Genomic DNA, 243793 nt, shown 5'->3' with positions numbered 1-243793 from the left:
CAGCATCCTATTTACCCTGCTCCCTGATGTGTTTTTTTTTTAAATCAAAACATGTGATTTTTCGAGTTTAGCTTTTTCCTTGGTAGTGAATCATCCTGTCAGTAAGTACAAGGAGAACTCGGGCTATGGGAGCACTGGGAAATTGACAACCTCTGTTGAAGAAGTAGTCTCCCACTGAGTTTCTCAGAGCCCCATGCCACCAACAACACCTCGTCCTGGGGTAGAGCATCAGGCGATCAGTCGGAAGAGAGACAGCTATTAATAATTCTCTGGCCCGGGATCTTCTTTCCCACAGAGACCTTAGAGACTACTCAAAGTTGGAGGTGGGGTGATGCTGGATAGAGGGTGACAGGCTTTGAATTATTGAGCAGTTATATAAAACTTCTACCCATCCTCCTTCCCTCCACCTGGCTAAAACTCCCCACCAACGCGACTCAACGGAACTCAGGCCATTTGCCTCCAAAGTTATCTTCCCTGGAGGTTCTTATCCGGCGGAAACAGAAAGGCCTAAAAATGCAGCCCTCCCTGGTTCCGGTGAGAACAAGGCTGAATCTGTCAGCACGAGATCCATGTGGCTCTTGCCCAGGTGTCCAAGTCCTTGGGTTCTGAACCTGGCCTTGCCACCAGCGGCTGTGTGACCTTGGGCAAGTCACTCAAGCTCTCTGAGCTACTTTCATCCTCAGTGAAGGGACAGGAGAGGGCAGTGGATGAGATGATGTCTAAATCATTTCCAGCTTCATTGTCCAGTGCCTGCACTGAGTAGAGTCTTCTCTCGGGGGTGAAAAGGATCTGACGTGAAAGCCTGGGCTCCCTCTCCACTCCCCAGCCCCCACCTCAGCACCCGGCTCAGAGCAGCCCAGCCATCTCAACCTGGATGAACCACCAGCCTTTGACGAGAGGATGGATTGGCCTTTATTGTGCGCCCGGGAAGGTCCGCGAGCAGAGTGCGCATGCGGAGCAGGGATCGTGGCGCCTAGCGGGAAGCAGCAGGCGTCCGTGGCGGGCAGGCAGCACGTCACGGGCGGCACTTCCTGGAGGAGCACTTGCACTGCAGGGCGTTGAGGATCACATGGTGAATGATGGAGCCGTTGGTGCAGCGCAGGGGCACTGACATGGGCTCCGTGCGCGTGGGCGAGCAGCAGGAACACTGGTCTTGCACGTCCTCCGTGTCGATGGAGTACAGGGCTTTGCTGGTGCATCTTCCCTGCAGTGGGAAAGAGAGAGGCAGCGACGCGCGTGATAGAGAGTCCCAGGGTGGGGAGGGCTCTGGGGCAGCCCGCTTCCTGCACCTGCCCTCCTCCAGGCCTGGCCTCAGCCAGAGGAACCCAGGACAGCCAGGCAGTGTGTCTGAAAGGCCTCCCCTCATTGGAACTCTCACACCCAGCCCTGTAGCTGCAATTTCTATGCATGTTTGATGGGTCTCTGGGGAATACAGCTCCTGTGTTCCATAAGTAACCCTCCATTCTCTTCAAAGGAAGCTTTGAATCATTGCTTTTTTTTTTTTTTTGTCTTCTCAAGTCAAAAGTTCTCAGTTAACTTCAATAAAACATTTGCTTTCAAAAGGAAAAAAAAGGTTCCTAGTTTCTTTCACATCTCCTCCCCATGAACTTCCCAGATCTTTTCACAATGTATCTAAAGAGAGGTGTTCAAATGAAGAGACCTGTCCTCTGAACCGAGGGCCCCTTACCTGGCAGTAGTTAATGTCCACTTCCTCTTCAGATTTGCAGTCTCCCACCTTGATGTACTGCACCCTGGCTGTGATGTCCTTGCACTCGGGCTCCTCACCTACAGGGCAAGTGAGAGATGGGACCTGTCCTCCCGTTCCACTCCAGTTCCCTTATTCACTAGGCATAGGTCAGTTTCACGGTAACCAGGTCACCACAGCCAGCTACGGAGAGGGCAAGTCAGTGATCCTGGTTCCCCTCAGCTTCTCCTGCTAAGTCGCTTCAGTCGTGTCCTACTCTTTGCAACCCCACAGACTGCAGCTCACCCGGCCCCTCTGTCCATGTGATTTCCCAGGCAAGAATACTAGAGTGGGTTGTCATTCCCTTCTCCAGGGGATCTTCCCGACCCAGGGATCGAACTTGCATCTCCTGCATTGGCAGGTAGGTTCTTAACCACTGGCACCACCTAGGAAGCCCAGCTTCTCTTGACCCTTCACAATCAGAAATGAAGATATCACTGGGTTGAACTCACTTAATGGCACAATTCTAACTGCAAGAGGAGCCTAGATTCACCGTGCTTTGGTGTAGACGGATAAGACTTACTTTTATACAATTGTCGACTCTAAAAGCCACAGTGATCAGAGCAATCCTGTTGTGCTTATAACTCTGCATGTGTGCTGAGATGCTCAGCTGTGTCCAACTCTGTGACCCCATGGACTATAGCCTGCCAGGCTCCTCTGTTCATGGAGTTTTCCAGGCAAGAATACTGGAGAGGGTTGCCAGCTTCTTCTCCAGAGGATCTTCCCCACCCAGGGATCGAACCTGCATCTCCTCCATCCCCAGCATTGGCAGGCGGATTCTTTACCACTGTGCCACCTGGGAAGCCTGCTTATACTATACCCAGAAGTGAACAGGCAATGAGTATCCAATAAATACAATTAATATCTATCCATCTCTGCAAACGTCATTGTTTCCCTGGGGACTGAGAATATCCTTGTGGCCCTTATGGAATCTTTTGCTTTGAGTATAGCCATCTCCTGGTTGCAGGCATGGGTTTCCTTACCACTCAGGGGTTAACAGCATTCAGCTTTGAATCTCTCCTTGCCCCATGGATAATTCTAGGATTCAATGTCAGCTCACCGTTGCCTGTCCAAACTGGGAGTTTTCCATTCCTGGATGACTCCAAATCTAATTCAACCTTAACTACATATTAGCCAGCCTCCCAATTTCCAAATAATTTCATTTGAAAGCAAAAGCCTGCCAACCACATTAAGAGGGTGAATGAGGAAAACATATTGAAGCCAACACACAGTAGATTTAAATCCTCGAGCCTGGCTTATTTTCCTTATGGAGGGTCCCCGTCTCCTGAAAGCACTAAAGCCCCCATTAGGCCTCTTTGCTAGTTTTGCAGATAACAGCCATGGCCAGATTGCCCTGCAGCACACCTAGAGAAAAATGTGTCTCTTCCTGGATGGTTTCCTGATCTTAGCCATGAAGACAGGAATCACAGAGAGAGATGCTCTCAGAGTGTGTCCCCTCAGTCTGCCGCTTGGCTACAGCAACTCCAGGCACTGTCAGAGTGAGCCATCAGGAGAAGAACAAATGACTGACCACTGAAGGTATTCGTGTTTTTCACTCTTTCTTTCTTTTTCCCAGGGGCTTCCCTGGTGGCTCAGATGGTAAAGAATCCGCCTGCAATGCAGGAGACCAGGTTCGATCCCTGGGTCAGAAGGATCCCCTAGAGAAGGGAATGGCTACCCACTCCAGTATTCTTACCTAGAGAATTACATGGACAGTGGAGCCTGGTGGGCTATAGTCCATGGGGTTGCAAACAGTCAGACACAACTGAGCAACTCTTCGCTTTCTCTACCTCCAAATAAACATGGGAACGTGGACCCAGGAATCCAAAAACAAGCAGACAAACCAAAAAAGCTAAGTAACTAAACTAAAGAATATTAGTCCAGACAAGTAATTCTATACCCAGAGTATACAGCACCAACTTTGGGATTCTGAGAGGTACATGTGCTCACGGAAACAAGAACATGTGGTGAGATGCTTTCTGATGAGCAGACTGGAGCTCCGTCTCCAAAGCTGCTGCAGTAACTACTGGGGGACCAACCCGTGCAACACAGTGCAAGGTCAGGAAAAGCCAAGGACTTCCCTGGTGGCCCAGTGGCAAAGAATCTGCCTGCCAACACAGGGGATACAGGCTCAATCCCTAGTCCAGGAAGATCCCACGTGCCTCGGGGCATCTAAGCCCATGCACCATGACTACGGAGCAAGTACGCTCTAGAGCCCATGCTCAGCAACCAGAGAAGCCACCCCAATGAGAAGCTTGCACACCGCAGCTAAAGGTAGCCCCGGCTCCCCACAACTAGAGAAAGCCTGGGCACTGCAATGGAGACACAGTGCAGCCAAAGAAAAAGTAATTAATTTAAAAAAAGAACAGGCGAGAGTGAAGGAAAGGAGATTAATAACACTGGTTAATGAGACCAGCCCTATCAATCCTTGAGAAGACTGTGTTTCTCTGCAGCCCCACAGCCAGCTTCTCGCTTCCCCTTCTCTCTGGGATACTCAGAGAATAGAGGGGTAGTGAGTGTCTCATCTGTTGAGATCATAAATCAAGCCACCTTGTCTTCAAGGAGCTTCAGTGGCAGAGAGAAGACACTCTCTTGTGATACGACTGTGACCAACCCAAGACCCGGCGAGGAGAAAGGCAAGTAAGAGGCTAGTGATTGCCAGGAGTCTGGAAGAAGGAAAAGAGACCGGTTTACAGGCATCTGAAAGGGGGCTTGAGTAGGGGGCAGTCCAAGGACATGCGAGGCAGGGTGGCAGTCCCCTGCAGAATGGAATGCAATGACTGCGCTATCTTTCTAGAATGAAGTTCACTTCAACGAATATCCCCTGGACTTAATCTGATGGGTTTCAAGGGACAGTCCATTGGTAACGTACTTACATGTGTCACAGCACGTGCCAGGAATTTTCATGATTTTCCCCTAAGGAAACAGCAAGGTCCCGAGTTAGGCACAAATAGTACATAGTGGACACTTTCTGTCATTCCAAGCCAAGTCCTGCCTCTGGACTCACAGCCCTGAGCCCAAGTCCCCAGAAGTGAACAGACTATCCCATCACAAAGGTGAGCAGACTGACCACCCCACCCGGGCAGGCTGAAACGGTCCTGATTATTCTGAATTCTCTTCCAGTTGAGAGTCTCCGGGACTGTCATTCCCAGGCGAGACCATCAATCAGTTTGGTCTCTCACCTCCCCATTCAAGGATCACAGATCCAATCTCCCCCAAGGGGAGGTATTTTCTTAGAGCATCATAGAGAGAGTTTCATCTCTCTATCAGGCTTTGATTTTATAATTTTGTTGATTTTTAAACTAGGCTGAGGTTCTCCTTGAACACTGGGAATCATGGCAGAGCTGGACTGCCATTCAGAAGAACCTTCTTTTTTCAGTCAAAGATGGAGCCAGTTGAGAGGAAGGAGAAAGGGCCCGGGCTCTGACGGCTCACCCCCTCAGCCAGACATTTGTGTTCGTTGAAGGGCGGGCAGCCCATGACCCTCTTCTCCCAAATGAACTCTCCTCTCTTGTTGACTTTGCAGAAGTGACTGTCACAGCCATCCTGGAGTGTCTCATCACGCTAAAAGGAAAGAGAGGATGTGCGCTGAACAAATCTGAAGGCAGCCCTTGGGTTTCAAAGCCACTTCAAATAGTGACCTTGACTCCCTGGAGTTGCTGAGACAACGTGGGGGACCATAGGACAAGAATGAGGCCAGGTGCAGTCCGGTTTTGCAACCTGTTTACTGGGAATCGGGCTGTATGAAGGTAGGGAATCCCTTAACTTTTCTGACCACATAACAGCATTAGGAATCAAGACACAGTGGAGGTAAATTGGCCAATCAATAGCTGAACTACAGATGAGTGCCTCTGACGGAGAGATGAGCGAACTAGGTGCCTGTCTCACCAGCCCATCCCAACTTTCACAGATCGGCATCTCTGTCACCTGACTGCCTACCCAGTCTCAGAGATAATCGAGGCTGGAGAAAATCTTAGAGGTCGACCAACTCTCAATCATGGGGGCCCACACCAACTATCCCCTTATCGAGGAAAGTGAAAGAATAACTAAATCAAAGAGAAAATCCTATACCTTCTAAAGGTTATCCATCTTTTCTTTATAAAAAATCAGAAATGGGTATGAAAAGAAGTCAATATCGACCCAAACTTGGCCCCCTCTTTCTCGATGGAAAGATCCCCAAGTAGGGAAGCAGACGGTGATCTGAGGGGACTGTCCTGACTTCCACTTGCCCCCACCTTCAGCATCAGGATCTGTCCCCCTCGTAGCTGAATGGTGCACGCCGTGGGCAGGCATCTCCCACAGCATTCGCCCTGGAGCTTCTCTTCCACGTAACCCTGGAACCAGGAGAAAATGCAGCCTCTGTGAACCTCCCCCAAAGACCCCGTTCATAAGTAAGCCAAACTGTAAATGATTTCATCATACCCAGCCACTCCAACCAGAAATCTGTGGGTCATCCTCGTCCCTGCTCCCTTTTGCTCATCCCCTGCCTCACCCCTCACCCACACATCACCAGATCTTGCCAAAAAATGCATCTTGAACTCATCCACTGCTTGTCATTCCAAGGTCCCCTGTCATCACCCAATCCACGCAATCATCATCCACCACTGGACTTTGTCACAGTGGAAATTGTCTTCCTGCCTCCATCCCTTACCTTTACGGTAGGGGAAAGGCTGTAGCTTCCAGACCACAGGATTTCACAGTTTTACAAAAACGCCCCCAAATCTGGGAGACCACACAGGGTAACCAACTTTTTATTTTTGCAAAGAATTTTCAAACATGTTAACCAAATAAGAACCAAAAAGTGATCACCAGTTGTCTCATCATTGCATTAAAATTAAAGCTCTTTTACCTTTCCCCACCATGCCAAAAGGGGCTGGCTTCCCTGGTGGCTCAGACAGCAAAGAGTCTGCCTGCCATGCGGGAGAACCACATCCCTGGATCGGGAAGATCCCCTGGAGAAGGGAATGGCAACCCACTCCAATATTCTCGCCTGGAAAAATCCATGGACAGAGGAGCCTGGTGGGCTACATTCCATGGGGTCGCAAAGAGTCAGACATGACTGAACAACTAACACTTTCACATCATGCCAAAAGAAAAAAAAACACACACACACACACAGGAAGAACAAAACTTAGTAAAATTTTAAAAGAATACATTTAGCTATGTGAAAGCCAGCTACGGGGTCACTTTTTTCACTTTGCTGCATTTAGTAATGACCACTTTAGAGATTCATTCCTTGGGGGCCTGAGGTTTTTCTGCTGTGACTCTCTAGCAGGTCAGTGTGGAGTCCCGGGCAGAAGGCCTGGCTGTCTCACAGGGCTCCCGTGTTGATTGCACAGACACTGAAGGCTCCTAACCAGCAGGGAGGTGAGGAGCCTGTGCGTGTGCACTGAACCCATCAGGGAGGCCGTAGAGAAAGCCAGTGAGGACTGAGCTTCCAGCAGAACAGGGTGACTGGATGGGCCCCGGCTACACAGGCATGCTTGGAAGGACGCTGCTGATGTTTGAGGCTGTGGGGTGAGCTTTAGCCGTGTTTTCAAAATCACACGATTCCTGAAGGTGTGGACCGTGATGAATGGGAGAGGAAGAGAGAGATGGGGAAAACAGCATGAATGCATGCAACCGGTTATTATCAGAATGAGGAAATAAAATGCAGTTGACGTCAGACAGGATTTCATAGGAGCCTGGATTGGGGCATTTTCTAGTGAGTGCTAGAAGAGACTAGGAAATACCTTCTACTCAGCCCAAAATTTTTACAGGAGACATGAGGCTGCTGGGTGGGGGACAAATGGAGGAGGGGGTTGCAAAGTGAAGACATAAGGCTGTGGAGGCTCTATCCACACCCCAGAGGGGCCAAGGGAATGGTGAAGGCAAGGACGAGGAAAGATGGGGGGCGTCGTGGGAGGGAAAGGGACAGGAGGAGGTGGAGGATGGGGTGGGAGGTGAGAGGAGAGGGCAGTGATTTCAGAGGAGCAGTGGACTGGGGAAGGAGGGAGGAGAGGGGAGGGAGCAGGCTGACCTCACTCGCAGGAGAGAGAAGAGACCCTGAGAGGCGAGAACACAGGTGCACGGGTGACAGGCGTGTCTGAGCGCTGCTGGGCTTCCGGCCACTGCTGACCAGACACCCAATGCACCGCCCGCAGGGGGACCAGGAGGAGGGCAGAGCTGACCGGGCTTTCGCTGCAGCATCCAATCAGGAAGGGCCAGGCGTCCCACCAACCACAGAACTCACAGGTCAGAGCAGCCAATGAGCCCTGCTCCCCTGTCCAGGGATGCCCCCAGGCTCTTCTCACAGGTGTCTCCCAGCCCTTTTCACAAACTGTGTTGGCCACTCAAGGACCCCAGTCCTATCTCCCCACTGCCCTTACTCTATTTTCCTTTTCTCACCCTCTTTTTAAACTTTCTTCTCTTGTGAATATATTTATTAACATTGGTCCTATGCGCAGTTTACAACTCATAATGAATAGTGAATATGGGCTTCCCGGGTGGCGCTAGCTGTAAAGAAAACCTGCCTGCCAATGCAGGAGACATAAGAGACACAGGTTCGATCCCTGGGTCAGGGAGATCCCCTGGAGGAGGGCATGGCAACCCACTCCAGTATTCTTGCCTGGAGAATCCCATACACAGAGGAGCCTGGAGACTCACGGTCCATGGGGTCGCAAAGAGTCAAACACAACTGAAGCGGCTTAGCACATTCGCACAGTGATAATAAAATATTTTAAACCTTGCTCTTGAAACTATGTGGGTTATTTCCAAACCTCCTTTGATATTGATTTCTAACATCAATCCACAGTGTTAAGAGAACAGAGTCTGTATGATTTCAGTACCTTTAGACCATGAAGTTTTTGCACCTTGTTTTATGTCCCTGGATATGTTCCAGTGTCTCCCGGTTTATAGTCCGTGGGAACTTGAGCAGAATTTTGTGTCCTACTGTTGTGTGAAAATTGTATAAAACTTAACTATGTTGAATTGGTCCATAGCGCTTTTCAGCTCTAGTGTACCCTTCTACTTCTCTGTCTATTCATTGTAGTAATGTTTGAGAATTTGATGTTGGAACTCCAACTAAAAACCTTAATTTATCTACTTTAAAAAATAATTGCAATATCTAGTAGAACTATTTTTAAAAGCCTTTAAAAAAGAGAAACTACTTTTAAAAAAAAAGCCACTGCCCTTTCTCTTGCTAATCTGCCAGTCTGTCCCCATTGCCCCTCCCAGGTGGTCACTGCTGAAGGTCAATCCAAGGTCATGCTCCTCCAGGAGGCTTTCTCAGTGCTCCCAGTCAGGGTCATGTCTCTTCCCCTTGCATTCCTTTATCTCTACCAGCACAGACCGCCAGCAGAGACCACCGGCTGCTGGGCCCCTTGAGGTAGAAGCATTGTCTCCCCTGGAGGAGACAGAGGGCCCATGTTTCTGGTGATGCTAACAGTTCCATCTGACATTTGCAGTTCAAACAGACTGACCTAAACTTGACCCAGCATAGCTTCCCATGTGCAGGAGGCCTCCTGGAGGTCCAGGGAAGGATGCTGAGTGAGAAGGGGCATATGAGGCAGAGACAACCGCAGAGCTAATCTCCGGGATCTCAAGGGGGAGGAAGTGAGTTCACTGCCCTGTGTGTGTGTGTGTGTGTGTGTGTGTGTGTGATGTGCTTGGTTGCTCAGTTGTGTCTGACTCTTTGTGACCCTATGGACTGTGGCCTTCCAGGCTCCTCTGTTCATGGGATTCTCCATGCAAGAACACAGGAGTGGGTTGCCATTGCCTTCTCCAGGGGATCTTCCCCATCCAGGGATTGAAACCGCGATCTCCTGCACTGGGAGGCTGATTCTTTACCATCTGAGCCACCAGGGAAGCCCACACTGCCCTGGGGAGAGGCAATTTTTTTGGAGAAGTGGAGGAGCACACAGACCAAAGTGGGCTGTGGATTTAAAAATATTTAGAAACCTATGTCTAGACTGGATTCTAAAACTGGGTATCCTGGTGGCTCAGACGGTAAAGCGTCTGTCTACAATGCGGGAGACCCAGGTTTGATCCCTGGGTTGGGAAGATCCCCTGGAGAAGGAAATGAAAATCCACTCCAGGACTATTGCCTGGAAAATCCCATGGACAGAGGAGCCTGGTAGGCTACAGTCCATGGGTTCGCAAAGATTCAGACACGACTGAGCGACTTCACTTTCACTATGGATGCAGAGGAGGTGACTGTTCTGCCCTCTGACCACCAGAGGGCGCCAGTAAAGAGCATGCTCATCCCCCTGACGGCTTCCTGCAGGACAGTGGGTGTGGACCTCCCTCTCCTGGCATGGACTGTAATTCCATCGACCAGGTGAAGGGGTGCCACAGACTTCAGACAGCGTCATTCCTTCCCATATTCAAGCTCAGATGTATCAAGGGAGTTGTCTCACAGACCCACACTTGCACTGGAAACCCTAAAACTGGGATTTTAAATTTTAAAAAAACAAAAACACATATTTCGCTCCCTTCTTCCTGAGGCAGGGATGTTCTCCTTGGGCCATTCTATCAGAAACAATGTGCATCCTATAGACCCCTTCATTCCCCATGTTATTACGCCCCTCCTTGGAGCCTCACACAGCGCCCAGGTGCAGAACACACCTGTCCTCAAGAGTGCTGACCGCACCGGCTCCAGTGTTCCTCATCCCTGCCCCCACCGCCCCTCCCCTCTGGCCACTGCATTGCTCCTCTGATAAGAGATTCCTCTCCAGGAACCGTCCAGCCCCCACCCACTGCTCCACCACCTAAAAGAGTGGTTACATCATGTATTCTGTGCATCCAGCTCGCAAGAAGCTCATCCGACCAACTGTACTTTCTAAGACAGCAGGAGCCCCAAATGCAACGGGCAGCCTGCGGGAGAAGCCAAGGCATCCTCCTCAGCACTGGGTGCAGCTCTGTGTGGGGGAGGAGGGGTTTGCTAAGAGTTGTGATTAGACCAGTGAAGTGCATGCTCTCCTCTACTCCACTAGAAATGAGGATTCCACGTCCCAGATCCCACCTGTGGAGGTGTTCGAAGCAAACAGCATCATCGTGACCTGGCAGAATCGGGGTGAACTATTTTAGACCACCGCAGTGTCCAGTAGGGGTGCCCTGGTGGCTCAGTGGTAAACACTCTGCCTGCAATGCCAGAGATCTGGATTCAACCCCTGGGTCAGGAAGATCCCCTGGAGAAGGAAATGGCAGCCCACTCCAGTACTCTTGCCTGGGAAACCCCAAGCACAGAGGAGCCTGGCGGGGTGCAGTCCATGGGGTCACAAAGAGTCGGACAACAATGTGCAATAATAAAAGGATACTTTGAGGCAGGTCCACTCCAGAGAACGCGACAAGTGTCTGATAAATAACTGTGGGCTAACTGGTAACTGTCGGATAAATATTTGACTGATTTTTAATGCTTTCAAAGATCAGTAGTGATGTTACTTAAAGTTGCCTAAAGAAGAATACAGAATTGTGAATATGGTCGCAGCCTTGCAAATACATGAAAAAAATGTTTTAAATGTACAAAACTAAATTATAATTATTTCTGAGAAATGCAATCTGGGTAGGTGACTTTTAGTCCCTTCCTGGACATAATCAGAAAATCATGAAAGTTTTTATTTAAAGATCCTGGTGAGGTCCCATTGCCTGGGTCCTAAAAGTACCCATTTGACCCCCCCACCGCCCCGATCCCCGCCAACTGCAGCCTCTCTTACCACAGGGCAGGCCTGGCAGGTGGTCTGCCTGCACTCCAGCTTGAATCCGGAGATGACCCCTGCCTGGACGGTGCAGCGGCAGGTCATGCATGCGTCAACCATCACAGTCTTCCCGGGCTGGAACCAGAGGGGACCAGGGTCAGGCCTCCTGGCACCCCGGTCCCCCAACCCCCGACTGCCCTCAGCCCCATGAGCCATCTGTCTTAGGTGTGGGGCCCGGCTGCTCAAAGCTGCTAGGAGCCATCATCACCCCAATTCTCCTCTGGTCCCCAGAGGCCACTCCTTCCCCGACCCTCCCCCCTCAAGGATGGCAGTGGTGAGAGTGAGGGCTTTCCCTGGGGCAGAGGGAGAGGGGACAGACTGGCATCTCCTGTGCCTGGGGGCTGAGGGGCCGGGAGGTGAGCGCTAGAAGGCAAGGGTGGGACCCAGGCCCTGGAGAGTTGGGGCTTCCCCTCCAGGATGCCTGGGAAGCCCTAGGGGCAAGGGAAGTGTGGGTGGAGCAGATCACTCTGGGTCCTGTCATTTGCACTTTCAGATGCTGCCCACCCTCCACACAGCCCCCGTCCCTGCCCCCCTGGGGAGAAGGCATCAGCTCACCCCGATGATGGTGCCGTTGAGCACGCAAGCCTGCACAGGCTCTGGGGAGAGACAGGCGCAGGGCATGAGTGATCGGAACACACCTGGTGGAGACCTGCAACCCGGCTGCTCTGCTGGGCTGGGCCTCTCCCCTCCACCTGCCAGTCCTTCCCGCCACCCCCACCAGGCACTGTGGGCCCTCCTGCCCACGTGGCCACACTGACCCCAGGCCCCCCAAGGATGGGCAGCTGCCTGCTCCCCACCCTCCAGCCCCCTGGAGCCCTGGAGGGGAGGGTGCTTGTTTAAGTGATTCACATTGACGGGGCAAGAAAGAGGGTGCTGCGCTTGTGAAGGAATAAAAATCTGCTTTGGAAACCAAGTCCCACAATAAAATCACACAAAGAATTCAGGGCAGGAGGTGGTGAGAGTTGTTTGCTGTTGCTGCTGTTATTGGTTGTTTGGCTGATTGTTTATTTGGTTGGTTGGTTGGTTGGTTGCTTGGTTGATGGTGGGTTGGTTGATTGGTTGTTTGGTTGGTTGGTTGATGGTTAGTTGGTTGCTTGGTTGATGGTGGGTTGGTTGATTGGCTGTTTGGTTGATTGGTTGATGGTTAGTTGGTTGCTTGGTTGATGGTTAGTTGGTTGCTTAGTTGATGGTTGGTTGGTTGATTGGTTGATGGTTAGTTGGTTGCTTGGTTGATCATTGGTTGGTTGATTGGTTGTTTGGTTGATTGGTTGGTTGGTGGGGTTAGGAGATGGATAGCTGGAATACCTTCTCCAGAAGAACGATGGAGAAGGCATTTCTAGAATCAGAGAAGCCTGGATCCAGTCCCAGTTCTGCCACTCAGGTGAGCAAGTGGAGGTATCACAGTGCTCACTGAGATCGTCATGGGATGGCGTGAGACACAGTACAAAGCCAGCACTAAGCTCAGGGATGACCTTCAGGAATAGTCCTACTTCTCTCCTCTCATTTGCCTTCTCCCCAAAACATTAGGAAAGGACAGGAAGATTTGATCCTGCCCATTTCCCTAAGCTGCTTCAGAGGCAAGGATTCAGGAGCACTTCTGAGCCTTTCTGAGCCTTTCTGGAGGGTTGGGAGGCCTGGAGGCTGGCCTGGTGGCATGTCTTACCGCAGCGACAGGCGGGGCAACATCCCAAGGTCTGACAGCGCAGCTGGAAGCCCAAGGGGCAGATGGGGACGTCCAGCTGTGGGCAGGAGACGTTCCTCTGCTGCACGAAGACCTCCTCCTTGACTCGGACGCACTCATAGACGAGGCAGGGGTTCTCGGGGGAGGCCCAGTGAGAGCCAACCTGTGGGCAGAGCACCCGAGTGGGTCGTGGGGCCCGAGGTCCCACTGGGAGTGGGTGGTCCCCTCAGGAGCTGGGGTGGGCCCTGGAGGTGAGCCTGGCCCCACAGCTAAGCCCTGCCCACGGGGGGAGGCCCCTGGAGGGCATGACAGCTCATCCAGGTCCTTCGGTGAGTCTGGGTCAGAGTCCCCCCGACCAAGAGCCCAGCTCAAAGCCACGTGTGCTCCCAAGACAGTCTTGAGCCACCAGAGGAAGCAGCTGAGGACAGAGGGTGCTCCCTCCACCCTCAGCCCGCCTGGGAGCTGAGCAACCAGGAACAGCGGCGTGGGGAGACAGCGGAGGGGAGGCGCAGGGGTCGGGGGAACCCAGCCCATTGCCCAGCCTCACACGGCCTCCCTCTGAGGATGGGATGCTGGCATCTGGCCCTCAGCCCTGCAATTTGTCCCCAGGCCTCCAGGCTGCAATGGGTGGCCTGTCCCCACGGGCTGGCTCCACCATCCAGGAGCACCAAGTGTCCAGAACATGGTTCAGAAAGTCCCCCAGAGTTTCTGACCAGTCTGTGTGAGTGTCTCCCAGACTCACGAGCAGCGGTGCCCAGTCTGCATGCCCCAGGCCCGGCAGCTTCTTTCAGGCCTGGTTCCCTTTCTCCTCTTTTCAGAGGAGGAGCTGAGAGTGCCCAGATTGCAGCCTCTGTCTTGACCCCCTTCTGACTCACCCTGAACACACCTTCCTGCTGCAGGCCACACTCGACTCTGATCAATAACCCACTGAGCCCTGGACACCATATGCATTAAGAAGCCCCGTCCCCACCAACTCCTGCTGGTCCCTCGTGTTCCAGAGCCACTTCTGATCCCAAGTCTTACAGGTCAGAGGGAGACTTGAACTGGGGGAGGGAGACTCTTCTGTAAACACTGCTGTCAGAGCTGAGTGAGCCCTGGAGGCAGATGAGTGGCTGGGAGGGAAGGGTGCTGAGCCTCAAAGGTACCAGTTGTCAGCTCCCCCCACCCCCAGGACACAGCAGCCTCTGACCCTGGGGAGGATTCGCAAAACCAGCCTGATTCTGGGGTGATGGGGAGCAGGCAGCCTGACAGGCCGGGAGGAGGGATGGAGCAGAGACATCCCCAGGGACCAGGACTAGAAGAGCGAGGTGGGATCCCTCGTGGGGAACTCAGCAAGTCCCTCTGTCACCACCGAGGAGGAAGAGGCAGGTGGGCCAGGGCAGGAGATGCGCGTGGCCAGGGCAGGGCAGTTACCCTTTGTGCTCCTTCTAAACAGAGTGTGTTTTGGTCTTCCTGGAGGACTGAGAAGGGGAAGGCCCCCAGGTGCACCTCACACCCACCCCAGCACCTGCCTCCTGAGGATCCCAGGGCTCAGCACCTCCACTTTATCCATATCAGCCCGAGTGAAAGGTCTGTTCATACCCCAGCATCTGGGCTAAGACTCCCAAGGAAGGATCCTCTGTGTTTCAGAAAACGGCTCCAGAGCCAGTGTGAGGGCCTCTGGCCACAAAGGAAAAGCTAGGCTGCTCTGGTTCATGGAGGGGGATCTGGGGATGGGAGGCCAGACAGGAGACGATAGGGATGGGGGAGGGGGGCCACTGGCATGGTCAAGGGCCACAGCCAGAGCTGCAGAAGTAGCTTGCGGAGTCTGGGGACAGAAACACTGTTTGCTTCTCTGGACTGTAAATTTCTCCAATGGAAATCAGTGACAAGGTCAGAGAACCCTGCCTGGGCCATCACACAGACCTCCACCAACCATCAGGGTCCTCAGGTTCACAGATGAGCAGAGAACATAACCCCCACCCCCAGGAGCTCACAGAACTCACAGAGAGAGCACCGGGCTCCTCTCCAGAACTGAGGCAACCTTAACTAGTTCCCCAGCTGACATCTGGATAAACCAACAGCTACATTATACTCGCCATAGGGAGAGCAAATGGTAGGAGTGAGCATTTGCCTTTTCAAAACCAAGGCCAGCCCTGGACCCCGGATGAGGCTGGCCCGGCCCCCGGCCTCCTGCCCACCCACCCTGGCCCAGACCTACACTCTTCCACTGGGACTGGGAGTCCCCCCGCGGGGAGCCGGTCACCACCTCGCAGGCCGACGGCAGGCACCTTCCACAGCACTCGCCCTCGTGGAGGACATAGGTGAATCCCTGAAAACACACAAAGGATGGAGTGTCAGGACAGCTGGCAGCAAAGATGCAGGTGCTCTGGTCCCCGCAGCAGGTGTTCGGAGCTCTGGGGCTTGCAGAGTACAGCTGGACCTCCTCATCTCTCCGCTCCTCTGGCCCCACGATCATGCTAAGTGGTCAGGAAGCATCACCCACTGAATCACTACGGGTCTCACACCATCCATCCAGATCCAACCCTGCCCTCCACAAGTGTCCACTCTGAACCAGGAGCCAGTCCTTGTTGTTGTTCAGTTGCTCAGTCATGTTTGACTATTTGAGAGGCCATGGACGTAGCCCACCAGACTCCTTGGTCCATGGAATTCTCCAGGCAAGAATACTGGAGTGGGTAGCCATTTCCTTCTCCAGGGGATCTTCCTGGACCAGAGATCGAACCTGCATCTCCTGCGCTGGCAGGGGGATTCTTTACTATGGAGCTACCAGGGAAGCCCCAAGAGTCAGTCTACAGGGGTTTTAAAGACGTTCAGAGTTCATGCAGCAGCTGCCAGCTGACCCAACATTTATCATGGCCCAAGTCTAGACCAGGGGAGAACATTCAGGATGCCTGGAGTCTGGGCTCTGCCCTAACAGGGCGAGTTACCTGAATGAGATGAGCGCCTTGACCCCAAGACCTCATAGTAACCTGCAGAGCTGGGCTTCCCCAGGTCACCACTTGGCACTGACCTAGTAGTTTATAGGACACCATGAGATGAGACCAACCGTCCCCTGAAAGCTGGCCAGGGAGACCAGCATCCTCCAAGGTGGAAGTCTGCCAACCCATCCTCCTCTTGGAGGTCCTCCATCTGGCCAAAGCATGGGGGTCTTGGATTGAAACCCTCCACCGAGAACACGGAAGCAATGTACAAAGAACAGACAAAACAGTGATGTGCGAGGCTGTCCCGGGGGAGGAGGGGCCGGCACCCAGGACTAAGCGGCATCTCGGAGAGGAGGGTGTTCAGGACGGGCGTGGGTACCACCCCCGCTCTGCTCCCCCGTGCACTCACAAGCAGCACCGAGTCACAGGACGTGCCTGACACTCAGCAACACCCCAGTTACTGCCTCTCCCGGGAACCTGGGAGGCTGAGGACCATCTCCATGGGACCTGACGACACCCAACCCGCGTCACAGCGGTGCTTGGCAAGCTGTTCTCAGTCTTAACAGCTGAGATCTCATTAGTTATCCTGCAGCTGGAGGCCAAACCAGTCAGTCCTAAAGGAAATCAACCCTGTTGCCAGCTATGCCAGCCTACCGCACAGCCCCAGGCTAGGAGTCAGGACTCGCCCCATCTGCTGGCTTCGGATGATCCATAGCACGACATCCCTCTGCTTTCAGCCAACTTCAACCCCTCTGCTTTCTAACAAGTGGGAAGAACAGCCCTGCCTCTTCTTCCTTCTGGAGGAGAATCATGAGGGTGAATAAGAGCTAATGGCTTAGATTTCTCTGGTGGTCCAGTGGTTGGGAATCCACCTGCCAATGCAGGGGACCCGGGTTTGATCCCTGGTCTGCCAAAATTCTGCCTGCCAAGGGACACTGAAGCCCATGAGCCACAACTACTGAGCCCGCCTACTGCAACTACTGAAGCCCGTACGCCCTAGAGCGCGTGCTCCACAGCAAGAGAAACCACTACAGTGAGAAGCCCGCACACCACAGCTGGAGAGCAGCCCCCACCTGCTGAGAAATGCCACGCACCGCGACAAAGACCCATCACAGTGAGAACAAACAAACAAACCTCCCCACCAAAACACAAAGCATACTGGGGACCAGTTTTATAAAAACGACCTCTAGCAGCATTCTCTTCACCCGATAGCACATTACTCCCGCAGCTTCCTGTGGCCTGTGGGAGGAGATGGAGACGGATGGGCGCTCCTCAGAGGCAGCGTCATCCCACAGCGTCATCCTCTCCCAGGGGCCTGGCAGGCCTGCTCCTCCATAGCACCAGCCAAGCAGGGAGAGCCGTGGGGCAACTGAATGGACGTCCCCACTTCTGGATTCACTCTCAGGCCCTTCCCCTCCATCAGCAAACCACACACAGGTCTGAAAAAGCATCAAGAGCTGTTAATCCACCTCTCTGCTTAAACCGACTCCCCAGCCCTCTGGCCTCAAGATCACATGCTAGAGATGACCATCAGCTGAGAACTGGTCATGGAAGGATGACAGAGAGATGCTCGCCTCACGCCTCTTTCCGTTCCCCGGCCCCACTCCCCTCCTGGCCCCTCCCCTCTGGCCTTGAACCAGAGGTTCCTAAAGGGACTGTCTTGCCCGTTCCTGGGATCCCCGTCCCTACCGCCCCCGCGTTGCTCCCCCTTACCGGCCGGCAGCTGTCCGCGCAGGGTTTCTGGGAGCACTGGGCCACACGCAGGCCCATCACAGCATCCTCCAGATCCGTGCACGTGCAAGTATCACAGCCCTCCTCCCAGAACTGGCCCACGGGGTAGATGGTGCCTCGGTGGACGCACACCTGTAGACGCAAGGTTTCCGTGAGTGAATTCACTCGGTTCATCTAAATAAGAGGTGAGTGGGCATCTGCTGGGGTCTTCCCTGGTGGCTCAGACGGTAAAGCATCTGCTTATAATGCCGGTAGACTCAGGTTCAATCCCTGGGTCAGGAAGATCCCCTGGAGAAGGAAATGGCAACCCACTCCAGTACTCTTGCCTGGAAAATCCCATGGATGGAGGATCTACGTGTTGGAAGCTACCCTAGGTGCTGAGACAACAGCAGTAAGTGAAACAGCATGGTCTCTGCCCACACTAGAGTCTGGCCTCTTCCCACCCCTGCCCATCTAACTTAGGAAAGCCCACCCCTGGACTGACCCCCTGTGTCCTTCATGGCCCCGGGTGGGGATATAATACACGGGCTGACCTGACTCACTATCACCGCTACCTTCGCTGCATTAAACTCCTTCCTGTGTCCCTCGGAAAGCTGTACCCTACTTCTCAGACCTAGTGAAGTCCTTGGACTCGGAACCCACCCATGAATAGCCCTCTGTCTCATGAGGAGTGGCTGAAAGTGAGGGACGGGTGGGCAGGGGCTATGAATGAGTGCTCCCTTGAGGCCCGCAAAGGACAAGAAATGGATCAAACGAAGGCTCGGGCACAGAGTGCGATCCTATTTGGAAGAACTGTAGACTATGGAAGGAGCGTGGGACATGAGATCCCAGCGGCTGGTTAGGAGTAGAACAGTTAAGCCTGGGGTGCATGTGATACACACGCTCAGACTTTATTTTCTCGGTGTGAGATGCTCAAGGAAACTCTTTGATCATGAAGCTTAAAGGCAGGTTTTAAATGATCCCAAGCGTGTCCTCCAAAGCTCCAAACAGGGCCTGTGTTCACTCACATCATAACAGTACAAAGAGGTTAAAACCATTTTCCTAAACTTGCTCTAAAGAATCTGCCTGCAACAGAGGAGACCCGGGTTTGATCCCTGGGTCGGGAAAGATCCCCTGGAGAAGGGAATGGCAGCCCACTCCAGTATCCTTGCCTGGAGAATCCCATGGACAGAGGAGCCTGGCGGGCTACAGTCGTTCATGGGGTCACAAAGAGTCAGACGTGACTGAGCAACTAACACTTTCACTATACCCACTCAGTCTTCCAGCTTCTGTACAAGGAGCTCTTTAAAGGCAGGACTGTATCTTACACCACGTTTGTAACCTCAGCACGCAGCCATGCTGAGACACGGTAGTCTCTGAGTACCCCCTGAGCTAACGAGAATCAGGCTAAGAGAGAATGCTGATGCTGCCCACCCCCCAACCAGGCCACACAGCACTCATCAGGGCAGGAAGGCATGTCTCCATGAGAAGCATGTGTCTGGCCATCATCCCAACCAGAGCCAAGCAGCCTTACCTTGTCGGGGAGGCAGGTGGTGGTGGTGCAGCCGCAGTCGTTGGTGATGGTGGAGGCCAGGTACCCCAGCGGGCAGCTCACCGTGGAGTTGGCACAGTTGCAAGCGCACTCGTACTCATCACAGCACTGGGTCTTCCGAAGGGCGGGCATCCGGTGTGGGGGGCAGGAGGGCGGGGACTCCCTCGGGCATTCTTCCTTTCTGCAGGCTGAGGGGCAGCACAAAGTGGTGCCCTGGTCCTGCCACGCTGAGCCCTGAACTCAGCCCGAGCTCCTCAGCATTCAGCTAGGATGCAAGGTCCCTGGGAACTCTAGCCCCACTGAAGTCAGAAACACATGTGAACCCCACTCAGGAGCCCTGGGACAGTCAATCACACCCCAAAGCAGATAGTTAGTCTGCAGGAGAGTAAAGACACTAATCCAAAGGGGAAATGTGATGTTATTTTAACAGAGAGGAAGAGAAGGCTGCTGGGTGTCCAGTCCATCACCCTCCTAGCCACCTCTGGAAGGGGTGGGGTTCTTTCAACTGCAGATACTCAGATGCAGAAAGTCTAAGACCCAGGTACCCCAGGCACACAGGCACCGGTTAGCATTTTTACAAGCTGGTAGCTTTTGAGATCTTATTTCCATCTCAGTACCTGGAATAATAAATACCCTACAGTTTTAGGTCCTTCAACAACAATGAATGAAAAATGACAGCAAAGCCACAGTGTCGTTTCATCAAGGCCAAACCCTACCCCATGTCTTTGCCTGTCCCCAGCTTCTTCCAGATATAAAGTGTTTTCTCACCCTCAAGGGTTACCATCTATGAACTGAAGTGAGATTCCAAATCAACAGGACAGTAAGTAGGTATTGACTTTAGGTGGGTATACTCAGTAGCTTAACACAGAATGTGGTTTCTTAACATGTCCAGGACTTTCTTTAGTCCAATCCTAGGCTTAAATTGGTAATATTTAGAATTTAAATAGATAAACATACAGGAAGTGAAAAATCTATAAATTTGTTTGGGAATAAGCTCCAATACTTTGGCCACCTGATGTGAAGAGCCATTGAAAAAGACCCTGACGCTGGGAAAGACTGAAGGCAGGAGGAGAAGGGGACAACAGAGGATGAGATGGTTTGATAGGATCACCAACTCAATGGATATGAATTTGAGCAAACTCTGGGAGACAGAGGACAGAGGAGCCTGGCGTGCTGCAGTCCATGGAGTCACAAAGAGCCAGACATGACAGCAACTGAACAACAAAGACCCAGTGACAAGGACAAGCCAAGGGTACATTCCTTCCCCTCCATGGTTTATGGGAGGATGGGAGTAAATAAAGATGAGATAGGGAGGCTTCTGCATCTCAGGTCCAACTGCCTCCTAATAAACCCAAGAGTGGGATGCCTGCAGCTGTGCCCACGCCTGCTCCCCCATCACAGCCTGTGGCTGGGAGGAGTCTTAGAGGATTCAGTCCAGGTGTGACCCTGACCCTTCTGTTCCAGACACACCCCAAGCCCAGACTCAGCTCACTAGAATACAGGACACCGTCCCAGGCCAGGGAACAGTGACTGCATGGCCCCCTTCTCAACCCCAGACGGAGGACTCACCACAGGTGAAGCTGGGTCTGCACTCGCCGGGATTGGACAGCACCGGCTGGAGGCCGTCTTCGCAGTGAGGCACCGGGGGCACGTCGCAGCTCACCAGGTCACACACTGAGGGCCAGAGGAGGGATGCACCCTCAGGGTCCAGTGAGGCCACTCTTGTGCTAGTGCGTGGTTCCCTACATTTCTACCCATGAGACCTCCACTGTTTACACACATGATGGCAATGAGATAAAGGGAGAGCTGGAGATGGAGACAGAGGGAGAGCTGGAGATGAAGATAGAGATGGAGGTGCAGGCGGAGACGGAGGCGCCGGCAGAGAGTGGAGGTGCAGGCAGAGATGGAGATGCAGGTAGAGACAGAGATAAGGGTAAAGATGGAGATAGAGGGACAAGGAGGGGGCGGGGGAAGTGATGATAAATAAATATATACATAACAGACAGATGATCGTTAGATAACAGATAGATAGATCCAAGCTATAGTTAATTACTCTCATCATCTGCAGGGACTCCAGATCTAGGCCGAGTCTCCTGAACCCTCTGTATCACCTGAATCACCTTCTGTAAGGTGGGAAGTCCACCACACAGGGCCGGTCTAAGGCTGACTTGAAATAATGGCGGCATAGTGCCCGGGACATTGAAGAAGCCTTGTACCGTCCATAAATGAAAGCCTTGAACTAAATGACCGCCTGTTCCTCTACTGCTAACAACCCAAGATCGTCGGGATGAGGTCCCAGCAGTTTACTAAACTGTTCTCCAGTCAGGTCTCCTGACGGGGCTTCTGTCTGTCCTTGATAAATTTCATCAGCATAAAGCAAAGTCTCACGATTTCTTTTCAAGGTCCTCCCGCTGCCTTGATCTGCCTGCTCTCCCTCAAAGATTTTGTTGCTGCAAACTTCACAAGCCTGTGTTTTATGTCTTTGCCTGTACAGCTAAAAAAAACCTCGGACAGGACGAGGACCGTGCACTAGAGATTTCCCGTCATATTAACCAGAATTCCATCTGCTCTGGATTCATTTAATTACACTGTCATTCCACCCATTATTCACAATGTAGTTTGCAATCCTATAACAAAACCCTCTGACAAATAACGTGCTGAAATCAAGGTGCCCGTCCACGTGTGGCCTTCTCTACAGTCACTCTGGCATAACTACGCCAGTTACTCTGGCATACTCACAATTTTTAAAGGTTATAGTTATCATAAAATATGGGCTGTATTCCCTGCGCTGCATAACACGTCCTTGTAGCTTATCTACTGTGCACACAGGAGTTTGTATCTCTTAATCCCCCCATTTTACCCCTCCGTCTCCCCTCTCCCCACTGGTGGCCACTAGCTTGCTCTCTATATATCTGTGAGTCTGTGTCTTTTTTGCTATATTCACTAGTTGGTTGCAGTTTTTAGATTCCACATATAAGTGGTATTATACAGTATTTGTCTTTCTTTGTCTGACCCGCTTCACTTAGCATCATGCCCTCCAGGTCTATCTGTGTTGCTGCAAGTATCAAATTTTATTCTTTTTATGGCTGAGTAGTATTCCATTGCATGTATGTACCACATCTTTGTGCATTCATTTGTTTGCTTGGGGTTTTTTTTTTTCTGTTTTTTTTTGGCCACACGGCACATGGGATTTTAGTTCCCCAACCAAGGATTGAACCCGTGGCCCCTGCAGTGGAAGGACGGAGCCTTAACCTCTGGACCGCCAAGGAGGTCCCTATCCACTCATCTGTTGATGGGCACGTAGGTGGCTTGCATATCTTGGCTGCTGCAAAAAAGGCCTCTGTGAACACTGCACCCTATTCTTCCTTAATACTCTCAAACCTTACATTTGGTAAGTCACCGCAGAATCTTTCCAGGAAGCAAATCCTCTTTTCCAGAGGCTACTCTTTCCAGGTTTTAGAAAATCCACCCCTGGCCCCTCCCACTGTCCCCTTCAGCACCACCACCTTGCCCTCTAGGGCTGGGCTGCGGTTGGACCTGGAGAAAGGCGTGGGGTGACACGTACCACACTCGTACTCGGGACAGCACTGCTGCGTGCTCTGCCGGAGCCGGGCCACCTCACATGGGCCGCACGCGGGCACTGGGGGACAAGAGGCCACAGAGGTCAGAGGAAGAGATAACGGTACCCCCCAGCACCCCCGCCCCCCACAGACTCTGCGCCATGGCAACCAGCTGGCCAATCGACAAAAGAGTCTCCCTGGCATGCCCTGCCACCCTGCTCAGATGCGCCCTCGGGACACCATGCTGAGAGTCAAGGTGGGGACAGCAGGAGAGGCCTCCCCGGCCCTCTAACCCGAGAGCTCTACCCACGTGCAGAGAGGGGACCCCAGCCCTAAGAGGCAAGGAGCGGGGCTGGCACAGGTAATCTGTGTATGGATCTGGCCCCCCGGCTCTGGAGACAGTGGCGGGGTGGGGAGGGGTGTGGAGGGGGCCTCACCTCCAGCCGAGGGGCAGGGCTGTGTCGTGCAATTGACTTTCCGCCCGCTGAGGCACGTGCAGATCTGGCAGGGCTGATGGTCCGGGACCCACGTTTCCAGGAGCTGAGGGAGAACGAGGTTTAGAGGGAGTCCAGGAGTTCACGGAAGTCGGGCGTCCCCACCCCTGGCTCTGTCTCCCCAGGTGGGGTCCCAGGGTTAGAGCCATGCAGATGAGCTGGGTGGACAGACAGATGCCAGGGGCTCCTGAGAAGGAGGAGCCCACAGGGCCGCCCACGTCACTTTGCACACTCGGGGGAAGGGCAAACCACAGGTGTCCGAAAACATGGAACTTTCACTGCAGCCCTTCTGATAGTGGTGCTAAGATGAAGCAAGGCAAGAAAACAGGAACTCTGGTGTCAGCCCTGGCCATGTCTCAAGCCAGAGAAGAAGCTGGGCTGCAGCCTGAGAAAGGTTCCCTTTGTTTCTGGAACAGACTTCAGACTATGCAGCAGGAAGAACGGAAGCGGGGACAGCAAAACTCAGAACAGCCACGTGGTTGGGTCTGGGAGTGACTTTGGAGACCAGGCTGCAGTTTCCAGATGAAGGGTCACCTGGGGCTAACGCAGTGACCTTAGGGCTGGAGGTACCCCTGCTGCACAAGGGCTTTGAATCAGGGGATCCTCCACTTCTATGTAGGCTTCACCCCTGGGTGCCAATGCCTGGCTTCCTCCCCTGCGAGGTGAGGACCCCCCCAGCCTGCCTCCCAGGACTATGCGAGGAGTAGAGGGCTGGGAACAGCACAGACCCAGAGCCAAGAATGGCTCCCTTCAGACTCAGCCATGTAGGGAAATTCCAGAGAAATCGCTCCTGAATAAAATGCATTCTTATCCAGCAGCTAAAAGGCCACTAAGAAATTCCCAGGTCAGGAAGGTCTCACTTATCCCATCTGCTTCCATGGCCCACAATCAGTATCAGCCACTGAGAGGGAGGACATGGGAGAGCTCCAGGTAACCCCTCCCCCAGCTGCCTTACTCCTGTGGGATTAAACCTCAGAGGCCTCCCCGGACACCGTCTGCTCACTGCACACACGTAAGAGCTCACATCTGAGGGGCCAGTGCCGCGTGGCACAGTTTAGGGCTTTATGTAAACTACTCGTTTAATCCTCGTTTAATCCTCACCGAAGCCCCACAGCCAGGGCATCCTTACTGTCATCCCCACTCGTCCAAGGAGACAGCAGAGGCACCTGCCCGGGTCACATCGTCACAGCACGGAGCTAGGATCTGGACCCAGAATCCACTTTGCAACACTGTGCTTAGCTGCCTCCCAGTAATGTGTGTGCATGCCCAGTCGCTCAGCTGTGTCCAACTCTTTGAGACCCTTTGGACTATAGCCTGCCAGACTCCTCTATCTATGGGATTTTTCAGGCAAGAATACTGAGGTGGGTTGCCATTTCCTTTTCCAGGGGATCTTCCCAACCCAGGGATCGAACCTGCATCTCTTACATTTCCCACACTGCAGGTGGATTCTTTACTGCTGAGACATTGGGGAAGCCCCCTTCCTAGGAACAGGTAGCATGAAGTATGTTCAAGATAATTCCCCAAAGGTTCCACACTGGCTCACTGAATGTGCCTTCTAATAACCATATCCAGTGAGGATGACCATCGTCTACACTGACCACTGGTGGGGATGACCATCGTCTATACTGACCAGTGGTGACACCAAGGCACAGACCAGGAGCTTGACCAGGTGGACTCAGCATCCTAGCCCTGGACATCTGCTCTCTCGCCAGACCACAGCTGTGCAGCTCAGCCAGCCCGCTGCAGGGCCGGGGGAGTGATGAGCACTAGACACTGTGTCGCAGCCCTCGAATGGCTGATGGTCAAGCCAAGGAAACAGGACTCACCCATGAAAAGTTGAAGGAGATCTCTCAGTTGGGATGCATTCACATCACAGAATCCTACTCAGCCGTAAAAACAAACAACGAAACACACAGCATGGGTGCATCTCAAGAATATTATGCTGAGCGAAAGAAGCCAGGCAAAAGGGGAGTAAATATTGCCTGAGTCCATTTATATAAAATTCCAGAAAATATAAATGAATCTACAATGACAGACAGGAGACCAGTCCAGTGGTTGCCTGGGGATGAGAGGTGGGGGTACGGTGTATTAAAAAGGAGGCTCAGGAAACTTTTGGAGGTGATGGGAATGTCATTATTTTGATTATGATGACGGCTTTACAGGTGCAGGCACTTGTCAAAACTCATCACACTGTGCGTTTTCCTTTGGTGCTGTTTACTGTCTGGGAACTCTCAATAGAGCTCAAGAGCCCCAGGAGTGCAGAAAAAAGAGTTCACTAGGATTGGGGGCTCCAGAGAGGTCTCACCTCCTGGGAGTCTGTCCACTGTGGGAGACTGTGCTGAACCTGGAGGGCAAGGTGCAACCCTGAGGTTTTGTGAGCAGGTCAACAGGGACCAGCCTGGTGCCGGCAAGCAGGCGCAGAAGGCAGGACGAGGACCAAGAGGCAGAACAGGGTGCAGCGGCCACAGGTCCCGCTCCTCCCAGCAGCTGTGGAGACCCGCGAGGGGCAGAGGACGCTGACCTCAGAGGCCCAGGACACGGGACACGGGAGGCCAGGCAGAGTGCAGGAGAGAGGGGGCGACTCACGTCTCCCAGGGCATCTCTCTGTCAGGCTCTTCCTGCTCTTTAACACTGATAGTGATGCCAAGAAAACCGTAAACCGAGGGATATTTAGACATTTACGTAACAAAGGTGATGAGATAAGAAAGGAAATTATACAGAGAGGTGATCTTATTTGCAAAACAGAGATGCAGACACAGACGCAGAGAAGAAATGTATGGACACCAAAGCGGGAAAGGGGGTGGGATGAACTGGGAGACTGGGATTGACCTACATACCCTGCTATGTATAAAATAGATATCCAATGAGAACCTACTATATAGCACAGGGAACTCAACTCATGCTCTGTGGTGACCTAAACGGGAAGGAAATCCAAAACAGAGGGCATTTTATATGTAAATCAGTATAGCTGATTCGCTTTGCTGTATAGTAGAAACTGTGCTGTGCTAAGCTTAGTTGCTCAGTCGTGGCCGACTCTTTGTGACCCCATGGACTACAGTCTGCCAGGCTCCTCTGTCCATGGGGATTCTCCAGGCAAGAATACTGGAGAGGGTTGCCATGCCCTCCTCCAAGGGATCTTCCCATTCCAGGGACTGAACACAGGTCTCCCACAATCCAGGTTGATTCTTTACCGTTTGAGCCACCAGGGAAGCCCACAGTTGAAACTAACACACAACACTCTAAAGCAACTTTTGTAGTTGAGTCGCTGAGCCGTGTCTGACTCTTTGCGACCCATGGACTGTAGCCCACCAGGTTCCTCTGTCCATGGGACTTCCCAGGCAAGAATACTGGAGTGGGTAGCCATTCCCTTCTCCAAGGGATCTTCCCAACCCAGGGATCGAACCCCGAGTCTTCTGCATTGGCAGGCAGGTTCTTTACCACTGAGCCACCAGGGAAGCCCAAAAAAGAAGCAACTATACTCCAATAAAAACTAATTAAAAATAAATAAAGGAGATATATATTTACATATTAGTTTTTTTCTCTCTTTTTAAAAATGAACTCCAGACATCTTAAATTTAAGAATGAGTAACACAACTCTCCAACTCTCCTGGGCAACATCACAATAGATGACCAAAATCAGGTGTTAACCTCCTTTTCCAGGGATTTCCATTGTCCCGGGAAGCTCTTCAGGCCAGAGAATCTATGACTCCTGAAAAGGCCCTTTTAAGCCTCCAAGGCTGAGCTTCGAAAAGGCCCTGAGGCCACACACCTGGAGGGTTATGCAGCCAACTGGCCGGCAGAGGGCACTCCTGTATCAGGACAAGCCGACTCCTGATGACTCCTGAGACGGCAGCCCTGTCTCAGTCCCCAGGTTCCAGAGCTGGTATAGTACTGTTACCCGGACAGAACAAGGTAAGCCAGATGGCTGGCGTTAAAGATTAAGTAAACATTACAGAAGAACAGCCTGCAGAGAGTACGGCAAGGGGAAACGGAAGAACCCAGGGACTCCGCAAGTCACAAGCACCACCCACCCCAGCCAGGATTTGAGGCAAGATGCAAATGAACTGACACCAGAGATCAGGGAGGGAACCGGGCTCAGGGTGGACCGACAAGGGGATGGAGGCAGCCCTCCAGGGGCTAGAGCAGTGCTTGCCCGGCACAGTGGAGTGGGGGAACCCCCAAACTGATGGGAGCACAACCCACGCACGGGGGCTCTGGATTCCTCCAGTGTGTGTGGGGGGGAACCCCCAAACTGATGGGAGCACAACCCACGCACGGGGGCTCTGGATTCCTCCAGTGTGTGTATGTATGTGTGTGTGTGTGTGTGAGCACAACCCACGCACGGGGGCTCTGGATTCCTCCAGTGTGTGCATGTATGTGTGTGTCTGTGTCTGTGTCTGTGCTTACTCATGTCCGACTCTTTGCGACCCCATGGACTATAGCTCTCCAGGCTCCTCTGTCCACGGGATTCCTCCGGAGCCCACTATAAAGGCAGACTGCATTTGTAACATAAACAAGAGCTATGGAAACTGGTAAATATTTTGCCCTTCCGACATTAGCACGAGGGATTTCTACCCTGAATTATTTCCCCAAAGAAAAGTTTTCTAGGCTTTAGTTTTCAGTTTAAAGAAAATTCATTAAATGGGAATGTTCTCCATATTAGATTTTTATTCTTTCTCTGCTATGAGACTAATAACATTGCAGGTGGCTGAATCATTATTTTTATCCATTTAAACTATATTTTCCGAAATAACTAACACTGGCTGTGTTCCCTTCATAGTGTTTTATTAACTGATTTTATGTTGCTTGGTTTTAAAATATATTTTTAAGGCCGTTTCTACATCAAAGTACCACACTGTTTGAACGCCCGCTTCATATGACTTGGATACATATTCCAGTGTGTTGGACTGAAAGGTCGGGAGCAGTGAAAAGGGGAAGTGGGGTCAGAAAGGAGTAGGGAAAGAGCCGAGGACCCTAAGATAAAATTCACAAGCCTCCTGCTTTCAGCATCCTACAGACATCTAACTCATGGAACCAGAAAGACAAACTTGGCATTCCTTCCAATCCCAGGATGCCGAGGAGGGAGTAGAGACCATTTCTGCCTCCCTCGGAGAATACCTGCCACCAACAGCAAACTGAAATCGTCCAGTCGTGTCCAACTCTGCGACCCCATGGACTGCAGCCTACCAGGCTCTTCCATCCATGGGATTTTCCAGGCAAGAGTACTGGAGTGGTTGCCATTTCCTTCTCCAGGGGATCTTCCTGACCCAGGAATTTAATCCAGGTCTCCCACATTGCAGGTAGACGCTTTACCATCTGAGCCACCAGGGCAATGGTACATGCCATCTGTGCCCAGTAGGAGCCTAGGACTGTGCAAGTCAGGGAGAGCAATGTAAGGTTTTGTCAACTCTTTGGAGGAATATCTGGGAAGATACCCTGGAGAAGAGAATGACAACCCACTCCAGTATTGCCTGGAGAACTCCATGGACAGAGGAGCTTGGTGGCTACCATCCATGGGATCACAAAGAGTCGGACACGATTGAGCAACAAACACTTTCACTTATGGTACAGACGGTCACTTCATTTAGCAAGTTGAAATATGGCAGTGGAGAGTGGCTGGGCTTCCCTCTTGGTTTATCGACTACACTGTGAAAACAAAAACGGGCTCAACTAGATAAAACCCAACAACAAAACAGAGCCACTGGAACCATCCAAGTAATAGCCTAATGGACACACACTTAATGGACACCCGGTCAGCTCAGAGTTTGGCTCACAGTTCAGTGAGACCTGTGGCAAACCTAGGACCCTAAGGGTTGACCTGGTATAGTGAATTGGGTCTTTTTAAATCACCACTTGCCATCTGAGCCACAGTTCCATCATCCATTCAATGAAATGTGTAATAATTACCCTATGGAGTTTGGGGGGAGAATCAAGTGAAATGGTCCATTTCCTGGCTAAAATGTCAGGGACAAAAGCATGTAATCGTAGATATACTATTCTCGTCATTCTCCAGTTGATTAGCTGGCTTCACAAACATTCTCCTAGTTGCGACTAAATACAGTTAAGTCATCAACCAGGTTCCCTTAGTGATGAAGGTCTTCCCTGGTTATGATGGAGATGTTAGGCCTTGAGTGTGGCCCACGGTGATAGAACACATCATCCTTCTCTAGAGGCCAAACAAGCTCCCCTCTAGCACGCTCTGTGGTATCGCTGCCAGAATGAAGGGCAGGACCATACCCATGCCCACAGACACACACTGCCCCAGGGACTATAATATACACGTGGGCAACTCTGGAGAGAAGTGACTGCCATCCGAGGCCAAGGTGTTGGTAAATAAATAGAGTTTGGTAAATAAATCGCCTTTAAAAATAATGACTCCTAAAGGGCTAAAGGAATTGATGACTTGATGACAAAATGACTTCCAAGCAACTCAGCTTAAAGGAGACCTAGCCGAAGGGTAACTTCATATATCAGAAAGAGCAAGCTCTAGGGAGTCAGGCAGAGCTTCAGATATTGACTCCAGCTCCCAACCCATCACCTACAAACTGCATCCGTGGGCAGGGGACCAAGTTCACTAAACTTTCATTTTCTCAAAGAGGTTTCGTGAGTATTTATAAGATGATGTAAGATAGCGAAGTGTGTTCTGTGGGACCCTAGTCCAAGGGGATGCTGTACACACACACACACACACACACACACACACACACACACACACTAGTCCAAGGGGATGCTACATACACACACACATACCCCAGTCCAAGGAGGTGCTACATACACACACACACACACTCCACCACACACACTGAATTAGCCAGAAAGTTCATTAGGCTTTTTTCATAACACCTTATGGAAGAACAGGAACAAACTTTTTGGCTAACCCAGTACAATTCCATGGTCTAATAAATCTGAGAAGCAAAACCTGGCAATGGACATCAGTACATCAAAAGCTCTAAAGAATCCAGCAATAAAGAAACTGTCTAACTTGCTTAGCTAGTGTATTTTCATCCCTTCTTATTGACAGTAACTGCCAGTACCCTGCCTGCAAAACACGTCTTGGAATGTTCAAACATAAACACAGAGTGCTTAGTACAATGCAAGGCACATAATATATCTTAAAAATGGTGAAAAGCGAAAAAGTGTTAAGTCACTCAGTCGTGTCCAACTTTTTGTGACCCCATGGACTGTAGCCCACCAGGCTCCTCTGGCCATGGAATTCTCCAGGCGAGAATACTGGAGTGGACAGCCATTCCCTTCTCCGGGGGATCTTACTAACCCAGGGATCGAACCTGGGTGTCCTGCATTGGAGGCAGATTCTTTACTGTCTGAGCCATCAGGGAACCCCCTAATAATGGTAGACATCACTATATAAAGTATTCTTTTCCCATCCCATTCTTTTCCCAGCATTCTACTTATGTGAATATAATCATAAAAAATAGTGCTAATAGGAACTTCCCTGGTGGTCCAATGGTAAAGACTTTGCCTTCCAATTCAAGGAGTGCAGGTTTGACTCCTGGTCAAGAAACTAAGACTCCCACATGTCTTGTGGCCAAAAACACAGAAACAGTAATGCAACAAATTCAATAAAGACATCAAAAAATGTTTTTTAAAAAACAGTACTAGTAGTAATAATCGGTTGTTACACTCTGGTGTTTAATCACACAGCTAACCCACAATAGACTGGAATTTGAACCAAGGTGCATCAGACTCCGAGTCTTTATGCCACGCTGCTTCCCCATCCCTCAGGGATGCCTGGAATAGCCGAGGTCTGCTGCCAAGGTTGGAAGGGGCCAATCACGGGTCAATGCTTCCACCACTGAGCCAGTGAGAAGCAACTCCCTTGCGGAGGGGTGGCTCCTACCTGGTGTCGGATGCCATCATCACCAACGCACTGGGTGCAGGCCTCCTCGGGGACACAGCTGCCTTCCAGCATCACATGGTGCGGAGGGCAGAAGCAGCCTTCCAAAGGATGGTCCCCGCAGGAGCTCGAGTTGCCCTCACACTGCCGGGGGCAGCCACTCTCGCAGTGGTTGTAGACCAGGGAGGGCGGGCAGGACACAGCTGCAGACAGAGAAGGGGATGATTCTCAGGGCCCACAGCAACCAGAGGGAAGCAGGTACCGCTGATTCAAGGCGGCTGGATCATCCGACAAGTTTGCTGGGATGGAAACTAGCCAGTTTCCACCAATTTTCACTCTCCATCTTCCATAGAAAAAAGACTTTCAAGAGGGGCACATGACAACCCAGAATAAGGACTACATTTCCCAGCACCCTTTGCAACCAAGTGTAGTCACGTGACTACGTTCTGCCCAGTGAACTGTTAGAGCAAGTGTAGACTCTTGTGCAGCTTCCAGGAATCTTTTTTTGAAAGACAGCTGTGCCTCTGGCCCTTCTCCTTCCTTCCCTTCATCCTGCTGCTTGGAACCTGGGTGTGATGGCCACAGCCCCATCTTAAAGCACGGGAAAAGAAGCGAACCCACGCGAGAACGGAGCAGAGAACTAGAACCCACGTTGAGATCTGGAAAGACCTGAAGCCGCCCGCCTCTGGTCTGCTGTATGACAAACAATTTTACTTCTTCCTCCCTTGCAGCCAGATTTAACCCCACCTGATGATGTGAACCCTTGATCCTTAGGAAATTCTGTGGTTCTTTTTTGAATACGGGTATATTTAACGCTTTTAAAATTCTCTTCAACTTAAAAAAAAAAAAGGAACCTACAGCTATGGAGGGATGTCCTGGGAGAGAAGCTACAAAGTGACCCACTTCTCCCACTCTGGTCCTACCCGACCCCTTCCTCACATTTTCACGGTGCCAACACAGTGGTGCAGATTTCCAACGTTTAGACCACCAAAGACTTTCCTCGTGCATGCTAAGTTGTTTCAGTCGTGCCTACTCTTTGCCACCCCACGGACTGTAGCCTGCCAGGCTCCTCTGTCCATGGGATTCTCCAGGTAAGAATCCTGGAGTGGGTTGCCATGCTCTCCTCCAGGGGATCTTCCCCACCCAGGGATCCAACTCGCATCTCTTGCCTCTCCGCCATTGGCAGGCAGGCTCTTTACCACTAGTGCCACTTGGGAAGCCCAAATGCACAACAAATTGCCAGGAGGTACAACAATTAATAAATAGAGAAGGTGCAATCAGTAACTCAGAAACTAACATTTTTCCCTTGATCAGCAGGCAGGTTGAAAGGAGGCAGTATCAGCCAGAGGGACTCATAAAACCAGAGCCCCAACACACCTAGGGGTTTGACAGGGACAGTGTAAAGGAACAAAGTAGGTGATGAAACAGTTAATCCCACTAGAGGCCTGTAAGTGGGGAAAATATCAGAGACCCCTGCAAGTTAATGATGACTCAGAAAACAGGTTTGCTTAACCACAAAACAAAGCAGGCTTGCTTGGCAACAAAACCATGAGACAGAAACATGAGACATGTCCCCAAATAATAAAACAGTGGTGGCATGAGCCCCACATCCTTCCCAGTGAGCTCAGTCAGTTTATGATCCCTAGGACATGCTCTCTGCACACATAAAAAACAATGTGTGGACCCAGCTTGACCAGGTAGGGACAAGAAAACCCTGCTCAACCTGGAGGAGAAGCTGATGATAGAAGCATGATGTCTACTCAGGAAGACAGGGAAGGTCTTCCCCCCCGCCTCCCCTCTTCTCCTTTGATTATAAAACTGGAGCCCAGTAAATTCTTTGGGGTGGAGCACCCCCTTGCCCACTTGCTTGTAAAACCTCACACGTGTCCTGCTCTAATAAATCACTTCTTATCTACCACTTTGCCTCTCGGTGAATTCCTTCTGTGCTGAGACATAGAGGACTTGGTGTAGGAGCTCTTTGGCGCCACGCCCCCCCCCCCCCCCCCCCGCAACAAATGACACCAAACCATGTCAAGTTATCTAGCCATCTAGTCCAACTATCATTTCAAGATGCAGAAGCTGAGGTCCAGAAAGACTAAGGAAATAGCTGATCACCCAGATGAGCTGTGGCTAGGATGCCCAAGTCCTCCAGCCCCAGTTAAAGCTGAGACAGCATAATAATCATAAACTCGGAGACTCCGAGATGCTTGCACACATTCATTTCCCTCAAAAAAGTAAATAAATAAACGTGCCAAGTCCAGGTAAGGAAGCTGACCATGGGGAGGTGTCTACACTAACAATCCCATGGTATCTCTAATGAAGAAGCTTCTTGGTATTCGAATGGTAAAATTCCACTCACACTTCTAAATCCTGCTGAGGCGTGGCTTGCTCTGGGAGCCTTTGCTAAAGCCTGGTGCAAGTCCAAGTTCAAGGTGACTGCTTATTCTGTACTTTGCTGGGGCCTAGATGTATCTTATTGTTGTTCAGTCGCTAAGTGGTGTCCAATTCTTTGTGATCCCATGGACTGCAGCATGCCAGGCTTCCCTGTCCTTCACTCTCTCCCGGAGTTTGCTGAAACTCATGCCCATTGAGTTGGTGATGCCATCCAACGTGTCTAATACATTAAAGTCACATGTGCCCAAACTGCAGAAATACTGATAGAAAGGACCATGTTTTCATTTACCTAGAAACACATTACATAGAAATCCTAAGTTCAAGTTACCTGTATGTCTACCATCTTACTTGACCCTGAATGGAATCCTAGAGAACAGGAAAGGCAAAGACTTCGATCTCCACGGCCCAGATTTTAAAAAATATGAGGTTTCAGAGAGGTCGAGCAGGCTTCCCGTTTGTCATTCTTCACAGCATTTGGGGGAGCCTATGGAGACTCACCACAGAAATCGGGGGTCCTCCAGTCGACACACACCCCCTTGGTCCGGCAGAGGTGGGCATAAGAGGCAATGGCTTCGCACACTTGCTCCTGGTGGCAACTGTCCTGCTGGCACACGGCGTGAAATGTGGCTGGAGCAAGGACCTTGTGGCACTCGGCAAATAGCTCAGAGAGGAGGGCCTGGCAGCGGGAGCCCTGGGAGACGGGGCACGGCTCCTCGGGGCCCAGCGGGCATGTCTGCCCCGGCTGCTGCACTGTCCACTCCCGGACCAGTGTCTTCCAGTCCGCAGTGACCGTGCCATCCTTCAGCATGAAGTCATTGGCCCCATTCTCATCACAGAACCCTAGAGAGACCAGGAGAGACATGGCTGAGAGCCCAAAGCCAGCTCCTGATGCTGGAGGCTTGGTCATTCTCCACCCCTGCCAGCACCTGAGCCCACTACTGGACCCAGAAAGGGCAGTAGCCAGGGGCCCTGAGATTAGAGCAAGGAGGGCGTACATCTCAGGGAAGAAGCAGACAACAGTCTTACCACAGAGACCGTATGTCTTTGAGGCAGAGATCTTGGGGCTCAGCTGCAGCTGGAACTCATTGTTTTGTGGGGTGAAGGAGAGGATGTGGCCCAGAAGGTTGAATCTGACCTCGAACATGATGGTACCATAGACTCTGACCTCCATGTCCCCACCCAGGTAAGGGACAGAGACCAGTCTCCCATTCACCATCACCTATCCAAAGGAGAAAAGCCCCATCAGTAGTCATGGCAATGAGGACTCCTAGGATTTCACTCGTAGTCTCTTTCCACAGTTCGTGACAGTCCCTACACATTCATCCCACTCAACTCCACTGTTATTCACAAACTTGGGCACTGGCCGGCAGCTCTTCTCAGATAAAGGGGCTCTACAGAGCTTTGCAGGAGAGTGGACTCTTACAAAGCTGAACAGCCAGCCAGGCATCTGTGACCCAAAAGCTCAGGGGTTAAATGAAACCCTGAGTCCATCTGCACTCAACAGGGAAGACTGACGCCTCAAGGCAGGCTGGGGAAGTTGCCACTTTGCCAACTCATTGGCGCCCTATCTCCAAGAGCATCTAATAGGAACACTTTAATCTTTATTTTTATTTTGGTCACCAGATCTACAGAGGCCCCACAATATAGCACATCAAACCTGTTAAAATACACTCACATCCCACGATGACTATAATTTTTGCTGTAAAAAATTTGGAAGGCTTTTTATCCTTTTGAATTTTAAACATTTGGCTATGAGCTACTCATTTAATATATGACAAGCTGTGATTATTTTTTTTCAGCAATCACTGTGCATGTTCAAGAAGTCTTGCAAGAGAAGGTCTAACCCTTTTAAGTTGCGTTCATGTAATGAAATATTTATGATTTCCAAAAGAACGCGTAAAGGAGTTGCATGATACAACCTCTTGTAAACATGTAATCAAATATTTATTTTGATCAGTTTTGCAGTTTTCTTTTTGAGTTTTGGGGCCACACATGTTGCTTGGGCCCTGAATATTTTCGAAGGCTTTCATCTAGGCCCTAAGTATTTTCCTTCAGAAGGCTGGCAGGCCCTAGCCTAGGTACAGGGCACAAAATGCCTGCTGGAGAAACTGCCTGGTGTCAACCCCAATCTTCTACTAGCGCAAAAAAACTGGCACCCCATTGACAATGTAATGCTACTGAAATCAGACCCTCTCTAGGACTTTCTTGGTGGTCCAGTGGCTAAGACTACAAGCTCTCAATGCAGGGGGCCTAGGTTCGATCCTGGTCAGGGAACTAAAATCCCCACATGCCACAACTAAAGATTCCACATGCCACAACTAAGAGTTTGGTGAAGTCAGATAAAGAAATATTTCTTTAAAAAACGGAAAGAAAAAGAAAATAGACCCTTTCTTCCAAATCTGGGCCCAGAACAAGAAATCACACCAGAAGGGAGATGCAATAAGCCCCTTCTACAAAGATGGAGCCCTGCTAATCAGGCAGAAGGTCAAGTCTCCACACAGGAGCACCAGCTAAAACCAACTGCCACCGGGTCCATGTGGCTTCTCCAAGGGCCCTGCCACAGGACCACGGAAAGCACCTCTTACCTCCATGTTGCTGCGGAGCACAACCGAGAGGCCGCTGTGCTTCACCTCCACAGATTTCATGCAGGCCTGCCTCGCCCCAGCGCTGCAGAATCCGTTATGGAGAATCACCTCCAAGTCCTGCTCCTTGTTGTGAAACAGAACGTATGAGCAGTTGCCGGTCAGCTTGAAATTCCGTCCATCAAAGGTCACGATGTGCCGAGTGGAGCTGCCTGTGCACACACCTGGGCAAGAAAGCAAAGGTTGGGTGTGACCTGAGCAGACTCCCACCTGTGCAAAGAAGCAGCCGCATGCAGGTATCGGAGCTGAGAGCTGAGTGGGCTTTTTGAAGCCACAGAGGCAAATTTCCTCCTTGTTACAGACTGGGAAACTGGTTCTGAGAGGTAGAGCACCTTAGGTAACACTTGGCCATTAAATATGCTCCTAGGGAAGATTTAGAAGGACGAGGATTCCATTAAAATGTGGCAGAGCCATACTTCCAAAAAATGTAAACGTGCAAAGTTAATGCTCTCCCCTACAAGGATGTCTTGGCCCAGGAAACAAACTGAGGTTCCAGGGGTGTTAGGTACACGTTGAAATCACAACAAGCTAAGCAAACCATGAGCTCATGACCTCACTGGAAAGGAAGTTCCCCTAAAGGCGCACATGTCTTTTCAGCTACCAAGTGACTAATGGTACACATGGCCATGTTGACATGATCCCTTAAGAGACCCTGAAAGAGAAATATTCCTGAAGCCAAAACAAACGGTGGGGTCTTGACACAATCTCGTCTGCCACTTGTTCATCCACAACATCAGCAAGCTCTCAGGGTTTCTATTAAAACACCACTTGGGAAGACTAATCATCTTGCAACTATGTCAGATGATTCCATAAAAATCCCCCCAATGGACCACAGTCCATGAATAAAGGAAATCAGTCCTGAATATTCTTTGGAAGGACTGATGCTGAAGCTGAAGCTCCAATACTTTGGTCACCTGATTCCAAGAACTGACTCACTGGAAAAGACCCCGATCCTGGGAAAGATTAAAGGCAGGAGGAGAAGGGGACGACAGAGGATGAGCTGGTTGGATGGCCTCACCAACTCGATGGACGTGAATCTGAGCAAGTTCTAGGAGTTGGTGATGGACAGGGAAGCCTGGCATGCTGCAGTCCATGGGTTGCAAAGAGTCGGACACGACTGACTGACTTAACTGAACTGATGGACCAGACTCATACATGATCTGAAAACTAATCTCGGACCTTAGTAAAGTTGGAAATGAGCCTTCCCAGACAAACCATGACCATGTCTATGGTGGTGAAGAAATGGAAACCAAGAACTGAGAGGCAGATCCAGGGGGTCAGCAAGGACTCACTAACACCACCCTTGCTCTCCACCAGGCCTGGGACACCTTCACAGCAAGAGTAACCCATATACCAAGGCAGCATAGACCCTAGCAAATGATACACCATCGGTCAGGGCTGATCGGCTTCCAGATGCTCTTCTACTCAAAGTTCCCCACGTCCTGGGCAGCCGGTCACATCCAAGCGACAGTCCTGAATCGCTACCACCCCACTGACATCCACGCTGTAAGTGTTCCCAGACACCCCAGCTGGGGTACCGTAAAGTCTTTTTTTTTTTTTTAAGAAAATATCTATCTGGTCTTAGTTGCCACATGTAGAATCTCTCAGTTGCAGCATGTGGGATCTAGTTCCCCAGTCAGGGATTGAACCCAGGGCCCCTGCATTGGGAATGTGGAGCCTAAGGCCACTGGACCACAGGGAAGTCCCTGTGGCCAAGTCTTAAGCAGTCCAGCCCCAGCTGCCACAAGAACGTAGTAAGTCCCAGGATAAAGAAATGGCGTTAAGCTGGCAGGTTAGTGGGAGTGGCTCTGCCACCTAAATGACTTAACTTCTGTGATCCTCTCCTATCTGCTCTGCTCTCTTTGAACCAACAGGGAGACTTCTGGGCATATCTTTCTATAGACTTCTGACACTGAGAACCACGTGAATGCCTCACACACAGAAGGCAAACAAATGGAATCAGCTAGAATGGCGGAGAAGAAAACTCAAGACAGAACACAAACAGGTACAAAATCAAATGAATGGTAATGAATAATGTGAGTTCACAGCAGGGAAGGGGGAAACGAACCTAAATAATTTTGGTGAAAAAATTTACTCTGTACCCAAAGTGAAAGTCGCTCAGTCATGTCTGACTCTTTGCGACCCCATGGACTGTGGAATTCTCTAGGCCAGAATACTAGATTGGGTAGCCTTTCCCTTCTCCAGGGGATCTTCCCAACCCAGGGATCGAACCCAGGTCTCCCACATTCCAAGTGGATTCTTTACCAGCTGAGCCACCAAGGAAGCCCAAGCATACTGGAGGGTGTAGCCTATCCCTTCTCCAGGGGATCTTTCCAACCCAGGAATCGACCTGGGGTCTCCTGCATTGCAGGGAGATTCTTTACCAGCTGAGCTACCCGGGAAGCCCTGCTCAAATGTATACTCTAGTTAGTATATTCGGTTTTCATAAAGATATTGGTTAGCAATTCTGTTTTTGTGGAGGTTTTTTTTTTTTTTTTTTTGGCTGCATGGCATGTGGGATTTTGATCAAACCCACATCCCCTGCATTGGAAGCATGGCATCTTAATCACCGGACCACCAGGGAACCTCCTTGGTAGCAAATCTGAAACTACTTTTTGAGTGTATTTTGTATACGGTCTGCAAAGGAATGAAGGCCCAGGGTTGCTCTAAAAGTGCTCAAACTTCTATATGGTAAGGAGGACACCTAAAGACAGACAAAGAGAGAGTCTGTGTGAGAGACTGAATGCAAAAACAAATAAATAAAAATAACAAAAGAGAGCAGACCAGAAAGATGGCAGGATGAAGCAGTGGGCAGGCAGAGAATATAGAATACACAACTGATATCAAAGGAAAACTCGGGAGAGCTGGCAAGAAAAGGCAGCTGCCTTAAACACCTGTCAGGCCAAAACACAGGGCCCTCCCACAGAAGCACCGCACCAATTGTGTAAGAACTTGAGAATCCACTTCCAGCCCCACCATCCCCAGGCTCAAAACTGGAGGGAGGCTGCCCACAACCCCTCCCCAGAGGCAAGCAGTCCAGGCTGGGATCAGGGAGGCTTTTCAGCTCCAACTCAAGCTCAAAGTCTTATTTATTACCAGGAGCAGGCATCTAACCAGTATTCTTGCCTGGACAGAGGAGCCTGGAGGGCTACGGTCCATGGGATCACAAAGAGTCAGACACGACTGAGCGACTGAGCAAGAGGCTGAGTACTGACCTCAGAAAATCAATTCTTCCCTCTGGCTATGCATTATCTGGGGACGTGCCCTCCAAACAGCACAGGAAGGAGATAGGGAGCCCTGGAATGGGACGGAAACATGTCCCAAGGACAGGAGAGTGAGGGAACATGGGTGGTAGGGGCAGGAGATGGCCTTCTGGTCTACCTCTTGGCACAGACAAGGAAAAAGCACCACCCCCTGAACACTGCCCAGGCTGAGGAAGCAAAGGACTCACAGGGACAGGCCCAGCGGCAGCCACAGGCTTCCTCCATCCTGAGCGGGATCTGGCCGTCGGGGCATGATGGCTGTGGCCCCTGATCACAGTTGACCCGGTGACTCTTCAGCAAGGTCTGGCCATCCGGCAGGCAAGTCACTGTGTGGCACTGATCCAGCAAGGTCCAGACGTCCCCAGGCTGCAGAGAAAGAACCACGTTCGGGCAGGGACTGGAGTGAGGCACTTCAACACCCACTAGGCAACTAACCCTACCCCCTCAGGAGACGCAGAAACTACGACTTGGGCCTGAATGGCAAGGAGACAGGAGACAGAACGTGAGATTTACGGGTGGGTCCACTCCCACCCCCAACCAAAATTGTTTAACTTTTTATGTATTTATTTAGGCTTTTATTATTATTTATTTCACGCTAGGTCTTTGCTGCTGCGTGGGCTTTCTCTAGCTGTGGCGAGCGAGGGCCACTGTCTGGCTGCGGTGCATGGGTCTCATTGCGGTGACTTCTCCTGTTGTGGAGAAGGCTGCGCGGGCTTCAGTAGTTGCGGCTTCTGGGCTCTAGAGCACAGGCTTAGTAGTTACAGCCCACAGGCTTGGTTGCTCTGCAGCGTATGGGATCTGCCCAGATCAGGGATCGAACCTGTGTCTCCTGTCTTGGCAGGCAGATTTTTTACCACTGAGCCCCCAAGGAAGCCTCCAATTAAAAAAAAAAAATTATTGGACCCACACCAAAGGAGAAAACGTTAACCAGGGAGTCGAGGACCCCAAATATACATTCCTGGTCTTTCCTTCAAAGCCAACAGAAAGGAACTTACCCTCCTCTCATTCCCGTCCTCATCCACGCAAACACTGACGAACCCTGAAACAGACACCAGACAGACCTCTGTCCCCACCCACCACCCAGAAATTCTGAGCCATTCACTCAGCTACCTGACTAGTCCTTGAAGCTAGATTAACTCTGAAAATAACGTGAGTGAAATGAGCAGTGAGGATTCAGGTACAGGAGATTAGAAGGCAGTCATCCCGTGGTTCTTCAGGCAAACATTGTGGGGTGCTTTTTTTTTTTTGGCTTTGCCTTATGGCTTGCAGGATCTTAGTTCCCTGATCAGGGAGCGAGTCCATGCTCCCAGAAGTGGAGCGTACAGTCCTAACCACTGGATCACCAGAGAACTCCATAAGCTTTGTGGTTGTTAGTCATTATAGTGATACAACAGTAATAACATGGCCACAACTACAATCAATATCTTCTTGTCCTCTTTTCTATGTATTGATATTAATACATCAGTGCCTAGTAAGAAGGAAATGAGACAAGATCCTAAAACCTTAAGAGATCTTCAAAATTCCTACCAAGAGAGCTATCATCTAGCAAGACAGGGCAATAACTCCTAGTAGGTTTGGACTCACACCTAATTATATTAGGAAAATACGAAAAAACAAGTTTAAAAAATATCATGTATGCAGGGGAAAAGGAGATCAATCCAGTCAATCCTAAAGGAAATCAACCTGAATATTCATTGGAAGGACTGATGTTGAAGCTGAAGCTCCAATACTTTGACCATCTGATGCAAAGAGCTGACTCATTGCAAAAGACCTTGATGCTGGAAAAGATTGAAGCAGGAGGAAAAGGAGACAACATAGGATGAGACGATTGGATGGCATCACGATTCAATGGACATGAACTTGAGCAAACTCCGGGAGATAGTGAAGGACAGGGAAGTCTGACGTGCTGCAGTCCATGGGGTCACAGACAGTCAGACACAACTTGGCGACTGAACAACAATGGTAAAAAACAAAAAGCTTCTAACCCTACATCAGTTTAAACTATGGTACTTTGATGTTAGATTCTATGTTACCGTATTTCTTTTTTTAATCTTTTTATTTTCTTTTTTATTGAAGTATAGTTGATAGACAATACTGTGTCAGTTTCAAGTATACCACAAAGGGATTGCTTTATTTTTTTTAGATTACATTCCATTATAGATTATTACAAGATCTTGAATGTAAATCTCCATGCTATACAGTAAATCTGTGTTGCTTTTCTAAAACCTTTTACACCCACACTGAGGATGAGTGCAGGGCCTGGAGAAGAGGTCCATGACCTCTGGATATTAGGGTTCCCTGCCTCTGCCTTCCACTTCTTTGTCCAGAAGCCTCATCCATAGTGAGCAAGGACAGTAAGGAGGGAAGGAAGCATATACATAGAGAACTTTCTGGCAGCCCCTTGGAGGTTTGTCTTACAATCTCCCACAAGCAGAAATTTATAGATCATGGCCTATAAAGCAGTCTTACTTCAAGGCCAAATCTCGTGTATGGGAACCTTCTAGTGTTGAGATGGGTTTCATTGCTTTTGCTTCTATTTTGAGGGGATAAGAGAGACATCACAAGACTCACCAGAGCATAGCCTCTGGAAGAAGGAGTTGCCAAGGGCAACCATGCTGGGGAGGTCTTCAATCCGCTGGAGCTCTGCCACATTGGAGCTGGCCCCCGGGCCCGCCAAGACCCTCAGCTGGGCTGCGTCATACTGGTCCCCGATCCCGATGGGGAACACGGCCACTCCTGCGGTTACAGACGAACAAGAAAGGGTCTGTGCCCACCTTTGGCCGAACGGGTTCAGAGTGGTCTGGCCTGAAGCGTCACCCAGCCACTTGTAGAGCCTCAATATTTTTAAGCAATTATCCTCCAATTAAAAATAACTTTTTTAAACTACCAAAAAAAAAAAAAAGAGGAGCTGTTCTCCAGGAAGCATAAGAAGATGCTACATCATTCCACTCTCCCAGCACTCCATGCCCCCTCCCCTGGGGCAACACTACCTGCCCCGGCTCACAGCACAAGCTCTCACGAGACATGCAGGCTGGGCACGCCTGCAACCATCACCTTCCTAAAGCAGCACCCTTGGTCTCCTGTCAATCCAGCACCCCCAAGCCCCTAGGCTGGTGCCAGACAGGAAGATCCCTGATGGTTCTCTAGGCCCCAACACAAATCACTCAAGCCTCAGACACACAGGAGTGGAGAGAGGCCCAAGAGGCCATGGTTACAGGGGTACAACTCGGCCCTGGACACAGAGGGCAGGTCAGGAGAAACTGAAGGTGATGGTCAAAGGCATGCAAATGAAGGATACATGCATGAATGCTAAGTCACTCAGTCGTGTCCAACTCCTTGCAACCCTATAGACTGTAGACCGCCAGGCTCCTCTATTCATGGGATTCTCCAGGCAAGAATACTGGAGTGGGTTGCCAGGAACACACATTTAACACTGCTTCACTTCCAAATAACACAGGGATTGGACAATTTCCCGCTGTTTGAAACCAGGCCACACGTGGGCATTAAGCATTCGAAATCAGCCAGGTCATCAGAAAGTAACCACCGCCCACTCTGTGCCCTTGAGCAGGTTGGGGGTGGGGGCAGGGGTGGCCTCAGGACTGAACCCGGGACACTCACGGTTGGATCTGGCAGCAGCGGCGGCCGCCTCCACTGAGTCCATGAAGGAGCCTGTGACCAGGATCACCACCACCTTGGAGGCCCCGGGCCTGGCACCGTGGACTTGGGACGTGATGTAGCGCACCGCGAAGGACAACGCCTCCCCTGGGAACAGACAGTGGGCCGCACAATCAGTCCTGACTCAGGGATGGGGGTCCTGAGGCCAGCTGAGCATCCCGTCTCCCGATGGAGCCTCGGATCACTGAGACGGAGTGACTCGGAGAGGCTCACATATGCGTGAGAGGAGGAAGAATGTCTCGGCCCTAAGTTTACAGGAAGGGAAATTAAGGCCAAGGAGCAAGGTGGCCAGCTGGGGTCACTCAGTCACTTGTGCCAGGAGCGGGGACTGCACGCGGCCCCTGCTCCCCAGCCCGCACCCACATTACCGACTCGGCTGGGGCCTCCCTCGCGCTGCATGGGGTCCACAAGGCTCAGCAGGTGGGCTTTGTCCACGTGCACGTTCCAGGACACGTCGACGTTGGTGATGCTCCCGTACTGCAGGACTGACACCTGGGTAAGCTGAGGGCCTGGCGGGAGATGGGGCGCAGGAGTCACGCTCTGGATCAGCGGGGAGCCCCCGAAACACCCCGCTTCAGGCGCCTCACTCACCTAGGTTGGCTTTTGAGATGAAAGCCTTGGCGAAACTCTTCATTTCGTCAAAGTAAGAGGCTGGAGAGGTGGAGGAGCCATCCAGGAGGAGGACTACATCCAGGGGCTGGCTGCAGTCTGCAGAGAGACAGCAGGGAGTGGCCAAGGGCAGCAGGGGACAGGCCCCAGGCTCCTGCAGCAGACACTCACTGGACGGTGTATGCACGGCGCTGGACTGGGAGGCGCCACATAAGTGAGGCACGTCCCCCAGTCCTGCACGGGTGTGGCAGCTGGTGCCAGGCGGCAGGCAAGGGGGCTGCGAGACCCCGGGTGTGGAGATGTTGGGGGGATGCCAACACCGCCCAAAGGCAGTTTAAACACCACAGGCAGCAGCAAGAAGCAGAGGCATCCTGTCCCTCCGTTTCGGGGGCTGCAGCTCTTCTGGAATCGAACGATAGACTGGAGCAGAAAACAGGCGGATGGCAAAGGAAACAGCAGCGCATCCCTGGAAGGTGGACTGGTGTGTCCACGGGTCTCAGGCGGCACGTGAGGAGCCAGAAGGTGATTCTATTGCAGAGGCCTAAAGCTCATGTTGATGGTTGGGACCGGGGTCATGATCACCATGAGGAAACAAACTCTGCCCCAGATGCTATTCTGAGATTGGATGAAGCCATTACTGAGAGATCATGAGAGTTTAGATAAATCGGTGGCCCAAAAAAAAACCCAAGAAACAAAGGCATAGACAACAAGCGTGAGGATCGAGAGACAGTGAAAGAAGGCTAGTGATTCTGGAATGGTTCCAAACACTCCAAATAAAGATACTCTAGAACTAGGGAGTGGGCTTCCCCAGGGACTCCATGGTAAAGAGTCCACCTGTGAATGCAGGAGACAGGGGTTCGATCTCTTGTCCAGGAAGATCCCACATGCTGTGGAGCAACGAAGTCTGTGCATCGGAACTGTTCAGCCTGCACTCTAGAGCTGGGGAACCACAACTGCTGAAGCCCAAGCGTCCTAGAGCCCGTGTTCCACAACAAGAGAAAGCACCACAATGAGACGCCCTTGCACTACAACACAGAGTAGCCCCCGCTCACCACAACTAGGGCAAAGCCTGAGTGCAGCCACAAAGACCCAGCACAGCCAGAACAAGTAATTAAATAAAGAAGAACTAGAAACTGATTAGTTGTATCAGCTAAGAAGGTAGTAATAATTGCAGGGGAGATAAACCATTTCTGAGTGCTTGCTATGTGCTAGGTACCGTTCTAAGCATTTTACAAGTAAGCACTGTTATTACCCACATCTCACAGATGCATGCATGCTGGGTCATTCAGTCGTGTCTGACTCTTTGCAACCCTGTGACTGTAGCCTGCCAGGCATCTCTGCTCAAGGGATTCTCCAGGCAAGACACGGGAGTCGGTGGCCATGCCCCTCCTCTAGGGGATCTCCCCAACCCAGTGATGAGACCTGGGTCTGCAGAATCTTTACCGTTTGAGCCACCACGGAAGCCCATAAGAAAAGATCCTTCCCCCTCAAAAGACCACAGATGCCTCTCCCTGAAGGCAGGATATGACAGAAAACACAGAGCAGGGAGACAGATTGGAGCCTGAGAACAGCATCCCCCCGAGGCAGCCCCTAGCTCCCCCAAGTCCTCGCTCCAACGCCGAGCGCCCACACACCTGGGGCAGGGGCAAGGGTGGGGAGGTGCGGGCCGTCTTCGGAGCAGCACCGCTGCAGCACCAGATCCGGAGCTTCTCGGGGGAGCCTCTCGAAGTCCTGGATGAAGATGGGGGTCTGGGGCCAGCTGACCCTCTCCAGCTCCTGCACGTCCACACGGGGGCCCACGCCGATGGGCACGAGCTGGATGTCTCCTGGCATCCGCTGGATCTTGTCTGAGGCCGGGCTGCCCGTCACCATGTAGACCAGGTTGGGCGCCTGCTCCCGGTCCCCCTGGCTGGCGGAGAAGCTGTGCTCTGACAGGTACTGCAGGGCCAGCCCCGTGTTCGTCTGGTTGCCACCCCGGTAGCGGACTTCATGGAGTCGCTGCAGGACCACCTCCTTGGACTGTGGCTCCCTGAACGAGTGCTCCACGGTCACCGTGTACGAGTACTGCAGCACCGTGACATGGATGCCGTCCCGGCCAACGTCCATGCGTCGGATCACCTCCTCCACAAACTCTGCGCTCCTGTTGAAGTTGGCCTCGCCTACCTCGTCCGAGCCTTCCAGGAGGAATGCCACATCCAGGACCACAGAGCTCCTCTTGGGTCCTGGCGGCGAAGGACCCAGGAGCTGCGGCGCCACAGTGACCTGCGCAATGAGAGGATGTCGCGTCGGGGTCGGGGCAGGCACCTCGGGGGCGAGGTCACAGAGGTAGCCGACAATCTCGTCCATCCGCTGCTCCAGCTCGTGCACGCCGCTTAGCACAAAGGCTTTGTTCTCAGACGCCTGCTTCTCGATGAGGCGGATCTGCTTGAGGCTGACGTGGGGCCCAATGCCCACCGGGACCACGGAGACCTTCTTCTTCTTCAGGCCCTGGAGGTAGCGGACCAAGTTCCGGGCCAGCCTGGGGGGCTCCTGGCTGGCCGTAAGCAGCAGGGCCACGCGAGAGGCCTCAGGCCGGTCAATCCTGCCGAAGATCTGGAAGAGCGTGTACTTCAAGACCTCGCTGGTGGAAGCCACCTCGCTGCCCGCGTACTTCACCTGCCCGGCAATGCGCCGCAGCTCGGATGGCCGCTTCCGGTCTTGCAGTGCAAGGTAGGCATGGGAGCCATCGTGGTACTCCACCACGGCCACACGGATGCGTTTCTGGGAAATGTGCAGACGCTCCATCATGCCCACCACGAACGCCTTCAGCGTCTCGAAGTCGGCCTCAGACAGCTTGGAGGAGCCGTCCAGCAGAAAGACCAGGTCCAGCAGTTTGCTGCAGAAGAAGTCGTGCAGGGGTGGCTCCGGGGTGTCCTCCACGTACGGGGTTGTGGGGCTGACCGGGCCTTCGGTGGGGGGCACGGGCAGGCCTCCTGGCTCCCTGCAGGCTTCACAAGTGAGGCTGACACCATCACAGTGACTGCAGGAGGGAGAGACCAAAATGGTTCAGAAAGAAGCTCTGGGAACTTCCCAGCCCACTGGAAAGAGACACCATGCTTAATATATGTCCCCAAGCAGCCCCCTGCACACACACACACACACACACATACATACACATGCACACATATACACACATAAATATACACATACACACATGCACACACATATACACATACACACTTCCCTTGAGTTGTGAGTCCCTTGAAAACCAAAGCTTCTACCCAACCTAGGACCTAAAAATGAATCTTTCTTCTTTCTCGGCAGTTTACACAGCCATTCAAAGTTGATTGATTTTCAACCTATGCCTCTAGCAACATAAATATTTAATTATAATCCAAGCCTTCTCCCAAATATCTCCAAAGACAAACACTGCTCTGTAATGTTGATGCTGACCAGGACTTATAAATGCTCTGCTGAAGATATATGGTTTTCAGTATTTATTAAACAGAGTCTAAGCTGCGTAATTCCGTAGCATGTTTAACATATTGGGTTTTAAGGAAGAGAGGAAAACTGGAGTAAAATCACTTTGGAGAGATGAATAAAGATTTGAAATCCCAGCTTTATCTGGCAGAACAAAGTACTGGAGGCGGTATTCTCGGGTCTCCAAGATGCCAGATGGGGAACAACGGTAACTCATTCATTCTTTCCCACAACGGACAGACGGTTTATGCCCATCACATGCCAGGATCTGGCTATGCCGCATGCCCAGCCCCAAGCCCACACACAACTTACCACCCCACCAGGCCAAGTTTCCAGTCCCCTGGTCACTTCTCTCCCTTTCACCAGGGTCCTGCAAAGTGGCAGGGTCTGCCAGACCATAGAAGAAGCTGCCTGCGGTGGAGACCCATTCAGGCTGGAACCTTGTCCTGCAGGCACTCTCAGCCATGTGGCCACTTGCTCTCAGCATTGCAATAGAGTGGGGAGACAGCAGTGCCCTGAGCCCCGGAGTATCCCTGTGGAGTGCCTCCCAGCAGTGTCCCCAGCCTGCTTCAGAACCGCTCTCCACATGGGTTTGCAGCCACAGTGTGTACCCAGATGACTGCCCTCCCCATGCGCCTGCGGCTCAGAACCCCTACTCCTCGGCACAGCCAGGGGGCAGGCAAGGTCTTAACAGAAAGTCAACTCCTACTTCCTCATACTACTCCTGTGATTTAGGGCCTCCACCCTTGGTTGATAAAGCAGAGTGACACACTCTCGAGTTTCTGTGTTTGCTAGAAAATTCACTCAGGCAGAAAGCACTCGGGGTCTGGCCCTGGCAGCTGTGGCAACGGCCCCTTTCTTCCTCAGCGAGTTCAAGTTCTCGAGTTCAGGATCCCAGAAGGAGCGGTGCTGAGCATATCAACGTCGGAACACAAATTCTCGACATAGGAGCAGGGCTTCAGGAAGCTCAGAGCTCAACCCCCCAACTCCTCCTCACCTCCCCAGGGCCAGCTGCCAGAGGCAATCGGGTAATGGGGCAGTAGGGGTCCCCTACAATCGGGAGGGGGCAGTGACCTGTGCCTCCCTCCAGTTATGAGAGCCTCATCCTGGCCACCCTGGCAGTGGCCCATGCTATGTGAGCCCCAATACAGGGTCAGGGGCTCCACCTCACTTTTCCCCCACCTGCATCCCAATGTCCAGTAAACAGGAAGTCTGCTTTCCACAGATGCCTGTCCCCAGACTAGATGCCACCTCCAGGGACAAGAAGAGGCCAGGCCCTTCCTCCAGCAACAAGGGGTAAAAACCTAAATCTCCTAAGAGGTGTTTCCTGGGGAGGAAATCTAGTCTGTCCTCAAAGACAGAGAGGCAAACTGAACAAGAATAAGACGTCCTTCCCCAAACCGACACTTCCGAGCAGACCCCCAGGTTTGACAGTAAGACCCATCATTCAGACAACCAGGGGCAGGGCAGGGGGTGCTGTGTTACCAGAGCTGGCAATGCTCAGGGTCCCCAGGGTTCAGGGTCACTTTCTTCCCGGAGGCTAAGCGCCGGCCCTCCACCTGGCACACAGGGCAGTCCTCGGGGTTGACGCAGGTCTGCAAAAGCTCGTCCAGGATTTTCCCTGCATGACAAGCCTCTCGTTAGGAGCCAAAGTTCCCACCTTGCCTGCAAGGGAGACTCTCCTGGCACCAAAGGGCCTGTCCCAGCTCTGCCTGCCTCCCCCGAGGCCACCACACTTAGGGAGCATCCTCTCACCTACAAATTGAGAGAAGGGGTTCCTTCTCCCACCTTGCCTCCTCCAAATCCCGGGACAAAGCAGGTCTTATCACCAGGGGTCTTTTTGTTCCTCCACCAAAGAAGATATCTGATAACTCTCAACCTTTGCTACCCACTGCTGTAGCCACTAACCACCAGTGGCTGGTTACATTTGAATGTAAATTAAGTAACATCAATAAAACTGAACATTCAATTCCTTAGACACAATGAGCCACGTCTGAGTTGAACTCTCCCGGCATTGCAGAAAGTTCTATCAGAAAGTGCTGCTCCAAATGATAAACCCGTCAATTGACCCCAGAAGCATCACACGAGAGCTCAGCTTGGCAAAAATCTCAGCTGGCCTGGCTCTGGTGGAAGGATGTAGAAACAGGCCGTAGGGTGACGGGGCTGGGGACAGAAGGGCCCTTGGGTGAGGCTGAGATGAAGCAGGACAGGGTGGCACTTTCCTGAGGACCAGCCCCACCCTCCATGCCATCCCCACACGGGGCCGAGGGCCTCACCAGGCGGGCAGTGTGCGTGGCAGCCCTCCACGCACTGCACGGGGCAGGCCAGGGGCTCTGGGTGCTGGCACGTGACTGGACAGGCGGGAGCACAGCTGTTGTAGCGCCACTCACATTGGTACCCACTCTCCTTCAGGTTCCGCTCCTCACAATTCTGGGCTGTGCAGACCCACAAACAGGCAGGACGGTTATTAAGGCCCCCAGGCAACCCCATGCAGCCCCGGACACATGGCGGGAGACCCGTGGGGGTGACGGCCCCGGGGGAGGAGACAATGGTGCTGGGGAAATACACAGTCACCCACGCCCGATGCATCTGGGCTTTGACAGCCCCCCAACCAGGAACCCAGTGGTTCTGAATCTGTTTTCCTTATAAACCTCATGTTCAGTCACTCAACACAGGAAGGAAGAGGTGGTGTAAGTATCTGAGCTGCTCGATCATAATGGTGTGAAGTGTGTTAGTGGCTCAGTGGTGTCTGACCCTGCAACCGCCTGGACTGTAGCTGCCAGGCTTCTTTGTCCATGGGCTTCTCCAGGCAAGAAGACTGGAGTGGGCTGTCATTCCCTTCTCCAGGGGAGCATCCCGACCCAGGGATTAAATCCGGGTATCCGGCACTGCAGGGGGACTCTTTACCGTCGAGCCACCAGGGAAGCGCTTATGAAAGTAAACGTGATCGCGTCTAATCACAGGCACACTGACCTCTTTCTTCTCTTCATCACCGCTCCCTCTTCTCCTTCTCCCAGAATTTCTCTAGAAGAGGCTCTCCCTGTTGCTCTAGTCCATCCTGACCCTCCTCACACACACCCGTGTCCTGACCTCTCCACCTCGGCCTTCACCCCTACGTGGGTCTTTCTCCCACCAAGGTGTCCACCCCCAGGGTCTCAAGGTCTAGATGTGTGAGGGAGAGGAGGCATGGCCAGGATCACGAGGGACCGCAGGACTCACGGCACAGTGTGGCTGTCCTCCAGGTCACCACTTCGCCGTGCTGGGCACACTCGTGGGCGTAGGCGGCGATGGTGTCACAGAAGCAGGCGCAGTCCCCGATGGACTCGCAGGAGCAGCTGTCGTAGATGCAAACATCCAGGTACGGCTCGGGGTTCACCTGCAAGGGAGGCACGGGCGGCCATGACCCAGGGCTGCGCTTGGGGACTCTGGCCCTCGGCCAGGCGGGAATGTGCCGTTGATTAGAGCAGGGACAGCAGCTCCAGGGCAGGAGAGATGTGAGGCCACGGTCCCCGGGAGGGGGTGGGTAAAAAGGCAGAAATCCTATGTTCTCATCTAGATTCCAGATGAGAAAGGGGAGGGAAAGGCAGGCTTGCCAGCCTCTCGATAATGAGATGTGCCTGAGAATTTTTCAGAAGAACATTCCTTTCAATCCATCTGTTCCAGGCACCTGCTGAGCCACCATCCATCCCCATAACCCACTCCCACCCTCATGGGACTCTGGGTGCTTTATATAAACACCACACACACACACATACACACTCTTTTCTGGCCTCCATTCAGCAGAGAGACCAAGAAAACCGAAAACCCATCAGGACCACCCATATACTGCCCCACTAAGATGCTATAGGCTGACATGCTTGGACCTTGGCTGGCCCAGTGCTCCTGGACTCCAACCCCAAACCTACCCTAGGGGAAGCCCACCTGTCGTCTACATTCAAGCCCAGTAACCACCTCCCGCCTTCATCTGCCGCACACCTGACCCCCATACACCAGCCTTCCTACCCGGTGGCCACCTGCTGTCCACGTTCAAGCCCAGTAACCACCTCCCGCCTTCATCTGCTGCACACCTGACCCACACACACCAGCCTTCCTACCCGATGGCCACCCGCTGTCCACGTTCAAGCCCAGTAACCACCTCCCGCCTTCATCTGCCCCATGCACCAGCCTTGCTCGGGGAAGTTACAGTTGGCATGAACCAGACATTAAGCAGCTCACTGTGCCCAGCAGCCTGGGTGTCTTTGACCCTCTCACTGCTTTCCCACTTCCTGCTTGGGTGCCTGAGGTCTCCCCCAAACCAGGGGATCCTACGTATCCTTCCGGGTCCTGAGGGACTAAAAATCACTGGCTGGACAGGAAGAGATGAAACACAGGTGTTCAGCCACTCCCACGAGAGAGACACAACGAAGCAGCAGGTCTCTGCACCTGGCTGTGACTGCCCCCAGATGTGTACATACATACACAAATACACACATACCCATAGATACACACGTGCGCATATATACATTCAGACAGAGACAGAAAACTACACTGAGCCTTTCTCGGAGAAATTCCTCATCACCACGTGAGATAAAGACATCAAAAGAAGCCATAAAATGCAGGCTCAAAATCTGGGTTTAAGGGGACTTCCCTGGTGGTCCAGTAGTTGGGATTCTGCACGCCCAATGCAGGGGGCACAGGTACAATCCCTGGTCAGGGAACTAAGATCCCACATGCCATGCAGAGCAGCCAAAAAAAATTCTTTTTAATCTGGCTGTAAGACCAGAAGAGTTTCTGTAAGACAAGACCTGGGAGCCCAGGGCAGGGGCAGGACGCCTAGGGCCAGAGACACAGCAGGGGCAGGAGAAGGGAACCTACCATTCTGAGGTTAGAGATAAGGTAACCTGTGTGGGACAAGCCCCAAGACTGAGGCCAGGAGAGCAGCTCAGGCAGGACGCACAGAGAGCCAACCATTGCACAGAAGAAAAAGGCTTTGCCAAGCACTGCTTTCCTAATAAGCCGTCAACTATTCTTTCTGTTTCTCAGACTGAAGCCACGAGAGGTGAGCAACTACAGATCATTTCTAAAGCTCCTGGAAGCATCCATGGTTAGAAGTGCCTGCCCCCCAGATCCCCCGCTGCCCTTACCAGCCTGTTGCACTCCCGGAAAACATCACTGGTGAGGACCCTGCAGGAGGAATCCACCATGGTCTGCTTCATGACGTTGTTGTGGCAGGTGGCAGGGGCCGAGTCCAGCGGCACCTGGGGAACCAAGAGGGAGAACACAGATGGACCCAGAACAGTCAACCCGGAAGCACCCAAGAGGCCCTCTCCCCAAGCCCCGCCCCTGCAGGCCACACCACTCACTTCGCACAGCACTGGGGGCCCCAACCTACCTTCTGGGTGTCAGCGCAATGCGGGCTCACTTTCCAGGAATTCCCAAAGTCCACAGGGTCTTCCTCCACTTGGAGGCTGCTGCTGGTGAGGTCATTGTTCTGGACGCCATCGAAATTCCCACACAGGCCGCATACCCGCTCCTGGGGAACAAGTAGAGGCAGCGTGAGCTTTGCAAACCTCGGAGCAAACTGGCTGAGTCAGGAGGAGGAGGGTTTCGGGCAGCACGGGAGGCAGACTCGCCTGAGGAAGAGGAGGAGGGAAGGGGATGGGAGGGCAGCCCAGAGGGAGACCGAGGTGGTCAGCAAAGCCTCAACCCTGCCAAGGCCCTTTCCCTGCTTCTGCACTGACCCCCATGCTGCAGCTGTTCAGTCACTCAGTTGTGTCCGACCCCCTGTGACCCCGTGGATTGGCCTCCCTGTCCTTCACCATCTCCCTGAATTTGCTCAAACTCATGTCCATTGAGTCAGTGATGCCACCCAACCATCTCATCCTCTGTCTCCCCCTTCTCAGTATGAGCATAAATGACCCCATGTTAAGGTTAAGGAAACCAAGGTCATTCACAGAGAGAAGCAGCGCACCCAGGTCCCTTGGAGGCCCAGTTAAGCAGCCTGGGCCTTGATCACTGCAGTATGAACCACCAGCTGCCCCAGTAAGGGTCTGAGCCAAAGAGAAGCTGGTTCAGCATTACATCAGTGAGAGTGTGAGAGGTCTGAGGAAGGAGCCCTCTAGTCCCACTTGACTGTGGACAGGTGCTTGCCTTCCCTGGACAACTGCAGCCTGTTCAGAGCAGGCTGGCCAGGACTCTCTGCGTGTTAGTCACTCAGTTGTGTCCAACTCTTTGCAACCCCGTGGGCTATAGCCCACCAGGCTCCTCTGTCCATGGAATTATCCAGGCAAGAATACTGGAGTGGGTCGCCATTCCTTCTCCAGTGAATCTTCCCGACCCAGGGATCTAACCCAGTTCTCCTGCATTACAGGCAGATTCTTTACCATCTGAGCCACCAGGGAAGGCCAGGATTCTGCTGTATACTAAATGCTACCAGGGTTGACATAATATCTTACTTCTCTCCATGTTCACCTATCAGGGGATGCAGTATACAACAAATCCTGACCAACTAATGAATGAATAGATGGAAACCATCACATAGGAACCACTGGACAAAGACTTCTCCAGCGGTCCATTGGTTAAGACTCTGCCTTTCAATACAGGGGGTGCAGGTTCGATCCCTGGTCAGGGAACTAAGATTTCATAAGCCACGAGGTGTTGCCAAAAAAAAATTTTTTAAGTGGACAAAATCAGCCTGGAAAAGAAAAGGTGATGCTTTTAGAACCTTTCTGAAGTCCTGCCTTGAGACAAAGAGAGGTGACTTATTTTGTTTTGCTAGGAAACTTGTAAGAAAAATGTTCTCCCAGGCAGGCAAAAGGACAAAGATTTTTACGTGGCCTAACGGCCCCTGTGTATGGCCCTGCCTGGTCCCTGTCCTTACTGACCACCAATCACCTCAAGCCCCTCCTCTCTAGCCACTCTGGTCTGCTTGTTCCATACAAACACCATCTACCTCAGGGACTTGGCACCTGCTGTGCCATCTGCCTAAACTCAGGATATTTACCATCTGCCTAAAGTCAGGATATTTACATGACTCCCTTCCCTCTTCCCCAAAGACTCTTCTCACACTTTCTGAGACAAGTCTCATCAGACCAACCAATCTAAAATACTTAGTGGCCCAGTGGTTTAGAATCAGCCTTGCAATGCAGAGGATGTGGGTTTGATCCCTGGTCGGGGAGCTAACAGCCCACATGCCGTGGAGCAACTAAACCCAAGCGCCACTAGAGAGTCCCTGCTCTGCAATGGAAGAAGATGCAACACAGCCAAATAAATAAAAAATAATAATAATAACATATAACAGGGACTTCCCTGGTGGTCCAGTGGCTAAGACTCCATGCTCCCAATGCAGGGGGCATGGGTTTGATCCTTGGTCAGGGAACTAGATCCCACATGCTGCAACTAAGAGTTTACATGCTGCAACTAAAGAGTTCATGCTGCAACTAAGACTCGGAGCAGCCAAATAAATAAATATATATTTTTAAAATGTATATATAATCTTTAAAAAATAAAACACACAATATCCCCACTAGAGTATGACCTCCGTCAGGCTTCCCCGATGGCTCAGAGAGGAAGGGATCTGCCTGCAGTGCAGGAGATACAGAAGATGCAGGTTCGATCCCTCGGTCAGGAAGATGCCCTGGAGGCAGGCATGGCAACTCACTTTAGTATTCTTGCCTGGAGAATCCCATGGACAGAGGAGCCTGGTGGGCTGCAGTCCATGAGGTCACAAAGAGTCAGACACAACTGAGCGATTAAGCAAGCAGGCAGGGTTGTGGTAGGCAAAACGACACCAGGCCCTGAAGATGTCCACGTCCTAATCCCCAGAACCAGGAATATGTCACCGTACATGGCTAAGGGAACCTTGCAGGTGTGTTAGGTCAAGGATCTTGAGACAGGAAGACTGTCCTGGGTCATCGGGGTGGGCTCAGGGTGATCACTGGGCCCCATACGGGGTGCAGGAGAAGTCGGAATGAGAAAGGCGATGAGACAGAGGGAAATGGAGAGGAGAAGGTGCTATGCTGCGGGCTTTGAAGGTGGAGGATGGGCCCCAGCCAGGGGTTCGGGCAGTCTCCTGAAGCTGGGAAAGGCGAGGACAGAGTCTCCCCTCACTGTATCAATAGGAAGTGATTTGCCCCCGTAACCAGAGTGCCTAGAACAGTGCTTGACACGTAACAGGAGTTTAGTAAGCATTCGTTGAATAATGAAATGAGTGCGTTGCTGATGCTCTCCAGAAATGGCATGGGGTCGCAAGGAGCAGCCTCACTCAGGTACGAGCTGAGAATGAGCCATCAGAATGCTGGGAAAGTGGGTCCTGCCGCCAGGGCAGACAGAGCATTCATCACATACATGCGTGGAGGAAACGAAGTCCCAGCAAACCATTGAGACCTGGACAGACATCACGAGCTTCCCCCCAAGCAGGTGATGAGCCGGCTCACCACAGCCCTCGGCAGGTGCTGGCCTGGGCTCCGTGGGAGGCGCACCCAGAATGTTCTGCCGTGTTATAGCCACATTGTGCGTGATGGATTTTGCTCCTTAGGTTAGGAAACCTTAAAAATACCTACTGTCAGTCAAGGGACTGTTTGCAGGGTCCAGGACCCTCCATCCTGCCCACAGGCAACTGTCTCGGGAAACAGCCGAGGTGAACTCTAATCCTTGAGTCTTATCTGTGTTGGGAGGAGGCTGACCACCCACCTTTCCCCTGAGACTGTGGGTGGGGGGATCCCAGATGCTGCTCAAGGAGCTGAAGATGCAAGGAGACAGAAGAGGGAGGAAGTGGAGAAAGGCCACCCACCTGGTACGTCCGCTTCAGGAACACAGAGATGGCCAGGTGCCCGTCCCAGACCACAGAGAGGGCCTTGCCCAGCAGCACAGTGATGTACCGGCCAGACTCCACCACCTCGAAGTGCGTCTCATCCTTCATGGGCTTCTTCACGTTCACCTGAGCGAGAGACCAGGACAGTAAGGGACAGTATATATGTGTGTATACATGTATATATATATAAAATGCATGCTTGTATATGTGTATACTGCTGCTGCTAAGTCACTTCAGTCATGTCTGGCTCTGTGCAACCCCACAGACGGCAGCCCACCAGGCTCCTCTGTCCTTGGGATTCTCCAGGCAAGAACACTGGAGTGGGTTGCCATTGCCTTCTCCAATATATGTGTATATACCTGTATATGTACGTGTATATATATAATGTATGCTTGTATACGTGTGTATATATATTCGTGTGAATAGTGCATGTATATGTGTGTATTCGCTTATATATATAACAAATGTGAGACAGTATAAATGTAAGTATAACATATTTGCAAGTATAATGTATGCATATGTATGTGTACAGACATTTGTATATATTATATATATAAATGTGGGTACATACGTATACATGTGTATGTATGTGTGTATACCTTTGTACACATTATATATGTGTGTGGGACACAATATTTATGTGTATGTACCCGTGTGTATACATTTGTATGTATATGTGTGTATACATTTGAATATATAATATATATGTACGTGTGTACATTATATTTATATGTGTTACATACATCTGTGTGTATAATACATATAACTGAGTATACAGTATATATGTATACATGCATGTAAATGTGTGTATACATTTGTACATATAATACATACAGCTATGGGTATATAATATGTATGTATATGTGTGTGTGATTATAATATATATTTGTATAATACATGTGTTTACGTGTGTATATATGTATCTAATACATATAACTATGGGTACATAATACATGTGTATGTGTGTGTAGAATATATGTGTGTATATGTGTGTGTTCACGTGTATATATATAATTCATATGACTATGGTACATAATATATATGTATATGTGTGTACACAAGTGTGTGTGTTTGTACGTGTATAATGCGTGTTTATATATACATATGTCTACGTGTATATTGTAATAACATGACTATGGGCATATAACATATGTGCGTGTACACACGTATTCCCATATGAAAGTCCTCCCCCCCTCCACTACCCCCCAAGTCAGCCCGGCTCTTCCTACACTGGCGCAAATACAGTTACACACCCTCCTCCACACGTGTCTGCACTTCCTTCTGCTAAAATCCATCACCATCTGCACCTGCCCCCCTCGCGGGACGTGGTGAGGTCTCTCCACCAGCAGCATCGGGCTCCACCTGCAATGTCCTGAATGAACGCTGGGCGCTGCTCCCCATCAGCTGAGGGGGGACTGAAGGTGGGGGACCAGCCCACACTCACCTCCCCGTCAAACAGCTCGATCTCTCCTCCCTCCACCAGGATGGTGATGCGCTTCCTGCACTTCAGGGAGGGGACGCTGCACCCCTCATTCCCCACCAGGACCCGGAAGGTCCCAGGGTTACTACCGCAGTGGTCCTGGGGAAAAGGGTGGGTGTCAGGAGAGAAACACGATCCTTCCACCCCTCCCCAGACCAGCAGACCAGTGACTCCCAGGCCTTTGAAGGGAGTGTTACAGGAGGCTGCCATGACCACATGCACGTGTGTGTGCTTGCGTGTTCATGAGCCAGACGACACTCACACGTGTGCCAGCCTCAGCCATCACCCACGAGCAAGTGCCTACAGTCAGGCAGGGAGAAGGGCTGAGGGGCAGGAGGGAGGAAGAAGGGAGACAGTGGGAGTGTGGACACCTCAGCCTGCTGATCCCCCACCCCCGGAGCCTGTTGGGCCAGCCTCAGCAGGGACCCACACTATCAGGCATGCGACACTTGGTAGATCCAAGCTCCAGCAGAGTCCGCTGGGTGGCTGGCCAGGACTGCCAAAGACCGCCAGACCAGCAACACCAGCTGAGCTGCCACCTCTAGAAGGGAACAGAGGCTGAGTGGGCACTGGTCCTCGCTGGGGTCCGCACAGAAAAGAAGCAGAAAGGGACACACTTCTGGCAAACGCCTCCCATCGTGGCTATCGTGGCTGTCGCTGCGGTGTGATGGGGAAAACCACTCAACTGAGAAAAGCTAGGTGCGGGCTTGTTTCTGCCACATCTGGGATGAGGTTGAGTGGGTCATTTACCTCTCTGACTCTCACACAAACACACACATACATGCACACACAGCACACACATACAATACACACTTGCATACATACACACACATATACATAATCAGACACACATTCATACACACACCAAGACACACATACATACAATACCCACTTTCTCGCATACACACATGCACATATACACACATGCACACACACGTACAAACACATAGGCATGCATTTGTATACACACAAAGACACACATACATAACACATACAGTACATGTTCATACAGTCACACATGCATATACACACAAGTGCACACATATACATACAAACACACATACACAGACACATTCATATACACACATACACCCACATGTGCATACATAGATAACACATGCAATACACACTCTGCACATATATGGACACATACACTCACACACACATACATACATCCCACACATAAGACGTGCCCCTCTGTAAGATGGAATTAGCCAACCTAACGGGAGTCTTGGGTTAAACGGGTTTGTCTCAGGCAAATGGGGTTGTCAGGTTAATGCGTTTGTGTTGGGTTAGTGGGATGGCTGGGTTAAACGGGTTAGTGCTGGGCTAATGGGATTGTGAAAGTTGTAAGAGGGAGCAAAGGTAGAAGGGCTGTGTCACCAGCGGAGATTTTTCTGAAGGGGAGAGTTTAGTCCTGAGAACACCTCCCAGGGGAGGAAGCGGAGACAGGGAGGGGACCCGGGAAGAGCATCAAGGGGACATCGGCACTGGCTGTGGGGCAGGACTAGTAGCCCCCCGAGGGGCACAGCTCTGTTGGGGCACGACTGCCCACCTGGGCAGCTTCACTGGGCAGGCAGAGCCAGGGCAGGGGGTCTGACCAGTTCCTCTCACTGCACTGAACTGTCATGCTTTCTGGGTGCCCAGATCTGAACCTGACTGAGGATGGAGCTCCAGAGCTGGGGTCACCCCTTCTTTTGCTACCAAGGCTGGAAGGCACACAGGTAACAAACATGGGCTTCCACATACGATCTGCGGGGAAGCCCCAGAGGGCACCTGGGTGTGCATAAAACCATTTCATGGGGTGCATGCCCGTCTGCCAGCACGCCACTCACCTCTCTGGGGCCAACCTGGGGCAAGGGACAGAGGCAGGGGGCTCCTTCCCCCCACAACAGGCAGGTGTCACACTCCATCTTGCTCGATCCCCAACTCCTTGCAGCTCTGACTCTGGGGCTGAGGCTCCTAGGGGTCTGTGGTCCTCCCTCCAGACCACACCGAGCCCCTCCTTCCCAACTCAGGAGAAGGGAGATGAACAGACCTCCATTTATTTAAGCTGCAGAGTCCAGCCTCCTCATTGTCATGAATAAAGAGCCCAGCCCTCCTTGCCCACCCACATCGGTGTCAACCAGCAAGAGAAACACCCAGGAGTCCACCCACCAGGAGACGGGGCAGAGCTGCCCTGAGTCCACAGCTAGGATCCCCTGGGGCTGCTTCCCACCCTGCAGGCAGTAGGACCTGCTCTAGCCCACACTCCCTACTCTGAGCTGCACTAGGTTGGAAATGAAAATGGTGAATAGGATAGAATAGGACAGGATATGACAGGATAGACTAGAATAGAATAGGAGCCCCCTCCATATGAAACTTCAAGTTGCGAACCTTCAAAGATGCAAACGTGCAACTTGTGTTCTAGCAAGGAACCATCACATCAGGTGTGAGTGAACGGGCAGCTTGCCCCCGTCTCCCATCGCTGCTGGCCCTTCAGCTCCACCATCTCCCCCGCTCCTCTCCCTCCTCCGGTCAGTGGCTCTTCTTGCCTGGTCACTCGATGCCAGCCCCTGTGTGCCAGCCCCTGTATGCCAGCCCCTGTGTGCCAGCTGTTGTGTGCTTTTGTACTATTGTACTTTTGTAAAGTACTATCGTACTTTTCAACGTACTGCACTGTGAGATTAAAAATGTTTTCTTTATTTTTCTATTTGTTTTTTTGTGTGAAAAGTATTATAAACCTGTTACAGTATAGTACAAAATACAGCCAGCTGTGTTAGCTGGGTACCTAGGCTAACTTAGGTGGACTTCTGAACAAACTGGACTTATGAACGTGCCCTCAGAAGAGAACTCATTCATAAGTAGGAGACACGCTGCAGAAGAGAACAGAACAGAATAGATAGAATGGAACAGAATCACAGGGAGGGAAGGAAATTCCAGGAGTCATTTCCACCATCCCCAGTGGGCTGTCCACCACACAAGGATGCTGGCAGAGAGGGTGCCGGGGCCAAAATCCAGCCCCGACTCCACTAGCCATGGTTGGTCCCCTGACCAAGCTGTGTCTGCCAGGAGGAAAGAAGCCCTTCTCTCATTCCCTTGCGCTGGAATTGGGGCAATGGGAGCCTGCTCCACACCAAGGCCAGTTGACCAATGAGTTTCCGTCCATCCCTGGAGGCGTCCAGAGAGTTGAGGCAAGTCGGCAGTCACCGGGGTCTTGAGGCGCCGCCTCTCCAGGGACTGGGAAGTCACTCCCTTAGAAACCAGCCCCCAGAGCTGTTTCCATAAGCAGCTGTAGCCTGGGACACTGCCCCCCAGGTCTCACCTGTACCAGGACGTACTGGCACTCCCCCGGGAACAGGTACTTGAGCCCATCAAAGGTGAAGTAGTGAGCCAGGCCCACGGCAGAGCAGCCAGCATCACACACGCGGTCCGTACAGTTCCACTTCCGGTCCTGACAGACGCTGGGGACAGGAGACGGGGGGTGAGGAGGAGGCCCTTGGGTACGGGGGCAGGTCCGGCATCAGGGCAGCCAGGACGCCACCCACCTCCAGAAGGCCTTGGGAACTGGTAGGTGGCTTCAAGACCTGCAGATCGGACATTGCAGGGCTCTGCAGTCATGAACGCCCATGTTTTTAGGGCACAGGGCCCAGCAGGAGAGGGAAGCCACGCTACCCACTCATCACAAGGGGGAAACGGGCAAAGCAGAGCCCCAGTTGTCCAAGGTGACCCGGGGACACTGTCACCACCTGCGCCAAAAGTGCTGAAGCCCAGTCTCCCGGGACATTACCTGGGAAGGGCGACTGGTCTCTACACAACAGACCCCAAGGCCAAGAGCCCCTCTGAGGCTAAGGGAACACACAGGACAGAAGAGCAGGCAAGTTCTGAGGCAGAGAAATGGTGACCAGCCATGAACTTTTGCCAGGAGAGGGTCTATGTGGGCAGCAATGTGTATAAACCCACAGGGACTTGCCAGCTGCCCGTGCCCCCATCTCCCACTCTGTACCAGAACCAACATCGGGAAGTCCACTCTAGGCATCAGCGGTGGGATGCTCAGACCTCCAGCCCCTTCCTGCCTGGCCCCTTGGCCCATCCCTAAAGCTCTGCACAGCTCCAAAGAAAGGCCGGGTGATGAGCAGAGTCAAGGACTGGGTGAAGGACGGTCCCTTTCCAGGCAGGCACCCTCACAATATGCCTGGGGGAGGGGGACCAGGATAAGGCCACAGAAGGACCCCAACCTGGTGCCCTGGGGTGGTTTGGTTGCATGTGCAGTGATGGACATGGCCCTTATCTTGCCCCTGCCCCTCTCCCCGCAGGGAAACACTGCTTTCCAGAGAGCATCCATCCAGGGCGAGCCCAGGGGATGAAAAAGATTCTCCCATTTGACAGATGGAGAAACAGAGGCAGAGGGGAAAGGACAGGTGCAGTCATATTCCCACGGGTGGGGAGTGGGCAAGCGACCAAACCCCTCCCCGACCTGCCCCCAGCGCCCCCGGAACCGCTTCCAGCCTCACCAGGTGTTGCAGTCGGCCTTCACCCTGTCTCCGGGGGCGTACTCTCTGCCCTGGTGGAAGCAGGGGCACCTTTCCAGGGCCACACACCTGTTCTCATGCCGGACCTGAGGGAAATCGAATGGAAAGTCTTGAGGCCGAAACGAGTGAACAGCCGCGGCCAGACGCAACCCAAGGAGCCCACGCCCAGATCGGGACTGGAGAGCCTGCTCAGCTCTCATCCACACTGGTCCTCCTGGCTCAGCTGGAGACACTCCGACCCCCTCTGCCCTCACACACTGCTGCAGGCAAGCGCCCTGGGACCCAGTGGAGACTCTGGTAACACCTGTCAAAAGCCCCTGGCACATGCATCTCCTTAGACCCAGTAATTCTTCCAGGGGATTTCTCCAAAGGTAAGAGAGTTATGGGCAAAGATTAATGTGCAATATTTATCACTCCAAAAAAAGTGGGAGCAATTAAGTGTTCAACGATAGGAAAATGACTAAGCCCACTGAGGAATCTCCAGGTGATACTGTTCAATGGAAATATTAAAATCTTAAAAGTTTTGAGAACTACTTATTCTGTTAATTTTTAAAACAAGAGAGAAAAAAACTGTATATACATATAGTCTCAATTATGAAAAAAATATATATATATACTTCAAAAACTGTCTGGAAGGGAATTTAGAAGTTGCCTCTGGAGGGCCGGGATAAGGGAGTTTGATTTTCTTTTTGTGGTTTTTAAATTTTTTTCTGATTGTTCTTCATTGAGCATTTATTATGTTCTATAACTGAAGAAACCGGACAATCGATTTAATGAAATGAAGTAGTTAACAATGTACTTAATGTCCTGGAGGTGAAAGCGGAATACCGGCCACAAGCAGGGATTGACCAGAACCAGAGGCTGGGGGTTTTCAAGTCCCACGAGTCCCCTCCTGAGGGTCCGACACACCTGCCCTCCTCCCCCACCCTCCACCCGCCGAGGAGTTACCACGTGACAAGTTATACTCCTCATGGATGCCGCCGAGGGGGCGGGGGAGAACTGAGAAGAGCCACTGGCCCCGGTGGGCTCAGGAAGAGCTGGCCAAGCCCCTCTGACCCCACACGGGGATCTGCTTCCATCCTGGCAGTCCAGGAGGCAGCCCTGGACGCCCACTCTGCATGACCTTGAGAGAAGGACCCACAGCACTCTAGTTCCAAAGCCACCCAAGGGTGAGAGGCTTCTGGTCTGGGTGCCCCAGCATCCACGTGACCCCATTGCTCCACAGATAAATCTGGGACCCAAGCCCTGGGACAGGGCGGTCTTGGGCTGAACAAAGGGCTTTCACGTCAGGGATCACAGACTGAAATTACGTGTGTGAGTATGTACATATGTGCATGCATGTATGTGTGTTTGTATGCACGTGCTTCTGTATATGCATGCATGTGTGTGCATGTGTGTATATTTGTGTGTCTTGTATATGCACATGTGTGTTTGTGTTTCTGTGTGTATGTGTGGGCACATGTGTGTATGTGGGTGTGTGCCTGTGTGTATGTGGGTGTGTGCCTGTGTGTATGTGGGTGTATATATGTGTTGATATATGTGAGTGCCCATGTGTCTATATTTGTGTTTGCCTGTATGTATATGTGTGTGTGTGTGTGCATGCCTACGTGTATGTGTGGGTAGGCATATGTGTGTGTATGACTGTGTGCCTGTGTGTGCCTATATATATGTGTGTATGCCTGTGTGTCTGTGTGCATGCCTGTGTGTATATGTGTGCATGCCTGTGTGTATATGTGGGTGCATGTATGTATATGTGTGGCTGCATGTATTTTGTTAATATACATGAGAGTACATGTGTGTCTTTATGTGTGTGCCTGTGTGTGTGTCTATATCTGTGTGCGCCTGTGTGTATGTGTGTGTGTGTGCATACCTATGTGTATGTATGGTTAGGTGCATGTATATATGTGTGTGCCTGTGTGTGTGCATATGTGTATATGTGTGCTTGTGTGTATACGTATGCTTGCCTCTGTGTGAGTATGTGTGTGTGTCTTGTGTATGTGTGTATCTCTGTGGGGGGGTTTATACATGTGAGTATAAGTGTGTCTATATGCGTGTGTACCTCTGTGTGTATGTGTGTATATATGTGTATATATGTGTGTTTGCCTATGTATATGTGAGGCAAGGTTTCCCATCAGGAGGCTCTCAACTGTAATGCCACCAGCCCAGCTGAATCACTCAGAGTCCTAAAGCATTTTAAAAAAAGATCCACAGGGATAGAAAGATAAGGACACAATGTAGCAGGTGGGCGGGATGTAGATGAGAACTGGTCCACATGGAGGGTGGGCCAGCACCGCAGCCCTCAAGTGAAGTTTGTACAAGTCAGTCTCTTGGACATGTTTAAAAAGAAGAGGCCCATCCCTGCCTAGCATCTGCCCCTTTGGGACATGAGAAGGATGATACGATAAAGGGGACAATTGTCCTTCAAGGACTTCAGAAGAGGACAGGCAGAGATAGTAGTCACGTTTGTTCATCAGCTCATGACATCTTGAGCAAGAAAGGTTTGTGCTGAGAACTTGGTCCTGGGTTTCAATCGGTCCCAAGAAAAACTATGAAGTAGAAAAAAATTGGTTTTGTCACTTTTCTCTGGAAAAAACCCCACCTTCACCCCTTCACACTGACCCATTCTCCAAAATCTTTGTTTTCCCTTCCAACTTTGCTATGTCCTCCCTGCTAGTATTTCCAGCTCAATGCATGTTTGCTACCAGGAAAGACTCTGATGAACTAACTCTCACTAAAGTGTGAATGACTTCCTATGAGGATTTATAGGAGAAGCTTTTTTAAAGTTCTTTTTTGTTAACCAAACTAACTTTATACCTATCATATTTTAGTAAATCTGATGAGGTGACAAACCATAGGAAGTATAGGAGATATCTTTGAGACAGGAGGGCTTTCTGGAACCTTTTAGGATTACATTTCATAGGATTTACAATGCCCTCCTGTGAGGCTGTCTGTGGATGGGCCCCTGAGCCCAAGCTCTAGCTTTCAAGAAGCAGCCCCAACTAAGAGGGGAAGGGAGAGAAGAAATAAATCAGGAGATTGGGATTGACATATACTCACGACTAAACATAAAGTTGATAACGAATAAGAACATACTGTACAGCACAGAGAACTCTGCTCAATACTCTGTAATGAGCTATATGGGGAAAAGAATCTAAAAAAGAGTGGATACATGAATAACTGATTCACTTTGCTGTGCAGCAGAAACTAACACCACAGTGTAAATCCAAATACACCAATAACAATTAATTTAAAACAAAATCAAATAAAAACAGCGCCAAAGTCTTTTCAGGCTTCCCAGTGGACCAGCGAGAAAATAGGGCCTCAAAGGACCAGGGAAGAGGTTCCCTGATGCCAAGAGGTTCCCTGATGCCAGCAGAGCTGGATACCAGTTTGGAAGATGTGGCCACTAGACTTCAGAGGTAAGCGAGCATCTCGCAGACAGTGGTACAACACCTGGGGCCGGGAGACAGACCAGGATTTCCACTACACAATTGTGTATCCTCGAATGGTTCTGTGTCTCTTCTCTCCTTGGTCTCCTCTCCAGTGTGGCAGGAAGTGTTGAAAGCTTGAGTCTAGGGCTCTGCCTGGAGGCTGTGTCCAGCCCTGGCTGGAGGGCAAGAGATGGGCACTGGACTGTATTTGCTGCCACCTTGTGGTGGGTGCAGGTAATAGTCTAATTTAAACGCAGGTGGTGCATTCAAGAATTTATGAACAAAAAGGCCTGGGAATTTTTCTAGAGCAATCCCCTCATTTTTGTTGATCCTTCATGGGAAAACATACAAAATCTGGGCTCTCACCATGCCCGGGGGGCAGAGGCAGCCGGACACACAGCCCGTGCTCACGCATTCCAGGTCATAGTTCTGGCAGGTCTTGGTGCATTCGAGCCCTTCGGCCCTCGGGTTGTCAGCAGGGCACACCAGCTTGACCATGGGGGGCCGGCAGGACAGGCTCCTTTTGCCTTGGAGTCAGGAAAGCCACAGGTCAGCGGAGGGGTGAACACGTCTGCTGTCTACCCTGTCCGTCCCCTGCGTGCAGTCACTCTACCGCAGAGGCTCAGGCTGTCCACGCCCTGGGACACGGCACTGCCTGACCTCCAGCCAGGCTCTGGGCAGCAGCTTCATCTACTCATCTGACCTCTGACCTTTGCCCACACTGAAGGCACTTCTGCTGAGCTCAGCACCCCTCCGATGGCCCGTGGTCCTCATCCCCCAACCCTGCTGTTGCCTACTACACTGAATCAGGACACACCGCAGAAACGTCCAGAGCCAGGATTTAGCCTGGTGCTAAAAAGGAACCTCTGCCCCAGCACAACCATTCCTAAAATTAGCTTAATCACAAGAACTTTAAAGGGGGCTTTGCTCACATGTCCTCCTCTGCCCGGTCCCCAACCGTCCCAGCCCCTCCATTTAAACCTGGAACGCTCCATCCCTGGACCCTCCTACCTACCCCCCACCCCGGCTTTGTCACTCTCCACCTGATCACCGCCTGACATCACCCTCTGATGCACCGTTTGTTTTACTTCTTTGTTGACTGCTCACACCCACCCCACCCACAGGCTAAAATAGCTGCTCCATGAAGGCGGCGGGGGGCAGGGAGAGTGCGATATCTGCTCTGTTCACTGATACATTTCCTGACAAGTAGTATCACTGCGTGATTGAATAAATGACGGCAGCAGATGACTGATACAGTGCCTGACTTTCAAAAACTCTGATGTGCTGGATTGCATTTGTATCTTACATACACAGCATTTACTACCTCGTATGGGTGAGAAAGTCAGAATTTCCAACCTCATTTTTATATGGAAACGTCTGTTAGGAAACTAAAACCCTAAGAGGTTAAACGATTTTTCCAAATCACATGAAATTCTAGGAGTTCCCTGACTTTGAAAAAAGATACCCCTCCAGTGACTAGACAAGAAGACGACTCTGGGCAAGGGAGACATGAAAGACCTGGGAAGCAGAATGTAGCCGAGAGGGGTGAGGTCGTGGGGGAAATGCCTCAGTGAGAGAGAGCGGGAGGAAGAAAGAGGCACAGGGATGCAGTGACCTTGGGGGTCCACTATGGACTGAACGGTTGTGTCCCCCAAAATCACAGGCTGAAATCCTAACCCCCAAAGGTCAGGAGGTTAGAAGGCAAGGGTTGGGGGAGGAGATTGGTTATGAGGTGGGTGACCAATCATCCCTCATGAATGGGGTTAGCACCCTAAGGAAACACGCCATGGGACTCCCTCACCCCTTCCAACACGTCAGGACACAGTGAGGACCCAGAAGCGGGTTCTCACCTGGCCATGCGGGCACCCTGCTCTCAAATCTCCACCCTCCAGGACTGTGAGAAGTATCTGCTGTTTGTAAGTCCCCAGTCTGCAGTATTTTGTTATGCAGCCTGAACGGACCAAGACAAGGTCCTAAGTTCTGATAGCTGGTAAGCTGCCTGCGTGTTTCGGATCCTGCCCCGGCTATAGGCTGAGATGCTCCACAACCAGCCAGCCATGCAGGGGCAGGGGCAAATTCCCCACCAGGGCCCTTGACAAACAAACACAGTCACAGAGCTGGGTCAGAGGGAGGGTCTCAGGTAAACTGAGAGGCGGGAAGCAGAGGCTGAAAATAGCCCATATGTCTTACAACATATTGAAAAGCAGAGACATCACTTCACCAACAAAGGTTCGTCTAGTCAAAGCCATGGTTTTTCCAGTAGTCATATATGGATGTGAGAGCTGGACCATAAAGAAGGCTGAGCACTGAAGAATTGATGCTTTTGAATTGTGGTGCTGCAGAAGACTCTTGAGAGTCCCTTGGACAACAAGGAGATCAAACTAGTCAATCCTAAGAGAAATCAGTCCTGAATATTCACTGGAGGGACTGATGCTGAAGCTGAAGCTCCAATACTTTTGGCCACCTGATGCAAACAGCCGACTCAATGGAAAATACCCTGATGCTGGGAAAGATTGAAGGCAGGAAGAGAAGGAGGTGACAGAGGAGGAGAAGGGTAGATGGCATGACTGACTCAATGGACAAGAATTTGAGCAAACTCTGGGAGATGGTGGAGGACAGAGGAGCCTGGTACGCTGCAGTCTATAGGGTAGCAAAGAGCCAAAACGACTTAGCAACCAAATAACAATTTGCCTAAAGACATCCCACCTCCTCCTCCTAGGGGGTCCTTTCTACACAAGGATGACAATCTGTCTGGAATCCCACGAGGTCCCTGCTCCATAAATGTGAATATGGTCCCACCAGCCCCAGGTCAGCCTCTTCTCTCTCCTGTGTCTCAACCCTAAACAGCACAGCATCAATTACAACCTTCACACTAAAGGCACCAGGTTCAAACTGCTCTCTCAAATCCATCTGAGAAGCTTTCTAAACAGGTGTCCTGGTCAGCATGTCCCTTGATAGAGAGGCCATCAGAGGAGGGCGGTGTTGACCACAGTCAAAGTGGCCAACACACCCACAGCTGCTCCCTGGGTTAAGGTTCCCGTGGGCAGAAGTGAGATCTCGCTGGTCCATCCTACAAGCAATTCAGTCTTTCCTCATCACAAAATTAAACTCCTCCTGCCTCAGTACTTGGGATGTCCACATGCAAAGGCCTGGAGGTCACCCATCCAAACACATGCCTGAATGCAGCCAGCCCCCTCGCCGACCCAGTCTGGGCAGAGGGAGTGGGGAGCTCATGGCGAGCAGTACTCACTGCGGTGGGACAGAGGGCTGCTGAGGACTGCTTCAGGCAGCAGGCTCCCCGGGGCTCCGCTCGTGGAGCAGTGCATGAAGCCATCTTCGCAGTAGCTGCAGAAACAAAAGTCACAGCCTCACTTAGAAGGACTCCCTGCCTCCCACAAGGCACTCTGCCCACTCCAGCCAGGCTTCCATCCCATCATCCATGTGAAACGCAGCTGCTCACCACATTACAAAGCAAGAGGGCCACCAGGACCTTCTGATCGCCAAACTCAATGGCCTCTTCTCCAGGTAACAAGAAGGGTCCAGGAGTTCCTGGGTTCCAGCCAGTTGCTGAGTGGCTTGGGAAAGCGATCATATCTCTAAGCCTCAAATTCCTACTGAAAAAGCCTGCCTGCCTAACAGTGTTGTTGCAAGGTCCCGGAGAGAAACACCTTGAATATTACAGCACAGTCGCTCAGTCGTGTCTGACCCTTTGTTACCCCATGGACTGTAGCCCACCAGGCTCCTCTGTCCATGGACTTCTCCAGGCAAGAATATTGGAGTGGGTTGCCATTTCCCCCTCCAGGGGATCTTCCCAACCCAGGGATCGAACCCTGGTCTCCTACACTACAGGCAGATTCTTTACCATCTGAGCCACCAGGGAAGCCCAGAGGGTGAGTAAAGGATTGCGGGGCTGATGAAAACATTCTGTATCTCGAGTGTGACAGTAGTTACATGATGTACACACTTGTAAGCATCTGTAGCTCTGTATACCAAAAAGGAGAAATTTTATTGTGTGTAAATTATATCTCAATAAACAAAACTTTTTCTAAATTTTTTTAAAAATCAGAACAGCAAAGGGTCATAATCAGGGAAGCTGAGGCTGGGTGCATTAGGCCTCCTGATACTATTCTCCCCACTCCAGTGTCTGAAATTTTCCATCACCAGGACACTTCGGCTGGTCTCCCTTGTAGACAGTCAGCTTCTTTGAGGCCCACTCTGTGTCCCGTTCATCTTCAGGTCACCATCTCTAGCCTAGCGCCCAGGACAGAACCGGTGCCAAGGAGGTGTTTGTAAATGTTCTGTTACAAATGTTTTCTGCGACTGTGACTGCCCTGTTGACACTGACTGCGCCCAAGGCCCTGGGTGAAGGGCAGCAAGAAGTAGGTGTGATCTGGATGGTGTGGGTTTTTTTGTTTTTTGTTTTTTGTTTTTCAAGAAAAGCATGAAGCAAGTGGGGACAGTGATGCGCTCTGGAGGCGATGCTACTATGGTCAGTGTTCTTCTGGCTCAAATGCTTTGTTCTGAGAACACTGACAGGAGGCTGAAGGGGAGGCTGGCAGGGAGCACTCTCATCTCCTGTTCTAGAAAAGGGAAACCGACACCTCATGCAGGGAGTGGGGCTCCACGAGTGACAGCTGGCTTACTGCACATGACTTACTCCCACCACCAGCCTGAAGCTCCAATGCTGGGCACAGGAAGGCAGACAGAAGGCCTGGGTGATATCCCAGCTTAGCTCCCAACTCACTGCGCAACGCTAGGCAGGCACTTCCTACCATGGGCCTCAGTGTACCCATCCATGAAATGGAGGACTCAGAGGACCATTTCCTAGCCCTGCCATTTCCAGGGTCCCCAGTCCCACTGCTCGACTCACCACATGGTGTGATGGTCCGAGAAGATGTCTTCAGGTTGGAAGATCTCGCCGTCATAGTAACAGGGGCACTGGGCCTTGGGCACACAGGACCCCGTCTCATCCAGGAAGAGCCCCGCAGGGCAGAAGCAGCCCTCCAGACAGACCTCAGTGCATTCCTCGTCCGGGTGGGAGAGTGAGCGGCAGGTGAGGTTGCAGGGGGTCCCACACTGCTGGTACACCTGGCCGTGTGGGCAGCTCAGTGCTGGAGGAGAGGGAGGGGCAAGGACAGACTCAGCAGAAATGTTAAGATGAGCAGGACTGTGGTTCTAGGACCAGCAGTCCTACCCACTGCCTCTGGGACCCCCAATTACATCTGTATGGTCACCGCCTTATCTTCCCACCGGGAGCAAAAGTGTGTGTGTGTGTTTTCCTATTTTTTGGCCACATATGGGATCTTAGTTCCCCGATCAGAGTTGAAACCCCCTTCAGTGAAAGTGCACAGTCTTAACCACTAGACCACCAAGAATCCCCACAAATGACTGTTCTAATTACGGAAGCATATGCTTTCTCCTCTGTTTAACTAGGGGGACCATGCTTTGGTCAGCTTTGAATTCTCAGAGCCTGGGACAGAATAGAAATCTTGGTAGATTTTAGGGCTGTAAATATCGACCCTGAATACTCATTGGAAGGATTGATGGTGAAGCTCCAATACTTTGGCCATCTGATGCAAAGAGCTGCCTCATTGGAAAAGACCCTGATGCTGGGAAAGATTGAGGGCAGGAGGAGAAGGGGATGACAGAGGATGAGATGGTTGGATGGCATCACCGGCTCAATGGACATGAGTTTGAGGAAGCTCCGGGAATTGGTAATGGACAGGGAAGCCTGGCGTGCTGCAGTCCATGGGATTGCAAAGAGCTGGACACAGCTGAGTGACTGAATGACAACAATTAATAAAAAAAAAAAAGACCTGGCAGGGATGGGTGAGGGCATTTCTCCCATGATGATAAAAACAATGACAGCTCCCTTAACTGAGCACCTACTGGATACCCTGCTCTTCACGGGGTTTTATGCCTTTGGTGCCTCTCAATGAGTGAGACCTCACAATCCCACCACCAGAGGTAAGAAACCTGAAACTTAAGCTTAGTGACCCACCAGGGACCTGCCTTCCAGGAAGAGGCCAAGGCAGGATTTTTTTTTTTTTTTTGGCTACATTGGGTCTTAGTTACAGCATATGGGATCTATTCCCAGATCAGGGATTGAATCCAGGCCCCCTGCATTGGGAGCGCTGAGTCTTAGCCACTGGACCACCAGGGAAGGCCTTGAGGCAGGATTTGAACCCAGCTCTCTGTGACAGCCCCAAAGCTCATGCTCTTAACCATTATGCTCTAAAAGAAAACAGTCCCCTAGGAGCTAGGCTTTGGGGATATGCCAGTCACAAAGAACTGGGGCACTCAAAGCGGGCAGCACCCACCTCCCCATAGCCCTTGCCCTTCCTGGCCTTCTCCCACATAGAAACGTAAACAACTAAGAGAGTGGGCGCTGAACACCAAGTTCCAGGGCTCAAGTCCCAGCCGTGCCTCTAGTCAGCAGTGTCCTCACTGGAATATAAAAATAGCATCCACCTGGGTGGCTGTGAAGGCTAAGGGAGTTTCGAGTCATGCCTGGCAGGTGGCGATTGTCTGCCGCTTTCCTGCCTTTGTGAGAAAGGGGAAACGCAGCCCGAGCTCTGCAGGCTCCAAACCTAAGAGGCCCCGGCACTGACGGGTCCCAGCCAAGATTCAGCCCACTGTCTGAGCTCACGGTCCTCTCACAAGCTCCCCGATGATGGAATTCTTGACTGGTGGCGGGGGAGGGAGGTTGGTGTTGAGGGGCACTTGGCTCTTTCAAGATGCTTTTCCATTGCAGATCAGCTGTCATCCAAGAAATAAGAAGCTCACCCTGAGGACACTCCTCCCAGGATCATAGAACCTGTTGCTCCCTGTTAGAAGCCATTTCTCCAGCAGAAACCTGCTAGCTGTGTCCCAGGGAAGCTGTAAAGGGAAAGCCTGGTCGTGAACCTCAGAAATGTCCACGCCAGGATGCTTCCCCGCCTACAACTGCCCTGGGTGGGTGCGGTCTTTGAGGGAAGCTGGGAGGGGAGGGGCTCTAACCATGTTAGACACAGACTTTGAATATTTAGAGCAAAGGTATCCACCTTTGGATAGGACATGCATACATGATTCACTCAGTTGTGCCCAACTCTTTGCGACCCCATGGACTACAGCCCACCAGGCTCCTCTGTCCATGGGATTTCCCAGTCAAGAATACTGGAGTGGGTTGCCATTTCCTTCTCCAAGGGGATCTTTCCAATCCAGGAATCAAACCTGCATCTCTTATGTCTCCTGCATTGGCAGGCGGATTCTTTACCGCTGTACTACCTGGGAAGCCCTACGATGGGACAGGTTGGGTTCCAAAGACGGGCGTCCCAATCAACTGAACCTATGACTGTAAGGGCACATTTCACCCAATCAGAAGGAGCTAGAGCTGAGAAGGCTTTTTCCTCTGAGAAGCCGGCTCAGCCGTGTTAAATGTCTCCTTCTTCCCCAGAAGTAACATTGTCTGTTTAACACGTGTTGACTGTGTGTCCACGGCATGGGGTGTGGGAGGGGCTGTGCTAGGCTGGAGGATGCAGAGATGGTAAGACTTGGTCCCTGCCTGCCAGGAACCTGGGGTCTTGTCTTTCCAAAGGAAACACAACCAACTTCCAAGGGGAAAAAAAAATGTTGTGCTTTTCAGGACTGTCCTGATAGCACCTTGTAAAGCACCTACACAATCGAGTCTTGCTCCATGAGAGTCCCCAGTGGGTATGGCCTATTCCTGGGGACAGAGTTAGTTGTTTAGGAATTCTGCTCATTTCTCAGGAAGGGAAAATGAGGTGCAGGATGGAGGAGGAACCCAGGCATCCTGCCCCCCCTTCCTCAGGCCTCAGAGGGACAACCCAGGGCCATCTGGCTGGTTTTTTCTGGTTCAGCTCATAGAGACAGATCCCTCTTGTCCTTAAAAGTCTTCAGGGACAGGGTCTGCCGTGGGGGTCCAGTGGTTACAAATCTCAATGGTCCACTGAGCTCATGTGCCCCAACTGGAAAATCCATGCACCACGGTGAAAGATCCTGCCTGAGACAAAGAAGATCCCAAAGCAACTAAATAAATATTTTTTAAAAGACTGACATAGCCTAGATAAATAAATTTTTTCTTTTGAAGTCTCCAGGGATGGGGTCTTCCCACCACCTGCACTTCCTGCCATATCACGAGGCCTTGGGAGCCAGGAAACTCAGGTCAGGGCCTGCTGCTGTGGAGTCGGCCCATCCCCTTTTTGTTCTGTTCTGGGTGGGGGTTAAGAACAGCTGCTCCTAAGAGTTTAAAGGCTATTTGGGTAAGCCCTTGGCATTCTGGGGGACTCTCCTAAAGGAGGAAATCCCTCGGGCGGTTCAGCACAGGGATAATGCGTAGTGTCTAACATCGGCGGACAATCGAGATGACAGGGACAGAGTGAAGGGACAAAGGAGGTGATACAGCAGTTAATGCCACTCGGGGACTGTCGGCAGAAAAACACGGGAGACCCCTGTAAGTTAAAACGATGACTCAGAAAGCAGGTTTGCTTAACCACAGAACCAAGCAGGCTTGCTTAGCAACAAAACCACGAGAGAAACAGGAGACAAGCCTCCAAACAATAAAACAATGATGGCATGCAACCCACATCCTGCCCAGTGAGCTCAGTAAGTTAATGATCCCTAGGACATGCTCTCTGCACCCACCGAAACAAGAATTTGTGGACCCAGCGTGACCATGTAGGAACAAGAAAACTCACCTGCTCAACCCGGAGCCGGAGCTGATGATGGAAGCAGAAAGCCTGCTCGAGAAAGACCGAGGTCTCCGCCCCCCTCCCCACTTTTGATTATAAAACTGTAGCCCAGGAAGCTCTCAGGATGCGGCATTTCTCACCCACCCACTTGTACAACCTCACAAGTGTCCTATTCTAATAAATCACTTCTTCTCTACCACTTGGCCTCACGCTGAATTCTTTTCTGCCCTGAGACATGAACAACCATGGTACTGGAGCTCTTTGGAGCTCACGAAAGAACACCAAACTGTTTTAAAAATATAGTCACAGACACCACTTACTCCAGATCATGTCTCCCAATTTCTAAACAGCAAACGCTGATGAGGGTTTTGGAGGGTGAAGCGAAGGGCTCGAAGCAAGTTGCCAGTGAGGTCTCAGCCTCAGTTGTCCTGGCTGCTGGGCTATGACCTCTGACACCCCAGGGATGGCGGGCTGCGGGCACAACTGCACACGTCTGAACATTTCTTCCTTTCCATCCTCACTTTGTGTCTGTTTCTCTTTTCCGTAAGGTCGCTTAAAATCAAATCACACTTAAACTCATTTTTATAAGGTCGCTTAAACTTGGCTCCTTTAATCCCAAATAATGATACTTTTGGAGCCCCTAAATCTAAACTCCTCTTCAAATAGGTATTATTAAGTCCTTTCACTGTTTTTTGTAGTTCCTATTTTCCTGTTTCTATCAGAACCACCAACATTTATGTCTCCAAATACATCTGCTGCTGCTGCTAAGTCACTTCAGTCATGTCCGACTCTGTGCAGCCCAAGACGGCAGCCCACCAGGCTCCCCCGTCCCTGGGATTCTCCAGGCAAGAACACTGGAGTGGGTTGCCATTTCCTTCTCCAACGCGTGAAAGTGAAAAGTGAAAGTGAAGTCGCTCAGTCGTGTCCGACCCTTAGCAACCCCACGGACTGCAGCCTACCAGGCTCCTCTGTCCACAGGATTTTCCAGGCAAGAGTACTGGAGTGGGTCGCCAAATACATCTACTTCACCCTATAAATCAGTGTCCACTAGACCATATCCTCCTTTAATGCCTTCACTTCTACATCCCTACTATTATTCCACCGTCAGAAGCAACTTTTCTCCATCAAGAAAGTACCTTTTTTAAAGCCTGGTCAAGGGCATGCGTGTACATGCTAAGTCACTTCAGTTGTGTCCGACTCTTTGCGACCCCATGGACTGTAGCCCACCAGGCTCTTCTGTCCGTGGGATTCTCCAGGCATGAATACTGGAGTGGGTTTTCATGCCCTCCTTCAGGGACTATTCCCCACCCAGGGACTTCCCCACCTCCAGGAAGCCTTCCTTGGTTGCCCCTGTCTTAATCTAACTATGCTCTTCCTCAGTGTGACAGGCACCTAGTAAGGGAGGCAGTGTCCATCTCTGCCTCAAACATGAAGGTCCAGGCCCTACAGCACTGTGGCTGCCTGGCCCCGCAGGGCACCGGGCAAATGTTCCCAGCGCAACAGTAACAACCAACCAGGGACCACAGTGCGGGGCACACACGAGCTCAGATGCCAGGCCTTTAACAGTGCCGGAGAGGCTCTCAGATCGTCTGGGGACAATGACTTTATTCTACTTTATACGACTTCACACAGTGCTGCAACTGTGGGCAGGACTGCTCCGAGGTTTACCTGAAGTTATAGGACGGGCTTCCTAGGTGGAGCTAGGGGTAGACTCCTCCTGCCAATGCAGGAAACATAAGAGATACAGGTTTGATCCCTGGGTCAAGAAGACCCCCTGCAGGAGGAATTGGCAACCCACTCCAGCATCCTTGCCTGGAAAATTCCATGGACAGAGGAGCCTGGCGAGCTATATAGTCCATAGGATCGCAAAGAGTTGGACGTGACTGACCACACATGAGGGGGAGGATCAAAGAAGAATATACCCGCAGTTATCTCAGAAAGTTATTAAAATACTCCTTTTCCCAGTTACACATCTCTGAGGCCAGATATTCATGCAAAGCGCTGCAAAGAGTCAGACACAACAGAAGCGACTTAAAGAAGTGAAAGTGAAAATCACTCAGTCGTGTCTGAGCGATCCCATGGACTATACAGTCCATGGAATTCTCCAGACCAGGATACTGGAGTGGTAGCCTTTCCCTTCTCCAGGGGATCTTCCCAATCCAGGGATTGAACCCAGAAGTGACTCAGCACGCACACATATAAGCAGAGGACTGGTACCTGCCTCTCCCCTATTGCTTCATCAGACCCTCCAGGTATGCAGGAACCCATGGGCATCTGGGACCCACTCACTTCTCACCCCCACCGCACGTGTATCCCACACTAGGTAGCAGCAGCCTCAGAAATCTCTGCCAAGCAGGGACCCCAGTCCCCACTGCCCTGTCCTTCCAGGAAATGGGAAGGGTGAGGGATGGGAGATGCCCTGGGCTCCTTTCCCAGTGCAGTAAAGCAGAGACAGTGCTCTGACCTGGCCCAGAGCAGAGGGCATCCCAGCAGATCCCGCTGGCTGGCCTGGAGGGGCAGCAGACGGGAAAGGACACTCACCACAGAAGCTGGGCTCCCGCCACCCGATGTGCACGCCCCTCCGGGCGCAGGCCGCCGCGTAGTTGGCCACCGCGTCGCACAGGCAGTCTCTGCCATCGGAGCAGGCGCACACGTCGAAGCGGCAGTTGCGCAGGTAGGGCAGCGGGCCCACGGCGCTGTGGCAGGCCTCGAACTTGCGGGACGTCAGGATGGCGCAGGCCTGGTCTGCGAACTTGGCTGTGGGGAAAGGAGGGGCGTGTCCAGACCGCGCACAGGCGCACGCACCCAAGACCAAACTCGCCCCGCCCCGCTAGGCTGAGCCAACAGCAAAAACAGCTTCTCTCTGATCTGGGAACCATGGCGATTTTCTTCCGCAGCCAATATTCTTTTTTGATCGGCTTCAATACACAATCAACTGCATTTCCCAGAGAGAAACTGTTCCCTGATGCAAACCTGGCATCAGTTGGGAAAGAGGGCGCAGTTGATGTAGGCCCCAGATGCTGGGGCAGACCAATCTGCGGATAGCCACCCCCTGCATCTATCTTCCGGTAATGTAATTGCTGCTGAAACAGACTGAGAAGGTCCAGGGGAAGAACTGTGGACTACTCTTTTCTTTCCCAGGGTGTGGCCCACAGAGGGTGCTCAATAAAGAGACTCTGAAGAATAAATGATCCAGATAATCAAATGCTGAAGATGAAAAGAAAGACCCACCGGCTCCAACCCCCTCACCATGGGCACAGTGTTCAGGAAACGCACTGGAACAAGGGGGATCTCAAGGGTTTGGGGGCCCCCTCCCCCACGGTGGGCACTCCATCCCTGGAATGCACTGGAACTCGGGGATCTCGGAGCTCACATACTCAGGCGCGGGTTGAGGCTGCAGGGGTCACTGGGCTGCTCCTGCAAGTCCTCACAGTCTGCACGTAGCTTCCAGGAGTTTCCAAAGTGCTCCACCAGGGGCTCGACCAGGCCCGCGGGCGTCAGGAAGTCATCCCTCTGGTTGCCGTTGTAATTCCCGCACAGCCCGCAGGTCCTCCCCGCGTAGACCGGGGACAGCTGTGGGGGACAGACCACGTGGAGCAGCCGCCCCAGCAGCCACAGCTTCCCTGCCCTCATGAGATGGTTTTCATCAAAAAAGGTCCCCCGGAGGGGAGGAATAAATATGACTTTAATACACCACAGCTAAGCCCTGGGCTGCCAAAGAAACTAAAAACCCGAAGTGTGGTATCTGTTAACCAGTTCCCAGTAGTTTCTCCTGCTCTTAAATCTTTAGAATCAAAGCCCTGTCCTCTAGGAAGCAATTCAGGGATGATCCCCTCACTTAAAGACCGGACACTGAGACCCAGAGAGGGACAGCAACTCACCTGAGGTCACTGAGTTGGGCCCAGCGATGGGCGGAGCTCTGCCACGCTGGCCATCAGAAGACATGGCCAGGGAAACACAGTGCAAAGCTGGCCCCCCCTTTCTTGCACACTTATCTCTGTCACACACGTGAGAGAAGCAGGCTGAGCGTTTATGGCCCAAGTTTTCTCAGAACATACACTGAGTGACCAAAAAAAAAAAATACTCTTTCCTAGCGTCTAGATTTTAACTCAAGTCACTGGGCGTCTTTGAGGAAAAAAGGCCATGAGTCCAAGAGGACCCCAGGGGTTGTGGTCATGATCCAAAGAGGTAGGCGGTGGGGATCAGCGAGGACCCAGGGGCGGCCTGCGAGAGGACCAGGAGGGGTGCAGGCCACTGGCATGTGCTCATTCTCAATGCTTCTGAGCCTGGGGTGTGCGTTCACGGGTGACGTGGGGGTCCATGGTACAGCTGGAGTCATCTGCCCATCTCTTTTGCTGTGAGCCCAGGGCTTAGCTGTGATGTATTAAAGTCATCTCTTAGTTCAAACTGGAGCAGAGGCCTAGACCCACTGGCGGCCCTGACCCCTGCTCTGCAATTTGTATGAATGCTAAGTCGCTTCGGTCATGTCTGACTCTTCATGACCCCATGGACTGCAGCCCGCCGGACTCCTCTGTCCATGGGATTCTTCAGGCAAGAATACTGGCGTGAGCTGCCATGCCCTCCTCCAGGGGATCTTCCCGCCCCAGGGACTGAACCCGAGTCCCTTATGTCTCCTGCAATGCCAGGAGGGTTCTTTACCACCAGAGCCACCTGGAAGCCCCAGAATTCAATTGTAGCTTCAGGACCTCCTGTGTTCTGACACCCGGACAGGCTGGCTCTACAGGGTCATCTCTTGGAGCCCCTTCCAGCTTCCAGCTCCAACTCGACAAGACTCAGGATGAACAATCTCGTGAGGGTTTCGGACACATACATATGTATAATGGACCCAAGTTAATATCGTTCAGAAAAAGGAAGATGGAGTAACGTTTCCTTGTTTGCTTGGCAAACAGCAAGCGCGTTGGCACGTCAGGCAGCCGCCCTTCCCTGACCTCCCACTGAACATGTTGGTCCTCCCCACCCCCCCTCCCTCCCCCCAAACCCCGGCCCCGGCACTCCCTGGCGCTCCTCTGCTGTATCTCTCCTCCCCCTGGATGTATCACCTCCCAACGTGAGACACAGTTTCCTTGTCGGTTCTGCTTATTGTCCATTCCCCTCCATTAGAATTTAAACTAAACGAAGCCAGGATTCGGGTCTGTTTCGTGTCACTGCTGCAACCTCGGTGGTGTGCTCAGTGAGTGAATGGCTGGACAGTGTCTGGACAGATTTGTGAGCGAGCCAGGCGCTCCTCTGGACGCCAGCCCCGGCGAAGCTGGGGAGGCGCCTGTCCCCTCGCCCACATCCCAGCACTGTCTCTCTTCCCTCCTGGTTCCCAGGCCCCCAGGCCCTCAAGCTCCCCCTGTTCACCCACTAGGCCTGCCTTCTCCACCATCCACCGCTCTCTACGACTATCTCCTTCCCTCCCTGGGGCTAGTCTCGGAGGCTGGCTCAGCAAAAGGTTAGGAGGGTGGACACGTCCGTGGAAGCCAGGCCTACACTGTCCAGGATCGGGGACTTGGGGAGAATGCACTGGCTATTTGCTGTTTGGAATAAACCTCAGAGGCACTTCTGACCAAGTGAAAACTGTCAGAACCCTTTATCCTCCGCTCTAAGGCCGAGCTGGGCCTGCCTCACAGCTGGCACGGCCCGCTGCCTGGATGGCGGGACTCACACCGCACCCAGGGAGCCACTGGCAGCTTCTCTTTCGCCCCACGTCATCCCACTGCCTTGGTAGGGAGTGGGGGTCCCCAGCCGCCGCTCCAAGGCGTCCTGACACCAGCCGGTGCCCTCCACTCGGCGGTCCCCACAAACCCAGGGTCAGCATGGGAATGCGCTCCCTCACACACACCAAAACACCTAGGATGTTCGCCAGGCTGGTCACCTGCCTGTAGTCTTGACCAGTGAAGGCCCCTTCTCTTTTGTCAAACCCACCAAGCCCGGCCCCAGAGATAACCCTGCACCCCCTCCCCACAGAAGCAAGTCCGCCTTCGCTCCTCAGAGGAGACAGAAGGCAGAGGAGCTTGCAGGGAGGAGGTCAGCCGCCCAAGACCAGGCGCCATGGGCCTGCTGAAGCGGGTTGGGGGGGCGCCTCGCAGATCAAGAGCACCCTCCCTGTGCGGAGGGAAGTGCCTGAGAAAGCGGGGGAGTTAACGGGGCTGCCTGCCTTGATGACCGGGGTGTGGGAGACCTGAGTTCTGCTCACTCTGTAACCAAATGACTGTGAGTCACTGTCCTGCTCCAGAAATGAGCGTAGCTTTATTTCCAACTGTACCTGAGGGTTTGATAAGATCTCTAAGATTTTCATGTTCTTCTTTTTTAAGTTGTTGGGTGAAAGCAACTTTTATTTTTTATCTATTTCTCTATGTGTGTGCCATCACTCAATCATACCCAACTCTTGGTGACCCCATTGACTACAGCCTGCCAGGCTCCTCTGTCCACGGGATTCTCCAGGCAAGAATGCTGGAGTGGGGTGCCATTTCCTACTCGAGGGGACCTTCCCAACCCAGGGATCAAACCAATGTCCCTTGCGTCTCCCTCATCGGCAGGCAGATTCTTTACTACTTACTTTTTACTACTGAACCACCATGGAAGCCCTTTACTGATTTATTATTTATTTGGCTGCTCCAGGTCTCATCTGTAGCATGTGGGATCTAGTTCCCTGACCAGGGATTGAACCTGGGCCTCCTGTATTGGGAGCACAGAGTTTTAGCCACGGGACCACTAGGGAAGTCTCAAGATTTTCATGCCCAATAATCTTAGTGGTCAAAGCTTTATTTTCTTATAAAGGGAAAAAAAAAAGGTGTTGATTTGGAACTCTCTCAGGGACTTGAAGAGAAAGAATATGACATCACAAGGATGGAGGGCACCAGGACGTCCTCAGGGACACCCCAGATGCCCATCACAGGATCATACAGAGGCCTGGGGAACACTGGGACCCCGGATGAAAAGGGGGACCCTCCAGGGATTTTAATATATCCAGGGCAAGGGTTCTCAAAGTGTGGTCTTGGGACCTGTGGGATGGGGTGGTCCCGGAGGCCCTTTCAAGAGGTCTATGCAGCCAAAACTATTTTCCCACGACTTTTTCCCTCTCGTTCTCTGTGAGTGTGCAGTGGAGGTTTTCAGGGCCTACGTGACACATAGCACTGCAGAGGTCAACAGGATTCCAACTGTCTTCTGTCAAGACAGCCATTAAAGAAATTTGCAGGCACATAAAACATTGGTATTCTCACTCCTTAACTTTGTTTTGGAAAACAGATTTTTTAATCTTTACATTAATATGTAGCGACTTCACTATTGGTATTTTTTAACGAATTAACAAGGGTCTCTGATTTAATTTCTAATCTGGTAAATATCACTAGATAAGCGAAGTGTTCATTGTTCAGTCGTGTCTGACTCTGTGACCCCATGGACTGCAGTTCTATCCATGGGCTCCTCTATCCATGGGATTTCCCAGGCAAGAATACTGGAGCGGGTTGTCATTTCCTTCTCCAGGGGATCTTCCCAAACCAGGGATCGAACCCAGGTCTCTCACCTGGCAGGCCAGTTCTTTACTTTGTGAGCCACGAGGGAAGCAATAGAATACATCAATAGATACAACCCCTTAGCAGATCTCAGCACCTTCGGTAAAATTTAAGAGCGCAAAGGCATCTAAGACGTCCAAGTGAGAAGCACAGGTCTAGTGGTGGAGACCCTGCCCAGGCAGCTGATAGGGGTTGCAGTCCTGGGCACGTCTCCTGGCTCCCATGAGTCTTGCTTGCTTTGTTTATGAAAAAGCAGCGACAGTGCCTTCTGGGGAAATTTTCCCAGGAAAACATGGATCTGGAAGCCAGTCCTGTGAAATATACAAATCCCTATCCAAGAGTGACTCTAAGAACACAGAGAGCAGTTGGAAGTGACCCCCAGGCTGCCAAGCCTCTGGATGGGGGTGAGGGGGTTTGGATCTGGCAGCTTCCAGAAAAATCCTTCACAGGTAGTGGGTACATGACCCAGGTCTTCGCTGTGAGTCCCACAGCAGGCACCCCAGGGAACACCCTCTGATCACAACCCTTGTTGCAGTTAGGAGCCTTAGCAGTAAACCAGCTGCCCACCACCGCCCCCAATGCAGCCCTGCAGGGAGCCCACCCAGGCTGGAAACCCTCAGAGGACCAGAGCCCAGCACCCAGGAACTCCTAGGGTGAACAAGGGGTATCCAGACAGCAATCACCAGCCTCTCATACACAAGAGAGGCCTGTTCCTCGCTCTGGGGGCTCAGGGCGGGTAGGGAGAGAAAGGAATTCCCCTCCCGCCCTCGAGCTCTCCCATCAGAGCACAACAGGGGCTTTGTGTGGTCCAGCTGCCAGGAGGGCGCCTACCTTCAGCAGCAGCCTCCCGCGACCGTCCCAGTCTATCTGCAGGTCCTCCCCGAAGATGAGGTGCAGGGAGGCCGTCACAGTGTGCTGGATCCGGAGGTCACCTGGAACCAAGCAAGGTTGGGATTCAGGCTTGGGGTACGGCCAGGGCAGAGGGCAGCAGGCAGATGGGTTGTAGAGAGAGGTGGGCTTTGTCACAGAGCACTGTGGCAATGAAAGCAGTCAATTAGGGGGCAGCTGGGGGTGGCCATGAGGCTTACAGAGGGTCTCAGAGGAAAGGTGGATCAGGGTGGGTGCAGCGCAAACTGGGCTCCACGTAGAAGAAGGTGCCTCTGCATCGCTCCAGTAGCCTGCCATTTCCCACACTGCCACGAGGGGGCAGTAGAGGCTCCTGCATCCTCAGCTTATACACATGCCCTGAGCCAGGACGGGTTTTTCACTGAACCTCTTCTAAGCTCTTTATCATTCCCTGGGCTGTGGCACATGCTTCCAGGCTGAGTAACCCAGTTCTCACCGCTGAGCAATGCTGTGAGCAAAGCTAAACCTGAGGTTTTCTCTAGAGACGACGTAGGAGGCACACCTCTTATCCTAGAGAACATAGGATCTCATGGGAGACACACAGCATTAAGCACACACAGACAAGCTGTGGACCCACTGGCCCAGGTTCACCCACTCTGTGCAACAGGGGGATGCTGAGCCATGAGGTGGCCAGTGGTCATAAGGAAGAGGGGCGGGGTACAGGAGCCCCTTTGAGAGTGAAGGTTGGAATCATGCTGTGGGTAATGGTGCATTGCCGCCTGGCAAAGTCACTGAGCAGGGAGCTTTTCCCAGAGGTCACAGGGTCACCTGGCTTTGCCCCATGATGTCTTGGGGTCTGACCCATCACCAGCCACCCCGCCATCATTCAGCTCATCCTCCTCCTCCAGGAAGCCTTCCTTTCTTGCAGCATAAATTCAGACACCAGCCTGTCCTCCAACAATAGCACTCCTTCACAGTCTCACAGAAGAGGCGGCAGTGAGGGGTGGGGGCGCTGAGGGCGAGCTGGGTGGGGGCCTCCAGGGGAGGAGGGCGCCCACCTTGCAGGAGGGGAATCTGGACGTCCTGGCCATCCAGGGCGACTCCACCCCCGTGCTTCAGCTTCAGGAGGCCGTGGTGCGGGCTGGGCAGGCGGACGGTGACGGAGCGGGTGCAGACCGCATCAGGGTCGTCGGCACACTGCCAGGAGGGGCGTGCAGAGGGGTGTCACCACCACCCCCAGCCCAGCCCCCAGCCCATGCACTCAGGGAAAGACCCCAACCAGGCAGCCTCAGCTTCGCTCACTCGGAACCACTCTCTCCTCAAGACTCTAGGCCCAAAGGGAATCAGGGACCCGGATCCTCAAGGAGCCCTGGGCGCCCTGTCTGTCCTCCTCTTTGCTGGGTGGTCCAGAAAAAAGAAGTACACATGGAGTCACCTTGGCCCTCATCCCCGTCGGCACCCTGGGGCTGCCTGGCAGGCTCACCTGAACAGTCTCTATGACGACGGAGAAAGAGTGGTCCTGGCAGTCCTGGGCCAGCAGGTACTGGCAGACCCCGCTGAAGGTGAAGTGCCTGTCGTCAAAGCTCTTGAAGTGGGATTGTCCTGTGATGAGACACTCTCCTGGGGGGACAGGGGGAGGGGAGAGTGGGTATCCCAGTGGGTTCCCTGCGGGACAGGGGGAGGGGAGAGGGGGTGTCCCAGTGGGTCCCCTGGGGCTGTCCCAGCGGGGGGCACTTCCTGGGTTTCTGCCCACCACGGTCTAGAGAGGGGCCCCACAGGAGGACTCTACTCAGGCCCCACTCCTCTGGCCATGGGAGGTCAAGGCCCAGTGGGTCAGTCCTGAGCCTCAGGGTGTGAAGTCACACCCAGGGGGCTGGGCTGCGGGGGGTGGTGACGCTGGGTGGTGACACTGGGTCAGAAGCTAGGGTGAGCTCCAGCTCTGGACTCTGGGCTCACTCTGGCTCCCAGCCCTCCCCACTGCCTCCCTGGGTTCTGCTCTGCTGGGGTCAGAAGCCCTTCTCTGCACTGTTATCATGGGGGCTCCCCGCAACCAGGAGAGTCCCTGAGGGCGAGAAGGCAGAAAGCCAGCCCAGAACAGTGATGGGGCCAGCAGTCCAGGGGCCGGGATGCTGTCCTCACCCCCTACCCAGCCGAGGGGCAGTTCTCAGGCTTCTTCATGGGCAAATCCCTGCTGGGACTTCAGCGGGGCCAGTGGGGGCCCAGGACACCATCTGCCCACTATCTCACCACCGCCCGAGCCAGCTCCCCAGCCAGGCTGACACAGCTGGGGGTGGCAGCGAGGACTCCCCAGCATCACCCTGCAGCTCCAGCCCTCGACTTGCCCCAGATCCAACCGCTATTCTGTCCTCCCCAGGCCCCAGATCAGCCCATGGTGCAGGCCCAACACACCCTGGACCACAGACCATCTGTGGGGGCAAGGGGGCTCTGCCATCATCTCCAGTGATGCCTGCTGGCCCCGCCCCACTCAGGGCATCCCCATCTTGGGGCCCACAGTGGCCCCACTGAAGCCCAAGCAGTGTCTGGAGTCCTTCCCAGCGCCCCTCTCCGCGTCCCGTCTCCACCTTCTCCTCTACAGACAAATAACCAGGGACACAAGCCATGGCTGTTCCACAAAGTGGGAGCCCTCCTTCCCGGCCCTGTGAGCCCCAGCCTGCAAACAGCAAAGACTCATCCTCCACGGCACGGATCTGCTCTGCACCCCAAGTTCCCCCTAAGTGGGCCCTACAGCCAGCTCCATCTCCAGGGGCTGATGCTGGGCCCTGTCACACAGTCAGGAGTCCCCAAAGGCCTAAGGCGGAGGGGGATGGGGGTGCCAGCTGCCCACCTGTCAAAGACCAGGCTTATCAGCCCCTGACTACCACCTCATGCCTATATCTGCACTGAAAGGCACAGCGGGCATGGGGTGGGACCCCAACTTGGGGTCTCCAGGTGTGGCCCTGCCCTTGGAAGTCAGGGGGAGGGCAAGTAGCCCCCAGACCTCCATTAAAACCCTTAATCAGAGACTTCCCTGGCGGTCCAGTGGCTAAAACTCCACTCCCAGTCAGTGCAGGGGGCCCAGGTTCCATTCCTGGTCAGGGAACTAGATCCTGCATGCCACAACTAAGACCCAGCACAGCCAAATAAATCAATATTTTTTTAAATAAAATAAACAACAGAGTTGGGAGGGCTTCCAGATTGGTGAGCTTATCTACACTCAGGAGGTGGTGACCCCCGTTCCACCGGGAAAGAAGCTCCTGGGCTCAGGACCTTTCCAGAGCTTGCCCTGTGTACCTCTTCATCTAGCATTTGTATCCTTCATTTTTTTTTTTTTGTAATAAACTGATAATAGTAAGTGTAGTGTTTGCCCAAGTTCTGTGAGCCATTCTAGCAGTTACCATGGCTGGCATCAGAAGTAGGGACGCTTGGTTGCAGACCTTCACCTCCGGGTTCTGCACTAACCCCAGGTAGTCAGGCTCAGAAACGCAGTGAAGTGTAGGGCACCCAGGTGGCATCCAGTAAGTCAGAGAATTGGCCGTTGTGGGGAAAACACGAATGCATGGTGCCAGAACTGTGAGCAGAAACAAGTCAGGACTTCCCACTGCACTGTCCCCCAAGACGGGCACGAATAAGGGGTCACTCTTTGTGGAAGTCAGAGCGTAACGAGCAATGACTAGGGGCAAGGGTGGGCAAGGGTCACCCCGGCTGATTGCAGCCAAGCTGGAATTCCAAATCCACAGGTGTCACGAGAAAGCCTTTTTTAAAAAGAGACTTGTTTATTTGGCTTCATCGAGTCTCAGCTGTGACGCGTGGCCTTAGTTGCTCCGCGGCATGTGGGATCTTACTTCCTCGACCAGGGATCAAACGCACATCCCTGCATTGCAAGGCAGATTCCTAACCTGGACTGTCAGGGGAATCCCGAAAAAGCCTTTCTGACAGGGATTTTTCAGATGCTGTCATCATTCCACAAAGTGACACAGCCCTGTGCATCACAGGTCTTGGCCCCGTCACAGGGAAATGGACGGGAATGCTTCCCCCAGCCTGTTTTCTCAAGAGCACTCTAATCTGAGTAAGAAATTGGACTTGCCTTATCTCTGACAATGGCTGACAATGCCCAGGAAAAGAATGGTCAATGAGAGAATCCGCAAACATTCAAAAGCAAAACCCTGGGGCCTGAATCTACTCCTCCGATCTGATTTCCTGCTCTGACCTTCCCTGATGGGCATCCTTAAGTTTTCCGGGAATCAGAAGTCTGAATATTGTATTTAGCTTATCTCCTTGGTACAACTGAGAGATAGGGCTGCCTCACAGGAAACCCAGGAACACAGCCGTGCTGGAGAGCCATGAGCCCAGGGGGCTGGAGGAGGAGCCAAAAGGATGGGCTGCACAGTGACACTCACCCAAGCCCTGCCCACAGGTTCCCGAGAAGACCAAGTTCTGCCAAGAGCACGCCCAAAATGTTCCCAGCCACTTGGTCAGCAAAAGGCAGCCGGACATGCCACTGGCCACCACTGGACGCAGCAGGTAGGCAATAAAGGTTTGGGTCGTCTCCTGCAACTTCCAATTAGCTTGATTTCATGGGGATCCTGGACACGTGTCTGTGTGTGTGTGTTAGGCACTCAGTCATGTCTGACTCTTTGCGACCCCATGGACTATAGTCCACCAGGCTCCTCAGTCCATGGAATTCTCCAGGCAAGAATACTGGAGTTAGGTTGCCATTCCCTTCTGCAGGGGATCTTCCCAATCCAGGGATTGAACACAGGTCTCCTGCACTGCAGGCGAATTCATACTGTCTGAGCCACTGGGGAAGTCAACCCACATGGCAAGTACGAAATAGAGGTCAGGCAGTTGTGAGTCTGAGTCTGTGAGTTGTGAGTTTGTCTCTGTCTTATAGCAGCTGTGTGACTCTGGGTGAGTTACTTGACCTCTCTGAACCTGTTTCCTCTTTTGTAAAATGAGAATAAATTGCACCTGCCTCATAAGGAACACAAAACGTCATGTAACTGACCGAAAAGGGAGACGCATCAGGAGAAGAGCCAGGGTCATGGCGGGGGGCAGCTGGAGGGGAGGAGGCAGAGGGAGATCTGAGCAGACAAAATTTGCTGTAGATGGAGTTGGGGCTAAACAGAGGAGAATGTGAAAGGCAGAGATTGTATTGAAACTTTTCCTAAATGGATTTTCCAGGGTGGAGACAGGGTAGGAGAAATCACTGGGTGGCCCGGTTTTTCTAGCTCACGTGGTGCTATGCTCAGGCACTCAAACATGTCCGACTCTGTGCAACCCCATGGACTGTAGCCCACCAGGCTCCCCCGTCCCCGGGATTCTCCAGGCAAGAATACTGGAGTGGGTTGCCATGCCCTCCTCCAGGGGATCTTCCCAACCCAGGGATCAAACCCAAGTCTCCTGTGGCTCCTGCATTGCAGGCAGATTCTTTACCTGCCTCAGATTCTTTTACTGAGACACCTGGGAAGCCCTTGGGTCCCGCCAAAGTCTTTGGCTAAGGCATTCCGGAAAATTTCTGGAAATTTCTCACGTCAAAGTGAAAGTGAAGTCGCTCAGTTGTGTCCGACTCTTAGCGACCCCATGGACTGCAGCCTACCAGGCTCTCCATCCATGGGATTTTCCAGGCAAGAGTACTGGAGTGGGGTGCCATTGCCTTCTCCTGCCAAGGTCTTTGGCTAAGGCATTCTGGAAAATTCCAGAAATTTCTCACGTCAACTTTAAAGAATTCTCAAGCCCTTCTTCCTCTTAATTTTCCAAGGAATCTGCGTCATCTTTGTTTAGTCATCCATGACCTTACAGGTTTCACAGCTCACGCAACCGTAATCCTCTGAGCAAACAGGTGACAGGAAATAGGGTAAAGCTTTGCCCAGCTGCAGTCTCTGGTTTCACTGCTGGGGGGCTCCCTTGGCTGGCCGGAAAGGAACAGTTTAGCACAGCTGGTGCTGCAGCTGTGAACAGGGGCTGCATCCAGCCTGCATGTCCAGGTGAGGAGAAGCTGCCTGGCTACATGGCCCTCCCCGTCTGGTAAGGGAGGCTGCACCTCTCCACCAGGAGGAGGGCAGTGGTGTGGGGGGAAGCTCCCTACCTGGACAGTCCTCATTGCTGCAGACCCACTGGCTGTTTCGGCAGATGCTGGTGGAGAGAGAAGCACGGGTTATGGGTGGGTCTGCAGAGGCAGGCATCCATGAATGGATTTGGAGAGGACACCGCCACCCCACAGCCCCCAAGGAGGGGTATGGGGCCAGAAAGCCACCCAAATCAGAGGGGGGCTTCAGGAGGTGACGGTGCACCTAGTGGGGCCGCAGAGGAATCATGGAGACAACGCCGAGGCAAGGGAGCAAACCCTGACAGACAGAGAGAATAGGGAGAGCAAGCGAGTCCACCCAGGCACAAAGCAGCTGAATCTCTACCCTCTCAACACACACACACACACACACGCACACGCACATACACAGACACACACATATGCAACACATACATGCACAGACACACACAAACACATGTGCACACCCATACACACACAATATACACGCGTACGCATATAAACACACATATACAAAATGCACACACATGCACACACATATTGCTGGTGGAAGACAGAAAGGGTGGACTCTGATGGGGTAACGCCCTGACCGGTGCTGGGCAGCCCTGGAGACTCCTGGAAGACGGCCCAGGAGGGAAAGGCAGCCAGGGACAAGGTCTTGAGGTGTTCCCCTCCCCTGTGTGAGGTGGGGGACACCCAGAGCGGCTTCTGGAAGAAATGGCTTGAGAGAAGCAAAGGCAACAGGAAGAGTCACTTAAAGCATGGCCGGGGGTGCGGCTAGAGACGCTGTTTGCCCGTGAAGCAGCCTTACCCCCATCCCCCCCCTCTAGGCAGATCTGTATATAACCCTTGCTCCCCATCGTCAACCTTCATGCCTTTCCCAAACCACCCCCAACCCAGGCCTGGTCCTGCTCCACCTGCCAGTACCCCGAATGCCCCTGCTGGCCCACTGGCCCCTCCCCAGCCCCTGGCAGCTCCCCAAACCTGCACTGCTCAGCCCCAGTTACCAGGTGTTGCAGTCTCGCGAGAGGGAGGCGCCAGGAGGGTATGGCTTTCCAGCATGCACACAGGGACACTCGGCACTTTCCACACAGCGGCCTTCATCCAGGAGCTGTCCCTCTGGGTCAAGGGCATCAAGACAAAGACTCAGCCTTGTCACCATCATGACTCATCTCGCAGCCACAGAAGCCCCGGGGCGGTCATCTGCTCAGGGCTTCTTGCAGAAAGCTCAAAGGACTCATTCTATGATGCTGATCTTTCAGTTTGCAAAGTGAGGGGGTGGGGGGGACTATTTATCTCCACTCTAGTGATGAAGCAACAGGGGAAAGAGTTTTGTTCAAGGCCTTCCAGAAAGGAAGCCATGAGTCTAGGCTGAAGGCTTCTCCCAGAAAGCTCAAAGAATTTCTTTTCTGTCTAGCTTGCACAGAGGTGGGGGAAGATTGTTTGTCTCCATGTTCGTCTCAAAGACACGGAGGCAAATGTTTCATTCAAAGTCTTTCAGTAGGCAAGTCACGAGCGGAAACACACAGGACTCACTCTCAGTAATTAACCAGGACTTTTCACCAAAGCTCACGAGGTCTCTCCTGGAAGAGACTCTTTTTCAGCTGAGCTCACATGGCCAACCCAGGAGAGAGTTTAGATTGTCCTTCTCCCAGACCACGCCCTGACTCTTAACAGCGAAAACACTGCAGCTCAGATAGAGCCGTGAGCCACCCTCTCCCCCAAACAAAGTCACTGTTGGAGCCCAGATCACCCTACTCCCCAGACACACATGCGCTTTCGTGGATATGGTACAACAGGAAAACATAAACCAAAAATAAATGCCAACTTAATTCTGGCCACTCTGTACAAAGACTTTTAAAAAAGTATATAAAGGGCCTCTGAATTCAGCGATGGGGAATAAACACAAGCAGCCTTCATCTGGCTTCTCCGAGCCAAGGGCACTGGCGAGGTCTCAGGTTTGTAAATAAAGTGGGACGTCTGTTACCAGGGCAGCTGCAGCCATCCACACACTGCTCCCGACACACTTCGGTGATACTCAGGCTCCGGCAGGTCCTGTGGCATGGGGACACACACTCCTTGTACTCCATGCCCGCGGGGCAGTCCGGTCCTGAAATGGAAAACCTGGGAGTCTCCTGGAGCCAGTGCCCTCCAGGCAGCATCTCACAGGCCAAGAGGTGCTCAGAGCCCTTGAGGCCCCTTTGTCTGGCCCCTCTGTCTTCAGTGCCCCACGGGCCATCTCCACTTCAGTGGCACCCCAGGGGTCAGTGTCACCTCCCAGGCGATCCGCTGACCACTTCTGCCCTGAAGGGGCATCTTCCACCTTGTGGGGCCTGGTTAAGACTCAGCAGGGTCACCTGGCACCACCATGCTCCCCCTCAGACACCTGATCCCCACAAACAACTAGCCACTCGTTTGCTTCTCTGCTTTGTCCGTTTCCCCTAAACCCCTCTCTGAGGGATGCCAAATGCCTCCAGGCTGAAAATGCAAGGCCCCCAAGGCCACACAAGTCTGAAATGGGGTCTTCCATCCCATCCCTCTTCTGAGGGCTCCTCTTCCTCAAGAACTTGGGCTTGGGATTTCCCTGGTGTCCAGTGATTAGGGCTTCGCCTTCCAATGCAGGGGGCGTAGGTTTGATCCCTGGTCAGGGAGCTAAGATCTCGCATGGCCAAAATAAAATAAAATAAAACAGAAGGAATATTGTAACAAATTCAATAAAGACTTTAAAAATGGTCCACATCAAAAAAATTTTTTGAAAAAAGAAAGAGATTGGGTTCAATCAGACACCCCACCCAGAAATGGGCACACAGCATCTTCCAGGCTAGGGGATGGTCATTCTTAACTATGTCCCCTGAGTGGCAGGACAGCCCTCGGAGCTCATCACCTAAGCCTCTGTTCCCACTGGACCCAGCCCTTCATGGATAAGGACGGCTCTCCTTTGTCTCTCTACTGGCCGCTGACTGATGCTCAGGCGGAAGAACCAGAAGGACCTAGCATCCCAAACCACCTCTCCTCCAAGATACCTTGGTCATCTGACCCTCCTACCTTCAAAGACCTGAAAAGACAGCCAGTCCCTCTTCCAGAGGCGAACCCAGCTGTCAACAACCACCCTTCTCACACCCCCATAGCAAAGATGAAAAGCTCTAACTTAGAAGCTGGAAACACACACACACACACACACACACACGGAAAGGTGTGTGCGTGTGTGTGTGCGTGTGTGGTGTAAACATTTGGGCTGCCTGCCCTGCACCATCAGCCAGTGTGATCTACGGGAAGCCTGCGGTGGGCAGGGCAGGGGAAGGAGGAGGAGGTTGCCTGCAAGTGACTGCAGCAGCTCCTAGTTCTTCACGATAATTTGGGAGTGGTGACTATCACGATGACTAGGGACCCAGTGAGATTAGACGACTGGGTGCGGGGGAGGGATGGAGAGTACCAGCCAGAGGAGAGAAGGGAGGCAATGACAGTCAGGGACTTGAGAAAAGCCTGCCAGGATGCCGACATCCCCGCCCTGCTCCTGGTCAGTTTCGGACTTGAACGGATGAGACCCCCCTGCAGAGCTGGGGAACAGCTTTCGAGTCCACGAGGAAGCGGAGGAAGCGGGGAGGCCGGGCGTGACAACAGAGGCAGGAGAAGCGATATGGGGACTTGGGCAGGGGGACCTTTCAAACCTCCTTGAAGCCGTTAGGGAGGGGACTCGCTCTGTGAGCCAGGAACAGGGGGCAGGAGCCGCGTGGGAACCGGGGCCTCGGTCAGCACCGGCTACTTGGGGTGGGACACCCAGGACGCGCCCCGCCCACCCTGGCTGGAGGCGGGGTCCCGCGCAGACTCACGGCAGGAGCCGTGGTCCGCCCAGCCGTACAGCAGCATCCCTTGCTGGGCGCAGGCGCGGGCGTACTCCAGGAGCACCGGGCAGGGGCAGCGCAGCCCCTGGGCGCATGCGCACAGCATCCGCTCACACAGGGCCACGAAAGGCTCGGGGTCCACCAGGGCGTGGCAGCGGGCGAACACGGAGGCCGTCTTCAGAAGCTGGCACTGCTCCCACAGGCCCTGCGGGAAGGAGAGGCCACCTAGGAAGGCTGCCATCCACACGGCCGGGTGTCCCCTGACCTCGAGGCTTGGAGACCCGCCACGCCCGGAAATCCAAGACCGCTCTCTCACACCCAGGAGGTGCTTGTCCACGTCTGTCAGACGAAACGGTCCAGCAGTTCGTGGAACTCTGTCGGACCCCTGTTTGGTGGGGCGCCCCCAGGCCAGGGCAGCCTTGTGAACTGAGCCCTGGAAATGCAGATGCCAGGGGCCTGGCCTGCAGGGGCAGACAGTGTCCTCTGAAGGGCAAGGGTAAAGAGGTTCTGTGAGTGAAAGGAGCAGAACTTGAAGTTCTTGTGGAAATTCACCAGAGGCTTGAGGATCCCAGTGAGGAACGCCAGGCATCTGATCCGCACCCACCTGGTCACCTCCCCTCCCTGAGCTTGGTTCCTCCATCAGAGATGAGGTTTACAAAGCAGACCCTCCAGGCTTCATCCCCAGAGACTTAAACTCCATGTGTCAGGGATGAAGCTGAGCAAACATTTCCAAGATGGTTCCTGGGATGGACCAGACTGGACCAGTTCCCATCAGCAAAAACATGCCTGGACTCTACAGAGTGACCCTGGGGTGCTGCCAGGTTAGGGATGTTCCTAGGTTTTATCACTTTGTTGACAACCTAAACCCCATAACACAAGCAGGTTTTGAACTGTTCTCACTATTGACTCCTGGACACGTTGGTATAAACACCCCTCCCTGTAAGTTGTATTTGTGAGCATCTTCACATTCTGCATTTTGGTAATTTTTCTCAGTAACATGCATGCCAAGTCTCTTCGGTCGTGTCTGAATCTGTGCGACCCTATGGACTACAGCCCGCCAGGCTCCACTGTCGTTGGGATTCTCCAGGGAAGAATACTAGAGTGGGTTGCCATTTCTTCCTCCAGGGGATCTTCCCAACCCAGGGATCGAACCCACGTCTCCGGTCCACCTGCGTTGGCAAGCAGGTTCTTTACCACTAGTGCCATATCAGAGATGTTAAATCATGAAAAAAAAAAAGCGTTGGTAATTTTTAAACTCGTGTTTTTGTTTTTCACAATTTAATGTTTCTGAAATCAGAGCACATCTTAAAATCAATATCGCACTTTGTCTTCAATTTGACATGAGGCAGTATTGTTGCTATAACTGATGCCCACAGGGTACACGGTTTCCTTCCTGTACAGGCATCTTCTCAGAGTGAAGGGAAGCCAGCTGTTGATGGAAAGACTTCAGCTAAAATGACGGAAGTACAAGAAGAACGAGCTGAGTCCTGGAGGGTCAATCAGAGCAAATCCGTATTCATAAAGGGGATGGTGAAAAAGAGCAAACAAGTGACCAATTTTCAGGAGAGAGAACTCCAATCTCCTCTAAGTGTACAAGGTCAATCAGGACAAGGCTGGTTCTGATCAAGGAGCTAGCCCCGTGGTCTCTAGAGGAATAGAAATCTGACCCAGCGCTTCTTCCCACCTGGGAGAGCCACCTAGGGGGAGCCCCAAGGTCATGTGGTGGTCCCGGGGAAATGTGTGTCCTGTCCACAGTGCCCTGTCCTTGCCTGACTTGCATAGTTTGCCATCAGAACCAGGGCCCTGATCTCCACAGGCCCCTGGGAGGACCCAGGGAGCTCTGAGGGCAGCTGGCCCAAGCAGTTGGGCGTAACTGGTTCCCTCTGCACCTGAGAAAAGCAGCAGTCACATGGACTGCTAAATTGCAAAGCTGCAGCAAGCAGGCTTGTGCAGGATTATTAGCAGCTCTGCAAACTGAGAGCTGTGGCTGAGAACAGCCTCCCTCCCTCCATGACCCTACCCTCCTGAGCTCTCCCCTGCACCCTCACATGGCAGAGAAAAAGGAGAGACTGAAGTCCAGCTTTGCCCCAGTGTGGCGGTGGGGATGGGGACAAAGCTCATTCTTCCATGGAAAAGGGCATCCTGGAGTAAAACAAGACTCCAGCTGCAGACACTGCCTCACAGGTGGACACGTGGAGCAAGTGACTGATGAACAAAGATGGCCGCCTTGGGCCTGTGTTGCCAAGGTGATGACTTGCGCCGGTCCTTTACCACCCGAGCACTTCAGGGGAAGCTGAGGTTTCTGAAGACAACGCCAGCAAGAGTCCTGCCCTGGCTCTGGTATGACATCACAGCCCCGGGCCCAGCTTCTGCCTCTTCCCTGTGCTGGCTGTGTGACCCTAGCTGCTTACCTAACCCCACCTCCTCTGTGGCTGAAGTAATAACAGCACCTATTTGAAAAGACTATGGAAAACTATGACTGCACCACACTATGACTTGGACCCTGAAAAGACGTAAGTCAGAGCTATGTGTTTTCCAGTAGTCATGCACGGATGTGAGAGTTGGACCATACAGAAGGCTGAGCGCTGAGGAACTGATGCTTTCGAATTGTGGTGTTGAAGAAGACTCTTGAGAGTCCCTTGGACAGCAAGGAGATCAAACTAGTCAATCCTAAAGGAAATCAATCCTGAATATTCATTGGAAGGACTGATGCTAAAGCTGAAGCTCCAATACTTTGGCCACCTGATAACTCATAAGAGCTGACTCATTAGAAAAGACCCTGATGCTGGGAAAGATTGAGGGCATGAGAAGGGGGTGACAGAGGATGAGATGGTTGGATGGCATCGCCAACTCAATGGACAAACTCCGGGAGATAGTGGAAGACAGGGGAGTCTGACATGCTGCAGTCCGTGGGGTCACAAAGAGTTGGCTGTGACTTAGTGACTGAACAACAATCTGAAAGGACGAAAGTGAAGACTGGATGGAATAATGCACGCCAGAGGCTTAGCCTTAGAAATGGTGACCCCGTTTCACCATCATCATTGTCACTGACATTGATATCCTGGCCACCAGAGAGAGCCCTTCCACTGTCCTTACTGCCATCAGGCATCTCTTCAGAATAGTGAACAGGTCGCCAGCAGGACAGAAGGATATCTTTGTCCCTTTTCCCATCTCCATCTGCCTGGGTTGTACAGGGGTGAATGGTTGCCAAGGCAACACTATCAATTCACTAGTATCTTGGGGGTTCCCTGGTCAACAGAGGGCTGCTGTTATTGCTCTTTGCTTTGGGACAGTCACAGTCCTCCAGAACAAGGTGGGTGTCTTTCCAGTGGGGGTGGCTGGGGGAGGACCCCACTTTTCTTTCTAGTAGACAAGTCTAAGAATCTCCATCATCGCTTGCACCTGAGACCCCGGGAAGGAGGCTGAGGCTTGTGTCTGATTCTTTCCATCCTGTCCCACTGCCTGGCCCATCAGAAATGCCACTCAGGATCTTCCCTGGTGGGCCAGGGGTTAAGGCTTCACCTTCCAAGGCAGGGGGTGCAGGTTCCATCCCTGGTTGGGGAACTAAGTTCAGCTAAGCCTCACAGCCAAAACACCAAAACATAGAACAGTCAGTTCAGTTCAGTCGCTCAGTCGTGTCTGACTCTTTGCAACCCCATGAACCACAGCACGCCAGGCCTCCCTGTCCATCACCAGCTTCCAGAGTCCACCCAAACCCATGTCCACTGAGTCAGTGATGCCATCCTACCATCTCATCCTCTGTTGTCCCCTTCTCCTCCTGCCCTCAATCTTTCCCAGCATCAGGGTCTTTTCTAATGAGTCAGCTCTTCGCATCAGGTGGCCAAAGTATTGGAGTTTCAGCTTCAACATCAGTCCTTCCAATGAACACCTGGACTGATCTCCTTTAGGATGGACTGGTTGGATCTCCTTGCAGTCCAAGGGACTCTCAAGAGTCTTCTCCAGCACCACAGTTCAAAAGCATCAATTCTTCAGTGCTCAGCTTTCTTCACAGTCCAACTTTCACATCCATACATGACCACCGGAAAAACTATAGCCTTGACTAGATGGACCTTTGTTGACAAAGTAATGTCTCTGCTTTTTAATATGCTATCTAGGTTGGTCATAACTTTCCTTCCAAGGAGTAAGCATCTTTTAATGTCAATATGGTGACAAGTTCAATAAAGACATTAAAAAAAAAATGTGCTATGCTTTAGTCGCTCAGTCGTGTCTGACTCTCTGCAACCCCAAGGACTGTAGCCTGCCAGGCTCCTCTGTCCACGGGGATACTCCAGGCAAGAACACTGGAGTGGGTTGCCACGCCCTCCTCAAGGCGATCTTCCCCACCAAGGGATCAAACCCAGGTCTCCCTCATTGCAAGTGGATCCTTCACTGTATGAGCCACAGAGAAGCTCTTTAAAAAAAAGGTTCTCATAAAAAAAAATGTGGAGGAGGTTACTGGTCTCTTACAGGGCAGTTGAGGGTACTCTTGGGGTAGGGGCACTTGGAGCTTGGGCACTTGCCTACCTCTTGCCACACACACAATTTGGAACCAGAGGGAAAAAAGAACCAAAGGCAACTCCGTGGGGTTTTCTAGTGGTGGCTCCCATCGCCTGGGCTGTAGGACAGAGGCTTCAAGCAGTCCCTGCACCACATAACCAGCTCCCAGGCGCAGGGACCAGGCCCCTCGGCGGACACAGAACCAGTCAGAGGAAGGGAGAAACCCAGGAGCCCAGGCGTCCCTTCCCCCTTTCAGAGCCCAGGGTGGGGGAGCAGGGTCCAGTGTGGCTCGTCTCCAGCTGGCCCACCTTCATCCCTGCTCGCTGGAAAAGTGGGAACAATACTCCAGCACATTTCCTGGGAGGTCCCTGGAGGTAGTAAATGGTTTTCAGAAAGCCTTAGCAAGAAGGGTAGGTTCTGATCACTTGCCTGCAGGAGGGAATGGATTTCTGCAGACATGGCCACCTCCCTTAGAACAGTTCCTGAGGCCTCGACCATCTGCATCTAAAGCCTGCCTAGCCTTTCTTTCTCAGAGAAAAGGGGAAAGCTGTCCTCTGGTCAGCCCTGGCCTGAGCTTGGTCATGAGAGTGACCACAGTGTGAAGGTCAGGGAGGATTTCCAGATGCCTGCCAGCCTTTAAAGCCCAACTGGCCTTATCCCACAATGGTAGCACAGTGGCACACCTGGCCTGCCATCTGCTCCTTCCAGGATCCCCTGATCCATCACCCGCATCCTGATTCGTCCCGGGGCACATAGCCTGATTCGTCCCGGGGCACTGCATCCACTGTAGGGTCTGGTGAGCAGGCCTGGGTTTTCATGCCTGTTACCACATGCCCTCGTGGAACCCAAGTTATCTGTGATGTAGGTGTGCTTTGCCTGTCTCCTTGTCCACGGGAGCTGGACATAGTCATGACTGGCAGTGTTGGGTGGGTCAGGAGGACGCAAGTTCCTGGGTAGCTGAGCACCCCTGCCAGGCCAGGCCCCAGGTAGGATACCTCCATGGACACAAGTCCAAGATGGAGCTACTGTGTCCTCTGAGAGCCATGGAGAGACAGGGACCAGCAGGAGGTGATCATATGGTCACTCAGCAAGCATTTAGCTGTGTGGTCAATAGAAAAGGCAAGTCTAAGTCCCATCCCCATTTGGAAGGCCAAGTCCCAGCATATGAGGGAGGCAGGGAGGCCTGGCCTTCCACGGCCTGAGCCCAGCCTCCTTCTCTGGCTCACCCCTCCGCCTCCCCACGTCCTGCATTGCTGATAGTTTCCTGAACACACCCCAATGTCTTGTTCAATTTCTTGCACATCTACTATGTCCAGGCACTGTACCAGGCAAGACCCACAATAGAAAGCTAGTTAGATGCTCCCATAGGCCCCTGGGTGCATCTGCTCTGGTCTCCATTTCTGGGGCCATTTCCCCATTTCCCTGCAGGCTTTTCAAAGACAGGAGCTGTATTCCCAAGTCACGCATGAAAGTGAAAGTGTTAGTCGATCAGTCATATCTGACTCTTGGCGACCCCATGGACTGTAGCCCACTGGGCTCCACCGTCCATGGGATTCTCCAGGCAAGAATACTGGAGTGGGTAGCCATTCCTTTCCCCAGGGGATCTTCCTGACCCAGGGATCGGACCCAAGTCTTCCACAGTGCAGACCGATTCTCTATCATCTGGGCCACCAGGGAAGCCCAAGACATGCATAGGGGCTATACGAAAGCACTAGATCAACAGTCACGACAACGGCAATGAGAGAGTCATACCCTCCAGTTCTCAGGGAGTTTTCAACAGACCTGCACCAGGTATTTCCATGGGGAAGGTTTATATCACGGCCTAAAGACCTGGTCTCAATATAAACGTGTCTCCCCAAGGGTGTGGCCAATCACAGCAAGAAGGAAGCTGCCGCTGAGACACCAGGGAAGGAGGTACAGTCTGAACCAGGCTCTGGACACTACACAGGACTTACTTAGGTTTCAGGCCACACCAGACAAGGCCAACGGCCAAATTCAGGCAGCAGGAGACAGAGTAATTACGGTCGAGCCAAACCCTGCGTTGCTAACAGACGCCCCAGGAAAGGCACAGCTGCCCCTGAGACGCTGCTCCGATAGGTCAGTGCCTGGGCTTCTCTTAGCAGCTAATTCTGATCCTTGTCATGGTCCCAACCTTGTGGACTCTCCTTGAATCAGCTTCTGTTTTCTCCCAAGCTGGTCCTCCAGACCCTCTCTTTGTTACTCCCCGAGTAAAGCACTAGGAGGTGTCTTTCTCTGGGCACTCCATCCACCATAGGAATTGGTGAGCAGGCCTGGGTTCCCAAGCCTGTTGCCACGTGTCCTCATGGAACCCAAGCCATTCGTGACACAGGTGTGTCTCCATATGTCTCCTTGTCCGAGGGAGTGGACACAGTCATGCCCGGCAGTGTTGGGTGGGCCAAGGGGACGCAAGGAGTGGGCAGCTTCCTCTGACTGCTCATCACTCACCCAAGGCCACTGACCTATAGTGCCCCCAGCTGATGGCCCTGCAGAGTCTCCACCCTTTTCCTGCTTAAAGGACAAACAGACCACACCCCTCTCCCCTCTGTGGTGGTCTGTGCTCTCTGTAACCCAATGAATAAAGTTGTTTCAGAGACCAGCAGGTCACCCACTCCCACACAGAGGCCTGAAGACCCCTTCAAAGAACACAAACTTCAGGACTTCCCTAGAGGTCCAGAGGCTAAGACTCCACTCTCCCAATGCAGGGGCCCGGTCAGGGAACTAGATCCCTCATGCCGCAACTGAGATCCAGCACAGCCAAATAAAAATGAGAAAATATTTTTTAAATAAAGTTAAAATTTTTTTAAAGAACCCAAACCTCAGAGGCTAAATACAGCCTTTCTGATTTAGAAACTGAGGCAGGAGAGAATAAAGAATTCAATAGGTCAGTAGTTCTCAAAGTGTGGTCCAGGGACCCCCAACAAACTCCCAAGATCCTTGCAGGAATCCTCAAGATCGAAACTAGTTTTATAATAACACTAAGATGTCATCTGACCTTTATGCTCTCATTCTTTTGCAAAAGCACAGTGGAATTTTCCAGAGACTACATGATGTGTGGACTCACAACAGGCTGGCTGCAGATGCAAACGTAAGAACCAGCTGCTTTCTCTCCAGCCAGACAGTGAGGAGGTCTGTAGAACTGTGAGACAACACTATCCTCCTCTCAAGTTTTTTTTTTTTTTTTGGTTTGGAATTTATACTCATTTTTATTAAAAAGATGGTATTTGTGTTAAATTGGAGAAGGAAATGGCAAGCCACTCCAGTATCCTCGCCTGGGAAATCCCATGGATGGAGGAGCCCGGCAGGCTACAGACCAGGGGGTCGCAAAGAGTCAGACATGACTTAGCAACTGAGCAAACACACATTCATGTTAAATATCATGTCTTAGTTTTAAATAAATGTGTATGTTTATGATTTTTCTTTTTGATATCTAATAGGGTAAATATTCGGAGAAGGCAATGGCAACCCACTCCAGTACTCTTGCCTGGAAAATTCCATGGACGGAGGAGCATGGAAGGCGGCAGTCCATGGGGTCGCAAAGAGTCGGACACGACTGAGCGACTTCACTTTCACTTTCATGCATTGGAGAAGAAAATGGCAACCCACTCCAGTGTCCTTGCCTGGAGAATCCCAGGGACAGGGGAGCCTGGTGGGCTGCCGTCTATGGGGTCGCAGAGAGTCAGACACGACTGAAGCATCTTAGCAGCAGCAGCAGTAGCAGCAGGGTAAATGTTGACAGGCATAAGCCATATAAGCACACACTCTGGGACTTCCTTAGTGGTGCAGTGGCTAAGACTCTGTGCTTCCAATGCAGGGGGCCTGGGTTCAATCCCTGGTTATGGAACTCGATCCCATATGCCACAACTAAGAGTTTAAATTCTGCAACTAAAGGCCACACACGCTGAAATGAAGATCAAAGATCCCACGTTCAGCAACTAAAGCGCATCTAAATAAAAAATAAATATTATTTTTAAAAAGCAGAATCTTTGGGATCCTCAATTATTTTTAAGAGTGTAAAGCAGTCCTCGGCCAATTTAGTTTGCCAACAGCTATACTGGTGAAGGAGTCACTGAGCTGAACTCAAACCCTGATTTCACCCCACAGGCCAGGCACCTGCCACTTAGCCACAGTTCACCTGGTTTTCCACAACCCCAATGCCCCCCTCCCCGCCTTGTTTCCTATCAGTCAGATTAGAAAACAGTGTAGCCCAGTGGACATAGCACAGGTTTTAGAAAGACCGACCCCATCGCTCACAAAATGTGTGACTTCAGGAAGATCATCTCCCCTCTTGGTACCTTTATTTCCTCACCCTTAAAAGAGGGAGATTGTGGAAGAGACGGAAAGTTGTCTGGATCTATTCCTCCCTTCTTTCTTAGGAAACTGCTGGGCACAGAGCCACTGAGAACAAAGATTTGATTTTCCAGCCTCCCTTGCAGCTGGGAGTGGTCGTAAGACTAAGCTTTGCTCCCCTCGCTAACCCCAACATAAGCAGGAAGGTCGTGTGTGACTCCCAAGAAGCAGCCTCCAAAGGAAGAGGTGCTTCTTTCAACCCTTCTCTTTCTATGACTGGAATGCGGTCATGATGTCTGATGCTTAAGCAGCCATTTGGGGCCATGAGGCTGAGGACAACAGGGAAACGAGACCGAAGGACCCTTCACCCAACACCATGGCATCAGTACTGGGCATCCCCCTCTGAACTCCTTCTCAGTGAGAGAGAGATGCACTGCTCTACCTTGAAAGCTGTTTCTACTTTAGCTATCCTGGCACAGCAGGACCTAGTCTTAACTGAGATGGCAATGCCTGCCTTCAACTTTCCTGCAAAATAAAACTAAATGACGTAACACAGGGAGTGCAATCGACTGCTTGTAACTATTCTCATTGCCTGCTGTCAGTACTAGCCAACAGCTCGAAGATGGCTTCTCCTCAGCTCTCTGCTAAACCATTCTGGCAGGGAGACCAAAGAGGGTCAGCTAATTCACTTCCAGCATCTCCCTGGCTCCGATGCCCAGCATTAGCTACTTCTCCCTTCCTGCATCTCTCGTCTGTGGTGCCAGAGGCTGGCGAGAGTGCGCCAGCCCCGGTCCATCAAGCCATGACCTCACCCTGCCTGGGTGGGTGTGCAGACCCAATTGGAGTCCAACTTAATCACATTTTCAGTTCATTAAAAAGCACCAGGCCTCCTCCCTGGAGATGCTAAGCCAGTTGGAGGGAGAAGGAGAGAAATGTTCATCTCCCCAAGGGCAGACGGGGTGGGGGCGGTGGGGATCGAGGAGATAAAAAACAGGAGTGAGAGATCTGGAGCTTAGCTCTTGTGTTGGTTCTGAACAGTTGACAAAGGAGCAGGGGTGGGGGGCATTCCTAGGTCTGGAGTGAACAAAGGGGAAACTAACAGATAAAGTGCAGGATTGTTCAGCCCAGCCCTGAAGTGGGTGTTCAGCGGCTGCCCCCTGGGGAGGTCTGGAGGCGCCTAGACCTGAAGTGGTCCAAAGCAGTGGGTTCAGGAATTCACCCCCAGGGAAGGGCCCAGTTTCTTATTGTTCAGCCTGCAAGGATGAGTGGGGGAGGGTTGCTGATTCTATTTATAACTTCTGCCTGGCTTGGGATTCCCTCCCACATTCCAAGACCTGGCTCAAAAGACCCCATGAAACTGGCTGATAGATTTCCACTAAACGGATGCTTTCTGTGAAGCTGGAAATTCCTCTCTATGAGATAGTCAGAGTACAGCCTTCAAGAGAAGTAAGATAACTGGATATGTCCCTGAAGTCCCCAGTGCCATGGGAGCTGGCTACAGAACCCTCCAAAGGACCCATCTCCCGCTCTGTGCTCCTGGGCAGCATCTGAGCATGGGTCAGGGCAGGACCAGCTGGCCAGGAGGACAAAGGCCTGGCATCAGCCCCGGGTTCCCAGTTTGGGGTCTGTCCAAGCTCTGGGTCTGGAACAGCTCCACCCACCCTGCTCCCAGTCAGCAAAGGTCATCAGCTCTGTGATAAGAACTGTTGCACCACATGCCCCTTAACTGACTCTGGATGGCATTCACATGGTCCTCTTTCATGGCTGTTCACTGTCTCCTCTGTGTCTTGTCCCTGAGTGAGATTGCAAATACAACCTCAATAAAAAACATCTCAGTAAATACGTGCCGTCGGGCCCCTGCAGCTTCCTATCCTTGCCAGGAGAGGAGGAAGGGAAAGAAAGCCACTTGGGGAAAGTCTCAGGAATGTGCGTGTGTGTGTGTGTGTGTCTATGTGTATATACATGTGTGTGTGCATGTGTGTGTGTGTCTTTGTATGTGCATGTGTCTAAGTGCATATGTGTATGTATAGGTGTAAATTGTGTGTGTGTGTGTGTGTGTGTGCCTATGTGTAAACTAAGCTTTAGTTTTCCGCTAAACTAAAGCATCCGTTTAGTGGAAATCTATCAGCCAGTTTCATGGGGCCTTTTGAGCCAGATCTTGGCTTATGGGGGAAATGCGCTGGGTTAGGGATGCAGCGGTGGCAGTGGCACCCCCCTCCAGTCCTCTTGCCTGGAAAACCCCATGGACAGAGGAGCCAGCCTACCAGTAGGCTGCAGTCCATGGGGTCGCTAAGAGTCAGACACGACTGAGCAACTTCACTTCCACTTTTCACTTTCATGCGTTGGAGAAGGAACTGGCAACCCACTCCAGTGTTCTTGCCTGGAGAATCCCAGGGACGGGGGAGCCTAGTGGGCTGCCGTCTATGGGGTCACACAGAGTTGGACACGACTGAAGCGGCTTAGCAGCAGCAGCAGCAGGGATGCATTTGCATCTGCTTAATTTAAGGGTAGCTTCCCGGATGTGGCTCAGGCAAAGAATCTATCTGCAATGCAGAAGAGGAGGGAGACTCAGGTTCAATCCCTGGGTGGGGAAGATCCCCTGGAGGAGGAAATGACAACCCACTCCAGTATTCTTGCCTGGGAAATTTCATGGACAGAAGAGCCTAGCGGGTTACAGTTCATGGGGTTGCAGAGAGTCAGACACGACTGAGCAACTGAACACACACACACAATTTAAGGAAAAACTTTAAACCCAGTGGCAGCCCCTGAACTCTGCCATGAGGCTAGACCTCCAAAGGCAGAATGGCCAGCGTCACTGTCCCACCACCACCACCAGCCCGCGGGCTTCCTGCCCCTCCTGCCTCCCTGCACTCAGATGAGTGAGGGGATTTGCTGGAAAGGGAAAGGGTGCTTATTTTCTCAGTGGTCAGTATCGGGCAGAGCTTCGCTGGTCTTCAGAGGGGAGACTGAGCTGCAGAACAGGGGTGCGACTACGTGAAGACACAGCAAAGCTCTAGAAACTGCGGATTTTGGCAAAGTTGGCAAAGTCTCCAAAACAAATCCTCACTCCTTAACCTCTGGATGACTTGAGAGAGCAGTTCTCATACCACAGAAAGGGGAATGTGTGTGTGTGCGTATACATGTGTCTATGTGTGTGCATATGTGTGTATGTGTATTTACAGGTGTATATCGTGTGTGTGTATGTGTGTCTTTGAGTGTGTTGCCTACGTGTATGTATATATGTGTTCGTGTGTATGTGTATATGTTTGTGTACTGTATGTGTATGCATGTGTATGTATAGGTGTGTATGTATTGTGTGTGTATATGAGTGTGTGTGTGTATACGTGTGTATAAATAGGCATGTATATGTGTGCATAAGTGAAGTGAGTGAAGTCGCTCAGTCGTGTCCAACTCTTTGTGACCCTGTGGACTGTAGCCTACCAGGCTTCTCCGTCCATGGGGTTCTCCAGGCTTGTGTTCAAAACCCAACTCAGATCTACTCATCGCTGGGACCAAGTGGGTGGGCCCCCTCTGCAGAGCCAGGTCAGGTCCCCGATAACTAACTCCTCCAGGGTTCCTGGATTACAAGGATCTCTTCTTGAGATATACTGACCTTCCCTAAACCAGACTCTCCCGGCACAATTGCTCTCTCTTAAGAATCACAACTATTCTACCAAACAAACAAACGTAACAAAATTCATCCCAATCTCCAAGAAAAGTCTATTCTAGGCCATGAATGCAGGAGGCCAGGAGAGGAAGCAAGGATGCCAGGAGTGGACGTGGTCAGTAAGCCCTCAGCTCTGCCAGGGAACTGAGTCCCTCTGCCACCAGGTCACTTCCCTCCAGGCCTGTGAGCTTCCTCCCAGGGCAGCTGTGGGCAGAAATAGGAGAAAGAGCTGGGTAGGCACTTCGCAAATAAAAGGCGTGGGCAATATTTCATGCAGGGAACTGTTATGGTCATTCAAAAGTAAACGTGAGTGTTTACAAATGTTAGCTCCAGCACAGACAGGTGACTTCTTAGGGGAAGAGGCTTTACAGGTGAACGGTGGGCTCTTCAGAGGAGGAGGCAAGGGGGAGAAGATGTGCAGACACGAACAGCAACAGAACAAAAGAAATAAGGATTGTGTTCACTCGCACACACACAAAACGCTAAAATCGGAACCAGTGGAAAACAGGCAATCTGGGACTGTTAGGCGACTGACAGGAGCACCACTGGACGCGAAGTCCTGAGTAAGATTTGGAGAAAGCAGACTGCAGGGATCTTGCTTCCCCAGTATTCAGGGCCACTGAGGGCGCTTCCCTTGTGGCTCAAGAAGGTAAAGAATCTGCCTGCAGTGCAGGAGACCCAGATTTGATCCCTGGGTCAGGAAGATCCCCTGGAGAAAAGAATGTCGACCCATTCCGGTATTCTTACCTGGAGAATTCCACAGACAGATGAGTCTGGCAGGCTACAGCCCATGGGGTCACAACAAGTCGGACACAACTAAGCGACTGCTGCTGCTGCTTCTGCTGAGTCGCTTCAGTCGTGTCCAACTCTGTGTGACCCCATAGACAGCAGCCCACCAGGTTCCTCCGTCCCTGGGATTCTCCAGGCAAGAACACTGGAGTGGGTTGCCATTTCCTTCTCCATTCATGAAAGTGAAAGTGAAGTCACTCAGTCGTGTCCAACTCTTAGCAACCCCATGGACTGTAGCCCACCAGGCTCCTCCCATCCATGGGATTTTCCAGGCAAGAGTACTGGAGTGGGGTGCCATTGCCTTCTCTGAACTAAGTGACTAACACTCCCTAAATTCCTTAAAACAGCATTTTCCCAGCAGAGGATGGTAAAGTGTCTCAAGAAAAGGGTGTCTTTTTCTAATTAGAAAGAACATCGCATAGATCAGCTGCATCCCCCACCCAACCTCCCGGAGCCCTGGGCTTCACACTGCAGACAGGACTGCGGGATGAAAACTTAAGATCCCTGTGAAAGGTTCAACCTACGCTGACATTTCCTAGGCTGTCAGATTTTTTTTTTTAAGTGACCTAAGGATCTTTCTAAAACCTTCACTGTGCAGTGGAGTTACCTGCAAATGAATACCAATTATTTGAGTATCTATAGCTTGGCACTTTTTATTACTAGGTCTGCACCCTAAGCCCCAGACGCCAGCAGCCCTGCCCTCGGAGAAGCTAAATAGAACGGCAAATCTGTGTGCAATCAAACAAGCCATTATGCATCCCAGTAGAGAGGCTCCGGTTTTGTTGGCATAACAAGGAAACATTCATTCCCCTGGGTATAAGTAATACGACCTGGCTCTCAACGAGCTGACTCCTTGCTGCTACCTCGGAAAGACAGAGAGCTCCTGGCAGCTGGGTCAGCACCATCTCCCCTACCGAACACTTGGCCACAGTGGCAGACACTTGTAAAGGGATTTACCAGCCCTGACTTCTGACTGAACCCAGTGACCCAGTGACACCCAACAGGCTGTAGACAATTCCAGAGATGGCAGTTATCACCTCCCTGGAGATGTCTTTGTGCTTCCCAGCCAATGAGGGCGCCACACTCGTGGACAAACACAGCCTGATTGGATGATGAAGCCCCGCCCCCTCTTCTCAGGTAAACAGCCTGAAACTGGAGTTCTGGAGGAGCTTGTGCCTTGGGAGGTGTGAGTGTTTGGGGGCCTTGGCCCAGCTCTGAGAACTTAGTAACCAGTTTCTTAAACTGCTCCCAGGACACTGGTTAGTAAGAACCTTAACACCCAGGAGACAAAGTGAGTAGCGAGTGTACAGCTGGAGCTCCCAAAGGCCCAGGGGAAACAAACAGGGCCTCTGTGGATTCTCTGCCCCCACCTCCCATCCCCCTCTGTCTCCAGGAGACAGAGTGCCAGGCTGCCTCCTCCACTCAGGCCTCTGTATCAGATTTCCCCGTTTGGAAATCCCGTCTTCACCCCCTACTTCTTAGGTGTAAATGAGAGTATTCCTTTATACCCTGAGGGTGGGAGCATTTATCTTGAGCTTATCCTGTGATGCCTGTGTTTTGCAAACTAAAGTGAGACAAAGCCCATGCCCTGGGTGTCAGAGGTGCCCATGAGCTGCCCACCTAACTCGCCAAGTAACCCCCCCACCCCCTACCCCTCCTATCCCCCGTCACACACCTCAACCCTACCCCTGCCTAGAGAACACTGGAAAGGGCAGAAGACAGCTAACTACAACCATAGGTGGAAGTTTAAGTTTGGAAACAAAAGGAAGAGATGATAAAATCCCTTCTTCTCTGCTCCTCGCTGCTCAGGGCTCCTGGAGCCCCCTCAGCCCCAAATTCCCCTGGGTTACAAGCAGCCCCAGAAGAAAAGCTGGCTTCTGCCTGTTCCCCACCCTCCATGTCCAGGTGCCTCTGAACCTCACTCTCCTTCTAACCCCACGCTGTGCTCAACTGCCCCAGAAATAATGGGGCTATAGCTGGAGAGGAGGAGAGAAAGAAGGAATTTTGAGCTTAGCACTTCAAGTGCTGTGTGTGTTTGGCCTGAGCCTGGTAGGCTGCAGTCCATGGGGTCGCTACTAGTCGGTCACGACTGAGCGGCTTCACTTTCACTTTTCACTTTCATGCATTGGAGAAGGAACTGGCAACCCACTCCAGTGTTCTTGCCTGGAGAATCCCAGGGACGGGGGAGCCTGGTGGGCTGCCATCTATGGGGTCGCACAGAGTCGGACACGACTGAAGCGACTTAGCAGCAACAGCAGCAGCATCCCACTCCTGCTCTCAAAGTGCGGCCACCCCAGGGGCAAATGCAAACTCAAAAGTAATAATAACAACAATAACAGCTCAGCCAATTGAGCCCCACTGGGCTAAGCACTCCACATGTATCCTTTTATCATAACGGTGGCCCGTAAGGATACGTGGAGCAGGCACTTGTCCTGTGTTTCTTTTACATATGTGGAAACTGAGGCTTAGAGAAGGCAAGTGTCCTCCCCAGAGTTACCAGTCTGCTAAATGGTCCAGGGATAGGAAAGCTGGAAGGGCTACAAGGGCAAGTGTCTGCTATTTCAAAGTTTTCCTGAAAAGAAGAAGAAACTACCCTCTTTCCCAAGACAATACCCTCTCCTCCCAGGGTTTGGAACTCAGCCTGTCTCTCAGCTGCCAGTTCTGTGCTATGTTCTAGGTGACAGAGATGTTTAGGGACTAGCTGGGAAACCCTAGCACCACTGAAACACTGGAAACCCAAGGAAAAGAGGCGTTAGGAATGGACTTGTTGATTCATTAGAGATTGTGTTTCCAGTGTAGGCAGCTGAAATGAGCATGACCCAGAGCATTTTCCTGCGCCTGACATATTCCTTGGTTCAGAAGATAACTGTTCCTTGAAAGTGGAAAGACAGTAACTAATAATGAAGCTTTCTCATGCTAAGCTAAGGGTGTGTGTGTGTGCGCTGTGGTGAGTTTTATTTAGCTTCTGGAATAGGAGTAAGCTAGAGTTTCTCCACTTATGTGCAGATTTGTTCTACAAATGAAGAATCCTCAGTTATGATTGTGGGGTGGCCCATTCCCTGGATAAATGACCCCACCTAATTTGCATCCATCCATCCATTGAATATTTACTGAGTGAAAGTGTTAGTCACTTCAGTTGTGTCCACCTCTTTGTGACCTCATGGACTGTAGCCCTCCAGGCTCCTCTGTCCATAGGGATTTCCCAGACAAGAACACTGGAGTGGATTGCCATGCCCTCCTCCAGGGGATTTTCCCAACCCAGGGATCAAACCCAGGTCTCCTGCATTGGAGGCATCTGAGCCACCAGGGAAGCTCTATTATCAACTCTCTCTTTAGCTCAACCCAGAGAAACACACAATCAAAGAGTTTTAGAGCTGAAGGCAGCAAGATTCATGGAGCCAGACTCCTGAGGGAAAACAAGTCTGGAATCATCACTTGGGTGGCCTGAGGTGGTACAGCCGGAACAGCAGAGGAGGGGGCAGGGCAGGGTGTGGACTCTGACTCTGCGGTGCTCGCTGACGACTCAGGGCAGCTCCTGAATCGCACCCCTCCACCCAGCTCTGGTTTCCTCAACACTCTGCACAACCACACAGCCCCAGAGGAGGGGCTTACTTGGCCTGTCAAGTCCCATCATGGCAGTGGTTCTGGGGATAAGCAGAGGTCACCCTCTCCCTGCATGATGGTAGGTTGGAACATCGTGCATACTCCCTGGATGGGAGGCAGGGAGTTGACGCTGTCAGGTAGCCAAGCTCTACAGGGGACATTGCGTGCAATGCAGACACCCTTCGGAGCAGGACTCACCCACCGGAAGCTGAGCGCATTGGCTGCTGAGGGCTCATATCCGAGTCTTTCTGCAGGCACCGCCCTCAGTCTAGGGGAGCTATCCTGCCTCCTCGTCCAGCGGCAGCCTCCACCCAGTGACCGACTGGTCAGTGTGGGCCGCCTCGCCCCATGGGGCCACCCAGCTTTCAGAACTCCTTGAAGGGCCAGCTGAGGCCTTGATTGGAACTGCACAGCATTCAGCTTCTCCCCCTGCACAGCCCTGCCTCTCTCACACCCTGAGAGCCACTCCCTGCTCACAAACCTCCACTTTCCGGGAACCTGACTTACAAGGATCTCAATCCCCAGACAGCGGCGGAGTCTCTGAGCGCAGCCTGTTCAGGGCACTGCATGTTGACAAGAGCCCAGCCGCACCCCAGAGCCATGCTGCTCCCTCCTCCCTCAGCCCTGGCAGCCTGACCCCTGAGAAGAAGAGGTCCTCCGTTGAGGGAGGTCTTTCCCACCTAAAGCATCATCCTCCCAACACCCCCCACACAGAAGCACAGAGACCATCTTGTCTCCACCTACAGAAGGCGGAGGCAAGGTGCGTCCAGCAGCTCACTCCCACCTGGACCCCTTCTCCCCAAGGGGGATCATAAAGGGTAACCCTGAAGGGGAAGGAGCTGCTAAGAACTGGGGGAGAGATGGGCGGAGTCACCACCGGAGCTGAGACTCGGATGGAAGCACGTGGACAAGGAAGCCACGTGACCATGGAGGGAGCGAGTGAAGGGATGGGGCCACAAGCCAAGGAGCCCCGCGCCCAAGGACCTGGAAGAGAGGGGGGTCCCTCCCCTAGACCTCCGGAGGGACCCAGCTCTGCAGACACCTTGAAACCAAATTCAGCCTTCTGACCTCCTGTACTGTAAGAATATATATCCATAGCTGTAAGTCACTGGGTTTGAGACAGTCAGCCACTCCAGCCTCAGGAAACTTTGACAACATCCAAGCTGGTGGCTGGTAGCAGGCCCTGCCCCTCCCCTCCCCGCAACGTCTCCCCTCCCCCACCCAAATGTAAATTAACCCCCTCCCTGCTGATTATTAGTGAGACTTCGGGGCCTTGCCCCCTGTTTGTGCTTTAAAACAACCACTTATCAGGCCCTTAAAAAGATATGGTTTTCTAGACTTCCTTGGTGGCACAATGAATAAGAATCCACCTGCAATGCAGGGGACGCGGGTTCGATTCCTGGCCGGAGAAGCTAAGCCTGCGAGCCACAGCTGCTGCAGGCTGCACGCCCTAGAGCCCGTGCTCTGCAACCAGAGGACCCCCACAGTGAATAGGCCAGGGACCGCGACCGGAAAAAGCCCCCGCAAAGCAATGAAGACCCAGAGCGCCCAAAGATAAATATTTTTTTAAATGGTTTTCCACAGCAGAATTTCAGACAGGTAGCAGGTGACAATGGGGGTATTTGGGGCTGAGGGGGCGTTGGAATGTAAAACAGGAAAGTATAATAACTTGCTGTACTGACTCATTGGACCAGGCCCATCTCTAGAGTTCCAGGTCCAGGACAGTATTATTAACAAGATTAGGGTCAACCCAGCTCTAACCACAGTTGGTTTTCCAGAGGAAAGGGGCGCACGGGACACAGAGCAGCCAGAGGGACCCTCCAGCGTGGACCCTGTCCTCCCTAGGATGGAGGACCTGGGATGGGACCTCATTTTGCCTCTTGACTCCTAAAGCCCCGAACCACCCAGATCACGCCCAGCCTAGATGACCCACCTTCTGCAGCTCAGAGGAGATGTTGCAGGAGCTGCTGGGAGGGGACACCCGTGGACACCGCTGCTCCTCACTGCTCAGGGCCCAGGAGTTTGCAAAGTCGTAGGGGTCTGAGGTCAGGGTTCCTGTAGAGAAAGGTTCAGGAGGATGGAGCCATGGGCACGAGACCTGGGACTGCTGGGTGAAAACTCCGGGTCTGTAGGCACCTGAATCAGCTTTGTTTACATTTGAACATAGGCCTCTGCAGCAGGGGTTTTGATGTTATTTAGTTAATCATGTCCGACTCTTTGTGACCCCATGGATTGTAGCCCACTACAGTGGGCTCCTCTGTGCTTGGGAATTTTCCAGGCAAGAATACTGGAGTGGGTTGCCATTTCCTCCTGCAGGGGATCTTTCCAATCCAGGGATCAAACCCATGTCTCTTGCATTGGCTGGCAGGTTCTTTACCACCAGGATTCTTTTCTGAGCCACCAGGGTAGCCCACATAAATGTTTATGTAATTGAAATTTCCAGAAGAAAAATGAGGATTAGCAGCGGTTTTCACATAGTCCATATCACTATACTCCCTATTTCTCATGAACATACACATGCCCGCGCACACACACGTGCACACGTACACATAAACTGGCCTTTTGGGCAGTGCAGAGGACCACCTTTTATAGATTTCATGTGCGAAGTTCCATCACAGTGGCACAGGAGGTCCTGTTCAGATCATCAAGCATTTATCAAACATCTACCATGTGGGGAATTCAAAGTTGAACCAAGTCAGGTCTGAGGATCCCCAAGATCTGATTTGAGGACGGATCTAGGCCTTGAGACAGAATGCTAAGAGATAAAGTTCATGAGATAAATTGAGATGAGGACTCAGGGAAGGTAGAGCACCAGGGAAGGAGTCCCAGTGTAGGCTGGTGAGCAGGGTAACACAACCACGCCCTCGGGGAATGCTGTCCCAGAAAATCTTACCTTCTTGAGTCCTGAAGTCATCTTCAGCGAAGATGTTAAAGTCACCGCACAGCCCACAGGTCTTGTTGAAGTGTCTGTCCGACAGCAGGATTTGGAAGTTCCCGCTGCTGTCGATCCTGGCCACAAAGCCATAAGACTCGCTGGACAGCTTGTGGTACCCAGCCTCGGTGTCCAGGTACAGCCCTCTGGTGGCATAGGGCATGGAGACACTGGGGAGACAGGAGGAGCTCAGGAAGGGGCCATTTTCTGGGAGTCCCTCCACCCATCAACCTGACCCTGTTCTGCAGGGTTCAGACTGCCATGCAGAAGCTTAAAGCCTGGTCTCGGAGTCAGGATTCCCCACTCTCACCAACCCTTCTCATCTCCTCCGGGCACATGTACTTTCTCTCTCTGGGCCCCACTCCTTTGTCTGAAAAAATGAGGGCGAGCACAAGGGGAATTCCCAGGGCCTCTTCTAATTTGAACTTTCTGGGCTCCGACTTACTGCTGGCCCCCCTGCAGCACAGTACCGTTGACAAACACATGGATGTCGAAAAATTCCCCGAGGTACACAGAGAGACCCACTCTTCTACCAGCTTGGAAGTCCCCTGAAAAAGAAAAGAATTATTTAAACAGGGTAGCAATTATCACCCAAAAAACGTGAATGCATTTATTTATAACCATCATCTCTGTAATCTTATCTCAGTGGGAAACTCCCCCCCAAAGAGTTAACAAATGGGCAACAGAAATCTCCCCCCAAATCTCATATGCTCACTCATCTTTCCATACATCTAGAAATATTTATTGAGTGCCTTCTGTATACGAGGCCCTCTAATAGTCTATTCCTTTAAAGTGAAGTCGCTCAGTCGTGTCCGACTCTTTGTGACCCCGTGGACTGTAGCCCACCAGGCTTCTCCATCCATGGGGTTCTCCAGGCAAGAATACTGGAGTGGGTTGCCATAAGGAAAATGTAAAATCCTGATTCCTTCCTTCTGGGAGCTTACAATCAATGTATAAAGATAAAATTAAGCATGAGTCAAATACATTGTAAAGCAGTGAATTCGAAGCCACCATGTGAGTTATTGGTGACATGACCTCTGGGATGTGTTATTTAAAATGGTCTCTTAGAAAGGGAACCCTCCTACACTGTTGGTGAGATTGTAAATTGGTGCAACTACTATGGAAAATAGTATGGCAATTACTCAAAAAATTCAAAATAGAGTTTCCATATGATCCAGTGATGCCACCCATAGGCATATATCCAGATAAAACTGTAGTTCAAAAAGATGCATGCATCCCTATGTTCACAACAGCACTGTTTACAATAACCAAGACATGGAAGCAACCTGAGTGTCTACCAACAGAGAGGAATGGGTAAGGAGGAGTGATAACACACACAATGGAATACTGCTTAGCCATGAAAACGAATACAATGCCATTGGCCTCAACGTGGCTGGGCCTAGAGATTATCATACTAAGTGAAATAAGTCAGGAAGAGATAGACAAATACCATATGAGCTCACTTATACGGGGAATCTGAAATATGACATAGATGAACATACCTACAAAACAGAATCAAGGACATAGAGAACAGACTGGAGATTGGCAAGGGGAGGGGGGAGAAGGCTGGACTGGAAGTCTGGGATTCCCAGGATGCATAAACAGCAAGGTCCTACTGTATAGCACAGGGAACTATATTCAATATCCTATGATAAACATAATGGAAAAGAATATGAAAAGAGTGTGTGTGTGTGTGTGTATGCATGTATAACTGAGTCACTTTGTTGTACAGCAGTAATAAACACAGCGTTGTAATTCAAAAAACGTGAAAGTATTAGTCGCTCGGTCTTGTCCAACTCATTTGCAACCCCATGAACTGTAGCCTACCAGGCTCCTCTGTCCGTGGCATTCTCCAGGCAAGAATACTGGAGTGGGTTGCCATTCCCTTCTCCAGGGCATCTTTCTTGACCCAGGGATCGAACCTGGGTCACCTGCTTTGCAGGCAGATTCTTTACTGTCTGAGAAAATAAATTTTTAAAAGTTCTTGCCCAGAAAGTGGAGTAAAAACACCAGTGACTTCATGATCCAGTGTGCGCACACACACATTTCCCACGACACCCCTACCCTTACCAGAGCCATGAGCTCTGGTAATTTCATAAGTCTTCTAATCTTTTCTGTTTAATTTTTTTTAATGCTGGAGACAACAATAATATTCATTTTATGACCCATAGTTTTTGACTCAGTTCCAAAACATTGGCCTAACTGACTCCATTTTACAGATGGAGAGACTGAGGCCCAAGTATACAACAGGTTTTCTCCACCTTGGCGCTGTTGACACTGGGGGCCAGATACTTCTTTGCTGTGGGGGCCACTCTGTGCATGTAGGTCATTAGCAGCATCCTTGGCGTCTGCCCATCAGATGCCACTAGCGTCCACCCCCAGTTGTGACAACCCCAAATGCCTCTAGGCTCCATGTCCTCTGCGGGGAAAATCACCCAGGTTGAGAACTACTAGCTTATACCACTAACCGCACCGGGCTTTCTGACTCCAAGTCCAAACCTCCCTTTGTCACACAAACTTCTTAATGGAGCATCTGAGTGCTCAGGGTTGTGAACCGCCAATGCAGGGGAGAACCCACCATCAGTCCTGTTCTTTATTTGCCTCCTACTCTCCTGGCAGAACTTGGGAAGGACCCTGATGATGGGCAGCCATTAGAAACCGCCAGCGAGCCCAGTGCTGGGGAACACTCCCATGCCCTGCAGACCAGGAGGCCTGCACTTCCTGTGCTTGCCAGAGGGAGGGCAAGGTATCCATCTCATGGGCGAGCCAGGGAAGCTCCCACTATACGCCATCTCCTTTCTGGCCTCTTGAACTCGGAGACTGAGGATCTAAGTGAGGAAGCAAGACCTCCTCTAGGTGAGTGAGGAGCACCCCAGGAAGCCGAGTTCAACCCGAGTGCTGTCTCTGCCTTCCAAGTGTGGGACTCACTGATTCGCATCTCTAACAAACACTTTGTCCTCCACCCTGCGACTCTGATGCAGGTGGACATCAGCCTAAAGCTGCACACAGTGATTGATCTGACCTGGCCACGACGCCCTGAGGTAGAGACAGGAGTCTCAGGCTGGGAGCTCACTCAGAACAGTGTAGGTTGTCCATGGCTCTTGGGGCTGCTATGGGAGCCAGATCCCAGCGTGGGGGCCACCAGGACTCCCAAGATCTCTCCCAGGTCCCCGTGCTGGCCAGCTAGGAGCTGAGTCCCTGGATGGAGCCTGCTGGCCAGGAGCCAGCACCAGGTCAAAGAGCCTCCCCTTTGCACCAGGTGGCCCTGCATGCTCAGACACAAACACTTTACCCAGGATGTGGACAAGGTCCACAGGAGAGGAACGGGAATTTGCGATTTGGAAGTGAGGAAACAGGATGTCATTGGAGAACAATGGAGCACAGGCGTGGGGGAGGGCATAGCTGTGCCTGCAGGACTGAAGGGCAGCCTCCAGGGCTCCCAGGTCCCTTCCCCTGACCTGGTGCCCCCTCTTCCCCGGAGCAATCATGCCAGCCCACGCTACCCAGCCCAGTTCCTCAGATTACCCGTGTCCTGCCAACACCCCACCCTCACCATCCAAAACAGACAAAGTAGCTGCCCATTTTCTCCAGCATTATATAATAGCAGCACAATTTGGGGTGAAAATTAAACAAATCTACATTGAAATGTTATTGATTCATAGCCTGACTTAGGCCAATTACCTTCCAGAAAACTGACAGGCAACAAGAGCAAGTTGATATAAGAAAAGAAGAAGAACACAGAGAGGGTATCTCTGAGTTAGAGAGTCCTAACTCAGCCCGTCCATTCCTCCTGGACCCTGAAACCCAAAGAAGGATGGCCAGAGAGGCCAGACTTCTGACACCACCTGCATAGACGTATGGAGGGGAGGTCAGCATTACTTTGACCTTGAGAGACAAGTCCCCAAGTGCTCACAGGGCATTTATGACAACATGGGTGGAACTGAAGGGCACTGTACTAAGTGAAATACGGCAGATAGAGAAAGACAAATGCTGTACCATCTCACACATGAACACTTTAAAATAAAACAAGTGCACCGTGACTTTCAAGGTGGAGAAATCCACTGAGATAAACACTGGGACCACTTGAGGAGGAAGGACCTGGGCCTTCAGCTTCCCAGGGAAGCTGACAGGGTGTTTTCTCTCCGCTGCTACCTCTAAAGCAAAGTAGGTGCTCAGACTTCAGCGTCCAGGATGACTTCCTCAATTCGTCATGCCCTAGGGACGTGTCCAGTCCTCACCAGCTGCCTGGTGACCACGGCCAAGGTCACCCTGCCTCCTGCCTCTCTCCCTTCCAGGACCATCTTGGCTAAGAACTGGTTTCCCCCTGGCCCTCCCTGCAGAGACTCTGCGTTAGCCCCTCATTGCCTGCTGAACTGAGAAACAAACTCCGCCATCATACAGCAAGTTTCAGCCCCATCAGCTCCCCCTACCACCCCATCTTGCACCCCCCTCTTCTCCAGGCCTGTGTTTCTCAAAGTTGGGCCCCAAACCCCCAGGAGCAGCTGGGAACTTGCTAGGGGTGAATATCTCAAGCCACACTCTGGATCCAGTGGCATAGACAGCCTGGGCCAAGGCTGGGGGACCCCAATAACGTGTTTTAACCAGCCTCCAGGTGAGCCTGATGGGGACCACAGCTCCCACCACACTGACCCCCCCCCAGGCTGCATGGCACCAAACTTACCCCTTTCAGACTGTCCCCTGTGCTCCTGCTGTCCCCACTACACGGGACACCTTCCCTGTCCTGTCTGTCCAAGCAAACCCCTCCCCAAGGCCTTGCATACCTTGCTGTTCCTGAAACCTGCTCTTGTATACAATAGAGAACCACGCTTTGTGCACCACCACCCCCCCTTTGGTGTTGACAGAGACCCCATGGAGCTACAGAAAAAAAGATGAGTGTGATCCAGTCCTTGCCCTTGAGGGATTCACGGAGCAGTGGGGAAAATGGCATTCCAGTGAAGTTCAGACCACTGAAGCCATACTGGGATAGGTTTTCCAGCAGAGGCAGGGCCCAAGGGGGCAGCCAGAGAAGCAGGAGAACCCATGGGACATCCCTGATGGTCCAGCAGCTGGCACTCTGCCCTTCCACTGCAGGGGGTGAGGGTTCAATCCCTGGCTGTTGTTTTTCAGCCGCTCAGTCATGTCCGATTCTCTGTGAGCCCATGGACTACAGCATGCCATGCTTCCCTGTCCCTCACTGTCTCCCAGAGCTTGCTCAAACTCATGTCCATTGGGTCGGTGATGCCATCCAACCATCTCATCCTTTATCAGCCTTTTCTTCTCCTTCCCTCAATCTTTCTCAGGATCAGGGTCTTTTCGAAAGAGTTGGCTCTTCGCATCAGGTGGTCAAAGTATTGGCGCTTCAGCTTCGGCATCAGTCCTTCCAATGAATATTCACGGTTAATTTCCTTTAGGATTGACTTGCTTGATCTCTTTGCAGTCCAAGGGACTCTCAAGATTCTTCTCCAGCACCAGAGTTCAAAAGCATCAGTTCTTTGGTGCTCAGCCATCTTTAGGTCCAACTCTCACACCCATACATGACTACTGGAAAAGTCATAGTTTTCACTAAATGGACCTTGGTCAGCAAAGTGATGTCTCTGCTTTGTAATATACTGTCTAGGTTTGCCATAGCTTTCCTTCCAAGGAGCATCTTTTAATTTCATGAGTGCAGTCACCCTTCTCCAGGGGATCTTCCCAACCCAGGGATCAAACCTAGTCTCTTTTACCATCTGAGCTGCCGAGGAAGCTGACATGCAGGGTAGTACAGCCAAAAATTAATTAATTTAAAAAAATGAAGCAGGAGAGCCCAGAGCTAAGGCCAGCTGTTAGTTCACTCAGCAGCCAAGCCAAGCCTTGCCCAGCGCTGCCACACAGAGGTGCTGCAGCTGTCGTCCCAGCTGATGGAGTTAACACCACGAGAGCCCTGAGCCTGCATCTCGTGTGAGGTCTGGGTGTTGACCAAGATGCTCTCCTTGACCAGGTCTCCTTGACCACACCTGAGTCAGGCTTTTCTGAGCCCTCTGCTTGGTTAGGTCTCCACCTAGACTCTATCCCTGGCCTACTTGGTCCAATTTTAGCAAGAATCCTGTAGTTAGTTTAGCAAGAATCCCCTGCCCTCAATATCCAATTATATTCCTCATAACCCACTCTGCACATTGCATCACCCTGGCCTGCCATCAGCAAGAACCCTGTCAAGCTGGTTTAGCCAGACTCCCCAAGACCCCTGATGTTTCCTCTTGGTAATTTCCTGTCCTGGGACTTCCCTTCCAGTGGTTAAAAATCCACTTTCCAATGGATGGGACATGGGTTTGACCCCTGATCAGGGAACTAAGATCCCACATGCCACGGAGCAACTAAGCCTGAGTGCCATAACTAGAGAGAAATCTGCACATCACAGTGAAGACCTCACAGGCCACAGCTAAGACCCAACGCCGCTGAATAAATAAGTAATGTAAATAAATATTTTTAAGAATTTCTGTCCAGCCACCCACACCTGGCTCCTTGGCTATAAATCCCCACTCATCCTTGTTATATTCTTTCCTCTACTGCAAAACCCCCATTGCAGTGCCCCCACCCCGCCATGTAAAGTCTTCCTCACTGTCCTTATAACAATTGCCACAGAAATTTTGCTGTGACAGTGTGGGTACGTCTACTGCCGTCTCCCTCTCCACCTGCCCCCCCCCCCCGCCACAGCTAAGGACTCTGCCTTTGCTGGGTTTCACATGATCCCTCTCACATACCACACACATCTCGTGAACTGTTAGAGTGTGAAGCTCATCAAACTGCAATATTCCATCGCTGCCTCCAGCCCCACTCCCAGCCCCAGACAGTCCCCTCTCTCCTTAATACAGGAGCAAGGTCCTTCTTCCTGACAAGCCCAGGATCAAAATCCAGCTCTCGCTATCTTACCTGTCAGCCCTTGGGAGGATCATCAACCTCCTTGGGCTTCAACTCTTCATGCATGAAACTGAGGCGACTGCCTGCTCCCCACATCTCAGAGCTGCCTCAGGGGAGCAGAGATAACATGGGCCTGGCATCAACCCTTTGCCAGGAACGCAGGTGATGTTCCACATCAGCTGATACTCTGACCTCCAGCTGGAATAGGCACCCTTCCTTCCCTTTTCTACATGCTTGGGCTGTTGCAAACCACTTTCTGGGTCATCATTTCTCTTGATGCTTCAGGGCTTCCAGAGCATTGCCTGGACCCAGAGCAATGGACTCAAACACTGGAGAAGCACGAAGACTCTCCATCCACGAGGCTTCCACAGGAAGAGAGCCAGGGAGAAGTCAAGGGAATCCCTAAGTCGTGGAGAGGCCGTTCCCCACCATGATCTTGGCTCGGCACTGTTGTAAGAATGAGAAACCTCAACGCCCAACCTGACACCCTCACCTGCCAAGGCTGAGCTAGGCTGCCCCCACTCCTGCCCACCCCCTTGCTCTGAATTCCTCCCATCAGGGCAAGGACTCACCTACGATTGAAAAGGAGTGTGTCTTGCAATCCCCTGCCAGGAGGTAACTACAGTCTCCCGCAAAGCTGTACATGCTCTCATCAAAGGTGTTGATGAAGTCAGCTCCGAAGAGGCTGCACCGGGCCATCGATGACTTGCCAGGAGCACCTTCTCCACAAAGGGCCCCTGGAGAGAAAGGCCACACATGAGTACAGCAGGTACCACCAGCTCAAACTACTGCAGCCCAGGAGAAATGAGGCTGCAGCTGTCAGAAATCAGGCTACAGGGAAGGACTTTCCATTTTAAATGACACTAGAACTGTTGCTTTCAGCCCCCAAGAATGACCCGGGACTCCCCAATAATGGAAGAACTGCTTTTCAGGAAATCGATTTGTTTTAATGACAGATGATTTGACGTGTATACCGCATGCTCCTTAGAGAAAATTTGGAAAATATTGAAGAAGAATAAAAAAGGAAGTTAAAATCATCTGCAACCAACATTTAGCAGTAACTAGAGTTGACATTTTAGTGTTTGCCTTTTATTTCTATCTTACTGTGTATAAACAATGACAGTTTTTTTGCAAATTTGTCAGCAAACTGACTGAACAAAGGACTTATAACCTGTTTATTTCTCAACATATTATGAAGAATTTATAATGTCATACTTCCAAAACATGATTTTTGGTGGGCTGTATTGTACCTTGCATTGAAATGAATTTGGTATAAGTTCTAACATTTTCCAGTTTTCCGATGTGTAAATAGATTGTAATGAGTGTCCTTTAATCTACTGGTATATTTTGAATATATTAAATTCTAAGAAGATCAATAGATCAGTGTGCATAGAACCTTTGAAATGTTAACCCCTGCAAGGTCATATGCTGACACTTGCCAACTTCACCTCACAGTGTACGTGCGTATGTGTATGTGTTAGCAGGTAGGAAATCACAGCAGTCAATCACCAAGTTTTCTGCCTCCTCTGGCCCAGGACCCTCCTACTAGGGTTAGGGTTACAGTTAACAGGAAGATGCAGAGGAGTAACAAAAATACATCTGCCCCTGTGGGCAGCGGGTTGGATGCTGCTGACCTAGTAATCTAAGTGGAGACGAGGGTGAGACCAGGATCAGAAAAGGGTCCCTTTTGCCATTCATAGACTCAGCATCTCAGTGAGGGAAGAAAGGCAGGGTCTACAGTGGAGGAGAACTGGCCTGAGACCCAGGAGAACTGACCTCTGATCTTGGTTCTATGAGACTTTAGAGCAGTTGTTTTTCCTCTCTGACCCTCGGCTTCTTCATCGCTACTATGGGATGTACGGCTGCACAAATGAATGAGCCCCACCATCCACTCAAAAACTAATAATCTACCCAAGTCTTGGGTTCCTTTTCCCCATCCTCCATCCCCATCCTAAAGGACTGTCCTGTGTAGCCCTGGTGCTTCTTAATTCCCCAATCAGAGAAGACACTTGCAGGCACCAACTCCTTGAGAAACGCACATCAGGAGCAGTGGGCTCTGCAGAAGAGAAATTAACCAGGCACCCAGTGACTCCACAGCCCCAACAGGAGCCGAACGTAGGGCTAAACACACAGGTGTGCGCTAGACACACCTGCTGACCCCTGGCAGGGGGAGGTTCCCAATGGCCTGAGGCAGAATTGAAGAGTGCCAGCACCGTGGGACCTACCTGGCAAAGTGAGGGCCACAGCAAGCAGCAGCCTCGCGAGCCTGGTGGGAAACATCTGCGGAGAAGAGGGAGAGGTGAGCGGCTGCTGGTCTGTGCTACTGGCCACACATGATGTGTGGAGAATTTTTTAAGCAAGAGAAAAGAATGACCCTCATTTCCCCCTTAAACATAGACTGTGCTCAGTTGCTACAGTCGTGTCCAACTCTTTGGGACCCTGTGGACTATAGCCTACCAGCTTCCTCTGTTCATGGAATTCTCCAGGCAAGAATATTGGACTGGATAGCCATTTCCTCCTCCAGGGGATCTTCCCCACCCAGGGATCGAACTGGCATCTCCTGCACTGCAGGTGAATTCTTTACAGCTGAGCCACTGGGCAAGACCTAAACATGGACCACTGGTCCCCCAGGTCAGGCCCAAGAGTAATAATCACTGGGTCAGAAAGCCAGGCATCCTTCCCCAAACAGGGGACCCTGAGCACACGGAGAGGAAAGCTCTGCCTTGCCCTCCCTCGCCCCCTGCCAGCCTGACCCCTATCATTCCCTGATCCTTCAGCAGCTCAGAGCAGGGAGCAGCTCATTCCCTCCTCCTCCTCATCCTTCCACACTTGGCAGGAAACTGGAGAAGAGGAACTGTCTCACACTTCCATTGCTACCACAGGTACCAGGCTTCAAGAACCTTCAGGAATCAGACTTGCTGGGCAGTCACCCACAAGGTGGGCTTCCCAGGTGGTGCTAGTAGTAATGAACCCACCAGCGCAGGAGACATAAGAGAAACGGTTCCATCCCTGGGTTGGGAAGATCCCCTAGAGGACGGCATGGCAGCCCACTCCAGTATTCTTGCCTGGAGAATCCTCACGGACAGAGGAACCTGGCAGGCTACAGTCCATGGAGCTGCAAAGAGTCAGATACGACTGAAGCCACTTAGCACACACGTAGGCATCCACAAGGTACACGAACTCCCTCTCTCATCCCTACCCCAGCGCCTAGCACAATGCCCAGCACCCAGGAGGTGTTCAGGAAAAGTCTGCTGAGTTGATCTGGTAAGTGGACAGGAGTCCAGCAGCCCTGGGCGGCGGGCAGGTTCCCTGAGGTGTGACTCCCCCTCTCCAAGAAAGGGACCACTGATCTTGGCTGGCTGAGCACACCCTGCGTCCCGCAGAGCTCCAGCCACAGCGGTCTCCTCTGGAAAAGCAGCTAAATTAAGTTCAGCGTCTCTCATTTGGCCTTCCCTAATGGCTCAGATGGTAAAGAGTCTGCCTGCAATGTGGGCAGATCCTTCCTGACCCAGGGATCCAACCCGGGTCAGGAAGATCCCCTGGAGAAGGAAATGGCAACTCTGGTATTCTTGCCTGGACAATCCCGTGGACAGAGGAGCCTGGTGGGCTACAGTTCATGAGGTCACAGAGAGTTGAACACAACTGAGCAACACTTTTCTGTCATCTGACATTCCCTGGGCAGGGAGGGGCAAGGGTGGGGGGGTCCTTTCCCACCCACTGTCCCATCTGACCAAACAAGGTAGAGGCAAACCCCATCCGCATATAATTCTTCTGGGGAAGGAACACTCTGATGTCCAATATGGCCAAGCCTTGGTCTCAGCCATACACACAGGTACATCAGGCTGCTTCCGGAAGTTACCCAGAGGTGAGGGTAGGGCTTGTCTCTTCCTTTCTGGTCAAGCACTACAAGCAGTAAAGCCCAGGCAGGAGCACAGAACCCCCAGAGGCAGGCGGAGAAGACGGCATTAGGAGGGCCCTTGGCTGTGAATCACTCCGGCACACTAGTCCTTGGAAGGAGAACCCCAGGTCCCCAGGGCAGGGGGTGGGGGGTCAGTCCTGCATCTCATTCCACAGTGAGCCAACCCTCCTCCCAAATCCCGTACCTTCCCCTGTGGAAGGGGGTGCAGGTGTCTCCAAGGAAGCTCAGCCTCCACAGTGCTGCAGCCAGCCCTAGGCCATGCTCTCCAGGAACTTCTGCGGCTTTGGACAGTCTTGCTGGTGAGTGATCCCCGGGCCACGGACACCCTGTGGCTGAGGGGAGATAAAGCCCAAATTGTGACGTCTGCGGTCAGCCCGCCCGCCCCCCTCTTTTCCCACCACAGTAGCTGTGAGCAGCCACAACAGGAGACAGGCCTCCTCCTAATGAGCCAGAGGAAACAATGGACGGAAATGGTATTAGAAACACCTTCGAGGCGATAAGGCTTTGAACAGTTTGGTGGGAGGCCTCATAGCCTCTGCCCCAATGAGCCTCCTGGCCCTCCAGGGCCCCCACACAAGCCCTGATCCTTCCATAGGCAGCACCCCACAAACCGGAGGACCAGGGAGGCTGGCTGTCCCAGACAGGCCGGCCCAGGCTGGGGAGGAACCCAGGCCAGAGCAACAGAGCTTCTGGATCCGATCTCCAGGGCCAGACTCCAGGCGAGTTTGGAGAAACACCTCCACCTGAACCAGCTGAGCAACTGTGTTTGGAGGAAGGAGAGAGCTGATGCTTCCTGCCCCGCAAAGTATGAGAGATCAGGTCCCAGCCCCCACGAGAGCCACCAGGCTGGGTCCCAGACAGAGAATGGATGCTTTACAGGTAAGGGGCCTGGTCACTGGTCCTGGCCTTTCTGAGATGATGGCTGGATGGTTGGAGGCTGTCCTCTTCCCAAAGATGCTTCCAAACCCACCTGGCGCCCTGACTCCTCCCTGACCTTACACACACACATCACATACACAACACACGCACCACACACACATAGTACATATCTACACACACACTACATATATACATACATATACAGAGTCCCTCGGACTGCAAGGAGATCCAACCAGTCCATCCTAAAGGAAAGCAGTCCTGGGTGTTCATTGGAAGGACTGATGTTGAAGCTGAAACTCCAATACTTTGGCCACCTGATGCGAAAGGCTGACTCATTTGAAAAGACCCTGACGCTGAGAAAGATTGAGGGCAGGAGGAGAAGGGGATGACAGAAGATGAGATGGTTGGATGGCATCTCCGACTGAATGAGTTTGGGTAAACTCCAGGAGTGGGTGATGGACAGGGAGGCCTGGCGTGCTGCAGTCCATGGGGTCGCAAAGAGTCGGACACGACCGAGTGACTGGACTGAACTGAACAGTACATGTATATACCCACACATATACACGCAGCACATTCACACACATATACATAACACATATACTACACATGTATCACACACATATGCACCACACATACTCCACATACATACACACGCACACCACATACACACCACATACAGACACACACCAGTTCTTCTTCCCAAACTCCAATTCCCCCGAGCCTAGTTTTCAATCACGTGCTAAATTAATTCTTGCTTGAAGAGGTAGCCAATAAAATGGAGGAGCACGGGGCCTCTCATGCTGGGACCCCAGGCTCTGCAACAGGCAGCCTCAGAGGCATCTCAGTGAGGAAGCCCACCCACCGCTTCTCAGGCCACGGCACCGACTCTAAGAGTCTGGGAAACCATCTGTCTGCAACCTCCTCCTCCCCACATGCACACCTCACACTCCACCACCCCTTTCCCGCCCACGAGAGGAAGATGAAGGCTCCCAGGGAAGAAATGGTAGAAGAGGCAGAATTAGCACAGTACAGCAGAAAAGGCTCTCAAGGACTTCCAGTTCCAACTTGTTTTCAGCTAGATGACCTGCAAATCCATTCCCTACAAAACATCTTGAAATGTTGTGTCAAATACAACAAATGTTCTTTAAATGCACAGCCAAACTGGGAGGAAGATGATGACTGCCTCCAAGGATCAAAGAGGAAGCGGGACTCGAATCCACAGGAAACAGCTCAAGTCCATAAGGCTGGTGAGCTGGGGCACCTCAAGGCCGAGCCTCACGAGAACAGGAAATGAGGCTTCGGGTCTGGCTCAGGCAGAAAGTTGGAACAAGACCCATGCACTCGGCTGAAACCCTGGAAGGGAACTATCTTCCGAAGCATACATAGGAAAAAAGAAATCCAGCCACCAACATAAAAGATAAGGAATTCGTCTGTCTCCATCTGTGTTGGTTGGTGGTGGGAAAATTAAGTCTCTTTAGAATTTGTAGCCATGGGCCCACAGTCCTGCAGATTTCAAGTTAAGACTGACATGACATGGTCCGGGAACTCCAGAACTGAGAAACTGACATATATGTGAGTCTTGGTAGAAACAAGCACAAATATATCTACAAAGATAAACCTTCTTCTCAGGTCACACATAATATTCACAGATAAAGCTCTCTAGAGGATGGATGCAAAATCACAAATTTTACACCACTTGGGAACACAGTCCATCATGGGCAAGAAGAAGCCCATGGATCAAAAGCAGGATTAGATCCCCAAGAACTTCAGATAATTAAATGATCAGAGAGAGAGGAAAAAATAAGAGTGTTTCCAATCATCATAAAGAGCAGGAACTGAAAACAGAAAAATAAGACACCATAAGAAAAAAGCAGGAAGATTTGATAAAGGACTTGTAGAAATGCAAATAGTCAATTAATTTAAAAAATTCAAATACAAACACCAGACATTTTGGAAGAAAAATTGGCGGAAAGATAAAGTTGAAGAAATTGTTCAAAGAGATAAGGAGGCAAAAAAATAATAGGAGAAGATCCAAAGAGAAGTGCTGAGGGACCTCTCTGATGGTTCCAGTGGCTAAGACTCCCTGCTCCTATTGCAGGGAGCGAAGATTCAATCCCTGGTCAGAGAACTAGATCCCACATGCTGCAACTTAAGATCCCACATACTGAACTAAGATTGGCACAGCCAAATAAATGAATAAAATGTTGAGTGCTGAGAAAATATCCTTCAGTGTAGATTCCCAAGGGCAGTGCCTTAACTTGAATGCCACCCCACCCCACCCCACCCCAAAGCAGGCCCTGAGAATTTAGTGCAGGTAATGTATTTGGGAGAGCAGAAAACTCTGGCAGGCAAGTGGGAACATGAGAAATGGAGGGAAGCCAATAACAGATGTTTACTAAGCCAGTTACCACATGGGCAACTGAGCTTAATCCCTTGAGGAAAGTCTAGGACAAAGGGTAAGACACATACTTCAGAACTATCCCTTTCTTGGGTCAAGAAAATGGAGATATTTCTAAAACACCCTACACTGGTCCTTAATTGTCGAGGGTTGCTCCTGGGCACATTACCTCCCCAATACTGCGTCTCCAGGGCATAGAGGTGCAGACCCTGGAGTCTAGAAGAAGCACATGAAGGTTAAGTTCGGAAGGATATGGGAGAAGTTTAACTAGGCTGTTAAATTATCATTTGGAAGTTGGCAGAAAGTAAAGACTTCTTTTTCCAGAAAAATGGTAGCATGTTTATTATTAACAGTCCTTTCTGAAAGAACTACTAAAAAAGGTACCTCAGGAAGAAGAAAATTAAACCCACAAAGAAAATACCAGATGAAAAGATAAAGAAGTTGAAAAATATAGGATTTCCCTGGTGGCTCAATGGGTAAGAATCCACCTGCCAATGCAGGGAACATGGGTTCGATCCCTGGTCCAGGAAGATCCCACAAGCCGCAGAGCAGCTAAGCCTGAGCCACAACTAAGCCACACCCACTGAAGCCCCTGCGCCCAGAGACCGTGCTCTATAACAAGAGAAGCCACCGCAGAGAGAGGTCCAAACACCGCAACTAGGGAATAGCCCCCACTTGCCACCACTAGAGAAAGCCTGCATGCAGCAACTAAGACCCAACACAGCCAAAAATAAATAAATAAGTAAACATTTATAAAACAAAATTGGAAAATATGGGAGTAATAGGAGCAGGCAGTGATTGCATAAAACAATAACAATAATAACGATAAACTGGAGAGTTCAAAAGTAAGACAGAATCAAAACATCAGAAGGTAATAGCACCTAAGTTGGAGAGTGGATGATGGGAGTGAAAGTGTAGAAAAGTCCTTGTATTGCTCAGAAGAAAGAGGTGATAACTGTAGACTTTGTGAAGGCTAAAATGCACAGTCAAATTTTAAGAGAGGATGCTAAAAGAGTAGAATTGAATATACATTTTCCAAACCAACATGGCAGTGGGGAACTAGAAATTAAAACAACTAGACTGAAACAGCAGGACAGATACCATAAAACAAGACAGAAAAAATCCAGACATTGCTCATCAACAGTTAAATGAAACAGATGGTCAGACTGGATGACACATATCTAGCAATGTTCAAGAGCTAAGCCTGAAACATAAAGACACAAAGACTGCAGGAAAATAAAAAGGAAAATTCAAATAGTAACCAAGAGAAAGTTGATGATACTACTATCAGACAAAACAGACCTCAAGAAAAAAGCCTGGAGAAGGAAATGGCAACCCACTCCAGTACTCTGGCCTGGAAAATCCCATGGACGGACGAGTGTGGTAGGCTACAGTCCATGGGGTCGCAAAGAGTTGGACGTGACTGAGCGGAAAAAAAAAAAAAGATAAAAGTCATTATTAGAGACAAAGAGGATACAAAGATGACACAAAGATGGATGTACCAAGAAGCTATAATTATGTGCACTTCATAATATTTGCTCAAAATGTACAAAGAAAAATTATTGAATTATAAGGCAAAGCACAAAAAGCTTTGGGTAAAAAATCAACAACATCCTCTTAGGAAAACAGGCACACAAAACATCTTTGTAACCCACAGAAAAAAGAGAATATCCTTGTCCTAAGTAATAGAGCAAACCTCACAATTACAATAAAATATGAGCCACTTTCCCTTTAAAAATCAGAACAAGCCAAAAATGCCCAATAACATCTCTGCTAGACAACATTAGATCAGGTGTCCAGGTTGCTACAGAAAAAAAAGAAAGAAAAGGAAATATAAGGCACATGGCTTCAAAAAGAAAAAACAAAATAGTTATTATTTAAAGATATGACTTTGTACATAGAAAAAATTCCAGAAAATTCTACGTAAGAGAATTTTATCAGAGTTCAAAAGTTACTATAACAAAGTACGGATGCGAAAGTTGGACCATAAAGAAGGTTGAGCGCTGAAGAACTGATGCTTTTGAACTGTGGTGTTGGGGAAGACTTTTGAAAGTCCCTTGGACTGCAAGGAGATCAAACCAGTGAGCTATCAAGGAAATCAGTCCTGAATATTCATTGGAAAACTGATGCTGAAGCTGAAGCTCTGAAACTTTGGGCACCTGATGCAAAGAGCTGACTCAGTGGGAAAGACCCTGATGCAGGGAAAGATTGAAGGTGGGAGGAAAGGGGGACAACTGAGGATTAGATGGTTGGATGGCATCACCAATTCAATGGGCATAAGTTTCAGCATGGGAGATGGTGAAGGACAGGGAAGCCTGGCATGCTGCAGTCCATGGGGTCACAAAGAGTCGGATATGACTCAGTGACCAAACAACAACAAAAAGTCTTTAAAACCTATAATGTTTCTATATAACTATAAAATGTAAAGTTTAAGTGACCCTATTAGTAAAACAGCAAATTCTGTAAGGCTTTTAAGAATAAATACAGTAAAATCTGCACAAATTATTATGTAGACAATTATAAATTTTGTTGCAAGACATAGGAGAAAATCCAACACGGGTATACACTGTGTTCGTACTTACTTTAAAGTATTGTAAAGATACCGATTATCTTCAAGTTAGTATATAAATTAAACACAAATCCAGTAAAAATGTAACAGAGTTTTTCAAGAAATTAGACAAGCTGATACAAAATCCTTATGGAGAGCAAAAGATTAAGAACAGTTGAGACTACTGGGAATTTTAGATTGTCAGAAAGAAATTAATAATGGCTATTATCAAAAAAGATAGGAAATAGTAAGTGTTGATGAGGCAGTGGAGAAAAGAGACCTTGTGCACTATTAGTAGGACTGTAATCTGGTACGGCCACCATGGGAAACAATATGGAAATTCCTCAAAAAAATTAAAATAGAACTACCGTATGAGTCAGTCATCCCAATTCCCTATATATATCTGAAAGAAATGAAGTACCTATTTCAGAGAAATATCCGCAGACTCAGGTTCATTACAGCATCATTGACAATAGCCACAATATGGAAACAACCCATGAATCCATGGATGTATGAATGGATATACAAAATGTGGTATTTATGCAATGGAATGTTCAGTTCAGTTCAGTTCAGTCGCTCAGTCGTGTCCGACTCTTTGCGACCCCATGAATCACAGCATACCAGGCCTCCCTGTCCATCACCAACTCATGTTCATTTCATCTAGACAGTGATGCCATCCAGCCATCTCATCCTCTGTCGTCCCCTTTTCCTCCTGTCCCCAATCCCTCCCAGCATCAGCGTCTTTTCCAATGAGTCAACTCTTCACATGAGGTGGCCAAAGTATTGGAGTATCAGCTTCAGCATCAGTCCTTCCAATGAACACCCAGGACGGATCTCCTTTAGGATGGACTGGTTGGATCGCCTTGCAGTCCAAGGGACTCTCAAGAGTCTTCTCCAACACCACAGTTCAAAAGCATGAATTCTTCGGCACTCAGCTTTCTTCACAGTCCAACTCTCACATCCATACATGACCACTGGAAAAACCATAGCCTGGACTAAACAGACCTTTGTTGGCAAAGTAATATCTCTGCTTCTCAATGTACTATCTAGGTTGGTCATAACTTTCCTTCCAAGGAGTAAGCGTCTTTTAATTTCATGGCTGCAGTCACCATCTGCAGAGATCCTGGAGCCCCCCAAAATAAAGTCAGCCACTGTTTCCACTGTTTCCCCATCTATTTCCTGTGAAGTGACGGGACCAGATGCCATGATCTTCGTTTTCTGAATGTTGAGTTTTAAGCCAACTTTTTCACTCTCCTCTTTCACTTTCATCAAGAGGCTCTTTAGTTCTTCTTCTCTTTCTGCCTTAAAGGTGGTGTCATCTGCATATCTGAGGTTATTGATATTTCTCCCAGCAATCTTGATTCCAGCTTGTGCTTCTTCCAGCCCAGCGGTTCTCATGATGTACTCTGCACATAAGTTAAATAAGCAGGGTGACAAGCCTTGACGTACTCCTTTTCCTATTTGGAACCAGTCTGTTGTTCCATGTCCAGTTCTAACTGTTATATTATTCAGCCATAAAAAGAAGGCAATCTTGTCATTTGCAACAACATGAATGAAACTTGTGGGCATTATGCTAAAAAATCAGAGAAAAACAGATGCCAAATGATCTCACTTATATGTGAAATCACAATGGTGTGATTACTCACCTAGAGCCAGACATCCTGGAATGTGAAGTCAAGTGGGCCTTAGAAAGTATCACTACGAACAAAGCTACCGGAGGTGATGGAATTCCAGTTGAGCTATTTTGAATCCTAAAAGATGATGTTCTGAAAGTGCTGCACTCAATATGTCAGCAAATTTGGTAAACTCAGTAGTGGCCACAGGACTGAAAAAGGTCAGTTTTCATTCCAATCCCAGAGAAAGGCAATGACAAAGAATGCTCAAACTACTGCACAATTGCACTCATCTCACACACTAGTAAAGTAATGCTTCAAATTCTCCAAGCCAGGCTTCAGCAATATGGGAACCGTGAACTCCCAGATGTTCAAGCTGGTTTTAGAAAAGGCAGAGGAACCAGAGATCAAATTGCCAACATTCACCAGATCATCAAAAAAGAGTTCCAGAAAAACATCTATTTCTGCTTTATTGACTAGGCCAAAGCCTTTGACTGTGTGGATTGCAATAAACCGTGGAAAATTCTGAAAGAGATGGGAGTACTAGACCATCTGATCTGCCTCTTGAGAAACCTGTATGCAGGTCAGGTAGCAACAGTTAGAACTGGACATGGAACAACAGACTGGTTCCAAATAGGAAAAGGAGTATGTCAAAGCTGTATATTGTCACCCTGCTTATTTAACTTCTATGCAGAGTACATCATGAGAACCGCTGGGCTGGAAGAAGCACAAGCTGGAATCAAGATTGCTGGGAGAAATATCAATAACCTCAGATATGCAGATGACACCACCTTTAAGGCAGAAAGAGAAGAAGAACTAAAGAGCCTCTTGATGAAAGTGAAAGAGGAGAGTGAAAAAGTTGGCTTAAAACTCAACATTCAGAAAACGAAGATCATGGCATCTGGTCCCGTCACTTCACAGGAAATAGATGGGGAAACAGTGGAAACAGTGGCTGACTTTATTTTGGGGGGCTCCAGGATCTCTGCAGATGGTGACTGCAGCCATGAAATTAAAAGACGCTTACTCCTTGGAAGGAAAGTTATGACCAACCTAGATAGTACATTGAGAAGCAGAGATATTACTTTGCCAACAAAGGTCTGTTTAGTCCAGGCTATGGTTTTTCCAGTGGTCATGTATGGATGTGAGAGTTGGACTGTGAAGAAAGCTGAGTGCCGAAGAATTCATGCTTTTGAACTGTGGTGTTGGAGAAGACTCTTGAGAGTCCCTTGGACTGCAAGGCGATCCAACCAGTCCATCCTAAAGGAGATCCGTCCTGGGTGTTCATTGGAAGGACTGATGTTGAAGCTGAAACTCCAATATTTTGGCTACCTGTTGCGAAGAGCTGCCTCATTTGAAAAGACCCTGATGTTGGGAAAGATTCAAGGTAGGAGGAGAAGGGGATGACAGAGGATGAGTTGGTTAGATGGCATCACCGACTCAATGGACGTGAGTTTGGGTAAACTCCAGATGTTGGTGATGGACAGGGAAGCCTGGCGTGCTGCAGTTCATGGAGTCACAAAGAGTGACTGATATGTGAAATCTAAAACACAAAGAACAAAACAAGAAACTAAGCTCATAGAAACTGAGAAGAGATTGGTGGTTGTCAGAGGCAGGGGGTAGGACATAGGCAAAATGGGTGAAGGGAGTCAAAAAGCACAAACTTCCAGCTATAAACTACGTAAATCATGAGATGTATTGTACAACACCGTGGCTATAGTTCAGTTCCGTTCAGTTGCTCAGTCGTGTCTAACTTGTTTAAGTCAATGCAACTATGAGCCACTCCATGTAGGGCCACCCAAGACGGATGGATCATAGTGGAGAGTTCTGACAAAATGTGGTCCACTGGAGAAGGGAATGGCAAACCACTTCAGTATTCTTGCCTTGAGAACCCCATGAACGGTATGAAAAGGCAAAAAAAATAGGACACTGAAAGACTATAGTTAATAATACTGTATTGCATATTTGAAAGTTGCTAAGAGACTGGATCTTAAAAGTTCTCATCACAAGATAAAAAGTTGTGGTGATAGATGTTAACATGTTAACAAGACAGAAGTGATCATTTCACAATATAGGCAAATGTCAGATCCTATATTGTACACCAGAAACCAATATAATGTTACATGGCAATTTTACCTTTTGGAGCAGGGCACACGTTGTGAAGCTTGGTGAGCTCTTAGTTCAATTATCAAGGACTGAACCCAGACTCCGGCAGTGAGAGAGCTGAGCCCTAACTACTGTATTGCCAGAGAATTCCCTTTCTTTCTACTTTTTAAATTATATTAATATCTTAATTTTTAAAAAATGTAAGGTACGGACAAAGTGTCCAGTAGCATCAGATAAGAGATATAGAAAAGTGATTCACATAAAAGGAAAAAACCCCTTTGGCCAGTACACATATGAAAAATCACTCAACCCCACTGGTCACCAGGAAAATCCAAAATAAAACCACATAGTTATCTTCCCATCAGATTGGCCAGGATGTGGGGCTATTGGAACTATTTGCTCTTGCTCAGACAAGTGGTATATCACTTTGGAGGAAAATATGGAAACAGCTATTGAAGATGTTCTTCCCGTGGCCTAGCACACGCACTCTTAGGCATATCCCCTGGAGAAACTTTCACCTACATCCACAAAGCAACTTGCACAGTGTCCACTGCAACAGTGAGTGTAGTTCACAAGTGTGTAAACAACTAAATACACTTCAACAGTATGAATAAATAAATGGTAGTACATTTATACTAAACAACAGTCAAAAATAATCAAGGCTACATCTACCAACAAGAATAAATCCCCAAAATAATGCTGAGCAGAAAATAAAAGCAAGTGTTAGAGCATTTCTGCAGCTCAATAGCATTTCTGTGAAGCGAAATAAAGACCATGGAAAATAAAACAGTAGGAGAGTGTTAATCAGTCGGTCGTATCTGACTCTTTGCAATCTCATGGACTGTAGCCCACCAGGCTTCTCTGTCCATGGGATTCTCCAGGCATGAATGCTGGAGTGTGTCATCATTCCCTTCTCCAGGGATCCTTCCCACCCAGGGATCAAACCCAGGTCTCTTGCACTGCAGGCAGATTCTTTACCGTCTGAGCCACGAGGGAAGCCCCAAAGCAATATATTATTGCCTATAAATATATATAATTGCAGGAAAAGTCAACATGCATGGTGGAACACCACTAAATTCATGGTAGTGACCACCTTTAGGGAGGAAGACAGAAGATGGGACCCAGACAGTGGCACATGATGGGCTATACCTCTCTGTGTATGTTTTATTTGCTTAATGATTTTGAAACTATGCGACAAGTATGAAAACACATTAAGATGGCTGGAACATTCTGAGATATGGATGCAACCTAAATTTCCATCAACATATGAATGGATAGGGGAGATGTGGTACATATATATAATGGGATACTACTCAGCCATAGAAAAGAGCAAAATAATGGCATTTACAGCAACATGGGTGCAACTAGAGATCATCATACTGAGTGAAATAAGTCAGAAACAGACAAATGCCGTATGATAACGTTTACATATGGTGTCTAAACTAAGACGTAAATGAACATATGTATGAAACAAACAGAATCAGGGATATAGAGAATAGAGTTGTGGTTGCCCAGGGAGTGGAAGGTGGGAGGTTGGATTGGGAATTTGGGATTAGCAGATGCAAACTGATAAACAGAATAAACAACAAGGTCCTACTGTATAGCACAATGAACTATATTCAATATCCTATGATAAACCATAATAGAAAAGAATCTATCACTTTGCTCTAAGGCAATAATTAACATAGCATTGTAATTAAACTATACTTCAATAAAACATAAATTGTAAAAACAGATGACTATAACATGGATATCTTTACATTGGCCTCTCTAGTTCTGGGGACAGTTGAAATTTTCCCTTATAAGACAAAGCCCTGAAGCCAGTGACCTTGGCATGCTGGCTTCGCTGTCGCAAACAGCAGAGGGACCAGCATTCTTACAATCCATTTTCACACACAAGTTCTATTGCCTTAAAACAGATACCTAGATGGGAAAGAAATTACTGGGTTAAAAGTAAAAAAAAAACTTGTTAAGACTTATATACATCTTGTCAAGAATTATATCGATTCACCCTTCCATGGAATTTTATTAGTTACGGACTGAATACTTGTATCATCCCAAAATTCTTTGTTGAAGCCCTAACTCCCGATGCAATGGGACAAGGAGATGAGACCTTTCAAGGTTAATTAGGGTTAGAGGAGGTTGTAAGGATGGGCCCCCGTGATGGAATTAGCACCCTTATGAAAAGGGTAAGAATCACCAGAGTTTTCTCGTCAAGTGAGGACGCAGGGAGAAGGCAGCCATCCACAAGCCAGCAAGCAGGCTCTCACCAAGAACTGAATCTGCCAGCGCTTGATCTTGGACTTCCAGCCTCCAGACCACCAAAATAAATCTCTGTTGCTTAAGCCATCCAGTCTATGATATTTTGTTACAACAGCCTGAGCTAAGACACTTATTCTTTTTTTATTATTACTTGGTAATGTAACTGGCAAAAACTGGTAAAAGATTATTTTTGAATATTCATCCTGTTAATTATTGGGGGATGTTTTCTAACATTGCCCATTTGTGTTTCTTCTTTTGTGAATTTCTGGCTAGTGTCTTTAGCTCATTTTCAACAGAGATGTTTATCTTTTCCCATTGATTTGTAAAAAGCTCTTCAGAAATTAGAATAATTTTTTCCTCACATTAATATGTGAACTTTTTTCTCAGTTCTTCATTTACCTTTGTTTATTATGGTGACTTTTTATGTTACAAGAGTTTGGGGGATTGTTTGATGTTCTGGGGACAGGGGAGTGTTAGCTATCACAGGTGCAGAGTAAAAGTACAACCACAAAGTGTTTGAGGACATCCCTGGTGGTCCGGTGGTTAAGATTCCATGCTTCCACTACAGGGGCATTGGTTCAATTCCTGGCGGGGGGGAGTTCCACATGCCTCCCAGTGCAGCAAAAAACACAGTGTTTAAACGGAAACACAGTGAAAAGTCAAATCTCCCTTCCTTCCAAGTGAGTGACCAACTGTCCCAGTTTGTCCTGAATAGAGGGACTCTGGGGACGTGGAATTTCATTACTAAAACTGGGACAGTTCTCAGCAAACTGGGACAGTTGGTCACCCTACCAGCTTCCTAGTTCTCTTCTCAGAGGCAACACTGTCTCCAGTATCTTGGGTAGCCTCCAAAAACATTTAGTTCAGTTGCTCAGTTGTGACTCTTTGTGACCCCATGGACTGGAGCATGCCAGGCCTCCCTGTCCATCACCAACTCCCAGAGTTTACCCAAACTCACATCCATTGAGTCGGTGATGCCATCCAGCCATCTCATCCTCTGTCGTCCCCTTCTCCTCCTGCCCCCAATCCCTCCCAGCATCAGAGTCTTTTCTAATGAGTCAGTTCTTCACATGAGGTGGCCAAAGTATTGGAGTTTCAGCTTCAGCATCAGTCCTTCCAATGAATACCCAGGGCTGATCTTCATAATGGACTGGTTGGATCTCCTTGCAGTCCAAGGGACTCTCAAGAGTCTTCTCCAACACCACAGTTCAAAAGCATCAATTCTTCTGTGCTCAGCTTTCTTCACAGTCCAACTCTCACATCTGTACATGACCACTGGAAAAACCATAGCCTTGACTAAACAGACCTTTGTTGGCAAAGTAATGTCTCTGCTTTTGAATATGCTGTCTAGGTTGGTCATAACTTTCCTTCCAAGGAGTAAGCGTCTTTTAATTTCATGGCTGCAGTCACCATCTGCAGTGATTTTGGAGCCCCCCAAAATAAAGTCAGCCACTATTTCCACTGTTTCCCCGTCTATTTCCCATGACGTGATGGGACCGGATGCCATGATCTTCATTTTCTGAATGTTGAGCTTTAAGCCAACCTTTTCACTCTCCTCTTTCACTTTCATCAAGAGGCTTTTTAGTTTCTCTTCACTTTCTGCCATAAGTGTGGTGTCATCTGCATATCTGAGGTTATTGATATTTCTCCCAGCAATCTTGATTCCCGCTTGTGCTTCTTCCAGCCCAGCGTTTCTCATGATGTACTCTGCATAGAAGTTAAATAAGCAAGGTGACAATATACAGCCTTGACTACTCCTTTTCCTATTTGGAACCAGTCTGTTGTTCCATGTCCAGTTCTAACTGTTGCTACCTGACCTGCATATAGGTTTCTCAAGAGGCAGATCAGGTGATTTGGTATTCCCATCTCTCTCAGAATTTTCCAGTTTATTGTGATCCATACAGTCAAAAAACATTACAAACATTTTAAACACTCATCTTCAAATCTGTCGTGTGGAATCACAACTTGCGTTGGCAAGATGCATCACATCCCTTTAATTTAAGTCAGATAAAATCTAACCTTCTTCACAATCAACGTGACCCAAGAATCCAGGAGGATTATGGAGGGCTCAGAAAACACTGACCTCAAATCTTAAGGCCACCCCTCTTGCTGCTCCTTCCTTCCCAAGCCCACATGACTCCTGTAAAGACCAATAGTCTAAGGACTTTCCCAGCAGTCCAGTGGTTAAGGCTCTGTGCTTCCAACACAGGGAATGTGGGTTCTATCCTTGGCCAGGGAACTAAGATCCCATATGTCTCACCAACTGGCCAAAAAATCAGTGAATAAAGGCAAGCAGTCCAGCAACTTCCAGGGTCTGTTGGCAGGACCTCTGGGTCTGGCAGCTACTGGCCCCCAGGCCACTGCTTTAACTCCAATAAGAACAGGAAAACAGTGTTAGCCAAGTGGAGTAAGGGAGCAGGGTGGGCCCGGGGACCCTACCACTCTTTTTTCTATGGATCTTCCTCCTTCTGAGCCTCATGACCAACACACTAAACTGCCTCCTGGGCCCCCACACACGTCACCACCCGATCCCACTGTGCACCCCACTCATGGCCCAGTGGTCTCCCTCCCCTGACACCTCCTGTGCTCACTCACAGGACTCCACCAACCAGAGGGCCCTCTCTCTCCCCCTCTCTTCCCTTCTGCTAATTACCCTTTCCCCAAAGAGCCGAATCATTGGAAAAGACGCTGATGCTGGGAAAGATTGAGGGCAAGAGAAGAGGGCGGCAAAGGATGAGATGGTTAGATAGCATCACAGACTCAGTGGATACAAGTTTAAGCAAATTCCAGGAGACAGTGAAGGACAGGGAAGTCTGGCATGCTGCAGTCCATGGGGTGAGTTGGACATGACTTAGCAACTGAACAAAAATAGCATGCTTTCCATGCATTATTTTACTCAATCCTCCTATATAGTTTCCTGGGGCTCCTATAACAAACAAACTATCACAAATGGAGTGGCTTCAAACCGCAGAAATGTAATCACTCAAAGTTCTGTAAGAGTCTGAAATCAAGATGACAACAGAGAGTTCCCTGGCAGTCCAGTGGTTAGGACACAGTGCTTCCAATACATGGAGTGAGGGTTTGAACCCTGGTTGAGGAACTAAGATCCCACATGCTGCGAAGTGGCCAGGAAAAAATTTAAAAAAAAAAAAAAAAGATGGCAACAAGGCCAAGCCCCTCCAATGGCTCTAAGACAGAGAAGGAGTTTCCTGTCTCTTTCAGCTTCCAGCGGCTCCAGACCTTTCTTGGCTTGTGGCTACATTGCCCCAGTCTCTGCCTTGTCTTCACATAGTCTCTCCTTCTCGTTCTGAGTCTCCCCTCTGTGTTTCTTAAAAGGACGCATGTCACAAGAGCCTACATAGGTAATCTAAGGCACTCTCATCTTGATTTCCTTAAGTATATCTGCAAAGACCCTTTTTCCAAATAAGATCACACCCACAGGTCCTGGGAGTGAGAATGTGGACATATGTTTGGAGGAGGGGGCACCATTCAACCCACTACACCTCCTAACAACCAATCATCCCAGAGACAAGAATGGTGAGGCTCAACCGGGCTATGTAACTTGCACAGAACCACCCCACTGTGGCCAGTTCTGAACTCATATCTCTCTGATGCAAAGTTCGTGTTTTCTCTCCTACAAATGTAACTATTCTGGAAGTCTTTTCTCCTTCCTTCACTCCCTCATGCCCCACTGACCTGTCTAGAAACCACTTTTCTGTCCTTCGACCACCCTGATATCTCTAAGGGAACCCATCTCGCCATGTATTTTCCTCTTTAAATTGCCTCTCCTCTTTGCTCTCCTACAAGAAGGACCACACCTTACCCATCCCTGTATCTTTGAAAGTGTGCGGCTCTGAGCATGGATCATAATAAGTCTTCTATAAATGCTAGTTGAACTCCCTGCAATGTTTAATTAGCATAAAATATTTAAAAAGGATCTCCAGGACTGATATCACAAGGAAACGATTGCTCAAAATCTGAGAGAGTTGTCAGCTGCTCTCCGATTTGTCAACACTGAGGTTGAAAAAAAGCACTCACCCCTAGGTCAGGAGACGGTGCAAAGGGAAAGTCGTGGGGTTGCTCTGCCAGAGGACAGTGACATCAGACCCAGTCACACACCCATTTGTCATTCGGCAGCCGTAACTGGTATGACTCTCTGGACTATTTCTAAATGACACTGCAATTTCTATTTTTTCAGGGTGTAACACTCCTGACTAGAATAGTAACACTTTTTGTTGTTGTTTAGTTGCTAAGTCGTGTCTGACTCTTTGCAACCCCATGAATGGTAGCCAGGCTTCTCAGTTCATGGGATTTCCCAGGCAAGAATACTAGAGCAGGTTGCCATTTTCTCCTCCAGGGGATCTTCCTGACCCAGGGATCAAATCAGAGCCTCCTGAATTGGCAAGTGGAATCTTTACCACTGAGACACTAATATTTCCCCTAAAAACAGTGGAACATAGATAAATACAGCTAGGACTCCCCATCTGATAAGAAGTCTCCTCCGGAGCCACGTGATCAGTCATGTCTGACTCTTTGTGACCCCAAGGACTGTAGCCCAGCAGGCTCCTCTGTCCATGTGATTTCCCAGGCAAGAATACTGGAGTGGGTTTCTATTTCCTTCTCCAGGGGATATTCCCAACCCAGGGATCGAACCCACGTCTCCTGTGTCTCTTGCATTGCAGGCAAATTCTTTACTTGCTGAGCCATCATCAATAAGAAGGGAGCTGTGTCAACCACTAACCACAGCAGAGGTGCTATGGGCAGAGGGCTCAGGGCTGCAAGGTGATCACCCTGACTCCTTCTGTCACCACAAGGGCCATTTTCTTCAGGAAACTCCCAAGTCAGAGACCAAGTCATCAAGTTTCACATTTGACAGCTTAAACCCTGTGGTTTCAATAAATATTTTATATATTAAATGCAATGGTGCAGTTAACACTTCCACTGCAGGGGGGCATAGGTTTGATTCCTGGTCAGGGAATAAGATATCCTGCAAGCCTCAAGGTAGCCTACAAAATATAATCAGATAAAATTAATAAAAGAATGCTATTTGACATGAAAGCTGTAGACGGTCGCCCATAGCAGCCCTGAGCTACCGGAGTGTTTAGGTCACATTGACAAACAGTCTGGGGCTTAACTGCATTGACATGATGGAGGCTCCACCAACTCAAAGCACATCTCTTCTGCCCCCACCCATGGCAACCTCTCCTTCCTCTGCCCTCTCACCACTCATTTGACAAGGACCCACAAGGTTCAGTTCAGTTCAGTCGCTCAGTCGTGTCCAACTCTTTGAGACACCATGAACCACAGCACGCCAGGCCTCCCTGTCCATCACCAACTCCCGGAGTCCACCCAAACCCATGTCCATCGAGTCGGTGATGCCATCTAACCATCTCATCCTCTGTCGTCCCCGTCTCCTCCTGCCCTCAATGTTTCCCAGCATCAGGGTCTTTTCCAAGGAGTCAGCTCTTCACATCAGGTGGCCAAAGTATTGGAGTTTCAGCTTCAACATCAGTCATACCAATGAACACCCAAGACTGATCTCCTTTAGGATGGACTGGTTGGATCTCCTTGCAGTCCAAGGGACTCTCAAGAGTCTTCTCCAACACCACAGTTCAAAAGCATCAATTCTTCAGCGCTTAGCTTTCTTTATAGTTCAACTCTCACATCCATACATGACCACTGGAAAAACCATAGCCTTGACTAGACGGACATTTGTTGGCAAAGTAATGTCTCTGCTTTTTAATATGCTCTCTAGGTTGGTCATAACTTTCCTTCCAAGGAGTAAGCATCTTTTAATTTCATGGCGGCAGTCACCAAAAATAATTCTGCCACTGTTTCCACTGTTTCTCCATCTATTTGCCATGAAGCGAGGGGACCAGATGCCATGATCTTCGTTTTCTGAATGTTGAGCTTTAAGCCAACTTTTTCACTCTCCTCTTTCACTTTCATCAAGAGGCTCTTTAGTTCTTCTTCACTTTCTGCCATAAGGGTGGTGTCATCTGCATATCTGAGGTTATTGATATTTCTCCCAGCAATCTTGATTCCAGCTTGTGCTTCCTCTAGCCCAGCGTTTCTCATGATGTGCTCTGCATATAAGTTAAATAAGTACGGTGACAGCCGTACTTATACAGCCTTGACTGTATACTCCTATATACTTGACAATATACTCCTTTCCCAATTTGGAACCAGTCTGTTGTTCCACGTCCAGTTATAGTTGTTGCTTCCTGACTGGCATACAGGTTTCTCAAGAGGCAGGTCAAGTGGTCTGGTACTCCCATCTTTTTCAGAATTTTCCACAGTTTATTGTGATCCACACAGTCAAAGGCTTTGGCATAGTCAATAAAGCAGAAATAGATGTTTTTCTGGAACTCTCTTGCATTTTCGATGATCCAGAGGATGTTGCCAATTTGATCTCTGGTTCCTCTGCCTTTTCCAAAACCAGCTTGAACATCTGGAAGTTCATGGTTCACTTATTGCTGAAGACTGGCTTGGAGAATTTTAAGCATTACTTTACTAGCGTGTGAGATGAGTGCAATTGTGTGGTAGTTTGAGCATTCTTTGTCATTGCCTTTCTTTGGGATTGGAATGAAAACTGACCTTTTCCAGTCCTGTGGCCTGGAAAATTACAAATTTGCTGGCATATTGAGTGCACCATTTTCACAGCATCATCTCTTAGGATTTGAAATAGCTCAACTGGAATTCCATCACCTCCACTAGCTTTGTTCGTAGTGAGACCCAGAAGGTATCAGTCGTCAATTTTTGTGTTTTCCTATAAGCATAGCAGAGACATTTCTTTGCCAACAAAGGTCCGTATAGTCAAAGCTATGGTTTTTCCAGTAATTACGCATGTGTGTGAGAGCTGAGCCATACAGAAGGCTGAATGCCGAAGAACTGATGCTTTTGAACTGTGGTGCTGGAGAAAACTCTTGAGAGTCCCTTGGACTGTAGGAGATCTAATCAGTCAATCCTAAAGGAAATCAATCCTAAATATTCATTGTAAGGACTGCTGATGAAGCTGAAGCTCCAATACTTTGGCCACCTGATGTGAAGAGCTGACTCATTAAGAAAAGACCTTGGTGCTGGAAAAGATTGAGGGCAGGAGGAGAAGTGGATGACAGAGTACAAGATGGTAGGATGACATCACCGACTCCATGGACATGAGTTAGAGCAAACTCCAGGAGACGAAGGACAGGGAAGCCTGGCATGCTGCAATCCATGGGGTTGTAAAGAGTCAGACACAACAGAGTGACTGAACAACAACAAACACATGGTGTTCTGTTGCCTTGTCGCCCTAATCAGCCCACCAGTTCAATGAAAACAGGAATGAAGCTTGGAAACAGCCTGGCTTTCCAGATGACACCCCGCTTCCAGGCATGAAGGGAGGACCCTTGGCAAAAGCGACACTTCAAATACCTGAGCCTCAGCCCCCTGCCCAGTGGTGTCTTGAGCTCGCCCCTTGCCCAGGGCAGCCTCACACTGAGGAGATGGAACCCCACTCCTAGAAGCTACTCTGTAACATCTTCTTAAATACTGACAATGGGGGGCGAGAGGGTCAAGGGACAGAGCCCTCACCTTCCTCCAGGATGGTGGCCACAGAAGGCCTCAGGAAGAGGCAGGGTTGACTTGACCTGAGCAGGGTGGGTAGAATTATTTTTTTTAATACTTCGGATTATTTTTATTAAATATTTATCTATTTATTTGGCTACATCAGATTTTAGTTGCGGCATGTGGAATATAGCTCCCTACCAGAGATTGAACCCACCCCCACCCCCAACCCCTACCCTCCCACCCCCCTCCCCCTCCAGCCCCCACCCTCCACCCCCCACCCTCCTACCCCCCCACCCCTGCCCACGTCCCTGCATTAAGAGCTGGGAATCTTAGCCACTGGACCACTAGGGAAGTCCCTACCACTTTAACATTATAAAAGCAACATGTGTTCACAGTGGGAAGGAAAGTATGGACAAATCAAAATAAGAAAATAAAAGTCGCCCATAATCCTACTACCCAGAAACAACCACCATCAACAGTTCATAGTGCTGCTTTCTTATCTTTCTAATATATATGCAATGTAATTGTTAAATAAAATTTCCTTATACGGGGGATTTTGTAGTCTGCCATTTTGGCTTTTGAATATATCAAAAGTGTTTCTCAATGCATTAATATTTTGGGGTTTTTGGCTTTTGTTCACTACATATCTCACTTTATGATATTCCACAAATTCAACCAGCTCTATTTACATATCATTGCGTGTATATTTAGGTTGGTTCTACTTTTTTCTTTTGATTCACAGTGCTGCTGCATTCAAGATCTTGTAATAACCAGTAATGAAAAAGAATCTTTAAAAGAATATATATATATATATACACACACATATATATTCTTTTATATATATATATATATATACATATACTCACACATATATAACTGAATCACTTTGCTATACACCTGAAACTAACACATCAGTGGAAGTCAACTATACTCCATTAAAAAAAATTTTTTTTAAGCAGTGCTGCAATGTTTATCTTTGAAGCTGTGTCTATGCACAGCCCTTGGGGTTATTTCCATAGTATGAAATTCCTGCCCCTGGAATTTCTGAGTCAACAGTCATCCACATTTTAAAGCTTTTGATGATGCGGCTAAATAGGACTGTGAAAGATAAAAATGAGGGCAGAGGGCCTTTCAGATGCAAAGAGAGAAGTAAAAGCATAGAAGCAGGAAAGTTGTGGGTGTGTTAAAATAAACAAAATGCCACATGGGCTGATAGTTGATGCATGTAAAGGCGACTAACAGGAGAGAAGATCAGAAAAGCAGCAAGACAGTTTGTCAAGGACCTTGAGTCAGGGTTCTAAGGGCCTGTGTGCATCCTTTAGGCTCTTGGCCAGACACTCTGGCTGTAGTAGATGAGGACTGTAGAGAGGCTGGATGGCTAAGGGAGACCGATCAGGAGGCTGACAGACTCTTCCAGAATAGGTGCAGTGAGGATCTGAAGAGGGCCATGGGCTTGAGAAAGGACAGATACAGCCCCCATATAAATACCTAAAGATGTCTTCATTCTAGTCCCCAAAACCTGTGAAGGCAAAAGGGGGACTCTGCAAATACGATTCATTAAAGATATTGAGGGACTTCCCTGGTGGCCCAGTGGCAAAGACTCCAGGATCCTAATGCAGGAGCCCTGGGTTGGATCCCTGGCCGGGCAAGTAGATCCCACATACAGCAACTAAAGATCCCGCATGCCTGCATTAAGACTCGACACAACCAAATAAATAAATACAAAATAAAATAAAGATACTGAGATGGGAGGTTATTCTGGATTGTCCATGGAACCCAATCGAATCACAAGGGTCCTTACATGAAAGGTAGGAGGATTAGAGTCAGGGAAGGTGTCTGCAGAAGTAGAGGTTTGAGGGATGAGCAGCCAAGGAAAGAGGGAGCCTGGAGAAGCCAGAAAAGGCAGGTGACATTTGCTCCTCTGGAACCTGCAGAAGCAACACAATTCTGCCCACCCTGACTTGGACTCATTTCAACCTTCTTTTTTTAAATATTTATTTATTTATTTGGTTACACTGGATCTTGGTTGAAGCATGAGGGATTTTTAGTTGAAGATTCGAACTCCTAGTTGCACCATACAGGACCTAGTTCCCTGACTAGGAATCGAACCCTGGCTCCCTGAATTGGGAGTGCAGAATCTTAGCTACTAGACCATCAGGGAAATCCCCCCTTTCAGACTTCTAACCAGAACTGTAAGATAACAAACTTCTATTGTGTTAAACCGTTGAGTTGGTGGCAATTTGTTTGAGCAATGATAGGAAACTCACACGGACAGAGCACTCTGCTCTTTTGGGAGGCAATTCCAGGCAGCACTGCTAAATTGGTGTCCAGAAAAGAGGATGTGCTATGAGCTCAAGGAAGAGGGATCCTTGAGGGCCTAGGCATAAGAGCCTGAAGAACTAAGCCGATGAACAACCAGAGAAGAAGCACATATGGGAAGGTGTGACTGTTGGAGGTACTTGGGGCAGTGCTACCCTGAGACAGGGGGATGGATGAGTTGACCTCTGCCTGCCCGGGAGTGTAAGTTCTCCAGGGTGGAGCTAGCACAAATGCAAGAGAACTTCAAGATTTCCCAGCAGGGCCCATCTTTGTCTTTTCCTTACATCATTGTAGCATCTCCTCTCCTATGTCAACTCCACAGGAAAGAGAGCTTTCTTGCAAGTTTACACCAAATAAACAGGCCAAATTTCTCAAGCCAGGCTAGCAGCTCCCAAGTACACAGCTAATGCCTCTACTAGAGGGAAGCCATCCTCCTCCACTTCCTCTTCTCCAGAGACTTGTGTGGGCGAAGCGGTATGCTCACTTCCTGCCTTCGTCACTGCCATCAGAGTAATGGAATGCCCACTATGAAAAGAACGCACAACTTCAGGCTAATCTTCTCATGTTCTCAGTGACTATGACACCACGTTATTATAGCCACAGCATAAGAGAGGGCTCAGGCCACCCTATCTTGTGGCGTTTCTAGTCCTAGTAGCTCAATAGGATGTTTGACCCACTATCCTAGGAGCAGGGGTTCTAATTTCACAGACAGAAAATTACAGATTCTAAATGTGTATGCATTCATCTTGTAAAATAGCTTCAAAACACATAAACTGATTTTAAAGTCTTTCTCCAGACTCCCCTGGTGTCCAGTGGTTAAGAATCCATCTGCCAATGCAGGCAACACAAGTTCGACCCCTGGTCCTGGAAGATTCCACGTCGTGGGCAGCTAAGCCCGTGTGCCACAACTGCTGAAGCTCGTGTGCCCTAGAGCCCGTGCTCCACAAGAGAAACCACCACAGTGAGAAGCCAGTGTACCACAACTAGAGAATGGCCCTCGCTCAGCACAACTAGAGAAAACCCATGCACACCAGTGAAGACCCAGGGCAGCCAAAAAATAAGTTAAAGAAATAGCACCTTGCAATACCATAAAGATAGCAGATTGATAATACGTGAGGTACCTGACTTCTTTAAAGTGTTCATACTCTTGGTCCAGTAAATTCCATTTCTAGGAACTAGCTTAAGGAAACCGTCTACAATGAGGACAGAGATCTGCCTCCTAGATAATCACTGCAGCATTGTTTCTGATCATCCAGCGAAAGCACAAGCACCCACAACATCCCAGTTTCGGAGATGAGTCAAAGAACTTTTGGCAAACACATGGGATGGATTATCACGTAGCCTGGAGAAACAGGGGCGAAGAACAGTTACAAAAGACACAGGGAAATACCTGTAGTATGATCTTAAATGAAACGAGACAATCTCAACTACGTGAAATAGATGTAGAAGAAAACATTGGCGAGAAAACCGCTAGCATCTTTTGCACTGTTATCTCTAGATGGCAGGAGTTTGTCACTTTCTTACGCTTCCACTTTTTTTGGCGATGTGTTTACAATAGGATGTAATGTCTTTAAAAGGGGTGTTTACGTTTTTAGGGGCTTCCCTGGTGGCTCAGATGGTACAGAATCCTCCTGAAATGCAGGAGACTAGGGTTCGATCCCTGGGTGGGGAAAAACCCTTGGAAGAGAGAATGGTAACCCACTTCAGTAGTCTTGCCTGGAGAATTCCATGGACAGAGGAGACTGCTGGTCTATAGTCCATGGGGTCACAGAGAGTCAGACACAACTGAGTGACTTTCACGTCACTTCACTTCACATTTTTAATGCTAGGAAAAACAGGGAGAGGGGAGAATAAGCACAGAAGGTTATTGAGGATTTAACTTACAGGTGACGTTGCAGATCTGAGAAGAAGGAAGAAGAATGAACTGTGAATTCCAAGGAAAAAGAGAGATGCTTTCTTAATCCAGTCAGATTCTTGCTTTCCGAAGTGGAGATAAGGTGGGAAGTGGGGGGAATAGAAAGAAAAATCCTAAAAAGGACAGTTTTACCAAAAAAGTTGGATTTACTTTGTACACCCCTTTACAGTGAACCCAACCTAGCAATGCCTCTGTTTGTAACAGTCCCAGGCTGGAAAGTACCTAAACATCCACCCACAGTTGATGGGTAAGTACACTGTGGTGTGCTCACATGGTGGTTATCGCTTAGCAGTGAGAACAGTCTATAACCTCACATGCCAGTAGAGGTGAGCCTCACAAATAGAGCGTTGAGTAAAAGAAGTCTGACTCAGAAAAGTACTTCCTGGATACCCCATTTGCACAGAATACAAAAAATGGCAGATCTGTGCTGTTAGATGTCAGGAGAGTGTTCCCTTGGTGGGAGTGATGAGGGGAATGGCTAGAAAGGTGCACGAGAGGAGCTTTCGGAGTTCTGGTGATGTTCTATTTCTTAACCTGGGTCCTGGTGATGAGAGGGAGTGCTTCATCTGTGAATAAATATTGAACTGGGTGCTTATAATCTGAGTACTTTCTCTATGAATATTATATCAATATAAAGTTTTCAAAATGAAAAATGAAAAACAATGACAGTGCCTGGAAGCATGCTTGGAATTTATCTTCCCTTAATTGGATAAAGGTCCTGAAAAGATACTGGGCTTCCTAGAATTTTTATTAATAATTCAAGTCTCTGAAGCAGTGTTCCAGACAAGGCAGCATCTAATTAATTTCAAACTCCTCGTTCTGAAACCGACTTCCTGCTCCAACTGGCTGCTTTGGACCAAATCTGCTTGCCTCTCACACAAGGGCGCCCCCATGGGATCTTCCCAACCCAAGGATCGAACCCACACCTTTTGCATCTCCTGCACTGGCCAGCGGGTTCTTTACCACTAGTATCACCTAGGAAGCCCGCACCCCCACCTACCACTGTTAATTAGATGACATAGTTTGATGTATGCCATATATACAGATGTCAGTATGACATCACATGATGGGGTATGCTGCTAAGTCGCTTCAGTCGTATCCGACTCTGTGCAACCCCATAGACGGAAGCCCACCAAGCTCCCCCGTCTGTGGGATTCTCCAGGCAAAAACACTGGAGTGGGTTGCCATTTCCTTCTCCAATGCATGAAAGTGAAAAGTGAAAGTGAAGTCGCTCAGTCGTGTCCGACTCTTTGCGACCCCATGGACTGCAGCCTACCAGGCTCCTCCACCCATGGGATTTTCCAGGCAAGAGTACTGGAGTGGGGTGCCATTGTCTTCTCCTATGGGGTATAGTGTGACTTAATGGGAGGGAAAGAAAAGGTGTGAACACAGAGCTTATTCAGAGGTGACACTGTCTGATCCTCACTCTGAGGATCCTAATCCAGGGACCAGCTTCGTTGACTACACTAAAGCCTTTGACTGTCTGGATCACAACAAACTGTGGAAAATTCTTAAACAGATGGGAATACTAGACCACCTTACCTGTCTCCTCAGAGACCCATATGCAGGTCAAGAAGCAACAGTTAGAACCAGACATGAAACAATAGACTGGTTCAAAATTGGGAAAGGAGTTCATCAAGGCTATATATTGTCACCCTGCTTATTTACTTTCTATGCAGAGTACATCCTGCAACAAACTGGGCTAGATGAATTACAAGCTGGAATGAAGACTGCAGGGAGAAATATTAACAACCTCAGATATGCAGATGATACCACTTTTATGGCAGAAAGCGAAGAGGAACCAAAGAGCTTCTTGATGAGGGTGAAAGAGGAGAGTGAAAAAAACAGCTTAAAACTGAACATTCAAAAAACTAAGATCATGGCATCCAGTCCCATCAATTCATGTCATGGAAATAGTGACAGATTTTATATTCTTGGGCTCCAAAATCATTGTGGATGGTGACTGCAGCCATGAAATTAAAAGATGTTTGCTCCTTGGAAGGAAAGCTTTGACTAACCTACACAGTATATTAAAAAGCAGAGATATTACTTTGCCAACAAAGGCCCATATAGTCAAAGCTATGGTTTTCCCAGTAGTCATATACAGATGTGAGAGTTAGACCATAAAGAATGCTGAGCACTGAAGAAATGATGCTTTCAAATTATGGTGCTGGAGAAGAATCTTGAGAGTCCCTTGGACAGCAAGGAGATCAAACCAGTGAATCCTAAAGGAAATCAACCTTGAAAGTTCTTTGGAAGGACTGAAGCTGAAGCTGAAATTCCAATACTTAGGCCATCTGATGTAAAAAGCCAACTCACTGGAAAAGACCCTGATGCTGGGAGAGATTGAGGGCAGGAGGAGAAAGGGGCATCAGAGGATGAGATGGTTGGATGGCATTACCGACTCAATGGACATGAGTTTGAGCAAACTCCAGAAGATGATGAAGGACAGGGAAGCCTGATGCACTGCAGTCCATGGGGTCGCAAAATGTCAGACATGACTGAGCGACTGAGCAAAACAACAAACCCAGGTACCTGAATCCAGAACTCCCACTGCCTGCACTCCTGGAACCACTCTGCAGTCCTAATTTGTATCAGATATCTGGGCTGGGTGTGGGGATGCAAAGATGAGCAAAACTCCGTCATCCTCTGCTCTCAAGCAGCTTACAGTCTAGTGACAAGAATGACATAGATTTCAACAAATCATATAGCTACGAATGGTGATAAGATAGTGGTATTATGGATATATACCTGCAACAGAGGATTCCAACCTAAATTGATGGGGGAAGGGGTGCCAACTGAGCTGAGTTCTAGAATAATTAGATTAAAATCAAGAAAAAGATGGGAGAAGCACTTCAGGTCTTGGAATCAACATGGGCAAAGGCCCAGTGGCAGGAGGAAGCTGCCTATGAAGAACCCAAAAGATGGTTTGCGTGGCTGGAGCACAGGACACAGGGATGCACGCAGCACGGGCTGCAGTGGTAAGAAGGTACCAGATGCGACGTGAATCCTTTCTGTCTTCAGGGCACTTTCACCACCACCAGGTGTTAGCCAGAGCCGGCAGAGTCCCAGCCTGCAGGGCAAGAAGTGCGCGCTCTGGAAAGTGACTTGAGAAGCTACACAGGGAGGATGTGGAAAAGCCGGTGCTCACCCCTTGCTGTTCTGCCGTGTTCTCTGCCCTGCATCACCTCTGCACCCCTGTATCCAGTCCAAGCTGAGCCTTCCTAGGGCCTTGCCCTCAGATCCAAGGCAGAGACTCCAGGTCACGAAGCTGGAAGACCTTCCTTCTCTGACACTCTCCCAGAGGGCGTCCTGAAAGTGCCGATGCATCCCTGCATCTCCGGCTCCATTCTCCCTGCTTTGTACCATGAAACACAGGCTGGACTCCTTTGAGCTCAGACTTCCTTGGTGGGAAAAGCCTTCGGGATGACATGGTTTGGCTGGACCGAGCAACCCGGCCTTTAATTCAGTTACTCCCCATTTCCAGATGTCGGCTTTGAAACACAGAAAATGCCCCTGGGCCAATGACATCCTCTCATGGGAAGGTTTTGCTCACTTATTTGGGAACCACGGGAACTTTCCCCTTATCTTTATGGCTTCCTGAAACACAACCATTCTCTATTTGAAATGGCCTCGCCCGCATTAAAATGTTTGTTGATTTAGGAAAAAGCACATCTCTCTTTCTTTTTCCAAAAATGCTCAAGGACAAATTCTTTTCCCCTAAATTTCCAGTCTCCCTCTTTCTAGAAAATGTGACCGAATTTACCTGCTATAATTTGCATGAAAAACGTAAACATATCCTAAATCATGGGCCTTGAGCCAGCTGCCACCACCCTCCCTGAAGTCATTCACCAAAGATGGAGCTTCTTACTGGAAGAGAAAGCCTTGGGACATTTGGGACACTGCCCTTCGCAGCCTGCAAGCAGTAGGATATAATTGTGCCTTTGACTGGAATTAATAACTGCATCTACTTCCTCACAGAGTCTCAGAAATGGAAAAAGTTTCAGACTTTGGGAGGTCAGAGTCTGCACCTACTTAATCTTCCACCTTGAGAAAGTTTCAGAACTTCTCTGGCCCTCTCTTTTCCATAAATAGTCAGATGTGTGGGTATAAGTGTATGTGTGTTTGTGTGTGTGTATGTGTGTATAACTGTGTACGTGTGTGTGTGTTTGTCTGTTTTTAAATTTTGAGCCAATATTAACATTTCAGGATCTCTTACATTAAAATGTGGACTTCTGGTTCACTTAGATCAGCAGGAAGACTGGACCACGTTCTCATGGACAATAAACAGGGGATGAGGGGCTTCCCTTTCTGGATGGGCATGTCCTCTAGAAGTTGCCAGTCCCTTCCACCTGCTTTATTGTCTCCAACAATGAGATCTGTTATCAGTTGCCATTTATCATCCCATTTACTTTATCGGGTTTTTTTTTAGAGTACCAAAACATTTCTTTATAGCTTCTTCTCTATCAAAAGTGGAGAAAATCAGACACACCAAGAGAGTTGAGTTTCAAGAAAAACAAGAGGTCATAATTCTTTGTAGAAGCTGAAAAGGATCCCTCTGCATTTGGTTAGCTTCTCTCCATGGTTCTGGTTATAATGCATGTAAATTTTGGAATATGTTCAGTTTAATGTGAAAATTGTGTTGGTTTATATGTTTAGGAGCCAGTTTTCTTATAACTGAATAAAAAGTTTTTAAAGATCTTTTTAAAAACTGAAAATGATTCATAAGTGACATTCTTTCATGTAAATAATGGCTGGTTTAATGACCAACAATTAATATTCTTTCTACTTAAGGTGTCTAGAGAAGCTGCAAGTATAGATCAAGGAGCAATGAATATATTTTTCTAATTCTACACAGATGTATAAATATAAATATGTATGAAGTCTATATACTAGATCATGTTTTTAGTTTTAATGAAACTAGTCACGATTAGAAATAAAAGCCCTCAGGGATCTATTTCTCAAAGTAGGAATCATAAATTTCAGGATTTGGATCCATAAAGAGTCAACTTACTGTGGTGCTGATGAGTAGATGCTCACCAAAATTTAATCACGTGGAGGAGTGTGAGACAGGCTGGAAAATATCATCTTTAACTGTGTGTCCAGCTAAAACCTGGAGTTCTGTTGTTAAAGAAAGAAGTCCAGAGTAAGTATTAGAGACTCAGCAGCAGACTCTTGCACAAAGAACATTATCCTTAATTGAGACTATGAATCTAATATAATCTTGATCCCAAAACCAGACGTGAACAATATAAGAAAAAAATCCCTGCCGGACTTAATTATGAACACACCTGTACATGTGTGTGCACTCGGTCGTGTCCAACTCTGCAACCCCACGGACTGTAGCTCACCAGGCTCCTCTGTCCATGGGATTTCCCAGGCAAGAATACTGGAGTGGGTTGCCATTTCCTCCTCCAGAGGATCTTCCCGACCCAGGGATCAAACCCGTGTCTCCTGCATTGGCAGGCAGATTCTTTACCACTGCACTAGCCGGGAAGCCCCTAAATTATCCTTACTGTGTTAATTATATATGTACAACCATTTTATATGTGTTAAATATATCGGTATAACCATTTTGTAAACTGGTAAAAACCCAAACACTATTAAGCAAAGCAAGCAGCTCACAATTTTGTTTCTTTTCTACTGGACATTTTAAATGAGCTATTTCTTTACATTTTCATCTGTATCATAGGCTATTAACATCTCATTTCACAATCGTATTAGTCATATCTTAATGTAGCTGTAATGAGGCAATATTTTCCAATTTAAAGGCCTCTGATTGAAGCCTAAATTCTTATAGAGTAACAAGTAAAAGTAAAAAGTCCTAACCAAATATTAGCAACTGAATACAACCATATGTTAAAAAAGATAATATATCATGACCAAGTTTTATTTTATCCTGGAAATCTGAATGGTTTAACATTAGAAAATCTACCATTATCACATGCCACATTAACAAATTAAAAGATAAAATTCTGAGCATCTCACCTGACAAATTTACTGATTCATAAAAACTCTTAGCAAACCAGGAATAGAAGAAAATACCTGAATATAACTAAGATTAAGTAATAAAAACCTATGGGTTACCATTTGCAACAAGGTGGATGGACCTAAAGGGTGTTATGCTTAGTGAAGTAAGTCAGAAAGAGACAAATACTGCCTGTTTTCACTTATATTTTGAATCTAAAAAATGAAACAAATTAACTATAACAAAACAGAAAGAGATTCACAGACACAAGAAGCTAGTGATAAGGAGTGGGGAGAAGAGTGGGAGAAAGGGCAAGATGGAGAGGGATATTAAGAGGCATGAACTACTAGGCATAAAATAAGCAAGATAAGAAGATCTAATATAGAGCGCAGGAAATATGATCAATATTCTATGATAACTTTAAGTGGAATATAATCTTTTAAAAACCAAATCACTATGCTGTACACTTGAAACTAATATAGCATTGTAGATCAACTATATTTCAATTTTTTTAAACCCTATTCTAAAGGAAATGTAAGGATGTAACATCAGTCCTCTTCAGACGAAAGACAAGACAATGATGCCCAATCCTACCACTTCTGTTTAAACCACATCGGAAATCCCAGAAAATGCAACAAGACGTTAAAAACAGGGGCTTGCCCAGTGGCCCAGTGGGTAGGACTCCACATTCCCGATGCAGGGGGACTGGGCTCAATCCCTGATTAGGGACCTAGATCCTGCACGCCTGCTGCAACCAAGATCAGTGCAGCCAAATAAATAAATAATTTTTAAAAGGGAGAAAAACAGAGTCAAAAAGATCAGAAATAAGCTATCATTAATAATATATGATATAATCGTCCCAAAAGTATCTACAAAAATACTAAAAATTAATAGAAATGTTGGCAAGGTAACCAAATATAAGATCAATATTTTGAAAATCTAGGGACTTTCCTGGCAGGCCTGTGGTTAAGACTCCACATTGTTGACACCCATAGAATGTACACCACCAAGTGAACCCTAATGTAAATTGTGGGCTCTGGGTGATACTGGTGTGTCAAAGTATATTCATTAGTTGTAACAAAAGTACCTTCTGCTGGGGATGCTGATATTGGCGGGAGGTCGTACATGTGTGGGGACAGGAGGTATACAGAAAAACTCCATACCTTCTGCTTGATTTTGCTGTGGACCTAAAACTGCTCTTATAAATAGAATCTTTTTTAAATTGTTCAAAGAGAAAACCACAAAAACATCATTTAAAAAATATATGCATCCAGGATTTCCTGTTGGCCCAGTGGTTAAGACCCCAAGCTTCCAATGCAGGGGGCGTGAGTTCAGTCCCTGGTCAGGGAACTAAGATCTCACATGACTCTTGGCACAGCCAAAAAATAAAAATAAATAAAATAGCAACAAGAATAATAAGATATTTTTAAAATATATGCATCTGTGTTGTGAAAAAGATCTAAAAGATATAAACAAAATCAGAAAACAGTGGTTACCTCTAAGGGCACCTTTCTCAAACATGTATACAAATTACCTGAGGACATTGTTGAAAGTGTTAGAAATCATATTCTAATTTAGTAGGTCTGGAGTGGGGCCTAAGATTTTGTGTCTTGCACAAACTCCCAGGCAGTGATAACTGGAACCAGCTCATCGTGGCTCGCAAGAGCCGATTGCTACACTTTTAAGAATTTTGTGAATCTGTTAGTAAGTAGTCATAATTAAATGAATGTTATTTAAAGCAGAGGTAACAAATACTGGAAACATCATTTCATAATTATTCTGCATTTTGCCATTATCTATACTCTTTTTTGGGCTTCCCAGGTGGCTCAACTGGTAAAGAATCTGCCTGCAATGTAGGAGACCCCGGTTCAATTCCTGGGTTGGGAAGATCTCCTGGAAAAGAAATAGGCTACCCACTCTAGTATTCTTGCTTCCCTGGTAGCTCAGACAGTAAAGAATTCACCTGCAATGTGGGAGACCCGAGTTCAGTCTCTGGGTTGGGAAAATCCCCTGGAGGAGGGCATGACAACCCACTCCAGTATTCTTGCCTGAGGAATCCCCACGGACAGAGGAGCCTGGCGGGCTACAGTCCATTGAGTCACAAACAGTTGGACATGACTGAGTGACTGAGCATAGCACATACTCTTTTTTTAAGTACTAGCAACATTTTATTTTATTTTTTATTGGAGTATAATTGTCTTTACAATGTTGTGTTAGTTGGAGCTGTACATTGTTGTTCAGCTGCTAAGTCCTGTCCGACTCTTTGTGACCTCATGCACTGCCACACGATAGGCTGCCCTGTCCATCACTATCTCCCCGAGTTTCCTAAAATTCATGTTCATTGAGTTAGTGATGCTATCTAACCATCTCATCCTCTGTCATCCCCTTCTCCTCCTGCCTTCAATCTTTCCCGGAATCAGGGTCTTTTCCAATGAGTCAGTTCTTCTCATCAGGTGGCCAAAGTGTCAGAGTTTCAACTTCAGCATCAGTCTTTCCAATGAATATTCAGGTTGATCTCCTTTAGGATTGACTGGTGTGATCTCCTTGCAGTCCAAGGGACTCTCAAGAGTCTTCTCCAACAGCACAGTTCAAAAGCATCAATTCTTTGGTGCTAAAGTAGTAGGTACATATCAACATATATCTGTACAGAGGGAATTCTATGCAGCGGTGAGGTGCTGCACAACTCTTTCCAATTTTGCAGCCAGTGACACTGAGACCACGGGTTAACAGAAACTGGTGACTAGCAGAAATTCTTGAGCTTGTCTTACAGAACAGCAGGTAAGGGAACAGCTTGTTAAAATCCTTCCGTTTGTAACCTGACTTTACTGATTAAGCTCGATTTAATTGTGTTTTCTTTCTTTAATTGCCTACCCTCCAAGTTTCACATAGCCTAGATAACTATATCGCTAGACTCCTTAACCACCCTTATTAGACAGTACCTCTGACGTATGGGTTGTTATAGTAACGGAAACTTAGGTTGTTTTTCAGAAACTCGGAGTCAGTTCTTGTCCAGTTCAAGACGGCTGAGACTGGTTGGGACCACTGACCCCACTGACCCTAAAACTGGACTAGCACAAATGTCCAGTGAATGACATATTGATGTCAGAAGGCTGAAAACTCCACCCTCAGATCATGCTAAAGCACCTCCCCTTTTGAACATGCATCCCATGGAGAAGCACATAACCCAGATACACCTACTTTTTTTTGTTGTTCGGTCACTAAGTCACGTCCAGTTCATTGCGACCCCATGAACTGTGTTGCCCACCAGGCTCCTCTGTTCATGGGATTCTCCAGGCAAGAACACTAAAGTAGGTTGCCATTTCCTCCTCTACGAGATCTTCCCAATCCAGGGATCAAATCCTTGCCTCCTGTGTCTCCTGCATGGGCAGGTGTCTTCTTTACCAATGAGCCACCAGGGAAGCCCATATTTGCCTATACAGAATACCAAATACCCTACCTTTTCCCTAACTTCAATCCCCTTTCCCCAACACCTAAGATCATGCTGCTTCTTTATTCCATAAATATCCCAAGCCGCTCACCTTTGGGGAGGCGGATCTGAGACTTATTCTCCTGGCTTGGCTACCTTGAGAATAAACTCCTTCTCTGCTATCAACCCCTATGTCTCGGTGCTTGGTTTGCAGAGAGTCAGGTAAACAAACCTGGTTTCAGTAACATCACATCAGTAGCAAGAAAATGCAGCCTTGGTGGACGCTGTGAAAGCCAGCTGTTAATCTTTTAACAGCTCACCATGCTCAGAGAGCAGAATCATAGAACAGGGCTGCTACGAACATTAGATCCTTAGCCTGTTAGTGGCTGCTGCTGCTGCTGCTAAGTCGCTTCAGTCGTGTCCGACTCTGTGCGACCCCATAGACGGCAGCCCACCAGGCTCCCCGGTCCCTGGGATTCTCCAGGCAAAAACACTGGAGTGGGTTGCCATTTCCTTCTCCAATGCATAAAAGTGAAAAGTGAAAGTGAAGTCACTCAGTCGTGTCTAACTCTTAGCGACCCCATGGACTGCAGCCCACAGGCTCCTCCGCCCGTGGGATTTTCCAAGCAAGAGTACTGGAGTGGGGTGCCATTGCCTTCTCTGCTGTTAGTAGCAGGTAGTGATTAACAGGGCTTCCCTGGAGGCTCAGATGGTAAAGAATCTGCCTGCAATGCAGGAAACCAGGGTTCAGTCTCTGGGTTGGGAAAATCCCCTGGAGAACAGAATGGCTTCCCACTCTAGTATTCTTGCCTGGAGAATTCCATGGACAGAGGAGCCTCTGGGGTTGCAAAGAGTAGGACACGACTGAGTGATTTTCACTTCACTTCTTCCAGGTCTATGAACGAACTAATGGGTGCTATAAAGAAAAACCAAGAAGCTTCCATTGGGAAACACAGGATGCCCCACTTCCTTTCCATGGGAGCTGGAAATAAACGCGCCAGGCAGGCGTGAATGCACTCCTGGGGGCCCCTAGCAGGGGAAGCCCAGGACTGGTCCTCGCCCTCTCCCCGACTTCATTTCCTGCATGATTTTGGTTCCCGTATCTGGAAGCCAGTATTTATTTAACTCCTGCCCCGGAGTTCAACAAGAAAAGCCCAAGGCAACCCAAAGTACTGGCCAAGTAAACAAATGACCAGGCCTGGAAGCAGACAGCGGGCGCCCAGCAGACTCCGGGACTCAGCGCCAGTCACATGGAAAAAGCAGTGCTCAAGGTCCCACCCCTCTGGCCCCGCCCACCACTACCCCTGCCTCCTGCCCCTCCCCCGCTGCCGGCACCCTCTCTCCCTCCTTCCCCTGCCTTACTCCTCTGACCACCAGGCAAAGTTCCATTAGAATTGGCTCTTCCTCCAGCCCCTGTCTGCCTGCTCCCTCCCTCCCACCTGCTCTTTCCATCCCACCCTCCAAGGCTCAGATCCACCTTGCCTTCCCTGAACCCCAGGCAGAGGCTACTCTGTTCTGCTATTATTGCTACCCATCCATCAGTACTCTCTACGCCCCATCCAGGGAGCCTCAGCTGAGTCCTACTGTGTGCTGGCATTATTGCAGGTGATGGAGACCCTAAGAGTCAGACAGACCATTCCAAGAGCTTACACTTGGTGAGGGAGGAAGCTGATGAACAAGTGTTTATATCCCCCTAACATTCATATGTGTGCGTGCTCAGTCATGTCCAACTCTTTGCGACCCCATAGACTGTAACCGTCCAGGCACCTCTGTCCGTGCAATTCTCCAGGCAAGAACACCTTGGCGTTGCCATTTCCTTCTGCAGAGGATCGTCCTAACTCAGGGATCAAACCCAAGCCTCCTGCATTGGCAGGCATGTTCTTTATCACTGTGCCACCTGGGAAACCCCAACATTCATATGGTAAACCCTTATTTTTACCTGGTAAAACCCCAGGTAATGGTGTTTGGAGGTGGAGCCTTTGAGAGGTAATTAGAACTAGAATGGGTCACAGGGTGGGGCCCTCATGATGGGATTAGTGCCCTGATAAAAAGTGGAGGAGTTGGGAGATTTCTTGGCCTGCCTGCTACCAAGAAGGCCCTGTGAGGGTCCAATGAGAATTGAGGAAGAAGGCTGAATCTCCCAGCACCTTGACCCTGGACTCCCAGCCTCCAATACTATGAGAAATAAATGTCTGTTGTTTAAGCTACCCAGTCTGTGAGCATTTGTTAGAGCAGCCCAAGCTGATGAAGACACAGGGGAACAAGCTTAACTCAAATGGTGATAGCACTAGCAAGAGGACACAGGATAAGGGAAGCAAGCGATGGGGGCGAGGGGTATTTATGGACGGTAGTCAGGAGGGCCTCTCTGAGGAGGCAACTTGAGAGCAGAGGCCTGCACAAGGCTGAGTCAAAGAATATCTGCCTGCGTGCTAAGTCGCTTCAGTCTGTCCGACTCTGTGCGACACTATGGACTGCAGCCCGCCAGGCTCCTCTGTCCATGGGGACTCTCCAGACAGGAATATACTAGGGTGGGTTGCCATTTCCTCCTCCAGGGAATCTTCCCAGCGCAGGGATTGAACCTGCATTCCTTACATCCCTGCATTGGCAGGCAGGTTCCTTACACCACTGTTGCCACCTGGGAAGCCCTTAGGTGCCCTTTAGGGAGTTTCTTTTATTATTCCTTTTTTTTTTTTTAAGTGAGGGTCATTTTAAACAACAAAATCACCAACAGAAAGCACAAACGTGAGAAAGACGTGGCACGAAGCAGACCACGAAGAGGGGAAACAAGGAGACTGAGCGTCTCCTTATTCAGCTGGGAATGTGACTTTCTGACAGCTCACACTAGTCACCGCTCGGCACACATGCTCCAAAGACCTCAAAGTACTTTGAGTACGGATTCAAGGGTTACAAGTAGGCAAGTTTGAAAATCAAGAATCCGCCAATAGTGAAGATCAGCCGTTGGATTAGAAGCGTTGGATGACTAGTTACCTCGTAAGCCTGCTGAAATGGATGTTGCTGTTTCCACTTTATAGATGAGGAAAGGGAGTGCCTGAGAGGCTGAAGATCCGGACGGGTCACAGAGTGGGTCAGCACTGGTGTCAGGACTTGAACCCACCTGCACGCCTGGCTTAACCCTTTCTTTGCCGCTCAGATCCGGGACCGCAGCTCTTCCCATACTGCATCTGCAGGGGCTCGTGCAGGCCAGCCCCACGCACACAAACAGCATCTCCTGTGTCTACACCGGAGCTTCCTTTCCCAAACCTCTTTGACTGGGCTGGCCAGAGACCCCTGAGGAACAAAGAGGTTTCCCAGCTTCCTGCCAGGCTGGGGCATTCCTCACTCTGGTGGCAGCATCCCACCATGCCCCCACACCAGGCCTTCTCTCCCCCTCTGCTCCAGCACCTCCCACCCAGCACCAGACACCAAGGCAACCTGACAAAAGGGGGCAAGTAGCTGATCGTGGGTCCTGGTGCCCACACCCCGCTGGATCTCCAGTAAACCTGGTGTCCACCAGGAACAGACAGGTCACCCTGCCTCCCTCCCAGGCCCAGAAGTCTCTGAGTGGGCCTGCGATTGGCTCTGTAAACTGAAAATGTACCATTCTGCAGCCATTTGCATCTCTGTTCACATGTTAGCAGGGGTCAGTAAACTAGGTCCTGAAGGCCCAGTCCAGCCAGTGGCCTGTCTGTGCACAGCTCACCAGCTGAGAAAGGTTTGTACATCTGTAAGGATGGAAGGAAGAGACAAGAAGGAGGAGGACAGAAGACTCTATGTCACCCACAAAGCCTAAAATAGTTACTTTTTCCAGAAAAAGGTGCCCACCTCTGACCAGGATTGACCCCACTGTGGGGGCCAATCCCCCACACACAGAAGGTCACACAGGGGTCCCTGGTGTGTGACCTTGGGTGTGTTATTTAACTTCTGGAAAGCTCTGTCTCTCCATCTGTAAAATCAAGGCAGGAACAGCACCCATGCCCCAGGACTGTAGAATGAAAACAGTTGTTCAATTCAGCTCAGTTGCTCAGTCGTGTCCGACTCTTTGCGACCCCATGAATCGCAGCACGCCAACTCCCAGAGTTCACTCAGACTCACATCCATCGAGTACGTGATGCCACCCAGCTATCTCATCCTCGGTCGTCCCCTTCTCCTCCTGCTCCCAATCCCTCCCAGCATCAGAGTCTTTTCCAATGAGTCAACTCTTCCCATGAGGTGGCCAAAGTACTGGAGCTTCAGCTTTAGCATCAGTCTTTCCAAAGAAATCCCAGGGCTGATCTCCTTCAGAATGGACCGGTTGGATCTCCTTGCAGTCCAAGGGACTCTCAAGAGTCTTCTCCCAACACTGCAGTTCAAAAGCATCAATTCTTCAGTGCACAGCCTTCTTCATAGTCCAACTCTCACATCCATACATGACCACAGGAAAAACCATAGCCTTGACTAGACGGACCTTAGTCGGCAAAGTATAGAGTACATTATGCAGAGTACATCATGCGAAATGCCAGGCTAGATGAAGCACAAGCTGGAATCAAGATTTCCAGGAGAAATATCAATAACCTCAGATATGCAGATGATACCACACTTAAGCAGAGAGCAAAGAGGAACTAAAGAGCCTCTTGGTGAAAGTGAAAAAGGAGACTGAAAAGTTGGTTTAAAACTCAACATTCAGGAAACTAAGATCATGGCATCCCATCTTATCACTTCATGGCAAATAGATGGGGAAACAATGGAAACAGTGAGAAACTGTATTTTCAGTTCAGTCATTCGCTCAGTCATGTCCTGACTCTTTGCAACCCCATGAACCACAGCACACCAGGCCTCCCTGTCCATCACCAACTCCCAAAGTTCACCCAAACCCCTGTCCATTGAGTTGGTGATGCCATCCAACCATCTCATCCTCTGTCATCCGCTTCTCCTCCTGCCCTCAATCTTTCTCAGCATCAGGATCTTTTCAAATGAGTCAGCTCTTTGCATCAGGTGGCCAAAGTATTAGAGTTTCAACTTCAACAACAGTCCTTCCAATGAACACCCAGGACTGATCTCCTTTAGGATGGACTGGTTGGATCTCCTTGCAGTCCAAGGGACTCTCAAGAGTCTTCTCCATGGGCCTTCCATCGTGGTCCAGTGGCTAAGACTCTCTGCTCCCAAAGCAGGGGCCCCGAGTTCAATCCCTGGTCAGGGAACTAGATCCCACATGCTGCAAATAAGATCTGGTGCAGCCAAATAAATGATTAATTAAAAAAAAAAAAAGAGTCTTCTCCAACACCTTCAAAAGCATCAATTCTTCAGGGCTTAGCTTTCTTTATAGTCCAGCTCTCACATCCATACATGACCACTGGAAAAACCATAGCCTTGACTAGATGGACCTTTGTTGGCAAGGTAATGTCTCTGCTTTTTCATATGCTGTTTAGGTTGGTCATAACTCTTCCTTCCAAGGAGTAAGCGTCTTTTAATTTCATGGCTGCAATCACCATCTGCAGTGATTTTGGAGCCCAGAAAAATAACGCTGGCCACTGTTTCCACTGTTTCCCCATCTATTTGCCATGAAGTGATGGGACCAGATGCCATGATCTTAGTTTTCTGAATGTTGAGCTTTAAGCCAACTTTTTCACTCTCCTCTTTCACTTTCATCAATAAGCTCTTTAGTTCTTCTTCACTTTCTGCCATAAGGATGGTGTCATCTGCATATCTGAAGTTATTGATATTTCTCCCAGCAATCTTGATTCCCGCTTGTGCTTCTTCCAGCCCAGTGCTTCTCATGATGTACTCTGCATAGAAGTTAAATAAGCAGGGTGACAATAAACAGCTTTGATGTGTTCCTTTTCCTATTGGGGGGCTTCAAAATCACTGCTAATGGTAACTGCAGCCATGAAATTAAAAGACGCTTATTCCCTGGCAGAAAAGTTATGACCAACCTAGACAGCATATTAAAAAGCAGAGACATTACTTCGCCAACATAAGTCTGTCTAGTCAAAGCTATGGTTTTTCCAGTAGTCATGTATGGATGTGAGAGTTGGACCACAAAGAAAGCTGAGCACTGAAGAATTGATGCTTTTGAACTGTGGTGTTGGGGAAGACTCTTGAGAGTCCCTTGGACTGCAAGGAGATCCAATCAGTCAATCCTAAAGGAAATCAGTCTTGAATATTCATTGGACGGACTGATACTGAAGTTGAAACTCCAATACTTTGGCCACCTGATGGGAAGAACTGACTCATCTGAAAAGACCCTGCTGCTGGTAAAGATTGAAGTCAAGAGGAGAAGGGGACAACAGAGGATGAGATGGTTGGATGGCATCACCGACTCAACAGACATGAACTTGAGCAAGCTCCGGGTGTTGGTGATATACAGGGAAGCCTGATGTGCTGTTGTTCATGCGGTCGCAAAGAGTCAGACAGGACTGAACTGACTGAACAAACTGTGAACAATGCCGGGATTCATGGCCTCCGGAGGAGAGGAATTCAATCCAGGGCCAGTGATGAGGCTTGATCTCTCAGAGTGTTTTGGGTAATAAAGGTTTATTAAATTATAAAGGAGATAGGGGAAGTTTCTGACATAGACATCAGAAAGGGACAGAAAGAGTGCCCTCTTGCTAGGTTTTAGCAAGGAGTTATATATCTATTGGTGGTTGAGTCGCTAAGTTGTGTCCAACTCTTGCAACCCCGTAGACAGAGGAGCCTGACAGGTTACATTTCATGGGATTCTCCAGGCAAGAATACTGCAGTGGGTTGCCTATTAGCAAGCTGCTAATTAGAGACAGGAAATGTCTCAAAACTGAGAATTGCATCAGGCCCCTCACCCACAACTGACACCAGGTGAGTCATCCCCAGGCCATAAAACAATTGACTTGAATCTTGAAGAAAGGCAGATTTCCTGGCTAATACATAGTTCATTAACATAGCTTAAGAAAACATATCCATAAGAAAAACACAGTGGTTAGCTGAAGATTTGAGATAAAGCTAAATTCAGGTGGAACCAGGTGTTCCATGACAACACAGGATTAGAAAAGGAAAAAAAAAAATGTCTACCACTTGCAGTTTTATTTCCTCCTGCCGCTTGGGGACCTCTGGCCTCCCTACTGAGGACATTAACATTCTCAAAGCCAAAGGAGACAGGATGACTAAATGTAATGTGGGGTCCAAGATGAGATCCTGTAACAGAAAAGGAACATTAGATTAAAAAAAAAAAAAGAGGTCTTAGGACTTCCCTGCAGTCCAGCGGTTAAAATTCCAAGCTTCCAGTTCAGGGGATGCAGGTTTGATCACTGGTCAAGGAACTAAGATGCCAAGTGCCACAAGATACGGCCAAAAATAAATAAGTAGATAAAGTTGGCTTAAAGCTCAACATTCAGAAAACTAAGATCATGGCATCTGGTCCCATCACTTCATGGGAAATAGATGGGGAAACAGTAGAAACAGTGTCAGACTTTATTTTTCTGGGCTCCAAAATCACTGCAGATGGTGACTGCAGCCATGAAATTAAAAGACGCTTACTCCTTGGAAGAAAAGTTATGACCAACCTAGATAGTATATTCAAAAGCAGAGACATTACTTTGGGGACTAAGGTCCGTCTAGTCAAGGCTATGGTATTTCCTGTGGTCATGTATGGATGTGAGAGTTGGACTGTGAAGAAGGCTGAGCGCCGAAGAATTGATGCTGTTGAACTGTGGTGTTGGAGAAGACTCTTGAGAGTCCCTTGGACTGCAAGGAGATCCAACCAGTCCATTCTGAAGGAGATCAACCCTGGGATTTCTTTGGAAGGACTGATGCTAAAGCTGAAGCTCCAGTACTTTGGCCACCTCATGGGAAGAGTTGACTCATTGGAAAAGACTCTGATGCTGGGAGGGATTGGGGGCAGGAGGAGAAGGGGACGACCCAGGATGAGATGGCTGGGTGGCATCACGGACTCGATGGATGTGAGTCTGCGTGAACTCCGGGAGTTGGTGATGGACAGGGAGGCCTGGCGTGCTGCGATTCATGGGGTCGCAAAGAGTCGGACACGACTGAGCGACTGAACTGATACTGAAACACACCAAGCGAAGGACAGTTAGGTGTCCCATAGTCTCCTCCGGGACACCACTTGAGCCCTCACACCTGCCCCTCTAGCATCTTCCCTTCCATACTAAGCTCCCACATCCTGTGTGGCCAAAAATAAAATAAAAAATTAAATTAAACTGAAAAAGTAAAATGCAGATTATTTGGTAGAAAAAAATGATCGCATGAAAAAAGTAAAGTTTAAAAAATAACAATAAAAATAAAGAACTCTGAATAAACTATCCGAGAAGGAAATGGCAACCCACTCCAATATTCTTGCCTGGGATAGAGCTGACAATGTACTTATATGGCTTCATCAATAGCAACGTGTATATCACATTAACATAAGGTGTCAATAATCAGGGAAACTGGGTGTTGATTTTATCGGAATTCTCTGTACTATCTCTGTAGTATTCGCAGTAATTCTGCGAATCCAAAACTAAAAGTTTATTATAAAAAATGACTCATGAACTCTGTTTCATCTTCACTCACCTCTGAAGCACAAACTACCAGACTTAACTAGAGGACAGGGCAATGGGCAGCTGAGAACACAGGCTCTTGCCTCAGATGCATGAACTCTGAGAACTGGCTCTGCCACTCACCGCTGCTGTGTCCTGGGGTGGGGGTGGGGGGCTGGTTACTGAACCCCTCTATGCTCTGTTTCCTTCATATTTATGAGAAGGGCTGATAAAGAAAGCTGAGTGCCGAAGAAGAATTGATGCTTTTGAACTGTGGTATTGGAGAAGGCTCTTAAGCGTCCCTTGGATTGCAAGGAGATCCAAACAATCCATCCTAAAGGACATCAGTCCTGAATATTCACTGGAAGGACTGATGCTGAAGCTGAAAGTCCAATACTTTGGCCACCTGATGCAAAGAACTGACTCATTTGGAAAGACCCGGATGCTGGGAAAAATTGAAGGCAGGAGGAGAAGGATGACAAAGGATGGGATGGTTGGATGGCATCACCAACTCAAAGGACATGAGTTTGAGTAAACTCCAGGAGTTGGTGATGAACAGGGAGGCCTGGCATGCTGCAGTTCATGAGGTCGCAAAGAGTTGGACACCACTGAGCAACTGAACTGAGCTGATAACTAGGGCATCTATTTCATGAAACTGTTGGTTAGTGTATAAAGCTCTTAAGCAGTATCTAAGTCAAAAAACATTCCCTGTGCTGTTGATCTGCTGTGTGGCCAAGATCTAAGGACTTCTGGAGCATGGCTGCCAGTCATGGGGAGAGCTGGGTGGCTGGAAGCCTCTTCCATTGAAGGAGGAAACAGACAGAACAGGCTCCATCTTGAAAGCAGGACTCCATCTTGGGCCGGACTGTGGACTTTGAGCTATATGCCCAGTATCTATGGAAACGACAGACCAACTGAAAAACCAGACCCCCCAGATGGAAGTACCCCAGGGCTCATACCTAGACTCTCCATTGCCTAAAAGAGTACCCTAATTATCTATGGAATCAAATAGTTCTATTATGCTTATTGGGGTATGACCCCAGGCCTACTGATAATTGTCCACTGTTAACTACCTAGGCTTAAGGCATATGAATCACAGGTTAACTTCGATTGTATCTTTCTCTTCCTTTGTTCAGACTAGTTTCAGGGAATTTGGGGAGGTGGGTTTGGGCACGTACACTTAGGGTATATAACGTTTTCACAAATGCTGATTGGGGTCCTTGGCTAAGAGCAGACCCTGCCTTGGGCCCGCTGATGTAATAAGCTGCACTTCACTATCTGCATTGTCCTTCTGAGTGAGTTTGTTTCCTGGAATGTGTGGCTACAACACCATGAAGAGGATGGAGTCCAGAGGAGGGGGAGGAAGGAGGGTCTGGAAGACCTCTCATAAGTGACCACACTGTGGGCCTCCTTGGAATGCGGGGAAGTACATACAGGGTGTTGCTGCGTCTACAAAAAGGCTACAAAAGCATCCTGAGCACAATGGCCGGAAGAGCCACTCAGGGCGCAGGTCCAGTAAAACACACAGCGATTGTGCCTTCCCTTCAGGTCCCCCCTCCCCTAGGACCCATCACGGTACTACCATCAAAGAAACGGCAGGGAACCTGGGCCTCCAGCGCCCCCAGCAGCCAGTCTACAGCAGCAAGGCCACCTCAGAGTGGCCAGGCCAGCAGGGCCCTGAGCTCACCCCTTGGCGTTTCTGGGCCATGTCTGTCCATGAGCAACACTGAGGGGCACTTGCTGTTCAGACCAGAGTGGAGTGGGAGGTGGGGACAGAGGTCTGCGCTGGGCCAGTTACGGTGTGCCTGCAACACTTCGCACCCTGGGAATCAAAGGTTCCAGGTACATGAAGGGGCTGGGGGAGCCCTCCAGCCCCCAAGCTTTCTGACTCCCTAAGAAGCAGCAAGGGTGCTGGGAGACTCTGTGTGCTCTTGAGCAAACTTGTACACAGAACATGCTGGTTCCTGCAGGTGAAGGTTGTGGCCCCATTTGAATGATGTGGAAACTGAGACCCAAGGGCTGAACTGACCTCAAGTCACCAGCAGGTCCGTGACAGAGCTGGTCCCAGGCCAGTACTTATTCCTCATCTTAGAGCCAAGAGGCTTCACCGCTGGCCTCAACTGAGCCCGGACACTAGACTCCTGCATCCACGTCTGCCTGGGCTGGACGCTTCATCTCTGAGCCTCTGTCTTCCTTCACCGTATGGAGAGAATAAGCACAAAGAACGGTCAGTCTCTTTGAGGGACTTTGGCAAGTCTCTGTGGTTCTACAAAGCAAACAAAACCATCTCAGCTTCTGCCCTCAAGGAGAGTAAAATATTAGGATAACTAAAGTTTGTTTTACAAACAGGGGTTTTACTCACAATGCTCTGGTTGAATACCATCATGCTTTCTACCTGAGGCGCCATCCCCCAGGAAAGCTAGAAGATGAGACAGAATTTGACGGTGACCATCACTTCATGTAGGACTTTCTCAGCTGCAAGTGACCAAAACCTAAATAAATAAAGGAGAGACCGAAACCAAATGGGAGCTCGCTTAAGTGAAATCCAGGAGTCTGGCTGGGCTGCCTTCCGGTGCAGGCTGCCCGGGGGCTTATGCTCCTCAAAGGCCTGGTTTCTCTCCATTTCTCAGCTGCCGTCCCCTCAGGCCACCTGTGATGATAACAAGGCGTGACAGTGGTCCCAGTGTTTAATGCATCCAGGTTCAAGCCCATCAGGGAAGAAACCCTGTGTCTCCCCCCTGGAAGCCTCTGCTGAAGTCTCTCTGCTCTACTTGAAGCCCAACCCCACTGCCCCAGACTCATTGCTGTGGTTTTGGTGAGCCAATGGAGCTTTGGTCAGTGGGGCTGAGTTATAGAGATGGGGCAATCTCACCCAAGGCAAAAGGGCAGGGGGTGGGGAGGGAGAATCTTGAAGGAAATTCAAGACACCATTTCATCCGAAGGAGGCTAGGGCTTACTGTTGCTGTTCAGCCACTGGGTTGCATCCGACTCTTTGTCACCCCTGGACTGCAGCGCACCAGGCTTCCCTGCCCTTCAGTCTCTCCCAGAGCTTGCTCGAACTCATGTCCATTGAAGCGGTGATGCCATTCAACCATTTCATCTTCTGTCGCCCCCTTCTCCTCCTGCTTTCAATCTCTCCCAGCATCAGGGTCTTTCCCAATGAGTCGGCTCTTTAAATCAGGTGGCCAAAGCATTGGAGCTTCTGTGCACATGTGTAAAAATGAATTAAACAGTCACTGACCTCATCTGAGTCCAGCGGTTTGTCTCTGATTCTCTGAACCTCCTCCATCAGATAACAATTTCTCCCTATCAGTATCTAAACCACAGTCTTGGAATTCCTTGGCAGTCCAGTGGCAAGGACTCTGCACTTCCAATGCAGGGGTCATGGGTTGGATCCCTGGTCAGCGAACTAAGATCCCACAAGCCTCTCAGTGCAACCAAAAATCAAAACAAACAAAAAACCATAATCTCCAAGGATACTTGAGTATTTTCAAGACAGGGGAAGCTGAGTAAAAACTTCACAATCCTAAACTAACATAACATCATAAAGCAACTATACTTCAATAAAAACATTTAATTTAAAATAAATTAAAAAATAAATACTTTTTTTTTTAACTTTACAGTCCTGAACTTGAATTGGAAATATACAGATTTTACACCTTGCTATGCAGCAATCATGGAGGCCTTTTTCTGGTGGCCCCTCCTCCATGCAGACTGGACCAGGTCCCTCACTCAGAGTATCTCCTCTCTTCGCACAGCACTACACAGAGCCCATCAGAGCCGCTGTGACCTTGTCCTAGGACTGTTTACTTGTCCATCTCCCTGTCCAGCTGTGAGCTGCCTGGGGACTGAGTTTACTCATCTCTCCATCCTTGACCCAATCGCACTATCAGGCACAAGGTCGCCACTTCAAAAGTCACTGAATCTATGAGTGATGAGGAGGAGACTTGTTTCCTTCTCATTCCCTACACTGTTTTGGGTCCACAACAGAGAAGCAGGGTGGGCAGAGGTAAGAGAAAGAGGGACACGTACTCCAGTATCCCCCCACGTTTTACTCTCCCAATCCAGTTCCAGGCTCAGACTCACAGACTAAGAGAAGACTTTCTTCTTGGCCTTTCTATTGCTGGACAAGTGCTAGGTGTGAGTTGTGTGAACCTGTTATCCATTGGGCTCCCTGCCCTGCCCCCAGGGCTCCAGGGCTATTCGGGCAGCCTCTGCAGGGCTTTCTCCAGAGTATTCCACATGACTCTCTACTGGGGGGTCTTGAGGGGGACTCTGCTGCCCCTGCTTATTATTATTTGCTGTTGTTCAGTCGTTAAGTCCTGTCTGATTCTTTGAGACCCCATGGACTGCAGCACACCAGGCTTCCCTGTCCTTCAGTCTCTCCCGCATTTGCTCAGATTCATGTCTATTCAGTTGGTGATGCTATCTAACCATCTCATCCTCTGCCGCCCACTTCTCCTTTTGCCTTTAGTCTTTCCCAGCATCAGGGTCTTTCTCAATGATTCAATTCTTCTCATCAGGTGGCCAAAGTATTGGAGCTTCAGCTTCAGCATCAGTCCTTCCAGTGAATATTCAGGACTGATTTCTTTTAGGATTGACTGCTTTGATCTCCTTGTAGTCTGAGGGACTCTCAAGAGTCTTCTTAGGCACCACAATTTGAAATTATAAGCACAGACTTTTGTCAGAGCCTCTTAATCAGCCCAAGGGGACGAAATTCATTCTTTCCTTCATATATTCACTCATTTACCAACGTGTGCTGAGCACCTCCAGGGTGCCAAGCACTGAGGACACAGAATCAAGTGAGCACAAAGGACCTACAGTCTAGTGCAGGTGATAAATACTGGAACAGGAAGCAATCCCTGTGATGAGATGGGGAGAAGGGGATGGAGAGGGGAAACAGGACAATAGATGAAGAAAGCCTGAAGCGGCAGAGTTCTCATAGGCAGCTCTCCCTCCCCTTCCAGCCTGAGCCCCAGAAATCAAGGGACCAGGAGAGGAGCATCAGCGGTCAGGAGGTCCCGCCTTTGTTTCCTGGGTTCGTCACACAGGCCCACAGGCTGGGGGCTTAGACACCAGGCATGGGTTCTCTCACTTTCTGGGGCCAGTAGTCTGAGATGGAGGTGAGGGTGGGCCGGCTCCTTCTTACCGGCAGAGGGCGAGGTGGGTGAGCAGGTTCTTATTTTGTTGACCCCTGGCCCCGTTGTACTCCTGACAGGGCCACTTCCCTAGTGTGTTTCCCAGCAGGCTGACTCATTGGACAGGAAGGGAAGGGCAGCAATGGCTGGCTGCTGACCAGGGACTCCTCACATCTGGACACGCCCAGCGCGACCTCCAGAGGAGTGCCCCAGCTCCACACACCAGCCCTCCCTACTCTATGTGTCCTGCCTGGCTAGCAGGCGGCCACCCACCCTCCAGGGGCCAGGGGGGGACCATGTGCTCCCCCCACTCTCCCTCCCTGGACAGTCTTTCATCCAAGGGCCCAGCTGTCCTGAGAGGCTTCTGATGTAGGTCACTCACTCATCCATATGCACTGAGCCTTCGTTTCCATTTCAGCAAATAAGTATTAGCACCCACATGGGCATGATCTAGGCCCTGGAAATGTAGTGGCAAACAGAAGGACCGGCCATGGTCCCCTTGAAGTTCACATTCAAGTGGATGGAGACAGAGACCAGAAAAATCAACATAACCCCACATCAGCTGCTGAGAAACGCAATGAGGGGACAACACAGGACAGCTGACAAGGATGCATGGGCTGGGCTGGACCACACGTCGAGGGGAGAAGCCGATAAAGGTCCTTTAGAGCAAGGCTCAGAGAAGGAAGTATCCTCAGGGAGGGGATCGAGGCTGAGGGAATAGCAAGACCAAGGCAGGAGGCACAGTGTGCCTGACAGTTTCAAGAAGCATCCTAGGTCGACGTCGCTTAGCAGTGCAGTCAAGATGCCTCGTGGAAGCCGAGGCCGCACTTTCTGCGTGGCCCCTCCTGCCAGCCACGCTCCACCGGCAGCCATTGGCTCCCCTGCTGCTGCTCCCCAGCAGCCAGGTCTGATGGCCCAGATGGCAACCGCTGCTGCCGGCGTGGCTGTGGGTTCTGCAGTCGGCCACGCTCTGGGACACGCCATCACTGGGGGCTTCAGCGGAGGAAGCAGTGCCGAACCCTCAAGTCCTGACATCGCTTACCAGGAGCCTCAGGGAACCCAGCTGGCGCAACTCCTACAGAATGGCCCCTGCTTCTATGAGGTGAAACACTTTTTGGAGTGTGCCCAGAGCCAGGGTGACCTTAAACTTCATGAGGGTTTCAGCGAAGTGCTGAAACAGTGCAGACTGGCCAACGGATTAGCTTAATCAAGAAGTCCCAATTGAAGACATGAAAAATCACCTCTCGTGACCATGTTGATTTAGCATTTAAAGTATAATCAGTAGCGAAGATGTGAAGTGTAAGACCACCCGTTAAACCTCTCCTTAATCATTAATAGGTTTTATGCTTCACAACTGTAGTGGAAGAGGGCATTGTCACTATATAGAAGTTCATTGAGATGGTATTGAGTTTGGGATTGGGCAGAAGAGGCGGTTGTGGCCTCTTAAGTGTGCTTTTCTCATGTTATTGTTTGTGAATTGATTAGAATAAAATGATGTTCTTTCTAAAAAAAAAAAAAAGAAGAAGCATCCTAGAGTCTGGGGCATATGTTTTGGGGAAGGGAGAGAAGGGACCAGACACACCATGTGGTATGGGCATGGCATTGTATATCGCAGGCCCTGAGGAATTGGGGTTTTACCCTGAGGGACTGGAAATGTTAAAGGCTGAGAACAAAATGTGCCATGTCTTCAAGGAGTTCCCTGTCTAGAATCAGAAGTGGGGCCAGGGCTCTGCTGACAGTGCTTAGAGGAATGGTAATAATTACATTAGACATGCTAACGACGCTTAGAGGAACTTCCCTGGTGGTCCAGTGGCTAAGACTCTGAGCTCCCAGTGCAGGGGACCTGGGTTCCTTTCATGGTCAGAGAACTAGATCCTGCCTGCCGCAACTAAGACCTGGCACAGCCAAATAAATAAATAACAATTTAGAAGAGAAAAAAAAGCTTGAAACTCAGCCTCAAGATGGAAAAGCGTCCTCTGCCAGGCTCAGGGAAACACCCACCGCCCACCTCGGTTCAGAAGCTTGCTGTTCTGCATCAATGTCAGCCCTCAACTCTTTGTCTCCAAAGGGAGTGCTTGTTTGTTCATCTTGAATTTAAATCGAGGGGAAAAGTGTTGTAGACTCTTGGTTAACTGCCTCAGAAAACCGAGCTGATCCAGCCACAGTCAACCTCATGCCATGGAAAGCAGAACATAGTATGTATGTGTGTGTGTGTGTGTGGTGTGTGTATATGTGGTGTGTGTGTGTGTGGTGTGTGTATATGTGGTGTGTGTGGTGTGTGTATATGTGGTGTGTGTGTGTGTGGTGTGTGTATATGTGGGGTGTGTGTGTGTGTGTGGTGTGTGTGTATATGTGGTGTGTGTGTGTGTGGTGTGTGTATATGTGGTGTGTGTGGTGTGTGTATATGTGGTGTGTGTGTGTGGTGTGTGTATATGTGGGGTGTGTGTGTGTGTGGTGTGTGTGTATATGTGGTGTGTGTGTGTGGTGTGTGTATATGTGGTGTGTGTGTGTGGTGTGTGTATATGTGGGGTGTGTGTGTGTGTGGTGTGTGTATATGTGGTGTGTGTGTGTGTGGTGTGTGTATATGTGGTGTATGTGTGTGTGGTGTGTGTGTGTGGTGTGTGTGGTGTGTGTATATGTGGTGTGTGTATATGTGGTGTGTGTGTGTGTGGTGTGTGTGTGGTGTGTGTATATGTGTGTATATGTGGTGTGTGTATATGTGGTGTGTGTGTGTGGTGTGTGTATATGTGGTGTGTGTATATGTGGTGTGTGTGTGTGTGGTGTGTGTATATGTGGTGTGTGTGTGTGCAGTGTGTGTATATGTGGTGTGTGTGTGGTGTGGTGGATGTGTGTGTGCATAAACTCGTTGCCCTCTTCCCTTGTCCCTTCCAGCTGTGAGGGTTTCCTAGGGCTGTTCCTCTCTTCTGGAGGGCGCGGCGGGGGAGGGGAACAGGAGAGGAGGCGGCGTTGGGAGACACTTAGCAGAGTGTGGCAGAAATAGACTGTGTGCAAGCAAATGGGGCAGAGAGAGAGAGAAGTTCGAGCAGGGCCCGTGGAAGTGCAGTGCCGGGGGAACATTCCTGCGGTTCTCAGGACTGGGGAAAAGGAGTTGCAGATCTGGACAAGCCCAGGCAGGGAGGGGTGCAGTGGGATGGACCAGGGCCAGCGCTAAAAATAAGACGGTATTTCTAGCCGAGCAGAAGAGTTAGCATCTGTGGGACAGGGTGAGCCGAGGAGAGTGTTGGCGCCACATCTGTGGGACAGTGTGAGCCGAGGAGAGTGTTGGCGCCACCGGGCGCAGTGAGGCCAGAAAAGTGGGGAGGGGTCGCCGGGTGTCAGTCTCAGCCTTGAGAGAGGATGACGCTGCCCTCAAAGAGGAGACTGCTCTCCTCTTCCCAGCCCAGAGAAGCCCAGAGTCTGGGCAGGGGAGGACCGAGGCAAAGCCTGTCCCGCAGCCGGACAAAGGCTCGGGGCAGTTGCTGCGGGCTCACCCCCCAGGCTGGCCTGACCGCCCCTCCCCCAGAGTAGCAGAGCCGAGGGCCCGCCTCCAAACCTCCCCACCGAGCCATTAAGGAACCCAAGAGTGGCCGGCCCGCAGTCCTCAGTCCAGGGAAGGGAGGCAGTATTTAGTGGTTGTTCACTGTGCAGAGATGTTTCCCATAGGGTCCCACAGTGATCCTGGAAGTGAGTATTTTGTTCCTTTTGTACAGATTATGAAAACATGGTTAAGGACTTCCCTGGTGGTCCAGTGGTTAAGACTGGGCTTCCATTGCAGGGGGTCTGGGTTCAGTCCCTGGTCGGGGAAGTAAGATCCCCACATGCCATGCAGCGCAGGAGAGAAAGGAAGGAAGGAAGGAGAGGAAGGAGGGTGAAAGGAAGACAGAAACGCAGGGGACTGGGGGGCACAGAGGATGATGGGAGGGTGGAGGTGGGTAGAGTTAGGGGGTCCAAGGTTCTGGCATTCTGGGGGGGGTTCCTGGACTGCTTGGCAGAGGTGGGTGGAAGGGTTGGGGGGACACCAGTGACAGCGTAAGCTGGAACAGCCTGAAGAAAGTCCCTGAGGCCAAGGATAATGCAGTTTTATCTAAATATGCAGCTGCTGTGAAACCACAGGAAACCCTCCACCCACCAAACCAAGCCAAGTGTTACACCAAAGCACCCCCAGACCAGACAGCGCAGGAACGTGGGGGTGGATCATCACACACGACAGAGGAACCGATGAAACTCCCAGAGGTCAGAGACCTGGGCTCTGTTTGAGCTCTGATTCCAGCCACCTGTGCGATCCTGAAAAGCTCACCTGTAGATGCAGGCTCTTGAGTAGGGGGGAGCAGGGAGTGAGCAATAAGACACACTAGCTTGGATTTGCATAAAGGTTACATCAAAACAAAGGCTTCCCTGGTAGCTCAGAGGGTAAAGCGTCTGCCTGCAATGTGGGAGACCTGGGTTCAATCCCTGGGTCAGGAAGATCCCCCGGAGAAGGAAATAGCAATCCACTCCAGTATTCTTGCCTGGAAAATCCCATGGATGGAGAAGCCCAGGGGGCTACAGTCCACAGGGTCACAAAGAGTCAGATATGACTGAGCAACTTCACTTTCTTTCCTTCTTACATCAAAACCAAAGGAGAACAGCTGGGGTAGCAGGGGAGAAGGAGAGGGTAGCAGGTATGGAGAAAGTAACATGGACGCTTACATTACCATATGTAAAACAGATAGCCAATGGGAGTTTGCTGTATGACTCAGGGAACTCAAACTGGGGCTGGATAACCGCCTAGAGGGAGGTGGGAGGGATGTTCAAGTGGAAGCAGACATGAGTAAACCTATGGCTGATTCATGTTGATGTTTGGTAGAAACAAATGCAATACTATAAAGCAATTATCCTTCAATTAAAAACAAATAAATAAAAAACCAAATGAGAGTCAAATGAGATCCTGAGTATGGAAGGCGCAGCGGAAATTCTCCCCATTTAATATTACAGCCAGATCTCCTAACCGTCTCCTACCAGCCTCCCCACAGCATCCCTGCCTGCAAGAGGGGTTGTAGCAGGATGAATAGGACTTCTGTGGGAACTGGGAACGGGAAAGTTACTGTAAACAAAGTAAATGACAGGGTCAAAGGTAGAAAGGTGGGAGGGAGCCCAGTTCACTCATAGAATTAAAAGGAATGCAAAGTGTTAAATCCCTGTGGGGTCCAAATCCCTTGGACTCTGGGAAAGAAAAAGAATGTTAGTGGAAAAATGGGTGAAATCTGAATAAAATATGCAGTTTAGTTACTAGTGCCATATCAATATTAACTTCTTAGTTTTGACAAATCATGATTTAAAAAAAAAAAAATGTGAACATTACGGCTTTCCTGGTGGTCCAGTACTTGGGAATCCACCTGCCAATGTAGAGGACACGGGTTTGATCCCTCATCCAGGAAGATCCCACATGCTGCAGAGCAACTAAGCCCAAGTGCTGTAACTACTGAGCCTGTGCTGTGCTCTAGAGCTTGCAAGCTATGGCCACTGAAGCCTACACACCCTAGAGCCCACGCTCCACAACAAGAGACGCCGCTGCGATGGGAAACCTGTGCACCGCACCTAGAGAGTGACGCCCGGTCACTGCAACAAAAGAAAGCCCAAGGGCAGCAACAAAGGCCCAGGGCAGCCACAAGTGTATAAATAAATAAATTTTTAAAAGGATGTGAACATTTGTGGGAAGGTGTACTATCTTTGCAACTTTTCTGTATAAACCTAAAATTATTCCAAAATAGAAGAGTTAAAAAAAAAATAGAAGAGTTATTAAGAAAGAGAGACCTGGGAAAGAAAATGGCTACCCATTCCAGGATTCTTGCCTGGGAAATCTCACGGACAGAGGAGCCTGGCGGGCTACGGAATATGGAGTCACAGAGAGCCAGACACAACTGGGCAGCTAATACTTTTGCTTTCACTTTTTCCTTCAATTCTAACTCATCAACATCAAGACGCTGTTATCTGTCTAGGTCAGGTGACAGCTTCCCGACTGAGGACATAGCTGTTGACGGCTGATGTGTGTTGTACAAGCCCACTTGTGCAAATATGTACTTTCTCTGAAATTTTGTATAAAAAATTTATTTACAATGCTACTTGATTTCTTATAAATGCTGTGAATCTGTATTTGTTGCTTTTGTATCTGTGTATTAAAGTAAATTTGCAAAAAAAAAAAAAGAGAGAGAGAGAGAGAAGGAAAAAAGACAAAAAAAAAGTATAATAGTACAAAAAGGTTAAAGCAGATAAGATGCCAGAAGAGGGAATGGGTGCTGGACATCGACACAGACCAGGTTACAGTGACCTCTTGGGGGACACCATGAGGTCCAGATTCCATCTTTCTTGCAAGCGACACTCCAAGGTGATGTCCCCTCTCATCTCTCTCCCACAGGCCCCAGGGGGCCACAGCTTCTTACGTTCAGGTTCATCTTAATTATGTTTCATCTGCCCACATGTGTCTAAACCCACAGACAAAGAACCCAGGAGCGGCATCAGTGAGCAGATGTGGCACCAGTCAGAGCACAGCAGTCTTGGGTTGGGGGGCAAGGACTGGAGCTGACTGGGGGGAGAACAGGGATCAGGGGAGAGGGACAAGGAGAAAGGAAGTCAGCCTCTTGTACAGGGAGGCCCTCAGAGATTACAAAGTCTGATTTTAATGTTTATTTTGAGACAAGTCTTTTTGCTTCTGTGACTAAGTACTGCAGATATACTGGCTTAAAAGAGCACATATTGGGACTTCCCTGATGGCCCACTGGCTAAGACTCCATGCTCTCAACACAGGAGGGCTCGGTTTCTAACTCTGGTCAGGGAACTAGATCCTACAAGCCACAGCTAAGAGTTTGCATGACTCAAGTAAAAAAGATCCTGCACGCCACAACAAAGATCTTGTGTACACAACTAAGACACAGCACAGCCAAACAAACAAACTTTTTTTTTTTTAATAGCACATATCACTTTAGAATTCTGCAGGTCAGAAGCCTAAAATGGGACAGTGAGGCTCTACTTGTTGCCTCTGGCAGCTCTAGGGGAGAATCTTGGTTGCTGTTTCCAATTTCCATTGTTGCCTGCATTCCTTGGCTTGTGGCCCCATGTCCCTCCCATCTCTGCTTGCCTTCTCTGATTCTGAGCCTCCTGCCTCTTCCTCTAAGGACTCCTGGGAGTCCACTGGGTCCACAAGCACACTCCAGGGTAACCTCCTCACCTCAAGATCCTAACATAATCATATGTGCAAAATCCCTTTTGATGTGAAAGGTGATGTCTTCACAGATTTGGAGGGTTAGGAGGTGGGAATATCTCAGTTCAGTTCAGTCCCCCAGTTGTGTCCAACTCTTTGTGACCCCATGGACTGCAGCACACCAGGCCCCCTGTCCATCACCAACTCCCAGAGTTTACTCAAACTCATGTCCATCTAGTCAGTGATGCCATCCAACAATCCATCTCATCTTCTGTTGTCCCCTCTTCTCCTCCTGCCTTCAATCTTTCCAGGCATTAGAGTCTTTTCAAATGAGTCAGCTCTTTGCATCAGGTGGCCAAAGTATTGGAGTTTCAGCCTCAGCATCACTCCTTCCAATGAACACCCAGAACTGATCTCCTTTATGATGGACTGTTTGGATCTCCTTGCAGTCCAAGAGACTCTCAAAAGTCTTCTCCAACACCACAGTTCAAAAGCATCAATTCTTCAGCACTCAGCCTTCTTTATAGTCCAACTTTCACATCCATACATGACTATTGGAAAAACCATAGCCTTGACTAGTAGGACCTTTGTTAGCAAAGTAACGTGTCTGCTTTTTAATATGCTGTCTAGGTTGGTCATAATTTTTCTTCCAAGGAGTAAGCTGCTTTTAATTTCATGGCTGCAATCACCATCTGCAGTGATTTTGGAGCCCCAAAAAATAAAGTCTACCACTGTTTCCACTGTTTCTCCATCTATTGCCCATGAAATGATGGGACCAGATGCCATGATCTTAGTTTTCTGAATGTTGAGCTTTAAGCCAACTTTTTTGCTCTCCTTTTTCACTTTCATCAAGAGGCTCTTTAGTTCTTCTTCACTTTCTGCTATAAGGGTGGTGTCACCTGCATATCTGAGGTTATCGATATTTCTCCTGGCAATCTTGATTCCCACTTGTGCTTCTTCCAGCCCAGTGTTTCTCATGATGTACTCTGCATAGAAGTTAAATAAGTAGGGTGACAATATACAGCCTTGACATACTCCTTTCCCTCTTTGGAACCAGTCTGTTGTTCCATGTCCAGTTCTAACTGTTGCTTCCTGACCTGCATATAGGTTTCTCAAGAGGCAGGTCAGGTGTTCTGGTATTCCCATCTCTTTCAGAATTTTCCACAGTTTATTGTGATCCACACAGTCAAGGCTTTGGCATAGTCAATAAAGCAGAAATAGATGTTTTTCTGGAACTCTCTTGCTTTTTTGATGATCCAGCGGATGTTGGCAATTTGATCTCTGGTTCCTCTGCCTTTTCTAAAACTAGCTTGGACATCTGGAGATTCACAGTTCACATATTGTTGAAGCCTGGCTTGGAGAATTTTGAGCATTACTTTACTAGTGTGTGAGATGAGGGCAATTGTGTGGTAGTTTGAGCATTCTTTGGCATTGCCTTTCTTTTCTGTTGGAATGAAAACTGACCTTTTCCAGTCCTGTGGCCACTGCTGAGTTTTCCAAATTTGCTGGCATATTGAGTGCAGCACTTTCCCAGCACCATCTTTTAGGATTTGAAATAGGGGGTATCTAGGGGGACATTAGATTAGAAATGGCCAACAGGCCCAGGAATATCATGATGAACTTCGGGAGAGGTCAACTCAAAAGAAAAATGGAGAGAGAGAAAGGGGGCGATGCGAGTCCAGGGAGAGAGTGGAGTAGAGAACACAGGCCAGGAGGAAGACTCACCCCCTTGCAGCTTTTCCACATGTTTGCAGGGGGTTCCTCCAGGCCATCGAGGAACTGGATGCTTGGAGAACACAGAAATCAACCAAATGCAAGTGTGTTTAAAGGAGTTCACCACCAAAGCATGGACACACACGTGTGTGTGTGTGTGTGGTAATCAACTGTGTTCCACTCTTTTGTGACCCATGGACTGTAACCTGACAGGCTCCTCTACCATGGGATTTTCCAGGCAAGAATACCGGAGTGGGTTGCCATTTTCTACTCCAGGGCATCTTCCCAACCCAGGGATCCAACCCAGGTCTCCAGTGTCTCCTGCACTGCAGGCAGATTCTTCACCACGGACCCACTGGTGAAGCCCAAGGAGCAGTGAAGACATTTCTAGAAGGGAAAAGAGTGAACCAAGATGGCGCAGCACCTGGGACAGTGAGGGGGAGGTGTCTAGAGGGAAGGGCTGGTCAGCAGGGTCGCAGCAAGGAGAAACGGCCACTGGTGTGACGGCTGGGAGGCCTTAATGGCCCTTGAAAACACCCCACGCAGATGGGCGTGGCCCGTCTTCGTCGCCCCAGCCCTGTGTCCATGTCTTACCAGCAGGTGGGGCACAAGAGCCAAAGTGGACCCTCAGCCCCAGGAGCAGGGTTTTTCCAGAAACAGGATTCTCTGAGGGAGGGGAGGAAGTCTTCCCACTCCTTCACCCTTCACCACAGAGCCTGGAAGACCTCGCTGCCTCCATGTGATCTCTGACTCAGGGGCTTACCCAGATTTTCCCCTTCCAGTTAAAGCAAACCATGTTTTTTCCATCACTCCATTTCCCGGTTGCCTGTAGGACAAAACACCCGTCACAAACACATGCTGGAACAGGGACTCGTGCCATCGGGAATGGAGATAAAGGCTAAAGGTGCGCGCTCAGAAACGTCGGACTCTGTTCCTCTGTTCCACACCGTGGACTGTAGCCCGCCAGGCTCCTCTGTCCATGGGATTCTCCAGGCAAAAATACTAGAGTGAGTAGCCATGCCCTCCTCCAGGGGATCTTTCCCATCCAGGAATCGAACCCGTGAATGGAGGAGACCTGCCATCTCCTAACTCGAAAAGTCACGGTACAGCTACTATGTATGAAGTGGATGGCTGGTGAGAGCCTACGTATAGCACCGCTGCTGCTGCTAAGTCGCTTCAGTCGTGTCCAACTCTGTGCGACCCCATAGACGGCAGCTCACCAGGCTCCCCCATCCCTGGGATTCTCCAGGCAAGAACACTGGAGTGGGTTGCCATTTCCTTCTCTAATGCTTGAAAGGGAAAAGTGAAAGCGAAGCCGCTCAGTCGTGTCCGACTCTTAATGACCCCATGGACTGCAGCCCACCAAGCTCCTCCATCCATGGGATTTTCCAGGCAAGAGTACTGGAGTGGGTTGCCATTGCCTTCTCCACATATAGCAGGAGGAGGAGAAAAAAGAAGATATAATCTGTTTATAGGACATATATTAACTTAATCCTAAAAATGCACTTCAATATACTTTGTTGTTGTTCTTCTTCAGTCACTAAGTTGTTCCATCTCTTTTCAATCCCATGGGCTGTAGTCCGTCAGGCTCCTCTGTCCATGGGATTTTCCAGGCAAGAATACTGGAGTGAATCCACCATGAGGATCCTAGGATCCTTATGAGGTACCTAGAACAGTCAAATGCATAGAGTCAGAAAGTACATTGGTAGATGCCAGGGGCTGGGGGTGGTGGGGATGGGGATGGGGCCTTAGCATTTCTTGCGGACAGAGTTTCAGGTTTAGGAAGCTGAAAGATTTGGGAGACGGATGACAGTAAGAGCTGCATAACTGTGTGAATGTACTTAGTGCCACTGAACTGTACAGTGAAATATGATTAAAATGCTGTGTTTTATATTATGTGACCTCTGGAAGAGGAAATGGCAACCTATTCCAGTATTCTCGCCTGGAAAGTCCCATAGACAGAGGAGCTTGGAGGGTTATTCTCCATGGGGCTGCAAAAGAGTTGAATGTAACTGAGTGACTGAGCACGTTATGTGACTTTCACCACAATTTAAAAAAAAAAAAAGACATTAAAAAGTGTTATTGTGCGGGTGAGGATCCTGAGGTGGTTCATTGGATATAATCTGAAGAGTCAGACCAAGAACAGAACTCGGATCACCTCATTCACATTCTAAGGACCCCCTTGATTTTAAGTAATTTGATGTTTCACCATGGCCCCTCCCACGGTTTCTTGAGGGCAAATGATAACAGTAATAGTACAAATAATAACAGTAATAGTAACTGTTGCCAACATTTCCTGGGCACTCCTGTGGCAGGTGAATAAAACAGTCAGGGTTCAGAATCACCCTAAGAAGGAGTTTCGGTTAGAAACTAAATGTTTCCTGAGCTCCTCCCATCTGGGCTTGTGAGCAAAGGAGGGAGAGTGGTTCAGGGAGTTGTCCTTTAGTGGTTAAGTCATGTCCGACTGTTTTGCAACCTCACGGACTGTAGCTTACCAGGCTCCTCTGCCCATGGGATTCTCCAGGCAAGAATACTGGAGTAGGTTGCCATCTCCTTCTCCAGGGGATCTTCCCAATGCAGGGATCAGACCCGAGTTTCCTGCATTGCAAGCAGATTCTTGACTGCTGGGCCACCAGGAAAGTCCAGGACAGGGTGAGGGGTATATTAAAAAGATAAAATCTTTCCTCTCCTTAGAGCTGTTCTCGAAAGACAGGTGGACTCTGGCTGAGCATGTGAGACCTTGTCTGGTTTCCTGCCTCCCTTCAAGCCTGCCCTACACGTGGACCAAACCGTCCTCAGCCCCAGTGGGTGCAGGGCAGCGACAGAGGGAAAACTCCTATGCGTGGCCACTCCTGGCAACATTAAGGAAATTCTGTTTTCTCTGCTTCTCCTTCCCCTCCTCCTTCCTTCCCTGTCTCAACCACTGTGGTGATTCCCCAGCAGCAACCTGTGGTTTCCTGCCCTGTGCCTTTGCATGTGGTTCCCTCTACCTGGAATTTCTCCCCCTCCGCCACCCCACCACCCCCCTCGTCCTCCCACCCCACCCCTTGTCTACTGGCCCGCCTTCCAAAATTGGCTGCCGTGTCCCCCCCAGAGGTTGGAAGCCTCTTCCTTCCCTGGCAGACCTGGGGACACATCCCAGCCCCTATGAGTTCCTAGGCCAAATCTCCCCTCTACTAGCACAAGTTCATGCACCTGGCACACAGGGAGGCCAAATAAACTGAAACATCAGAGTCTGGAGCAAAGAAAGATTTATTGTAGGGCCATGCAAGGAGACGGGTGCCGTGTGCCCTGAAAAACCCCAGACTCTCCAAAGGGTTTAGGTAAAGCATTTTTACAAACCAGGTGAGGGAGGTGGGAAGTGTCACAGGGTTTGTGATCAGCTTGTACACAATTCTCTGATGGGCTGATGGTGAGGCAGCAGGTAGTGTCACAGGGGTGAACGTTATCAGTCCTTAGGCTTCAGGAGGCCTGGGGCTGTGTGCTCCTGGTCATCAGATAGTTAACATCTTCCTTTCGATAAGGAGTTTTCACATCTCTGAAACAACTCGGAAAATGTGCTTCAGATACTGTCATGTAGGTACTTTAGAGGGCTTCGCAATTGGCTCAGTGGTAAAGTATCCGCTGGCCAAGCAGGAGACGTAGGTTCGATCCCTGGGTCAGGAAGATCCCCTGGAGAAGGAAATGGCAATCCACTCCAGGATGCTTGCCTGGAGAATTCCATGGACAGAGGAGCCTGGCAGGCTACACTCCATGAGGTCACAAAGATTTAGTAACTAAACAGCAACAACAGGGTACTTCAGAGAGGAGCTAAATCAGAGGATATGGAGGAGGCCTGTCCTGGGGAAGACCCCATAGGGTCCTGCTCAGTTACACCCTGAACAAAGACTCCTGGGGCTTAGTCTGGCCTGCACTGGGATTCTTCCAGGTGAGACAGAGGGCGTTGTCCTCTCAGGATCCCCTGTGTCCAGGACACACAGCAGGCTCCCCAGAAACACCCGAAGAAGAAGTGAATGAGCTGCCCTGACTCTGACCTCCCCTGGCAGCCCCCTCACACACTCATCCCCTCTCCCTGTTTGCCGCCTTCTCTCCAGCCTCCACTCTGCTGTCCCACCTCAGTTCATCCCTGGGTCTCTGACCTGAACCCACATCCTCCTGATGTACCTCTGTGGGTCCCCAGATCACCTCCATCTCTAGCTGCCTCACTCCCCAACCACAGATGTTCTCGCCTCTCAGTATTAGTCGCTCAGTTGTGTCTGACTCTTTTCGACTCTGGATGGCAGCCCGTCAGGCTCCTCTGTCCATGTGATGCTCCAGGCAAGAACACTGGAGTGGGTTGCCTTTCCCTTCTCCAGGGGATCTTCCTGACCCAGGGATCAAACCCAGGTCTCCTGCTTTGCAGGCAGATTCTTTACTGTCTGAGCCACAGTCTAAGCCTCCAGCGCTCTGAGCCAAGTTCTGGAGACACAGACAATGGTCCTTAGAGTCAAGCAGCCTTCTGCCTGCCCCTCCTGCTCCCCCACCACCCAACTACGCAAAACAGGTTCCCTTTGCTTAAATCCACCAGTGATCCCTCACCCCTGAGGGCAGAGTCCAGTGCCAGGAGGCACCTCTAGCCAGATGCCCACTTCACTTCCCCACACACCTCCCCACTACTGTGAGTTCCAGCCCAGACTCCAGACAGCCCCTACCCTAACTTTGCCCAATCCTCCCTTGATTACAACCACTTTTCAATGCAGCCTGCTTCCCTGTTTGGGTCAAAAGTTTGCTTTGAGCTCCCCTGGCCTTCAAGCCTCACTCCTTGTGGTCATGTAACAGGCTCAGTCCCCTCCTGCTCTAAGACTATACCCTCATGTGCCTGGACACTGAAACCACATTTGCCCTGAATGAACAAATTGATGAGACAAATGTAACAGTGGTAATAAACAGAGCAAAATATAATTTCAAATTGGGTAATACAAGCTGTTTCGGGTAGGTGTTATTTTGAGTTAGGTTCTTTTTGCCTATTGGTATTTTCTGATGTTTTGGTAATCAAGGAGGTTTTGCTTTTGTCATTAAAAAAAAAAGGAAACTTCATTTTGAAAAAAAAAATGGGAAAGGGTTTGGGGTTTTTAAAAGTAGAGGAAATCTCCTTATCCTTTGGTGAGAACCAGGAAAGGAATGTTTAAGGAGGCATGGAATTTTTACAAGTGAAGAGGGGATGGTTAGCCAGCCAGAGGGAACACACCACATGCCACTTGCAGGCCTGGGGTGCTGTGGAGGGCAAAATAAGGAATTTTGACTTAAGTCATTGAATGTAGGAGAGCTGCGGAAAGTATTTTTTTCTTCCTGTTTCTTTGAGATGTCAACTGCAAACTGGCACTTTCCAAGAGCATTGCCAGTGACTGAACAGCAAGGGCGTTTGCCATCTGCCTCTGCAGAGACTGAGCCCTGCACTGCTGCAGCTGCTGACCGTAAACACCTGGAGGGGGTTCAGGGTGGAGAGTGAGGCACTCTGTGCTCCAAGGAACCTGGTGGAACTGGTTTTCATACAGTTGGATATCTTCAGGAACAAATTTTATGATTCCAATCCTTGCCATCTTCTATCTAGAAAAGCACTAAATCCCTTCATGATGACATCAAATCCTCGTGACTAGCAGAAAACCTTTCATAAAATGAGTGCTTGATGGTATCAAACTCCCCATTCACCAAAATCTTGTATATTGACTGTCCTCCCACTGCCCTTTTGGAGCAGTCTCTCAGAGCTATCTGCGGTGCTGCCTCCTGGGCTGCAGTCCTCATTTTGCCCCAAATAAAACTTAACTCACAACTCTCACGTTGTGCATCTTTTTTAGTTGACAGAGATATAATTGACGGACAGCACTGTATATGTTTAAGGTGTATGACATAATGATTTGACTCATGTACATCATGAAATGATTACCACAGTAAGTTTAGTGAATATCCATGTTTCATATACATATATGAAAGAAACAGAAAAATATTTACGTGTTTTTCATTGTCCTGAGAACTCTTAGGATTTGTTTTCTTAACAGTTTTCCTCATAACTTACAGCACTATTGATTATATTTATCGTATTGTACATTAAATCCCTAGTACTTATTTATCTTACAACTGGAAGTTTGTACCTTTTGATTGCCTTCATCCAATTCCCCTTCTCCTATCTCCCCACCTCCACCTCTGGTAACCACGAATCTAATCTCTATCTCTGAGCTTGTTTGCTTGTTTTTGAAGTATAATTGACCTACAACATTGTGTCAGTTCCTGATACATACATAACATAGTGATTCGACATTTCTATACATTTTGAAATGATCACCACAGTAAGTCTAGTTATTATCTGTCGCTGTCCAAAGATATCACATAATTATTGACTATATTCCCTACATTGTACATTTCATACCCATGACTCATTTATTTTGCAACTGAAAGTTTGTACCTCCTAATCTCCCTCACCTATTTCTCTCCTCCCCCTACCCACCTCCACTTGGCAACCAACTGTTGGTATCTCTGTATCTGTTTCTGGTTAGTTATACTTTTTTTTTTTTTTGGATTCCATTTGTCTTTCTCTCTCTGATTTATTTCACTTAGCAAAATACCCTCTAGGTTCATCTATGTGGTTGCAAGTTTTCCTTCTTTTTATGGGTAATATTTCATCATATATATATTTTTTTCTTTATCTATTCATCTATTGATGGACACTTCTGTTGTTTCCATATCTTGGCTGCTAGAAATAATGTTACAATGAACATAGGGGTGCAAATATATTTCCAAATAGTGTTTTCATTTTCTTTGGACAAATACCCAGGAGTGGAATTGCTGCGTAGTTCTATTTTTAATTTTTTAAAGAACCTCCATACTGCTTTCCATAATGGTTGTATCAATTTGTATTCCCTCTCAACAGTTTTGGGGGCTTCCCCGGTGGCTCAGATGGTAAAGAATCTGCCTGCAATGCGGGACACCTGGGTTCAATCCCAGGGTTGGGAAGATCCCCTGGAGGAGAGCATGGCAACCCATGCCAGTATTCTTGCCCGGATAATCCCATGGACAGAGGCGCCTGGTGGGCTGCAGTCCATGGGGTCGCAAAGAGTTGGATACAACTGAGTGACTAAGCACAGCCCAACAATCTAGGAGGGTTCCCTTTTCTCCACATCCTAACCAACATTTGTCATTTGCTGGACATTTTGGAGCAGAGGAGAAACACCCTAAGAACTCTGGCACAGGAGCTCAAAGATGTGACAGTGGGCAGTGGCAAGGGCAAGAAGGAGGGTGATGAGGGGAAGAGGCAAGAACAGAAGCCAGGCTACAGCCTTTCTCTTCTCTGGGGCATCTAAACCACAGATCCAGGAAGCAACCCCACATTGTCCAGCTCTCAGACCTATTACTATTCATTGATGGTATTTCAGGATTACTTCCATAAGCCCCTACGAATCCTCCCATCCGGAAGGCAAGCCTCCATGTGCCGAGTGAAGAGTGTGCTTCAGAGTTAAAGTGTACAAGGAGCCACCCCAGGGAGACAGAAACAGGGCAGTTTCTCTTCAAATCGGGCCCCAAGCAAGAAGAGCCCTCATTCTGCGCTCCACCTTGGGTAAGGGGCCTCTGCCCTCACCACCCACCGCGGAAGTTCTCCCTAGGGCAGAGGGCTCGGGAGGGGCAGAATCCAGGAGAGAACCGAGAGGAGTGAGGCCTTCACATAATTCCAGGATGAAATCGGCCAAGGATGACGTCCTAGAAAGACTCCAGGACGGTTGGGAGAAAAGGGAAGGCAAGGCGGGAAGTCAGGTCCGGCCAACTAGGTGGGGAGCACTGAGACAGAGGCGGGACGAGCCGCGGGCCCCCGGACCTGGGCGGGGCGTGGCAGGTGGGCCGGGGGCGGGGCCCGCGGGGCGTGGGCGGGGCGGGGCCGGGACCCGGCACATGCGCACCGCGGCGTCGCGCGCCCGAGGAGTGGCACTTTTTAAAAGTGCAGCCCCGAGGCCAGCCAGCAGCCGCGCGCACCTCAGTCCACAGCCCGGTCCCGCCCGTCCCGGCCTCACGCGGCCCCGTTTCACATCTGTCCAACCCAGGCCACTCTAGCTCGCATCATGCCGGTCAAAGGAGGCACCAAGTGCATCAAATACCTGCTCTTCGGATTTAACTTCATCTTCTGGGTGAGTGAGTGGACGGCCGCGCGCTCCTCTCGGGGTCCACCTGTCCGCCCGGCGCACTCAGTCCGCGATCGGTCTTGCCGGGCACTCGCCCCGCCTGCGCGGGGAAGACTCCTGGCGGGGAGGAGAGGGCTCTGCGGCCGCCAGCTAACTCCTCGGCCCGAGTCGAGACGGGCGGGGCGGGCGGGTTGGTCTGGGGCGCGTCCGAAGCGAGGCGGGCGGCTGACGAGCCCTGATGAGCTGCGGTTGGAGTTGGTGTATGCTCCCACCCCGAGCCCCTCAGAGTGCAGGAGGAAGAATCAGAGCACCCCTCTGCTGGGGACTTAAGGCCCTGATCGTGGGAGGCTGTGGCGGACTGTGCGGCTCGTGACCCGGGCGGGGTCCCCCGAGTATCCGGGGCCGCGAGGAGGGGAAGGATGCGGACGCCAAAAGGGACTAATGACTCGCCGGGGACGCTCAGCCAAGAGCTGTTGGCACGTTTGCACGGGAGGGGAAGGGACGCCCCAACCGCGGATGTCGGTGTCCCGGGACCCCATTCGTGAATGAAAGTCGGGGTCCCTCCTGCATCCCCGAGCTCTCAGACTGATTCTGAGCCGGCGTGAGAAAGTCCGAGCTCCCTCGAAACTACCTGAAAGACTAGCTTGTCTTGATTTTTTTTTTTCCCCAAAGGGCGATAAGTATCTGGACTGGAGAGAACTCCGAGGCAGTTGGGGAAGAGTTGGGGCCGATGCTTATCGGCGCCCGCGTGGGATGAGTCCCGTGTTTCTCCATTTCCGGGAGGGATCAGGTGGCCACCCCACCTCCTCCCCCGCCAGCCCACCCAGAAGCCGGGTGGGGCCACCGGGAGCGGACTGTCACCTGGGGAGGACGCAGGCCTGGGAGTTCCAGGACTCCCGCTGCCGGCCACTGGCAGCTTCTCAGCCTACGGCAGCCTGAGGCGGGCAGCGGGGAAGGGGAGAGGCCCCTCGGAGCCCTCCCTAGGGGGATTAAGGGGCCCCCCAGAGACAGAGGCAAGGGGTAGGGGACTTGGTGTCCTAGTTCCAGGGTCACTTCCCCCGCTCACAGGTGGACGGTTTTTCCCCTTTGCCATTAGGAAGGCATTTGGAAAGGCAGACCCTGTGCCGCTCTCCAGAGAGAGATGGCTATAGAAGCAGGGGCATGCCACAGGAGGTTTGTAACAAAACTACTTATTCACTCGGATCTGTTTCCCCATGAGCCCCAGGGGAAAGTCTCACAAGATTTGCTCCTCTCCCTGGAGCTGACGGGGTATGAGATGGACCTGCCCTTGTTCAAGTCATCACACCAAACACCTGCCCTAGTGAAGGTGGAGCATAGACGTGCCTTGCCCAGTCCAGGGCCTGCTCTAGGGAGACCCTCTGTTCCCATCAGTCCCAGCAGCCACCCAGCTAGCTGCCAACCTGGCTTCCTCCTCACCCCAACCAAGACACCAGAAAAGAATGTGGAAGGCGGGCTAGCCCCGCCTTTCCCCACCCTAGTCCTTTAAGGAGTTTTCCTCTAGCCCCTCCCTAGCACCTTCTTTCCCCTGCTAGTCCCCTGGTGACTCCTTGGCTTCCCAGGTGGCGCTAGTGGTAAAGAACCCACCAAGAGACATGGGTTCGACCCCTGGGTCGGGAAAATCCCCTGGAGGAGGAGGGCACAGGAAGCCATTCCAGTATTATTGCCTAGAGAATGCCATGGACAGAAGAGCTTGGCAGAGCCTGGTGGGCGACTCCCAGACCTCTCCGGCAGCCTCCAGCCTGCCACCCCACCCATGTCCAGAGCTGCCCCAACCTGGGCATCAGTGCTGCTGATGGGCAGTGTCACCTGAAACAGAGATGACTCATTTTGGGTGTAGAATTAGGAATGACTTTCGAGGTCATCCTGTCCAACTTCTTCACAGTAAAGAGGTGGGAACCGGAACTGGGCTGATCCGATCAGCATCACGGGAACCAAGCCAATACCTCAGCCCCTGGATCCTTTAGGTCCTGTCCTCTTACTTCTCCATCGCAAAACCAACAAGGGGGCCTGGCAACGGGTGGTGTGGGGGGTAAGCAATAGCTGCATGAATCTGAATCAGCTATTGTTGTCGCTGTTGTTGTTTCGTCGCTAAGTTGTGTCCAGCTCTTTTATGACCCCGTGGACTGTAGCCCACCAGGCTCCTCTGTGTGTGGGATTTCCCTGACAAGAATACTAGAGTGGATTGCCATTTCCTTCTCCAGGGGATCTTCCCGACCCAGTGATCAAACCCACATCCCCTGCATTGGCAGGAAGATTCGTTACCACTGAGCCCCCAGGGAAGCCCATTGTTCAGTACTCCTGTATTAAGGTCCCTATAGAGACGAAGCCCTCATCTCCTAGGAGGTGATGGAGTAAAGGAACACTGTGATCCCTTGTGCAGCACGGTACAGCCTGCAAAGTCCTTTTCCAAGTTCCACAATACGGTCAGAGCAGAAAGCATTATCCCCGTTTTTACCAATGACCAGGAAACCAGTTCCCAGAGAGGTTCTGTAACTTAGCCAGGGTCAGATGGCTGGAGAGCAACAGAGATAAATTTGAAAACAAGTCTGATGGGCTGCAGTGTACCCAGTGCACTTTCTGTCACCTCTAGCCACCATACCCAGTTGGATGAGAATGACAAGAGGGTGGCAACAAGCCCTCAAAAAGTGATTTTTAAGGGAAGCTGTGACCTGAGGGAACTCCTTGCTTGGATCGTTATGTCGTCACTTCCCTTTCTGTCTTGAGACTCAGAATTTATAAATTTAGTGTTTGGAACCTGATGTGGCCTTAAAGAGCAGGAGTTGGGAGGGTAGGAGTCACCCATACCTCATGGCCAGGGGATGCTGAGACGGGTGGTCCTGCAGGGATCCAGAGAGGAGAGGCCCACCTTGATGGCAAGGGCAATCAAGGAGGGAGGATGTACCTCTTCCCTGGCCCCCATTCTCATTCCTGAGGGACCCTCAGTGACAGCACAGCCTGCACCACCTGCCCCTCACTCCCCAAAGTAAGACCCCTGGTGCCTGCAGCCCAATCAGCAGTCACTCTGTCCTTCCAGTGGCCCCAGAACTCTTAACTTCACAGTTCTGTTTTAATTGTTTCTGGGTTTCCTTCGACCTGCTTGCCCACCCACCCTCCAGAAAAGATTGAGAGGGGAAACCTGTTGTGATGCCAGAGTGGCAGCCTCAGCTGTTTAGTGGGGAACCAGAGCTGGGCCAGGCCAGGCTTTCCCATTCTACCCTCACCTCCCTATGCCCCTTTGCTCACTGTGTCCCCCCACCTCATCCCTGTCCCCTCCCTCACTGATGGGAAGAGCAGGGAATTTCTCTTTCCAGAGAAACAGTATCTCCTGGGCCTAAGACAGGCTTCGTGGAAACCAGAGATCAGGGACCTGGGTGTTAGTCAGCTCTGCCCTCAACCCACTTTGAGCATGTCACTTTTGTTTGTGTGTGTGTGTGTGTGTGTGTTTTATTTAGCTGTGGCATGTGGAATCTAGTTCCTCGACCAGGGCTCGAACCCATGCCCCCTGCATTGGGAGCATTGTCTTAACCACTGGACCACTAGCGAAGTCCCGAGCAGGTCACTTTTTTTTTTCTTCTTAATATATACATTTTATTGAAATATAGTTGACTTACAGTGTTTCAGGCACACAGCAAGATGATTCAGTTATACACATACACATTTATTATTTTTGAAGTTATTTTCCATTATAAGTTATTAGAAGATAGTGACTATAGTTCCCTGTGCTATACAGTAACCAAGCAGGTCACTTTTGAACTCCATAGTTCAGATTCCTCATCTGTAAGACCAGTGAGTTGGAGCAAATGGTCCCAAAAGGTCAGCCTAAGAAACCAGCCCCACCCCTGTGACCTACAGCGAAGGACATTGCCACACGACCCAGAATAGGAGTCCGGAAATGGAAGGGTATAGTGGGTACCCAGGCTTGGCTCACAGAGTGGCTTCATTTGACCTTTATTTCTGGGACCTGAGCCTTGCCTCTCTTTCCTATTAACCCTGGAGTTACCTCCAGTCCTCCTGGGTGAGGTCTCCCCCTGGGTGAGCGTTTCATGGAAGTGCTGCCCAATGGTCAGAGCACCAGCAGCTCTGGGTTCGGTTTCTGCATCATCACAAGGAGCTGGTGCCTGCCCCCCCTGCCCCGGGGTGGCTATGGGTTACACGAGCATGTGCTTGTGATGCACTTGGCCCAGGAGCTTAGTCCTGGGTGGCTCTTATCATCCCTGAGGGGAAAGGACGTAGGGAGGGTGGGAGCCACTGCCTGAGAAGTGTGGAATGAAACCAGAGAGGTCGCCAGTGCACACCCCTCGTCCACACACGTCCGGGCTTCTCCTCCTCCTGCGTCACAGTCAGCCTCGTTCCTCCACCCACCTCTGCGATCCCCACTTCAGGACACTGACTCCATGTCATGAGTGGCCCCACCTCTGGAAATCAAACTGCAGAGGCGCTGGGATGCGGGGTCTGGGTCGGGGATGGACCAACAGGGGTGGCGCTGGCTGATGCCCCTCCTACCTAACCTGCGGCTTCCCCCCAGAGGCTTCCCCCCAGAGGCTGTTTGCTCAGTGCTGGGCTCGGCAGGCTGCTGGGCTCTTGCATGAAATGGCTTCCACCCTTTGGCACCCGGACAGCCGGAGCCCGGCAAGAGCCGGCTGTGTTTGCACAGAGCCTGGCAGGTTAGGGGAGAGGGGAGGGGAGGCCAGGTGTCTGCCTCTGCTCAGGAAAATAGGACTTCTCCCTGCCTGGCTCCTGATGGCTTTTACCCCCTCCACTTTGCCCTCCAGTGCTTATCAACAACAGGTCTGACTCCTGATGGGAGCCCTGGGGGCGGGGGTGGGGCAGGATTCCTACACAGGCACACACACTCGACTCTTTTCAAAGTGGCCTACAGCACCATTCCAGACCTTCCTCTTTGTGCTCAAACGAAACCACTGCTGGTGCAGAACCATTTTGATAAACAGCCCTTCGGAGGGCTGTCCTCATCTGAATGCTTACTCTGCTAAATGAAGCCTTCTGCGGTTTTAGACCTCACCCATCAGTGTTCTCACGCTTTTCCTTTTTGTGTCCAAGGCGAATCTTCCCTCTTACACACAGAACTGCGTGTCCGTGTTTGATGTGTCTTGTTTTCCTGTTCAGTTCCATTTTGCAAGGAGGCTCGCCTTTTGGGATCCGTTGCACTGTCTGGACCTTAATACCCCTGGGACTTAACACAAGCACCTTTTCTACTGAAGAACACAAGCCTTGACTGGCTTTCTTGGGTCCCTCTGTCTGCAGTGTGGGACCTGAAGTCACAGGTCACCATGGCTTCCGTGGTCCTGTAGCCTCCTTGGCGGGTAGTTTGGGCAGAGGAGCGTGGAGAAGTTTCTCAAAGCTGCGTGTTTATATTCTGTGTTCCCGCCGCCCCCAGATTTGCAACCAAAGTCTTACAGAAACCATCATTCCCTCTAACCTACAGGAGAGCACTGATTTCATCGTTTGGGAACTTGAAAATCTGGGGAAGAGAATGTCAGACCCGGGTTCACCCAGAGATCATCCTTTGCAACGAAGGGAATTCAGGAGATCAGAAGTGCTAAACAATACATTTTTTTTTTGAATTTCTGTTTTCCAAGTCTAACTGCAGATACTTGCCTGCTTCGTTCCGTGGAAAAAGTAACACTGGTCCAGGGACATGTTCGTTTTCCGTCAGACGATGGCAGGCAGCTGTGGAAAGCAACATCCTGTGTCCAGATGAGATAATTTTATTTTAATTACATCCATCCAGTAATTCTTCCCTACCACCAAAAAAACACTGACTTCTGGATAGTTTTTAAGTACTGCATGCTGTCATCCTTGACTGGCAGGTCTGAATTTTGGGGGGCGGGGAGGAGACCTCATGAAAATCAGTAGGACCTTCCTCCAAAATCATAATGATTTGACATTTGTAAACCCTGAAAAATGAGCACCAGAGTAAGAGCACTAGGTACCATCTGTCACCAACGTCATAGCATTCTTTTTGTTTCAATATATACCACATCTTTTTATCCATTTACAGTTAGGTTGTTTCCATACCTCGGCTACTGTAAATAGTGCCGCAGTGAACATCAGGGTGCATGTGTCTTTCTTGAAACAAGAGCGACTTTCAAATTTGCAAAATAGTATCACTGACTATAGTTGCCATGCTATACATTACACATAATAAATGACTTATTTGTTTTATAACTGAAGATTTTGTACCTCTGGATCTCCTCCACCTATTTCACGCCCCATCCCCCCGCCTTCTTCCCCTCTGGCAGCCACCCATCTGTTCTCTGTGTCTGTGGGTTTGATTTGTTCATTTTGGTTGTTTTTCAGATTTCACCTAACATAATACCTTCCACTTCCATCCGTGTTGTCACAAATGGCACAATTTCTGTCTTTTCTTTATGGCTGAATAATATTCTGTTGTGTATATGTATATGTGTGTGTGTAAATATGTGTATATATATATATATAATATGCACACACCACGTCTTCTTTATCCATTTACATTTACATTGCTACCATATCTTGGCAATAGCTGTTTACAATAGTAAATAGTGCTGCAGTGAACATCAGGGTGCATGTAACTTTTCACATTAGTATTTTCATGTTCCTTGGATATGTAACTGCAAGTGAAATTGCTGGATCACTTCCATTTTTAATCTTCTGAGGAACCTCAATACTGGCTGCACCAGTTTACATGCCCACCAAGACTACACAAGGATCCCTTTCTCCACATCCTCGTCAACTGTTACCTGTTACTTGTTGACCTTTGGATAATAGCCTTTCTGACAGGTGTAATTTATCTCACTGTGGTTTTGATTTGCATTTCCCTAACAATTAGGGCGGAGAAGGCAATGGCACCCTCTCCAGTACTCTTGCCTGGAAAATCCCACGGACAGAGGAGCCTAGAGTCGGACACGACTGAGCAACTTTTCATGCATTGGAGAAGGAAAGGGCAACCCACTCCAGAGTTCTTGCCTGGCGAATCCCAGGGACGGGGAAGCCTGGTGGGCTGCCGACTATGGGGTTGCACAGAGTCGGACACTACTGAAGTGACTTAGCAGCAGCAGCAGCAACAGTTAGTGACTATGAGCATCTTCTCATGTGCCTGATGGCCATCAGGATGTCTTCTTTGGGAGGTTTGGTGTTGTTAAGAGATTGTTTGCCATAGGGACTTCTCCAGCTGTCCAGTGGTTAAGACTCCTCAGTTCCACTGCAGGGGGGCATGGGTTTGATCCCAGGTTGGGGAACAAAGATTCCACATGCCATGGGGGCACAGCCAAAGCATTTGTTTAAAAAGATAGTTTGCTATAGACTGTCTCATAGTGTTCCTATGTTAAATCCTAAAGTCTAATGCAGTGGTATTTGGAGGCATGGTCTTTGGGGTGATGAGCTCATGAGGACAGTTCCTCGATCTTGGACTTTTCCACAGGTCCATGGTACTCTGTTATAACAGCTTGAAAGGACTAAGATGTAGTTGTTTACAGGTCCCAATCGAGAACAATTCTTCCCTTCTAGATGAACAATTGCAGTGTGCCCGTTTGCTTGCACTCCTCATATCCATGTCTCCCGCTGATGGGTGGGAAGCCACCCCAGCAGAATGTGCCCTCCAGGGACAGGAAACTGTCCCCCTAAGGCTCTTCCTCCTGCTCACCCTGATGCACTATAAGCGCCTTCTTTCTTCTGATGTGGGGCTGTGGATTTCATCCTGTTTTACTATTGTGCTCAAACTTTTTAAAGCCTCCTTTTTACCAGCCTACTTTCCCCCACTTCAGTCACATTGTAACCCTGATTCCCCAAGACAGGTAACCCTTAAGAGACCAGAAAACTCATTTCAACTAGGTGTTTAGATGCTCTTCCAGTGCTGAAGAGGAACCCTTAGGATAGGGAGCTGTGACATGACCCTCATGTCACAGATGCCTCCCAGGGTCCCATGCCCAGGGCTGTAACACAGGCGTCTGCTGGCAGGATGGGCTGTGGGGAAAGGGCAGAGGCTCTGGGTCCCACCGTGGGGCCATGCCTGTAAGGGGTATAAGGACGGCGGGCAGCTGCAGCAGTGTCTGCCTGCCAGGCTTGCAACGGTGGGAAAGCTAGGACAAGAAGGAAGTGTACTAGGTCACTCTGGAGAATCTGTTTCCCAGAGCAGGGCTGGGGCCACACTCAGTTTCTAGCCAGTTCAGCAAGAGCGTGGACAGAGCTTTCCTGCCAGAGGTCAGGAAGAGGAATCAAGCCTCCACCCACAGGGCAGCCGCCCTAGAGAGAGGCCAGGCTCCCATGGCAGCTACAGGCCAGGTGGGGTGGCAGGTCCCTTCCTGTCTTGAGAAGCTAGACTCTGTGTTCATACACGGGATCTCTCTTGGGGCCTTTACGGTGAGAAGATGCCACTTTTGAAATAGAATCAGACATGACTAGGAAGGAGAAAAGACAAAAGACAAAGAGAAAAGAGAAAACTGAAAACTTCTGAACAAAACGGATCAACAAGACTTAGCAACATGAGAATTTAGGCTGTGTCGTCAGACTGTACTGGGTCCACGTTGTAACTCTGAAACCTATGTGATCCCAAAACAAGCTACTGAACTTCTGTGCCTGAAGTTTCTCATCTGAAAACTGGAAGTTAATATTACTTACCTGGGGAGTTCATTGAGAAAGTGTAATGATTCCAGTGAGGTGCTTCGGGTGGGACTAGGAACATGGCAGACAGCTTGTCTGATTGTTGGGACTAAAATGAAGGGGGCATCTTGGCAGACGAATAGGACAGGCACATCTCCCACCACTCAGGGTTGTGCAAGCAAGTGGTAACTGGTTCTACAGGTGAAATGAGAACCTGGTCCTCATGGCTAAAGTATGTCAAGAAGAATGTGTGTGTGTGTGTGTGTGTGTGTGTGTGTGTGTGTGTGTGTGTGTGTGTGATCACCAGGCATCTTAGTGAGGCGTACACAATGGAAAACACAATGGTATTTTGGAATTTAAAGCCAAACAGCCCCAAAACAATCTCCTACATCAGATGATTTTGGTTAAGATCAGAATGCCTGCTTTCAGCAAAAAATGGATTTATGGGCTGGCTGACGTCTGCTACAAGTCTGGCGAACAGGCAGTGGAAACTTGAAATGAGATTTCTTGTTTAGAAGGGAAGTTACCTTGGGCAGAGGCCTCCCTCCCATTCCCTCAGCCCTAAACCACTTAACATCAGCACCTCGTAGAACTGAAACTTTTCTCCTCTTAGACAGAATAAGGGCTCTGATTTTCTGTTGTTGCTGCTCTTTTCATTCACATGGCCGCACCAGGTTTTAACTGTGGCGTATGAGATCTTTTAGTTTGGCCTGTCAGCTCCTAGTTGCAGCATGTGGGATCTAGTTCCCTGACCAGGGATTGAACCTGGGCCCCCTGCACTGGGAACATGGAGTCTTAGCCACTGGACCACCAGGAAAGTCCCAGGGCTCTGGTTTTTTAAAAGTGCTGGCTCAGTCCTCAGAAGGGAGGATTTCTCAAGTCTCGAACTTGTTCAGACATAGTCACTGCCGAATTCCCATAAAGATGTGCTAAGAAAAACCTTTTATAGGTCCTTCATTCTCCACCACACCCCAGAGAGGGGACCAAGCTCCCTCCGTTCCACCAAGGATGAGACAGGCAGTCACATAGCTGACCTGTGCCTAGCACATGCTGTGCATACGACAGGGAGAGAGCTGTCCGCCAAGGCCCTGCGTGTCTGCTCTGCGACGGTGGGCAAGTTACTTTACCACTCTGAGCCTTCTTCCTCATCTCAAGCTGGGATGATGGGAACTACCTCGAAGGGTATAAGGCAGTCCCACCCGCATCCTCAGCTTCAAAAGGGTGTGCATGCGTGCTCAGTCCGATCCTTTGCGACTCCATGGACTGTAGCCTGCCAGGCTCCTCTGTCCATGGGCTTCTCCAGGCAAGAACACTGGAATGGATATTCATCTCCTTCTCCAGGGGATCTTCCTGGCCCAGGAGCAGCAGGACCCAACTGTAGGACTCTAGTCCTACATTGTTCCTCTTCTCCCCTAGAAATCCACTCACTGTGCCCCTCCAGGGACTGTTCTCCTGTTAGCAGTCTGAACCCAATTGCCCAGAAGACACCGAGATGGAGCAAGACTGTGGCAGCCACGGGCTGTAGCTATTAAGCCACCTCCCCTCCTCCACCTGGGAGGCCCTCAGGTGTTTTAACCTCCCAGGAAAGGGAGGCCAAGGGTCCACAGACAGGCTGAGGCTGTGCTCAGGAACCTTGGGGAAGGTTAGTTCTTTAGACTCACATTTTAATTTTGATTTTTTGTTTTTAAAGCGGAATTATCTAGGTGGTGGGATAGGTGCCATGATCTTCGGAGTGTGTGTGTTAGTCATTAAGTCGTGTCTGACTCTTTGTGACCCCATGGACTGTAGCCTGCCAGGTTCCTCTGTTCATGGGATTCTCCAGGCAAGAATACTGGAATGGGTTGCCATTCCATTCTCCAGGGGATCTTCCTGACCCAGGGATCAAACCTGAGTCTTCCGCATTGCTGGCAAATTCTTTACCGTCTGAGCCATCAGGGAAGCATGTTAAGGGCATGAAATAGCCATAAGAAGGGCTTCCCAGGTTCGATCCCTGGGTCAGGAAGATCACCTGGAGGAGAAAACGGCACCCCGCTCCAGTATGCTTGCCTGGTAAATCCCATGGACAGAGGATCCTGGTGCGCTGCAGTCCATGGGGTCACGAAGAGCCAGACATGACTGAGCGCACACAGGCGCGTACACACACACACTTGGCCACAGGAAGCAGAAGTCTGCCTGCCCAGGTCCTGGCTTGGGGGAAGCGGGGCGGGGGATAGTTGGATTTTGGTTTTGTTGCTGTTGACAGCACCTCAAGGTGCCACATTGTGTAAAAGAGCAACACAGAGCTGAGCCACAGGGGGCTTTTGTAACCCAAGAGATTACTGGGGGAAGGGAGGAAATAACTTGTTAGAAATGCAGATTCCTGGGGGGAGGGACAGCCAGTGGGTGACTCTAGGTCTCACTTCCCTTAACTGGGGAATGAAGGTAATGTGGCAACTTTCCTACAATAATTCAAGGTCATTGAGAGCAGTAACAGGATATTTAATATAAAACTCCTATTGTGACATCTTAGCCAGAGCTCAGCTTCTGCAGCCCTCTATAGTTGCTATTACCTAAGCTGCCTCTCCTTAGAAGTTTTCAGAGGTTGAGGCTGCCCTGAGCTTTCACGTTCAACAGCGTCTTATTCCTTCAGTTCTGCCAACCCGCATCCCAGGGCATCGCTCAAAGCTGAAATTTTACCATAGGCTTCATCCCTTTCAGAAGGTGAAATAGAGAAATTATCTTTCCATCTGACTACAAAATGCCCATTTCAGAGATTTCCCCAGTTTGGAAAAGGCAGGGGAGGGAGGTACCAGTTGGGGGCACATCAGGAGGCCTGGTTGGCAGGGGCCCCTCTTGTGAAATCTGTCCCGGAAGAAAATCTGAGGAAGAGTTCACTTCCATACGGGGCTTCCCTGGTGGCCCAGTGGTGAAGAATCCACCTGCCAGTGCAGGAGCCGTGGGTTCAATCCCTGGGTCAGGAATATCCCCTGGAGAAAGGAATGTCAACCCACTCCAGTATTCTTGGAGGATTCTATGGACAAAGGAGCCTGGCGGGCTACAGTCCACGGTGTCGCCGACTAAACAGCAAAGAACAACCCCTTCCATACACAGCGCAGCCTGTCCTGGGAGATCACAGGCTGCAGACATTAGGGATATTTCTGCCAAGGCTGCCCAGTTCGTTTTGGCCTCTCAGGGAGGAGGGTTCACCGGGTGAGTCTGTGGGTGGAGGCATGTGGGGAAGCCAAATGCAGGTACTGACTTGAGCGTTTACTATGACTTCCTCCCTGCTCAGTGGGTTCAAGAGAGTGTTGTCCAGCCAGTATCTATCTTTCTTACCTCTTCCTTCCTGCCTTACCTGTCCTACATCCTCCCCCTTAGCCTATCACCGTGTGGCCGCCAAGGTGATCCTCGGGCTCGGGACCCCTGGCTTTCCAGTGCCAGCCGTGTAGCCGTGCGCCCAGGGGAGGCTCAGGCCCCCATTCTGTGACTTCGTGCCTTTTGGCACTAGCATTTCGAAAGCTGTTCTCTGCGTTCAGAAGCCCCCCACCCCAGAGAGCTTAACCATGTTCTCCAGTTGTTCGATGTTTAAATAAAAGTCTCAGAGCAGTGGTTCTCAAACTCGAGAGCACAGCAGAATCATCTGGGGGTGCTTGTTAAAACATAGCTTGGTGGAACTTCGCTGGTTCCAGTGGTTAAGACTGTGCTTCCACTGCTGGGAACTAAGATCCCACATGCCACATGGTGTGGCCAAAAAAAGAGCACAGTTTGCTGGGTTTCACCTTAGTTGTTGCGCGTAGTCGCTCAGTCATGTCGACTTTTCAACTCCATGGACTGTGGACTGTGGCCCGCCAGGCTCTTCTGTCCATGGAATTCTCCAGGCAAGAATACTGGAGTAGGTTGCCGTTCCCTTCTCCAGGGGATCTTTCCAACTCAGGGACTGAACCTGCGTCTCCTGCATTGCAGGTGGACTCTCTACCACTTGAGCCATCGGGGAAGCCCACCTTACTTGGGTTTCTAATCAAATAAGTCCCGGGTGGGTACAGCAAGTTTGCACACCCAACAAGTTCCCAGGTGATGCTGTTGACACTATCGCTGATTTGGGGACCACACATTGAGAACTGCTGGCCTGGAAAGAAGTCTCCCAGTGGCCTTTGAGGGTACTGGTTTCTGTAGATCCATAGCTCAGCAGAAGCCCCAAGGGAACAAGATGGCCCCTGGGATGATCATACGCACGAGGAAGGAGAGAGGGGGATCGGTCATTCCCCAGGACTGTGGTCTCTGGTTCTTGTCCATCATCTCTAATAAAACTAAAGTTGGTAACAGGCCCTGGTTGGCCTCTTTCCATTCTGCCATAACTAACAGTTTACTTGTGAATGTTGCAGAAAGCGAGTTATGGCAGTTTTTTTTTTTTTTTAATCAGGGTGGAATTTGGTTTCTGCTCTTGTTATCTTGTCTGGCAGACCTGGAGAAGGCAGAACCCCAGGATCTCTGCTGATGCCAAAAGGCTTCGTCCTTCCAGAGATAGCAGCTCGGGGGGAAGTGGGCACCAGGAGAGGGTGAGAGAGGAGGTGGGGATCCAGCTGCTGTTTGCTCCTGTTTGCTCCTGCCGGCAGCGCCCAGCCCAGACTTCTGACCGTGAATCAGCCCATCCAGCCCATCGAGGCTTGGCAAGCCGCCCTGAGCCCGGGTTGCCGTGGAGATGGGTGAGGCCGGAGCCCACAGGCCTAGGTGGCCCGACTGGTTTTTAAAGGCATCGTGAACACCGAGCCACTTATCTGCACTCCCAGGGCTTCCATCAGGCATGGGCGGTGGGGCCGCTTGCATCCTCTTGTTAGCCTCTTGTGGCTCCCTGGGCGCCTCGGGCAGCTATGCCAAGGTCTCCCAAGCCCAGTAAGTTAACTAAAAAATTCCAGGGCTGATACAGATCTTATCCAAGGAGGAAAGTCAAGAGGTCAAATCCCCTTCCTCTCTGCCCCTTTAATAACTGCCTTCTGCAGAGTGACTTCACTCTTGACAGAAGCAGCCTGGATCCCAGGAAGGACAAAGGCCTCCACTCTCAGCCAACCCTCTCCCTAACCCTCCCCATCCCACCTCTCTCCGGCCTATTCCAGCTGGTCCCTGTGGAGTCCCCACCCACCACACTCAGACTCACAGGAGACAGACCCCGCCCCGTCCTCAGTTGCCCTGTGCCCACCCAGCCACCTTCTCAGATCAGGGAAGGACACACCACTGAGGTCATACATTTCCCCACTATTGTCTTCGTGTCATTTTCAAGGTTTATTTAAAAAAAGAAAAACTCCTTATTTTGTATTGGGGTATAGCCAATTAACAGCATTGGGATAGTTTCAGGTGAATAGCCAAAGAACTCAGCCATACATATACATGTATCCATTCTCTCCCAGACTCCCATCCCATCCAGGCTGCCACATAACTTTGGGCAGAGTTCCCTGTGCTATTCAGTAGGTCCTTGCTGGTGATCCATTTTAAATAAGCAGTGTGTACATGTCCATCCTAAACTCCCTAACTCTCCCTTCTCCCCATCCTACCCCCCCACTCCGGCAACCATAAGTTCATTATCTAAGTCTGTGAGTCTCTTTCTGTTCTGTAATCATTTGTATGCTATTTCTCCTTCTCTGTCTGACTTACTTCCCTCAGTATGACAGTCTCCAGGTCCATCCATGTTGCTGCATGTTGCAAATGGCATTTCATCCTTTTAATGACTGAGTAATGTTCCGTTCTGTATATAGGCACTACATCTTTATCCATTCTTCTGTCGATGGACATTTATTATTGTTGTCATCGTTGTTTTCCCCGCAGAGTCTAGCTAGCTCTAGAACTCAGTTTTCAGAGTGTTTGACATGCATCACTGCATTTAATCGTCACCTTCAACCTGGGTCAAAGGCAAGACGGTATCAAACTCCTTTTTTACACATGGGAGCTCTGAGGTTCAGAGACGCTAAGGAAAGTGCTGAAAGTCACACAGCTCCTTGGAGGCAGCACCAGAATCAGACCCCGAGGCCACGCCGTCACGCGTGCAGCCCTTCTCAGCAGAGGTGTGCATTGTCCTGGCAGCACCCAGACGCCCCGGGGTGGAGCTGTGGCAGGGGCTTGCTTAGAGCTCCACCAGGTGCCTCTGACATCTCCCCGTGGCTGGCAGTGGCCTGCAAGTGACAGGGACAGAGCCAGGGCCCCTGCTTCTTGCCCTTTTCTGTCCCACCACCTGTCCCCTCACTGAAAAGTCTGCCGCATCCCTTAGGGACCACAGGCTCACCAAAGTCACCAGATAGCCAGGGCTTCATAGGATGGTGGGATGAAGGAAAGAAAGCCCTGCCTTCTCCCCCACCTGCTCGTCACCACTGTCACCTCCAGCCACTCCCAGGATGGCAGGTGGGACCCCTGCCGTCTGCGGTCTTCCCAGAGATATGGCTCGTGAAGAATGATCTGCCCTGCACCCCTCGGGCTAGGACTGCTGGGTGGAGAAAGGGTCATGAGTATTTTGCCCTTTAAAAAAGAGCTCCCATGTGACCAGGGGCTTCCCTGGTGGTCCAGGAGCTAAGATCTTGCACTCCCAAGGCAGCGGGGGACCAGGTACCATCCCTGGTCAGGGAACTAGATTCCTCGGGCTGTAACTAAAGATCTTGCATGCCGCAAAGAAGATCGAAGGGCCCTCGTGCCGCAGCTTAAGACCCGGTGCAGCCAAATAAATTTTTTTTTTAATGTGTGACTGGTCAGCTAATATTATAGAAAACAGAGGGGACCATGTGGAGAGAAGGTGCTGAGACCACCCAGTGTGTTGGCCGGAGTGGGGGGTTGCCCCATGGGGAGACATGGTTCTTTCTACCTGAGGGATGGGGTGCAAGGCCGCATACACGCATTTACGCATATGCACGCACATACACACACGCATGAAATCTCCTCTTCAGTCAGCCAGCTTCTCTTCTCCTCACATCCCATCTCTCAGACTTCAGGTGTTCCTGTTGGTGGATTGGGCCCCTGATCGCCCACCCCTCCTCAGGCTCTGACTGGAAGCAAGCAGTCTTGCAGACTTGGCAGCAGGTCCAGGGCAGCCAGGAGCCTCTGAGCAACGCTGTGTTTGGATTTGTTTTCAGTTCCCTGCTTGGATCTGGAGATTTGGGGGTCTGGCACTGTCCCTTTGGGGGTGACTCACTGAGATCCCTATCGCCACGTGGGCGTCTTGGATGCCTGGTGCTTTCGACACTCGCCAAGGGCCTGGGCCTGAGGTGGGGTGTGGCTTTCATGTCCCTGAGGGGAGAGCTGGCACACACCCCCAGAGACCGGGGCACCTGTGTGCTCGGCAAGGATCGGAGTGTCTAGCTGGACCTCCCTGGATGCTGAGGACAGCGGGGCATGGCCTTTTTATAAAAACTCTCATTTTTCAAAAGACCTGATGTAGATATGCTCCTAAATCTCATTGTATACCCTTATGACTCTTTCTTGGTGTTTCTTCTGGGCAAGTAGTTGCTCTTTGTAGTTTCTGACTCTTGCTGTGAGATGAGTCCGACTGACAAGCCAGTGGGAAAGGAAGCTTGTCCAAGGGAAGAGAACCCAGGAGAGGAAATTCTGGTGGGCCTCAGAGATTCTCTCTCTTTTTAATATTTATTTGTTCATTTCTTCTATTTATTTATTTAGCCAAGCCAGGTCTTATTTGCGGCACACGAGATCTCTGATCTTAGTTGTGGTATGTGGGATCTAGTTCCCTGACCAGGGATTGAACCCCAGGCCCCTGCATTGGGAGCTCAGAGTCCTAGCCACTGGACCACCAGGGAAGTCCCAGAGATTCTCTTTCACTGACGTCGTCCTTCACTTGTCGTTCAGTCACTAAGTCATGTCCAACTCTTTGGGACCCCGTGAACTGCAGCACACCAGGCTTCCCTGTCCTTCACTATCTCCCAAAGTTTGCTCAAACTCATGTCCATTGAGTCAGTGATGCCATCCAACCATCTCATCCTCTGTCACCCCCTTCTCCTCCTGCCTTCAAGCTTTTCCAGCATCAAGGTCTTTTCCAGTGAGTAGGCTCTTGGCGTCAAGCAGCCAAGGTATTGGACCTTCAGCTTCAGCATCAGTCCTTCCAATGAGTACTCAAGGTTAATTTGCTTTATGACTGACTGGTTTGATCTCTTTGCTGTCCAAGGGACTCTCGAGTCTTCTCTATCACCACAGTTTGAAAGCATCAATTCTTTGGTGCTCAGCCCTCACTCACTGAATAATGATTTACCAAGGACTGTTTGGTCCCAAGTGTGGATGGGGCAGGGGTAAGAAGTCACCCTGCCCTCCAGGAAAGTGTGGACAGAAAGGGAGGGGGCGAGGATGCTGGGAAGACCAGTGTGGAATAGGGGTCACATTTCCTGAGGCGAACATCTTGGTGGGGAAGCAGCTGGCCTGGATGACCAGGGCAGCTCTCCAGGAGGAAGGGCTTGCTTGAGCGATTCCATCTAAGGAACAGAAGAGGAGGCAGCAGCAGGGTTCCACAGTGTCACTGCTCGGAGATCAAAACGTGTGAGGATGGAGTAGAAGCCTTCACACTTGATGATGACCCAAGCCATCTGATCCTTTCAACAGCCACCATCCTGCATGAAGGACAGGGGTCAGAGGAGGGCAGGGGACCTTACAGGGACTCCTAACTGAGTGAGGACTCGGAGGTGGCTTAGCTACAAACTGAGGGGTTAAAGCACAGAGCAGCCAGAAGGAGCAATGCGGCTGGAGGAAGAGAGGGCTTGTTTTCTGATGGGTTTTTTTAGGACAGACAAACCTTCCTCTGTGTGTTGGCAGAAAGTGAAACAGCGGCTGAGACAGGCAGCAGAGGCAGGAAAGGGGTGGATTAATGGAGCAGGTTCTTGAAGGAGACAGGAAGTTTTGAAAGAGAGGCCCCACCACACACACACACACACACACACACACACACACACACACACACGGTTTTACAACAGCTTTTAATCTACAGAAAAGTTGCAAAGATATTACAGAAAGTTCCCTTGTACTCCCCACCAAGCCCATCTTCTTTCTTGTTCACAGTGCATATTCCCAGGGTACAGTTGTCACAGCACAGAAGCCAGCATTGCTATATTACCCTTAATTAAGCGAGACTTCCTCGGATTTCACCTGTTTTCCAGTCCTCTCACCTCTCTGCTCCAGGATCCCACCCGAGATGCCAGGTGGCAGGTGTACAGTCTCCCCTGTCTCCTCTGGTCTGGGACAGTGTCTGTCTGTCCTCTTTGTCCTCCTTTTTCATGACCCTGACAGTTTTGAGACGTTCTGGTCAAGTATTTTGTTAAGTTTGTCCAGTGTTTCTCTCCTGGCCCGTCCTCTAAGAAGATAGTGAACATTCTTGAAGAAATAAAGAAATCGCCAATAAAGTGATGGGAAAAATTATACTCTTGCCCCAGTCTATCAAATGTGTAGGACTGTTTCTGGCCTAAAGGGAGAGTCTGTCCTGTAGGCTTTTGTTAGAGGTGACTGGGGCCTGGGGCTGGGAGTGGAAGGGCTGTACTTTCTACTTCGATCCCCGCCAGACAGGTTTGGTGATGGCAGGCAGGCTGCTGCTCTCTTTCCAAGACGCTGTGAGCAGGGCATTGTCAGCATCCAGCATCCATGCGCTCGAGTCCTCCCGTGATGGGTGAGAGGCAAGACGACAGCCGTAGCATCGGCGTGGTTGACATTCCCGCCATGTGCAGCGCATTAACCCAGGAGGAAACCGTCAGTTTCTTGCCCCACCCCCACCTCAGACCCCTATGTCCTTATTTTATGGAGTCCTTCCATAACTGGCTGATGCCCTTTTAATTGAAGTATTATTGATTTACAATGTGTCAGTTTCTGCTGTATAGCAAAGGGACTCAGTGATACAGATGTATACCTATTCTTTTTCATATTCTTTTCCATTATGGTTTATTACAGGATATTGAATATAGTTCCCTGTGCTATTCAGTAAGATCTGTTGTTTATGTATTTTATATATATAGTACTGTGTAAATGTTAATCCCAAACTCCTAATTTGTATCTTTTTTTAGATTGCACATCATGTGGTGTTTCTCTTTCTCTTTCTGACTTACTCACCTAGCTTGATAATTTCTAGATCCATCCATGTTGCTGCAAATAGCATTGTTCCATTCTTTTTTGTGCCTGAGTAATATTCCATTGTCTATGCGTACCACATCTTCTTTATCCACTCATCTGTTGCTGGACACTTAGTTGTCTTGGCTATTGTAAATAGTGCTGCTGTGAACCTTGGGGTGACACTTTTTTAAACGGTAAACCTCTTTTTGGTTCTTGCTGGTCATTCCCGTTTGGTTTCTCCTAGGACTCAGATAGCTAGGGGTGAAAGCCAGGTCGGGGGCTAGGGAACCCTCTGTGCACAGCAGAAAGTGGGCCCTCTTGAGAAGCGCTCTGAGCTCTCTGGATAGCAGTATCTGCACACGCAGGGAGGCTACTATTAAGTGGTATCATGGCCCTGTGCTGTGCTTAGTTGCTCAGTCATGTCCGACTCTTCGTGACCCCATGGACTGTAGCCTGCCAGGCTCCTCTGTCTATGGAGATTCTCCAGGCAAGAATACTGGAGTGGATTGCCGTGCCCTCCTCCAGGAAATCTTCCCAACCCAGGGATCAAACCCAGGTCTCCCACATTGCAGCCGGATTCTTTACCAACTGAGCCTCCAGGGAAGCCCATCATGGATGGCCCTGTGACCTCCAGCCAGTTCAAGCTGTTTCTCCAAAAGCACTACAGAAAGCAAAGCGGTTGTTGGCAGCATCCCCTCATGCCAGTTAGCTCAGCAATTCAATCAAAGCAGACAGCAGGGCTCATTTGTCTGTGATTTTGGTGAACATATATACAATGGAATAATACTCAGCCATTTAAACAGAGAGTGGAAACTGAGCGTCTCAGTCCTGCCCCTGACTTCCTTGCCTCCTGGAAGGCTGAGCCTTCTCCCTCGCTCGTGGTGAGTTTTTAGGCATCAGAAACTGAGATCTATTACTGCTTTTTCCACTTCTGTAGAACCAGTCTCTTTTCCTCCCTCTTGATGTTAGGTTTGGGGTGAGGTCCAAATACGGTGGGACCCCAGACTGTCTCCTTGTGTCTGGGCTTGTCCTTGGCCAGGCTGGGACCTTCTGGGTCCAGTTCTCATCTTGCCGCCTGTGCGCGTGTCCTTGAAATTACAGAATGGGAGTTTCGTTTGTGTGTCATTACCCACGCATGGACTCATTCCCCAAGAGGCCCAGCTCCTGCCCTGTGAAGCTTCTGGACAGAGTGTAGCCATCACCATCTTCTGCAGCTTAGTTCTTTCAAATGGGATTGTTTTTATTTTGTGTGTGTTTGTGCTGACTCATTTAAAAATTTTCCCGGCAGAATAAGGAAGGGGTAGATGAGTAAATTTATCCACAGGGAGAATGACTGGAGGATAATTCTTGAATAAGAACAGGCAGCCTAGAGCAGAAAGGATGGGAAAGGACAGGCCTCTCAGGCCCAGGTGTCCTCAGCAATATCCCTGCCAGGATGAGGGCAAGAGGAGATACGAAGGTCAGGGTTTGTTCTCGGTGCTCACCACTGTCTAGGACTACCTGCAAATGCACTCAAAGCTCCAGCCTCCAGGCTTTTCAGGTTAATGCTTTCACGTCCCAAAGAAGCCAGTGGCCTTCCATTTTCCAGTGGCCTGATTGGGCCTCCTTGTGTTGGGAGTGGAGAACGGGAAAGTCTTACCTTCTTTCTTTTAACTCCAAGATCCCTAAATAGGTAGGCCAGGGTCTTGGGCCTTAGTCCCCTGCACATGGACATTTTCTATCTGGGCCCCTGTTGTGGGCAGTCCTGAGAGTTGGGAGAACCCAGACTGAGTCAGAGGATCTGGGCTCACTACTCCTATTTGCCAGATGGGAGAACCAAAGAGATAGAATTCTAAGGAATTCCAGACCCTCACTGTGGACCCCGCTCTGAGTATAGACAAGGTTTTCTACTACAGTCTGAAGTCTTGGGTCACCCCTCCTACTATAGCCATCTCCATGCTCCACTGAACATACCGAAATGCTACCAAGTCATGTTGAAAAGGAGAGAAGCAGAGAGAGAAAAGAAGCCTGTCTACACCACAGGCTGTGCTGGCCCCTGGAGCAGAGAACCCAGCTCCCTGAGTAGGGTTCTGACACAGGGCGCCTGTCTCTGTTGAAGAGGGTGGGCCAGTAAAACCTGGGGCTGGGTGTTGGCCCCAAGCCCACACGCCCTCATCCAGCCGGCCACCACCCACAGCCTGTGAGTCACCCAGGCAAGCCCTGGTACAGGCCAGCAGTGGGGAGGGGAGCTCAGTCGGCTGGGGGGCTGGGCAGGGAGCCACCTCCTGGCACCGAGTTCAGCAGTGCCTGAGGCCAGGATTGATGCCTCAGGCTTTCCTTATTGAGGAAATCTGCCCTTTCAAGTCTAGTATCTCAACTTGCCCACCTCTGAAAAGGGCATGTACATGCTTACTCATGTCCACCTCTTTGTGACCCCATGGACTGTAGCCCACCAGGCTCCTCTGTCCATGGAATTTTCCAGGCAAGAACACCTGAGTGGGTTGCCATTTCCTGCTGCAGGGAGCTTTTCACTAAACTGTAGGATCAAATGATCTCTTGAAGGCTTCTTGTCTAATGTTTATGAGGATCATTCATAATGATGTGTCCAGCAAACCCTAGAGTTGGGTGGGTCAGGTTGTGAGGCTTCCCTGTGTGAACAGGGAGGGACCAGATATGGCGGAGGACTGGGCGACATGGCTCAGGAGTCACAGCGGCCTGAAGAGCCAGGGATGTGCCTGCTCTTTGGGTGATTTTTTTTCTTTATTTTTTTTATTGTATGGTATGTATACAGAAGAGTGCAGAAAACAGAGTAAAGCGTAATTGCAAGGTGAATATCTGGACCGCCACCACTCAAGTCAAAGCTAGAACATCACCAGAGCTTTAGACCCATCCACCCCACCCCCTCCACTGCTGTTCCCTCATCAGAAACCCCCGCTCCCTGTTGACCACCACTCACTTGACTTTACAATCGTCACTTTCTTCTTTTTCTGAGTTACACGCACCCCTAAATAGTCGTTTTTTTTCTTTTTTTAAATTTTTTTTTTTTTACTTTACAATATTGTATTGGTTTTGCCACACATCAACATGAATCCGCCACGGGTGTACACGTGTTCCCAATCCCGAACCGCCCCCCCCACCTCCCTAAATAGTCATTTTTAACTGTATGGAATCCTATTGTGTGTATTTGGTGCTTTTTGCTGCTTCTGTGTTTTTGGTTTTTAATATTTATGTATTTATTGTTGGCTGTGTCAGGTCTTAGTTGCAGGATGTGGGATCTTTGTTGTCCCACTTGGGGTCCAGAGCTCATAGGCTCTTTGTCATTGGTAGGCTCTGTAGTTGCGGTGCGTGCGCTTAGTTGCCCAGAGGCACATGGGATCTTAGTTCCCCGACAAGACATCAAACCTGTGTCCCCTGCATTGGGACCATTGGACTGCCAGGGAAGTCCCTGCTTCTTTTGTTTAATACGGTGGGGTGCACTCGTAGTATCACAGCTGGTTCGGGTTCACTGCTGTATAATATTCTCTCCACACAATAACCATCTCTGGACTGCTGGTAGATAATTGTTTCTTCCCCACTGGTTGTTATTTTTAGCAAATGACATGATCCCCTGTCCCCACCCCGGCCTGGCTGCTGCTGCTGCCAGGTGCCTGGCGAGGAGCAGAGGCCAAGGGCGGCTCCCCTGGGATACCACCATGACCCCTGCAGCCAGGCTCACACCGACGTCCTGTGTGTCTTGCAGCTTGCCGGGATCGCGGTCCTTTCCGTTGGACTCTGGCTCCGATTCGACTCGCAGACCAAGAGCATCTTCGAGCAAGAAACTAATGATTCCAGCTTCTACACAGGTGAGTGGGGGACCTTGCTGTTCCCTCCATCCAGCTTCAGAGAGAGAGTCCGTGTTGATCCAGGGACTTGGACAGGGGAGGACTTTGGCTCCAGCCTGCATTGCCAGTCGGGTCCACTTCCAGCCCTGCTTTTGTGTAGCTGCGCCCATGAATTTGCATTTGACTGATGTGGTTTCTTTTTCCAAGCTGACCGAGCCTGGCACTTGGACCGTTCTCTGATGTGAAATTGGCTCTGCCAAAGCTGCTGCCACTCCCAGAGGGCTACAGAGCTTCTGTTCTTATCCCTGGATTTCTCTCTGAATTTCATGTCTGAGAAGGTTCATTCATCTCCTTAATTTAGAAAACTTGGTCCTGGGGACCCATGGTGCCAGGAGGACCAGAGGGAACATCTCCCCATGGTTCAGACCGGGACTCAAGAGGCCCAAGGTCCTGCCTCCTGGATAACTGTCAGATTAATGTGAGAGACTAGGAGAGGCACCAGCTTTTCCGACCCCCTGCACTGGGGCACAGGCTATGCATGTTAAGTCTTACTTGTTTTCTAAAGTGCTTTTGCTTCAGGGCAAAGGCGTCCAGTTGGAACATGAATAGATGTAGCAGGTTTCTCTCTGCACATAGGTCCTTTGGCATCTTTCTCTGGCACCGTTCCGCCACTTTCACTGGCAGTTTGCTGCATAAGCATCTCTCACAGGAGCGGGAGAGCCCTGGCCTGTCCACGGCAGTTCCCCGGTTTCTGAGTTGCCTCATAGAACCCGAAGCTTTCCCCTCGCCTGGCTGGGGGATAGGAAACAAACACTTCATTTACGAGAAACAAAAGCAGCCCCCTATTTTAGGAGGATACTGTCATGTCATCAGTCTCAAAGTGTAAGTTTGGTCACTTCCTTTCCACCCACCAAAGAAGTTATTTTTAAAATAAAAAGACAGAGCAAGCAGTCTAAAGAGCGTTATCACCCGGACCTTCAGGAAGAACACTGTGGCCGGAGGCCCATGACCCCCACCCGCCTCCAGCGCCAGCCTTGGTCTGATGGCCCAGCAGGCGCCCGGTTTCCCTCCTTTCTTGTTGGGTTTTTTAGGGCGTGCCTCCCTATTGTCAGAAAGAAAATAAGAGAAGAAAAAGCACAACATGTGTTTTTTAAAAAAACTACACACACAGAGTTTTTGAAAGCAGATTTCCATAGCACCCTGACTTGTTTTAGCAACAGTGGGGTTTTTTGGTTAAGTTTTTTGGTAGCTGTGGCAGGCCTGGAATGCCACCCCTTGAGCTGGGGCAGTAGGGCTGCAGGGTGGGGGCAGGGGTGAGGGCAGGTCTTGAGCTGTCCACGTCATGTCACAACAGGGAGCTGGGGACTCTCTGGCAGGGAGAGTGGGTCTTGGGACAGACATTTGCAATCAGTTGGCAATGACCCAGAGGGCCCCCTGCCCCCCAACCCCACCCCCATGCTCTGCAGGTGCCTGGCTCACACCATCATGCCCAACAATTGTTTCTGTCTTGTAATCTAGGACTCTGGCTTGTTCTGTGTGTATTTTTTGGGAGAGGGGGTTGTATAGTTGATTTACAGCGTTGTGTTAGTTTCAGTTCAGTCACTCAGTCGTGTCCCACTCTTTGCGACCCTATGAACCGCGGCACGCCAGGCCTCCCTGTCCATCACCAACTCCCGGAGTCCACCCAAACCCATGTCCATCAAGTCAGTGATGCCATCCAACCATCTCATCCTCTGTCGTCCCCGTCTCCTCCTGCCCTCAATCTTTCCCAGCATCAGGGTCTTTTCCAATGAGTTGGCTCTTCACATCAGGTGGCCGAAGTATTGGAGTTTCAGCTTCAACATCAGCCTTTCTAATGAATACCCAGGACTGATCTCCTTTAGGATGGACTGGCTGGATCTCCTTGCAGTCCAACGGACTCTCAAGGGTCTTCTCCAACACCACAGTTCAAAAGCATCAATTCTTCAGTGCTTAAAAAGCAGAGACATTACTTTGCCAACAAAGGTCCGTCTAGTCAAGGCTGTGGGTTTTCCAGTGGTCATGTATGGATGTGAGAGTTGGACAATAAAGAAAGCTGAGTGCTGAAGAATTGATTAGTTTCAGGGGTATAGCAAAGTGATATATGTATATCAGTTACATACATACATAAATCTGCTCTTTTTTTTTTAACTTTTTAATTATTTTTTCTTTTTAAGTTGATATTTTTTTCCTACCTGCAAGGCTTGCAGGATCTTTGTTCCCCAACCCAGAAATGAACTGGGGCCCTCCTCAGTGAAAGTATAGAGTCCTAACCACTGGACCACCAGAGAAGTCCCCCTCTGGGCCTTTTGAGTTCACCCCAAACTGTGCTCAGGAGACAGACCCCAGCATTAGCAGCCCAGCAGATGCCAGGTGGAAAAGTCAGGCAGGTGGTAGGACAGTGCCAAGCATACAGCTGGAGGGGCCAGGCCTGTCTCTGGGTACCTCCTGGGACTTAGATTCCCCAGGTTATTGCAGGGCCCTTCTAATGGCCCGTGGTCCTAGCTGAAATGACCAGGAGCTGGTCTAAAGGCGCATCCCAGAAAGACACAGTTGTTCTCACTCAGGGGCCAGCGGCCACTGTTCCCTGAGCTCTGGTGGACAAATACAAACTTTCTGCGCTGGATTCTCTTCTGGGCAAGGGCTCAGTCTGAAGACTTCATTCTGCTGGCAGAAGCCTGGAACCTGGAGGGGATACAAGTGACATCACATAGAACACAGTCAGCAACTGACCACCCGGGTCTGCCCGGGCCCTGTACTTCACTGAGTGCTATGGGCAACTGAACAATTGTCATCTCCGGGCAAATGGCCAAGGAGGCTCCATTCTCTGTGTCCCCTTCCCCCTCGGGCTGTGACGTCAGCCTTTGCCTTGAGCCACAGCCCTTCTTCCAGCCTAGAGCACCAGCCCCTCCCAGCCACTCTTCCTGACATCATGGGGTGACTGTCCTTGCACTGGGGCACAGACTATCTGCAGGGCAACCCTCAGGCTGGCCTGGCCATGGAACTCACCCTTCAGGAAACCTGAGGGACCCAGGGATGTCTTTTCTCCAGCAGAGTCACAGTGTTCAAAGTTGAGAAAGAATGCAGAAGGAGGCTGAGAAGCAAGAGAAGAGACTTTGCCACATTCAGAGCAGTCTCTAGTGGATCCAGAATAACTGACGGCCTTATATGGGCCTGATCTCCAGTGCAGGCCCTGGAGATCAGACTTTCAGCAGGACCTGTAATCCCCGCTGCAGACAAATTTGGCAATGGCTTTTTCTTGGTCCCAGGCCAGCTGCCCTTCTTAACTCCTTGGTGTCCCTTGCAGAACCAGAATCACCGAATGAGGGCATCTGGGGAGCTCTAACCAGAGGCTCGGTGTGTCCACCCCACAAGGACTGTCCCCAAGATGGGCTGAGCTGGCTTCCCCAGTCCAGTTCGTGGTCTGGGGTGGTTTGTTTTGTCACTCTGGACCTGGTTTCCCCATCCTGACACTGGCAGGGCCTATACACACAGCTCTCCAGGCAGAGAGCTTCCTGCTTGACAGCTGGAGTTCACTGTGGCCTCATGAATGGGGCCTGTTGGTGGGATGGAGAGGGATGAAGGGAGAGCCACTGGGGAGCCGAATTAGGGTTCCTTGGAACCCCCACTTGAATTATTGGAGATGATAAAGTGTCCTCGGGCTTCCCTGGTAGCTCAGTTGGTAAAGAATCCACCTGCAATGCAGGAGACCTAGGTTCGATCCCTGGATGGGGACAATCCCCTGGAGACGGGAATGGCAACACACTCCAGTATTCTTGCCGTGGGAAATCCCATGGACAGAGGAGCCTGGTGGGCTACAGTCCATGGGGTCACAAAGAGTCACATACGACTGAACAAACACATGCACACTCGAGCATGCTCACACACACACACACACACACACACACACAAAGTGTTCTCAGCAGGTGGAGGCCAGAGGCTCTGCCCAGTGTTGTCCTGCACACAAACAGGTGTGCTGAGCGCTGTTTTCATGATGGGGTTGGAGTGATGACAGGAGGCTGATTGTCCCCTCCCTTCCCTAGGCCGAGAGCCCCAGTAAACAGGTGAAAAGAGAAGGTTCTTGTCTAAAGGACACCCTGGCAGATGCTACTGCTTCATGAGAAGCTTTATTTTTATTTTTTAATTTTTTTTTTTGTACTAGGTCTGTGTCAGCCTGAAACAAGCAGAATAAACAGCCCTTAAGCAAATGAACACAGTAATCCTAGAGAAGGCTCCGTGACGAATAACTTTTTCCATGAGTCAGACCGAAGGCTAACATCCACTTGCTTTATAAAGGGGAATGCTTTGTCATTCATCACCAGCAGCCTCTGCTAACAAGCTCCGGGTGCAGACTAGAAGGAGCCTGTCCAAAGGGGAAGCCCCAGATGGCCTTTTGGAGCAGCATCCTCGGCCTGAAGTGGATCAAGGGCTTCATGGCTTGCTGCTCACAGCCGAGCCGCCCTGTGGCTTGATGTTGTGTGTGCTCAGTTGTGCCCTTTGCGACCCCATGGACTGTAACCCGCCAGGCTCCTCTCTTCATGGGATTTTCCAGGCAAGAATACTGGAGTGGGTTGCCATGTCCTCCTCCAGGGCATCTTCCTGACCCAGGGATCGAACCTGGGTCTCCAGCATTGCAGGTGGATTCCTTACCACTGAGCCACTGGGGAAGCCCTCCCAGGTGGTGCTAGTGGTAAAGAATCCGCCTGCCAATGCACAAGACCCAAAAGATGTGAGCCTCCACTGAGCCTCTGTGGCCTGATGGCCGTTGCCAAAACCCCCACAGATAGCTACCAGGGAATTGCTCCTCTTCATCCCCACCCGGAGAGGGTAAAGCTGAGACACCTGAGTTCTGCAAACTGTCTGAGCGAGATTGAAAACCGAGACTCTTGGTCCTAAAATCTTTGCTGAGTCCAGGAATGAATATTTAATATTAATTGTCAGGCCCATTAGGGAAATGTTCTCTCTGCATGGGAAATGATTTTGCCTTTAGTGGCTCACTGAGGCCACCGATCCAGCACCCCATCTTCTGCCAGGGTCACCCGGGCTTGTGGACTGGGAGCTGGACAGAAAGAAATTGTCTGATCATCCCCACTCGACTCCTATTTTATGGGCTTGTAAATCCTTTTGATCTCTTAATTTTTGTTGTTCAGTCGCTAAGTCACTTTTTGCAACTCAGTGAACTCCAGCATGCCAGGCTCCTCTGTTCTCCAAGAGTTTGCTCAAATTCATGTCCAATGAGTCGATGATGCCATCCAACCATCTCATCCTTCTCCTCGGGCCTTCAATCTTTCCCAGGATCAGGATCTTTTCCAACGAATCTACTCTTTTCATCAGGTGGCCAAAGTACTGGAGCTTCAACTTCAGCATCAGTCCTTCCAATGAATATTCAGGGTTGATTTCCTTTAGGATGGACTGGTTTGAACTCTCAATATGCCCTATTTATTCAGCTCCTGCAGTGGGACTCAAAGGGGTGACCTCATCCTTCATTGTCATGCCCTGATGGGGAGAAACAGGGACCCAGTTACTGCCCCCGCTTGCTGGGGTCCACACCTTGGAGTCCAGGCCCAAAAGCACTGCCATTTCTCCCGCAGCCCCTGTGTGTGGGCGGGGCGGTCCGTCCTGTGGGCCCACGGAGTGGAGGACTAGAAGGGTGGACTTGACTCGAGGACAAGCTGCATTTGTCCCCTTGCCCAGTCTGGCTGGACGTGCATGGGAACAATACCCATATTCATCAGGGTTTGCCAGCCAGCCCACGTGACCTGACATCACAACAGATGTGGGGGGACGAGCCGAGGACAAACGCTCCCTTGTGTGCACTCCGCGCTGTGCTGCCGGTGAGCCTCAGCTGCGGGCCTGCCGCGTGGTTTGCTGGCTGCACGGTTCCGGCTGAGCGGAGGGCACAGATGGGGGCAGTGAAATCACTGTGACACCTGCCGGCGGGAGAGGGTTCTCATCCCCGCATCCTGTTGTGTATTGTGGGGTGCATCCCTGCTTCGGGGCAGTCTCCATGGTCCCAGGGAGAGGACAGCAGGGACGCTTGTGAAAATCACCCTCACAGTCATGATTATTCACAATTGTCGTCCGTCCTTCCTATTGTTAAGATTGACAGTTGTTGATTGTACATCTTGCGTTGCTGTTGTTTAGTCACTCGATTGTATCTGACCCTTTTGCAACTGCGTGGACTGTAGCCCGCCAGGCTCCTCTGTCCATGGGGATTCTCCAGGCAAGAATACTGGAGTGGGTTGCCATTCCCTTCTCCAGGGGATCTTCCTGACCCAGGGATTGAACCCAGGTTTCTTGCATTGCAGGCAGATTCTTTACTGTCTGAGCCACCAGGGAAGCCCTGATTGTACATCATCCATACCTTAATAAAAAGATACCGATTTTTAAAGTTTGAGTTAGAAAAATCAACAGGAGCTAGCACTCGTGTGCACTTGGAACACATCCCCTGATCCTCAAGGCAGTCCTGGAGGCGGGCATTTTTCTCACCCCTGGATTGCAGATGGAAAGCTGTTGCACTGACAGTGAAGTGGGTTTCCCTGGGTCATAGAGCTGGTTTTAAAACCCAGGCATTTGGTCTTCAGAGCTGGTCTTCTCACATGTGACAGTCGCCCCTCCCAGGAGTGGACAGAACATGCCTGCAAGCCGGGGAGGCCTGGGACATTTTTGCCATGGGGGATGGAGGAGGGAGCTGGGTTAAGAGGATGGTCATTGCAAGACAGCTGTGCAAGAAGATAACTGCATGCTGGGCCTCTCTGGGCATTCCCTGGGGGGAGTGTGGAATGACTAGGGCCAAGCCTATGTTCCCTGTTCCAGGCCAGAGTTGAGGAACTCACAGCCTCTCAACCACCTTTCTCCATCAGACACCCAACTGAGTGTTTACAAACCATGTCATTCAACCTCCCTTTACCAAGGAGGATCCTTTGGATCCTTAAACTGGGGTGACTGAATTGCAGCTGTAGGATCCCATTGGTGTGCTAGAAGGCATCTTTTGAAATTTCCTAGCAACCAACCGGAAAAGGCGATGGCACCCCACTCCAGTACTCTTGCCTGGAAAATCCCATGGATGGAGGAGCCTGGTAGGCTGCAGTCCATGGGGTCGCTAAGAGTCAGCCATGACTGAGCAACTTCACTTTCACCTTTCACTTTCATGCATTGGAGAAGGAAATGGCAACCCTCTCCAATGTTCTTGCCTGGAGAATCCCAGGGACGGGAGAACCTGGTAGGCTGCCATCTATGGGGTTGCAGAGTCGGACACAACTGAAGCGACTTAGCAGCAGCAGCAGCAGCAACCAACTTCTCATTTTACTTGTAAGGAAATTGAGACTCAGGGAGGGAAAGTGTCTTACCCAAGATCACACAGCAGTTAGAAGCAGAGTTGGGACTGAAGCAGGGTTCTCTTGCCCTTGGATGTTGTTAACTGCACGTGCCTGGCTCCCACCAGCCATCAGGCATCCCCTCTGGGAACCTGGTCGAGCTGCCCGCCCAGAGCATGGTTGTCTGCCTCTCTGTCAGGTAGAGAGGTCAGAAGGATGCTTGTCAGAGTCCCTGGGAAGTTAGTCCCCCTAGTTTGGAGGGTCTAATTTAGCAGGAGTGGATCCATCCCAACTGGAAACAGCTGATCAACTGGACCAGTCTGTCCTGAGTAAAACATGGGGGTCCTGTGGATGTTCCCTGCCCTGCGTCAGGGGAGCAGTGGGCACCTTGCTGGAGGGCTGAGGGTCAAGTGGGAGTGGGGGTTTGATGGGCAGGTCACAAAGGCAGGAGAAGACTTGCCCACAGAGGTGGAGGAGGCTGACTGGGAGATGGGGCTTGGATGCAGGCCAGCGAGGATGTGGGAGAGGAAGCGGGAGCATCAAGAAGCAATTGGGCCTCCCCCTAACCCTGCCCCGTCCCCCCAGGAGTCTATATTCTGATCGGAGCCGGTGCACTCATGATGCTGGTGGGCTTCCTGGGCTGCTGCGGAGCCGTGCAGGAGTCCCAGTGCATGCTGGGATTGGTGAGTGTCCCCTGTGTGCCCACCGCCCCTGGCCTCTCAGGTCCCCGTCCCAGGATCCTGTAGACCAGGGGGTGGGACGGGTCCCCAGGGCCCTATCCCCACGTGTCTCCTCCCCTCTGTGGTAACACGCTAGCACCTCTTCCTTCCTGAAGCCACTGTCTTGTCACTTCCCTTGGGCGACTAAATGCCAGGACTTTATTTATCCCTTTTTCTAGGCCCACGTTTGCCTTTTTCCCCTGAATCCACAGGTGCCTTCACCTCCTCTTCTTGTTTCAAAGTTTGTGTGACAGTTCTCCTCCAACTCCAGAGTGTATTCACTTCCTTCTTTCCTCACATCTCTGGGTTTTGTGAGCGTGTGAGGTTTTTTTTTTTAATCACCACCTCTTCATTAACACCTTTAGAAATACCAGTTCTGACCCGGAAACTAATCCCGTCACCTTAAAAGCAAAGACTTCAAGCCACGTGGCAGAGCAGTCCTGCATTCCCTTATTCTCCTGCTCTCCCCAACGGCGCCCCTTCCCAATCAAGTCTCTTGCTTTGTGAGAAAAACAAGCAAACAAACAAATACTAGTCTGGAGTCTCTGATGTTTTCTCCCTAAGGCTTTTCCCCGCTCCTGGCCTTGGCCAAGCGCTGGCAGCTCTGAACCTCCTCCTGCCCCTTCCAGGCATCCCTTCTAGCCCCCAATGCCAGGTCCTCAGAAGCCTGGTCTCCAAAATGCCCTCTGCCTGTTTCGGCCAGCTGGCTGGGCCTGCGTCTAACCCCAGCCCTTTTTCTCTTACAGTTCTTCAGCTTCCTCTTGGTGATATTTGCCATTGAAGTAGCTGCAGCCATCTGGGGATATTCCCACAAGGAGGAGGTAGGTTTTCCCATAAGACCTCTTAGGAGTCGGGGGCGTAGGGGTGATGGCGGCAGAAAGGTATCCTGGCTGGTCACTTGGGTCAACCTTCAGCCATCAAACGTGCCTCTAACAGGAGCTCCCCAGGGCAGGGGATGGGAGTGAGCACCAGCCTCCCAGGCGCTGTCATAGAGAAGAGGTCAGGCAGTATGGTAGAGTTGGTGTCTGCCTCTCACACCTCTACAGCACTCCCCCAACTTCTCTGGTACACAGCTTAGGAAAATAATGCTTTGTGTGGCCTAGTTCCCCTCCCCTAGTTTATAAACACATGCCACCAGCAGCCAAGAGCTATGCCACACTCTCTGCGGGGTCCAGAGATAGATGAGCTGTGCTCCGCGTTTCAAGGAACTTTGCTGCTCCATGTGGGATAAGGACTGACTGGTGTTACAAAAGTCATTTATATCCAGAAACCCCATGGGATTTGAAAAGCTGGCGTAGGTAGGTGAGGGGTGTCTCCTCTGGCTTCATGGAGTGGGAGACATTGACCAAAACCTTGATGGAGAGAGGGGATATCAGGAGGAAAGTTGGTGGAGGCAGGGGATTCCTGGCAAAGAAATCGTCTAAGCACAGCTGGGTGTGGGCTGGGTGGGGGGCCAGGGTGGGGCTCCATCATAGCAGTGTTTTAGGGAGGGATGTCGTGTCATATTTAGCAGGAGGGGCGAAAGAAGAGAGACAGTGGATGTGGGGATGGGAAGTGGGGAAGTGGGGGAGAAAAAGATTTAATTACCCAGATGATAAAGGCCGCAGCCATGGAAGTAGGAAAGGCTAATTATGAAAGCTGCTATGGGAAATGCTGGTTGTTGATCAGTTCTGGTTTGGGGGGTGGGGAGCAGGGGACAAGCATTTGTTAAATGGAGTTGTGCCCAGGTGCAGGAGGATAAGAGTGTCTCCTTTATGTTATAATATAATAGCCAGTTCTTATCCCATATGTACTCTGCACCAGACACTGTGCTACAGGCTTAATGCAATATCGCCAGTAACTCTTCAAGATAACCTCTGAGGTCAGGACCATTACGATCTCCATTCTACATATGCAGAAACTCATGTGCAGAGAGGTTTGGTAATTTACCAAAAGTCACACAGTCTCATAGTGAAGGGAAAAGATGGAAGCTAGAAGGAAAAAGAACTAGCTGGATCAGGAGTAGGATTTTTGCTTTTCATTCCTTATATTGAGGCAATTTAATTTTCTTTTTCTCAGTAGAAGGGAAAGAGCCAGGTGGGGCTACAGGGGCCAACCAAAGGTGCAAGCAGAAGTGGAGATGGCCAGAGGGGTTTCTAGAGGATGTGGGAGGAGATGGGGGACCCCAGAGACCCTGAGGGGGCTGTCCTAGCCCAGTGGTGCGTCTGCCCTGTGACATTTCAGAGCAGGGGAATTTGTGGCTGCATGTGAGCAAATGGAACAGGTGACATTTGTTCATAAAGAATCCATCCCTGCTCATCTCTTGTCTGTGTTTCCCAGGTGATCAAGGAAGTCCAGAAGTTTTACGAGGACACCTACAACAAGCTGAAGAACAAGGACGAGCCCCAGCGGGAGACACTGAAGGCCATCCACACCGCGGTACATCAGCGTCCCCTCCCCACTGACTTTTTCCTGAACTCGGGTTCGTCTCTGCTTCAGTCCTGGTTATCCTGTCTCTCTAACCCCCAACCCTGTCCTTCTCTCTGCAGCTGGACTGCTGTGGTATGACCGGGGTGGTAGAACAATTTTTCACCGACACCTGCCCCGAAAAGACTTTAGTTGAGGGCTTGAAATCGAAGGTAAGCTTAACACAAGACCTTGTGCCTTGCCCAGCTGCTCTGGGTAAATCCCACCAAAGCGGAGATGCCTTCAGCTCCCTTGATCTGTGAGGACACCACTGTGGTGCTTCCTAAACACCTCTTCCCCATGGGAAGCACCCAGGGTGGCTGTCTCCTTTCTCCCCTGCCCTGGGTCTCTGATTCCTCCAGGGCAGCAATCAGAGACCGGAGAAGTAGCAAAGCATTCTAGCTGCCTACAGCCACTGGGCCTCCATCCAGCCGTCTTGCATAGCGGGTGCTCCCAGGTCTGAACTCTTGCCTTCTAGACTTGTGAGCAGCTTGTGCGTGTGAGCTGGAGCAAATGTACAAACTTCCATAATAGTAATAGGAAGTAACTCTATGGCCAGGCTTCCCTGATGGCTCAATGGTAAAGAATCTGCCTACCAATCCAGGAGACACAGGTTCAATCCCTGGGTCGGGAACATCCCCTGGAGAAGGAAATGGCAACCCATTCCAGTATTCTTGTCTGGAAAATTTCATGGACAGAGGAGCCTGGCGGGCTACAGTCCCTGGGGTCACAAAAGAGTCGGACACAACTTAGCGCCCAACAATAATAAAAACGCTATGGCCAGATAAGACACAGATCCCGAAGCAGGGGCTCACCCCTCTTCCTTCCGTGGTTTCTTGCCCAAACTTGGGGGACCCTTTCCTGGTTCTCCTTTCCATCCATCAGCCAGTCCCCAGCCCTCGCTTTGGAACCACAGCACCCCAGGGGTCGGATGAGTGCCATGGAGGGAGGGGGTGAGCCTGGAGTAGGGCTGTGTTGATCTGGGTCTTGGTTTCCCCACTAAGTCCTGCCCTGAAGCCATCGACGAGATCTTCCGAAGCAAATTCCACATCATCGGCGCTGTGGGTATTGGGATTGCCGTGGTGATGGTGAGTGTCAGGGGCTTTGGGAAAAAACCTTGGTAATTACAATTTATGAAGCTCTTACTCTGACCATTATGAAGCTGTTACTCTGACCAGGCACTGTTTTCACTAATCCATGAATTTATCAACATATCTAACTCTTGCCATACCCATGAGGTGGAAACTATTCATATTCCCATTTTACAGATTCCAGAGAGAAAGAGAGAGGTTAAGTACATTGATCAGAGTCTCTGAGGTCAGGAGTGAAGCATCTGAGACTGGAACTCAGTGCTTCTCCAGAATCCATTCCCACTACCTGAAAGGTTTCAGGAATAAATGCAAGGTAATTCCACTGTGTTTGGTCCACGGGCCACACTTGGAGCAGCAAGGATGTAGGTCACCCAGACATCCTGCTAGTGATACCCAGATAATCTTCAGGACATGTTTTCACAAAAAGCAGCTGCTTTTCTTTGTCCTCTGAAAGCAGTTTCAGTAAAAGCAACATGGATATGAACTGTCTCATCTCTGCTATGGCCAGAAAGACACCCAAAGGTGAACAACGAGAATGGGACCGAAAGTTTCCAACCATCTCTCTCTTGCCAGTCAATCCCCAGAAGTCGTCAGGGGCCATCAGGTTCCCCAGGGGAGCCCCCACGAGGGAGTGATGAGATTCAGTAGGAAACACAGCCCTCCCCTCTGCCCATTGGAAAGGCTCTCCAAGAGAACCACTTCCTCTCTTAGTGGTAATTAGCACCCCTCATCTGAATCTAGGAAAGCCTTGAAGCCACTTTCAATAAAAAGCACAAAAATATAAGGACTTCCTGGTGGTCTAGTGGTTAAGACTCCTCCACACTTCCACTGCAGGGGTCACAGATTCATTCCCTGGTTGGGGAACTAAGATCCCGCAGGTCACGTGTGGGTAAAAATTTTTTTTAAGAATTTTTTTTTTTTAATAAAACTAGAATATGAAACACAGACAGGCAAAAAGAGGAAAGTGAAAGTCTCATGAGGGTATTGGAATAGTTGGAATTTGACCATTAAATTTAGCTCTGGGCGTGTCTCACACTGAGAGTTCACAGGAGCTGGCTTGTGCAGTGGAAGTGTGGCGTCTTAACCACTGGGCCACCAGAACCCCTCCACTGTCCTACCTCGTCATAATGGCTCCCGTCTCCCCCTCTCCCTCCACCTTCCAGCAGAAAGTCAGGCGGGCCCTCACACCTCTTCCTGTCTTCCAGATATTCGGCATGGTTTTCAGCATGATCCTGTGTTGTGCCATCCGCAGAAACCGAGACATGGTCTAGAGTCGAGCTTTGTGCCCTGAGCAGGAACGTTCACCCATGAAGACCGCTGGTTATTTTCGCGGGGTTCTGTTTTTATGGGTTTTTTTTTTCCTTTGCCACTAACTCTAGTATTCATTCTGCATTTCTAAACAAAGAAAGTTATTCTATGTTTGTGTTTTTAATGCTTTCTTCAACATTGATGTTTGTAGTTAAGGGACTTGGGGACTTGGGTTTGCTTTGGTTTTATATAAATATATATATTTTTTGGTCATTTGTTTTTGCTTATTATATTAAGCAGAAATCCTGCAATGAAAGGTACTATGTTTGCTAGACTCTAGACAAAAGATATTGTACATAGCGAGATTTGTGTGTGTGTGTCTTTAAATAGATAAAAATGTCTATCAAGTTTAATCAGGTTGTAACTTAATGTTAAAGACAATTTGATACATAATAAAAGATGATGACAACATTCCAAACTGGTTTTGGAGTTTTGCCTCTTAATTTTTTAGAGCTGCTTATTTTTTCAGGCGTCTTTCACCTGCTCTTTGCTCTGTGTTTTGTTTGAATATTTATTTATTTATTTGACTATGCCAGGCCTTAGTTGTGGTGTGTGGGAGCTAGTTGTGGCATGTGAGAGTTAGTTACTTGACCAGGGATTGAACCTGAGCCCTCTGCATTTTGAGCACAGAATCTAAGCCACTGGTCCACCAGGAAAGTCCCTTATTTTGTTGCAGTATTTGTTTATTTACTTGACTGCACTGGATCTTAATTTCAGCATGCCGGATCTTTCATTGCAGCTCACTACAGGCTTAGTTGCCCCGAGTTACAGAGGATCTCAGTTCCCCGGCCAGGTATGAAACCCACGTCTCCTGCATTGGAAGGCAGACTCTTAACCAATGGACCACCAGGGAAGGCCCAGCTCTGTGCTTGGATGAGAAGTAGGTGGGAATGTTGGTCTCCCTTTTTACTAGTGAAGACATCAGGACATCGAGAGATGAAGGAATTTTGGTCCAGATCTCACCATTGTTCACACATCAACCCTGGAACCTAGCCCAGGACTTCTCTTGCAGCAACACAATGTGTCTGGAGGACACAACCATAACCATGAACTCCCTGATGGCAGAGTCTTTGTTTTACTCCATGCCACATTGGCACCCCACTCCAGTACTCTTGCCTGGAAGATCCTACGGACGGAGGAGCCTGGTAGGCTGCAGTCCATGGGGTTGCTAAGAGTCTGCAGGGATGGGGGAGCCTGGTGGGCTGCCGTCTATGGGGTCGCAGAGTCAGACACTACTGAAGTGACGGCGGCGGCTGCGGAACCCCCCAGGACCCATTGTCTAGTCCATGGTAGGTACTCAAAATTTGTTGGTTGAATACATGAGGATATACCCATCAGGGTTTAAACAGAGATGCAGAATATTAAATACTTTTCTAAGGGATTTGACCTTACCCGACCGCAAGAGCTGGTTAAGCAGTCTCTGTAAGACTATTGTCTCTGCCCCGACGTTGGAACTCGACGCCCACAGGCAGAGAGTCAGGAAGCACAAATGGATGTGACATGGGTGAAAGGGAACACGTGAATCCCATGAGGACAACAAATCCGAATCTCCTCTTATTCTTTTCTTTTCTTTCTTTATTTTTCTGCGCCGGGTCTTAGTCATGGCATCTGAACTCTTAGTTGCAGCATGTGGGACCAATTTCCCAACTAGGAGTCGAACCCAGGCCCCCTGCATGGGGGGCACAGAGTCTTAGCCACTGGACCACCACAGAAGCCCCACCCCACTCTGGTGCTTGATATTGGTGCTGTGGGTCCTGCAGAGGCCAGGATCTGATGTGATGGAGCCAAACACACAGGCTGGGACATGGAGAAGCTGAGTGAGCCAGGAAAGCAGCAGCAATTTGTGTGAGATACCCAACAACCCCTGCTCCTCCACCCCCACCCCTAGTGGTGCTCCATGCTAACCAGAAAGGAGGGGCAAGGGGATGCTGGGGGTGTCATTCAATCTCACCAGGCCACCTTGTGGGAGAGTCTTCACTCAGAAAGACTGCAATCTAGCGAGCTGTTCAGAGCATCTAGCCAGCAATTATGACAGAATGAGATAAACAGCATGAGGTTGGGGGCAGGGGAGAGTACAGAAGCGTAGGAATCGTGTCTTTATTCTCCACTTCTTGTTTCTGTTTGGGCTCTATCTTAACATTAAAAAAAAATAAAGGGAGACAATAAGAATTCAGAACACCAATGTTCACAGCACCATTGTTCACAATAACCAAAAGGTGGGAACAACCCAAATGTCAGTCAGACAGATGAAGGGATACACAAGAATATTCCTTAAAATGGAATATTACTTTACCTTCAAAAGAAATGAAGTTCGAACACAGGGTGCAATAAGGATGAGCGTTGAAGACATGTTGCCAAGTAGAATAAGCCAGATAGGAAAGCACAAATACTGTCAACCTTTGCCCCAATTCTATGCTGAACTCTCCTCTGCTCAAGCCTCTCCGTCAATATGCATGGACTCTTAGCATAAATCTTCCCAGATTTTGCTATTTGGGGAATGTGCTAAATCGCTTCCGCCGTGTCCGACCCTGCGACCCTACGGACTATACTCTGTCCATGGGATTTCCCAGGCAAGAATACTGGAGTGGGTTTCCATTGCCTTCTCCAGGGCATCTTCCCTGCTCAGGGATCAAACCCAGGTCTCCTGCACTGCAGACAAATTCTTTACCATCTGAGCTACCGACCCTACTTTGAAAAAGACCCCCAGTGTTCTCCTTAGTTTCAGAAAGTAATAAATCCTTTGATATGCTTTTGGGTGATCTTGGTCTGCAATGCCTTGAAGCAGGGCTTCAGTTCCCAGCCCAAGACTGAGAACAGGTCTCGGCAGTAAACACACCAGATCCTAACCACTAGACCAGTGGTCAGTAACAAAGACCCAGCCCTTTGGCTTTGCAGAAAAGAATTTACACAAAGACAGAAAGCTGTGAAGTAAGTAAAATTTATTAAGAGGACACAGTGTACAGTATTGTGCGGACAGGCACACAGCTGGACTCAGGCGGAAGAGCGACTCACTGAGTCGCATCCTCCTGGCAGTTTGAATTACTTTTTCGGTGTATTTCTTCCAGGTTTCCTTTGGCTAATCATTTTGATTTGCCTGGTTCACAGTCCATATTTCATATATCTCAGGATCCTCCCGTATGTATGCACACATCTCTCAGTCAAGCTGGATTCTACCACAAAGGCCTCTGGGTAGAGCAGCATTAGTTAGCATCACTCCCCTTTGACCTCCAAGGACTGTTTCTGTACACATGTGGTCAGGGAGGTCTCCAGACTTTGAGAATAAGAAATACACGGGGCAGGGCCAGCCCCCACCCCTTGTGTTGTTCAGTGGCTCAGTCATGTCCAACTCTTTGCGACCCCATGGACTGCAAAACACTAGGCCTCCCTGTCCAACACGGACTCCTGGAGTTAACTCAAACTCATGTCCATTGAGTCGATGATGCCATCCAACCATTTCATCCTCTGCTGTCCCCTTCTTTTCCTTTTTAATATGCTTTGGAACCAGTCTGTTGTTCCATGTCCAGTTCTAACTGTTGCTTCCTCATCTGGATACAGATTTCTCAGGAAGCAGGTCAGGTGGTCTGCTGAGAATTTCCCACAGTTTGTTGTGATCCACACAGTCAAAGACTTTGGCATAGTCAATAAAGCAGAAGTAGATGCTTTTCTGGAGCTCTCTTCCTTTTTCAGTGATCCAACCGATGTTGGAAATTTGATCTCTCGTTCCTCTGCCTTTTCTAAATCCAGCTTGAACATTTGAAAGTTCATGGTTCACGTACTCTTGAAGCCTGGCTTGGAGAATTTTGAGCATTACTTTGCTAGCGTGTGAGAAGAGTTCAATTGTGCGGTAGTTTGAGCATTCTTTGGCATTGCCTTTCTTAGGGATTGGAATGAAACCTGACCTTTTCCAGTTCTGTGGCCACTCCTGAGTTTTCCAAATTTGCTGACATATTTAGTGCAGCACTTTCACAGCATCATCTCTTAGGATTTGAAATAGCTCAACTGGAATTCCATCACCTCCACTAGCTTTGTTTGTAGTGATGCTTCCTAAGGCCCACTTGACTTCACATTCCGGGATGTCTGGTTCTAGGTGAGTGATCACACCATCGTGATTCTCTAGGTCGTGAAGATCTTTTTTGTATAGCTCTTCTGTGTATTCTTGCCACCTCTTCTTAATATCCCTGCTTCTGTTCAGTTCAATTGCTCAGTCATCTGACTCTCTGACCCCATGAACCACAGCACACCAGGCCTCCCTGTCCATCACCAACTCCCAGAGTTAACTCAAACTCATGTCCATTGAGTCGGTGATGCCATTTAACTATTTCATCCTCTGTCATCCCCTTCTCCTCCTGCCTTCAATCTTTCCCAACATTAGGGTCTTTTCAAATGAGTCAGCTCTTTGCATCAGGTGGCCAAAATATTGGAGCTTCACCTTCAACATCAGTCCTTCCAATGAACACTCAGGATTGATCTCCTTTAGGATGGACTGCTTGGATCTCCTTGCAGTCCAAGGGACTGCTTCTGTTAGGTCCATACAATTTCTATCCTTTATTGTGCCCATCATTGCATGAAATATTCCCTTGGTATTTCTAATTTTCTTGAAGAGATCTCTAGTCTTTCCCATTCTGTTATTTTCTTCTATTTCTTTGCACTGATCACTGAGAAAGGCTTTCTTGTCTCTCCTTGCTATTCTTTGGAACTCTGCATTCAAATGGGTATATTGTTCCTTTTCTCCTTTGCCTTTCACTTCTCTTCTTTTCACAGCTATTTGTAAGGTCTCCTCAGACAACTATTTTGCCTTTTTGCATTTCTTTTTCTTGGGGATGGTCTTGATCACTGCCTCCTGTACAATGTCATGAACCTCCATCCATAGTTCTTCACGCATTCTATCAGATCTAATCCCTTGAATCTATTTCTCACTTCCACTGTATAATCATAAGGGATTTGATTTAGGTCATAACTGAATAGTCTAGTGGTTTTTCCCTAGTTTCTTCAATTTAAGTCTGAACTTGGCAATAAGGAGTTCATGATCTGAGCCACAGTCAGCTCCCAGTCTTGTTGTTGCTGACTGTATAGAGCTTCTCCATCTTTAGCTGCAATGAATATAATCAATCTGATTTCAGTGTTGACCATCTGGTGATGTCTATGTGTAGAGTCTTCTCTTGTGTTGTTGGAAGAGGATGTTTGCTATGACCAATGCGTTCTCTTGGCAAAGCTCTATTAGCCTTTGCTCTGCTTCATTCTGTACTCCAAGGGCAAATTTGCCTGTTACTCCAGGTGTTTCTTGACTTCCTACCTTTGCATTCCAGTCCCCTATAATGAAAAGGCCATCATTTTGGGGTGTTAGTTCTAGAAGGTCTTTTGGGTCTTCATAGGACAATTCAATCTCAGCTTTTTCAGCATTACTGGTCAAGGCATAGACTTGAATTGCTACCTTATTGAATGGTTTGCCTTGGAAACAAACAGATCATTCTGTCGTTTTTGAGATTGCATCCAAGTACTGCATCTCAGACTCTTTTGTTGACCATGATGGCTATTCCATTTGTTCTAAGGGATTCTTGCCCACAGTAGTAGATATAATGGTCATCTGAGTTAAATTCACCCATTCCAGTCCATTGTGATGACCTAGACAGGTGGGATGAGGGGTGGAGCTCAAGGGAGTTCCAAGAGGGAGAGCACATTTGCATGCATATAACTTATTCACTTCATCTTACAACAGGAACTAACATGACACTATAAAGCAATTACACACTAACTAAATAAATAAAATCATAAATGTACGGACCTCCCTGATCTTGGCTGGCCTCAGCCTGCAGTGACTTGAGGCAAGATTTTGATCCCCAACCAGAGACTGAGGTCAGGCCTAGACAGTGAGAGCACCAAATCCTGGCCACTAGACCACCAGGAACCAGTGGGCAAAGACAAGGCCCTGGCCCATTAGGTGTGTACAAATGAATTTCCACACAGAGACGGAAAGTAGTAAGCCAGTTAAGTCTTTATTAGGAGGGAAAGAGTATGTGTAAATAGATTCATGGGCTGGCTAAGAGAGCCACGCCCTCGTGGTGGTTTGAATCACTTTTATGGGACATTTCTTCCAGGTTTCCTTTGACCAGTCCTCTTACTTTGCCTGGTTCTGAGTCTGTATTTGCTTTATCTCTGGGTCCTACCATGTGTGCACTCGCATCTCTTAGCCAAATTGGATTCTAGCAAAGAGGCTTATGGGTAGGTTGACATCATTTCCCTTTTTGATCTCCAAATAGCCTTTCTTTGCATGTGTAGTCAGGAAGGCCTCCTTGACTTCAAGAATGAGAAGTTTGTGGTCCTTTATTCCAGATAAAATCTTTTATCTTGGAGTTTTTGTCCATAGGGGAGAATATAGCTGTTTAGCCTGGGGCCATCTTATCTCCTGCATCATGCCTGCCTCTTCAGAGCAGTTCCACTGAACTGTGAGGCTGTCTCCCAGTTATAGTTCTCATCTGGGGCTGTGGATGAAAAATGCTGCCTGCTATATCAGTAAACAAAGAAAATTGAGGCTAACAAGCCATCAGCCACTGCAGATGCCCTGAACTGTGCACCCTGAGGGAATTCAGGATGGAGAAAGCAGGATTGGCCCCAGATAACTGAGGTGCACATCAAAACAATGATTTCAATAAGCCCAGACTCTTGCATCTTCCCAGACATAGAAAAGTGCTAAATTCATTAACTCGAGATGACTGGCTTTTCTTTAATTAACAATGATCCTTGGATATTCCAACTTTGTTGTTTTTTGGTAGCTAAGTCGTGTCCGACTCTTTGTGACCACATGAATTGTAGCCCAGCCCTCCAGGCTCTTCTGTCTGTGGGATTTCCCACGCAAGAATACTGGAGTGGGTTGCCATTTCCTTCTCCAAGGGATCTTCTCAGACCAGGGCTCAAACCCGCATCTCCTTCATTGGCAGGTGGATTCGTTACTACAAGGAAAGCCTGAAGTTCTGACTACTTGGGTTTTTGTGTTTTGTTTTGTTTTTTTGCAAAAGCTTATCTGTCCTCCTCACTCACCTCTTCAGAGCAGTGGCTCAGAGATATCTGAGAGGCTGCCTTCTGAGTGTAAGTCCTCAGAAAATCCACCGAATAAAACATGATTCTCAACTTTTTGGTTGTGCTTTTTTTCTCTTTATTTTTAACTGAAGGATAATTACAATATTGTGTTGGTTTCTGCCATACACATATGTAAGTATACATACATCACCTCACTCTTGACCCCGTTGTGGTTTTTTTTTTTTTTTCTTTTCAGTCTACAAGGAGACAGAGATTATTCTACATTCTCAACATGGGGAACTCAACAGGCAAAGAAAAGAGATGTGGACTTGCCCAGGACCACAAAACCCGGGCAGGCCTAGAGAAGCCTCACAACCATGGGGAGGGGGTGTCAGGGAGGAAAACCTTGTCTTTACCCTCCAGGCTCATCTGGATGATATAAGAATTAAATTGGCACGAGACAGGTTAGCAGGAGAACATCAAACAAAAGTTTCTAACTTGTCTATGCGGGAGAGACACAGAAAACATAACTAAACTTCGCCTCAAATACCATCCTTAGCAGAAGGTAAATCAGGGTGTTGGGGGTGGGGAGAGCCAGTTATGGAAGGGGACCAGGGTGGGAAAGCTCAGCAAACAAGGTTAAATGTGATGCAGATTAAAGTCATTGCTTCTCCAAAGAGTTTCTAGAGATCTGGTCATTTTCTTCCTGGTACTATGAGAAAGACACCCTTACAAATGGAGATTTCTCTTACAAATGTCAATGTTTCTTACAAAAGAAGGACCCTTCCTTTGGTTTGCAGCATTTCTTTCAGGTCTCCAGTTTCTTAGAAAATAACAAGCTTAAAATAATTAACATGCCAATGAAACACTTTTGGAGGTGGCCAATTCTGGTCCCCCACTGGCCAGAGACATTGAGACAGATCTACATTAAAAAGACCTGCCCCTGGCATTTGATTAACATGCCTGGGCCTTAGTTTCTTCCTGTGTAAGTTGGAGATGATAAAATGTATTTCAGAGAGTCTCCCGCATTGTAGGCAGACGCTTTACCCACTGAGCCACCAGGGAAGCCCATTTCAGAGAGTACTTTTGAAAATTAAAAAGAAATGAGGGGCTTCCCTGGTATTCCAGTGGTTAAGACCGCCCTCCCAATGCAGGTGCCCTGGGTCAGTCCCAGGTCAGGGAACTAGATCCTACATACCTCAACTAAAGATCCCACATGCTGCAGCTAAACAGCCCAAATGCTGCACTTAAGACAAGGCACAGCCAAATAGAAAGAAAGCAAGCTCATCAAGCTGCAGAAAGACCTGGAGGAAACTTAAATTCATATTACCAAGTGAAGGAAGTCAATCCAAAAAGGGTTATCAATTATGTGGTTCCAATTACATGATGTTCTGGAAAAGAAACAAGGATCAACAGAAACTGGTAACTAAGAGAAATTCTTGAGCTTATCTTACAGAACACCAGTTAAGGGAACAGATGGTTTTTTAAAAAAAAAGCTCTCAGGCTGTAATTTGCCTTCAGTTACCTTTTTTTTTTTTTAATATATTTTATTTGGCCACATCAGGTCTTGTTAGGGAATCTGGGCTCTTCGTTGTAGCACAGACTCCCTAGTTTGGGGTTCTCTAAGATCCCCATGGCATATAAGATCTTATTTCCCTGATCAGGGATGGAACCCCTGTCCCCTGCATTGCAAGATGGATTCTTAACCTCTGGACCACCAGGGAAGTCCCCCGTTCAATTATCTTTTGACTCCTTAACCATCCCTACAGATAACACTTCTGACCTGTGGGTTGCTTCAGTAACCGGGTGAGAGTGGGGGTGCCTTAGGATGTTTTGATACTTGGAGTCAGCTCTTGTCTAGTAGTAGTTTGGCCCATGAATGATATCCTGGGCGCATTTTGCTGTAAGCAAAAGCAGAGAAGGATGGTCACAGCGCTTCTATTAAGTACAAATCTCTCTCCCAAGGAGAGTAGTAGTTTATCCAACCCGGGCTGACATAAGCAAATATTTCACCATTTCCTTCATAAATCGCTGGCTGTTATGTTTAGTATATTTTATATCTGCTTTCTTTTACTTATTGCAGCTCTCAGGCTCCAGAGCTCAGGCCTCAGTAGTTGTAGCACATGGGCTTTGTTAGCCCACAGCATGTCGAATCTTCCCAGACCAGCGATCGAACCCATGTCCCCCGCGTTGGCAGGCAGATTCTTTACCGCTGAGTCACCAGTACTCTGTACCTACAGCCACTGCATCTGCTCTCAATTGTGGTGGGTTGGAAACTGTTAAATAACCAATATACAACCACGGTCTGGTCAAGAAGACAGAATCCAAAATAGGTAATTCACCAGAGAGAATTTGTTGTAGCCACGAGTTCCAGGAAACAAACTCACTCAGAAGGACAATGCAGATAGTGGAGTGCAGTTTATTACACCGGCGGGCCCAAGGCAGAGTCTCCTCTTAGCCAAGGACCCCGACCAGCATTTGTGAAAATCTTTTATACCCCATGTGTACGTGTCTGAACCCACCACTCCAAATTCCTTGAGACTTACATAAACCAAGGAAAATACAATCCCAGTAACCCTATCATTCACATGCTATGTGCTCATGTGCTCAAACAGTCAAACAATTAGCCAATAATCAATAAACCCAAGGTTACACTCCGACTGATACACCAAAATTTATGGCCTGTCTGGAGGAAGGGGTGAGTAGTGTATGTTTTCTCTTAGGCGATGAGTAACCTAGATACGATCCTCAAGGTTCCCCTGTCTGGAGGGGGTCTTGTTCTTCTGTCGTTGTTTTCATAGGCACTAAACACAGAGCTCAGAGTCCATTGGAAAGGTGGCTGAGCATGATCAGCATGAACAGGCCTAAGAGGGAGTCCAGGCCCTATGAATTCCTTCTTCAAATTTAATATAGGGAATTAGTTAAACAAGTTTTGGAGGACTGAAAAATCAAAAGAACGAGGAAATGCAGAAATAATAACCACAGGAAAGAGCTACAAGTCCTAAGGCTGGGGACAGAGGGCAGAGGTGGGGTTCCCAGGCCCTCGAAGCTCAGAGGGGCGTCAAGTCCCCACTGCCGCGGGCACCTCTGCCACCTGCCAAGAGGCTGGTTCTGTGAGTACCTTATCCTATGCATCTGACTGTCGGTATGGCGTCCCTGAACCATCACTAACTGGGAGCTCAGAAGCAAAACTTGAGGGAGCAGAGGTGAGCTGGCCACACACCTTCCCGGGAGCAGGCCCCTCGAGGACCAAGGAAAATGGTCGTAACTTTGCAGTTGGAAGCCTTGGCTAATGTTTGAGACTGAACGTATCCTTCTGGAATGAAGGTCCTTCTGTACCTCGAAGTCACTGTCGACTTTCCCCTGAGAGTCACCAGGGAAGTGTAGGGGCTGCCACACAGCACCACAGGGCCCGGGAGAACTGCCCCACGGAGCACAGGTCAGGAACAGGGCCAGCAACCGAGGGCCGCTTTGTTAGGGGAGGCCCATTGCCTGAAACCATCCACCCTGGCCAGGAACCGTGGTCACCATTTGTGTGAGTTATTTTACGACAGGAGGTCCTGATAAGGAACGTGGAACTAACAAGCCACCACGAACCAGAAAAATTCAGGAAAGATCAAAATGAGACCCGCATGTCCTTCCACCTCCCAGAATCCTTCTCGCCTTAGTCCATCTTAGCTGAGCAATGCTTGCACCACCAGGAAGTACCCCGAGTCAGAATAATTGGCCAGAGACAACCCAGAAACTAACCCCATCATCATAAGACTTGAGGCTGACCCACATGGCAGAGCGGTCCTCCTGGGTTCCCTTACCCTACTGCTCTCCGCCCCAGTGCCCCTTCCCTTTAGTAAGTGTCATGACACTTTAGTAAGTGTCATGCTTTGCCGGGGTCCAGCCCCGGTGGATCCAGGGTGATTCGAAGGTGGGGACGGAGTCGGCGTCTTTGGAAAAATACATATTTAATCACAGATAGAGAGAGATTAGAAATGGATAGTGTAGTAGGAAGATTAGTGGAGAAAAGGAGGCTGAATAACTTGGACTACGTGGAATAGCATCCATGCTCCAGATGGGAATTCAGCCAGAAAAACGGGAGCAAGAAAGAAGCGACATGGGGGAATCAGTCTTTCCGGAAACTGATCCGATTTCTTTATTTTTGGGTTTGCTTATATACCTTTTGTTACACATAGGGATGAATACAGAGTCACGCGGGGGTCAGCAGTCCTGACCTTTGTCAAAATCAGGTGCTTCACATAAATGTATAAAAAAAAAGGTCTTAGGAATATTACATCATCTTCTGGCCATGAGTGAGACCTGCTGACATTTTATGATCCTTTCTTTCTGATAACCAAAAAACTTATTTTTTCCAAGGGTGTTTTTTCTTAAACCAGGCACCACCCTCCAAATAAAGTTACATTCCTATAGGGTGAGGGTGTAGTGAGTTACAATCAAGAAAGGAATTTATTCAACCCAAGGTTAACATGATTAGTCTTAAAGGTTAATACTTATTTCTCCTATATGCTTAAAGGTTAATACTTATTTCTTCCTATATGCTAGTTATATTCATTATAAGGGTAGGGAACATGGAGATTTAGCAGCAAACATCAACCCAACAAATGAAAATCCTTTCACCAATGCTCCCCTTAAGATCTATTTAGTCTTAAGATATGATAAAGTTACATTCTTACACAGCAAGGACACAGTGATATATAAGTACAGTGATCTATTACAAAAGAGAAAATCCATTAACTCAAAAAGTCTAGTATTGCTAACATCAAAATCCACCATATTTTCTTTGCTATATTCCAAATACATTGATTAATATATTCCCAGGTGCCTAAGGATATAGAGGCCTGGCGGCGATCATTGACTCAACAAGAAGAAAAAGTCCTATGCTAATTAAGACTCTCAAAATACTCCAAAACTCTCTGTGCTGTTTATGGTTGAGAGGTAGTAAACAATCATGTGCCTAGTGGCGGCAGTAAGGATAATTCTGTCACACAAGCTAGTCTGTCAGCAGAGAGGTTTGACCTGAGACATCCTTGTTCCACCCAGAGCAGGGAATCAGCAGCAATTATTGACGCAACAAATGAAGAGACCCTTCACCAATATAATTCCTAACCAACTATACTAATAATTTCTAACTCCCCAAAAGATTTTGCCTTTAGTAAGTCTAAAACATCTCGTGCCTCTCAGGTTGGGAGGCTGTAAACAATCACATGTGGCCGGACAAACCTATACAAGTGGGCCAGATAACCTTCAGAGGAGTCTGTAAGCTGAAACACTCTTGTCACGCCCAGGAATTTTTATTGCTTTGGAGCTGCACGTTTACTCCTTCTTCGAGAGAAACAGTTATGGGGGGAGAGCCCCCCGTAAAGTCAGAGGTGTAGGTGAGAGCATAAAACAGACTCTGGTTTGGGGGTTAGATGCTCGGGAACAGGGGGTTTCCTGAGGCTTGATCACGCCTTTGCGTATGCCAAGCCTCTTTCCTCATGACCTTTGCCATGGGCGGAATTCCTCACGCTGGCCCCCGGCAATGCTTGGTCAGCATGTGTGTCTCCTGGGACAATTCATTTCTGAGTGTTAAGACAAGAGTTCGCTTTCAGGCCCTGGAAGGAGTCTCCCTTCCTGCAACAGCTTTGACACTGCCACCCACAGGCCCAGTTCACCCACTGGGTGCAAACCTAAGGCACCCAACCCACAGTAGACACACACTAGGTGGAATTGCTATTTTGAACCTGGCCCCCCTGCATTGGAAGCATGGAGTCCTAGCCACTGGACCACCAGGGAAGACCAATCACTCAAGAATTTTAAAGTTTATGCTTCAGCACTGTGGGAGAACTGGTGATACTGTGAATTATAGCAAGAAATGTACTTGATTTTCATCCTGTTTCTGGCACAGAGCTCCGAAAACCCTTGGAATTTCCTCAGTGATAAGAACAATAAAGGTGTCACTATCTTAGCCTGTTTCTTTCAGCCACACCTGAGGTTAAAATGAGGTGACTTTTGGAAAGTACCTAAGGATGGGGCTGGTTGCCAGGGCACCCAACCGGATGATTGGAAGGCTGGACAGTTCAGCCCCACCCCTTAACCTCTGGGAAGAGGAAATGGGTTAGAGGTTGAATCTACCAATGGCCGATGTTTTAATCAACTATGTTTACATAATGAAAGAAAGAAAGAAAGTGAAGCCGCTCAGTCCTGTCCAACTCTTTGCGACCCCATGGACTGTACATAGCCCACCAGGCTCCTCCGTCCATGGGATTCTCCAGGCAAGAATACTGGAGTGGGTTGCCATTTCCTTCTCCAGGGGATCTTCCCGACTCAGGGATCGAACCCAGGTCTCCCGCACTGCAGGCAGATGCTTTAACCTCTGAGCCACCAGGGAAGCCTCCATAAAAACCCAAAAGGGTGGGTTTGGAGGGCTTCCAGCCTGGTGAACCATAATAACACATCCATGAGTACCATGCTGGCCTCAAGACTCCCCAGGAACAGAAGCTCCTGCCTTGGAGGCCTCACTTCATGCATCTCTTCATCTGGCCGTTGACTCATATCCTTTCATGCCCTTTGTAATAAACCCATAATCTAGTAAGTAAACCGGTTCCCTGAGTTCTCTGAGCCACTCTAGCAAGTTAATGGAACCCATGATGGGATCGTGGGAACCTCTCATGTATAGTTGGCCGGAGCACAGGTAACAACCTGGACATTCGTTGACATCTGAAGTGGGGTGGGCAGTCTTGTGGGATTGAGCCATCAACCTGTGAAATATGGTGCCATTTCTGGGTAGGTGGTGTCAGAACAGGAAAACTGCAGGACACCCAGCTCCTGCTGGAGAATTGGCGTCAGAGCTATAGAACACAACATCCCTGAAATGAGTGCTTTGTAGTTGTACTGCAGCATGAAGTCTGAACCTCATGCTGTGGCGATGGCCCATGAGAGTGGATCGGTCAGCTGGTAGGGGAGGTTGGAAAGTGCTTGGCAACGGCTACACCTGGGAGTGAGATGGACCTGAGTACAAACCCTGCCTCTGATACTAAGTGACCTTGGACAAGCCTCTCAACCTCTGGACCCCTACCCCTCCTCTATAAAACAAGAGGTAATGCGTGCCTTGTGGAGTTGCAAGAAGGGCACACAGAAGCACTCCAAAGATGGTGACTGACCTTGACTTTGACCAAAAGTGGGGCCCGCTCACCACTCAAATGCAAAAGGGAAGTTTGCTTTGTTTTGGATGCCAGCAACCAGAGGCAGTTGGGGGAGAGCAGACTCCTGTCTAAAGGTGACTCCCTGCTCTGACAATCAAGGGGCCAGAGCTTTTATAGACAGAGGGAGGGGGCTCCATGCAGAAACAGCATAGTCAGCTCTGACCGTCATCTTGAAATCGGTCATCAGTGGTCTGACCAGCATCATCTAGACTGTTTCAAGTACGGTTAATCTTCAGGTCCATAGTCAGTTTGTTTTCGTTTCCTTGAGGCCAGTTCTCAGAATTGTGGCAGCTTATGTTATGGCAACAGTCTGGTCATCGTGGAGTTAAATTATTCCAGCCCGTGGGGATTTCAGTATCTACAAGACAGCTCACAGGATATGGCTCAGAATATTATCTATAAACCTGGAGGAGGAACTAAGCTCCTTTGACTATGCTTAATGACTAAATTATTGTTATTTGGTCTCCTTTGATTATTTTCCTGTGTTTGCATTTTCTCACTTCTCTGATTATTGTTTGGCTAAAGTTTTTCCATAGACAAAAGGCAGGCAGAGGATATGAGGTGGGGGGTGGTAAGAGCCATAAGGTCCTGCTCCATTTCAACATTGTGCTGCTGTTTTCCTGATGAGCATACTTGGAAAGAGTGAGAAGTGTATGAGTGAGGAAACCCAGTCCAGGACCATGACCCAGCATTGGAGGCAGGTTGCTAGGATACTGAGGCAGGTTGGAATTACTGGTGGGTAAGGAGCTACCAGCTACTCTGGGCTGGAGGACCACTGGGAAGATTTAGAATAAGAAATCTTGGACAAGGAGGAAAGACCATTTTCAGACCCATGGGCATTTCTTGAAGAGTTTTGACCTTGGTAAACTATCCTTCTCTCCAGCAGTACCCCCTAGGAAGCACTGATGATTTCAAGATTCACAACAAAATCCTTCTAGTCGCCTGGCCCCTGAGCTCTTCCACCTCCCCACCCACACTCGGAACCAGTGGCTTTAAATTTGTTTGTCTATGACCCAACCATATATGTGACTCAGGACACACATGTACCATGTACACAAACCTCAGTGAAATAAAGCTTTATTGTGACACTTTCCCTTCCTACACACACTGAGCTCTGCTATTCCCTATTCTGTTCTATTTCATTTTTATAGATGTACTAGCTTAGTTTGGGACCTTCACCAGTGGCTCAGATGGTAAAGAATCTGCCTGCAATGTGGGAGGCCGAGGTCCAATCCTTGGTTGGGAAGATCCCCTGGGGATGGGAATGGCTATCCACTCCAGTACTTTTGACTGGAGAATTCCAAGGACAGAGGAGCCTGGCAGAATGCAGTCTGTGTGATCTCAAAGAGTCAAACACGACTGAGAGACTAACACTTTCACTAACTTAATTTTACAAGTTTTCATGACTTCATTCTAGTTCTAGAGAGGAGGAACCAGCAAAGTTTCCTGAGAGAAAGCAGCCAATGGGGCAGAGAACAGAGAGCCTCTTCATCACTTGACCCAGGTATGCACCCTCTCATCCCCTCCTGTCTCTCCTTCCTCTAGAACCCCAAACCCAACCATCTTCCCACTCTACCCAGGGCCTTCTGTCCCTTGACCCTGCCACCTGCTCCCTGCTTCTCGCCCCTCCTGATGTCACCTCCTCTTTGTCTGGCTTAGGTTACATAACCAGAACGTTCATCCACTCATTGATTCATCCAATAAACAGCCACCCAGGACCCACACTGTGCCAAGCACCATTCTAGGTGCTGGAGATACAAACGCCCTGCCTGTGAAGTGCCTTTTATTAAGGGAAACAGACAATAAACACTGAATAAAGCAGAACACTGAAGCTATTTTAGTATAGCAACCAGTGCAAAGGCCTGAGACAGCAGGGTGTCGGCAGGTCCCAGGGACAGAGCAGAGGCCAGCGAGAGCAACAGAGTCACAGAGAGGGGATCAGACAGGAAACAAGAGACAGATGGTCTCATTGGCCATTCCAAGGACATTGCAAGGGTTTTCCTCTGAAGGAGGTGCTGCCGTTGCAGGGTCTGGAGAGAGGAACTGTCCTGACCTGACTTGGGTCTGCAAAAGCTCCCTCTGTAGGGAAACCGAGGAAGAGGATGCAGTTTAAGTCTTTCCTGGTGGTCCTGTGGCGGGAGTCCTACCTGCCCATGCAAGGAACACGGGTTCAATCCCTGCTCTGGGAAGATTCCGCATGCTTCGGGGCAATGAAGCCCGCGTGCCACAGCTCTGGAACCTGTGCTCCAAAACAAGAGAAGCCACCGCAGTGAGAAGACCAAGCACAGCGACTGGAGAGTACCCCCTACTCGCCGCAACTAGAGAAAGGCCGCACACAGCAAAGACCCAGGGCAGCCAAAAATAAATACATTTTAAAAAATTTTCAGAGTTGTATTTTAAAAGATACTATTGGATTAATCCTGGTGAGAGATGATGGTGCTTTAGACCAGGGTAGTAGGCAAGGAGGATCTAATTAGAAAGGGTAAGGTCAGTCTAATAGGATTCGGTGACAGTTTAGAGTCAGGAGGACACGAAGGTGTTGACCTGAGCAGCAGAAAGTATGGAGTTGCCTTTTACTGATATGTGGAGACTTTAGGATGAGACTTGCTAGTGAGGAAATCTGAAGTCAGATTTTACATCCATCAGTCAGAAATCCAAGTGGAGGTGGAAATCCAATATGTGGTCAGAAGTTCAAGATGATGTTCATCCCAGTGATTCATCTCGTAAATACCCCCACCCAATGGAAATGCTCACCCAGGAACACTAGGAGATGTGAAAACTATGTTCGTAACAGCTGTTCGTAACAGCTTATTATTGCAAAGAGCAGGCCAGGGCTTATGGAAGGAGAGTGGACAAGTAAATTGTTGTTTATCCCCTCCCCCAACCCCACACGCATACGATGAAGTACTATATAGCACTGAAAACAAATAGGTCTGAGTCATGCTTTTAAAAGGGCTTTCTGGTGGCTCAGATGGTAAAGAATCTGCTTGTAATGCCGGAGACCCAGATTAGATCCCTGGGTTGGGAAAATCCCCAGGAGAAGGGAATGGCAACCCACTCAGTGTTCCTGCCTGGAGAATCCCATGGACAGAGGAGCCTGGTGGGCTACAGTCCATGGGGCTGCAAAGAGTCAGACATGACTGAGTGACTAACATCTTCACTTTCATCCTTGTAAAAATGTAAGTCAGATCATGTACTCCTCTGCTTAGCCCCCTCAAGGGCTTTGTATCTTCCTTGAATGGAAAACCAGTCTTTTTTTTTTTATGTTACTTTTTAAATTTTTTACTTATTTATGGCTGTGCTGGATCTTCACTGCTTCACGCGGGCTTCAGTTGCGGCGAGCCGGGCCAGCTCTCTAGCTCTCTCTAGCTGCGGGCACAGGCTCCAGAGCACCCAGGCTTCAGCAGTTGTGCCACAGAGGCTTAGCTGCTCCCAGGCATGTGGAATCTTCCTGGACTAGGGATCGAACCTGTGTCTCCTGCATTGCCAAGCTGATTCTTAACCACAGGACCACCAGAGAAGTCCCTCAAAGACAGTCTTTACAAGGGCTTGTAAGCCCTCTGCCCGATCTGGTCTCCATGAGCTCTCTGTCCTCATGGTTTTCCCTGTGGCTGAGTCCAAGCAGACAGCCACCTTTCTCTTCTCCTGTTTGAGAAACTCTCCCCCATATACACCCAGATGTGTTTCTCACTGCTCTTAAGCTGCCATCCCATCAGTGAGGACTCCCCAGCTGGCCTCCTCATTGTTGCCTACCCCCTTCACCTGCTTGCCTTCTTTCCCCAGCCAGATCACCCCAATTTGTCTCCCCCAAGGAGAACACAGGCTCCTGTTGTTCAGTTGCTCAGTCATGTCCGACTCTGCAACCCCATCTGCAGCTCGCCAGCTTTCCCTGTCCATCACCAACTCCTGGAACTTGCTCAAACTCACATCCACTGAATTGGTGATACCATCCAACCATCTCATCCTCTGTCATCCCCTTCTCCTCCTGCCTCCAACCTTGCCCAGCATCAGGGTCTTTCCTACTGAGTTGGCCCTTCACATCAGGTGGCCAAACATTGTCTGGTTGTCCTGCCACCAAGCCCACCACCAGGGTGGCCAAGCCCCTGCCCAGATATTCTTTTTCTGGTCTCCTGCCTAGAGAGACGATGCAGTTCACATTAAATCATCAAGTCAGTGTCATTCCCACAGCTCAATCTCCCGTGATCCCACACCAGCCAGCGGCACAAGCTGACTCCTGGAACGGAGGCCAGGCCACAGGACCCAGAGCTCCTGTGGTCAAGCTCAGGCAGAGGGTACAGGATCAGAGATCCCACTGAGCGGGGAGTGGGGAAATGGGGACCCAGCTCCTTCCTAAAGGCAGCAATGCCTCACACAAGGAAGGTATCAAAAAATTATTGTGAAAATACACTGAGCTTGACCTTTTTTTTTCCTTTTTCAATCCTCTCCTGTCCAAGTTCTGGCTGAGACCACAAGAATTCACTTAAACCAAGGCTGTCCACCTCAGCATGCAATTTACCAGGTCACACAGAAAGGAAGGCTCTGAGAACAGTAGCGGTGTCCCCGTGTGCCCAAGGTTGGGTCATCTGGAGGCATTATTCAGGGAAACAGAGCATCTTGACTTGCATGAATGAGCTTTCAGGACCCCCAGGGTTCCGCTGAGCAACAGGGAACTGCTTCAGCAACACAGAACACCTCAGGATTGCAGAGGACTCCAGAGCCTGGGCATCAGAACTCCCTGGAGCTGGACGTCCAGCCTTCGATACCCACAGTAGGGAATGGGGTACGTAGATTCTTACGAGGCAGAGAAGGGTCCCTGAATACTGAGCCTGAAGTATTCCCAGTGAGGGGGGAGAGGATGGAGGGGGGGACATGAATCCTGTGAACACCGTCCCAGATGTCCACCTGAGCACAGAGTTGTCCAGACACCAGGAAGTCAAGGGCAATTTCCAGACCAGACCCTTCTGCCTTCAGCCTAGGGCGCCCACTCACTGTGGACAAGCCACAGGGGTGGACGAATCACAAAGCCGTGTGGATCAGAGCCGGGGTGGGGGGTGGGGTGGGGGGGGTGGGGCCTCCAGCTGGGATCGATGGGAACCTGTGCTGGTCTCAACTGGCCGGTGCTGGGAAGCGCAGCCTGGGCTCCTGTGGTGGCAGGAGTCAGACCGGGGAGGGAGGAGGCCTTGCTTCTGTCATGAAGAATTCTCAGAAGGTCTCTGCCCACTCCTAGGACAGCCAGGGCGAGGCCTGGAGCCAAGACAAACGCTCCGGGTGACAAAAGATGGAATTTCCCCATCAAGGAAACCAGGAGGAATTTAATGTTCTTTTCTGAGAGAAAGAGAATAGTGTTGAGAAGGCAGGGGAAGGAAGGTGAGGAAATAGGGAGGGACAAGCAACCGGGAGCCGGAACTGGGCTGTAGAAAGGCCTCGAGAAGTTCGTTTGGAAAGAACAGGTGGGCTCCTGTCCAACCTGGAGCCCCCACTCTGTGCGCTCCCTCCATCACCCCCACCAGGCATCTGGCAAGCCGGCCGCAAGCACGGATGCCTCTCAGCGGGGGCAGAGGAGGTGGATTTGGAAATAACGGAAAAGCTTGCTAGGTTGGCAAAACAGGAACGTCACAGGGAGTGGTGATAAGATTGCTGTCGGCCCGAAGTGGGAAGTCAGGGCCAGTTGACCAAGAGGAGCACGGGAAGGAAGATGTTAGACTTTCCACAGTGAGGTATGAAGAAATGAGGCAAGCTTATCTAGATGGTGAGAGGTGTGCGCTCCCAGCTGCCCAGCATCTCCCTTCTGTTCGTCATTTTTTTTTTCTTTAGTAACTAACATAACTGTGACTGTCTCTAGTACCCACAAGCCAATGAAGACTGGGAAAACTTGTTACATAAACAGGAAGGATTCATCCTTATTTCCACTAGGAATATTTCCAGCAGTGTAAGTGGTCTTGATGTGCTTAGCTTTTTGACACGCAGAGTCCTTCCGATGAAGGATAAGATGAAGCCTGTGTGCCCAGTCATGTTCTACTCCTTGCGACCCCACAGACTATAGCCCGCCAGGCTCCTCCATCCATGGGATTCTCCAGGCAGGAATACCAGAGTGGGTTGCCATCTCCTTCCCAGGGGACTCTTCCCGACCCAGGGATTGAACCCACATCTCCTTCTTCTCCCGCATTGGCAGGCGGACTCTGTACCACTCAGCCACCAGGGAAGCCTGCAACAAAAAGAGCTCTTTTCCCCTCTTCACTGTGGATGCTCAGCTTTAACGTACTATGAAGCTGTAACACTATAAAGCATCAAAGCAAAATAAAATGGAGATATTATTATTATCAATAGGTTGTCTAGTTGATTCATGATTCCCAAGCCCAGACCCTTGTCAATCCTAGAAGGAACAGAGTTATGAATTAAAACTGAAATGGCTATCCATTTCCATCAGGTCCTGATCATGACCTCATAGGTCCCTGCTTTGGGCCCCTGGGTGCTGGTTTTCGAGTAACTCCCAGGGAGCATTCTCTGTGTAGTCGTGAGAGATGGCCCTTGGTGATGGCATGCGCTACAGCCCTGAGTCACCCTCATCACTGCTCTGAGCCTCCCTTTCCTTATCATCAGTGGAGACCCCAAGACCTACCTCCCAGGTTGTAGGGATTAAACAAAAAGCCCTTGTGATGGTTAATGTGATATGGCACTGTGTCTAGACCCTGGTGCCCAGACATGCAGACAAACATCATTCTCGGTGTTTCTATAGGGCTGCATTTGGATGAGATCTTAAATCTATGGACTTGAGTGAAGAGACTGCCCTCCATAATGTGGCGGGGACACGGCCCTCATTCAATCAGTTGAAGACCTGAGTGGAAGGCAAGATTGCCCTTCTCTGAGCAAGAAGACGCTCTGCAGCAGGCAACCTCTGAACTTGATCCACAACATCAGCTCTTCCTGGGGCTCCAGGTTGGCAGCCCACCCTCCACTCAAGACTATCCCCGTCCCCACCCAGGGCTGTTGTGAGGCTGAAAGAGATAAGCTTTGCACGAAAACTGTGCGGGTTTTTTTTTTTTTTGATCAGCTGTGGGTCTTAGCTGTTCGTGTTTAGGCACCCAGAATCAGTGTAATTCCCAAGCAACCTGTGGTGCGGGCTGTTCCATCTGCATAAACAGCTTCTATAATTGCTCCTCCAGGTGGGCAGGGCTGTGCCATCTTGTGGGTGTAGGATAGCCAGGTGAAATGTCGTCACCTCCTTCCTCTGGGAGAAATGTCCATTGCTGGGTTGAACTTTCAGAGGTAAAATCTAGGTATACACGGAGGTAAGGGGGTTTGAACATGGGAATGCGTTTGGAAAGGGTCTGGCCGAGGCTCTCAACTCTAAGTTGGACAACAGAGGCATGGAGATGGGGGCCATTTGCACAGGGACATCTGGGGACAGAGAAAGAGCAGAGCCCTGGCCCACTGCCCTGTGGTTTCAGGTGGCTTCTGTCAACGATAAACAAACAAACCGGTTGAGGAACTTTCTCTAGATCACACTGCAGCAGGTGGTGGGGCAGGAC

At 49.9% G+C, this 243793-nt stretch overlaps 2 protein-coding genes and 1 pseudogene across 2 annotated transcripts; 2 read left to right on the top strand and 1 right to left on the bottom strand.

The window, feature by feature from the left end:
- Positions 1-888: 888 nt before the first annotated feature.
- On the bottom strand, positions 889-123435 carry VWF (von Willebrand factor). Its single transcript, XM_069585872.1, has 52 exons — positions 123238-123435; positions 121360-121414; positions 119707-119871; positions 112686-112788; positions 112202-112410; positions 111242-111363; positions 92433-92649; positions 90590-90712; positions 89610-89721; positions 88645-88691; positions 84043-84179; positions 83618-83756; positions 82545-82645; positions 77574-77769; positions 76738-76953; positions 70377-70617; positions 68757-68851; positions 65873-66033; positions 62058-62161; positions 60869-61007; positions 57529-57663; positions 56064-56210; positions 52665-52805; positions 52417-52530; positions 50513-50669; positions 49570-49728; positions 48779-48914; positions 45469-46853; positions 43817-43933; positions 43594-43734; positions 43169-43312; positions 42122-42286; positions 40546-40589; positions 39739-39916; positions 36231-36451; positions 34672-34864; positions 34144-34485; positions 31255-31454; positions 23340-23442; positions 22908-22982; positions 20912-21016; positions 19325-19530; positions 17794-17943; positions 15360-15470; positions 13142-13322; positions 12034-12074; positions 11437-11553; positions 5980-6078; positions 5180-5308; positions 4621-4660; positions 1688-1785; positions 889-1204 (listed from the first exon to the last, which is right to left on the bottom strand). Exons 2-52 carry the CDS (start codon positions 121412-121414, stop codon positions 1016-1018), a joined length of 8445 nt encoding a protein of 2814 aa, XP_069441973.1. The 5' UTR covers positions 123238-123435; the 3' UTR covers positions 889-1015.
- Positions 123436-170456: 47021 nt separating this feature from the next.
- On the top strand, positions 170457-170861 carry LOC138438344 (coiled-coil-helix-coiled-coil-helix domain-containing protein 2 pseudogene; annotated as a pseudogene).
- A 15551-nt stretch (positions 170862-186412) lies between these two features.
- CD9 (CD9 molecule) lies at positions 186413-222472 on the top strand. The gene is made up of 8 exons (XM_069585885.1): positions 186413-186694; positions 209076-209178; positions 217077-217174; positions 217957-218031; positions 219530-219628; positions 219739-219828; positions 220660-220743; positions 221952-222472. Exons 1-8 carry the CDS (start codon positions 186629-186631, stop codon positions 222015-222017), a joined length of 681 nt encoding a protein of 226 aa, XP_069441986.1. The 5' UTR covers positions 186413-186628; the 3' UTR covers positions 222018-222472.
- Positions 222473-243793: the final 21321 nt, after the last annotated feature.

This window comes from Ovis canadensis, chromosome 3 (genome assembly GCF_042477335.2).
Source record: "Ovis canadensis isolate MfBH-ARS-UI-01 breed Bighorn chromosome 3, ARS-UI_OviCan_v2, whole genome shotgun sequence".
Classification (NCBI taxonomy): domain Eukaryota; kingdom Metazoa; phylum Chordata; class Mammalia; order Artiodactyla; family Bovidae; genus Ovis; species Ovis canadensis.
Note: the sequence above shows the minus strand (reverse complement) of the source record. Positions and strands in the feature narration are given on the sequence as shown.

What these genes read in the sequence shown, in the direction of transcription:
- VWF (XM_069585872.1), bottom strand. Translation starts at nt 121,414, where the DNA reads ATGTTTCCCACCAGGCTCGCGAGGCTGCTGCTTGCTGTGGCCCTCACT. An exon ending in TCCTGAAGCGGACGTACCAG is followed by an intron (nt 52,806 to 56,063) that starts GTGGGTGGCCTT and finishes CTTGTTCCCCAG; the next exon opens with GAGCGGGTATGCGGCCTGTG. An exon ending in AAAGACATACGGTCTCTGTG is followed by an intron (nt 34,486 to 34,671) that starts GTAAGACTGTTG and finishes TGGTCTCTCTAG; the next exon opens with GGTTCTGTGATGAGAATGGG.
- CD9 (XM_069585885.1), top strand. Translation starts at nt 186,629, where the DNA reads ATGCCGGTCAAAGGAGGCACCAAGTGCATCAAATACCTGCTCTTCGGA. An exon ending in TGATTCCAGCTTCTACACAG is followed by an intron (nt 209,179 to 217,076) that starts GTGAGTGGGGGA and finishes CCGTCCCCCCAG; the next exon opens with GAGTCTATATTCTGATCGGA. An exon ending in TTGGGATTGCCGTGGTGATG is followed by an intron (nt 220,744 to 221,951) that starts GTGAGTGTCAGG and finishes CCTGTCTTCCAG; the next exon opens with ATATTCGGCATGGTTTTCAG.